Source organism: Bactrocera tryoni, chromosome 3, assembly GCF_016617805.1.
Source record: "Bactrocera tryoni isolate S06 chromosome 3, CSIRO_BtryS06_freeze2, whole genome shotgun sequence".
Classification (NCBI taxonomy): domain Eukaryota; kingdom Metazoa; phylum Arthropoda; class Insecta; order Diptera; family Tephritidae; genus Bactrocera; species Bactrocera tryoni.
The window spans coordinates 80,177,036-80,407,236 of NC_052501.1; the positions used below are offsets into that span (position 1 = coordinate 80,177,036).

The 230,201-nt window shown below is 34.0% G+C and overlaps 3 protein-coding genes across 8 annotated transcripts; 2 read left to right on the plus strand and 1 right to left on the minus strand.

Annotated features, from left to right (window-relative positions):
• Positions 1–5,747: 5,747 nt before the first annotated feature.
• On the minus strand, positions 5,748–12,338 carry LOC120772479 (fas apoptotic inhibitory molecule 1). 3 transcript variants are annotated; one of them, XM_040101121.1, is made up of 4 exons: positions 12,161–12,338; positions 6,747–6,989; positions 6,178–6,450; positions 5,748–6,109 (listed from the first exon to the last, which is right to left on the minus strand). In XM_040101121.1, the coding sequence occupies exons 2-4, from the start codon at positions 6,948–6,950 to the stop codon at positions 5,918–5,920; spliced, it is 669 nt and encodes a 222-aa protein (XP_039957055.1). In that variant the 5' UTR covers positions 6,951–6,989; positions 12,161–12,338; the 3' UTR covers positions 5,748–5,917. The 3 variants fall into 3 exon arrangements, with proteins under 3 accessions (XP_039957055.1, XP_039957056.1, XP_039957057.1); XM_040101122.1 differs by lacking the exon at positions 12,161–12,338 and adding an exon at positions 12,073–12,132; XM_040101123.1 differs by lacking the exon at positions 12,161–12,338 and adding an exon at positions 9,766–9,966.
• An 18,417-nt stretch (positions 12,339–30,755) lies between these two features.
• Positions 30,756–144,789, plus strand: LOC120770935 (protein unzipped). Of its 4 annotated transcripts, none has more exons than XM_040098640.1 (7): positions 30,756–30,883; positions 35,038–35,193; positions 76,705–76,745; positions 98,341–98,371; positions 141,688–142,598; positions 142,736–143,085; positions 143,142–144,789. In XM_040098640.1, exons 5-7 carry the CDS (start codon positions 141,851–141,853, stop codon positions 143,562–143,564), a joined length of 1,521 nt encoding a protein of 506 aa, XP_039954574.1. In that variant the 5' UTR covers positions 30,756–30,883; positions 35,038–35,193; positions 76,705–76,745; positions 98,341–98,371; positions 141,688–141,850; the 3' UTR covers positions 143,565–144,789. The 4 variants fall into 4 exon arrangements, with proteins under 4 accessions (XP_039954574.1, XP_039954573.1, XP_039954576.1 ...); XM_040098639.1 differs by having other exon boundaries at positions 30,756–30,879; XM_040098642.1 differs by having other exon boundaries at positions 30,764–30,869.
• A 17,430-nt stretch (positions 144,790–162,219) lies between these two features.
• Positions 162,220–222,995, plus strand: LOC120771908. Its single transcript, XM_040100191.1, is given in 6 exon segments — positions 162,220–162,649; positions 209,482–209,604; positions 212,221–212,914; positions 213,213–213,532; positions 222,339–222,483; positions 222,486–222,995. Coding segments are annotated over 6 exon segments (1,716 nt in total). The 5' UTR covers positions 162,220–162,568; the 3' UTR covers positions 222,839–222,995.
• Positions 222,996–230,201: the final 7,206 nt, after the last annotated feature.

Below are 230,201 nucleotides of genomic sequence, written 5' to 3' on the forward strand. Positions count from 1 at the left end.
TTTATTAGCCATACAAGACAAAATCTACAACTTTTACCTCGTTAGTCAAATTTCGAAAATTTTTCGAACACTTTTTCGTGCTGAAATTTTACTTCTTGTATACTTTATTAACCAACGGTTTTTTCGAGCACTTTTTTCGAGTTAATATTTTATTTCGTTTCGTGTATTATTTTACCAATGATTTTTCGAAATTCATGCTCAGTAAATCTACTAAATTACTCCTATTTAAGGATATGCAGCAGTACACATGCGCTGATTTTAGAAAAATTACTTTCGTTTTCGTGATTTCTTGTTTATCCGTTCGAAATCTGTTTCAGAGAGCTAAAGTTAGAAATGGTAAAATCGAAAAAAATATTTTAAACAATTCTGACGAAAATCGAGTTCGTTTTCTAAAAAGAAACTAATATTCTCATAAGTATATGTAATTATTGCAATAAAAAATTAAAAAATTCGAACTTCGAAAAACATTCCGAAATTTCGAACTTCGAAAAAACATTCCAACTGTACTTAAAGCGGTGTTATTTTATATATTTATCTAAATTTTCCCAAATAAAAAGTATTTTATCAAATATTGTGTTACACGTAAATTACATACACACATACTACATCCACACATGCAATGTTATGAATATTATTTAATTAAGTAGTAGTGATTTAAGCGTAAAATTAATATAAAACATGAATATTCTAAAAGAAGCAACACCCTTAACATTATTATTATTATTACTAGAAACAAGATGAACAAAGGAAAAAAATCACAACACTTAATGATAACAAAACTTGAAATCAAAGTTTAGTGCGCAGTGCAAGGGCAACTTTTAATGTTTCGATTAAGCTAAGACATAAAAAATACATAAATACAATTACATACATACTCTAATGCTAACAACTCGATAATTAAGTTCGAAAAATAATTCTAAAACCGAAAATAGTTAAAGTAAACTGTGAATTTCAACACTCACATAAATACATACATATGTACATGTATGTTTTTATTTTTGTTTCTGTTAAGCAATGTGTTTGTGTGTGCACCAACTACCTACAGGATGAAGACATTTGCAAGCACCAGTTGTCAGCATTATTATTTGAGACTTTTGCCAGCGGAAGGAGGTGAAATCGAAATGTAATAATGTCACATTTATGCAAGTCATAGACATACATACATACATAGATATGTGTTATGTATATTTGTGGCTCTATAGGGGAGGTGTGTAGCTCAAACAAATTTTAGCCCCCACATAAGGGTTAAGTGCATAAGTTGATTTTTTTATTTAAAATGTAAAATTTTTTTAAAGTTCGAAAATAATAATTTCAAATAAATTTTTTTTAACAATTTGGTTAGTAAAAATTTGTTGCTGTAGAATTTATATATGTAAATGTATTTGCCCGCTTTATTCAAACTGATTTTTATATTATTCTTTTGTGTATTTTAACTAAAGCAAAAATTCGAAACTAAAATAAAATTTTTTAATAAAAATGTTAAGAATTAAAAAAATTCAGATAACTATTTTGAAAAAAAAAAAAAAAAATCGAACTTAAATTTTTTTTCGAAATTAAAATTCTTTCGTAATTAAAATTCTGTCGAAATTACAATTTTTTTCGAAATTAATTTCATTTTTAATTTCGAAATTTAAATTTATTCAAAATTTCATAGTTTCGAAATTAAAAAAAATAATGAAAATAAAAAAAATCGAAATTAACAATATAAATCGAACTTAAAAATAAATCAGTAGTAAAAATTTTTTCGAAATTAAAAACTAAGTTTCAAAAAAATCTCAAATCCGCTAAAAACCAAATTTTGCAATAAAAAAGAGTTTCCCTTATATCAAACTAATTTTTTTTAAATAACCTTCAATATACATAATTTTAAAAACGTAACACCCCTCTATCATGACTTGCATAAATGCGGTTTTAGTTAAGGCTAAGTTAAAAAGTTACTCAAAAAAATTATATGCCGAGTCTCAACTCATGCAAACTAAATATTTGTTATGCACAAAAAAAATATTTGTTTATAAAACTAAATAGTATTAAAATTAAAAAATGTAATTTTATTAAACAAAAAAAATTGGACTTTGACTATTAAGGAGCGGTGTGTAAGGAATCAAGCGGGAGATAAAAAATGGATACTCAAAATTCTGTAATAATACTTGATTTATATCAGTTTTCAAAACAAGAAAATTATTTTCAAATCAATTAATTTCGAAAGTGGAATTTTTAAAGTTTTATAAAAATATCTTAAATTCAGTTATTTCCTAAGGGGCTTGCGAAACCTGTTTAAAAAATATTCTTGCAGATTTTTTGACATAAAGATTGAAGCTGTATGAAAGGATTTCACAAAAAGGTAAGATTTTTTATAATTGGCTACAACTCATTCTTCGCCTGAACAAAATTTTTCCAAAAAAAAAACATTATTGACCACACTTTTGGCAATATAGGGTAATTTTTTCGTGCTGAAATATTGAAGCCCCCATCCTTAGAGTTCCGGTTGACCAAATTTTTATTTCGAAAAAGTTTTATTTTTCGAAAAAATATTTTATTAATTTTCGGAAAATTTATTTTTTTATTTCGAATAATAAGAGCAAAACAGTTCAAAAATTCAGGTTATTTTATTTAAAAAAAATCTTTTTTGAGTATTTTGAAAAATTAATTTTTGTTTTTCCAAAACTATTTTTCGAACTTACTTTTTTTATTAAGTTATTAGGCTTTAGTGGAATTTTACTTTTCAAAATAATTGTTTTCGGTTAAACGAAAATATTACTATAATTTTTATTTTCGAAAAAATTATTTTTAATTTCGAATCATAAAAAATATTTCTAAAATTCTGGATGATCGAAAAAATATTTATATAAAAAAAAGTTGTTTTATTTTCAAAAAATTTATTTTTGAGTTTTTTGACAAATTATTTTTGTTTTTGAAAACTTCTTTTCAAAAACGTATTTTTATTTTCAGTTATTAACTCATGTAAGAGCAATAATTTGAATTTTTTGATTATATTCAGCATTAAAAATTTGATTTATGTATTATATGCTTTTGAAGAGCTATTGAAGAGCGTTCAGTAGTTTTATTTTAAAATACCGGTTGTCGAAATTTTTATTTTTAAATATATATTTATTTTCGCTTATAATTCGGTTATAATTTTTAACTTCGAAATACGGAACATATTACTAAAATTCCGGTTGTTCGAAAAAATATTTTTTCGAAAATATTTTATTTTTTATATTTTCGAATACTAACGAATAATGTAAAATCATAAATATTTATTATCGGCTATTCGAAAACATCACTTAAATTTTGAATTTCGAAAAAAATAATTTTTAATTTCGAATATTGAAAAATATTTCTAAAATTCAATTTTTTTTTAAATTTTTTTATTTTCAAATACTAACGAATAATATAAAATTTTGAGGCTCAAATCTTGCAAACTAGTGTGTCAAACGTTTTTCGAAGGTTTGACTGTTTCACATGCGTTATTTATAAATCTGTGCAGTTTGATTTCAAAATACGAAAATTTTCGGTATTGACGGGTTTTTGAAATACCGCTGATTTTTCAGTTTTAAATAATAGTAGAGCAATTCCAACACACCGCTTCCAGTTTTAGCAACATTGTAATGACATTGTTTTGAAAGTTAATTTTCAAAATTATTAGCACTTTTTTCGTGAATTAATTTTCAAAATTATTAAAATTTCTTTCGTAAACGATTTTCAAAAACATTGAAATTTTATTGCTGTCCCAAAATGAAACGAAGTATTTCGAGGCTCCTTAAATATCTATGTATGTGTGTTATTAAGTTCGTATTGCTCATACTCATACTCTTTGCACACACTATTTACCTGATGTAATCACTCGTCCGCTGCTAACATGCCTTCGAATTTTAATTAACTTAAATCTATGTAACTGTGTATTAAAACTGACACGTATCTTTGTATGTGATCCTATTTTCATCTTTTGTTATCATTATTCTTTTTATTATTGTTATTATACATATATATTATTATTAATATATATATATAGTGTTATTATTATTGTATTAGTAAGGAGAAATTATTAAATTATATACCTACGATTAACTACATACTTAAAAGACCAAGAAACACACTTCGAAAATTATCTTCAAAAAAAAACATTCAAGCATACAATTCTTAAATATACAAAAACAAAACGACAAAAATATATAGATACACAGAAGGAGATAATTAACAAAATAGTGACGGTCTTTATTTGTATTGATATGAAGTTTTCAATTTGGCAAAAACAAAAGCGAAAACGAAAACCAGAAAGCATAAAAACATTTAAAATGATAATGAAAGACAACTAACGAGGTTGAGAACTAATTATATATACTTACATACATAAATTAAGCAAAAATAAAAATTACGAAAAAAAAATTTAAAAATATTAAAAAGCAGTTTGGATCGATTTCGCAGGAGGGCGGTCTTGAATATTTGAATTATAATAATAGTAATTTTCATAAAAAATATACGGGTTTTGCGCTCTTATAATATTTAGAGGTCTTGAGTTTCAAAAAGAATTAAGCATGAGAACCACTTTTAGAAAACTGCGCTTTAATGAGCTTTTAATGTAACTTTTTCGGTATAGTTTTTTGTGGAAGCCTTTAAAAAATCTCTAGATATTTTAAAAAATTAAGCTTTTTTACAATATGTTTGATTTTTTGGAAAGCTTTCAAAAGTGATATCTCGAAAAATAAAGCTTTTATAGATTAAGCTTTTTGTAGAAAGCTTTTAAAAGATATCTTCATATCGTTTTTTGCTAAATAGTTTAATACATAAAGTGACTACATGAAAAGCTCAAAGCGCAGAAAGCTTCAGGGCGTCATCCTTTGTAGTATCTTTCTAGTTAATTTAGATAGAGAACCACTTTTAGAAAACTGCGCTTTGATGAGCGCTTTAAGAAACTTTTCGGGTTAAGTTTTTTGTGGAATCATTTAAAAAAATTGCCAAATCTTTGAAAAAATAGAGCTTTTACACAATACAAATATACGTTTAATACAGTGAATGGAGTGGTTGTTACGGTACATCAAAAAAGTCTAAAAAATAATTTTGGAGGTTGCTAGAGTGAAGAGGTACGAGATAGCAGAAACTGAAGATATTTGGTTATAAGAAAGCTCTGTGCAAAGTGGGTGCCGATTTTGACCAAAACAACAACAATTTCATGTTTCGGAACAGTGTCTGGAGATGTTCAAACGTAATAAGTCCGACGACATGGGTTTGGGTCTCTTCGACTAAATAACTCAACACTAAAGTTGAAGTTGGACGAAACATGACTCCATTATTTCACTACGAGGTTCAATCGACAGTTATTCATCCGAGTGGACTGCACACAGGGAATCCGTTCCCGTTTGAAGTACGAAACCGTCGAAAAATGGCTGCATTTGAAAAAAATATACATAAGTGCTGTTACCAAGGCAAACGTTGACTGTAAATCCATGAATTTGGCTTCGAATTGCTTCCGCATCCACCGTATTCTCCAGATCTGGCCAAGAGCGACTATTTTCTGTTCTCAGATGTGAAAAGAACACTCGCTGAGATATAGTTTTCGAGAGCGAGCGAGATAATTTCGAAGTATAAAGATAACACCACAGTTAGAACGGCAGTTAAAGCTGTCAATTGTCATTTGGGCTCCTTAAAAGGTTCTTCAACGATGACAGATTTGTTAAACTATACTCGGACTCAACCTTATAAAAATTCATACTTAGCAACTATATAATTATTAGCAAAAACAGCGATTCCATTTCTTCCATTATTTTTCCGAGTATTCATTCATCATTTATTTCATAAATTTTATTTTCTTTAAAACTCATAAAATCTTTAGCACAAAACGAGCACTACGCTATCACATCACTTTATTTATACTTAAACAACAACTCACAGCGGCGGCCTCTGACAAACCTCTCATACATTAAGTGGATGATAAAATCGAGAAGGGCTCCTGCATGACTTCTATGATCTTAGCCTCAGGTATCACCTCGCCATTTGCCAGCAGAGTGTGCGTCAAGCCATCCAATTTATTGCCACTCGAACGTGCTTGCAGCACAAACTCATTGCCATTCTCCGTAAACTTGGTATCCGTGCCGCCATCGACGAATTCACCCTTAAGAGTGCAAATAAATTATTTGTAAGTATGAAAAACGCTTCAAACACGAGTTGGAGACCACTCACCGTTTCTGCACGCAATTGATCATTCACATACAAGTTGAGCGTATCCAATTCTAACATTATACGGTATTCATTTTCTTCTATGCTGACCAACCATAAGCGATAATGCTTTGTCAGTTCGTCGGTATACTGTTCGTGTGGCTTGCCATCGATGTAGAGCGAATATTCGTATCTGAAACCTGGTGCTGGATCGACACGTATAATGCAACGCGCTTGATCGATGTAAAATGAATCTTCGCCCACCAATTTGAACATCCAGTCACGACGCAGAACTTCCTGGAAATGAGGTGAGGAAAGTAAAGGTCTGAATTAATATTTTTAGTAACATAATAAACCATTTTCTCTTCTATTAAACCAACGGTTGCACTGCTCGTATAAGCATTCTAGAGAGTCATTGTGCTTTAATTCAGCCAATGAGGGCGCTTTATTTCTCTTTTTTTAAATATTTGAGAATACTTATTCTTAGCTAATTCAATTTTGTTGCGAAATTAATAGTTTTAAAGATATTTATTTACCGTTTTTATTTTTGACATCTGTGTTTCTAATTTATATTTTACCTTCGTTTTACTTACCTTCCCGTTTACCCATATCATGCGTCGTCCTGTGGTCGTGCCATGTTCCAATTCGATACGATACATTTTGCCATTTATCGGCGCACACCATTTGGCCACAATATTGTTTTTGTTGTAACGTTTCTCCTCCGGTATATGATCGAGTGTCATAATGGGTTCGTTTGGCAGATTCTCTAACCGCAGGGATGGCGATAGAAAGGACATGTCTTTGCAGGGATCTTAAGTTTTAATGCCGACAAAAATCTATAAAAATGTTTAGAATCGATATTTTCACTTGGAATAAAGCTTGGATTTGAAAAAATATATATATGTTAATTTAATTTAACATCCATTACTTGCACTTTTTGGTAGAAAAAAGAGTTTTTTTTGCATATTTTTAGGCAGCTTTTATGTATATCGATGAGTTGCTTCGCTATTTAAACGATTTTTAGAAATTAGCCTTGATACAGAACCTTATAAATTTTATATCTGCGCTAAAATGTAGGCAATATGTTTTTCTTGGAGCTTATAATCTTATCTCTGCGCTCAAATGTAGGCAATATGTTTTTCTAGGACCTATAAATTTTGATATACTCATCCAAATTCATGATTTGAAGGTTGTATATACGTTAAGGTCTTCAAAAAATGCGTTTGCTTTCTTCAAGTTTCTATACATATATCCACAAATACTAGAAGTGCTTCTTTAATGCTCAGCTCATGTTTAGTTGGAGGCTTAGATATCAAGCAAAAGGATGTCAGAAAATATTATTAAGGCTTAATTAAAGCCTTTGAACTTTTTTGCTTTAGATATTAATAATGTATAATATTATTCTTTTATATTAATATTTTTATAAATTTTCAATGTTTTAAAAAACATTTCTTAAAGTTTCAAATTGTTAATTAATAATAACGTAATTTTAGATTAATTTTATTAAGCGTAAAATCGAAATTAAACATATTAAAAATACAAAATTTTTTGAAACTGCATGTTAATAAAGTTGTGAAAAATTTCGAAAATAAATATTTCGAAAACTCTATATTTTAAAAATTTAAAAACGTTCCAATTTTAAATTTACAATTAAAAAAAGGTATTACAAATTCAAATTTTAAAATTTTTTTTTATCAAAATATTTGAAAAAATATTTAAATTTTGAATAATTGAAACATTTTTGATAAGACTCAAAGTTTTTTAAACATTTTGCAAAATAATAAAATCGTTTAAAATTTGGAATGATTCAAATTCGAATTTGAAATATTAATGAACTTATTCAAAATTTCGAAAATACATAAATATTAGAAAACAAAATCGATATTAAACTTTTTAAAAATACAATATTTTTCGAAACTGCATATAAATAAAATTATTCAAAATGTCGAAAATAAAAATTTCGAAATCTCAATATTTTAAAAAATTGAAAAGTTGCCTTTATTCAAAATTGAAGTTATATTTTCAAAAACAAAATAAATAAATTATTAAAAATGTAAATTTTGAAATTTTTTGTTTTTAAAATATCTGAAAAAATGTTTAAATCTTGAATACATGAAAAAATTATAACAAGGCTCGAAATTTTTCTGAAAATTGGCTAAAAAATTAAAAAAAAAATTTAAATAATGAAATAGTTTAGAACTTGAAATATTAATAAAATTATTAAAAAATTCAAAAATAAATATTTCGGAAAATTTATATTTGAAAAATTTAAAAAATATCCATTGCTCAAATTTGAATCTATAATTCCAAAATAAAAAATTAAAAAATCTCAAAGTTCGAAATTTTATGTTATCAAAATATTTCAAAACATTTTTAAGTCTCAATATTCGACTAAATACGAATAAGATTCAAAATTTCTTTGAAAAATAAACATAAAAAATTTCTAAAAATTTCCAAAACTTTTTCCAAAATAATAAAATGGTTTAAAATTGTGCAAAATCCTAATTCGAATTTGAAACAGTTCGAAATTTCCAGTATAAATGTTTCTAAAACTTTATATCTTCAAAGTTTGAAACCAATTTTACTACCTAAATTTGAATTTATAATTTCAAAAAATTAAATAAATTATTAAAAATTAAAATTTTGAATTTTTTTATAAATATATTCGAAAGCATTTTTAAATCTGAATATTCGACTAAATGTAAAAAAGTCTCACAATTGTTCACATTTTGTTGAAAACAGACAACACAAATTTTTCAAAATAATGCAACGGTATAACATTTTTGAAAAATCAATCAAATCAAACTGCAACCATTCCACTTGATGAAATAGTAATATCGAAAACTTTATATTTTAAAAATTTTTTTTACATTATTAAAAGTTGAATTAACAATCTCAAAAATAATTAATATAAAAATTTGAATATTGAATAAACATAATATTTTATATATTTTTTCAAAACATTAAAATTGGAACAAACTTGAAAAATTGTCGAATTTGTTGTTTTAAGTAAATATAATAAATTTTGTAAAATATTTTCAAAATAAAGAAATTGCTTAAAATATTGAAAAATCTAAATTCAAAAACTGCATATTTCAAGCCGTCCAACCTAATGAAGTATACTTCAATACTTAATAAAATAAAAGACCGAAAGTTATAAAAATTTTTCTCAAAAAACTAAATTATTATTTACTTCAATATTGAAATTTTTATAAGCATTAAATTTGAAAATTTATTAAAAACTTTAAAATTCGAACAAACTTGAAAAAGTCTCAAATTTTTTGTTAAAAATAGACATTAAAATTTTCAAAATTTTCAATTTTACCAAATTTTTTCGTTTCATCAAATTTGTTTACATATTTTCTTGAACAAATTTTTTAAAAAATATTTGCAACTTTTTTGTCAGATATTGGTAATCCAATTTTTTTTTTTTATTTTCTAAAAATATTAAATCCACAAACTCAATATTTGCCAAAGAGCCAAGGAAACTGTCAACAGCTCGCCTTAACCTTAGCGTTTCTTTTCAGCAGATATTTATAAAACAGCAGTATGCTTTCGCACACCACATGCAAACATTCATACACACATACACACACATATGTATATACATACCGAGGAGGTTTGACGTGTCTTTGTATGCTTTGAATACACATATGAATATACTAAGTACACATGTTTGCTTAATCATTTAATTATCTCGATATGTATAATTTAGCTTTATGTTGTTTTGTTATTGTTATTGTTTTTGTTATTGTTTAATTTCTTTTCGCCAGCACGAGTATTGCCATCTATTGATTTTATAGCTTTTTGTGTGGTTCGTATGCAATTACAGTGCATTCGCAGAAACTCTTACACACACATACTAATACATATACATCCATCCACAGCCACTCACACATACATACATGCATATAGACAAATATATGGTGAAAAGTATAAAGGATTAACGTGATACGGCATTATGCTTGTGTGTCTTCGTCTGAAAAAACATTACAAAGCTAAATTTTGATTAGCCGACAGACGGCAAATAGCTGCCATCACCGTTGGGGAGCTGATAATAAAACGAAATAAACGTTCGTGGCAGCAAACGTTTTAATCACGCTCGCGTTTATAAATGTTTATGGCATTTATGAATGCCGAAACGGATTTTTAGGCATTAAAATTTTTAATAGCGAATGCAGTTCATGGCTGCCCGCATTGCCAACGGACGTTGAAAACCGTTAAATGTTAATGAATCTGTGTGCCACGCGAAAAACGCTTTCAAAAAATATGCAAATCAGCGTGGGTGTGCTATTTAATAGTTAATAACATTGGTTAGTTTTTGTGGATATTTGCTTCGATGGCAATTAGTTTATATGTTTTATCATGATTTGCCGGCTTTTTAACAAAAAGTTACTCAAAGCTATTTAAATCAATGATTTTCAAAGCGAGTAATCTACTTTTAGGCGCACATAACTCTGTAATAAAGGAAGTGCCAGCAAGCGATTAGATTTTAATGAATTACATTTTTTAGACTTTTTTAATTTAATTTAAGAAAACTCTGAAAAATATTTTTAAATAAATTTCTTAGTTATAAAAAATGTTTATATAAAAATTTTAGAAAGTTTTATTATCTAGTTTTAACAAAAAATCTGAGACTTTTTCAATTTTGTACGAATATTAAAGTTTTACAAAAATTTTCAGTTTTAGTTTGGAATTTTTTTTTAGAGAAAAAAGTATTTATAATGTAATAATGTATTTTTTTTTAGAAAAAAATTTAAATTTTCGAACTTTTATTGTTTGTTTTTAGGGAACTCTGAAAAAATTTTTAAATAAAATTTTTAATTTTAAAAAATTAGAGACTTTTGCAGGTCTGTTCGAATAACAAAGTTTTAAACATATGTACATATATATTACACAAACATATATTTTACAAAAAGTTTCAAATAATGAAATTAATTTTCCTTTTTTTAGAAAAAAATTTAGTATTTTCGATATTTCACTAACTTGGACGGCTGCAAATATGCAGTTGTCGAAATTGGATTTTTCAAAATTTTAAGCAATTTAAATATGTATTTTGGAAATATTTTACAAAATTTATTATATTTACATAAAACAAAAAATTTGAGACTTTTTCAATATTATTCGAATATAAATATTTTGAAACAATTTTCAAATATTATGTTTACGAAAAAATTTAGACTTCAAATTATGAATACAAATGTAAATGTATTTTTTTGAGACAATTCAATTTTTAATAACTAATAAAAATTCAAATTTTTAAAGTATAAAGTTTTCGAAATTTTATTTTTGAAATATTGAACTATTTCATTAAGCCGGTTAGCTTCAAATATGCCTTTTTCGAATGTGGATTTTTCAAAATTTTTAGTAATTTCATAATTTTGGAAAAAATTTTACAATTATAATAAAAAAAAATTAATAAATTATTTCTGTATTTTTATTAAAAATTTTTATGGTAAGTTTATGTATTTTTTTATTCAAATATTTTATAGCAAATTTTTTTTTATTATTTTTTTACATGTATTCCAATTTTGTTTATACAACATTTATATATTTGTTAAGTTTGATATCAAAATTTTTTTTCAGTTTAATTAATTTTTAATTTTTCATATTTTAAATTTTTTTTAATAAATTTTGTAATTATTATTTCGCATTTAATTAATTTAATTGCTGTTTTAATAGTCAAACTCACTGAATGCTTAATTTTTATAAAGTCTCTATTTTTTTCTATTTTAAAAATATATTTTTTTATTTTTCATAAATCATAAAAAGTTTAATGATTAACGATTTTTTCTTAATTTTCCAAAAACTAATGAATTTGTGCTTTCCATTTCCATTTTCATTTGCATAATTCTATTTTCATAGCAAATGTTTTTTTTACTTTAATAAATTTTCTTAGAATGCGCTCTACATATTTACCGTTATGAGTTATAAAGCCTTAAAATATTAAAAATAGTAAAAATTTAATTGCGCTTTTACAAAAAATCGCAAAATCTTTCACACTAACATTTCAAATGCGCTCCATAAATGAAATAATTCCACTCAGTTATTTAGCCAACAAAGGGTAATGATTTCTAAATTCTTTCCACCGAAAAACGAAACTTTTTTATTTTCTTTTATTCGCGCGTTCGCTCCCAAAATACGAAACCGTTTCGTTGAGCCGTCAGCAACGTACTGAATGAATGGACTTTGGTGAAACATGTTAGCGCCTTACGGTATGCAACAGCCAACACATATGCACGTATAAACACACACACACACACACACACATACAAGTGTCCGTTAATAAACTATTATTCGCGCTGAACTCGTTGTCGCCGCCGTCAACAACGCCATGGAACCGCTATTCCTGTCGTTGCCTTGCATCGACCACGCTAATGGTGGCATTGGCACAATGAAAAGTGGGCGCCAAACGGCTGCAGCCAACCGGCAAGCTTCGATACTGCTCGCAAGCACATATGCTGGCAGACATACACACTTATACACACGCTGGTACAAGGAGACAGCGGTGTTGGTACTACTACTACTACTAATACTACTACAACTACAACTGCGACTCTACTAGGAGTATCATTGCCAGCCAGGCATATTTTGTTGTAATTGCCACCCATTTGGAAATAGACTTTTTGAGCTTAGCTCAAAATAAATGTCTGGAGCAAGTAGCGTGGTAGTTTTGTGGATCTAAATACGTGAGCTTGACCCTAGTCTCCTTTTGAAATAATACTAAGCCCGTCAATCATCTTTCCTTGAAGAATCCGTAATGGAGTTCACAATATTTATCGGCAGAAATCACTTTTCGAATATACCTCCGCAAATGTAATACGCTCTCAAGAGTATAATAGAGCTAACCATAGGTTTATAGACAGCTGAATACTTTTTGGGGTCTTACTCTGAGAGCTTTTTGTTTAGTAAGACCAAAATAATTACTTAGTCAAAAATGATTTATCGCATTTTGACCGAATATTTGGGCTTACGACAGGTGTGTGCACAGTTTGTTCCGCACAAATTGACTGACGACCAAAAATTGCTCAGAATCCAACATTCGAAGTACGATTATTTGACCAAAAGTCACATTTTAACCATTAATCACTCCCCGTGTTCACCTGATACGGCAACGTGCGACTTCTTCCTTTTCGGAAAAATGCATTTGCGTATGAAAAGAAAGCGTTATGCAGACGTAGAGACCATTCAAAACTCTTGCACCGGCATGCTGGCGGCCATACCAGCCAACGAGCTAAAACACTTGTTTGACATGCTTTTGGACCGTGCAAGAGCTGTATTGAAGCAGAAGGAGACTATTTTGAATAAAATAAATTGATTTTGCCGAAAAAATCATTTGTTCTGTGTCCTCTTTACTTTGGAACGCCCCATGTAAGAGACAGCGACTACGCTGACTAGGTCATGAAATCCGAATGAACGAAAACACTCCAGCTCTGAAAGTATTCGACGCAGTACCCGCCGAGGGAAGCTGAGGAAGTGGAAGACCTCCCCTCCATTGAAAAGACCAGGTGGAGAATGAACTTGGCTAGGCTTGGAATCTCCAAATGGCGCCAAACAGCGAAAATAAAGAACGAATCACGTAAGAAGAAGAGCTTGGCCGCTCCAAAACTTTCACTAGAATGGTTGGAGGGGAATCCTATATTGCGCTTGGTTCCATTACCATATAGAAGTGGCTCAGCAGGGAGGTAAGAGTCGGTAGGGGGAAGTATTGCCAACAAGTTCAAGCATGCGTAAGGTCTAGTTGCTAATGGGTGGTTATTACCTCGGAAGGATTAGATACTAATCAACTTCCCCAGGAAGAAAATCAAGCTCATGAAGTACTTATTAAATATGGGGCTAGCTTCTTGTGCAAACTGTTGGTTCTGCGACATGGATCCGGAAACTCGCGAGCACCAGATGCGAGACTGCTCAGCTGTCTGCAGATGCAGGATTAAAGCCCTTGGATTCATATATCTGAATGGGCATCGCATCTCTTCAATAGCACCTGGCAGTTGATTGAAATTTATCAATGTGGTCGGGCTTTGTGACCCCTTGTGACAGACACAATAGGCCTTGGATTCGCCTCAATTAATATCTATCTATCTATGTATCTCTATCTGTTCGTCTCTGAGTTGGAAGCTTCGTGAAATATTTTAGTTCGGGCTGAGCTCAAAAGTCCGGAACTGTACTTCCGGATAATAGCAATTCAAGGATATTTTAAATCAATTTGAATTTTAGATGATTGATGCATCTTAGCCATCATTCCACTGGATCTAGGGAACGAGTTTGCTAGTACCAATATGTATTTATTGGCTTTTTTGCAGTACGAAGTGCTACAATTTCTAGGTTTTATTCATTGGTTACTCAGTTTGACCGGTTAACGTGCAAAACTCGAGCTTGTAGAATCATTCTACAGCTGGTGAGATCAGAAAAGGGGTGTTGTTCTAAAAGAGGTATGATTTAGAGCATCCCTTAGACGCTTATCCTGGAGCTTAGATTAGGTGGTGAGGCCAGAAATGGAGTCTTACTTTAAAGAAGGTATGATTTACACCATAAATTAGGGGTTTATCCTATCAAAATAAGGCTTCACAAAATACGAGGACACTCGGATAAAAATCTTGCTTTTAGAGTGCTTCAAGCTAGGAGAAAAGTAACAAAATATTTTGTTTTAGCGACTTTTGAAAACTGTAATCGAAAAGTCATGCCTATATAACAGCTTCTTTTTAAAGTCGGTCTTAGTTGAGGTTACACAATAAAAACTGTTGAGCTTCCGTATCAGTTAGTCATTCCATTTGGGTGCCATTTTTAAGGCGCATAGCCTTATGCCGGCTATCACTCATATGTCCACATACAAACACATATGAGTACAAATACAAATATGTGCATATATAAAAATATTTAAATGGCTTTAGTAGTGGCATGAGTATTTATTGCCCTGAATTGGCGCGCAACTTTAACTGTCTTTTCAGCGCGGCACACCAACCAACCAACACTTACTCACCAACTTATATAGCAATTGTTCTTGCTGGTTTCCTTCATATTTTGGCTCCTGGCTCTTATGGTTCATTTGTTTATTTATTCGCCTGTCCGTTTGTTTGTCTGTTTGTTTTCGGACAGGTTTTGATGTGCGCGCAAAGACTGGCCTCTTTGTGGCTGCCACATACACACACACACATATATGTGTTATATGCATACTTTTGCACAGAAAAAAGTGAAAAAAGTCGGCTATAAGTTGGCCTGCAAGGTTTCTTCACTGAAGTGTTGAGTTCAAATTGTATTTATATAATACTTGGCTGCAGTGGGTTACCTTATAATTTGGCTATTACAATGGTGAATTCGCTATGTTTGTGTTTTGCAGTGCTCAGCAGTTCCAAAAGAAAAAAGACAAGTGCAAACTAGGCTCATGAAATGTCGGTAGTGGCAAAAGTTATGCACTGCAGCTCAATATTTTTCAACCAATTGCTTAAGCGTTTTAAGTTTATTTAGGTAAATGTGGCATTTTAGAGTAAGACAAGCTGACGCCTATGGGACAATCGAGGCTGAAATTTTGGAGGAGAAACAAAATCCTCAAATTAGCAAAATTACTCCTCTTTCACTTAGTAGCTGATCAGATATCGATCAGTCTTTCAAAAACTAGCTGGAGTCGAAAATTATGGTTAACATAATCGGCCTACTGAGCGTACTGTTCGTAACACCATCACCCATCTTGAGACCAAGCATTCATTATTGGATAATATTCGACCGAATAGACCAGGTCCAGCATATAGTGAAGAAAATGAGAGAGAAATGGAGAGTCGATTCGGCGCCTTTTGCAGCAACTCGCACTTACGTCGAGATCTTAAATTGAAAGCATGAAAAGTGCCGCTTGTGCAAGAACTAAAAACGTCCGACCTTCCTAAGCGGCATCGCTTCGCTCTATGGCCTCTAGAAAAGTTCCAAGAAGATCCGCCGTTTTCGAGCCAAATTTTGTTCAACGATGGGCCGCTTTCTGGCTCAATGAGTATGTAAATAAGCAAAACTCCCGCATATGGGACCAAAACGGAGTACCTTGGTTGTGTTGGAATGAAGGACTTCCGTTAAACGGGGCCTGCGAGAAGACCCATCAAACGTTAAAGATATCGTCGATAAGGATCTTCTTAACCTCATACAATGTCCAGAGCTCAATTGTTGGTATTACACGGACCAAACAAACCTCTTTGAAACGACTCTTAATTTTGGAGCCGTTATGACTGCTTCAAAGGCCGGTTTTAGTAAATTTATTGGTATCATATGTTGCCAAACCTTTGCAAAAAGCCACAACATGGAGTTCCTAAAGCGATCTCGGAGAGAAATAAAGCGATCTTGCCAAATAACCTCACTAATATATTATAACCTAAACTGGCAGATGAGTTTAGACTCCGGGCGTTTTTTAGTTCCATTTTCATGAAATTTTGCTGTGTAAAGTCTTTAAGAAAGCCCGAAAATCTACCATGGATCATATTTTCATAATACGTTAAGTCCTAAAGAAGACCCTTGACAAACAGATCGACATCCATCCCCTTTCCGTTGACTTTAAAGTCACTTTCGGAGGCTCTAACAGAAGCTTCCTATTCGAATCCATCTCTAAATTGTGTATGCCTGCGAAACTCATACGACTATGCAGAATTACGTTGAGCACAACCGTCTGCTCCGACAATATTTGGAAGGACTTCGTTGAACCGTTTGTGCGTCGTCTTCAATACAATTCTACAAACAGTGATATGTGCCGCTAATCTGAACCCGCAGTGGAACTGTCTACACTAAAAGCACATTGCTACAGGGGTACGCAGATGATGTTGACATCGTAAGTTCTAACAGCAGAAAGGTCAACGCAGCCTTTTCCAGTCTGGAAAAAGAAGCGAAAGTCATTAGTCTGGGGAACTCTGGTTATGGCTGGTCTGGCTCTGGTGTAACCATGGAAGACGATGTTCCAGCGTAAAACTCCTTCGATTCGAAACCCATGGGTGAACAACAGAAGCAATGGCACCCACGCCTCCAATGGAAGGACCAAGTGCATAGCCACCCGTCTGTTCTTTGAATATTCGACAGACAAGACCTCGCAAATGATAAAGTCAGTGGCGAAGTTTTGTGTTCTCAGCACAGACCGATTCACGGTTGTGGAGCCAAAGAAAAAAAGAAGCCTGAAGTTTCCTTCTGGTTAAACTATCTGCGAATGGGGTCGTATTATTTTCGACATGTAATTCAAGTCTGTATGGAGTTAACGAAACCAAGTACGTAAAACTGGTATAGTTTAGGATTCTGTTTTGAAGGAGTTACTCTTTCTTGCAAGAAAAATCATTTATTTTAGAACAGCTGTGAATTCTATTTAAATTCAAGCATTGTTTAGAACAGCTCTTGTATTCTGATATTGGCACTGAGCGCAACATATAATAGTTTAATTGAAAAGTCCTCGGCCAACACAGTAAAATACATTGCTTTGGTAAATTTCGTTTTTTTTTTTTATTCAATATAATTCCCTTCTAGGCTGATAGAATGATTATAGTGACCCTCTAACTTTTCCTTACCACTTTTTTAGTACGATTTGTCCTTTGCTTCAAAATAGGCCTCAATTTCGGCGATCACCTCTTCATTCGATGCAAATTTCTTCTCATTTCTGAGAACAAGAAATAGTCACTGGTGACCAGATCTGGAGAAGACGGTGAATTCGGAAGCAATAAGGAGCCAAACTTATGGATTTTTGCCATCGCTTTCCCTGATATTGAACACGGTGCATTGCTTTCGTGTATCAACACTTTCATTTCCTTCAAATGCGACCGTTTCTCGGCGATTTAGTCTTTCAAGCGGTCCAAGAATGCTATGTAATAGTCGCTGTTGGTGGTCTTTCCTTATTTAAGGTAGTCAATAAAAATTATTCCATGCGCATCCCAAAATACAGGCGCCACAATCTTGTCAGCCGACTGTTGCGTTTTAATACGCCTTGTAACGGGTTCTTGTAAAAAAACTCGGGTTTATTATGCTTGAACATCTCCAAACACTGCTCCGAATCATCAACTCGTCGATGTTTTTGGTTAAAAGTGAACTCGGGCGGTACTCTCGCTTTATCATACCCAAATATTCGTGAATGATATGATGTAGACTTTTCATTGATATCTTTGGAAAGCCTGCTATATCAAACAACTTCACTTTACGGTCAACCAAAATTACGTTGTGGACTTTATTAATGTTTTCGTCGGCTGCAGGGCAGGTTAGCAGGTTAGCAGGTCAGCGATGTTGAGTGAATTGTAGAGCTTGGTCTTTAGTCGTTGAGAGAGGACTTTACTTTTCAATTGCCGACTCAGTCCGAAGTAGCACCTGTTGGCACGAGTTATTCTGCGTTGAATTTTGAGGTTGCCGATGTTGTTGGTGTTAATGCTGGTTCCAAGTTAGACGAAATTATCTACGACTTCGAAGTTATAACTATCAACAGTGACGTTGAAGGTCAGGGCTAACTAAAAATCATACGGATTCGCCATCTCTATATCAGGCCGGTGACTTCTCGATTGATATTCTTCTTCTTCTTGGTTACCATTGCAATTGGCATGTTGAAATTCGCACTAATACTTCAACTGTCAAAAGGAACGTTTGCTGTCAGCAAATTTATTGCGCTTCATTAGCAATTTAAATATGCAAGAAAAACGGAGCGTCGAGCATGGTCAACTTTAAAGCACACACACACACATGTGTGTACACGTTGCAAGTTCAACAAAGATTAAATGGGCCAAAGCATACATGTTAGTATGCCAAATGAGCTGAAAAGTATGCAATAAAAGCTGGAAGAACTTAATGACAATGAAAACAACAAAGCGTCTGAAGGCCACGGCAGCCCTTGCAAGCACAATTACACGCACATATATGAGTGATTGAGTGTGTGTGTGTGTTACTGTAAATGCACCTACTGCCAATATTGTTGATTGCTTATGTGTGTGTATGTGTGCATGTGCGTTGGTGTGTATTGCTGCGCTTCAAAATGTTTATTTATTTCGCTACAACTGCAAATAATGACATCATGAAATGCTTTTTTATTGTTTTTGTTGTTACACATATTGAAATATTCACGTAGGAATCGAAACAGCCGTCGCCGCTTGGCGCGCTGACACCCCAAAAGCTGGGCGGAATTTGCATTAGCAAACGGCAAGGGGGCGGTGACCGTTGGTGGCACGCTGGGCATGGTGGCTGGTGTGGGCACTGAGTGGCAAGTTGCGTATAATTCATAACTTTTTGCAATTTATTCGCAGTGAAAGTTTAATTTGTTAGCAAGTAAGTAAGTAATAGTGAGTATAATTGCCGCTCATTGTGTGGGTGTAAGCGAAAGTGAGTTGTGTGTGTGTAAGCGAAAGTATATTGTGTTTGTACAGGGTGTGCGCGGAAGTGCGCGACAGGCAATGGCAAATTGGCGTGAACTGATTGTGAAAATTGCAAGGATTTGTGGCATGAGTGGGAGAGTCGACGAAAAATTGTTGGGAAAAGTTGCTCAATTTGCCATTTGGCGCTGCGAATACCGTTAGTTGGCAAGTAAGTTTTGCGTTAGGTGTAATTTCGTAGCAAACGCTTTTTATGCTGCACGCAAATGTTAAGAATTTTAATTTTGCATTAATGGCAGGCACTTATGTAACAGATTTTATCGACAAATTGTTGCAGTTTCTGAATTTGCAAAAGTTTGGCCAAAGGTTTTGACGCACGCCATGGGCTATTTTAGGTAATGTGTGTGCGTTTGTGTATGAATATAACCTCACAAATTAATTTTTTTGTGAAAATCAGTACTCATGAAGCCTTTAAATATTAAAAAACTGGTTTACAATTGCGATTGAGAATTTTTTTTTTGGAAATTTAACATGCTGAAACACAACTTTTGAATTTTTCTAAATTTTCTGAAACAATTTCTTTTTTAATTTCTATAATTTTTTTTTATAAAAAATTAAAAAAGAACGTTCTTCAATATTTGATTATTTTTATATCTTGCGTTTACTAATTGAAACTTCAAATTTAGTAACATAACGGACAGTGTTGATGGTAAACTGGTTGAGAAGTGGTCTCAAAGTGAATGAAATCGATCAACGTCACTTCCTGGCGGCTATAAAATGTGTCAAGTGACTTTCGTTTAATAATAAATATGAAATGATGTATAATAAAGCGGTTGAGAATTGGTCCCAAAATGAATGAAATCGTTCTATATCGTCTCCTGAATGTTTTACAAGGAGTTTAGTGATTTTCATTTGATTAAAAAAATATTTGATTGATAATGAAGTGGTTGAAAATTAGTTAAAAAATTAGTAAAATTTGTCAATACCGTCTCTTGACTACAAGCAGTTTCCTGAATTTTATTTGATAAACAAATTATGTGATTGATAATAAATTGGATGAGAATTAGTACCAAAATGAATTAAATCGATTAATATCACACCTGACTGCTATACAAAGAGATTACTGATTTTGATTTCATAAAAAAACATTTCATTTATAATAAAGTGGTTGAGAATTCATCACAAAATGAATGAGATAGATCCATATCGTCTCCTGACTGCTATAAATGGAGTTCCCTCGATTTCATTTGATGAAAAAATTATTTGAGTGATAATGAAGTGGTTGAGAATTGGTTTCAAAAGGAATGAAGTCGACCCATATCGTCTCCTGGCGGCGGACATAGTGATTTTAATATGATAATAAAGTGGTTGAGAATTAGTTTAATGGGTTTACTTATTTCTACCTACTCGGTTCTAGAGTCTACTATCAGTGAAAAAGGGTTAATACGTAAAAAAAATCGGAACTCGGACTATTATTTGATCAGCAAAAGAGCTTTAAAGGTTTATAAGCTGCTCGTGTTATAAAATATCGATAATTGACCGGGTTTCGGATGGTGTTTTTTATAAAATTCTACTTTTTGTAAGTAAGAGGTTTTTTTTTTAGTTTTTGATCTATGTGCAACTCTAACCTATAATTATACTCAAAAAAATGCTGAAAACGAAGGAGCCTTAAAGCTTGTGTTGTAAGAGATCGATAATAGAACTGTTTTGAATCGTATTTTCTACTATTAAATCTTACTATTTTGCTGACTAAGATTTCTTGAACAGATTTTATGATCTCTGAACAACTCTAACCTATAATGTTCCACTTAACCGCTTACAATACAAATTCTCGAGCATGTATAACCTTCAAAACTTGACAGATCCCTTTTTAAGGTTCGAATGTTATAAGAGAGCTATAATCGAACGATTTTCGAATCCTGTTCCGTGCAATAAAATTATACTCTTTTGTTGAATAAGATTTTTTGTTCAGATTTTATGATCTTTGAACTACTTTAACTTGAAATTCGGCACTCATCAAGCAAAATTTAAAATTCTCGAGTATTTACAACCTTTAGAACTCTAGAGATCCTTTTATAAGCTACGAGTGTTACAAGAGATCTATGATCGACCGATTTTCGAATCGTTTTATGCAATAATACTCTACTCCTTTGCTGACTAAGATTTTTTTTCCCGATTTTATGGTCTATGAACTTTATCTTTTTAAAATTCCTAGACATTCCTTTATAATTGCGGAGTGTTATAAGAGATCGATAATCGCAAGGTTTTCAGATCGTTTTTTTTATCATAAAATTCTATCTTTTTGCTGACTAAGATTTTTCAGATTTTATGATCTTTATAGTCTAACCTAAAATTTTCCACTTAGCTGCTTACATTAAAATTTCTCGAGTATTTATTACTTTTTAAAAATTCCGAGAGATGACTCGAATATACCTCAATCGAACATCCTTCAAATATTAATACATTCTTTTCCAATTCTTGCATGCCCCATTTCGATAGTTTCCATCAGCCATTTGTACCTCCCAGTGACAGTTGTCAATCAATGTTTCTAGCATTTTTCGATTTCGCTTCTTGTATTACCTCCCTATGACTCTCATCTCTTCAAATCTAATCGTAAAAATACTTTCTTACTATATAATTATAAGCCTGTACGGGTCTACATACCTTTCTACATACATACTCGTGTCTTTGCTACAAGTACCCCCGTATACTCATTACCATATATTCGAAATCGTCACCAAACTAGTAAAAATAGGCATAAATAATATGTATAACAATAAATAAAGTGCTGCTCAGAAAAAATAGCTCAACGCCACCATTAGACCTGCATGGCAGTATGTCAGTTCTTGGAAACTTTGACAGCGCATCGTGTCGCGTCGCGTCGCGCGCCATTTGGTAACTGTCATTTCAGACATCGTAAATTTACGCGGTCATTACGGCGCGCAGCCACGCAGTCAATATGTTTTCGCTCATCATTGCCACCAAATTGCCCACTTACATGCCGGAGTATGTGTGGGTGGATGTTTTTTTTTTCTTCTTTTTTATTGTTTGTGTATGTGTGTTAAGGTAAATGAGAAAGTATTTTGTTCGGAAGGCTTCTAATGAATGCTCACAGTGCTCGCATGATAAAATATTTATTATCCACTAAGCACATGGGGACATGTGACGCACGAAATCATTTAATTTACATACTCATATCTGGAATAACTGTAAATATGTTAGTACATAACGAAATCCCAAAGCGAACTCGTTGACAAAAAATGCTTTTAAATTAATTTCATTTTCACTTGTATTTCCGTAAAGTAAATACTTATGTATGTGGAGGATATTTATATAGTAACGTCACTTGTCATGTGGTTTCAAATAAAGTCGCCTCTCTGAGTTCAAAGTAAAAATAAAATTAAAATTACTTTTGTTAGTTTCTAGGCGAAGTGGCTATTTATAACAATATTTCGCTTATAAAAATAGTCCCAAATGAGTAGTAAAAATAACGGGTCATTATAGCCACGAAGTTCATTACTTTATATTAATTTGAATAGAAGTACACGAGTAAATTAATAATGCTGAAGTTTTCAATTATTGTAAATTCTCTTTATTTGTTAGATGGCTCAAGGATCCTAAATATGATACTGACATACATGTATATACATACATACAAGTATATGAGAAGCTTTCGTCAGTTTAAGGCAAAGACTACGGACTGTCGAGTTTTTGTGTTGTTTCTTTGAAAAAGTAGGGAATATGGAAATGGATCACTCTTTATATGGCATGTTTAGACATTACTATGTGTCTTCTATCCTAAAGTCCTAACATTAGATAATCAAAAAAGTCTTTTCGTTGAAATTCTGGATAAGAGTAACCAGGACCGTAACATACTATAAGCAGCCATAACATCGCTAAGGAACTTAACATTCATCATGAAACGGCTGTCTACAAAAAAAAAATCGATGCTTGGGTACCACATGAATTGTCTATGAAAACTCGAATGGACCGATGAACATTTGCGATTTTTTGCTGAAACGAAATGATATCGAACCATTTCTGAAGCGAATGGTAACAGGAGACGAATAGTAGATCAAATACGACAATATTGTGCGAAAAAGATCATGGTCCAAGCGTGGTGAAGCTCAATAAATGATCGCAAATCCAAGAATGACGCCTCGAAAGGTTATGCTGAGTGTTTGGTGGAATTGAAAAGCAATCATCCACTATGAGCTGCGCCAGCCTGGTCAAACGATATTTTACTGCCAACAACTGACAAGATTGTAGCAAGCAATCGAAAAAACCGGCCAGAACTGATCAACAGAAAGAACTTCGTCTTCCATCACGACAACGCTAGACCACACATATCTTTGATCACTCGGTAAAAACTGGAAGAGCTTGGCTGGGAAGTTTTGATGCATCTAACATATAGCTCTGACCTTGCACCATCGGACCCCAACTTGTTTTCGTCAATGCAGAACGCCCTTAATGCAGTAAAGTTGGCTTCAAGAGAAGTTTTTGACATTTACTTGTCGCAGTTTTTCGCCGAGAAGCCAAAAAAGTTTTACACCGATGGAATTATGTCTCTAGCGGAAAAATGACAAAAAGTGGTCGACCAAAATGATACATATTTGGTTCATTAAAGTTCATTATTAATATAAAAAAAAATATGTTGAATTTTGATTCGAATTACGAAAAGACTTTTTCGACAACCCAATAGATTTTCTAGACATTATTCGTACTGAGTCTATTTCGTTAATATATCATGCTCGTGCTGCAAAATAAAAGTCGTTTGAAGTAGTTTTTAAGTCCCTGGTTCTTGGCCTTTTTTTCTTACAACTTGAGATTTCTGAATCCCTCGATAGAACTTTGAAGAACATTGAAATGGTTACAGCCAAGGCATTACTGAGCTGCATAGTGATGAAGTTTGATGAGAAATATAAATATTTTAAACTATTCATATAATAGAAGATATATCATACCTGATATTTTTTGAATTCAGTTGTTTAGTACGACGAGTTCTTTCATTGAAAAATAATACCATTATAAAACCCATAAATGGTTGATTATGAATAGATAAGTTCGTGTAGAGTTAGTTAGTGTATAGATTTGTAGGTAATGCTGTTGCTGTCACATTAATAAGGATTTGATAAACGGTTTTGCAGGAATCTACTTTGGTGATGCGCCTATAACACACATAACCCTTTAATTTCGCTTAGAACAAATGAGGTTCGAAAAAACTAAGAGTCATCTGTACAGATTTTTATAAATAAACAAATGAATATGCCAAGGAAAGGATACTGAAGTTCATTAAGTCATTGTGAAAAAAATTAACTTAATTTTTTTTCCTTAATCCTTCGCTAATAAATCGAGAGCTTGCCACCACAGGAGTGATTCCCCTTAAGCAAATGACTCACAATAAACCTCTTTCTCGTCAAAAAAAATTCGTATACGATATTTATGCCATAATGAATGATTTTTATATGACAATTATTAGCGCTTCGCCACCCATTAATTAACGGTAATTTATTAAACGTGCAGTACACTTCGTGGCTGACAATAAATTTAAAGACTAACAAGCAATTAATGGTGACAAAAACGCAACTAACAAAGATTAACTAACAAATTATGTATATTTTCAGACACAAATACACGCACATATATAAAGCAACTACAAACACAAACACACATACACATAGCGAGAGCGAACTTGTACTCGCACATATTTTGCATAATCTTGGAGGGGGTTATGGGGTGATGGCGCCTGTTGTTTGACGACAATTTAGGTGTCATTAAGCCGAAATAATATGTTTGATGGCCAACGCCTTTTACAGCGGTTTTACATGAAATTTATTGTATGCATATATATGTATATATTAGGGTGGGTCAAAAGCCGCATTATTTTTTACTTTTATGCACTCAAGCATTAGCTCTTTGTATTAAAAGTTTTGAGTGTTGGGTTTCTGAGAAAATCTTAAGACACCATTTTGTAGAACATTTTATTTAATGAGATATTTTTTGGAAATATTGTAGACGGAGATATCAATGTTTCATTCCAGTAATAAGGAAAAAACAGAGAACTGAAAAGTTTAAGACCTTTCTATTGATATAAAGATCTCATACTTGGAGAAAATCTTGTTGAGATAACTACCAAAAAAATTCTCAGATTATAAAGTGAAAAAAATAATTTTTTTTTTCGATTCACCCTAATATATGTATATGTATGTATGTATATAGTATGTACTTGTATATAAATATGCCAAAACAGAATTTACATAATTTATATTGGGAACTCTGGGAGTTGCAATAAAAAGAGCAACGAGCATATGCCGCTGAGGCTAGTAATCTATTATACGAAGTTGTTTATATAAGACCTTACACAATGGAGTTGTAATTAACGGCGAAAACACGCAATTTGTCTGTCATTGTTCCAGACTAAAAAAAAAAGAAAAGACAATATATACATCTGTATTCGAAACAAAGTATTTGTTACTCTCCTAACGAACTTATTGAGCGCAGGAGGGTTTTTACTCTGACTCCTTGGCTACCATAAACCACTTACAGATGAAGAACCTTTGTTCTGAAGAGAGATAGAAGAGAGAGTCGATACTTCGAAGTGTGTAAGTTGTTACAGCTCCTGTTCGTGATGTCGCTGGCGGCTTAAAAATCGAGGAGGCGGTGGTGTGTGTCGACCTTCTTTTAAGGAATTTTTTCCAAGAATTGGCGAATGGTGGAAATTTGTTCCGTGGCGGATAGTAAAATTTATATCTTGAACATATTCCGACTGTTAAAACATTTAACTGTTTTTTGATATTTTATCGAGGAGCTGGCATACAACAAAATTAAATTTTGGTTTCTTGTAGTAGCAACGGTATTTCCATAGGAAAGATGTTAGATATACGAATCAAATTTCACATGTAGTCACTATCTAACTTTCGAGAAGTGAAATTCCTTTATAAAATTCTTTAATTCCTTTTCATTGCGCAATCGTTTGGTGGTGAAGCCCACTTTTACTTTTTTGTTCTTGCTCCAATTGCGGCACTGCAGTGGCGCCAACAATTTCCACACGTTTTGAATAAATTCCAAAACACAGCGTTTAGTCTAAATACATAGGCAGCAAATTGTGAAATACAAAAGCGATTATGAAATTGGCACTTGTGCGCTAAATGACTAATGAGCACACATACACACACACAAACGCATACACGTACCTAAATATATTTTAATTCCTTTAATAACATACACTAAGGTTGATGCTGAAATTTGTATGAAAGCCAATAGAATATGCTTACATACATACAAATATTTTGTTGTGTGTGTTAAGTAAAAGTCCCTGTAGGAAAATCTTAAGATTGAAGTTTGAGTGGTGGTACGGAGGGTTCTTTTGAAGCCCTGTAAAATCGTTTTGATTCTAACAGAATTAATAAAAAATGTTTTTAAAATTATTTAAAAGATAAAAAAATATAATTTTGTTTTAACTCACAATTTTTTTTGACTTTTATAATAATAAAAATTTATATCCCAAATTTCATTGTAAAATTTATTTATTTTTAAATTTTTCCACCTGCTGAAAATTCTATAAAATTGTCAAGATATCAAAAAGGCTTTAAAAGTTAGTTTCGTTCTAAATCAATTTTTTTATTTTCTAATAGTTTTTTTTAGTTTTTACCTTTTTATAAAATAGAAGTTATAAAATAATTTATAAAAATTAGACACTATTTAGGTTTTAAAACACATAAATTTTAGATATTTTTTTTTTGATCCACTGGAAATTCTATAAAATATGTAAAAGCTCTAATAATTAAAAAAAACAAAAATATTTTTTTTAATAAATTTTTTTCTTTTAATTTATAGAATTTTCAACCAGTCAAAAAGTAAAAAAAAACAATTATTAAAAATATTAATTAGAAAAAATAAAATATGAGAGTTACGGGAAAAATATTTTTCATTTTGAAAAAATATTTTTTTTAACTTACACATTTTTTTTTATTAAAAACTAAATTTAATTTGTTACATTTTTAAAGTATTTTTTCAAAATGAAAAATTTTCCCCGTAAATCTCATATTTTATTTTTTTTAATTAATAATTTTGATATTTCTTTTTTACTTTTTGACTGGTTGAAAATTCTATAAAGTGATAAAATACCAAAAATAAAAAAAATGAACTCGCACATATTTTTATTTTTGGTTTTTAATTCTTTTTTAATTTTTAAATATTTTTTTAACCTTTTAAATTTTTTTTAAATAATATCAAAGTTCTAAGATATCTAATAAAAATAAATAAATAATAGTTTTGTTTAAACTCACATATTTTATTTATTTTTTATAAAAGATATTATTTGTTTTTGACCCAATGAAAATTCTATAAAATATCTTAAAAATCTATGAAATGTATAAAAAAATTATGTGCTGGTTAAATTGTAAAAAAATAATTTGAAAATTCTTAAAAAAAATTAATTATATTTTGTTATTGCATTTTTAATTTTTTTTATTTTTATTATTTTTGAAATAATTAACTTAACGCTCATATTATTTTTGTTATGTAAAAAAATTTCATTTAATATTTTAAATTGTAATTTATAGAAATTTTTAAATTTTTTTGGAACTGCTGAAAATTTTGAAAAATATGACAAAGTTCTAGAATAATACAAAAAATATTTTTGCTCTATTAGTAGCTCTCCCCACGGACTCCATTCACTCCAATGGGTATTTGTTGTTTCTATATAAGCAAATATACTATTGTGTATACTTACACACATCCTTTATACATACCCACACACAAACACATTCACATATATAGGTGTATGAGACTAAATGCATATGAATGCCCTTCTTTTGGAATGTTGCCATCGTTTGTGGCTTTGAATATTTATACTTCACTGCAATTCTATCTATAACCATACATAAATATGTATTTGTATAATTCTTTTGTTGTTCAAGGAAGTTAACAATTGCTTGTTGCCAACAAGAGTTAGGCTTTTACAATATTTCTTTGTCACGTGTTGGCATTGTAACGTGTTAAAGTGGTTATTTATCTGTATACAACCTCGATTAGTTTTACATATTTATACTTGTACTTTCCATATACGACATAGTACGAGTATATATCTACAGCAAGCAGAATTTATAAGTAAAATATTACAATAACAGTTTTATCTATTATACTTTATACGTACTATTCATATTATACTATACTTTGTTGTATTTCTGGAGAAGCTTGTGTTGGAAATCAATTGTACGAAGAAATCTTACTACAAGTCGATACTTCTACATTTGGAGATACGAACAGAGTTTTTAGTAGGGCTTAGCCTATATAAGGTCCTCGAATAACCTGTGAAAATCCTTGCTAAAACTCGTAAAGGACGATTCTATAGGATGACCGATAGGAAGCTTTCATGGAAGCTTAATATCGAAGAGAGAAACCATCGACTGCCTTGTACTGCTGCAGAAGAGCTATTGGGAAAAGGTGGGGTCTCTCACTGAAAGTAGTTCTTCGGCTCTACAACACTATAATAGTAAAAATCCACTATGTTCTATGGAGTCTTTGTGTGGTGGAGGGCCTTAGAAAAGACCATAAGTCGCTAAACCAAACTCTGGCGGCTTTTTCTCTATCCATATACCTGCGAGGGAGCCGTGAGTGGGTAGAAGCCAGTGGAGGAGAGGGGCAGTGAGCTTTTTTTTATGAATGGGTCAAAACTTGGTGCAAGGATTGTTGGAGGGGTATATTGCCAGGAACTCTCTATCAACTTTAAATAGTTGCAGACTTTTTGTCTATCGGTATTTCTCAGGCGGAGATCACAGCCATTAAGGGGGCGGTAGATCTCCTGGCTCGGTGTGCAGCCTTCTTTAGAGAAGTGAATGTTGACTTTGACAGCAGGGCGGCGATGCCAGTTTTGAGATCACTAATCATGCATTCAAGAGTGGTTAAGGAATGCTTAACTTTATTATCAAAGGTAGCGAGTCACTTTGTGATAAGACTGGTATATGTATGTGCCAGGTCACAGCGCCACAGCGGAATTGCAAGCAACTGTAAAGCTGATGAGCTGTCAAGCAAGGCCTCTCTAGCACCGCAAACAGTAGAATGGGAACGCGCTGATGCTCTCTTCTCCCCGTGTGTTCTATTAATGTATAGCTGGGCTTCCCGCGAACTGAACCAGCACTGCGCTACAATCGATTCATGCACTGTCACAAGATCCTTTTGGCTCAAGGCCGAACGTAAGCGAATCAGTAAGCTCTTTGCCCTCAGTAACGCTATCCTCTCAATGGTTGAGGGAGTTCTAACAGACCACTGTCCTATTGTAGGCGTACATGGTGTACGCTTGAGAATCTTTCTTCTTGATTGTTCCGCGTTTGCGAGATCAAGGCTTCAACACTTAGGAGCACACATTTTCAGATGTCCCAGCGAACTGGTAGGGATAGAAATTAAACGCCTGAACAAGTTTTTATTGTTCCCAAAGCGCTTTGCTGTTTTATAAGTTCGAATTAAAGGAGTTTTTATAGCATTTTAAAGAACTATTTATGGTAGTTCAAGTGCGATCTTTCGATCAGCTATCTAATCTAACCTGGCAGAAGGGGTCTTAAAATAATCAAAAAAAAAACTAAAATTGAAAAAATGGTGACCATTTACTTTGAAGGAAAATTTATTTTGAAGGAAAATACCTTGGAAAGCTGTAACTCAAAAACTATCTGAGATATCGCAATATCAGAAAATTGAAAATTTTTGAAGTTTACAGTATTTTTTATAATTTTTGTCGAATATTCAAATTCAGCATTTCCGGTTATTGACAAAACAAGAAAAAAAAACATACCTGGCAATACCTCTTTATTTATACCGCTTGTTAAACACAGGTACAGGGTGTATACAAAGGCATGAATTCGCTGTCTGAGCACCGGGTGTTCACGATGGCATAGTTTTTTTATGAATGCTATGGATACTTTCCAAAAATGTATGAAATATTATAAAAACTGTAGCACTAGAACCATTATATAATGCAATGTTATCTTTTCTTAAGCTTATATTAAATTAAAAAGTAACTAGTCTCAACTCTCACAGGGTACCCCGAAGTAAAAAAAGTAAGTATTAAGCTAGCAGCACACTGTCGCGTTTCACTGCCACATCGTTCCACTGACACAAGAAAGCGCATGCGTTTGTTGTGTAGTTGTTGCTGTTGCTGTACAGTGGTTGATTTTGCCACACACACTGATAAACCACTGTACAAGCCAGTTAAAAACCCAACCGCCCTCCGTCCCTGCTGCCCGCCAGAGAGCAGTTGGCCAGTTGGATTTTCGTATGTGACGTCTTCAATGTTTGCTGCGAATTCAATTCAACACCGACTTCGATACGGAACGGACGCGCGCGCGCTCATGCTGAATTAACTGTGAAAACGTAGTGAAAAATCGTACAATACTTGGAAGTATAGTAACTACCATAAATCAAGTATATACATGTATGTATGTGTATGGGTGTGTGTGTGTGTTAATAGTGAAAAGTTTTGGCTTCCATTGTGTACGAAAAAAGTTTGGGAAAAAATGCAAATGCGAAATGTTGAATTAAAAAACGCAAAGTGCGCTTTGAAATTTTGAAAATTCGTGTGTTATTCCAGCGGGGCTTCAGATAATTGGCTTTGCAGCGGCAGCGTGTGGCACAAAGTAGTCAAAAAGAAACCGTAAAAGCCGTGAAAAAAGTGTATTTTTCGTGTGTGTGTAAAAACAAAGCCAAGCAGCGCACTAACAACAACAGCAAATGACTGCGAGTGGAGAGAAGACGTCGTCGTCGCTGCCCATACTACGCGATGAAGGTCACAGCGCCAGGCGCCGCTGAGCTGCCAACCGTCAAGCGGCAGAGTGGAGCCTGGAGTCCAGCGGCAGAGTGAAGCCTAAAGTCTTTTCCCACTTTTTTCCACCTACTTGCTTTGTGCCAGGATTTGCTTACACATTTGTTGACATCCCCGATTTCAAAACTTTTTTTGACAAATGTGCTGTTATTGTACTTTGCTACAAACGCGAAAATACCTGTGAACCACAAGCGCACATACATATGTACATACTTATGTGTGGCGGAGTTCCTTGTTGGAGTATATGCAGTTCACGCATATATGCGTTTGTGTGCCTGTAGGAAGCGGAAAACGGCAGACGGAAGCGTCGTCAGTCGCTGAATGCGTCACAGGCACTTAAATGCGCATTTTTGTGTGAAATTCCTGCAACAAAACGCTTAAACGAGCGCAAACGATTCACCTTTGTTTCCGTTGCTTTAATTTTTTTGTTTCAATATTATTTCTGTTGTTGTGTGCTGGCTGTGGTGGTTGAAAATGGGGGCATATTTCACATTTTCGTTGCTGGGCCAGCAGCATGGCGGCGCGTTTGGCAAAGCATTTGTATGCGTTCACGTGGAAAATGATTTGCAATCAAAATATGTTTGCCAAATATTTGTGTTGAATTGATTGAAAATAAATGAGTGAAAGCGTAAGCGCTGCAGCGGCCGGATGTCAGAAGGCAGAACTGCAAGAGATTGCGCCTTAGATTAAGGGCTAAGAAGATAATTTGTAGAAGTTATAGATGAAATTGGGAAAATAGTGACTTTCGACAATTATTATAACACCATAAAAAAAGGAAATATAATTTATAACGTAAAATAAAATAAAATAAAATAAAATAAAATAAAAAAAAAATAAAATAAAATAAAATAAAATAAAAATATAAACTAAAAATAAATTAGGTACACATAATTAAAATATAATAACAACATAAAATATAGATGAACTAAAATAAAATCAAATAAAAATAAAATAATAATAAAAAAAAATATAAAGTAAAATAAAATAAAATGAATGAATAAAAATAAATTAAATTAAATTGTATAAAATACAACATAACATAGAATAGTATGTAAAAAAATTGTCTTTAGTGTGTATAAATTTAACTGAAGGATAATTTTGTTGGTTGACCTAGAGGGATAAAAAAAATTAAATCAAGTAAAATAAAACAAAATAATTAAATTAAATTAAAAAAAAAATTAAAAAAAAACTATTAAAAATTGCCAAAAAAATAAATAAAATTATATGATATAAAATACAAAAAAAAGCAAGTGAAGCAAAATTTGTTCTTATACACATTAAATTTAACTGAAGAATAAATTTGAAAATAAAATAAAATTAAGTAAAATAAAAGAAAATAAGTAAATTCAATGAAAAAATTAAAAAAAAAAAATAAAAAAAAACTATAAAAAATAAAATATAATATAATAGAATAAAATAAGATAAAATGAAATATATAAAATTCAATTAAATTAATCAAAAAAAGCAAAAATTTGCTAATAAAAAATTAAAAAAAAATTATAATAAATAAATAAAATTAAGTAATATATGTAACTTACAACAAAAAATTAAATAGCAAGTAAAACAAAAGTTATCTTAAATAAAATAAATTAATTAAAATAATGTAATATAAAGTAAAATTATACAAGAACCTAATCTATTAAAATAAATTTCAAAAGATATTAAAATTAACTTAAAAAATGAAAAACAAATACATTTTAAATACAACAAAGAATAAACAACACAAAAAAAATAATAATTTTTTTTTGAGCCAGAGCATAAAACAAAGTTAAAAAGAAATAAAGAAAAAATAAAATAATAAAAAATAAAATCAAATATCTTTAAAAACTTGTAAAATTCTAATATTAGCTTAAAAAATCCTATACTTCGGTTGCACTGAAGCTATAATACCCTTCACAAATACCGTAAAGGATTTGCTTTCGACTGGTCGGTTTGTTTGGCAGCTGTAAGCTATAGTGATCCCTTCTGAACAATTTATTGTGCGATTGTAACTCTTTTCTGAATAATAATCTTTGCCAAATTTCGTGAAGATATCTTCTCAAATAAAAAAATTTTCCATACAAGCACTTAGCATTTGATCAGTCGGTTTATATGACAGCTACATATGTGTCATATTTGTCCGATAGCAAGAACTTCTTCGGATAATGAAGCCTGAGTTATATTTGCTGCCAAATTTCGTGAGTATCTTCTCAAATAAAAAAGTTTACCGTAGAAGAACATTATTTAGACCGGTGGGTTTATATGGCAGCTGTAAGCTATAGTGGGCCGATCTGAACAAGTTTTTCAGAAATTATAGCGTTACATTAGGCATTAATATTTCAAAAATTTCATGAAGATATCTCATTAAATAGAACAGTTTTCCATACAAGCACTTAAATTGGATCGATCACTTTGTATGACAGCTATATGCTATAGTGCACCGATTTGAGCAATTTCTTCAGAGGTTATAGCCTAGTCTTGGTCAATATTCTGTGCCAAATTTTGTTAAGATATCTTGTCAAATAAAAATTTTTCCATATAAGCACCTAAATTTGATCGCTCAGTTTGTATGGCAGCTATATGCCATAGTGATCCAATATTAACAATTCCGACAAATAAGCAGCTTATCTGCGAAAAAAGGACTTCTGAAAAATTTCACAACGATAGCTCAAAAACTGAGTGACCACTTCAAGTATAATTGCTCAAATTTAATAGAAAATATATTCATCCAGTGGCTAAAAGCCCATAAACAATTCTAATGACCACATGACATCAAAATAATTCAACTTTATAAGCTCAGACACGGCAACAGAACTACTGTCAACAAATTCAACTAAATATTGATTTTCCATACATGATTGCCAGCACACTAGTTCACTCTCCGCATCTATAGTAATTGCAGGTCGGTGCCGAAAAGCGAAAAAAATGTAACAAATTACAAAATGTTCGTTTACTTTGTACTTAGCATAAAATTCGATAATGTAAACAGAGCGCGAGTAAGCAACGGTCCGGCAGCGGGCACCGGTCGAACCAACAACACGCATGCGGCTGTGTGTACATATATATTTGTACAGCGCGCCCTTGCCACCCTGTATAAATGCCGCCCCATTCAATTACTTGCGCGTCGTCCGTCCAGCCTGGTCAGCCCAACTGTTGGCCGCGCTGTCGCGTTCTACTTTATTGTGCTCGCATTTGGCTGCACTCTGTCGCGCGCCTTTGTAGTTGATCCTTTTCGAAAAATTTTCCTGGCAGCGGTTACTTCGGGGCATTGGCCGCACAACGCGTCGCCACTCATTTATTTACTTTATTTGCTTTTCTTGCCTTTTTTGTTTTGTTTGTGGCGCTGCTGCAACAAACGCTTTCAGCAACGGTGTGTTGTTGTTGTGTTTTCTTTTTAATTTCAATTTTGCTTTTACGAACTTTTGGTTTTTCAGCATTTTAAGTGAGCTTTTCATTTTGCTTTGCTTTGTCGCCGCTTTAAGTGCTCTGAATTATTTATTATTGAGTAACAAAATATGAGCAAAGGAAATGCGACAAAAAAGTACATAAAACATTTATGTAAAAAATACAACAACAAGTACATAAACATTTTATGCAAGAAATACAACAACAAGTACATAAAATATTTATGTAAGACGTCTTCTCTTTAACTCGCTTTGTAAAAGTGTTTGTGCTGAATATCCTAAAAGAGAACCGTCCTCATCAACTGTAAATTTGTGTTTTTCTTTGTAAGAACCGCCATTTTTTGTTTTTGTTATCTAAATATTATTCTTTTTTATGTCTTTGTGCCAGTTGTAACATTCAATTAGTGTAATAAAAGTGCTTTTATTGCGCATTTATAATGAAACTGTCGTAAACTCGAAATTTTTTTCCGCAAAGAGAAACCAAACTGAGGAATTTTTCAATAGTTGGACGTGTATTGAAACCCGTATTTTCTAGTTATTAGAGGTAAGTGGATATTATTGATTAGTATTATGAATATTTATAAAGAATATTGTTATATTATATTTTGTTCATTGAGAGAGACAATCATAGACTTTACACTCGAAAAGTAGCCAGGGGTCATTTAGGTATCCTCTTAGTTAAACTATATTTATCTATAGTAAAATTTTCCCAAAAATTTCGTATTGTTTCAAAAATATCGGTTAAAAGATAAAACACAAATATGTATATAACCAACAAAAAAATAGGTATATATACTATATATGTATAACCAAATATCTAAACATAAATCTTCTGCTCTCCAAGTTCTTAGTGTATTTGCCAATATGAAATGCTTACTGACGCCACTTTTCCTAACTTCTAACATCTCTTTGTGTCTTTTCGTTCATCTTGCTGTCTATCTAAGCAACTGATTACTTAAAAAGAAGCACAGAGAGTTTTTGCACAAGAACACTATTAGACAAATCTGAAGGAAAAATTTTAGATTGATGTCCTAAGAGGTCTGTGGGGTATTATTGTTTACGAATTTGAGTTCAAAAGTTTCCATCACGTAAAGCTATTTTTGTCATTTTAGTAAATGGTGGTTGCTTGACACCCACACCCCTTGACTTCTTCTTCTTATTTTTTGGCGTAGACACCGCTTACTCGGTTATAACCGAATTGACAACAGCGCGCCAGCCGTTCTTCCTCTTCACTGTTTGTCGCCGATTGCAGATTCCAATGTGGCCAGGTCCTTCTCCACCTGGTCTTTCCAACGGTGTGGAGGACTTCTTCTTCCTAAGCGTCGCCTAGCGGGTACTGCGTCGAATACTCTCAGAGCTGGAGTATTTTTTCTGTAACTCTCGAAGTAGCACTTGTTGACAAAGCGGAAAAAGGGCAGCTTCGTTTTGTCCCGTCAAAATCGACGAAGAGTTGCTGTGTGTCGATTCTTTTTTAACGGTTTTTTCAAGATTTGGCGCATGGTGAATTTCTGGTCAGTTGTTGATTTTCCAGGCCTGTAGCCTTACTCATAAAGTCCAATCAGTTTGTTGAGGGTAGGGTTTTAATTTTTCACACAGTTCCCTCGATAGAATCTTATATGCGATTTTGTTTAGGCTTATCCCACGGTAGTTGACGCAGATTGTGGAGGTTCCCTTTTTGTAGATTGGACCGAGCACACTGCCGCCAAGTTTTTTTCTTTGAAATTGTTCCTTTTCGTTATAGTCTCAATAGCGACGTTGTCTGCCGGTCTTCCCCTTAAACTATTTTCTATTGCTCGCTTTTGTTTGCTACATTGGATCCGAGTTCTAACATGAGATGTGGCGTCTTCATACCCTTGCTCGTTTCCTGCACGACTCCTACGTTTAAGGCCCTGGGATATGATCCGTTTGACCATGCTTCGTGCATCGACAGCAGCTCGGTGGGTTTTTGCAGTCTTTCAGCTTGTGCTCGGGTTTCCCATATCTTATGCATAATCCATGGCTGTGTGGCTCTTTGCATTCCAATTATAGATCGCCGTAGTTGAAGCATCTGTAGTTTTTTAATTCCATTCAAGAGCTTAATGCTGCAGGTCATCCATAGTATTTTTATATGACCGTCCTTTAGGACACTGTTTCTTGGCTGTCAACATTGTTGCGTATTTGGTCGCGTGACTTTGGTCCCCATAGTGATTTCTTCCGCTGCTTCATTTATTATCGTCCAAAGGAGGTGCTGACTTCTAATCGGGTTGTTAACGAGTCGAGGTCTCGTTTCTTTATTGTGGCTTTCTGCTTCGGTTGACAGTTCACCTGCTTACACAACCTCAGAGCTTCTCAATCCCTCAATGGTAGAGATACCCAAATTTGTAAATTTCATTGCGGTCACTAAGCACCGGCTGGGTAACTACTGAACTGCTTGTTGGAGGCAGGCTCGAGTTGTACGTTCCACTATTTTAGCCCGACTGTGTTCATCCGTTGATAATACTCCCTTTCGGAACTTAAAACACATTGCAAAAAGGATAAGAAAGAACACTTAATACCCTTTTACAAATTAATTTAAGCTTACAAAGCCATAACCATAGTACAAGTACCTCCCACGAGCCGACGCAGCAACGAAGGTGACAATAATCGATTGAATTAAAGTAACATTGTGCACGAGCTAACGGAAAAAATAATTGCAAAAGCGGATGTGAAGGCAGAAAACCGTGTAAAGAGACCATATTAGAGCGCTTATGCTGCGCCAAGGGCATACAGGTGTTCGCAGACTCGGTAAATTAACGGTAACAGCATGTAAGTGCAGCAAGTGTTGTTAACCTCGCCAAGTACATACATATATAGCTACATGCATACATATGTGATTATATATATGGTATATGTATATATGATTATGCCCACCGACTGTATATAGATTTATACTCGTAAATATGATGCGCTTGCAGAGGCAGGTAAAGTTCTAAAACCTCGACTCTCTCTCCGTTCGTATGTAGCGTGTCGTCACACAATTGCGGGGGCGTAAAAACACAGGTATTCCCAAAGGATGTGCGGCGAAATGTCACAGACGCAACACAGCGCCATGGCAGACACACTTTTGGGGCGCAGATGCGGAGTTTGGGACGCGGTTCGGGTGAAACACCGCTTGCCAGACGTGCCGGCAAGTTGACAGCCGACAGTCGCTCCAACGGTGAGTTGGAGTACATGTAAACAAGACAACTCAAAAAGTTCGGCAACCAAAACCAGCGTAAATAAAGCCTCGGCCGTCTAACGAGCAACAAGGACCGCAGTGTGTAAATAAAATGTAATAAAAGGCGACGAAAAGAATTGAGGGATATAATTTTTACACACATAAGTATAAGCGGAAAGCCGGAAATATTGCGTAGTTGTTTTTTTTTTCTGTGCGGACTAACAAGGGATATACTCCGTTTTTCGGCAAGTGAAGCAAAACTCGTTACGCAGCGCAATTGTTGAAGGGCGCATGTATGCACGTGACAAGCGCTCTCTCTAATGCCCCTAAGGAAAAGGGAGAAATATATGAAAGTGAACAAAGCCATAGAAAAGTTTGTATTGCCTTCGAGTTTTCTTAAGAAGTTCCCTCGACTTTTGTGTAAGACGCAAAGTAAGTAACTCACCCTTTGATGTGCCTCAGACGTAATGAAAATGTCGTAGCGATTACATAGCGTGGAAAATTGAAATTATCCTGTAATTACGGTACCATCCGCACTGTGCGAAATCCATATTGGCGGCGAGGTATTGATTTTGTATTTGGGCGCTTTTATAATTATGATTTCATGGAATAAATTTGATTCGTTTGAGTTGCCAAATGAGGCTAACAATGTTGCTATACATGTGTTATACATATGTATGTACTTGTATGTTGATGTGTATACAAGGAAATAACCCTTAAGCGGACACTGGTGGGACCAGCCGTTCTGTCCGGCTAATAGAGTTGTCCGATTAATAGATTGTCCTTAATAAATTTCAAAATATGTTGGCACTGGCCAATGTGCACGGTTCGTGGTAATGTCCGCTTAATAGAGGTTCGGTTTGATAGATCTTTCACTGAATATGTGTACATGTATCTTTCTTGGCTACAGTTTATTTCAGAAGAGTATTTACCAAAGCAATGTCGTATAACTTTTCCAATATTTTATACTTGGTTCTACATACTTTTTGGCGTCCTTTTCGGTAGAGTTCTATTGATTTTCCATGTAAGTTGTGGTCCTTTTTACTTTTCTACTCTCTTCAGCTTTGCTTAATTGCATTACCAAAATTTGCTAGATTTCTTCAAAACTGATCCATTTTTCATTGATTGCATAGATCGTGGTTATGTGAGTTTTTCACATTAATTTTTAGGTTATATAAAAAAATTCTATGAACAAAAGTTATAGACCTTTTCATTACTCACAACATTGCCGTATAACTTTTTTGCAAAGGACTCATAGTTTTGCCGGAAATCGAGATAGACCATACTTAAGCCTTAAAAATTCAACCGAGCCCTTCTCCTTCCTTTTCCCGACTCAGATCGCCTGTAAAATACTTTTCCCTAAGTGTTTGTTATTTTAGCTTTCGTTTCCGAAGCGTTTCAATACATGATGAATTTCTTTCTTTCTCAATAATTTTCAGAAGCTTCTTTCTGCACTAAGTCTATAGTCTATAGATTTGATATCATATAATATTACGCACTTCATTTCAGCTGAGAAAAACCGTCAGAGCTTTATCAAAGCTTTTTAACTGGCAAACATTCTGATTCGGTAATTCCGGATCGGTTTTTGTTTAAATTTTTTAATAAGCGGAATTTTCTGCTGTGGGAACCTAAATTTCACTGGCCGCCATAAACTAAAAAAATACCGAAAAATCACTTTATAATACCGAAAAACAAAAATGAGTACATTCTGGATTTTGGACGTCTACTTGAACATTTTGTAAGGTTAGTTTAACAGAAACTACGGCCCAATAACGGCCCATAAACCGCAACAAACCATAATTTTTTTGGGATGCAATGGTGACTCATGGAGTATGTATAGTTGCCTGACCAACATATCATATTTTGCTTATTGACGAAGCCATTCAGTCAGAAATGAGCCTCATCGCTGAACATAATTTTTCGATCAAAATCTGAATTATTTTCAAGTTGTTGCTCAGCCCCATTCATGAACATACGACGATTCTGGTGGTCAAGCGGCTTCAGTTCTTGCGTCAATTGATCTTGAAAGGATGTAGACCAATGCTTGAGAATCACGTGGGAGAGACTGATTTGGGTCTTCCTCAATTCATGCGCTAGCGGCAGCAATATTCTCGACACTACGGGCACTTCTTTGTTTATAAATTGAACGTAGCGCTCTTAAAGTTGAGGTCACTGACTTCGAATTTCGGTAGCAAATTTTAATAATTTCGACTCGTTGTTGGATCATATATCTTTCCACGATAAAACGGGGAACCTTACTGAAGAGAAATGTCAAAAGAGCGGGAAAAAATATAACGTCGTCTACTTTTGTAGCGCCCTTATTGAAAAACCCGTTATATCTAGCGTAGAACACGCTGTATGCTTGTCCTCATCTTCTTCATTTTGTTTCTATGTTCTGAGGCTCGTAGGTCTTTGAAATATCTTAACGTATGCTAGCCGGTGCAATACGGTTTTGGGGTTTCCATTATGCATTGAATTTTGATTTTTTTTGGAAAAATTTTGCGGAAAAAATGGCCTGTTTCGAGGGCTCATTTCGAAAACAACTGTTCCGTAAGAAGGTTTTATTGCAAACAAAAAATGGCTTTCCTAGCAAAATAAAAGGCAATATAATAACTTTTTTTTGGAGATTTTGAACAATTGTCTAGGGTTCTCGAGAGAACTGACCGAATAAACTCAAGTCTTGGTATGGAAAATGTTTCCATTTCATAGGATATCTTCACGAAATTTGACACAGATCGTTTCTTTATACCTTATAATGAATACCGCTATTCGTTTTTAGTATAAACTCTGCTATCAAGTTGCGAATAATCAACAATTCGAATTCGTTTAAATTCAACACTTGCAGAAACCGAATTCACATGCTAAAATCGTCTGCGATAACAATGTTAAAATAAAGAAGCCCCGAAAAAAAACACAAAAAAGAACGGCAGAAGCAACTAAAATTTCGAAAAAGTTGTGCGACTTGCCTAAAACAACAACAACAACACACACATACATGCTGTTTGGTGCCGGCATATTGACATTCAGGCAGACGTACGAAATTTTGGTAATGAAAACAAGAGCGTAACTGAAGACAACACACACAAACATACATCTATGCAAACACACACACACATACAAACATAAGTACAGCGAGCATGTGGAATTTTGCACGGTTAACTGAATGAGCTTCAGCGCTGCCAGCACGTTTCTTGACTTTGTGCTTTTCAAAACTCCAGCGCTGCTCCTGTTATTGTTGTTGTTGTTGTTGTCTTGTAAGCTGTTAAATTTGTTCCACCTCCATTCGGTTGGTTTGGGGTTTCAGCAATTTGCCATTTTTTGTATACTCTTATTTAAGTTTATTCCGTTTTGCGCGTCGCCTTTTGCCGCTGACTGATCTCTTTAGCGAAATGGGCGCTGCAGCAGTCGCTGCCGCGTCTACCACCGGTTTTTATGTACTCTTCTGAAAACATATACTTACATGTGTGTGTTCGCTTTTATGACTGCCTTTTTGTAACATTTGTTCGCTATTGTTTTGCTCATATTTGTGAACACTGGCGTCACTCTGCCGCCGCCACCGCCTGCCTTGTGGCATGCATCAGCATTGACTTTGGTGGCGACTTAAGTTCGGTGGCTCACAACAACGTGTGGGTAGAACGAAATGTATGACACAAAAAGCATGCTAAATGGAATTACCAGAAAAAAACAACAAAAAAGCAATAGCAACAAAGGTCTGTGGCCCAAGCTGATGTCACAAATAATAAATAAATAAGTGAAAGGTAGAAATAGAAGAGCAATACTCATGGTAATAAGAAGTCGTCTCAGCACAAGCTTAGACTAATATTTGTACATAAATATTTGATTCATAACAAATGCGACAAATTATGTTTTCGATGTGCGGATGTGTTTACCGAAATTAGCGGGTAGTTTGGGACCAAACTGGTACGTTAAAATGAAAATGAAAACGCATTAAGTGAAAATAAGTTTTGTCTAAGATGTAGGTAAACAAACTAGAAAGATAGATACATATGTAGATATAAATAGACTACACTTTAATTAAAAACTTGTTATTATTAAAAAATTTTCGGAGCTTTGAAAGCTCCAAAGAATCTTTAATTAATTAAATAGAACACAAAAGCATTGGACATCATAACGAGTCTTAATTATTAAAAGCTTTTTCAAACTATGTGAGCTTTCATTACATTTGAATGAGTTTTGACTGAAAAAAATAGTTCAAATATTTCATAACAACATTTTCATAGCAAAAGCTTTCCAAAGTTTTAAAAATTGTGCCAATGAATGGAAGCTAATAGAAAATCGTTACAGATTATAACAATGCTTTCATTATTAAAAGCTTTTCAAAGTGATAAAAGCTTTGTAGATTTGGTATATAAACTATATACATAGATCGATAGATATAGATATACTAGATATTAAAACTTTTTTTATATCGAAAGCTTTGAAAAACGATGAAAGCTCTGATGAGTCTTTAATTAATTAGAGAGAATAAAAAGCCATGATAATCTTAGGCAATCTTAATTATTAAATCTTTTTTTTTACTTTGATCACTCTGATCAAATTTCAATGCATTTTGCCTAAACAAACAGTACTGTAATTTCATGATAACATTTTTATGTGAAAAGCTTTCCAAAACTAAAAAAATTGTCATGAAATTTTAATGAATAGAAGATTATAGAAAAGTGTTACAGATCATACAAATTTTTTTGGTTGCTTATAGTTGTTCAAAACGATGAAAGCTTTGGAGACTGAGCTTTTAAGAATATTTTTATTAACCTTAAAGACTGTTTCTTTCAATCACTTTTATACTGATTTCTGTTAATTGCAACTTAAAAGCTTTTACGATTTTTCTTACTAATTTTAGGGGCTTATGCTTTTAATTATTTTTATCACACATGTTGCTTGTAAAACATATTACTAGTACACAGTCCTTTGTTTTGTCAAACGAAAGACGCTCTAAACATTTAACAATGCTTAGCTGTTTTATTTCTATTTCCACTATTTCACCAGAATGAAAAGTGTGAGATTCGAGGTGTTGAGACGGTTCGATCTCATCTACTCCCAAACAGCTGATCGGGCATCCGGTAAGATCTAACGGAGAATGAAGAATTTCTAGACCTCTTATGATTTACTCTAAGTCAGAAGAATCTTGCAACTGCACAGCTGCTTTTAGTTGACCAGAGCTTGCTGATTTAGTCTAAAGACTAGAAGTCCAGTAAGGAAACACAAGATGCCAACGGAGTTTCTACCCTTTCCCAGTTATTGAGATTGAAGTAGCTGTCCTAGCAAGCTTATCAGCCTTACAGTTTCCTGTAATATCGTTGTAGCCAGGTAACAAAACCAGTTTAATCATAAACAAACTTGATGTTGGAGATAAGGTTAGTCAATTTCATTCGTCTTCAGCGCACAGCCAGAAAACTCAGGGCTAATATCGCTACCCTACTATTGGAGTAGATATTCACCATTCTGAGGGAGGCTGCGCTCCGGAGCAGTATATCAACTGCTACCTTTAAGACAGTCACCTCTGCTTGGCAGATGGCTGAAGTGGTCAGGAAACCTAAAACTAGAGCTGATGGAAAGTTCTCGAAAATACACGCCTCCATCAACCTTCTCAGCAAGCTTTGATTCAGCCGTTAAAAAGTCCATCGTCCCTTTCCACCAGCACGTTCTTCCCTCTCATGCCTCTATCGAAGGTATGTGTTCAGAAAAGAGACAGCTAGCGATAGCTTCGACAACCTGCTAATCCAAGTTTTTTGCAATGAAATCAAAGTGTGCGAATATTCCAGAGTACCCAGCCTGGCAGTTTTCTACGTGCTCAGATTCTCTAAGTTTGAGGTTGGCTTGCGTGACCACACACTTTACCGCCATGTTCACTGGTGCTATATGCAGCAAGACATTCAATGCCATAGCTGGTGTGGTTTTTATTGTACCACAAATACCGATAAAAGCAGCCCGTTTCCAATTTCTTCGTAAGTGTGGTCTTTTTCAGCGCCTTCAACCAAATAAAAATGCCGTAGTATATTTTAGGCTTAACTTCATAAAGTAAAAGGACAACCTTTGCAGAGAGTTCTCGCCTTTTGCTACTGGCTATTATTTTTTTGGAATTCCAAAAGAAAATGTATCATATTGAACGTCGTGTTAAAGATTTTATTGTGAGAAATCGTTTGTTCTTACCAAGTGATTTAGGAGTTCGCGTAAACTTTCAAGCGCTTCATTCAGTGGTATATATGCAGTTAGAAGACCGAAAAAAAGCAAATTTTCCAGAATTTTTTCTGAGAAAACTTTTAAATCTATTGATCCAAAAATGTATACCCATATTTTGGTAACTTTTAACTGTATTTTAAGACTTAATATTATTGCAACTGATCTCTGGGAGCTCCTCTCAAAAAGACGTTGTGCGGAGACCACTATATCTCTGAACTGAATCCTTTGTTTGGAATGTATGTATGTACTTCCAAGCGCTCTGAAACGCCTTTACAAATTTGCGTGTAATTTCGAAAATATTGACCGGAACGATATGAAATTTTGTGTGTCTGTCTGTGTACTTTTAAATATATGTATATACATTAAGAAAATAAAAAAAATATTTTTTGAATATTCTAACTGTATATAACCGAAAAAGGATGAATCATTTGTGATGATTCCGACCAGTCGCTCGAAAATTTATTTCTCGGAATTTAATATGTGGGATTTTGTATAAGCCTGTTGAGAATTGCATTTGCATGTTACTAATGAACGAAATAATAATAACTGCCTGACTCTTATAGTTGAAGCAGCATTAAATGTTTCTTCGATATTCAAATTATTTTCGTCTATATAGTTTGCAATAGCATCAACATTCAATCGAAAACTTGACTCTCAATTGGTTTCATAAATATTTTAATTATGTATTTTTCCTCACAAATAACACCAAAAAACTCCGCTCCATAAACGCTTGGCTAACAAATATGCATATTCATGAGCGCAATAATATTTATTTGATTTGAAATTATACTTCCGTGCTGTATTTGCGCCCCTACTCTCCGACGACATGCCAAGGAATTTCACAAGCGAGCGCATTTGTTCTTGCGCCTCTACGCCCCAGGCGTACATATATGTATGTATGTGCCAGTATAGGTATGTAACTGCCTCTGTATGTGTATGTGTGCCTGTGTTTGTTTATGCGCTTTTATTATCCTTCTCCATTACGCCATTTCACGCGAATATCGGCGCTGCTCATCGTTTTATAACACGCGACATTGAGTGTCATTAAATTGGCGCCAAGTTGCGGAGTTGCTGCCAAGCAGCACGACAACCGCAAGCAAATAACTGTATGTTGGCATGTGTATGTAAGAAAGTGTGGCAACAAGGACACACTGCGTATATGTATATGTAACAATAGTAAAACGCAACAATAACAACAAAGCAGCAGTAACAAGCACGTCAGCAGCTCTGCCCTTCAAAGCTTTATGAATATGGAAAATGTATGAGCAGGGATATGCGCGGAGAATCCTTATTGCAAATTCCTTAACTGTGAGCAGCTACTCGTATTTGTGTAGTGAAAGAATGACACTGACAACAGCCACTCTTGTTTGTGTAGTGCAAGCGCGTCTAGCGTTGCCAACTATGACTCAAATGGGAATGTGGCCGTAAGTTGCTGGTAAAGTGGCTTCGTTAGTTGCTTTATATGAACTACTATTGTGATATGTTTACTGCTTTTGTTGTTGTTGTTTTCTATAATGTTGTCATTTTTCTTGAGTGTTGTTGTTTTGCTGTTGCTGTTCCTATTTTTGCATAATTTTTTCGCACAAGGGTTGGCAAATATAGCAGGAAATATCATTATGCGCGCACATCAAATAAAAGCGAAAGAGCGGCTGACAGGATCCATGCTTGATAAGGCTGAGGCGATGTTCAGTGGGTATAGAAAAGCATATTGAAAACCTTATTATTTTTATTCTCAAATCTAGTACTTGCAAAAACAACAAATGTCAAAAGTCTAGCAGAATTCAAAAATAGAAAATATTGTTAAAGGAAGGAAGGGAAGGCAGCAGCTCCCCCTAACAGCATTCGGGGCGCGCGTTTTGCTTTGAAATCAGCTAAGCAGCGGCGGATTAGCGCCAGCAAAGTGCGACAGACACACGCATATTCCTGGCACTTGCCAGCACCACGTTTGGTGGTTGTTACTGTTACTCTAACGGCGATGCGTGTAATTTTTGGCAGCGTCGGCACAATGAGTCATCGTCGAGCGAATGGCAGAAGCAAACAAAACAAAATAAACTTAAACAAAATAAGCGCAGACAAGCTTAGAAGCAAGAACAAATTGAATAATACAATTTTATGGAGAAGTGCGGTAGGAAGACTCATACATATGTATGTATATACATTATATACATACAAATGTATAGATAAAGAAATGTGGGCGTAGTACACACCCACTGATGAAGCTAAAAATAGATGCGTCATCACACGCATAGACACGCGTACATATGTACACACACATAGATATGTATACATATATATATACAACTACAACTTATAATATGTATATAAGCTCACACACACACTCTCGCACAAATGTTTAATTTCACTCAGCGCGGCCTTTGTCTTCACAAAAAGCTTAACTTTTATCGGTTTCTACTCGCAATATTGCTATACCCTTAACAGGCTGGATTAGGTTTGCCATAAAGTTCGTAAAAGATGGAAGGAGGCATCAGAGACCCTGCTCAGTATATACATATAGCCGATTTTTCTTTCTTCGTACCTCCGTCCTCTCTGGTTGTATATGTATAAGCAAACTATTCCTTCAGTTTTTGAGATATTTATCTGGAATTTTGCACATGTCCTTTCCTCCCAAGCTAGCTCATCATATGTCGGATTATCGATAATTGGATCATTATAGCATATAGTTGCCATATAAACTGACCAATAAAAATCAAGTCCTTGTATGGAAAACTTTTTTATTTGACAAGATATCTTTACGAAATACGGTATGTATTGTTACCTAAGCCAGCGCTACGCTTTCCGAAACAATTGTTCCGATCGGATCCCTAATGCATATAGCTGTCATATAAACTGATCCACCAAAATTTAGTCCTTATATGGAAAACTTTTAAATTTAACAACATATCTTCACGAAATTTTCCATGAGTAATTACCAAAGTCAACACCATTATCTCCGAAGAAATTGTTCAAACCGGTTCCCTATAGCATATAGCTGTCATACAAGTTGGCCGATCAAAAGCAAGTCCTTGTATGGGAAACTTTTGTAATTGACGAGATATCTTTTCGAAATTTAGTATGAGTGACTACCTAAGACAACACCCTAATCTCCGAAAAAATTGTTCAGATCGAACTATTATAGCTCATAGCTGCCATATAAACTTATCGACCAAAATTTAGTCCTTATATGGAAAACTTTTTTATGTGACGAGATTTCGTTACGAAATTTTCCGCGAGTGATTGTCCAAAGCAACATCATTATCTCCGAACAAATTGTTAAAATCGGGCTACTATAGCATATAGCTGTCATACAAACTGACCTATAAAAATCAAGTCCTTGTATGGATAACTTCTTTATTTAACCAAATATCTTCCCTAAATTTGGTATGAGTGATTATCCAAGACAACAAAAAAATCTCCGAAAAATTTGTTCCGATCGGGCTACTATAGCATATAGCTGCCATACAAATCGAACGATCAAAACAAGGATAATAGCCTTTTTACTCGCTTTTACGCTATAAGAAATGCAGCTGTGTAGGGTATAATACCATTCGGTATTACCGAGGTTATGTAGTGGGTTATTGCTGTTGTTTTTTATTCACAACTCGCGCATTTAACTCTCCATTGTGGAGCCAGAAAGGCAATAAATTTTATTTTCCGCAGCGCCATTGAAATCGCTGAATGCCATCAGGTCAATAAGGAAGTTGAAATAGGAAATGTATGAAAGTTAGTAACGATAACGGGAACAAAAAACAACAACAGAAATAATAATAACAACAACAAAAACAATTTCCATAGAGAAAGTACCACTTCCAGCAATAATAACAGCAAAAAGTACGCCAGCGACATTTGTCATTAAGCTACTGTCACGTGGTCGCGCCAACGTTTCGCAGGCAAGTCCGACAGCAATCGGGTGCTGACACATTTACAGGAAAAAAAGCATTTATTACAGGACTGCGTGTGTGCGGGTGCGTCATTTAGACGACGCCATAGCATATAGACAACGTCCAGGCTGACCGCCAGCGCCTGCAAGCCTTCATTGTGCCTTTGCAAGCATTGTTTTTTGACAGTTCTATTAACTGTATGCCATAGACTTTTGTTTTTATTGTTGTTGAGACACACACCTACACATGTTTGCGTGCATTCTTTGTTTATCTTTCGTGTTGTCGTAGGTTTTGCCAAAAATTTTATGTCTCCTTTGATAGTTTGGTTACTGCGTAGTTATTAGTTTTCCATATCTTAGGTTTGTGTTGTTGTCTTTAGTTTATTTTTCTTTGCGTGACACATTTTGGCGCCCACCGCCTTACTTCCTTGCTCCCATTTCGTGCCTTCAATAACGCGTTGGCGGCTTAATTACATCGAAATCATAAAAAGTTGAAGCACGTAAATGGCGGGGCATTTATTTCTAGAAAAAGTGTGTTATTGGAGCAATCGATATTCGGTTAGGCAATTAGCGACAAAGTATATAAGGTGCGGGCGCCTATAAGTAGACTTCGCTAACTCATCTTTTATATTTGCATATTTTATGAGGGTAATAAACGAGCTGGTGATAAAGGTAGCAATCGATCGAAGGCATTAAAAAGCAATTAAAATTTGATATGCAGAAATGCGGGTCTAGTTATAGTAAATACATAATATATGTATATATGTACATACATATATAGAGGATATAGTAGGATGTTTCTGAAATGTTCCAATGTTTCGTGGAAGATGTTCTCAAATATACATTATACTTGGATCTGCGCCGAGAAGTTTTTTATTAAGAAATTTTTGCAGATTCTGAGAGATCTTTATACAAAAAAAACTACTCTGGCGACCTCTATCCAGTTTCTCCTCTTCTATGGTGCTTTCCACGTTACGAAGTGATAAGACGAGTACCTATATTTTATGTCCAAGCACTCCAAACCAAGAAGCTTTTTAGGGTCATAAATATTTGTTCGTCAGTTTTTGAGGTATTCGAATGAAATTTAGTGCATAGCTGCCTATTCTGCTGAACATTTCTCGAAATCGGACACTACTATATATACATATCGCCCATACAACCGATTATAGGGATTTTTTATACTTCACCTTAAAAACCGCTGGCTTCAAAGTGATTTTAGACCCATAGTCTCTTAGACAAAGTTGTTCAGGATGATCCGTAAAACATTCCCGCATATGCGGTTTTAAAAAAATCTATCCATTCTAGTTTATATCCGAAATTTCAGCTCGTAATGCCGCCTCAACAAAGCCTGTCAAGATGATGTTCTCTCAAGTCTTGAGAAAAAGCCCATAAGACAAACGCCAGCCACGTCATATGGAGCTGCCCTTCTCTAAGTTGAGAAGAAGCTTGGCAGAGGCGCCCTTACTTTTGTGGAAGTTCACCTTAAATACCCGCAGACCTCGGTTTTGGACCATCAGAATGCTGAGTGTGTTCTTTCTCCACCTCATGTGGGACAAGTGACGGCGCTAAAATCTCTTCTATGCCGAGATCCTTCTCCACTTCACCTTTATTCAAAGTGTTTTTGCCAACGTCGGCGGAGTGGCGCTTCTGAAAGCAAGGTAACACGCTTTAAAAACCCCACGTCATCTTTCCGACATCGCGTACAGAATACGCTCTGCTGTCTTATTAATCTGAATGTGTAGCTTTGGCCTTCATATTCATTTACTGACTTCATCATGTTTACCACCTTCCAGTCGCTAGTCGGCACGTCTGGATTCTGTCGCTGTAGAAGCTGAAGCGCACTTTCCGCCTTGAGCATCGTTGGAATATTTCGGCGGACCACCAACTTTAGTTTTGAATCTTTCCATAGGTTTGGAAGCTTTTTGACCGCTTACCTTACCCAAGTTAGCGTTGGGTAGTCTTTACGTTTAATACCTTCCAGTCATTAGTCGGTACGTCCGGATTCTGTCGTTGCAGTAACCGCATCTTTCGCCTTGGGCACCGATAGATAATTGTCACTCTTCTAAGGCTCCTGCTCCATCAAATAACGTTATGCGTGCGTTTGGTTTAGCGTCCATTCTCGAGAATAGGGCTTCTAATAGCTTCATCTCCACTACTTTCCACCATTCCACAGACATCTTTCCCAACGGGTTACTGCAGTCTATTAGCGCGACGATCAAATGTCGTTTGGCAAACTCATTGGCTGCCGGCGCTGTCTCGGACGTTCTGGGTTTGTCGTCCGCATGCTTGACGTCTAGCTTCTCGGCTACACCTCTATACTTCTTCTTTTCCAAAAGGCGCCTCGGGTCGCTCTCTGTCGAACGCTGCCTCTTTCCAGCAATATGCTCGTCATTGCTATTCGCAAACGATGGACTCGAAGCATTGCACCCGTTATGAGTTGCGAAGTGTGTCCAGTCATTTTGAATATCCCTTCTGGCCCTCAACCGATTTTACCTCTTCTTCCTTTTTTGAACTTGCCCTTGAGTCCGTTACATATCCCAAACGCCGCCTTGTATCGCGTTCGCGTTTTGAGTTCAATCCCTCCTTACTTGACTACTTCCGTGATCCTCCCTTGTTGTCGGAGTTGAAACGCTTGGTCACCTGCATAGGAGAACGAAGAAGTTCTGTACAGCTGGTTTGGCAGTTGTACTACAACCGCAGCAATCTGCTTTTGTTCCAGTGGAGGTGTTGCTGCCTCACTGCCACAGTTTTCAGGCGACCCAACTTGAAGGATCGCTGTGACCCTCGGTGGTAGCGGCCATCAGAGATCATATTTGTTGCTCAAATGCGAACCCATGTTTAAGAATTAGTCTCAAAACCTTTTCAGTTCTAACTTGCCGTGTTCTGACACCCTGTATTTAGTTGAATTAAAATAGTGGACAGCTTCAAATGACAGCAAAAAAGCAGATATTTTGTCGAGAGGTCACTTCCGACTTGGGGCACACAAAAAAGACACTTCAATTGAATTTGCTTGAGTGGGCAAAGGTATGTACATATGAGTATGAGTAGTGACATTTGTAGATGAGAATTTTCACAAGGCAGCTGAGAAAGCATTCGCGCTACGCAAAAATTATGACTCATAATCAATTGGTGAATCGGTGGCACCGGCGTGTAGCTGGCGATACTTGCGTATGGACACCAGATGACATCATGAATGATACATTTCGTGTATCTGGCGACAGTAGGGAGGGGCGGTGCAAGCGCAGAATGGAATGTAGGAGAAGCGGAAGGTAAACACTTAAGTGGAGTTGTATGGCAACACTATAACACTGGCACGCATTTCGCACACTTTCACACACTTTATTATTTAATCAATAATAATAAAAACTGTAGAATTCTATGCTTGTGGCAGCTACAAGCGAACAAGCCATAAAAACGCAAGCGTTCACGGACAATGTGGAGAACTCTTTGCCTCTTTGCAAAGAATAGCAGCGCGGCATGGTGAAAGGAGAAAAGCGATGAATTGCAGAATTCGATGCCATCCGTTGCGGTTATTGGCTCATGAATGCCACAATCATTTTACGAGCTAGAAATGCTTGAACTATACACTCTGGCAATCGCTCAGGCGCACATACAAGCAAGAAGATGAGGAAGAAGTTGAGCAAGGCAGCGCTAGTTTGGCAGTGGAGAGACGCTTGCGGCAAGGCGTGTGCGGCGATAAATAAACAGTTGCAATTTGTGGCTTTGCAACACACTTCAATTGATGACCAGTTTTGTGGTCACGCTTGAATATTGCAAATATTAATCAAAGAGATGGCATAAATGATGCAGCGCGCAGTGACAATAAACTAAGTGGCACAATAAAAATGGAATACAATGTGCCACAGCAGCGCCAACACACTAGCATAGGCCAATGCAGACACCTACATAAATATAAAAGACACATACACATATATGAGAACACACACTCATACTAAGGCACGCACATTCTCATAGCAGAGCACAGACATTTTCACATATTCCAGCCTGCTTTGTCTGCCTTCGCTGATCGGCTTAGTGATTTCATTTGAAAATTAATTTGTTGCTGCACATTGCAATCCGCCACAATTGAAACGCATTGGCAATGGAACATTGTGAAAGCCCTGTACCTGTGATCCATCATATCTACAATGTCTTCACACGGCACGCAGCCTGATTACTCATAAATGTATACACGTCATCATCCCCAAAAATCTGCGTTTATCCTTGCGGCAACATAAAAATGCATTGTGGCATGGCACCCTCTGCTCTAACGGGCCGCCTCTAGGTGAATGAAAAAATGCTAAATCCTTGCATTTATTGTATGAATGCGTAGCGGTGAGTAAGAGGTAGCACATATAGGTATACAGGGAAACATTGAGGCGCATATTTTATGCTGCACAGTGGGTCTTGCTTGGTGAAAAAGTTGTTAAAATAATTTAATATATATTATATACTATATGCATACTAGAAATATCTAAAAAAATATTAAAAATTGAAAAAAAATTACGGTTTTTAATCATCTTTTTTGCATATGAAAACAATAAAAATCGTGAGACGTCTGTCTGTCATAGAAATAACTATAATAAAATTGAAAGAGCCTACAAGGATATATTCAATGACTTGTTATGACTGTATATCATATAACGGTACTTATAAAAGCCACAAAATTGCTATTGGCACTTGATAGAAGGGACTGTAGGAACATAATGGGAATACTAACTGGTTACTGTCTGGTAGCGACACCCGCCAGCAGGATGGAGCTGATAGAACGAGAAGACTGTAGGATATACCAAGAGCAGGGGAACAGGGAAACAATAGAACATCTCTTGTGCACTTTTCCCGCATTGCAAAGACTACGTTGTAAGGTCTGGGGTCCCCACCGTATGATCGATAGTGAATCATCAGAGTCTGTTAAAATTCGCGTCAAGTGCAGGCACCCTAAACGATGTGCACTCTTCTTGGACTTAGCAACTGAATTCTATCTGGTATCGAAAAGAACCAAACTGCTCTATTTGGTATCACAAAGGTCCAAACTGGTCTATGCGTGTCTTATTGGCCTACCAGGTTAACCTGACCTAATCTATAAAAGCCACTAAAAGTACGATAATGTCCAAAAGAAGATGGAAAGAAGTAAAATTTTATGGAAGACTGGCCTACTATCGACTTCACTTTCAGACTGCCTGACTATTGCAGTGTTTTTCAGCACGAGGTTGCGGTTATTAACGTAGCAGTAGATTTACTGCTTCGGAATGTGGTTCCTTCAAAGAAGTGACTATGCACTCTATAGCATGGCAGCGATAGTGTCTTTTAGGTCACTTACCGTGCGTTCAAGGCTGGTTAGCGAATGCCTAACCTAGTTGCCGTTGGCATTTGGTTACTGTCGAATAAGACTGGTATGGGTGCCAGGCTACAACGGAAGCGCAGGCAACTGTAAAGCTGATGAACTGGCAAGAAAGGGTATCCTAGCTTCGCTATTAATAGAATGGAAACGCGACGATACTCTCCCATCCTCGTGTATTCTACTACTGTATAGCTGGGCTTCGCGGGAACTTGACCAATCCTGGGCTACAAGCGACTAATCCGCTGTCGTAAGATCTTTTTGGTTCAAGACTGATCGAAAGAGACCAAGTCAGCGCTTTTTCCTCAGTAAGCCTAGTCTCTACCTAGTTGTGGGAATTCTAAATGACTATTGCCCAATCGTCGCCCGTGCCGTAAGGTTGAGAATCTTACCGGACGTCATCTGCAGAAGCTGTATGGAACAATACAGTTGGAAACATCTCAGCTTGATTGATTGTTTCGCCTTTCCGAGACACAGACCCAAACTTACACTTTCAGATATTCCAACGAACTCGTCGGAATAGAATTTAAACGCCTGAGCAAATTTTTATAGGTCACAAGGCGATCTGCTGACTTTAAAGTTCGAATTACAGAGTTCTATTTTTATGGCTTCACACAGAACTGCATTTAGTAGTCCAAGTGCGATCTCTGCATCGAAGTTAATCTAACTTATAGTAGGCCTCCAATTCATTTGGTTGGATTCTATATTAGATAGGTTGACCCTCGCGAGAAAAGTCCTGATGGGGTAGCTGTGGTCTTTTCTGACATCAAGAACTCTTAGGTCAAATATCGATATGGATCCATTGATAAAACAATAGAATTATGGGTGGAATTTCATTCTGACTTCACAAAATTTAAAATTGAGGATTCTTGTAAGGGCATTTATGACATTTATCCCTCCAACTGCATATTTTCTCCAACCTTGGCACACTGTGTCTCTAATATCCGCATGTCCTTGTTACACGTCACCAGCATAACTGCTTGGGTGCTCACTGGCTCTTGACAACTCGCCTACTTCGCCACGTTTAGCTCTTGTTTTCCTATTTATTTTATTTCATTTCATTGCGATCCAATTTTTTTCCTGTTGCCACATTTGATTTTGTTGTTGTGCTCGCTGTTGCAGTACCGGAATGAATTTTGCGACGCGTCACGATTTCTGGTTTAGCAGCAGCTGTTGTTTCGACGCCTGTTTCTGCATTGCTCAAGGGTGGCTCGCTGACTGGTGTGCTGCACACATACGAATACTAAATACGAACGCGCAAAACAGCCAAGAGCTGGGAGCTTCGCCGACTGAATGTCTGACTGCTTCTGGCGTTTGACAACTCTAGTAATCTTGGCTACACTTTGGAAGTGTTTTTGTTGTTTTTGCGATTTCCCTGTTGTCCCTAATGCCGCTGGGCTTACAACATTTGACACATACTCGACTCGTCGTTAACTCCTCGTCGCCTTGTCGCTCACATGCAGTACATCTAGTGCGCTCCTAGACGACACGGCTAGGGGTGGCTCATGCCTCTTTTGTCTGTTTCTCTTTGGCTGCTGTTTTGTGTTGATGTTTTGCTTGCTCTGGCAGGACCATGAAGAGGGTTTTGCTCTTTACGCATCTTTTTGTTTTGATTCAATTTCGGTAACATGCACAGTGGTGGCTAAATGTAATGGCAAATGAAATATTTGTTAGACTTGACGAGATCTAAAATAGTTGGCGAAATAGTTATTGCCAACAGGTGCTACTTTGGGATCGGTAGGCAATTGAGAAGCAAACGCTTTTCTTGACGGACAAGAAATGCGCTCTAAGTCTCTTACCATGCTTGTTCTATTACACGGCGTAAAAACACGGTCGATTAATGAAAGGTCTTTGGAACCGTTCGCCTGAGCGATGACTACCGAAGAAGATGGAATCATGAACTGGTTGAGCTCTACGGTGGCTTCGATATAGTCAAGCGCTTAAAAACCAACCAATGCCATGTCGGACGCATGGATGGTGATGCTCTAGCGAAAAGTTCTTTCCATTTGAGATCCATGGTAGCCAACGAAAGAAGGGCGCAGGCATCCAATTCGTAACTAAGTGTTTAAGTACCTGTCTGTCTTGTGGGCTCGACCCCGACCGACAAACGATTGTACTTCCAAACAAGATGAGAAAGAAATTAAGAACGTTAGAGACATAATTTTACGCGGTTATTGCCGAGTTTACAAAAGCGCACCAGTCGTTCTTTGTTTTCGCAGTTTGGCACCAATCGGAGATTCCAAGTGTAGCCAGTTTCTTCTCCACCTATTACGTCGAACACACTCAGAGCTAAAGGGCTTTCATACATTCGGACGACATGACCTAGCCAGCGTAGCCGCTGTCTCTTAGTTCGCAAATCTATCTCAATGTCGTCGAATATCTCGTACAGCTAATCGTTCCAGCGACTGAGGTACTTATTTGCCGTTGCAAATGCGCGAAGTATCATAAATCTTCCGCAGAACCTTTCTCTCGAAAATTCGTGACGTCAACTCATCAGATGTTGTTGTCATCCATGCCTCTGGACCATATAGCAGAACGGGACTTATAGAGCTTGGTCTTCGTTCGTCGTGTAAGGACCTTACTTCTCAATTGCCTACACAGTCCAAAGTAGCACCTGTGGCAAGATTTTTATTACTCGGGAAAATACTGGAAACCGATCTGAGTCTTATCTGATTCCTGAGGGAATAGAAGGGTTCCTTGAAATAATAAAACCAAGCTGACATAATGCTATGAGTTCAAGTGACTTCAACAATTTTTGAGTTTCAGAGAAAGATTTAAATTTTTTTATAAGCGGGAGAGATTAGTTCGACAAGAAGCCAGAGACAATCTACGAAGCATCAGACATAATCCTAATAAAGCTCTGGCCAGGTGATTTTAAGGCCCTTTTTTGGCAGATTTCCCTTGGATTTATTATCTTCGTAGAATTTGACATTGTCACCGCTTAATAGCTGGGCTAGTTTCAATCAAATATTGAGAGCGCCGTGCAAACTCATTCAGTGAGAATTACGCGCGTGTCTCCCACGAAGTTTATCAAGCATATTGTGCAATTAATTGATAAAGAATGAAAACAATTGAAACGAAACAGCAAAATGAATGAATAAATTATGACAGCAAAACAATGAATGACCGATGAGAGAACTGAAAGCGAGCAAGCGCCAACTGAGTCTATAAGCGTAGCAAGAACGGGTAATTGAGGCAACTCTGCGGCCTTCTGGTACACTTTCTAAATACTGAATAGTATTATCAGCGAGCAGAGGGAAGAGGGTGCGAGCGTTGTAAAATAATATGCCGCACATTCATTAAAAACCAAAAGCAAGAAGTTGGACCACAAGCGGGCAGAAGAAGACAGAGTTCCACGTCGCAAAGCCAATTTCGCCGCTATAACAATCAACTTTCGAACAATGAAAATATGTTTGAGCGTGTGAATGAATGAAACGCGCCGCTTTTGTATGCCATGCTTGGGATTAAATCGGCAGGAAAATAAAATGAAACGAAGAACAAATGTTTACCGCATTTATTGGAAGAATTTAGTATTCCGGGGTCATGTGTACGTGGTTATGTGTTTGCAGGCATTAATTTCACGGGGTTGCAATGCCAAGCTGAGCGCCACATTGACGCGCCCACATTAGTGCATGCAGAAAAGGACACGCAAGGATTTGTTTACGTGTGCAGAGGGTGGTCCATATGCCGGCTTCTTTATGTTTTGTGGGTTTGATTTATTCGAAGGTGTCCATTCATCAGACTGTCCTTTGTTGTTTTTGAGTTGAGAGCCCTTGATCGGAAAATAATTCGGGATCATTTCGGTTATGCAGACGCCACTGACATAGTTTCTTCCTCTTTTGTTTTGCTCTGTTGTTTTGACAATCTTTCATCGGCAAGTAACCCGGGATCGTTCCGGGTATGCAGATACATTGGAGTCTCATTTTCAGTTCAGCTTGGTGAAAGGTTCTTACACTTTTTCCATTCGTCCAAGTCGGAATCGTTCCGAACATGTAGACGCTACTGACTTGAGAGTCTTATTTTCAGTTTAGCTTGGTTATAGTTTCCTGATCATTTTCCGTTTGACCCAGTTGATCGTCTTCGATCGGAACGTAATTTGAGATCGCTCCGGTTATGAAGATGTGACTGTAGTGGCGCTATATTTTCCAGCTTAGCTAGGTGAAAGATTCTTACTCTTTTTCAGTTCATTCGGACAAGGCGGAATCGTTCATTTTCAGTTCAGTTTGGTGATAGTTTCGTGATCTTTTTTCTTTCGACCGGGTTCACAGTCTTTGATTGGAAAGTAATTCGGGATCGTTCCGGTTATGCAGACTTTGCTGTAATTGGAGTCTCTTTTTAAGGTCTGTTTTATGCTAATTTCTTCCTTTTCTTCAGTTCGGTCGATCGGAAAATAATTTTGCTTTGTTGCGCTTAGTCAGTGTCATAAAACATTCCTGAAGTAAGTAAAAGTTCACAGTCTTTGACCGAATATAAGTCCGGGTCCGTTCCGATTGCTTAAACTCGACTGTCGTGGGATCGCTAGTCTCTTTTTAGTGCTTCTTCGTGACTTCGTTTCTTTCTTCTTTACAATTCCGCTCCAAAAGCTTCGTCACACTTTTAGCTATCCTCCATAAAAGATTCGTTTATATTCGGTTCTTCCACAATCTTTCTCCGTGATTCATCCTAACTTTGTTTAAAACTTAGTTCTTTTAGTAGCTTGTAGTTTTAGTAACGACTTGCTTAATGCTCGACTTGATGTTCTAAGTCCTTAAGAAGTTGCTTTTAATCGCAGCTGTTAGGTTTTCAGTTGACATCAGAACATAACGCCGAAATTGAAGTCTAACAGAGTTCATACCTTCGACTTCTGATTACAAAAAGAAAGTTGTTGAACCTCGTAATGCTCACCATTGATCGACTCGATAGATTGGTTAGAATTTTCTAAGGAAATATTGGTCCAGAATGGACTTTACACCAAAAGCTATACTAAATGTTCATTCTCTGATCCAGCTTTAGTTCAGATCAGGTAAGGATTGCCTTAAGGATATACAGGATCGCTAAGATCATATGCAAGAGAATGGGAGCGTAAGTTTTCTACTCACAAGATCTTACAAAGACTGCATGACGGTTGTATTCAGCTTGTATTAATAATAGAACTCCAACTGGCTTTGCAAAGGACCTGTAGGTGTATGTACGGCGTAAAATCCAATCAGTGAAAACTAACCTAACCTTATTTTTGGTTGCTTGGAGATCGCCTGTAGGCTCTTGGAGCTCCTCGGCAGTAAAATAAAGCCAGTGAAACCAAATTAACCTATTCATAGGTTACCTGAAGATCTCGTGTGGGCTTTAGGACAGCCACGGAGCAGAGTTGGTTAAAAAAGTCAACAAATCTTTCTGTGAAACGTTCTAGCTCTCAAAAGACATGCAAAATACAAAAATAAAGTTATGCACCACCCTGTATAGTACAAAAGTATAAAGTATCACACAATACGACAACAAATACTGGCGAGGCGGTGTCGCATTGTTTTTGTGGTATTGAATTTTAAATTGTTTTCGTTACGCTGGCGCATTGTTGACGCAATTTTCGAAATTAATCTGATGCTTTGTTTACTTGCCAGTTAATAATTGCGGTCGTTTGTGCGGGACTCGGTGGTTGTAGCGCGTGCAAAGTTTGTTTCCACTTGTGCGCATACTTCCAAGGATCGCTAGCAACACACCCACTCCATCCTGTCGCGTGATTTCGTGCGAGTTTTCCTTGCCGCATTGCGTGTCGCTTACTTAGCCAATTGCTGGCGGTGTTCTCGTTGCTGACGCTGTTGCTGCCGCTGTGGCGCACGCCATGTGGTTCAAGCAAAGTCAATGAGCGTGCTTGACACGAGACAGCGCCCGCAGGATAAATGCACCGCTGGCGGTATAACTATTTATTATGCTTCCTATTCGCTTTTGTTTTCTCCGTTTTTATTTATGTTTCTATGCTGTTTTCTCATTCATTTATTATTTTTGTTTATTTTTCCTTGAGTTCTATGCGGAAGTTCAATCGCACAGTCGGCAAGCGTTTTGCTGAAGTGAAGGCCTGAAGTGTCAACAGTGTCGCCACGCCAATGGCATCAAGTTGCACTTGCTAGTTGTCCTTTGCATAGCTAAAGTGTGTGTGGACGAAGGGGGTGGGTTTAGCGGACGTATGCGCGAGAGACAGTCTGTCAACTGCCACTTCAACTTAAAGTTTTTTGCGTTTTTAATGAACTCGCTGGCAGGAACTCACAAGCATATATACATATACATATGTACACTCAAATCCATATATACTCAAGTACATATATACTCACATTTATATATCCTCATATAGACATATCTACATACGCACATGTGGCTTCCATTTGGTTGCTAACTACCCGCAAGCACCTTCACATATGTATGCAGCGAGACCGCCTCCAGCTGTGTGGCGCCGCACTTAACCAAGTCCAAGGATATTAAGCATCAAATATATTCATGATTTTTATGTTTCAGTCGTTTCCCAGCGTCAGTTTTGTCTACTTTTTGTTGTAAATATGCAAAAATGTATATTTAGCAATGCTGATTTGTCTTCGCAAACCAGTAATTCTAGTTGGGAAGGTCAGTGACATTCACTCGACAAGCTTTTGTGGCATCAATCTAACTTTATTATTGCATAGTTTTTATGCAAGGGTTAAATGATAATAAATTACACTTTTAAGTAGAAAAATGCATGCGCTTTAGAAAACTGTGCTGCTTGAGAGGGTTGCGCTGACAAAGTTCTCAGAATTATATATGCTGAGCGGTTATGACGTCATTATGCTGTTTTGCTTTGAGCTATTCGACACCAACTAAGGAATTATTCAGTATGATGGACCAAAAATGTGCTCACAGTAAGATCCGTTACCGACGAGTTGTTCTCAGATCTCCCGACCTCGGGTATACCAAAACTCGATAGCTTACTTCTTGGGCTTCTTTATGGATATCAAGTAATCAGTTTTACGGACAGAAAATTTTTTTCGCACGAAGGTTCATGAGCAGCATATTTCAAAATTCGATAGCTGAATAAGTAATTTCTGTGTGGAAATGGAGTAGTCAGTTTGATGGAAAGAAATTGTTCTGAAGCGAAGGTCCTCGTGCTCATTTCAGATCTCCCGACCTCGGGATATACCAAAACTCGAAAGCCGAAGAAATAATTTCGGTATGGAAATCAAGTAATCAGTTTGATGGAAAGAAAATTATTCTCCGCCGATTATGTTTTGTATCAAGAGCTCTGATTTCTGGATTGAAAACAATTTTTGGTAAGTTCTGTAGCAGTAGAATACTTGACTGGCTATGAATTTTAGCACAAATTAATGAGCGAGACTATAAATTTAAACTAGATGTTACTGGATGTGTTTGGACTTCGAGCTTTGATTCGTTGCCTGTTAAAAAAACCGCAGATACGGCCGGTTCGTTGTTCTAACTTAAATAAGAGATCTCTCCACATGAAGTCCGACTTCCAGAATATTATATATATTACTGTTTTTCATTCTGTCTGGTCTGATGCACTGAGTTTATGATCATAATCTTCTGAAACTTTTTAAAATGCTTCGATAAATATGTTGTTTCCTGCGAAATCTGCAGGCCGCATTAATTTTCCTGGTTTTGGATGGCTTTAGAGCTCTGGGCGATCTTCATTTACTTAGTTTCTTTTATTGACTTCGCAAACTCGGTCAGGACTGTTATGCAATTTTCAGAAATTATAATTTTTTCCATCTTTTTGGTCTAAATCATTGAGGTTGTCACTATGTTCCTTTAAAATTCTTTAAAGTTCTCCATCCCAACTCATGTGCACTGCCAAATTAGCAATTAGCATTCAGTTTACTCTCTTTGGGGGCTTTAAAAAGCTGGACAATCTTAGTCTTCGTGCTTCGGTTGCTTAGAAAACCGCATTGACTAGTCCAACTCGGTCAAGAGTCTTCATCTCAGTACATAAGCCTAAATTCTTTGGTTGTTGTCTTTGCTGGGAGAGTATTCCAACTAATTTTTAGTTTCCCAGTTGACCCATTTGGCCGGTTAGAGATCCAGGTTCGTTCCACTTACGTAGATGCGACTACCATGACAGTCGTTGGATGATAGAGTTCTTGGTCATTGGAGTATGGTTTATTATGACACCATGTCACAGAGCATAAGTTTTGTACCGGTAAAATTGGATTTTCTTATCTTTTGGCGATAAGATGAGGAAGAAATAACCTTAAAGTATCTAGCATTTTACAGTATCCAGACTTTTTTAGCCTAGAAAACACTAAAATAAAGTGACATACAATTAAAGAGCGTTAGCCGCAAGTTTTCAGGAGTGTGAGATAGAGCTGTTTTTTCGATATTCGAGTATCTTTTTCGAAAACAATCGTTTAAGAGGTACTGCTGCCGCTCAAAATTTTAAATCATAATCAAAATAACGGTACTGCAGGCACTTCATAGACAATAGACAACAGCTTCTCAGAAGTAAAAACTATGAACTCTTTAAAAATCATACCAGATCCTTTTTTGTTAACCATTGTTATTGAAAACTTCTATGCTGCTAGCCCAAACCACTCCACGACAACTCCCTGAGGCACTATAAAAGCCTCAAAGGTGCCTCCAATTGAGTGACTAACACTTACAATTCGCATTGTGTACACAATATCGACACAAACAGTGGCAACAACACAAATTGAAAATAAAAAACTCTGATAAATTCAAATGTCAAGTGCAACAATAATAGCTACAACAACAAACAAACGGTTTGAACGAGCACAGAATAGAGTGGAGTAGCGCACAATGGGCAATAGCTGGCTGTAGGGGCATTTACTATAAGTATCCATGTAAATATGTATGTTTGTGTGTAAAAATGTCAGCGAATGTCAATAAAAACTATGTAAATACAACTAGTAGCAACAATAGCAACAAAAATGTGTGCATTTGTTGTACGAAGTGGGGGCAGCGCAAGTCAACTGCGTTAAACGGCTTTCAACGGAGCGCAACTGAAGTGTACGGACAGTGGATGCGAATGCGAATGCTGTCGGCAAATGGCTTTATTTGGGATTTTTTTGCTTTTTATACCCTGAACTTAATGTACGCTAAGTTTTTAAAGAAGTTTGAAGCACCAAGAGCGAGATATCGGGGTTCCCGAATGTATATATTCGTATGTATAAATGCGAACTAGTTCTGTAGTTTCTGTGATATCGGTCTGAAAGTTTGCACAGATTCCTTTCTCTTAAAGGAGATATTCATCGCTAAGAATCACCGTTTTCGGATTACTATAGCATATAGCTGCTATACAAACTGAATGATCGGATTCAAGTGCTTATATGGAAAACTTTTTCATTTGACGAGATATCTTCAGGAAATTTCGTCTGAGTTATTGTCTAAGGCAATAAAATAATCTCTGAAAAAATTATTAAAATCGAATCACTTTTGCATATAGCTGTCTTACAAACTGATGGTTCCAAAGTAAGTCCTTGTTAGAAACACTTTTTTGTTCGAGAAGATATCTTCACGAATTTTGGCCTATATTATTTTCAGAGGCCAAGTTAAAATTTTCTCGAATAATGTTCAGATCCGGCTACTATAGCATATAGCTGTCATATAAACTGATCGTTCGAAACCAAGTTCTTGTATGGAAAACTTTTTCATTCGAAAAGATATCTCCACGAAATTTGTTAAAGATCATTTTCCAAAGCCAAGCTACCATCTTCCCGTATTATGTTCAAATCGGGCCACTATAACAAGCTGTCATAGAAACTGTCATAGAAACGAACCGATCAAACCAAAGTTCTTGTTTGAAAAAATTATGCATTTGACATGGTTATCGAGATAAGAAATGCAACTGTGAATGGTATTATAGCTTCGGTGCAGCCGAAATCAACATTTTTTTTCTTTATTTTTTCCTTTCTTTCTTTCTTTTCTTCCTTTTATTCAATGAACATTTTAGCCATCAAGTACACAATCCTCGAAAAAAATCGAAATGTCACTGAAGCAAACTAAAATTGGAATATTGGCAACATTTGTACCCCGCTCTCTGTTCTGCACTTTTCACTTTGCCTCCTCTCTTTGCCACCACTCTTCTCTTGCCACTCTCCTGCCACTCCTTTTTCTTCTATTTTTGGTGTTTGTTCTGCTTTATTGCTGTTATTCGATTTCCCTGGAGTGCACACAGCAGCAATAACGATATTTTTCACGTTGATTTGTGTTCGAAAAAATGTCAGCAACAGCGAGGATTTCACCGTTTGAGGTTAGACTGAAGTGGCGTTCGATGAATGGTCGCTCATGATGCCAAGTGACTTGTTGTGTTATCAAATTTAGGGACGCCTGAACATGATTTTTGTAAAAGGGGGTACGTTTGTGACTCACTGATTGGAATTTGTATCCAAATGTATATGTGTACTATATGTTGCTGATGGCCTTCCAATGACTCGAACACTGATCCTTACTGTTTTTTGTCGCTAAAAATCTATGTTTTTTTATGCTTTTTCGGCACTTAATGTCTGCTACTGTTAATAATCGAAAACTGTTGAGACTCTCTTTCATTCTCTCTCTGCTTGATTTTGACACCTTTGTGAGCTGCTCAGCATTGTTGTTGTTGACAGCGAATTCCAAGCTAATAGAAAAAGGCAGCAGTGGGAGTATACCTCAGCTTCACTCAACTGCCACTGACTTGATAAGAAATGACTTTGACTCACTACGATTTTTAGCTCTTGTGTTTTTTTTTTGGAAAGTTGTGTACCCCTGTTCTTTCTAAGTGCTGCTTCTTCCCTACCTTCACTATCAACAAAACTCGTAAGCAATTTTTTCGTCACTTTTTGACATGAAAATAAATGTCAGTAGCTTGCGCACTTGACACGACAACAACAGCGTCGGCATTCTGCCTTTGAACCAGGTTAAGTGGCACTTGTGGTAGCGATTCTAGATACACGATGCAACACATACATAGCTGCCACACAACTCTCCACTTGTTTGGCTTAATTTTTTAACAAAAGAAAACAAAATTGTTTTGAGTACATTTCGTGTGAATTTACGAGTTGAATTGACGATTAGAAAGTTGCCGCGTTGCCGACAAAAGTCATCAATTTTCGTGCCTCATTACGGCTGTGTCGTGAAGTAAAAGCGTGGAAAGGTAGAGAAGAACTCGCATGTAAAGTTGTTGGATATAAGAGAAGCTCTGATAAAGACACACAGTAATGAATATAAATAAACCGACAGGCATATACCGTTAAGATGTCTGACAAAATATTTTCTGCTTCTCAATACTCGTTAAGCAGAGTAGGTGGTGGAATCTTATGTCGGGAGTGCTCCATCAATACTAGTTTCAATCTACCAGAACTGTGTAGCATCTTTCAAGCGGAGGTAGCTGCCACTAAGGCAGCAATAGCTGTAGTGCTGCGAAGTGCCGCTTTCTTCAGGGAGGCTGGCCATGACTGTGCGCTCCAAAATAGCTTCGAACTTCTATATTGGACTTGTATGGGTGTCCGGTCACAGTCGAATTCGCAGAAATGGCTTGCTATAGAGGGCACTCATTCCTCGATTTCATCCGGTAGGAAGCGAGTCTGTTTTCGTATGCTTTCTTGCGTTCTGGCGTGTGATTGTGAGATTCTTCCATTCCAGAGTGAACATAAGCGGTTCTCCGAACTACATGCTCTTAGTATAGTCAATATCACCACTATTACAGGTGTTATGACTGGACACTGCCCTGTAAGTACACACACGGTGCTGAAAATATTCTGTTGGGCACCAATGCTGTATGGATGAAGGCGGGGTAGGATCATATTGTTACTTCCTTCGCTATTGCTGGCGTTTGCCAGACTGGAATTGAACGATCTTTGTAGACAGACCTTCAGAGAAACTAGCGAAGTGGTTAGATTAATATTAGTCCCCATAATAAATTTCTGATAAGCTCGAAATGCTTTGGTGATTCAGCTTTAGTAGTTTTTTGTTAATATGAAGGGCGAATATCTGTCCAATAGAGATTCAGCAATTTTGAATCAACTTTACGACCAATTCTAATCTTCTCATTAGATTTGATTGTGAACAAGGTTACACACTGTGAAACCCTGTGATCTCCTGTGGTCCTGTACTATTTTCTAAAATGCAAAGAAGGCTTCTCTAACACCAGCTGATTTCTTATTGAACATACAAGTATGTTGGTATGAAGACTCTGATAGAGAATTGGGACTATATTTTCCAAAAAGTTTGTAGCTTTAGAGAGCCTAAAAAAGAAGAGAAGATCTCTCTAGTACATACTAAATCCGAATTGAAAACATTTAGATCAGATGGTTTTTCAGGGAGAGTTTAAAGCTTCTGAACAGGATATATACAGATTGCCACGTCGTTTATCACATCCAGGACCATATAAGGCATAAATATAAATGATAAAGGTTGAGTCGATTTAGCAATGTCTGTCTGTTTCACAGTTTGTCTGTCCGTATATATATATAGTATATAGCTTCTATACATAAGGGTAAGTATCTTCAACGATCAGTCAAACTAGATAATAGAGTAGAGAATTGCCTTCCGACTACCGGATGCAATGCAGTGCCTCCCAAGTGGATATCAAATCAATTAAAAAAGCCTTCATGTTCTAGGCTTTGAAATTACTAGAGTACCTTATGGCTTCACAGAAAACAGTGAGAAAATGCCTTGATCTACAATAGTTTCCAGGACATAGTGATATTCCTGGCAACTGTGAAACAGTTTGACTAGCCATTGCAGGCACCATCCTACAATTAGACTCCGGTAAAGAAGGAATGTATATGCCACCGACTACTTGTGGATACTTAGTTGACAGATATGTTATATTTAGTAGATACAGCTGAGTCTCGTTGGAGTCAATCTCTGATTTGATCAAGAAGCAGGCGAACGTGGCATGAATGGATTATGAGCTGTAAAGGCCGACTATTCAAATTCACAAGGAATGACATAAGAACTGTAGTAGGAGAGCCAACAAGTCACTGTCTAGTTGGCACATACGTCAGCAGACTGGGAATGCCATACCACGACTATTGTCAGCTGTCAAGAGGTAGAAGAGGAAGAGATTATAGAACATCTTCCATGTCAATGTAAGACTTTGTATGAAAAAATAATGTTATTGTTGTTGTAGCGGCAGAATTATACCGAATTGACAATTATTGGTTAGAAAAAAATCTAGATCCGTTCCAGTAGACTCGACCCTCGTGGTATTGAATAGGAACAGAATAGCTACTATCGGTCGAGGGTTTCTCGACGACGCTTCGGAGGTGGTACGGATAACACTTTTCGTACTGTTGAACATCATCGGCAGAACAGGGTGGTTCGGAAAGGACATAGACATAGAGTGTAGAGATTTTTGTTCCGCTCTTCCAAAAGGCCTAGGTGTACAATGCACTTCAATATTATCCACTTATTTAGAAATTTCGAAGCAGACTATATCCAGTATATATCCTGAGGCTATCTAATTCTTATTAGAAAAAGTGACTTTTTGGTACATATAAGTTTGAGTTCTGTTAAAACGATCCCATTCATCTACTTCCATGTCGCTTCTGCTTAAACATTTCATAATTTCCTTAATTATTTCGACCACTACACGCGCGCACAGCTGCATCACGAATCGTTCGGGTTCCGCCTAATTTAAATTCAGTCATTGTCATGCTCGCTTAATTGGCCAACACCGCATGCTACATTGCAAGTTGCAATCGGGTATGGCATGTGGCATGTAGCAAGCATCGTTGGCAGAGTGGAACACCCACACAAAGGCATGAATTGTGAAGAGATATGCGAAGTGGATATATATATGTATATATATATGTATGTATATATATATTCATGTATAAATATTCACCAAGAAGTAGCCCACAAGCTGCGCAGTGGAGCAGAACACCAACTCGCTAGCTCCATAGCTGGCGGCAGCAGCATAGAGAAGCAAGCGAACCGTTGCCACTTAATGAAAACATTTGCGCTTATAATTTTGCAACACTGGCTGTTTAGCTAACGCTTACGGCTCTACGCTTTCAACTGCTGCTGCTTCTTCTTCCTCTGTGTGCTAAACAAATTTTAGTTACATTCGTTGCAGCTGTTGCTTTTTGAAAACGCTTTGACCTCTCGTTGTTGTTGCTGTTATTTTAAGCGATGAAGTTGCAGATAACACACTCTTTCTCAGCTGCTTTCTATGCAGTTTTCAGTTTTTTACAGCAACAACAGCCTGCCATATCTGCTATAATCTTATATCTGTTGCCTGCTTTTAGGCGCTTGAGGCCGTTTTCGTGCAGTTGCACGCCTTCTACTGCGCTAAAATGCACTCACGCGTGCAGCGCTCGCCCACATGCCACACATTTTGCGTCCATTCATTGTGTTGACATTGGCCGATGGCAACAACAAGAGCAACAAATGCTGTGGAAACGCACAGCGCAAAAGTAGAATAGCAGAGAATAGCAGCGTTTCTATAGCTTTTGTGAGCTCATTGCGCTTGAACTCAAGTGTAATGAATGTCACGAACGTGTGGGTGTGCATATATAATGCTTATTTATGTCTGTATATATGATATATACAGTAAATATGTACAAGCTTAGTTGCTATTTGCCGCTGCTTTGTTGCCTCTTCCACAGCCAGCGCTGTGTTTGCTGTTGTTGTTACATTTATGCGCTCTGCTTTGCTGCATGCTGCAGGCTGTTGGGTGTTATAACAACAACAACAGCAAGAATAAAGTACCACAGCCGTTGGCGCATCTGCTTAAACGCGTGCGCTTGACTTGATGTTGCAGTTGTGCGGCCGTCCGTCCGTTTGCCAGTCCACTGGTGCTCGTGGTTGGACGGACAACAGCTTGAGAACAGACACGATGCGCGCATTTGAAGCACACTTCATAAACGCGCGTGTGTATGTGTGCTTAAAGCAACTGCTGCAAACTGAATTTAAGTTCTGCTTCTTCTTCTTCATTTTTCTCTCTCCAATGGGTTGGCTGATGCAGTGAGTGTTCTATTTTAGCTATTGCTGTTGTTATTGTTGTTGGTTTGTGCTCCAAGCAGACTGTTCTTGACACTTTGGCCACAAAAACGTTTTTGTCTTACGAATGCCTCAGGCTAACTTTAGCTAATAGAGAAAGAGTGCGCAGTAAGGCTTGTTGAAAAGGTGCAATACCGTTATGACATTGAACTCTAGCTGCTTAAAGCTTTAAACATGTTATGAGTGCAGAAATTTCTTTCATAAATTATATGTCCGATAGCTGGGCCGGCAATCCATCGGCCTCCCCCGCTTTGTTGTTCTTCAGACGGCTATTCGAACTTCTTCATGGTCGGGCAATGAAACGTCTGTTCCATCGTCATCGATTGAATCGGTTCACCATCTCCTGGTGCTATGTTTCCACTACCATTCAGCAGGTTGGAGAAGTGTTCCTCTTGCATTTCAATATGCTCGGGGCAGCAGTCACTAGACCACCTTTAAAAGTCCTACAAGAACATATTCGGTTTTCGCCACATCTTTTCCTAGAAAATTCTTCGGATTTCGGTCTCTCTCTTTTTTTGTCTGCCAATGAGTTTCGCTTCCTTCTTCGACACTCGGTATCTATCCCATCCCACACGTGTTGTGATCAATTGTAACGTTGCGAGGTAGGCAGTTTGGTTTTTCTTCGCCGCGACACGGCACTCCTCATCGAACCAGCTGTTCTTTTGCCTTTCCGAAAACCAATGGCTTCGTAACAAGATAGTGGTCCGAGTCGATGTTAGGACCTAGGGGCGCTGTATAAAACACCGGAGACGTGTCTTCCGTCTATCATAACATAATCGATCTAGTTGGTGGCTTTTCGTTACGGAGACAGCCAGGTAGCTTGATGAATTTCCTTATGCTGGACTTTAATACTACAGATAACCATATTTCGGACCACGGCGAAGTCGATCAGCTTCAACCCATTTGGGGATGCTTCCTCGTGGAGCCTGAATTTACCGACTGTTGCGCCAAAGATACTTTCCTTGCGCACCCTGGCGTTAAAGTGGCCAAGCACCATTTGGACATGGTGGCGGGGGCAGCTCTCATAGGTGCGCTCCAAGAGTTCATAAAAGATATGTTTGGTCACATATTTAGTCCTTCTTTTTCGTCGGGGCGTGGGCGCAAATCAACGATATGTTGAAGAACCTTGCTTTCATGCGGATTATGGCTAGACGTTCATCCACCGGGGTGAGCGCTGGGACTCGGCTACGAAGTTTATCTCCCGTCCCATACCGAATTTGCGCTCCTTTATATGGCCACTGTAGTAAATGACACAAGGATCTACTCGTCGCAGTCCTTATCCCGTCGCTCGCATTTCTTGGACGGCGTCGTTGTCAGTCCCAATGGTCGTCAAGGCGGTATCTTATCCGTGTATGTTTTCTTCTTTCAATGGTAGGGTTTTTTACGTGGCGAGTTCAAGACCTAGCGCACAACCCTGCGGAGGGATGGTTCATCTTATCACTTTAGCTCATCTTCTCACTTTAGTTCGCTTTCTTACTTTAGCCCGCCTTCACAGGAATGTGTTTTGGTTACCCAGAGGATACTTGGTCTAAGACCAGAAGAATCGTTTCTGGCCACTTCCAAGTGAATGACGCTCAGAGAGTTTTCATCACTTGCGTGAACTTCTACACATGGCTCCGTCCTCAATTAAATTTTATTGTTTTTGCTTCAAATGACTTCCCATTCCTCATGCAAAGTCCACAAATCAAATTTCCTGCTAATCCATAACTTCTATAATTGCAACGGTATTGATGTTTTGGTTGCACGCACAGTCAATTTAAGACAAATTATGTGGCGCTGCACAGCCAACGGCGCTGCCAAGCATGCCACCCATGTTAGACCCTTTCTCCTCAACCAATCGCTTACCCTAACACACTTACATACATATGCACATAGTAAATCCATAAATCGAGCTTTTCCATGAAAACACTCGCACTTGAGCGCAAGTCACAGCTGCGTGCATTCTGCTGCTGCTGCCGTGGCGGCTGTTGCCAAAGCATCACTGCGCACCGTTATGGGTTCGTGGCACAGCGTTGCATTGGCGCACGTGGAAAAGGGTGCTCGCCTGCAGAAATAAAAATAAAAATTCCGAAAGAAAATTAATAGAGGTTGGCGTAAGGCACGTGAAGCACCGCATGTTGCGGCACCTTAAGTCTAAAAAAGCGTGAATAATGCAACATGAAAAGTGCGCGGCGCTGTTGGCGGTGAGTGTGGCTTAGTCAGTCAGTGCGGCTCAGGTTCAATGAAACGACCCGGCGACCAGGCAGCGTGCTTCAAGCAAAGCTATCGCCAACGAGCGTACCGCAAACGGCCGACCATTAGTCAGCCAAGCTGGTGAACAGTAGAAGAACAAAAAAAAACAAGGTTGCCAGAGAAAAAAAAAACTAACGAACCATTTTTAATGGTCGATGAAATTTCTTGGCTACGACGAAGGCAAAAGAAAAATAGTACTGTTCAAAATAAAAATGCTTAGCAAATGTTCTTTGTTGTGTATGTGTCTCGATAAGGCCCGTAAGTCTTCGCGGTGCTGCATAATTCTGCTTACAAATGTTGCCTTTTGTTTTACGATTTTTATTACATTTTCTTTTTTCTTTCCACGCTCAGTCTTTATTCGTGCGATTACAAGCATTTTTCTTTTTTAGTTTCCTTTCTTCTTTGTTTTTTTCGGCTCTTCGCTGGCGTTGCTCAGTCGCAGCGAATTTGTTCAGGTATCCACCGCCTTGTAATTTACAGCAAGTAAAATACCGTTGCGCTGATTTAAATGTGGCTGTAATCAGTGAAGCTTTTAATACATAACGGTATTGAACGCGATAGACTTGAACTTTTGGCGGTGGAGTTCACAGCGTAAATGATATGTCTTTAATCATTCAAGATAGTGTGCTGTATTCTAAATAATAACCGTTATTCGTGCGCTTAGCTCTCGGTCGTAGCTTCAACTTACTTCATATTAACAAGTTCGGATACTTCAAATCAGTTTTTGTTTGAAAATTACGAAGAAAGTGTATTTTAGAAAAATTTTCTTAGTAAACCTTAAGGTCAGTCGAAAAGTCCCAGATCTGAGACATAGATGGCGCTACTAAAATTACAGTTGAAGCAGAAACTTGCCTTGACGACGAGTTACCGGACACTGTCCCAAGAAAGTCCACCATCAGAGATTGGTATGCGAAGTTTAGACGTGGTGAAATGAGCACCGAAGACGCTGACCGCAGTGGACGTTCCCACGACAGTCGGGTCAAAGTTATATCTGGCCGAAAAATGTGAACTCGGTAGCATTCCTCGAAATTTTTTAGGAATGTTTTCCGCCGCTGCAACAACAACCGCACTGGACGTCCAAAAGAGGTTGTTACCGACGAAAACCTCACTAAAGTCCATAAAATTATTTCCAAAGGTACTCTAAGGATCAAAGTATTCTTTACGGAGATTGCGATATAAGAAAGCTCTGTGCAAAGTGGGTGCCGCGTGATTCGGAGCTATGTTTGGAGATGTTCAAGCATAACAATCCCGAGATTTTGCATCGATATGTGACAATGGATGAAACATGGCTTCATCATTCACTCCGAAGGTCATCCGAGTGGACTGAATGCGACAAACCCCTTCTAAACCTTGGAAAATCGCAGCAGACGGCTGGCAAGGTTTTGGGGTCCGTATTTTATGATGCGCATCTTATAGTTTTTAGTGACTAACTTGAAAAAGGAAGGACCATGAATAGTGACAAAGAGTTCTTGGGCCGTTTGAGGGATTTGAAGACAAAGAAAGTGTTGATTCGCCAAGGCAACGCACCGAATCAGAAGTCAGTAAAAACGTTGGCTGTAAATCCATGAATTGGACTTCGAATTGCGTCCGCATCCACCTTATTCCTCAGGTCTTGTCCCCGAGCTACCATTTCCAGTTCTCAGAACACAAAAGAATGCTCGCTGGGTAGAAATTTTCGTCTAACTAAAAGGTGATCGCCGAAACTGAGACCTATTTTAAAGCAAACGACAAACCGTACTAAAAAATGTTACCCAAAAGATCACTGTAATCGGTGTAACACATTCGAGGGGAACTATGTTGAATAAAAAAATCGAATTTTGTCAAAAAAATGTGTTTGGCTATACTAGACTAATGAATTTTCAGATGACATGTTATATGATATAGAATTCCACAAAAGAAACAGTTTGGATTTTGTATCCTTTCTCTATTTGCTTAAGCCAGTTGTTTGTTCGATTCGCCACGCTCCAAATTTTGGCCAAACGAAGACAGCTGTTAGTTGTTGGCAGAAAACAGCGCTACTAATGTCGGTTGCTCTAAGCGCTTATTCTATACACTCTCTGTGCCATTTAAGCTCAGCTTAAAGATTATGCACGCTTCATTTCACGCTTAAAAAGTGAAAGATCATGCAAGACTGCCTTCTGCGCTGTGATCGCTGTAATGTCTTCGGCCATATTTTCGATTGTTTCAACTTGAAAGCACTATCATTATTGTAACTTTAATTATAACCTCATTTTTTGCCTCTTTCGAGCACAGCTTCAGCATAAAAAGTGCTTACAACAACGCGCAACTCGCTGATTCAGCACTTCTTGTCGCTTCTCCGTGTTCTTATAATTGTTTTTGTGCTTTTTTTTCTTACACTCTTGTAATGAAAACTAGTTTCAGTACGCTAGCGATGCTTGAAGTCAACTACCGTTTTGCTGTGCCCGGCACGTAGTCTCCAAACTCTTACAACAGTTGCGCTTTTATTTTGCCAGCTCATTTGCTCCACGTCTTTATGTGCTCTTATTGTAGTTTATTGTTGTTGTAGCATAAATACCGCGCTTTGCTTTTTGCCAGCCTCTTAATTTTTATTGGTCTTTTTATGGCTGTTTATTTTTACGCTTTAACGAGTGGCTCACTTTGTCACATCTGTGCCTCGAACGCGACGGACTCTTCAGTGGTTCCATTATTTGCAACGGTTGGCAACTTCAGCTTGTTTGCCTTACAATATTTTGTTTTTTATTTTTTGAAATTTTTTCGCCTTAGAAAACTCATTAGCCAACGCGCCTATGATGAACACCGATTGTGTTACCATTGCGTTAACCCGGTGGAAGACACGGAGGTCCACTGAGATATCTAATGCAAGTACTTTGTTGTGAATTTTCAAGAAAATTTTGAGTGGATTCAAAAAAACTACAATATGTCTTGCGGAACCGGTTCGAAAGTGGTTGCAAATAATTTTTTGTGAACCAGCTTGGAACCAAGTGTAGCCAGGTCCTTTTCTACCAGGTCTTTTCAACGGAGTTGAGGTCTTCTTCTGCTTCCCATGACGGGTACTGCATCGAATACTCTTCGAGGTGGAGTGTTTCCATCCATTCGGACGACATGACCTAGCCAGCGTAGCCCCTGTCTTTTAATTCGCTGAACTATATCAATGTCGTCGTATATCTCGTACAGCTCATCGTTCCATCGAAAGCAGTATTTGCCATTGCCAATGCGCAGAGGATCATAAATCTTCCACAGAAACTTTCTCTCGAAAACTCGAAACGTCGTCTCATCAGATGGGCCACAAATCTTCCGCAGAACCTTTCTCTCGTGAAGTCGTGTGAACTCGCCCGAAACCTCTAAGTTATATGTGCCATAAATCCGGTGTCGTCACTCTTCAGCTCCATATTACTTCAAATCTGATCTCCATTGCTTTAGTAGTATCACTTTTGAACCACTCTAAGTCGCAAAGTCACAAAGCTAAGTTATGCTGGGTCGTTGTTTCGATCGCTTCATTTATTGACATTTCAATTTTCTGCATTCGACGCTTCATCGATCGTCCGTTTACTTCTTTGCATCTGTGAAAGCCCGGCTTTGTGCTCATATTGATTTGTTTAATTATCTCGCTGCATTTGCATGCATTTTTGCTGTTGTTTTTGCAAATTAATAACTCTAATAAAATGCTAATAATATTGTGTGCCAGTTTGGTTTAATGATACTCATTAAGATTGGTGTTCTTTTATGGGATTGGAATGTTGAAATGATCGCGTGAATGAGTTTCGTTTGTTTAGCTCTCGAGATTTTACTGTAAATAATTTAATATTAACTGGGAATTGTGTTTATATGTAGTATATAACATAATATTACGATGAGGTTTGTTTTGTCTAGTGAATGCAATAAATTTGGTTTTGGTCCATTAGGCAGCAGCTTGGTTGGTCAAGAGTTTGGCAGCACTTAATTATTTCAGTTTGGATGACAGAAAAAACGCTCAGAACAACAACAAATCTAGCGTATAAGTTGGTTGAGCAATAATTTTTGTCTCTCTTATGTTTTAAGCTCACCATAAGTGTTCAAACCGCCCTTAGTTCGATATATAAAGGAGGTTGAGGGAATCTGGCGGTTACGCGCACAGTTCGGTATCGATCAGTTCTTTAAACTGGTAATATATTTAGAAGTTTAAAGTTCTGTCAGTATATAGCAAGGGCTGAGTGTTTTATTTTATAACCATCACCCGCATAATCGTTTCAGGCCTTTTCAAACCCGCTTCGTGAAAACACAAATTAAGTTCGCCAGTATATGATCTTTATCAATAAAATCTCGAAAAGATGTCCTATAAGTACTTGGCTTTTAATAAGCGAATTCCATTGTTTTCTTTATTTTCTACAATAACCTTAGATTCCCCGTGAGGGAATTTCTCAAACCTTTTTCTAGCAGAAATTTTCAAATTATGAACTTTTTGCCATTCGACTCAAGTGACTCGACTTCAACCTGTCGAAAAGGAACTCATCCTTGATAGAAGCTTTCATGGAAGCCAAAAAAACAAGAAAAGAGTGAGCCAGGCATTGGTTGCCTTATGCTGTTGTAAAGCAACACTGGGAATGCTGTGGTATCTCTTACCAAAAGTTGGGTTTTGGCTTTAAGTAACCGTAATTCAGCTAATACGGTTCTGTGGTGTATTTGTCGGTGGAGAGCGTTCGGTAAAGCCACTCGCTAAACAGCTAAAACGCGTTTAATGATTGGCTCTCGTTGGTATCAGTGTTGCTCTACGTACAACATCAAAATTGACTCTTAATACCCTTCGAAATATAGCACCTACGGACATAGCCGGCAGATTCATTGCTGAAGGTTGGTACAGGACTCCGGGAAATTAAATACATTAAGGATCCCAGAGAGTGACATTTCGAAATTCTCTCTCACTTCGCCTGCATTCCTGATAACTTGGACCACTGCACCGAGAAATCCACCACTAGCGGTATTTTCTTCGCCCACATAACTCCGAGATGTGGCTGGGACGGAGTCGCTGAAGAAGAGGCACAGTGAGCTTTTCACGGATGGGGCGAAGTTCAACGGGAAGTTTGGTGGGGAGTCTTCTGTCGGGAGCTCTGAATGAACTCTAGTCTATCAGACTATGGTAGCGTCTTTCAAACAGATGTGGAATCCATTGAGATCGAAGTGCCTTTTCTTGTAAGGAGATATGCATTCACTCTGATAGCAGAGCTGCTATATTGACCGTGAGCGTGAGCTTGCTGACAGTGAGCTGAAAGCTAGACATAACTATCAACTTGTAAAGCCTATGGCTTGCAAGAAAAGGCATCGATAACTAAATTTTAGAAAACGAGCGAACGAACAGGGATTTCTCTGTCTTTGTGCACTCAGAGGTTTTATCTATAAGCCTCGTAAGATCTCAGCAAACGTTGGTCAGTAATCAAAACTTCCGGGCTAGGGAAAACTTTCTGTCCATGCGTGGATAGTAAAAGTTCCACCGAACTTCCAGCTCTTAGCTCGACTCAAATCGCCACAATGATAGGCATCTTAACTGGGCAATGTTCCATTGGCACTCATGCCAACTAGGAAGATGTGGTGGAAACATCCAGACAATTTCTCCCAAAGTTTCCAGCTTTCGTTAGATTAATGTTAAAGCTTATCGGTTGCTGTACATTTTATGAATTCGCCGAATTGGCTGGAATTAATATCAATAAATTTTTGGCTGGCTTTAGACATTTTGTCCATATGCGGCGGTCTTTTTGATCAATACCTGGAGTTGTGGGTATCACAACGGACAAGCGACTCTAGCAGTCGAAGTGAGATTATTCGTGGCTTCACGAAGTGCTATACAAAATGAATTTGTAGTATACGAACTGTAGTTGAAGTGGTACACGAAGTGATTTTCTGTTATACGAAGTCCTTGGGTTTTGGTTTAAGAGCTAACAGCTTTCATTTTTAAAGTTATTCATTGTTATATATAGCTTTTACTGGCTAATATCTTCCTTTAGGGTTGTAATTTCTAGGTTTCTTAAAAAAGTTGTTGGTATGTGGCATTGTGAGACTAACTTTGATGGTGATATCAGGTGGCAGTAAGTATTACTAAGTTGCTTTACATTTTTTCTGCTTCCGAAAATTGTTACTGCCGAAAAATCTTTCCGAAAAAAATAGTTCTCGATTTTTTCTATTTCTCTAAAAATTAGTGCAAGCCACAGGGATGAATGAAATTTTTATCTAAAAAAAAAATTTATAAATATTAATTTGAATTTTTTAAGGAAATCAAAAATTAAAAAAAAAAATAATGAAATTAAATTTTTTTTATTTTCAGGAAATTAAAATCTATTTAGCGGTCTAAATCTAAATTTTTCGGTAAGTTAAATCTATAGCCTATGTGATCAAATTTGACCCGGACAAATCTAAGAAAAATCTATATTTACATATAATATTAAAAATAAATACGTAAGTATTTGAGATTTACGAATATCCAAAACCTCTATCTGATCAAATTTGAACCGGACTGCTCAAAAAGTTATGTTCACATACACACCAGAAGAAATAATATGTTCGTATTTGAGACTTACGAAAACCGCAGTCTATCTTTTTTTCTTCCATTGTGAAAATTTATAGACTAAACCGATTAAAAAAAAATCTTCCAAAGAAAATTTCAATGAAATGTCATTCGTTGCGAGCAAATTTTGTCTATAACCCATGTAACTATTTCTGTGTATAAACGTACATACTCGTATATGTGTATACTACTTCCCCTACTTAACCCCCAAAGAGTCATTAGCACTTCCTTTCTCCACAATTGTAAATTAAAATTTCATTGAGTCGAAGACAAGTCCACAAGTTACTCACACACACACCTACATAACTACACACCCTGTATGAAAACAATAATATTTAAATTGAGCCATGAGCAGACAACTGCTTAAATGACAGCGCTGGAACTTAAGTGTTTGCTGACCAATTGAAAAACGAGCGAAATAAATATATGCAAAATTGAAAAAGGAAAAATAAAGAAATTAAAAAAATATGTGAGAACAAGCATATCGCAACGAAAATTGCACGAATGTCCAATGCTCAATTGAATGACAGCAAATACACTTGAGCTTGCCAACAAATACATACATGCATTTTTAGTTGTGTTTGTGTGTGTGCGTTGGCAGTTGGTGTAAATATCTGTGCAGCAATTGTCGAAGTGACGCGCTGTGAGTCCGATGGGAAGGTGGCACCCCAAAAGTGCAAAAAGTGTCGCAGTCGCTGATATGTTAATATATGTTTATACATATATACATACACACAAAAATATATATACACATACATATATATAGTAGGTACAATGCTTTTATAATGTATGAAAATATGCAAATTTACAATGGGTAGCCAGCAAAGGAAGCTGTCGTCCGACACTTCACAGCCCTCAAGCCATACCTTACACTGTGCCAAACACACATAATTGTACTGCAGTAACGGTAGATATGTACGTATGTATGTCTCTACAGGGGTTACACAGCTTAACTATTCGTTCCAATTGCTTGCTTGGTCAGGTTCATCAGCACTCGCACCCACCCGAGTGTCTAGTGGTGCACCGGAGCTATTCATATTCGTTATCACGCGGCTGGTTGCTTGTTGTTGTAGTAATAAGTGCACGAATTTGCATTCTATATATAAATATGGAACATATATATCATATAAGAATATGTACATATGTATCTTAGTATTTCAATATGTCTCTGTTACGGTCGTTGGGTGTTCGGTGCCAATTGTCGTTGCCAATGATTACTGCTGTTGTTGTAATTTGTTGAGGAAACAGTGTGTTGGAAGTGAAAAATATTAAGCAATATTTTCAAGATCACGCAGAACACGACTTACTTATTTATTTTAAATTTCTTTTAAAATTTGTTGCGTCGGTGTTGCCAGCTGTTTTTTTATTAAAGATTAAAAAATGTAAAGATATGACATGTATGTAGTATGTAGCCCAAATATTAGAATTAAAATTGTAGGAATTTGATATGAAACATTTTAACAAAAAGGTTTGATAATATAGAGTTGCCACATTACTAGAAATAATAAGAAAATGTTAAATAAAAATGTTTAAGAAAGTAAAATGTTAGACAGTAAAAATTTTGATGTAAAATATTTTAATAAAAACTATGTATGTACATATACATACATACATACATATATGAGCTAGGGTTGCCACATTTCTAGAAATAACAATATGTCGTGGAAAAAATTAAGAAAGCAAAATTAGACGGTAATGCGATCATACGCCATTTATTACGTTCACTTTTTATTTTCTTAAAAAATGCGGACAAAAGAGTTGCCAGCTGTCTCGATTTATAATTAAAAAAATTAAATTTATAGTATGTATGTGGTCAATATATTAAAAATAACATTTTAGAAAATTGATATAAAATGTTTTAATAAAAAAATAGAGAGAATAGGGTTGCCACATTTCTAGAAATTATAATAAACCGGTGAAAATTTTAAAAATAAAGTTATTAGAAAGTAATGCAATAATGCGCTATTTAATACGTTCAGCTTTTATTAAAATAAAATGTTAACGAAGGAGTTGCCAGCTGTTTCGATTTATGAAGAAAAAAATTTAACGTTATTTAGTTATGAGATTGATAAAAAATAAAACTTTGCAGCACTGATGTAGATAAAACATTTTAACAAAAAATATATAGCATGTGGTTGCCACGTTATAAGAAATTACAATATGCCAGTGGGAAATTTAAGAAAATAAAGTATTTAATAGTAATATAGTTTCTTAAAAGATGAAGTAAAATTTTTTTAGCGTCAGTGGTACCTCGTGGGTAATCAAATTTTTTAGGGTCATTGGTATCTTGTGAGTAATACGATCTAAAGTCTCTGGTGGCTTTCTCTTAAATACTGCTCATGATTTGAGGCCTTTGGAGCGAGACTAAATGTCACTACGAGCATGGCACTATACTCGACCTTCTTAATGAACTCGGGTTGCGTCTGCAATGCGATCGAGAAAAAGAGAGCCATGAGGAATTAAAGACATCGTTTTCATTCCCCGGTCGAGAAGATTGGATCAATGGGTCTGTAATTGACTGTTCCAACGGCGAAGTCTAGATATTCGCCGACGGATTTTAGGGTGAAAAAGGAACAGAAGCGAGCTTCTTCTGTAGTATTCCATACAGATAAGGCAGCTTCAAACTAACTGACTACAATTCAGTCTTTCAAGCCGAAATTTTTGACAAAACAAAAGGTGCCAAGTGGTCTCTCACCAGCAAGTTCATAAGCATTCTAGCTAGACAAGTGTAATTTAAGGTTATCCGTAGCGCCAATAATATCATCTGGCTACAAATTTTTCCACTAGACGCTCAATTGTTCATCTGACAGGACGATTATGACGACCATAAATTGGACGTAGCGTTCTTAAAGTAGTTCCGAATTTCGGTAGTAAATTTTAATAACTTCGACTTGTCGTTGGATCGTATATATTTTCTTGATGAGATGGCAAACCTTACTGAAGAGAAATGCCAAAACAGCGGTGAAAAATGTGGCGCCGTTTGCTGTCCCTATCGGTCTACTTTTGTAGTATCTCTAATGGAAAACCCAAGCCACACAGAGCATACCACAAAGTTACTCTGGGATAGTGTTGATGGTGGGCAGACAAAAAAAGATGAAAATGATGAGACGCTGGAAAATTATCTCTGTGATATCTGTAATATTTTACCATAGAATCCTGTACAGAAGCAAATTTTGAGCAAATCCGCAAACCGCAATCCCCTAGATTCAAGAAAACTGCAATACCTTAACGTATAGGAATACTTTGAAACACTTTTTCTACCAATATCTCTCAGTTTAGGCCTTCAGAGAACAACACTGTGCTTCAAACTGCTTTTGGGTCAAATGCACATACATATTTATATATATGGATACAGCTGGATTATGCTCACATTCTGCTGAGCATTTGGCACACATTTCGAACCACATACTCTGTGCATTATTCTATAATCTACCCACTGAGTACTAAGCATATTCCTGGCATTATTTTCACTTGCTCCGTTGTCGGCCGAAGGTTAAGTGGGTTGCCCGGCAGCTTACACAAGCTAAGCCACATGAGTTGTGGATGCTTGTGGGCTAGAACACAGCTCGCTTTCTAAGCACACTATTTATTTATGTAACTATTCATGAAGGCTTGCGCATATGTTTAGGCACCTAAGGCACACCTTGAACCACAAGATAAATCATAGTTTAAGGTCAGTTGTATGGGCGACAACTTTTCGAATTTTCGTGACAGTAAAAATAGTTAACGAAGTGAGCACTTATGTGTAATAAATGTGTTTATATAATATATGGATATGTCATGTAAGTGAGATTTATTTATTTAAATTGAAATGATTTGTTTTTCGGTTATTTTGTTCATTTATTTGTTTGTTACACGGCTTAATTTATTTATTTTATTGACATTTTTTTCGCATAGCAAATGATGTAATGCTCCAACTCGCGTACAAGTTGCAAGCGAGCACATTAATAGTCAGTAGAAATGGGCAGAAATAAATTGCTTGTCAGTCATTGCTAGTTTTTATTGGGCAATATCAGTTTTTCTACAACACAGAGTGTCTCATAGGCTTTATTTTTATTTTATGCGTGATTTATTACAAGCATACATGTTTTTGTTTTTTGTTGTTTCTTTTTATTGACATGCAGTTTTTGTTTGGACTCGGTGTGTTTTGACAATTTGCATATAATTGAATTGAATTTGTTTACTTCAATTATTTTTTGTTTGTTCGTCAAAAGCCAGCTGTGCGATCAGTTTTCTCTCGGCTCTCAAGCAAAACAGTTTTTATGACAGTAAAATTTGTATATTTCTATATACAAATACATATGTACAGATGTCAAGTATTTTTTGAGTTAGTAGAAATTATTGCAATTTTTTGTTTTGTCAAAAAATCTTCGAAGAGTTCCTCACTAGAGAGCTTTTGGTTTGCATAAAGAACAAAATCTTGAAATCATGTCTTTCTTCAAAGTTGGCTAGTTGAATATGTCTCAAATGTGTAAAAATCTAAATAATCCAATAAATATCTTAAGAAGTTGGTTTAAGAATTATATTCAGGAAAAGTTCACACCTTGTAGCCATTCCTCTTCCTCTTAATTGGAGATTCCAAATAAAACCAGGTCCTTCTCTACCTGGTCTTTCCAATGGAGTGGCGTACTTTCTCTTCTTCTGCTTCTATCGGCGGGTATTGCGTCGAATACTTTCAGAGCTGAAGGGTTTGTGGACGATATGACCTAGTCAGCGTAGCCGCTATCTCTTGATTCGCTGAACTCTGTCATCGCATATCTCGTAAAGCTCATCGTTCCATCGACTGCGGCATTCGTTGATGCCAAAGCGCAAAGGACCATAAATCTTCCGCAGAACTTTTCTCTCCAAAACTTGTAATGCCGACTCCTCAAATGTTGTCATCGTCCATGCCTCTGCACCATATAGCAGGACGGGAATTATGAGTGACTTATAGAGTTTGATTTTTGTTCATCGAGAGAGGACTTTACTTCTAAATTGCGTACTCAGTCCGAAGTAGCATCTGTTGGCAAGAGTTATTCTGTGTTAGATTTCGAGGCTAATTATGTGGTTGTTGGTCTTAATGCTGGTTCCAAGATAGACGAAATATTGTACGACTTCGAAGTTATGACTGTCAATAGTGTCGTGGGTGTCAAGATGAGTTTGTGACAACTATTCGTTTGATGACAGGAGATGTTACGTTTTGCCCTTGTTCACTGCCAGACCCATTTGTTCCGCTTTCTTATCCATTATCCATTCTGGAGAAAGCAGAACAAACGGTGAACTAAGTAACAATGAAATCAATATCAACGCCACACTTAACTTTAGTGTTGAGTTGTTTAGTCGAAGAGACGGAAACCCATGTCGTCGTCTTCATCCGGCAATCCATCGGCCCCGGCCGCTTTGTTGTTATTCAGACGGGTAATTACTATTCGAACTTCTCCATGGTCGGGCAAGGCAATGAATAGTTATATTCTGGGCATCACTAGAACACCTTTGGGGATTCTGCAAGAGTATGCTCCGGTCTTGAAACTTTCCGCATCTTTTCGTAGAATTTTCGAGCTTTCCACTGTCGGCCAGTTTGTCAAGTTCTTCGTACACACGCACCTCGGATTCTCTTTTTTTGTCTGCAAATTCTTTTTTCAACTCTAGGTCTACAAGTATTCCATCCCGCACGTGATGTGTTATTATCTCAAATCGTGTTTCAAGGACTATATGATGCTTTTGGAGGTTGTGGAGTCCACTGTATACTGGTTAGCATAAGCACCACAACATTTTTGGAGATTATGGGTTCTTCTGTCTTCACAAAATAATAATTATTTTTTAATTTGCAAACAAAGCAAGCACCTTTAGTACAGAGTTCAGCTTGAGTCAGTTTTGCCACATCTTACTGAGTGGAGGCAATTAAGAGTCGTAATTTCAGACCGACCTCTGTCAACTGGGTTAATAATATCAAGAAAATTAATGAAATCCTCATCTACATACGAGCAAATATATTTTAATTGATTAAATTTGACGGAATATTGCATTTGGACTAGCATGTCAGTGGCTACTTGACTTGCTTTAAATTAAAGCATGAAACCTGATGAAGCGTTTAGACCGCTGAATGCCATTAAGACTGTGAAAAAATTAAGAGCATGAGCAGAGGAGAAAGAGTGCTTGAAAGCGAAGGAAAAAAACAGCTGAGGAATGCGCATGCAAATGCCGCTAAATTAGTACGAAATTCCGATCACGCCAATGTGCAACATGAGACCTCGAGCTGTTGCATGCACCAACGCTGCGCGGACTTGACGTAACCAACAACAACGCCCACTAGGTGAGGAGCAATTAGAATGCGCACAAGAGGAGTCAAATGAGAAGGAATAAGGTACTGCTGAGAGCGGAGAGCAGCGCGGGCGGCGGTTGCCGTGATTGAAGGCAAAGTGGAAATCAAAAGCAGCTACTCACGGCCACTTGGCTTAACGGAAGTAGTAGCGGAACATAATGCACAGGTGGCTTGTCCGTTACTCAGCGCCACACATAATTGTGGCTTAAGCGAGCGGCTTTGCTCACCTGGGAGGAAGTACTTGTGAGATGCCGCAAGCCTGCCGCAAATATCAAATGAGTTGTGGGCGACAATGGAACGCAGCTGACAGTGGTTGACAGCTTTTGTGTCGGGCTGCACGCTGCTCGCTTGACATTACGGTGCTCGCGCTTTGTTGCATGTCAATTAGACGCTTGACGGTAATTAGAAAATTACGAAATTACCGCACAGAATGCCCGAGCTGTCAACCAACGCACGTTGACAGTTCGCGTTAAGTTTGCCTGACAGCGATTACGACGATTAAGCGCTTAAGTGGCGCAGCGATGAAATTGAAAAATTGAGGTTAACGCATGGCGTAAAAACGTGAGGAATTTAAAAATTATGTGTGCGGAAAGTCTAATTGTTTGTTCTTCTTCTTCTTTTTTAACCAACGCATTAGTTTTTGGAGGTCATTAAAAGAGGTTTAAAAATATTGGAAATAAAGGTATTTAGATTATAAGTGAGTAAACAAGAGCAGATGTGGCAACTCTAAGGAAAAAAGTAAGGGTTCTTATTAAAAAAACAGCAGCCTAAAGATCAAATTTGGCTATAGAAATCTGTTAAGCTTTCGTTGAAGTTCGTTACAATGAGGTTGAAATATAGTAACTCGGTAATCATTCCTTTGGCGACCCGGGCGTAGGGGCTGGAATCTATATTAGCCACCCCAACAAATTTGCGATAAGCTCCATAAGTTTCTTCGATATGCGAACCTCTTTTTATTTATACTATAGACTATTTGACATCATAAGGAACTGTCTCAGCTATCAAAGTGGATTCATTCAAGACATTTTTCACTGGGATCCACTCCGTAACCTAGCCTTTTTACTGTAGGAATAGCAGAAAATATATATCAAAAAGTAAATCTCTCCGAGCGGTGTGTGTGCTCTTGCCGAGTGACTATACTCTCTTTGAGCTCGCTGACTGTGCGCTCAAAACTACTGAAGTAGTGCATGACCTCACTAGTGACGGTTTTAAGTTTCTGTATTAGATTTATATGGGTACCCTTAGTTAGGTGAACATCTTTTCCCAATTTCCAATCGAACAGTCGCCACTAATTCCAAGAACCTCTTACCATACAGTTCACACTGCGACACACTTGAAGCTGTTCCTAAGTCTTCTTGTGTTCTAGCGTTGGACTTTTGGGTCTCCAGTAAGCTCAGTAAGCGCTGGTTAATGACCAGAAGTTGATCGACTGTGTTATCTTTCTGGCGCAGAGGGAACTGTAAGAGGTCCTCCGAACTACTGGCCTTAAGCAACGTCGATATCGCCACAATATTCTGATTGGATATTGTCCAATAGGTTCACATGCGGTACGGCTGAATATTCTGTCGGACATTCTTAGTCAAAGCTGTATGGAGGAAGACGAGCTGACGTCATCTTGTCACTTCTTCCTCTATTGCCCGTCCTTTGCCAGAATGAAGTTAAAATATCTCGGTAGACAGACCTTTGGCGAACCTAGCGAAGTGGGATTGATACTAATTGCCTTAATAAGTTTGAGGTCAGCTCAAAAAGCTTCGTCGATCTAACAAATGTATGTTAGTCTGGTGATCCACTTTTAGAAGATTACAGGTAACACAAACGATTAATGTTATCTGTGATTCATCGATTTTAGATCAACCCTTCGACTTTACCTAACCTGGACGTGGTTCAACCATTAATATAGATTCATATTCTTGCGGTTCTATTTTCCTTACGAATTTGCTCTTTTATGAACCTCTTCAAGTTACATTCTGACTTTATATGTATTTTTGGAGCATCTTTTCTTTTTACTGATGAAAACTTTTTTGTAGGCTGATTTTATACCACGTAACTCCCTTTTCGCCCATTAAGCTGTGGAATAGCCAAACCCACATGGTTCGTAATTATTTCCAGAGCTCTAGCATACATGTTTACTGTTTTTTTATGGGTTTTCAAGAATATAAGTAAGTAGTTTCGGGGCTAAATGTATAGGAGCGCAATCATAATCGATCCATGGGACCTTTTAAATTGGGTTCTTGGTATGATTTTGGAATATTGCGTGTTTCAGTTTTTCGCTCTTTTCGCGAATATCCATATCCATGTGTTTTAACTGACAAAAACTTGATAAAAACCTATATTCGGATCCATGAAAAATAAGACTTCGTAACTTCGTACTTCGTGGCTTTACATAGTGAATCTAACGGTTTCGCATGAATTATCTTTTGAACGGGTTATTTCAGCTTTCATGTGATATCTAATACTCAAAAACCTTGAAGCCATCGAGCAGTGGGTATAAAAACAATGAAAATATAAAAATTATGCCGTTAAAAGTGTGAAAAGAATCCACTTAGTGTTAAAAACGGAGTTTAATTTAATTAAAAAATGATACTTACAAGTAATGAAGCTGTTGTTGTTGTTGATGGCATCATTTGATAACACTGACATGCATATGAACGCTGAACCGTCGAGCTCGAGCGTTAAGTTTACTAAACCATTACTGTTATTTGTGTTGCTGTTGCTTTTGTTGTTGTTGCTGTTGCGCTGACTGCAACGTGCTTGCATTGGTATGTTGATGTCGCACACAAGATATAACCATATTACTTGTCAACGCTACACAACAATAGAATTTATATTATGCACGACTGCATTTTATGGCTACAAACACACGAGTTACTAGAATTTTAGGTGCATGCAGGGATCTATGTAAGTCATGGCATATCACTGCTTTTGTCCATGCTGTCAGCGGCAGTCGGAGGCTATGATTAGTGCTTGGAGACATATGTATATATGTATATGTGTTGAAGGAGTATGTAGATGACAAGAGAGTTGTAACAGATTGACATTGATATTTCAGACTAGTTTTATTGGAACTGGTTTGTGACTAGTTGAGGAGAGACCAGAAAAAATTTTTTAATTTTGCTTGAGAATGAAATATGATTTTTTAAGTTAAAAAAATCGTATTATTTTTGTGTAGCATTTGATCCTATTGCTCCGGTAACTAGTTGCGAACTAGTTAGAAATATATAAAAGCTGTTAATTAATTTAATTTAAAATAGCTTTAAAAAATCTATTAAAAATGATCAATAAATTAAAAGAATTATAAAAAATTTTCAAAGAATTTCAGCACTCAAAAGTCTGAACTAGTTGTAATTTATAACTTATTATATTATTTCGAATAATGATTCGAACTAGTTTGTTTGGAATTATTTGTTATTTAACCAAATTCGTACTAGTTTGAAGAAAACAAGCCGAAAATATCTCAGATAAACTGATTTCTATAGTGAATTCGTACTGGTTTAAGTGTAACTAGTTTCTGTTCGTACTAGTTTAATTGCAACTAGTTTCAGAGTAGCTGAAATGAGGCAGAAAATATGGTTCTGCCTTTCAATAAAAAAAATATGCCAAGTTCTCTAGAGCTAAAATATCTAAAAATTGTACCTAGTTATTTTGTGAACGAATTGTTACTATTCTTTTAGTAACTAGAGCTAAACCAGTTAGAAATATAATAATAGCTGTAAATGTATATTTCAATAGTTAAAATATTGTATCTTAACTTTTCAATAAATTATAAGACCTAAGAGACTGAACTAGTTATTTTTTTGGTCAAAATCGGACTAGTTTGGATGGAACTATTTATTAATTCACCGATTATTATTTTAGTTAACTGGTACTAGTTTGACAAGTTATGTAGAAATGGTTGAGAGAAACTTATTTCTATAGTGAATTTCTAGTCGATTGATTGTAACTAGTTTTAGACTAACTCAAGAGTGACCAGAAGAATATAAATAATGAAATATAGTTCTACTTTGCAAAAATAAATGTGTATATTTTTCTAGCATTGAATATCTACTGATTTTTTTAATGCATTTTTCTTATTCTGATAGTAACTAGTTCGTAACTAGTACTGAACTAGTTAGGTAACCAGAAAAAAGCTGTTAATTTATTTTACTTTTCAATTGTTAAAAAATGTATTTTAGCTTTTCAACAAATTATAAAACACAAGAGACTGAACTAGTTATTATTTCACCAAATTTGGACTACTTTGAAGGAAACTAGTTATAAATGGACCAGTTAATATAAATGTGTTTTCTTTTTAGAGAGCTGAAAAATTAAATTTTAGATATTTTTATAACACTTTTTCGTAAAAACGGTTCCGGGTGCTAGTTGGGAACTAGTCCGCTTCATAATTTATTTTGCTAGCAGCAGCTGTATTTCATGTGTCGTGCACATTTGCTTATTACTATAATTTATTGTATGTATATACCTATATGTACATATGTAAAGTATGTACGTATGTATGTTTTTTCATCCACTTACATGCTAAAACGAATCAGTAGCTTGACGCCAACGCATTTTAGTGCTTGTCAAAGACATAAATAGAATAGTTTGAGTTCATTATCTAACTGTCATTATTTGAAAAGCGGTTGTTATTGCTTTTTTGTTGTAGTGCACATGCAATGACATTATTAAGAAATATTGTGATTATTTGCACGCAAGCTTTAAATATATACAGTTATATAGTATGTATTACGTCCATACTGTCACGTGGGTGCTTATTTGATTTGCTAGGGCTATTTTTAGTTAAATATTCGATAAATAATTTGAGCTTTAATATATGGTATATACATATATGTATATGTATATATATAATGCAAAATAGCATATCATCAAAAAAAAAAAATCGAAAATCGCTGTCAGATATAATAACCTATATATAACCAAAACATTAGTGTATGATAACCAATATATAACCGTTTTATAATGAAAATTATATATCGTTTTTTCTTCGCCTTATACTATTGATTTGTTCAAACTTGCTTTCTAATGTCTTCTGTATATCTTTCCATCGGCGGCCCTTAAAAATAGTACGGCTTGCGACGTCTAGTGGCTCGTCTCCGCAAATACATGTAGGACTTTCTGTTTTGTTCATGTGTGTTGTTCAGACATGATCCTAACTGCATAATCGTTATCTGAAGTGACTTATTTCCCTGAAATATAAAAGCATCCATTCCAGCCAATGAAACAATATTCAGTTGGTACAGTATGCCTCAGAACACGCTCAAAATGGCGGTAAAACTTCAAGGAATGCTGAACGATAAATATGACCCCTTATCTTGAAATAGTTTCTTCTTTCTTGTAACAACTCTTTGACTCAGCTTCTCTATGGAAGTGAAAGGGATGTGTGGATTCACGAAAATCTAATTCCCTACAATTTTTTTAACCACTATTGCTATGAGTAATAATATCCAGGTCTTCGTCTGATTGGTTAGCCATTGTCAAAGCACTATCAAGAAACTCTCAGGAATAACTGAACAGAGAACCAGGGAGGACCTGTAAGACGACCAGAAAGCCATAATTTAATATTTTCCCTAAACTTTTTGCGAATGCTACGTTCAACTACCCAGGAACTTTAACAGAATGCTTTCCAGTATCTAATATATGCCCATACATATGGACACTTGCCAGAATAGCCTGCTTTGACGAAGCACTGCACTTAGCAAATCAAATATTTGCTTAGTGGCAACGCCGTGCACTTTGCTCCAAAAGATTTATGTGTTTTATGGTAATTTTTTAGTGTCACTAGAAACTTTAGACGTACATAACTAAATATGCTCATGTATCTATGTGTGTGGCTGTGTGTCTTAGACGAAGGATGACATAGTGAGATTGGCATACAGCGAACATACATATATGTATGAGCATTATGTATATATTGTAGTAGTGCTTATGCGCTGCTAATACGGACTATGTCATCTGAAAGTTTGTGCGCCGCTGCCGTCCAACGAACGCTGGAGATGCTGCGATGCAGTGACCTGGAAGCTCAAATAGCGCCACAACGCTTGGCGACGCTGTGGGCGGCATAGCAACGCCTGCACAATAGCAAGAACAATAAAAATAACAACACGAGCAATAACAAAAATATTAGTAATAACAATAACAACAATATGTTGGAAGGCGGCTGCCACTAGCAGCGATAAGTGGTTGATGATAGCGTCGCTGGTGAAGGCGATGATGTCGACCATTGTAGACAAGCGGCTGCTGGAGACTGCTGGAGACAGCATGTACTACATATGAGCATATGTGTCTGTGTGTGTATGTATGTGCGCCTGAAAACACGAGTCGAACTCGAGATAAATGAGATTCCGCACGCGATTGCCAAGCATAAAACAAGAAATGACTTGCTTGGCTGAGTTTAGCGGCGTAAGAAGTGCCTGGACTTGGATTGCATAACTAAACGCCGGTCGAGTTGTTAGCTAGCTAAGTAAGGATGTGTGTGTACTTGTGTGCCTTGAGTTTATTAATAGCGTTGACCTCATTCTGCCTTGACCGGATTCCGAAGAAGTGAATTTGCACGCACACAGCTACATATTTACCTACACATACATAGATATGATAATATATATGAATTATGAGAATATGTATTTGTGTCAGTCCAAGGAGCTGCTGGCATATGAAATTAAAATTGCTGCTATTATTTTTATTTGCTCTAAATGGATTAAATTTTTAAACACTTATGCCTAAGCGAATGCTAGCAGCTCACACATACATACACATATACATAAGTGCGTGGGTGGCAGCCGTAAGTCAGTGCGACGCGCCACACAGTTCATAAAACTATATATACACAGACATATAAATATTTTTGCAAATATGATTTGCATGCTACATGCCTATCCAACTGCCTATCTTTTTATCAGTCTAGCTGCTTTATGGTATACCATATATGTACATACATACATATAATAATGCATATATAGGTGTATATAGCATGGCAATATATGCCAGTGGCACTTATTTGATTGAAACAAATTGTTTTGAACGCAATTTTTAGCGTAATTACAGCAGCTATTATCGTCTGCAGTTTTAATACACTCACACACAACCTCACATACACAGATTTTTTAGATTTTTCGTGGCATTTGGAATACCTAGAATAGCATGCCGCACATTTATTCGTGAATGCTGGTTTGTAGTTGGTTATGCGCTTTAAAAATACACTTTTCTCTAAATTGAATAAATTTATTTATGGTTGCGAGCATAAGCTATTTTTATTGTAGGTTGTTAGGGTATGACAGCTACATATATGATATAGTGATCCGATCTGCAAAATATATCGGGAGATTATAGGTTTGCCTAAAATAATAATTTTTGCCAAATTTCATGAAGATATCGTGTAAAATAAAAAAGGTGTTCATACAAGGACATGATTCTAATCGCTCAGTTTGTATGGCAGCTATATGTTATAGTTAACCGATTTAAGCAATTTCTTCGAATATTGCCTTGTTGTCTTAGAAAATGATTTGTGCCAAATTTTGTGAAGATATCTTGTAAAATAAAAAAGTTTTCCATACAAGAATATGATTTTGAACGTTCAGTTTGTATGGCAACTATATGCTATAGTGAACCGATTCAAACAAATTCTTCGGATATTTACCTTTTCGCTTTAGAAAATTATTTTTGCAAAATTTCATGAATATACCTCGACAAATAAAAAAGTTTTCCATACAAGGACATGATTCTGATCGCTCAGTTTGTATGGCAGCTATATGTTATAGTTAACCGATTTAAGCAATTTCTTCGAATATTGCCTTGTTGTCTTAGAAAATGATTTGTGCCAAATTTCGTGAAGATATCTTGTAAAATAAAAAAGTTTTCCATACAAGAAAATGATTTTGAACGTTTAGGTTGTATGGCAGCTATATGCTATATAGGTCCGATATCAGCAATTCTAACAAAAAAGCAGTTTCTTAGGGAGAAAAAAACATGTGCAAAATTTCAGATAAATACCTCCAAAATTGAGCGAATAGTACACGTATATAGAGATAGACTGAGATGACAAAATCTATTCAGCTCATCATGCTGAACATTTATATAACCTATGTACATACATATATACTTCATAGGGTCTGAGACATTTCTTACTGGATGTGACATACGTCGTGCACAATTTATTATACCCTACTCTTGGTTTAAAGAAGTCTCCGAAAAGAAATGAAACAAAGAGACAGTTTAGAATAGGCTAAGAGCTTGATCCTAACAGAGATCTTATTTGGAGAGCTTAGAACGCCGGTCCGTTGAGGTATCTAAAGCTCCTGTATAATAGGAATGAGATTATCAGTTTGTTTTGGTTCGCCGAGTATAAAACTACCGAGGTAAGACCGCCGAGATGTTTCAGCCGTAGTCTTGCAAAAACTAGACTCACCTTACTCCATAACATCCAATGCCCATTTCACAACTAGCGTCCGACAATATTTTCAGCTTTATCACGTGAATACCTAATGGACAGTGTCCAGTAAGAATCCTTACGATTGCCCGCATGTACTTCAGTAGATCTCAAGCGTTCTACGCTAAGCCGAAAAGTGTCTCGCAGTAGCACCTAAGCTGGACGTCGAAAGCTGTTAAGCGTACACGAGGTTCATTGGTCCCATGTTAGGTCGCAAGACGCCAATGGAGATTCAACTCGATCACATTTCGATGTGAGCGGTGCAAGAGGGTCCTTTCTGACTAGCTCATCGGCTTTGTCAGAGTTTCCGCTATGACCTTTTAGCCAAATGAACGCAACTATGAAATATCTTGATTCTATTTCTAATAAAGACAGACACTCCTTGACTAGCTTAGAGCGCACAGTTAGCGAGCTCAGTGCTAGTGTTGCCGCTCTGCTATCGGATTGAATGCAAACCGCCCAGAAAGAGGCTACAATACTTAGCAGTAGGTCTACTACCCTCTTAATAGCAGAAATCTTTTATTTTTTAATACCACAGTGGTTCCACGGTCTGGTTGTCTAAGGCTAAGATTGATTGAGGGCTCCTTTTCAACATTCGCTCTTAGTTTCGACTCATCCTTGAAAAGCTAACTGCACCTCTTCTCTAGCGACTTCACCCCTCTAATAGATAGACAGCTTCGGATTTACTTTTATTCCATTATAAATACTGTTCCAAACAATGAATTTAGTACAATTTTGCAAATTTTTTTGTGTTACTGCCTTTTCCTATCGAGGAATGTTTCTGAGGCGACAGTTGTTGGTTGCTTTCAAAATAAGGCTAGCAAGATTATTTATACCCCACTGCTGCATATTCTTGCTCATTTGCCCCTTCTTCTTCTTCTTCTATGGCATTAGAACCGTGGATAAGTCAGGGCCGATATCATAAAACTTCGCCAGTTGCCTCTATCCTTTACGAGTTCACTCCAGTTGTACATCCATATGCAGACAGGTCGGCAATATACTTGCTTCTTCCATTGGATTTGAATGAAGAAACCTTTTGCTCGAGTATATTTTTTCATGCGAAAGCCATGTCCTAACCAGCGCTATCGTTGGATTTTTATGCGGTTAGTCTTATTCGATATTCATGACTCGAGCGGCCGGCTTCCAAGATCTTGGGAAGTGCATTTCTCTCGAATGCTTCAAGTCTTTCTTTCTTTTCAGTATTCTTTATTGGAATACTTTCCTCTGAAAATCTTCCTGAAAGTCTATCGAAAGGCTTGGAGGACAAACCCTCTTTTACAGAGCTGTTAACAGCACTAAGGACAGTTTCGATTTCGAGCCATAATTAAAGATATTCTCTGAATCGCCTCTAGATTCTGCTTATCATTTGCTTATATGTACATATGTATGTATTTCTTTACAGTAGTGACTGAAGTAATTACTGTCGTTTTCTGTGCTAATGAATTATGTCTCGTGTTAACTTTAAGTTGTTGTCATTTTGGCACTTAACACCTCGTTATTTGCTCAACAACAACTTATTAAAGCAGATGTGTCGGCATGTCCGTCTTGTTTGCTTGCTCAAACACCTGCCCGAAACGCCAAAGCATGCGTGTCGGTTTCCTCTTCATTGCACATGAACACCATTTACAAGCTAATATTACACTTATACATGCATGTATGAATATCTGTTTATGTATGTATGTATCTGTGGGTAAACATCACATTTTGAGGTGCGAAATCTCAACACTGAGTTGGCTGCACTTGCAGACGTGCGAATATTGGGTGAATATTCAAGAGTTGGCCAACAAGTGAGGAACTATGATTTTAGTTTAGAAGTTGCATATACAATAATCGTTGTTGTTGTTGCAAATAGTTGTGTAAATTCGTGCAGATAACGCAATTGCTTTGAAGCCCGAACCAAGTGTGAAAATAATTAGTTTAGACTAATTAAGTGTAAAAATCGTCGTCCTATGCCATCGATATAGCATAGACAAGTCGATAGATAGATTGCAATTTGAGGAATGCACTGCGATCCGTATCTATTGTGCCCTTTCATGTTATAAGAACATAGTCATAACAAAGAAGCTTAGATCAGCTCCTCAGTTAATGGCTGTAATGTGTTCTTTTCCTGGATTAATTTGCCCGGTTGTCTTACACTTTCTTCTTGCGCTTGTGGGGCAACGCAGGATAATGAGCGCTTTGGTCGCAAAAGCTGGCGGATCTTTACTGATCCGTGGGACAGTATCCCAATCTGTGTGAATTATACCACAGTCTGCAATAGTGACCTACTAGTATATAAAATACCAAAAGCGGCCTCAATTGGTCTCTGGGAAGAGTGATTAGTTTGTTGAACACTTGCCAGTGCCGTTTTCTACTGGCGCTTTTCACTTTCTGTAGTGTGGGAGCCTTCATCGAAAGACGGTTCGGGTCCTATTGGACTATTTGTCGCAACTTCTTTCGTCAAGAGTTCGGGTAGCTCATTCGGGTAGCTCATTCAATTCTGCGCCCAGGTCCATTCCAGTAGGGTATTGTTTTCAGTTGCAACCCTGCTAAGCATTTGGATTTTCTAAAGTGCTCTTTATGAGGACTGTAAGGATGATAATTGATACTTTCCTTCTTCCGATACCGTTATATAGAGCGCTACAGATATATTTTTGAATGTCTTATAACTTTTCGGGAATATTGATATTCGTGTAAAAATTTTTCTTCCAGGAGGTTATAGAAGTACAAGGGTATAATTCTTTTGAATTTCGTCCCAACCCCAAATAAGTACTCAGATTTATAATTTTAAGAACGCACAAAAGCTGACTGTGTCTGAATCTCGAGTAACCTAACTCTAAAAAATATAATTTTTTGTCTTCGATGTATGTTCTGTTAAGTCTCATGATCTAAAGCTTCTTGGAAGATGTTTTAAAGAACCAAAAAAAACATCATATCAATGGCTGACTGTAGATAGTCCTCCTAAGATAATCTGCTTTCGAAATATCTAAAAATTTTCTAACTACTCCTCAAAAAAGACTATTGCTTATCTGATATTTCTACTAGAGAACTACGATCGTTTATGGTTGACCGAGAAAGAGAGAGAGAAAGAGAGAGAGAGAGAGAGAGCGTCCCGTTCATTGAGTTAGTATCAGCATGTAGTTTAATATTTCTCTGACAGAAAGGGTGGATTGTTTTATGAGCTAAGCTCACAGTGTGTTCGAACTCAAAACATCTTACAGACTAACTTTATCAATATTTGTCGATTTTGCAATCATCGAGTATGCTCTTTGTATCGACCGAAGACCTTTGAAAGGGCAATTTCAACTTAGTTTCAAGTCTTAGTAGACTGCAAGAAGTGATATGAGGGGAAAATATCTCATTTCTGGACACGGTATAATAATATACACTGGTCTGTAACGCTTGTTACGAGAACCTATACTGGATTAAAATTCTTTTATATTAAAAAAACAGATCTCAAAATTTTACATATCCGCATTGGTTCTAATGTGGTCCTTATATTCGTCTACCAAACTCCATCTGTTCTTCATTACTGGACTCTAGAGCGAAAGAGCGAAAATCAGCTGATTTCAGATTTTTTCTTATTTTGATACTCGAAAAAGACCTTGCAAGTTCTCATGTATAACTAGACTTAACCCATTCGAAACCTGTGTCATTTCCCTCTTTTTTACGGCTGTTGAAAGCGGTCAATATTGAGCGATTGTAACTGGTAATTAGATATTACACTAAATATAACTGTATTATCACATGCAAGTGACCCTCAAGTAATTTAATCATACCTTTCTTAAAATCTACCTATCAATTTCGTTTAAAACGTACGCAAAGCCAACAACAACAATAACAAATTGCGTAACTAATTGCCGACAAAACGAATGAAAATTTGACGCCTTCACGCGTTGCACGTTGAACATGTTGCAAGTGCTGGAAATCCACACATTTTCTAACTGCAGAAAAACAAGAAGCACAAAAAAATAAGTTAAAGAAAAGGAAACGCAGAAAATGCCGAAACATAAAAGGCTAATTAACTAAAGTAAACAGAGCAAAACAAAAGCTAAAAGGTTTATGTAAAATAATACGAGCTGTGGAGGAAAGGGCTTGCCGAAGTTGCCGTATGGAGGGTCTGAAGTGCGGCTAACAAGACGCTAATTGTGTGTGGTGAGGTAAACAAAAACAGAAAACGAGTATAAATTAAATAACAAAGGGCAAAAATAATAACAAATTACTCAATTATGAGGTAATTGTAAGTAAATAAAGTGAATATGTCCAACAATGCGCCGGAAAACAAAAGCAAAATGAATATTTGAGAGGCCAATGTGTTGCTGGTGAATAGAGGAATAAGAGACGAGTTTATGCTAAATGTTTTAAGTATCGAATTGCAGTTGGGTAACGGTGAATGGTGACCACTGGGCAAAATTGTACACAGATGCATTTCAAAGAAGGTTTAAGCTTTTAGTAAACAAAGTAATGGTAAAAATATTTATAGCCGTAATATAATCATAAAATATAAACAAAGTGTTTACAATAACAAAGTAGGTTATAAAAATAGTAAATAACATGAAAAAACGTTAACTTCGGTGCAACACGAAGCACAAATAGAAAAGTTGTTCATTCAATAACTTAATTTGTAGCGGTCAATTTGTATGGCAGCTATATGCTATAGTCGTCCGATTTTAACAATATTTTCGAAGTTTACTCTATTGATTTGTGTCATAACTCAAACCGAATTTCATGAAGAAATCTTGTCAAATAAAAAAGTTGTTCTTACAAGAACTTGATTCGGGGCGGTCAGTTTGTATGGCAGCTATATGCTATAGTGGTCCGATTTGAATAATTTCTTAACAGGTTGCAACACTGATTTAGATAATAACTCATGTCAAATTTGATGCAGATATCTTGTCAAATAAAAAAGTTGTTTATACAAGAACTTGATTTGGAGCGGTCAATTTGTATGGCAGCTATATGCTATTCTCGTCCGATTTGAATAATTTCTTAGCAGGTTACAACACTGATTTAGATAATAACTCATGTCAAATTTGATGCAGATATCTTGTCAAATAAAAAAGTTTTTCATACAAGAACTTGATTTGGGGCGGTCAGTTTGTATGGCAGCTATATGCTATAGTGATCCAATTTGAACAATTTGTTGGCAGATTATTACGTTGGTTTCTACAATAATTTTGGCAAATTTTCAAGAAAATAGCGTGGCAAATAAAAAAGTTGTTCATATAAGAATTTGATTTGGAGCGGTCAGTTTGTATGGCAGCTATATGCTATTCTGGTCCGATTTGAATAATTTCTTAGTAAGTTGCAACACTGATTTAGATAATAACTCATGTCAAAATTGATGCAGATATCTTGTCAAATAAAAAAGTTTTTCATACAAGTACTTGATTTGGAGCGCTTAGTTTGTATGGCAGCTGTATGCTATAGTGGTCCGATTTGAACAATTTCTTCGCAGGTTACAATACTGCCTTAGATAATAACTCATGCCAAATTTTATGAAAATAGCTTATCAAATAATAAGGTTGTTCATACAAGTACTTGATTTGGAGCGGTCAGGTTGTATGGCAGCTATATGCTATAGTGGTCCGATTTAAGCAATTTCTTCGGATATTAATACGTTGACTTGGAAAATAAGTTGTGAAAGTTTTCAAGAAGATATCTTGTCAAATAAAAAACTTTCTCATACAACAACTTGATTTGGATCAATCAGTTTGTATGCAGGGCAGCAATTTGTTCATAGAATATAGGATCAAAAGCACAAACAAGTCATGCCAAGAATATCCCACTTTCAAATTTCAAGAAAACTGCCTTAAGACACCCATATCGCACCATAAAAGAATAGAAAAGGGGTACGAGTAAGGCAAGCGAAAAATTAGTGTTGACAGCGCTTGTGGTTGCTGGCGGGACTTACCTACATAACATTTATATTTCTACATATATATATCTATCAAAAACCACCGCAAGTCTGCAATAAATCAGGCGAATTGTTTTCTCTTTTGTTGTTGTTCTTCGGCATGCCAAGTTTAAAGTCCATGTTGCGCATAATTTGCAGATGAAGTGGCAAAACCGCAAATAACTTGGAAAGGAGGTAAAAAGTTCGTAAAAAAGAAAACACTTGAAGATGAAGAAAGAAGTACATAAAAAACTAGAAGTAAGCATACAAGCGTTCTGTACTATATATAACCGTCTTTGACTTTCTCTAGCCACCACAAATACTTATTTTCTTTGCAATTGAAGTGGAGTTGCCATGCAGATATTGACTATCTAGAAAAAACAACCTTTGAAGCAGTTAGCAACATTTTCTTGCAGGGTTGCATTTCTAATTACGAATGCGTTTACTTTGCTGCATATCGATTACAGAAAGTGTGCGCGCTGCTTCATCAGCTAGGCTTTTGCTCTTAAGCGCAGCTTAGTCGTATTGATTACACGGGCTGCTTGAAGTCAACAGCTCGGCGCAAAAGTTCAAGATTAAGAAAGCGGTGTAATTGTTGTAAATACAAAAACAAATGCTTAGAGTTTGTAAGGAAATATGTAGGAAACTGTGATTAAAGCAAATATAAGAAAGAGGTCTATGCAAATACTGATTAGAAGCTATATTGCTATATTCCATTTCCTTAGAGTAAAAATTCCAAACTTATTTCGTATTGAAACGTGTTGGAGAAGTATTTATAAATATTTCTTTTTCTATTTGCAGATAATCTACAACAACCACTATTTTTAAAATCGTAAGTAACATTTTCTCTAATTTTACTTTAGGTCCGCACAGTATGCAGATTCTTAACTAGACAGTACAGTAAAATTTCATTAATTTGCCCATCGATGAAAATCCCATTTCATTCAAAAATATCAAAAAAGATTCCTAAAAGCAATTTTACGTCTTAAAAAGCAATTTAATTGCTCTGATCTGATTTTAGGTACCACATGGACCGGCTTAGAAGAACCTGTCCAAGTGAGTTCCCTGTTAGGAACGGTCGTTTAACCCAACCTATTCTAACTTAACCCTAATTTGATGTCAAATTCGCAATCTTAACCCTTCTAATGCTTTTGTACTTTTAGTATTTTGTTCGACCAAGTTTTTTTGTGTCATTTCCCATTAAGCTGTTAATATAAAACTTACTCACTAGAACCATTACTTGGTCGAATGGTCACAATATCATAGACGTAAAGTTTTCATTGGACTTATTTACTAAAATATCTTTCCAGAGCTCTGACATACTGTAGATAGGCTAAAAACATAAATGAAAATGAAAAGGATATCCTGAAGAGTTGTAATGAGATCTGGTTAAACTAAATATGTGGGCTCTCGATAAAAACACACATAAATGATCAGCTCCAGTTTTGAGATATCGACCTGAAAGTTTGTATACATCTGTCATATTAGTATGACTGCTTTAACACTTGGCAAAGTTACCTACGCTCTAACTTGCTCTCTGGTGTTGGGTGGGGAGATGTTTATTTTAGTGTTAAGCACTAATTCTTCAAGGGCACTCTCTATCGCTGCAATGATATCTTGCTTTGTCGTTAGGAATCAATATCTCTTATCTCTACTGTTTTGGCCTTTGGTTTAAGGTCGGTTACGGATGCGGCCTCTTTTAATGTGCCCTTTAACGTTCCAAAAAAATTCGGTATTTCCGCCTGGTCCTTTTCTAACTCCAGTGAAATTGTGTCTATTCTAGTTTTCCGTTTGGGCTTTTTAACTTTTGGCTTTATAATGACAGCTTCAGATTGTCTTTTTAACCCGCTATGTATTGATGTTAATCGTTCCTTTTGGCTTTTCTGAGCATCAAAGTATTTCACTGTTCGGCTTTTCCGTTTCGAGGACGCGCAGCAGAACGTGTTTTCGCTGAACTGCTAGCGCGTCCTTCAGATGTGGTGTCGTTGACTCGATCGGTACCATGTTTTCTGGGCGAGAACTCGTCTTCTTTAATGACACTGATGTTAGTTGTAACACTGGTGATCGCAGAACTCTGCTACTTCTGCGAAAAACATTGCTTTATTCCTCGCTTTTGTTTTCTTCTGGCTGTGATTTTTGTTCACTGTTGAGGTTTTTGTTCATTGGGTATGCATTTCATGCGATTGGCACCCAAGTACTCATGTGAGATTGTGTTCAGAACCAATCAGTAGTTCTCTTAACTGAAGATATACGGTCAATTTAATGGTGACGTGCTTAGAACCTACTTGAAGACCTGCCAGGCTTTTAACGAGACGGAAGCAACTGTGATATTGACTTACCAGCCATCACAGCAGAGTGTCACTCTTGTTTACTAAAGTGACCGAATACCACTCTCACCAGTACGAAGACAAAATTGCTCTAATCAGTTTACCATTATACCTTAATCAAGATCTTATTGATCTCAATACAGAAGAACGCGAAATCGGGGTACTTCTTTTCCGCGTCGTCCTATTGTTGTATAGGTATTCCCTTGTTCTTTAGGCGCTGGGATTACTTATTCCAAGGCGGCACCTTATCACCTTGTCACCGGAGATTCACTGGCAGTTTCAGACTCTTTAAGCCGAACCCTCCTCTCTGTTGCTCTTGAGTCAGTCTACAGTTCATCAAGCTGTAACCCTTGGTGACCTGAGCTCAGCCGCTTTGCTATATAACTGTACACAAACCGACAGATCGAAATCTATGCTATAAGAAATGCACATGTGAAGGGTATTACCATATAGCTGCGATGTAGCAGTGTTCATCGTTTTTTCGTTGGTTCGTTTTTGGTTTGTCTACATTATCATTTGATGTACTACGAGTACAACACTTAAAGTACAAAAAATTACATTTATTTTGCATTTCTTTTTTTTTTTGTGTGTCTCCAAAAGTGTTTACCCTAATGGGATGTGCCAAAATGTTAATGAAACGACATTAATACTCATTTGATAGAAAAAATTCCCAAAAAACTGCTTTAAACCAGCAAATTCAATTAGCGACATTTATTTTGCTTAATTGTTATTATTGTTTTTATCAAAGGCATTTTTGGACACATGCCGCCGAAAATCATTAATTTCCTTTGCAAAAAGTCAACAACAGCAAAGGCGTGTAATATTTGAAGAAGGCGGTAGCGGCTTCCGTGCGCAAAGTGCTGATGAGGCGACGCAAACTAATGAGAAAACGGCACGAACAACAAAACAAGTGGTTTTATATGTATTAAAGTGTAGATGTATACATTATAGTGTGTTAATTTGTTTTTTTTTTTGTTTTGCTGCTCTAAAAATAGGTTTTTAGATACCTCGAAGAAATTCTGTGCTACTATGAGCTTTTAGTTGTAAGGGAAATTTTTTCCGCCTTACAATTTTCTATTTTTTCTAATTATCCGATAGGAAAAAACTAATGTCGCTTTCAACTATATTTCGAAAAAATCATGATCAAATTTGACTCGGACTGTGAACTGATAGAAGAAAATTGAATGCTCTACAAAAAGGTCTCTTATGACTTTTTCGAAAAAATCATGATCAAATCTGACTCGGACTGTGAACTGTTAAGAGGAAATAGTATGCTCCACAAAAAGGTATCTTATGACTTTTTCGAAATCTTCATGATCAAGTTTGACTCGGACTGTCAACTGATAATGGAAGGCTCTACAAAAAGGTCGTTTGTCTCAGACTGTGAACTGTTAGTAGGAAATGGAATGCTCTATAAAAAGGTTGCTTGTTTTAGTAGGAAATGGAATGCTCTACAAAAAGGTTGCTTATACCATTTTCGAAAAATTCATGATCAAATTTGACCCGGACTGTCAAAAAAAAATATTTTTTTCTCGTATTTCAATACAAATCTCTATCATCTGCTTCAAAATTTTCTGTTAAGCAACATAAAAAAATAACCAAAAACAACTACAACAACAGCTACTGTATTTAAATTATTGTTGTTATCAATTTTTTTTCAATTTCCGATTAAAGTCTATTGACTGAAACGCTTTCCGCCGCTCATAGCGCCAATGTTTGTGTGTACGCGCAAGCGCTCGATCGGTAGCATTGACCTTGCTCACGGGCAGCGCAAAGCGCGGTTTTGGACACTGGCCATCGCGCTGGTACGCGCACTGGCAGACAGCTGTGGCAACCCAAACTCGCGCCCAAATGAGGCAGAAAACTTTTATTTGCCCGAACTTATCGATAGCCAGTGCGAAAGACAGCAAACTGAGTGAGCGCCTGTCTATGTTACACTTCCAGTGATGTCAACGCTTGCAACGCCAGTTGCTTTAAAAGCAGGCAACACTAGTCAAACCGTAAAACCATTTCAACCGCGTGCTTCCACGGGAAAAACAGCGCGCCGCAGCTCAAGTTAAGCGTAGATTTGCGCTGCTTCAAACAGCGCGTCGCTTTAGAGTGCCCAACCGGTTTATATTTATGCTTTAATGGGCCAGTTAGTTCGTGGCGCTCACAAATGCTGTAAAACGGCGGCGCGCATGCGCAGTGATTTCATGCGCTACAAATAAACTCACGCGTTTACTATGACGTTACATTTATATTTTTATAACAAATGCGGCATTTCTCATTAATTTTACTTTATTTCGTATTATTTCATTATTAATCGGCGTTTGTGTGTGTGGTAAGCGCGGCGCTGAACCTTATTTATGCTCATGTGTATATATGTGACAAATAACTGCTTATATTTATGTTGATATCATTGATCATGCGCTTAAGTAAGCATGCCTGTTGACTTTCAAGGTGGCTGACGTAATTTTTTATTGCTTTATTTAAATTTTTTTTTACAAACATTCGTTTTTGAGTTCATTTGCTTGCACGCCACAATCATTTCTATGGATCCAATGCAAGTGCTAATGAAGTTAATTTATTCAGAGACATGATCCCAAGACATTTATCAATTAAATTTCCCATCGATCTCCGGCAATGCACTCGCAATGGGGTACAGTGGGCCAAAAGTGAGAGTGAGAGCTTTGGAAAATGACATTTGATTCATAAATAAAATTATTCGGAAATCGTCGAATCAGCACTGGCGCATCTTGAAGAGAACACATTTTCAGGGTTTGGGCGCTGAATGGGTCTTGGAAACATTTTTTCAGATACCTTCCGATTCTATTTTGAGAAGTATAAAGTGTTGTAAAGTGTTTCTATTAAGGAAAGCAAGTCTAAGTGAAAGTCGTGGATAGAAACGAGACTATGCTCTTGAGGTTTTATCTTAACAGAAAATCCAATATCAAGGTCAACTCGATCTGATGAACTTAAATGTATGGTTTGTTAGAAAATTAAAAAAAAAATTGAAATTTTCAACCACTTTTCGACGACTTGCCACTGCTACCTAAATCGCTTAGCATGAATTATCTGCATTTAGCGACGTTTTCTCACAACTTACTGATCAACGTCAAACGATTGACAGCTAATATGCATGACTGGAATTGCCATTGGTTTTCGTATATAAATACTTGTAACTTTTACGCTAATATCGCACACATGCAAACATATGGTATGTATGTATGTATAAGATACAAACATTTATTCACTTAATTTGTTATTATAATTTATTGTCATTGTCATGGCATACATATCAGTCAATCAGTCCGGGCTTGCAATTCAAGAGCATACCTATGTACATATATACCTACATACAATATAGACGTACATATATACACTCATTTATATATACTAAACATAGAAAAAAGAGTCTTGATACATATCTCTCTTAATTAGTTTAGATGGATCATCGCTTCAGGGGTCATAATTTAAATAAATTGTTGCGTAATAAAATTTATAAGCTTGCGAGCGAGGTAGAGTGATAAAAAATGAAATATTTGAGAATTTTTTTGACCTTGAGTGTTTAAAGCGCTTAGCTTAATTAACAGAAAACTAAAATGGGAATATTTAAAAATATTATATATGACATTTTTGTTGAATAATAATATGGTGTAGGCTACTTAAAATGTATAAGCTGGTTTTTTGACATTTCAGAAAAAATATAATTTCAATAGTTTTAGGGGAAATGGTCAACCATTTTTTTTATAAACAATTAGTGGGAAGAAATTTTTTTAAATTGTTTTCAATAGGAAGAAAAAAACTGTTTTGGTTCCGATATCAAATGTATCCCGAATTTTCGGGATTTAAATTTTGAAAATATAAAATAAAACAAAGTTTTTATATTACAACTTCCAAGCTAAACAGAATCCCGAAACGTATCCCAAAATTGCGGGATATGAATTTTGCAGTTTGATTTCCTTATAACAATTAGTGGGAGAAAATTATTTTAAAAGAGTTTTCAATAAGAAGAAAAAATTGTTTTAGTCCCGATATCAAATGGATCCCGAAATAAATCCCGAATTTTTGGTTAAAGTTTTATATTATGATTTCCAAATTAAATCCCGAATCCCGGAAAGGATCCCGAAATTTCGCAATTTTTAAAACAAAATTAAGTTTCTTTTGTATTATGATTTTCAAGTCAAACGGGATCTCGAAATAAATCCCGAATTTTTGGGATTTAATTTTTGCAATTTTTTTAATAAAGTAGAGTTGTTTATGTTATGATTTTTAAGTTAAACAGGATCCCGAAATGAGTCCCGAATTTTGCGATTTAGTTTTGCAGTTTTTGAAATAAAATAAATAATTTTATGATTTGCAATCTAAACGAGATCCCGAATTTTCGGGACTTACAAGTTTGATTTATAATACAATTCTTATAAAACTTCCTACTTCTTTGACGTTTACACACTCAAGATCAATTGTTTTAATCCCAAAATAAAACGGGATCCCGAAATGTTTTCCAAATTTTCGGGATTTAAACTTTGCAGTTTTTAAAATAAAATAAGTTTTTTATATTATATTTTCTAATTAAACGGGATCCCGAAATGGATACCGAATTTTCGGGATTTTCATTTTACAATTTTGTATTAAAATATAATTTTTATATAACAGTTTCCTACTTTCTTGGCGCTTATACACTCCTTATCAAATTTGAACTGGACTGATTTTTATAAGCATAAAGCTCTCTAAGACATATTTTGAGTAAGTAAATAAAAATAAAAATAACCGCTTAAAATGCTTACTTTCTAACGCTTGGGTCCATTGCGCACACACTAAAATATTTTAATTGCTCTTATCAATTAATAACGCACTGACCTAACTCAATTAAAGGCGAAATTGCTTGAGCATTTATTATTTTAAATGTTTATCGCTGAATTTCCTTGCAGCAAAGCAACAACACAAACCCGATAACTGAATGAATTGTCGGTTTAGTTCGTGGCGCCACTTTTACTAAGGCGCACACACATACACATATATTCGTTTGAGTGTGTGTATGTTCGAATTTAAGTGATTATAATTCAGTTTGGCACAACTTGTGTAGCCTTTTGCCACAAATTTATGCTCGACAACGCCCCAGAACCAAGTTTATATGGGTACCTATACGTATATACCCATATGTATGTATGTACCGTTATGCCTGCAGCGTCGCGTGGCACACTTTTGCAGTCGTGCGAGCTCTTGGGCACCAAGTGGCAACCGCTCACTTGTATCAAAATGTTCGAAAGTGCATGCTCATGCAAATAAACGTACACACACACATACAAGCTTGCATGTGAATGTGTATGTATGTAGCTGGATATGTAAATAAATTTCCAAATGCCTTCAAAGGCCAATTGGCTGTGTGCTGCAGCAATTAGTCAACGATTAGTCATAGTTAATTAAAGTTGGAGGCAGTCAAAGGCGAAGCTTGGCGGCGAAAGAACGGCTTGAGACGACGCCGGCGACAGCTGATAACAAGTGCTTACATGTGTGTGTGTGTATTACGACAGCTACCTTATAAGAATAAATTATTGTAAAATAATATTTTTCAAACTTTTTAACAAAAAGATTTCGTAATGCATGCGTCAGTTTTGTATTTTACATGCCACAATAATTATAACAAACGCATGACAGCTTATGAGTCCGTTATCTATACACGTACATACATTGGCAATTCCTGTATTGATTTATGTTCTATAAAACCGCCCAAGGTTACCCAAGAAGGTTGTCGTCAGCGAAAGCTCTATGAGTAACACTCATCTACCGATTTGTTTCGAAGGAAGAAAATTATTAGTATACAGTTATTTATAGTCCCGAGAGCCATTTGCAAGTTGATGTCGAGTAAATTCGGGGACCACCGGAAAATTACATTTCCAGCAATATCTTAGGTTAGATGAGAACCTTTTTGCGTAATTCCACTGCGCTAATTTGTAATTAAATGCAATTCAGTTGATTTTTTGCCATCGACGGAGTTGCACGCGAGTTTTTGTTGTATTTCAGTGGTTTTCATCAAGTGTGTTACACAGTAAGCAGATTTTTAACTTATTTCTATATTTTTCAAGATGTTAATGTGAGAAAAAAATTTGTTTTGAAAAATCGAAGTTAACTAAAACTAAAATTAAATCTTAAATAAAAAAAATTATACTTATAAAATTAAGTGACAGCAAAATTCGGAAAAAATTTTGAATTATAATTATTTAAAATAATTAATTAAAAAAATTAAATTATTTAATTAAATAATAATTAATCAAATTAATTAATTTAAAAATTAAATTATTCAATTAAATTAACTAATTAAATTATTCAATTAAAATAATTAATTAAATTAAAAAAGTTTAAATTTGAAATTGAAAAAAATAAATTATACAAATAAAGAAGTTTTGATTACAAAAAAATCTAAATTTAAAATTAATGTGATAAATAAATTCGAAAAATTTTTAATTCAAAAAAATTAAATTAAAAAATTTAATTAAGTGAGGTAAAAATCCAACATTAAAAATAAATTTAAAAAATTATATTTAATGCAAAAAATTTAATTAAAAACCATTGCTGTGATACACGAACTGGTACAGCATCGTCTCCGTAAACTTCACAAATTTCATTGGTGGCTTGCGTGGCATTCTTCCAACTTTTTGTCAACTTTTTCGAATTTGATTTTTGGTTAAATGAAGCTTAATTAAAATCTTAACTTTCGAACACTATATAGTAGGTATGTATATTACACAATGTGATTTGTAGCACTGGAGATATATGACTGCAACGACATACATATGTATGTGTAGTATATGTATTGACAAAATACGAAAAGACTTTTTCGACTACCCAATATGTGCATTTTTTTTCGTAAAATTTGTGTTTATGTATTAATTTTTATTGAGCTAAAGTGAAGTTTTCACTGCTTCTAATATTTCTCTGAAACCAAAAATGATTTAAAATTTTTTTTTTGATATTTTCGATTTTTTCCGTTTCTGTTGTTATCTCTTTTAATTGAAAATTTTATTTTATGCCAATTATCCCAAGTCTATTGCATTTTCTCGTCAATTTAATTAATTTATAACACATAATCATCAATGTGCTTTATGATTTTAACGATTTTGTAGTTTAACGAACCATGAAATATGAATTTATTACTTCATTTTCAGTTTCCAGTAAAAAAATTGTACTACAAATGTAATATGCTCTGAGTGAGACCCGCTCAGTTGATTATTTTTTTTATATAAAAAATTTTGTAGTATATAAATTTTTTGCCTACAATAGAAATATGTATATGTATCACACTGTAAATGCATATGTGTGTATGTGGCAGTTTGAATAACGAGTAGAAATATAATGTGTTTTGTTATTGTCTTCCATATAGTTCATTATGCCTTTAGTATTCATTATTGTATAATGTGGACTATTTTGTGGTTGTTGTTTATATTTGTTGTTGTACTCGTACATATAATTTATTTGTAGCACGAAATTAAAGCTTTGATATGCCTTCCAGTTTTAGCCCTTCTAATGAACAACAACAACAACACGCTTCTACGAAACATACAGTGAACACGCTGGAAATGAAAACAAACCAGTTTTGGAATTTAGAATTTATTTTTGCTACACAATGAAATGAATCCAGTTTCTAATTTCAATGGGAGTATAGGGTAACTTAGTGGATAAAAATATTTGCTGCGCAAAACCTTATTTAAATATAATATATAAATGTATGCGTATACTTGAAGCTAGGTGGAGATATAAATATGGGCTTTTGAGCTAACATCTACTCACTTCTGAATATAAGGAAGCCTGCTAGTGTTCAAAGGTAGCTTTTTTGTCACAGAAAAACAAACATTCTTCACTTTACCTGAATTCGCAGAATTCCAGCGTTTCGACTTTCAAGTGCAGCTTAGCCACTTCCGCGCTTTCGTGAATACCTTTAACGCATGAGCTCAGCGAAAATTTTAGTAAAAATCCGCAGCTCAGCATTTCAAAGGCGCGAAAAAAATCTGGTCTCGAAAAGTCATTGGCTTTTGCGCGCTGATTTGAAATTTAGATATTTGCGAAAACAAGCGCTTGCGCGTTGACTCGACAATAACAAGCACTGCTGTTTTGGGTTGTTGTTGGTTGGCTTTGCTGTTTGTTGGACTGCCTGTCAGTAGCCATTGTTCGGTTGCCAACGGCGTGAGACTTGTGCCGCTGTCAATATTTGCCTAACACTTTTGAAGCTTTTCGCATTTTTGCATACAAATACAAAAATAAAAAAAAAACATGGGTACTAGGGTGGATCAAAATAACACAATTTTTTTTCACTTCTTACTTTGAAAAATTATTTGATAGAGATATCTACGAAAGTCGCTCCATGGAGCTCTTACTTGTTACTGCAGGTTCTAGGGTGGATAAACAAAAAAACAAAGGCAAAAAAAACAGAAGGGAAAAACATTTAAGCTTCTTTTTTACCCACCCTAATATGTGCGTAAAACAGAAATTTTTCAGGTTTCCATTTTTGACCCGTCCTAATATTTGCATACAAAATACTTTTTCAAGTTTCGATTTTTTTGTACCCACCCTAATATGTATGTACATAAAAATAGTTATTTCAAGTTTCGATTCTTTACCCACCTTAATATTTACTTAAAAAGAGATTTTTCCAAGTTTAAATATTTTTTTTACCCACCCTAATATGGACATAAAAAAGATTTTTTCAATGTTTCCATAAAAAATATTTTTTTAAGCTTATATTTTACCCACCTTAATAAGTGTAAAAAAAATATTTTTTAAGTTTGTTTTTTTTTGTACCCACCCTAATATCTATATGTATGTACATAAAAGAGATTTTTTCAAGTTTTGATTTTTTTGACCCACCTTAATATTTACATAAAAATATTTTTCCAGATTTAAATTTTTTTTTGATCCACCCTAATAGTATGTATGTATATAAATATAAAATATATGAGTACATAAATCACTCCTTTTATTTAAACTTTTTTATCTCATTTGGTCTCTTTTCTATTGTTTCCTCTATCACTCTGTCAATTGTGTAGAATTGGAAATTCGTGCTACACGTTCCACTCCATAACCATTAACTATTTGGCCTTATTTATTTACAACTATTTATTAATTTACACACTTTTTTGTCCAATTTCCGTGTAGACGCCCACACGCTCGCAATAAATCAGTTTAGGTTGTTGTTTTTGTGTCGAAATTAATGATCGCCGAATTTCTGGGCTCAATTCCTCTAATGTGGAGTTGACGTGCAGATTTCAATTAGACACGGGTTTTATATATACTTATATCCATTTATACATACATATATTTATATTTAACAAATATTTTTTAATTATTTGTTTATTTCTCTATTTCTTTTTTGTTTTGCAAATTGTCGGCGTAGATTTTTGGCATGTTTTGGAACTTACTCCATCTCAGCTAGAGAAGTGTCCAAATAAAGTGGAATTGGTCTGGTGATTGATTGATTGATTGATCAACGGATTGAGTTACTAACATAGTTGCTTAATATTATTAATAACAGATCAAACCCGACAAGGACTGGTTCATATAAACGACGCTCTCAAATAGAATCGATAACAATTTCTTTCCTAGCTATTTTCGATCTTATGACGAACACTTCAGACCTTATTTATAAGAGCTAATTACGCTTTTTCGATTTGGCGCTAAACTAACGACATTTCTGTTAAAATACATTTATATTCTCAAGATACTACTACGATCTTCTCTCAAATTCTCAGCGATTTTGTAATAAATGATACATAGAATAAACAAACTTAGTCGTTTTGTGGTAAAATCTTCAACTAGAGAAGTACATAATACACAAGACCAACAAATGAGAGTAATATGGTCATGCTGAACAAGAAAACTATCAAGGAACTTTTAAATTGAAGGTATTTCGATCATTCAGATTCCGACACCACAGAGCTCTGAGAAGAGTGTGGAAGGTATTCCAACTGCATTCCAACTATTTCCGGCTAGTCCGATCCCGGAGAAAACTGTGAAGATATTTTTATTATTCTGATTAGCTATATTCGGAGAAAAGTGTAAATGCTTCTCTCAACTAGTTATTCTCTTTCCTCTTCACCAGCACGACTCCAGTTGTCATTTTGCTCAAAATCAGTCCAAAATACTTGGAGATCTTACTGTTATATCTGGGAAATGTTTTATGGTGGTCCCAAAAAAATAAAAAAATTATTAAGTCTACTTGGTCGTTCTCTTTCTATCTTTAGTAAACTATTTGAAAAAAATTATGGAGGAAACACCTCAGGTTTTGCAACACAATCATGTAGGGCATACTATGACGATATTTTGGGGTAGTGTTGATAGTGCACAGGCGCTTCTGCTTCGAGGCAAAAGGGAACTTTGTAACATTGTATAGGTCAACACAGGGCACCTACACTTAAGATCTTACCTTCGGAAAATGGGAATAAGTGGATTCGGCGGCATGCAGAGCATGCACAGGGAATGATGAGACGCTGGAACATTATCTATGCGAATGTCCAACCTTTAGCCGGATGAGAAGAAACATACGAGTATTCTACGGGGCAGTTTGGTTGGAAAAGCATCAGGTATTCTATAAAATCCACTGAGTTGTTGGATAAGGCTTAATTTTATTACCTCCCGGAAGCACAATGGGCCTAATGATGGCCTAGATGTAGCAGCCTGTCATCCGGCGCTCTCTTTTCAAAAAACATCCAATCAATTTGCAAAAGTTAGAAGGCACCTGGTAGTTCCCATTCAATTCATTTTATTTTTGTTCCAAAGTTTATGGTCATAGGTGGTTACACATTTAAAATGGGTCTCTATCTAGTACATTATTTGAGGTTATGGAAAAAATTTCATCAGAGCATGTGATTAAATAGCATTCATCGATACAATAGTTGTATGGTCCCTCTAACGTTAACTCTATATATTTTCATTTATGCATATACCATGTGATCAAATTTGACCCGGACAAGTCCATTTTTGTTCATTACGCTTTAACTCAGTTGCCACACGTTCAAGTAAAGCAATGTCTTGAGCAATTGTTCACATTAAGACGAGAAATTATTTTTTCAACGCATAAACGAGCACCTGAAAGATAATATTTTCCCAATTTCAAAAAAAAAAAATTAAGTAAATAATAATTTATTCAGCAGTGATTCAATATTTTCATGAAAAAGGCTTGCCGCCTTTGTCGAATTAACTATTGTCATGCATTTTACGTTGCCACCGATTAATAATGAAATTTATGATTTTATAATTAGTGGGAAATTTAAATATTTAATTAAGAGGCATTTAATTTATGATACATAAACATTTACACTTAAAAAAAAAATACGAGTATAATTTTCCAAAAAAAAAATAATAATAAATAAATAAAATTAATTATAATAACAAAAAACTGCATAAATGAATAAATAATTTTAACTTAACATTTTTCTCTTGCGACCACGTGATATATATACCTTCATTCAAGTATATCCATATACATATTTGTATATAGTATGTACACCATAGCCTAATATAGCCCCATTATTTATGCTTTTGAGCGGAAAAATAGTAGACTCAAAGCCGATTGATAATCAAACTCCCGCGCTTAATTACAGCAAACTGGTTTTTATTGATTATTACAAACACAATAGCAATAATTTATAGATAATTTACATGTGCATGTCTAATTTGCCGAATAATTTGAATTTACTAATTATGTGACAAAATCATAATGAAACAGCTTTTGAAATGAGCTTTATAGGTTGTTTTTTGAATTTTTGACTGTGTTTTAAAGTAAGATCACCAGATTAGCGAAAATTTACTAATTCCTTTAGATTCTTCAGGGGTTTCTATACAGAGATATTTCAATCTCATTCTGGCAAAAGCCGGGCAGTAGAGTTGGTAGTGAAAAGATGATTACACAACGCCATCCTCCAAACAACTTTGGTTCGACAGAATATTTTGCCACTCCGTGTGTGAACCCAGTATGCAGTGTCCAGTCAGAAGTCAGAATGTCAAATTTGTTAAGGGGGTCAATATCAACCCAATTTTGCTAGGTACTCTAAAGGTTTGTATTTCAATCTCAGTCTCTTAAAAGCCGGGCAATGGAAGTGACAATAAGAAGATAATTTCAGCATCCCATAACCTATTGGACAGTGTCCAGTCAGAACATATATAACTGCGGCGAGATTGATTTTGCTAAGGGCCAGTAGTTAGGAGGACCTCTGCTGGTTCACTCTGATCCCGAATGATCTTGTAGACCGATGCACAAGTTCTGGTTGTAGATCAGCACTTGCTGAACTTACTGAAGTCCAAAGGTCCAACACCAGAACGAAAGAAGACATCGGAAAACAAACTAGTTTCTAATCGGATGAAATTGGAGTACGTTCCGTAGCAAGTTCATCGGCTTCGCGGTTTCCAGCAATTCCGCTGTGAACAGGTTCCCATACATGCATAATATGGAAGAAGTTTGAAGGTGCAGCAAGTGGTTGTATTCCTGGTAACTGTGAAGGGATATACCAGCCAGTTCAGGCCCCACCCTAAAATTAGATACCAATAAGGATGGAATAAATATGCCGCCGGCTACTAGTACATATACGAGTATAATTAATCCACAAACATGTTATGGAATAGGTTAGTCTCGGTGGATTATTAGAATTTAAAAGTAATAACATAAGAGCTCTAGTAGGAGTGCTGACAGTTCACTGTCTAATTGGTAGGCATGCCATAAGACGGGGAATACCTTACAACGATTATTGTAGAAGTTGTTAAGAGGTAGAAGAAGAAGAGACCATAGAACATTTTATTAAGGGGATTGCACAAGGGTCCTTCTAAAGAGCTAAGTGCGTCGCTAGACTGCCACTTGACCTATCTCATCTCACAAGATTATAAGAGCGATAAATTTGAAGAGAACAACTATAGAATTACAACAATATACGATAACATTTTCATACTCAAATAAATCATATACCTTTAAAACTAAATTTTTTCAGAATTTATAAAGTTGAAACTAAAAAAATTTCATAATTTGTTGAAATGCACTTGAACTATCAAAGCTGTCAAGCATTTTATATTAATTTGCGGCATCTCCGATATGCACATAAATATTTACTCAAATAAGCATATTCGAAAAGTTATTGAAACTGTTAAAACGCAATGAACCAAAACCAAAAACTAATTTTATAAAACAAAAAAAATAAATTATTAACCGCCAAACGCTCAACACAAATGTAAACAAAGCGCATAATGAACTTGCCGCCTTTTTTGTCCTTTTTTAACGCCGCCTTCCAGTTTTGAAACTGTTTATGCGTCTGTCTGTCTGTCGCACGTTTTTACTGTAATTATACACAGCGTTCTTGTTGTCAATTTTTGCTTTGCGCATTGCGGCGTTGAAAAGTTTTTGAAGCGTTTATTTCAGTTTTTCGTTGCTGTTTCTGTTGTTGTTGCTGCACTTGGCAATGCGCCATAAATGCATAATTTCTGAAATACATATATTTAATTTAAATGGATATTTGTGTGAAAATTAACTTTTAATTGCCTGACACATGAGCTGCCAGAAGTGAAACTGACACACTCATAAATGGCAAGAATTTGCGGTGTTTGTGTATATATGTGTGTGTGCGTAATTGCGAATTAATAAATGCTTAAATATGCGAAAATTATGAGCCGCACAAACGCCGCGACTTATTTGGCAATGTGAGAAAATAAATTAAATGAACGAAAGCAATTTTAGACACTGGCATTTATGGGTTGTGTGTCACGTGGCTGAATTTTTGCTTAAATGATTTTTCAAAATTGAGATAAAAAAATTTCCAGATAAATTTTATGCTTCATTTTTCATTAGAACTGAGCTAGATTTACTTACTATGAAATACAAACTCCCTCATGGTACTTTCCCCCCTTGGAAAGATCTATACTTCAACCGGAGTACAGCGAGAAGTACTTGGAGCTTACTTTTGATTTAAGCTCTCTAGGAAGTTAAAAATCGAGAAGAGGGTAGATAAGCAACGGTCGCTTTCTACTGCTGCAGAGGACCTATTGAGGAGAATGGGGCCCGCACCAAAAGTAGTGTTCTGTCTCTATTCGCGCCGATAGCAGAGCGGCTATATAGGCCGCCGACTGTGCGCTCAAAATGAAAATCTGTTTATTTAATTTCCCGAATGGTTCAGAGATGCCCAAATTTTTAAGAGCGCTCAGTATGACCTTAGCCTGAATGTTACTGAAAGCCCTTTCTATGTCTAGGCAGGCTACGAAGGTGTATTTTTTTACCTCCAAAGTTTTTTCAATCTCTCCTCCTACTATTTCTGTGAATTTTCCTTTAGAATACGCATGCTGAGGAAGCTTCGAGTTGTTTTGAGTGGACATTTTGTCAAATTTTCGATAGTTGCTTTCTGTTATGGCTTTTGGGATATATTATAATTCACTATCTGCCACAAAAAATATATCAAAAAAAATATTTCATTTCGTAGTCACCCTAGTTGTTATTTATCTTTTATATCACATATATTTTATTTTTTATTATTTATGTTTTTTTCCTCTCTTGTCACGCCCACCTGAGTAGTGATTTTTATGATAATATTTGCAATTAATTTTCGGAATTTATTGTTTGGCTTCTCAAATTACCAAATTTTAAATGACTAATTTTAATAATGCCCATAGAAAGTAAATATTTATTTATTCAACTTGAAAAAATATGCAAATTTTGCTTAAATTAGCAAAATACGTTAATGGGCAAAGAATTCGCAGAAATAAAAAGGTTCTCTTGAAATTTAGTGAGCCGAGCAGACGCTGAATCAACGTTTTGAATTTGTTTTTATTTATTTTTTTGTTTGATAAATAAGTTTTTAATATGATAAATTTTTGTAAAAAAAAACTTTTAAAAATTGATTAAATAAATTTTTCAAAAAAGAAAAACTAAAATTGAAAAAAGAATTTGATTACTTTAAATATACAATATAACATATATTTAATATTTTGTATCAAAAATTTTTTGTAAAAATTCTTTTAACAAAAAAAATTGGAAAAAAGTATTTTATTTCTGTTTATGTTTCTTGTTTTGTTGTTAGATTGATAAATTTTGTAAGAAAAAAAACTGAAAAATTTATTAAATAATTAAAAAAAACAAGAAATGAAAAAAAAAATTTTTGATTATTTTTGTCAATACTTCTTATCAAACATTTGTTTTTAAAAATTCTTTTATCAAAAAAAAAATTTTGTTTTGAATTTTAAAAATTTTGAAAAAATAAATTAAAAAATTTTTGAAAAAAAAAATTTAAATTTTTTCGAAAAAAATTTAAAAAAAAAAAATCCGAAACTTATTTTAATGTTGGAACATGATATTTTATTATGAAAATTTGTGTTTGTTTATACACATTTGGTATTTAAAATCACTTCTATTCTAGAAATGTGGTAAACACCTAGTACATACCTCAAAGGTGTGACCAGTGTAGTCATATGCTATTAATAACAATTTTGTTAAATACATATATACTCAAAATTATATGTATGTATACTCCGTCAGCAGTGCAAAAATTTCGTAAATATTTTGCAAACCATATTTTCATCGCTGAGCCAGGCATTCGCCAACCACTCGCCATTATTAATATCGCCTTTGGCACAGGTGGCAACAATTAATTGAGTGCAATATTGGACGTGACGTAATGCCTTAATGGGTGGCAGACGGTGTGATTTAGTGACTGCAAAATGAATAGCCTGTCATAAGTATAGAAGAGCAGGAGTATAGGTAAAATGGATTAGGCTGCAGTCTATATACTATAAAGGAGATGAATTGATACCACACTTTATGACACCAAAAAGAAAAAAAAACCATATATTGTAGTGACTGACAAAAAAAAATTATTACAAATATTATAAGTTCCACTCTGTTTGCGAACGCAGTGTACAGGTAATCAGTCCGAGTCAAATTTGATCAGATGTTATTATGCTTGTTACGAGTGATATTGATTCAGAATTGTTTTTAATTTTATTTTTATACTAATACATTCACACTACAACTATAAGAACAGGTTTAAACTGCTTGAGTGAGTTGCTAACGCTCGGCAACAAGGCGCTTTTCTTGTTTTGAAAGGCTAACAAGAAAAATCTTAGATGTCCAAGTGTTGGGATGTACAATATTTACTCAGTTGGGTACAGATTTTTGAACAACTAGGTATAGTTGATGGGATTTAAGCGAAAACTTTTATGAAACGAAACTTTTACTAATATGGGAACAGTTTTGTCAACTGGGTGGGAAAATATTTAATGAGCATTTGTTTTGTATTAGTTCATAAAGAAACGAGACGCAGTTATTTCTTGCTAACTATGATTATTTTAATATTCGTTTTGAGCTAAAATTATTTGGCAACAGTTTTTAACCACTGAGAATAGCTCAAGTTATTTTAAACGAAGATTTTATGAGGTTAAATTTTTTTAGAATCTGGGAGCAGTTTAACCAACTGAATGAGAAGAGTTTTCAATTATCGCTTGTTTTAGAACTGCTCATGTGGGAATAAAGTAAAATTAAAATTTGCTTGACATGAGTGCTATTTTCAGTTCCAAGTGTCCAAAAAGTAAGATGCGTGGTAGGCAACACATTTTTTTAACAACTGTAAATTGTAGAAGTGATAAAATGGAATTATTTGAAACCTGGGAACAGTTTTGTGTTGGATGAGAACAGTTTTTAATCACTTCCTTTAGAATTATTTATATTGGAACGAAGTAAAATTATATCTCGCTGATAAGTGCTTATTATTATTGCTTATTTTCAATTTCCAAGCATTCCATCTAGCGAAACTTCGGTTTAAAGTAAAAATTAATTAATAATTATATAAAAAAAAGATGCGTGGCTTTGCAACAATTTTTTTTTTACAACTGTGAATATTGGAGAAGGTTGAAACAAATTTTTATAAAGCGCTTCTTTTCCAAACCTGGGAACAGTTTGAACAACAGAGTGGGAACAGTTTTTAATTATCACTTGTTTTATAATTTTGCATACAGGAATGAAATAAAAGCATATCTTGGTAGTCATGATTGATATTTTAATTTCTAAGCGCCTTCACCTCATAAAACTTTGTTCTGAAGCAAAAATTAGGCAAATGTTCTTTAAAAGTAGGTTTTTAAAACTTCAGGTACACTAATTATGAAATATTTGCAATTATTCATTATTTAAACTGCATTATCTTTCAAAGATACGCCTTTGTTAATATAATAATTCAAATTAAAGGTTTGAACGCCCGGAAGTATGCAATCTTTGATTTAAAATTCTCGTAATTGCGACGTAGGCAGACAAATGGATGTCAAGATGTGAAAATTTAGTGCAGATATGGCGCAGCTAACGTTCATATGAGTTCAGTAAACGATTTTAAATATATTTTACATTCCTCGAAAGCAATATCTAATCAAAAAAAAAAAAAACAAGCACCAAACATTCACTTGCCACCAATTACACCGCATTGCAGCATAAATCAACTCAGTTGTCTACATGGCTTGACGCATGATGATTAACCGGCGTGAACTCAATTAAATAACAAATCTCAATCGATACCCTGTACAACAAAGTGTCAGTTTAAGTAGCGATTAGCACTAATTAAGCATGTGTATGTATGTATGTGTGAAGCAAAGTGTCTCACAGTGATTTGATTGCTGGCAATTTTAGTGCCACATCGACTTAATGCGTAACGAAAGGCAACTGACCAGCGCGATTGTGTTGCACTTAAAAGCGATTTGATCGGCGATACATGTGAATGATCAAACAAGCTCGTCGCTGCAAACATCCGCATGCATTTATTAGCGCTTTGTTGCTGGCTGGCAGGTTGCTTTGCTGGCTGTCTTTGTGCCTCACTTGGTCACGTTTAGTGGCGTGTAAAAATCAATTGAGTGCTCGTTATCGAGCGGCCGCAATTTGCAAGCTTGTTAATTGCATATAAAAAGCGCACCAACACAGAGGCATAAACACGTGCATACACGCTTGTTCATACATGCAATATGTTATAGCATGCAATTTTTTTAAAATTTTTTTATTTTGCTTTCGCTTTTAAAGTCTTTCTTCTGTAAGCGTTTTCCATGAATTTTTGTTGCTTATGTTTTCAAATATTTTGCCGTTATTTTTTTTATTAATTTAATCACAGCGCGCAATTACTCAACTCTTGCAACATTCTATGTTGTGGAATGCGCGGCGAAAACATGTTGTTTTAATGAGCCGTAATAACTGTAAAAATAAACCAAAAACTGTTTCTTCGCTGAATATTTAAGAGCAGCTTAACGTTAGCAATTAACTTTTGTTAGTAATCAACAAGGCACATAAGGTGCTTTTATGATTTTAGTTACCTATGTAAGTGTGTGTTAATGCGACTGGGAACAGATATCTTTAACAAATAGAAATAATTAAAGTAGTTTAAATGTCATTTTGCTGAACGGTAATATTCCACAACATGGGAACAGTTTTTAAAACTGTGTGGGAACAGTTTTTGGTTATCACTTGTTCGAGAATTTCGCATATAAAAACGAAATAAATTACAGCTAAGCCACAACCAAAGCTGAAGTTTACTGCCATATTACTTGAACCACTTGTAATACCACCAAAACTGCAAAGTAGATACGTTTGTGTCAGTACATACATATATACATCCATACGTACATACATATGTATATATGTACATTATTATCTTAACGGCTTGTTAACACGTCCTTGGGTGCTTGAGTTGTACGGCAACGGCTTGAAATTTTATAAGGCATGATAGGTCATGAAATTTAAACATACTTCTAACTATGTACATACATACATATGTAGTTGTCGGAATGATCACATTTTTATTGCTCCTAAACCTCACTTAGTATAAAACTAGTTGAGAAATTTATTTGAAATATTCAAAAGTGCATCAGACCTAATTTTTAATGTCTCCAGGTATTTTTTAGACTGGGAACAGTTACATTTTTTCTTGGGAATAGTTAAAAAAAACATTTAATAAGAATTTCAAGTGCTATAAGAATGCATGTAATGATTATTCACTTTACTTTTTCAAAAAAATTATAAGTGTTTCTAGTGAGAACAGTTTGTATTTTGTTTGCAATTTTTTCATAATGTGTTTCCAATTAATTCTTATATAGGTACATATGCAAATGCACATTCTCCGCTGATAAAAATGTATTTAAGCTAATTCCAATGCCTCACGGTATTTTTTATACTGTGAACAGTTGAAATTTTTGTTGGGAATAATTAAAAAAACTTACTAATAACAATTTAAGTTTCAGAGTGAATGCGTAGAATGATTCTCCGTTGAACTTTCGTCCAAAATTATAAAAATTACAAGTGAGAACAGTTTGAGTTTTGTTTTAAATTGATTTATAATTGCTCTAAATGAATTTCTGCCGTTATTATGATGAAATTTTGTAAAAAACTACAAGTGTTTCTAGTGGGAACAGTTTGTATATTGTTTGAAATTTGCTTGTAATACATTACAAATGAGTTTTTTGGGTTATTTATGTATACACAAATCTAAATAAGCTCACTTTTCGCTGATATGCTATATTCAAATACATTTATTTAATTTTTCTCCTGCCAATTTCAAAGTCAGCCTGACGTAGCCTCGCTTACATTCATTTTACAAAAATTTGCATATGTACTTCCAAAAACTGGAATGCACACATGAACTGTATGAAATTTCTTGATTTTGTGCAAAAACTAAACATTTTCGAGCGTACGTGATTCGCATTGCCACATGACACGAGTGCAATATCAACAGAATGTCAGCAATGACAGCTACACAAATTTTTTAAACGCTTAATCGTAAACGACGGTGTCACATTGCAACGTGAATTGTGGCATTTGTTTTGGTGCGCAAATTCATTACCGAACAGCCTCAGCGCAATGGCCAACAAACCGGCCGGCGGCTTGGCGGCTCGCCTGGTCAGCTGCTCGGCCGGTTCGCTGTCTGATTAATTTATTTGACACACAAAGGTTCGCCGGCAAAACAAATAAAAATACAATTTGCCACTGCTCGCTCGCAGCTATTGGAAACAGTAGCTAGCAGAAAGCGTTATACGAACACAACAAAAACAAACAACAAATATTTATTGATTACTTTGGACGCGGCACGTTGAATGCAAAGCGCCGGCGAAAATCCGCAAGCGCCTCGTTGGCGTCGATCGCGATAAGAATGAAAATAAAATCGCTGCCAATGCAATTTTGAGTGCCCGCATTGTTGTTGGCTTTCCGTTACATGCATATAAAAGTATTTAAATGGGAATTGCAGGGTAAAGCAAAAACAACACAAATAATAGATTAAGAAATTGAAGGCATTGCAAAAATGGGAAGTGTTGTTAATTTAATTAAAAGGCGCTTGTGCTTTGTTATCTGTCATTGTTTTTGTGTTATTTTTGTTTTTATTGTGGTTTCTCATGTTGTCCGGCTTTGTTGCATTTGCCGTCTTGTGCCTTGTAATGCATTTCCCTATGATTAGGGGTTGTGGAAAAACTGTTATTAATGAGTTTCTCAGATTACTGAACGTTGATAAATCACTGTTAGACGAAATATGTACGCGCATGTGTCGGTGTTGGAAATTAATTACTGTAAAATATGTTTGCAATGTAATTACTACCAACGTGTAGAGGCAATTCGATTTCTTGTTTAGAACAAGTGCCAATATTTTGCTTTAATATTGCTTTTTACGATTTTAATAGCAATTTTAACTTAAGTGACGTTTTGAAAATCCCGAAGTTTCGGGATCACATTGCCGGGATTTCGGGATCCCGAAGAATTTTTTATTTATTTAACTAATCACTTTTTGTGTTTTATGGAATATAAATTAGTTTAACTTTAATTTTCGGGATCTCGAAGGATTTTTATTAATTTTTCTACCTATTTTTTGTGTTTTATGGAAGATAAGTAACTGTATATTAAAGCTTTAATTTTAATAATTAATTTTATTAGGCATCTGTGTATTAAATTTTTAATTTTCGGGATTTCGGGATCACGAAGAATTTTGATTAATTTTGCTAATTAATTTTTGTGTTTTATGGAAAATAGGTAACTGTGAATTAAATTTTTAATTTTCGGGATTTCGAGACCCCGAAATTTTTTTATTAATTTTACTAAATAATTTTTGCGTATTATTGAAAATAGGCAATTGTGAATTCAACTTTTAGTTTTCGGAATTTCGGGATCCCGAAGAATTTCTACAAAATATATTTTTGCTACAATTTTATTAATTTATTTATGCGATTTTTGCAAAATAGGCAATTCTGTGTTAAATTTTGAATATTCGTATTCGAAAAGTTGTGTACTTTTTTCATAACAATTTTAAATTTAAATACTGTTTTGGAAAATCCCGAAATTTCAAGATCGCATTATCGGGATCCCGAAGAATTTTTATTTAAAATGTCTTATGCCACAAATTCAACAACAAAATTTTTGCTCACGGGGTTCGAAAAGTTGGGTATTCTTTTAGTAGAAATTTTAACATAAACGCTATTTTTAGAAACCCGAAATTTCGGGATCCGGAAGATTTTTTATTTAAAATGTTTTATGCCACATTTTTTCTAATTTATTATTAGGGAAAAAAGGTAACTCTGTAAATAATTTTAATTTCGGGACTGTATTTTAGGGATTTCGGGATCCCGAAAAAATTTTTGTATATTTTTTGGCACATTTTTTTTAACTTAGTTTTGTACAAAATTGGCAACTCTTTGATGAATTTTAATTTCGGGACCGTATTTTCGGGATGTCGGGATCCTGAATAATTTTTATTAAATATTTTATGCAACAATTTTTCCAATATATTTTTGTTTTTTGTTTGTTATTGAATTTTCAATTTTCGGGATTTCAAAAGTTGGCTACTGCTCTCTTTTTAAGATTCAGTGATTTCAAACCTTGAATATGAAAAGCAAAAACCTTTATTAAGCAGTTGCCCAATATTGAGTTTCATAATTTTCAATACGAATAGGTCTTATTACAGAGAATAGAAACTAAAAGAAGCGTATAAAAATGTGATTTTCCAATTTTTTGAAAGCAAAGGTAATACTTGTGAAAGCTTAATTATAATTTATTTTAATATGCAAGCTTCAATTTACTTCATAGAACTCATTAATTCTAAAAGTAATTATTATAAGGGCATAATTAAACGAGCATCGTCGCTACTAAATTCATAATTTAATATACAATTATGGTTACAGTAGCATTTTCCCTTAAAAAAAAAAAACAAAAAAGTTATTGAAAACCCGCCGTGACAAGTCGGACAGTCAACAAGACAGTAGCGCAAGTGAAACGTGAAGAAGTTTCGTGTACGTGCCTAAGGCAACGATTCCAGCGCTCGTTATGCCCACTCATACACGACGGATATTAGAACTCGATGAATAATCGACATAATTTCCACAAGTGAATGGACAGACAAGCACTTAATTGGCTAAAATAGTGTGCGGAGAGAAATGAATTTCTTCTATAGAAGAATGCTATTGATAACCAAGCATAATTCCAAAGAAAAGTCTAGTCTAGAAAAACAGAGGTTGAGTCAACAGGAAGGCGGAAAATTGAAAGTAGAAGTGTACGTGACGAATAATGTGGGGAAAATAGTTAAGATTATGGAAATGCAAGCATATAGTTAGCACGAATATGGCTCAGCAAAGCGACAGCGCTGCTAAGTAGAAACATAGTTACATACAGTTATAAAAATTCGTAAGTGGATTACAAACATATCATTCCCTCATTTCACTATGCTTCATTTTTTCCTACCAGCGTATTCTAAGCAATAACGCTTGTTGAAATTGCTTGCATTTCGTAGAAACATACATATGTAGTTGCTATTGCAGTTATTGCAATCAGTAATCTGAAAATAACAGTAAAGTGTATAAGTTGTAGCAGTCAGGCTGACTGACTGCCAGTCTAGTGGATTTAACTGCTTACCATTTGTCTGGCAAACAGCTGAGGAAGATGTTGCTTGTGAGATACGTTTGTGTTATCAAGCATCTCGAAGAAAAAGAGTACAGTGCTGGGCATGAGATTAGGTGATTGCGGATTTTGCTGAGAAGAAAATATTTTTTGAAAAATTTTTTCTAGTGTTTGATGGAAAAAGATATTATTTTCTTCCAAATATTCGAAGGAGTGAGCATGTATTATAAATGTTGCCTTAATATTTCATTAATTCTCAGCAGTATTTTGTAATTCTTATCACATTTATGAAATTATTTATTATATTGTTATTACTATTTATTATTATCTTTAAAGGGTTAAATACTGGAATAATTCCTACAAAATATATATAGAAATTAATAAGAAATAGATCAAAAATCAGGAAGAGCATACTGTCGCGAATGGATGACATCCGTCTGCAACCAGCGGACAGAGTGAAATATTTAGAGCTCATCCGGGATAGGAAGCTTTCATTGAAGCCGAAAGTGGTCCTCTGGCTCTACCACACCATAGTCAAGCCCATTATGTTCTATGGAGTCTTTATGTGGTGGAAGGCTTTAGAAAAGACCACACTTGCAAAGAAACTCGAGAACGTTCAACGGGCGGCGCTCATAAACATGTGTGATTCTAAGGTCCACTCCAACCATGGCACTTAACGCCATCCTGCAAATATTGCCAGTGGTCATCGCCGGAAGGTGTATAGTTGCGAAAGTTGTCATCAGACTCAGAGAGGCTGGGTTCATATAACAGCACGGTTCTGAACACTCGGAAATCTTCACTCACTTTGACTTCATACCGGATAGTTGGATTATGAAGTTGCCAAACCGAGCTTTGGAGGCTTTTTCTCTAAACATACATCTGCGAGAGAGTTTTGGCTAGCACTGTATACGGGTGGGAAGATGCCGTGGGAAAAGAGGAGATGAGAGCTTCTTCCCGGATTGGTCAAAGCTTGGTGGAGGGGTCCACTATCAGAAGATCTTTATCAACTCCAGTTTCAGACTGCCTAGCTATAGCAGTGTCTTCCAGGCCGATGTTGCAGCCATTAAGGTAGCAGTAAATCTACTGCTCCGGAGCGCAAGCTCCTTCAGAAAAGTGAATAGCAAAGAACTTATTACCAATGCGTTTCAGGTCAAAGAGCGTCAAAGCTCGCTATCAATAGCATCGAGTGTCTTTGTGATAATACTGATATGGGAGCCAGGCCACATATGTATACTCAGAAAATTCCTTCCAAAAGAAATATCTTATCAGAAACTCCTTTCAACTGAAAGAATATTCCTTATTTTCTCATATTTTAGTTCCAAAACTCCAGGGTTAATCACATATTTACTTTATTCTTGTGACAAGCACTTTTGAATATTGCCGCTGTTTTTTGAATGTGCTCGCCATTTTCCTTCTAGGAAGTTCACAAAAAACATAAAAAAATCAAAAAAAAAAAAAACTAAAATAAAAAAAATTGTACGGTCTCTTATGCCGACATGTAAAATTTTTTTTCCTGCACCCACATGAATATCTATAAGAATATGAAATGGAAGAAAATGCAACAATACACAAGAGAACGCACAGACGACTTTTTTCATAACATGATTGTGGCAACCTTATTAAGTATATAAACACATAATTTACCGAGCAATTTATGTATGAAAAATGAAAAAAAAAACAAAAAAACACACCAACAACTCCGTAGAGTCACTAAGCATACATACCGACACATGAATAACTAAAAATACAATGGCAGCACTCATGGGAATCGCCAGAAATTCAGTAACAAAAAACACAAAAAAGAAATAATAAAAAAATGCTAAAAGAAAGTTCGTTGCAACTCTGCGTTGAGAACACAAAACCGAAATTCGTGACTTTCTTTTGTTGTTCGGTGCTTGCTGCTTTCTTTTTTCGGTTAGTTTGTTGGCGCTGATAAACAATGGTTGCGGCAGATAAATCTCTTAGAACACTTTGCGTTGCGGCTGTCGGGGGGCAAGTTCGCCGTTGCATGTCAGACAATTGTGTTGCACTTCAAGTCGACGTTTAGTCGTACATTGTCTGTCTGTGTTGCGGTCGGCCAAGCAATTTGTCTGCGGTCGCTGTAAGAATTCAATTGATTAACTGTAATGATAATTACTCGCGCTCACACAATCCAGAAACCCCAAACTTTTGTATAAAAAAAAAAGTTGTTTGGCAGTGAAAGAAGCACAAAAGGGAGTTGGCGCGGATTTTTGTTGGGAAAGCATTCTTTTCTTGGTGGACATGAATTTGGATGGCGGCTGGCAGCGCCAAAATTATGTTCAACATTCTTTTAGTTTTTGCTTTTTTGTTGCTGTCGCGCTGACATTTTGTTGGCACTGTAGCTTGGGTCAATAGGACACACTTTCCAAGCATAAATTTTTTTATCGCTGATTTCTGTGATTTAATGAAGCTGCTTTGTAAGTTTTTTCTATAGAATTCTTAACTGAAGTGCGCTATTTAGTTATCATTTAGGTTAGGCCAGCAAAATATCTACTGTTTAAGATTATATGTTGATAATACATGATATATAATTTACTTACTCAAATAATTAATCAATGAATTCGAATCAAGGGCATATTTGCTTCAATTCAAAACTATTTTTGAAAATTATAAATTGCAAACGATTCTTATTTAACCGTTTTATAACTTAATATTTCTATAAATAATTTATTACTCTTTTTTAATATACATTTTTTTTTAATTTTAAAATATTTTGTCTCCTTATATGTATATTGGATATATTTGTTGAAATCGCGTTTAGTCATCGAATTGAAAATATTTTAAAATTCTTCATACTCACACCTTGTCGAAATCATATTCTGGCACTTAAACCTACGACAAACCATTAATTTCTATCTTCCTGGGTATGTGTCTTCGCTAGAATTGTTTACTGAGCACCTATATGTAGGCAACAAAAATTAACTTTTAAGCAGTTGATTGACGGGAATAGTGTATTAGGTTCCTTGTGGAGTTTTTTTATACATTTTTCATGGAAAACTTTTTTAAAGTACTCATTCGATCTATTTTTTTTTACGCATTCAAATTAAAGTAATTCAAATTTTATGTTTCCTCAAATTTTAGCTATCTTTTTTAAATCCCTTTGTCATCTGATCAAATTCATGTATTTCACAACTTCTCGTTTTCGGGCTATATTTTCCAACGAAAACAAGGTTTAAATATAATGAAATTAGGTATGTGCCTTCGCTATAATTATTTACTAAGCACCTAAATGTAGGCAACGTGTTATTTTATTTCAAGTTGTTGCTTGATTTGTATTTCTTTTGCGAGTTTCATTTAAGAGATTTTCAATAATAATGGAATGGAATTCAGAAGAGTGTTTAGGGTTTATACAGAAAATTGTAAATTCGAAACATTTTGTAAATATATTTTTAACATAATAAAATTAAAATTTTGAACGCAAATATCATATATTAGTAGTCAATAAACCTCAGTACTGAAGGTAGTGAATAAAAACAATGAAATTTTCTTTATATTCTGGAATTATATGTATATGAGATGAGGAAAAGAAAATAATGATCATCTTTTTTGGTAGGTGTCTTCGCTATAATTACTTACTCAGCACTTAAATGTAGGCAACATTTTTTTATTTTAAAGAAGTTTTAGACTTTTTTAACTTTTCCGAATATAGTTATACGTAATGGACTTTACTATTTAAGGCATAAAATTAAGTATCCGCTGAAAAATACTGAAAATTGTAAAAAAATTTTTGTTCATTAAAAGAATATTTAACCTATGTTTTTTAAAGTTCCTTTAATCATATGTCCGAAAATATTTCTTACTTCTCCTTTACACGCTATTATTGCATACAAATCTATCCATGACACCAGCGAAAAATTAGTTATCATCATTTTTGGTATATGTCTTCGCTAAAATTACTTACTGAGCATCTAAATGAAGGCAAAAGATAGATATTTTAGAAGGTTTTTGGTTGACAATAAAATTTATGATATATAAATAGGAAATATGTAAGGCTTGGCAATATTTTAAACACTATAGATCTTGATACTATAGATATTTTATATGTTTTTGAATTATGTAAGAAAACCAAAACAAGATAGTATTTGGCGAATTTCGATTACAGGTATTACTGGAACTTCTACATACTACTTTAAATAGGAAAAGTAAATTTGTTCCTATTGAGAATTTAAATATTAAATAATTAATAAATTTTTTTATATCGGAACCTATATGTAGGTATATAATATATATGAGACTTCTTAATATATTCCTATTGAAAAAAGTTTTTGTACTTTGGTCGCCTAGGGATATTGCCTCCTAAAAGTCTGTCAACAGCAATCACCACTAAAAGCATTTCCCCATTTAAGCGCATAAAATGGGGAGTTAATTACATCAGTTTGTCACATAATTACGGTATTTAAGGTCAGTGAACTGGGCAAGTTAAAAAAAAACTTTTTATACACATACAAAGATATATGCTGGTAGGAGCGAACAATCAGGCGTTTATAGTGGCAATTACACTTTTTATATATTTTTATTCATTTACACAAATGTGTCACTTATGTATGAAATGCCGACTCAAATATACACACATTAACACCATTAAAGCCACTCACACACACACACATCGCAGGAAAGTCCCAAATAATAATATCGCATTTATGAGCGCATATCCACATAATTCTTAATGGGTTCTGAATGCACACAAAATAACACATTTATGCATGTGTATGTGTGTATGCATGCATGTCTGTGAATTTGTAGTTATTTATATGCGGGTATGCATTGCAGTCACTTGACCAATTTGCCGCTGTTGACCCTAAATGCTGTCAAAGTCATAAAGTCAACATCCGAATTTTCAGCTGGAGCGACTTATGGGAGGTAAATTCAATAAGTGATGAGAAAATGTGTGTGTGTATAAGGGGGAGAGAGGCAGAAAATTTAAACGACCCAATAAAACGGCAGCAGCAACATTATATTTATAAATACATGCAACAATGCAATGCTGGTGAATTATCAATGAACTTCAACACGTAAGTTCTGCATGCAACAGGGTGTCTGGGGAGAGTCACCGGAAGGCATAAAAAATCATTAAATAGCGTGTATTATAGGGATATGTTTTTTTTGTTTTAATTCTGTTTGTTAAAAAATGTTTAAACTTCATTTCAAGATGAGCTGGTATCTCAAGAGTCGAAAATAAATAAGTACTCGCATTTTTGATTCCCAAATGTATATATGTACATATGTATGTACACCTATGTTACACTACATATACATAAAGTGAATGATGCTTGGAAAAATTTAAAATAATTGAAATAAAAAAAAATTAAATCAAAATTAATAATAATGAATTTTTAAAATTTTTATTAATTATATTTAATTATAAAACATATTAACAATTTAAAAAAATTAATTATAATTAATTGTTTGAATTAAATTATAATTAATTAATTATTAAATTTTTAAGTATAATTAATTTTTCTTTAATAATTTTTACTGATGCTTAATAATTAATTGATTAAAATTAATTTTTTATAATTGTTAATGTATTTTATAATTATAAAATATAATAACAATTATAAAAAAATAATTATAATTAATTAATTATGATTTAATTATTATAATTAATTTTTCTTTTAATTTAAATTTTTGAAATTAAATTAATTATTAGCATCCGTAAAAAATTATGAAAGAAAACTTTATTATAATTAAAATCTCTAAATTAAAAAAGTAAAAACTTTTAAATGTATACTTTTATATACATATATTACTTTTATATATATCTTTTTTTCAATTTTATATGTCTCTACGCTTTTTATTTGTTACTAAGACTATTTTGTTTAAATTCTTTTTAAATCTTTGAAATAAACTATAATCGAAAATTCACAAAAACCTTGTATATAATAACATAGGCATGTCAATTGCTTAAAAAAATAAAAATGTTGCCTACATTTAGGTGCTCAGTTAATCATGCTAGCGAAGACATATACCTAAACTGAATATTATTAATTTTTTCTTGTTGAAAAAAGTGAGAAATAGATCGAAAATACGTAAAACGAAACTCTGAATATGCCACTTAATAATAAAATGTTCGCTAAGAAAAAGTGCTTCACTTACCATCACCAATCATATGGCGTAAAATCATCTGAATGTTACGTGTTTTTTATATGGGTGCTAGGGCAAGCTTTCGCCAAATTGTATCCATTTTATTTGTTATTTGTTTGTTATCAATAAAACCTGCTCACAAGTTCGAAAATCTTTTTATTAGGTACATATATGAGAGGGAAGGTGATCAGAGAAGTTTTTACCCGATTCAACCCATTTTTGACACACAGATGTACCATTATCAGAAAAAGATTATCCTTGAATTTAAATTATATATCACACACTATGACCGATAAATTCGGTCAAAATTGAACTATAGATACTGCGGTCCAAACATTCGTACCTAGGGGTTTGAACAATTTTTGTTGGATGTAGACAACTTATAATCATAAGATGGCACATGCTGAAGGCATTATTTGTGCAAAGTTGTATAACCTTACATTAATTGTTTCTTGGTTTGTACACTGGAAAGGAAAGAATCAGATGGAATATAAAATAGTGTTATATGGCAAGTGGGCGTTACTGTAGTCCAATTTCGCCCATTTTCGCACTGTAACGTAAAAATATTATGTGTCGATTTTGATTGAAATCCGTCGAGCAGGTCCTGATATTTTACTTACTATTAGGCGGTGCCACGTCCATAATTCAATTTTTACAACGGCTCGTATAGGCCACTCTCAACAAAAATCTAAAAATTTAGCATCTGCTACCACCGAACAGTTCTATCAGTTTTACAGTTGTCTGTGAGAGCAACCCTTTATTTGCTAAAACTTTAAGGCTTTCTGAGAAAAAATTGAACGAATTAACTGTAAATAATTGATTGTTACCAATTTATATTCATTACATTTAGGTTACATTAAAATGCAATTACAAATAAAATATAATTGTTTAATTAAGCCAGATTTAAAATGTACGATAGCAATTAAGAGATGAACGAGTTTAGAAATGATTTATTGCAACAACTCATACATACGCACATATACATATATACATATATTTTCATAAGAAAGTGCTTTTCCAAGTCTATGTATATATATTTACAGGTTTGTGTGAGTGTATTCTCATTTCAATGAGTGCAGCCACAATGGTATTAAATCACTCGAAATGCACACATACATATGTACATACACATATGTATAAGTGCTTACATACACATGTATATATAGCAACTCCCATGATATTTACACTGCATTACAAAGTTTAATATTTCAAATGCACTGCAGTATAACTCAAAAGTCTACATATTGTGTATGTATCTATGTGTAAACATATAAGTTTAATTATTAGGGTGCGTAAATTTTTTTCATATCATATTTTCTTATATTAGGATGAGTTTGACATTGTTTAAACTTTTTTCCAGAAACCGTAAAAATATCGTCGGTAATGAAAAAAAATTCTGGTTTATATATTAGGGTGGGTAAATTTTTTTTCATGTATTTTAATATTAGAAAAATTATAGATATTAAAAAAAAAATTACTAGTTTATATATTACGGTGGGTAACTTTATCATAGAAACCGTAAAAATATCGTCGAAAATGACAAAAAAAATTCTAGTTTATATATTAGGGTGGGTAACTTTATCATAGAAACCGTAAAAATATCGTCGAAAATGACAAAAAAAATTCTATTTTATATATAAGGGTGTGTAACTTTTTGGCCTACATGAAAATAGTGTACGAAATGACAAAAAACATTCTGGAAAAGTTTGGGTTCTAATAATATTTAAAGATGGCGCATTGTGCTTTTTGATTTCCCGAAAAATAATTAATTATTTATATTAAAAAAAAATAATATATATTTTCGTACTGGATGATATTTTCTATGAGTTTTTGAAATAGAAACAAAATAAGTCCCACAAAATAAAAAAATATTTATGATTTTGAACGAAAAATTTTGTGTAAAACACAAAAAATTAAGTTTTGTCATTTAAGGTTTGCTTTTGGCTTCGAAATTTTTTACTAAAAAAAAGTTATTTATTTTTTCGTACTTTTTGTCTCGCATATCTTTTGAACGAGTTGACTAGACAAAAAATTTTACTAAATTATATTTATGAATCATTGAAATCTCTATAAGGATCATTGTACTTGATGACAAAATAAGTAAATATTTCTGTGTTACCACCTGTTAACAAAATTATTAAGGGTTAAACTTTTCCAGATTTATTTTCGCCATTTCAGACAATTATTTTCAAGCAAACAAAAAAAACTTAAAATAAAAAATATTCAAGCACACCCTTATATACGTATATTTTCAAGTAAACAAAAAAATGTAAAATAAAACTGGAATATTAAGGGTTTTTTTGAAAATAAAATACAACCCTAATATTCGTATATATCTTTCAAGGTGTACGATATTTTCAAGCAAACAAAAAATGAAAATAAAACAAAAAAATTCAAAGCTTTTTTGAAAATAAAATAAAAATTTTGTCCCACCCTAATATTCGTATATATCTTACAAGTGATATGATATTTTCAAGCAAACAAAAGAATGAAAATAAAAAAAGAAAATTAAAAGTGTTTTTTGAAAATAAAATTAAAAATTTTGGCTCACCCTAATACTCCTATATATACCTCAAAGTGTACGATATTTTCAAGCAAACCTAAAAAAATTAAATTAAAACAAGAAAATTAAAAGTTTTCTTGAAAATCAAATAACAATTTTAGCCCACCCTAATATTTTTATATACATATGTATGTATGGATGTATGCCTCAAATTGATCGATATTTTCCATATTCTTGAAATTTTCTAGCAAACAAAAAAAGGTTTTTGGCCTACCCTAATACTTATATATGCACATACATATGTATGTACGTACAGATATACCTCATAGTGTAGTTTTTTTCATTTAACATGCATTGGGCCATCAAGTGATGCCCTGGCACCCTGGAGGAGTGTCACAAGATTTATGAGCATAGTGCGGCCGAGTGAAAGGTCTGCGGGCGGAATGCCACATACTATTTGCAACAACATATGTATGTACATATGTATATACGTACATATAACAGTATACATATGGATATTGTAAAATACATTATAGTGTTAATAACAACAACAATCATGAAAACGAACAGTAATATTAATAACGGCAATAAAACAACAATAACGTTACGCTGCAACTATAACAAAAATAATAACAATAACAAGGGTGTTAAATGTGCTGCTACAACAACAACTTTTTGTGCACCACTGCCTGCCACTGCGCTAGCTGCTGCTGCTGCCACTGTTGCACCGTTGCACTGTTGCAACGCCCGCTGCAAACTCGCATTTAATTGAGCTCCATTGAACTGTGACCCTCATCGTTGATTCGTGGTTATGACCAAACGCTGCCAGCCAGCAATGCTGTAGAGCTTACTGTACCCACACATCCACACGTACATACATTTGTGCATCCGCGCACCGAAATTTATAACGTCCATTTGCTGCACTGCCGTTATCCGCTGTTGAAAATCTCGTGCATTTTGCAATCGCTGCCGCATCGCTCGTGAGGCACATGCAACACATTTGCCGCTTTGTTGTTATTTTCGTTTTTCTGTTTTTGGTATTTTTGTTGTAATTTTATTGTGGGTATATCCCCCACAATAGTTTCTCAAGGCATGCGCGCGCACAAGTTTGTGGCAGGCGACATTACTTGCAACTTTCTATGTATGTATTTGTGAGTGTAAGTTTGTGTGTGTGTGTGTGGAATTTAACTGCTTCTATAATTTATGTTGATTATTTTTGGTTAATATTTCTGTGCTGCCACTGATATGACTTTTCCTACTTGCTTGCTTAAACTGATTTTGGGGTCCACAAGTGCAACAAGCCAATTTGTTGATTCACTTTAAAAGGTCGGACTGCTTTTTTAGGCAGTGCTGCATGTTTTTAGAGATTTTCAGGTCATTAGAAAAATGTAACTAATTTATGCGGTCAAAGGACAGATCTTCCAGACATTGACTCCAAGAATGGGCAACGACAAATCAAAGTTGAAGCACACGTTTTTCTCAGCACCTTTTCACTTTTTCTGAACTCTGGGTGGAAGAGATTCATGGTTCTATTTTAAAAAAGTTATCAAATAACGCAAAAATCTCCTAAAATGGCTTGACCTTCGCAAGCGACATCGTTTCGCTCAATGGGCTCTTTGAAAGCTTCAAGAAGATCCAACGTTTTCGAGCCAATTTCGTTCAGCGATGAGGCAACCTGAAGAGATTCAAGAGCTGCCATTTCATCCAGAAAAAACAAGCATTTCGTGTGGTTTGTGAGCCGGAGGAATCAACGGTCCGTAATTCTTCAAAAATGATGCCGGTGAGAATGTAAAGGTCAATGGCGGCCAGTATCGCGCCATGGTGACCGATATTTGATGCCTAAATTTGAAGCTCGTGATCTCGGCAACATTTGGTTTCAAAAAGACGCCGCCACTTGCCACACATCGCATCAATCAATAGATTCATGGAGAAAACATTTCAGTGAGCAGATAATTTCACGTTTTGGGCCGGTTGCTTGGCCAAGATCTTGTGATATCACGTCTTAGACTTTAAAGTCTAAATTCCACGCGGATAATCTCGCTTCGATACAGGCCTTGGAGTAAAATATCAAGCGTGTCATGCTCGAACGAGTCATCGAAAATTGTACTCAACGGATTGACCATCTGAGAAAATATTTTTTCGAACGAATTTTCGAAGTAAAATAATAGTAATTTTCCGGCGCCAGAGCTATTCATATTATTAGCATCCCAAACTACTCACCCCTGAATTCTGACTATATACACTGCTTATCCTGAAAAGAAATTATATTGCCATAATAAATTAAGTCAATTATAAATGAGCTCCCAACAGCACACAATGTTGCATTTGGTGCATCTTTTCTTTGGAATGCTCGCTCCACAATTAACTAGAATTGTCTTCAGCTAAAGAGCATACTTGAGTATTTATTTACATGTTTTAGTTGTTGTTGTAATTTTTAATTTATGGCGCTCAACTTTGAAGTTATTCTTAGCAACCAACCCAGACTTCTGCTGTAAGACTAACTTTTATGCAGGCGATCTTTAGCCATATATGCCATTTTATAAAGAAAAAAATTATTAATGTTCGCCTGCGCCACTTAATTAACCAAAGGCTAACATAAAACATGATTATTTGCACAACATTTTCTCGTAAAGACGAAACTTAAAGCTCTGGTTTGTATATAAGATCAATTAGCTCGACGTCAGACAAGTCGTCTTAGCTCTTCAACGCCTTCGTTAGGCAAGCGAGAATCTAAGTATTTTGTCGGATGGACAAAATGAGTTAAGCTTAGGCATTCAGATAGCGAAACTATTTCACCAAGAAAAGATGTGTGAAATACTAAACAGACTTTATTTCATTGATGTTCTCTGGGATGTCCGGCGAAATCGGCGACAGATAACTCTATTCGACATAGAAAAAACGGACTGTTACTGTAAAGAGTTAAGTTGCACTAGAAATATGTTTCTTTGCGTGCTGATACTCTTTTTTGTTCCTCTAGCGACTTCAAACCTTACCCTGAACTCGACTAACTAGGTTAGAAGACACATGAGATTTTATTGAAATTTATGTCATCGAACTTATAGGAAATTTGAAACTAGATATCGAAGGCTTTATCATGATTCTTTACCACACTTTGCCACTCGTATTTGAAATATAGATGAGCCCAGGTAGTTTTCAGAGCCTGGAGTTAATGTTTTCACCGGCACCTAGAGTCGTACCTTCGCTGCGAGCCTCTTCTTTGGGATTAGCGCATTTGAAGAGAGCTCCAGTTGTTACTTTTTAAGCTGCTCTGCTTATCAGTTTTCTAAGCTCCGCCATTTATCATAAGATTCAGATTCAGATTGTAAATTAAGTCACGTAAAATTTCACTTAATTTTTTATTAAAAAAATTTAGATATTCTTAAAATACTCGATTTGATTATTATTCTACATAAAAAGAATATTTTTTCTACTTATAGTATAAAAGTATATCTTACAACTCTAGAATCCACTTTCATAAAAAAATATTAATTGTTATGTGGCTCGCTTTAATTTACCATCATCTTTCTGCCGTTTAAAACTTGTACCAGCTCGTTTTCCAGAAATTCCTTTGGCAAACAAACAAACATGTATAAGCAATGCAATTTAAAACCGTCATAATACTGTCAATACGATTATTGCAGTGTCGCAAATAAGCAAGTAACACGCAAAATGCTGCAGTCTAACGAATACCAAAATACACTGAAAAAATCTCTACCGGATACCAAAATACACCGTGAAAAATTTTGACTTCATTTGTAAAAAAAAACACAAAATGTCAACTGCGGCTGCACCGAAGCTTTAATAGGCTTCACTGGTGCATTTCTCACTCATAGTTAAAGGTATTGTAAGATAATAAAAAGTTCTTTATCTCGATTTTGAAAGGTCACTTTGTTTGGCTGCTATATGAAATAGTGATCAGATCTATACCATAGATTAGGAAATTGTAGCCTGTATCTACGCCAAATTTCGTGAAAATATTTCGTCAAATGAAAAAGTTTTCCATATAAGGACTTGAGTTTGATCGTTCAGTTTATATGACAGCTACATCATCTAGTAGTCCGATCTTAATATTTACCTCGGAGATTGTACCTTCCTTGTGGACATTAAACCATGCCAAATGTCGGGTAGATGCCTCATCAAATAAAAAAGTTTGCCATACAAGGACTTGATTTTGACACATGATACAGTGGTAGGATCAGAACAATTTCTTCAGAGATTATATGGATGTCTTTGGAAAATAATTCACACAAAAATTCGTGATGATTTCTTTTCCAAAAAAAAGTGTTCCATACAAGCACTTGATTCCGATCGCTCAGTTTGTATGGCGGCTATATGCAATAGTGATTCGATATCGGCGGTTCCAACGAATAAGCAGGTTTTTAGAGATAAAAAATTTTTTTGCAAAAGTTCAGAACGATATCTTGAAAACTGAGGGACTACTTCACGAACATACATATGTATATACAAATAACAAGCATGGCTCAATCAGTTCAGCTGGACACACCGACCTTCTTTGTTTCCTTTAGAATGTTACAAATTTCGTGGCAAACTCACGGTACTCTATTCAAGATATAAAAATGAAGATATTCTTGTGTCAATCTCAAAGATTACATAAACTCAGAGTTTATAGAAAGTACTCAGTTAGAAGAGTTCTACAAGTCTTTCTCAACTTAAAAGCAATAATTCTACAATATCTTTGTCAAATAAGTGTTTGTTACATTTTTCAAAAAATTTTTTTTTTGAAAATAATAAAACATTTTTTTAAATTATTTTTTTATTATTTTTTTCAATTGTTTTATTTTTAAATTATTTTTTTAAATTTTTTTTTTTTAATTATTTTTTGTTTTTAATTAAAAAAAATATTTATCAGTGTATTTTTTACTAGCTCACCGTCTGGCTATCCACTGGCGCCTTAGTCCTTAAACAAACAAATTAATGACGCTCAGTCAGCAATGTTTACTACGAAACTTTACTCCTTTGTTAATATCGACACCCTTTACCCAGCTTAAGCACCTAACATCCACACACACTTATTTCCGCATTAGACATAATTGAGTTTGCTCACTCAAACGCACCGAAGTAGACATACGTTCTTGAACGAGTAGAAGTAGTACGAGCACTGTAGTCTTCCCAGGCAGTAGTTTTGATTTGCAAAAATATTATTTATGATATTAGTAACTGGTACATTTCGGTTAGGTTCGTTTAGAAAGAAATCTAGGTATGACTTTCAATTTCTTGTGGTTTATGTAGACATGCGGTGATGCCAGATCTTATGTTATAGTTATTGTTACAAAATTAATTTTTATTGTTAAAGTCAGTCGAGATATATATTACTTTTATCCTTATTTTTTTTTACTTTAACTTGATCTTTTTCTTTCCAAGTTCTACCACTTTCTGTCGAAGAAATTTTATAATTTCCATCTAAGAAAGTCTTAAAAATCAATGTCGATTGGAAAAATGCTTAAAACGCAATAATTTATTAAAAATACTGGACATAATCTTCAGATCCAACTTATTTATGGAAGGTAAAAATATAGTTATTCGCTTCTCTGCACTACCGTTGCCTTCCAGAAATCATACTAAGCTTTCGTGTCGTAAAATATAAGTGTACCTTTTTGTTCCGATCCAAGTCTAGTCCGTTTTTTACTAGTGCCAATCAAAAGACTTTCTGCAACTGCGCAAAATTAAAGTCGTCAGCTCACTGTCGGAGAAGAACCATAATAAGTTTTCTTGCCGTAAAATATAAGTATCCCTTTTTGTACTGGTCCAAGTTTGGTCCGTTTTTTACTAGTGTCAATGCAAGAACTTTCTGCAACAGCGCAAAATTACACTCGTCAGCTCACTGTTGGACAATTGCGATTCAAAAATACCTACGCCAGCATTTGCGTCTGTCATTGTATGCATATTTGACTGACTTGCTCGCTCAACAACTCGAACAGGACATTCAATTTGTAGCGTTGGCATGTCCTGTGTAGAAGTTTTGTTAGTTGATTTTGGTGTTGTTGTGGTAAGCACGCATGTTGCATGTCGTAGAAATATTTTGTATAATTCAACACATATATGTATGTGTGTGTGTAAGTGTTTGCTGTGGCGCACCGGATATGAAAACCAGCTGATAAACAATGGCGCCGGCGTCTAATGAACACATTAAAACGCCTCAACTGTTGGGGAGGTTGGAGCTGGTGGGGTACATATTTTGAAAAATTTTATTGTTGTTTTTAGATTTTTGTTTTTGTTTTTGTATTTTGTTGTTGTTTTTGTTTGTTGTTGTTTTAATTTTTTATTTGGTTGTTGCTTTTGGTTTTTTTTTTTCATTCAGGTTTTTGATTTTGGCTTTTGTTTTTGTGTTTTTTGGTAGGCGTTTTGTTGTATGAGCAACTTCCGGTGTTTGTAATCGACTTTGATGAACAAGTGTTGCAGTTTTGTTGGATGTTTGTATGTATTTACAAGCATGTATATGTATAAGAGTTGTACAAAGTTACTGCCAATAGTCAATGGCAACTAGTTTGCTGACAGCTTTTATGTACTTTGTATACAAATGTGTATATACACATACATGTAACATATACTTATGTAAGTGAGTTACTTTATTAATGAAGTCCATTATGTGCTTCGTCGCCTTAACAAATGGCTGGCTATCAAATGACATATCACATGTACTATACATACATTTTTACATGCATACATCCATACATACATATATAAGTATATATTCGTATAAAACTGTGTTTATATTACCTATATAAAGAAAAGCTCATATTGGCAGAGTACAGGTGGGCGCCATTGAAATCGTTGCTTCATACAATGTATTGTCATATTGTCGCCATATGAGTATATAGTTGTTTTTAGGTGGTTGTATATGTTAGTATAAGGCATAACACCTTCCTGGGGATTTGTCTGACATTGGCGCAACTAATGATCAATGGCTATGGCTTGATTGACCAGCTGCCAGACAGGCCAATAATGGCAATATTCCCAACAATATGACACCTGCGCGACAATATGGCTTAAATACAAATATTGATGCACATATACATACATATATATGTATGTATATATATATTTACAACTTCGTTTGTAATAAATGGACACGATACTTGCACTATATGTGGCTATAAAAGTAGCTTGTACTCAATTCAATAGCTTGTGGCGCCATAAGTAGTAAGGCGACCATAAATGTTCACTCATTTTTGAACAGCTGTAACTTTTTTTCTACATCCCCGAATTTATTTGTTTTTTTGCTAAATGAAGCTTAAGGTCTCACCTTTCCAACACTATATGATTTGATACAATGAGATTGGTAGCACTGGAGATATACGACTGCAACGACAGCTATTGACAAAATACGAAAAGACTTTTTTGACTACCCAATATATATGTATGTACATAACTCTTTATGCCTATACATTATATCTTTAAATACATTTAATACTTTATTAACAAAAAATAATTTATTTACCAACACTGGCTACGCACAATATTACTCCACTTTACTGCATTTGCTCGCTTGTAGCGGAAATTCCAATACTCTTCTGTTAACATATGGCTTCGCTATCTCACTTCCTCTTACGCAGTCACTCTCCTATTCATCTTATCCTTTTGTGCAATTTGCCTATACTTGGATGTAATTTGTCGGTAGCAACTAGTAAAGGCCTTGTATATTTCTACAATGCGGCACTCAAGCACTTCTTACTCACTTAAGTTATTCATAGATACTAACTACAACTACAAAGCATCGCAGGATGGCGCAGTAGGAGAGGTAAAAGCTGTACAATGCAACACTGCACCCAATTACGACTTCTGTGGAGTTTTTGTGTGCCGCAAGTGTGGAGTGAAGTGCTATTGTGGCATTTGCACAGATAATAATCTCTCAAATTTCAGAAAGCATCCTTTCAAAGTGAGCCAGTCCGAAAGAAGGATGTGTCGAAATTTGTGTAGCTTTTTGATAGAATACTCGTATACAGATTTAATAACACATGTAACACATAACTCTTTTTTGAGCTTCAAGGCTTATGAAACTTGTATAGGAGCTTCCATTGGCTACTAAACAGTCAAGGTAGAAGTTTGAATATTTTATTTAAGCCAAAAAGCATATAAGAGTCACTGATTAGATTAGATAAATAAATGAGGATTGCACCGCGACCTAAGGTCTATGGTGGCCTCAGCATATTGATAAGTTCCAATACACTGCTAGGTGCTATTGAGGCGCTGTGATCAGTATTTGGAAACATGGATCGAATACAAGGGCTTTTATCCTGCGCCTACAGACTGCTGTGCCTTCAATTAGTAGGTGTTCTTCAGTTTCAGACTCTATGTCGCCAAACCGGCACATGTTATTATTATAAGTGCCTCTTAAGTTTACAATGGTCAGTTTGAAAGGCGACAAGTAGCCTAAGTTTGTCCTTTGGGAGGTTGATTACATATTGAAACCAAACGTTTAAGGTTATAACCATCCATTAGCAACTTGGCATGGTGCATGCCTGAGTGTACCCCTCTGTTCACTCCTTCATCCTGTTCACTCCTTCATGGAGACCAACCGCAATGAAAGGTTCGGGTTCCACCACTTTTGTGAATGCTGTGGAGCGTGCGAGCTCATCAGCCAGTTCAATGCAGGCCATATCTTTGTGACCGCGCACCCAGATAAGGTGGACTTGGTTACGGTCGGATAGACTGTTTATGCGTTCTTTGGACTCTTGCACCAATAGCGATTTGAAATCGTACGCATAGATCACTTTGAGTGCCTTGACTGTCTTTGAGTATGAGATAGTTTCGTTGGTGGTTTATCCCTACGCTCCGACCTATAGCAAAGACCTTTGCTTAAAATATGCTCGGAAAAATTCCAATAGGTATGGAAAGTTTAGTATGCGGCCTTGCGACTTCTGCACCGATTCCCTTCGACATTCTGAGACGTCGATTTAACACTTGATTGTACTATCCCCAAGCATTAGCTCGAAATCGGAATCATTTCATTTAGCCTAACTGCTGAGGATAACCTGGAACTTCTTTATGTAGTTTAAAATTTTGGTAATGCTGTTCCTTGGGAGAAGAGCCTGTGGTATTTCGCCAATTAAGTCCTTCAAGCGCTGGGAAGAGATTATCTTAACTCTGCCCAACTCTTCTGTTGTTATATGCAGCAGTGTGTGTTTGACTACCCGACCGATTACTAGGTGATGCGAGGTGAGATCCAGCTTGACTTTAAGCGCCGCCGTGGGACATGTGCTCATGGCACCCGACACACAGACGCAGGCGGCTCGTTGTAGCTGCGATAATTGAAGTCCTATTGAAGTTGGCGATGCTTTCGAGGACCAAGCAACCGTTACACACTTGATAATCTGTTGCACGATCATGTTGTGTAACTACCTGACAGTCCTTGGCTTGCTCCCTCAAGATTTACCAGCCAGCCGATTGTATATCAATGAAATCTAGCGTGAGACCAAGATATTTGGGCATGTTAGTCATCTTCATCTCTCTGCCTCAGAGGGTTAGGTTCCTGAGGCCAGGCAGGGACCTGCGTATCGTAAACGGGACTATGGTCGCCTTCGAGGGGTTGCTGTTCAGTCCTAAAACTCTTGATACTTTTTCTATACAGTTGAAGAAGAAACTCTCAGTTAGTTGCTAGTTGAGGTCTTTAAAAGTTTTAGAACTTTTTTTGAATTCTTACTGGATTTCATGAGAATAGTTTTCATGGTGGAAATTCGCGATAAAATTCACTGTCGAGAATTGAGTTTTTTTATGATGAACCGAAGCAGTTAATATATGTATGTAGGTCTTCTAGACCATTTTGCCCGAACAAATGTGTGGTAAGCTTCCTTCTGGTTATCAAAAAGGGTAGGGAAGCCAACGAATAAAACCATGCGATGCCAAAATGAACTCACTTGTCCATCATCTTTCTTTCAATGCACTCATTTAGGCATTTTCTGTGGGAAATAAAGCTTTCACGAAACTGTTTGCTATATATAGATATGTATGTATGTATCCTAATTGCTATATCGATTACTAACCAAATGCCGTAGAATAAAATCAATTAAGCGAAAGCGATAAAAAATCTTTATACATTAGTGTAACGTAAGCATTTCTATGGCTTTACCTAAGTGGGCAATTAAACAGGCATCGAAGAAAGGATAGATAGGAAAATGCGTCAACTTGAGTTTTGGTTATGAAATGGGTATATATTGGTTATCACACACTGAAATATAATTTGAATTTTAGTTATAAAGTGGTTATATATTGGTTATTATGTCTGATAGCGATTTTCGTTTTTTTTTTGATGATACGCTGATTTGTATTTTAGGTACAAAAAATATATAGAATTAAGGTATATTTTTCTTCTATGATACTATTAACCACTTCTCTCCAACTCCTTCCCTTTACAGCTTTCAACAATCAAGCAATCAATCAAAAGCATAGCATACGAGCAACAACAAAAATATAGTGAATTAAATTGAATTTGTCCTATCAACTTTCGCTCAAGCATAATCAGCACTACTTGAGCACCACTCACAGAGACACATACACACAGCGAAAGGACAGCGCACGATGTTAAGAAATAGCAGACAAAGCCAACAACTACAACCGAAACACAAAATGCAACATTGCTACACACTACTTTTGGCAGCCACGATACTGTTGATGCATTTGATTGCACCCAGCAGCGCCTCGGTACATCCGGTGCTCACCTACACAAACGCTTCCACACAGCTCGGCCAGCTGGTCACCTCCAGCACACTGGTCTGGGAGACATACGACCCCAAGGATACGAAGCAGCTGCAGTATGCGGTCGAGGGTGGCAAATACATAACCGAGGATGAACACTATCCGATCTATGTGTGTCGCGTGACCATCGAGGGCATCACCACCAGCGGCCACACGGAGAAGATACTGCAGTCGCATGTCTGCGTCGCAGCGCATTACAAGCACGGCAAGTACGAACAGTTCGATGTGCTGGTGAATAAGGGACATCTCGGCAAGATTATGTGGAAGCATTGGCGTAAATTCAATGCTGGCATACCCATCGGCGCCATACGTATCGGTGAGGATGACTACATTGGGCGGCATAAGGCGCCAGCAAGCGGCGAGAGCGGCACTGAGCATTGGGGCGCGGACTACAACTTGGGCCGTTTGGATCCATTGGGTTTGGGTAAAATCAAGGTGATTGAGAATGGTCGTGACAAGGACTATGATGAGGGTGAGGTGTTGGTTGAGACAGAGCCCTTCCGTTATGAGTTGAAAGACATCAAATTGGACAACATACGTTTGGATATGCGTGAGAACATAACCGATTTGGGTAAGTTGTGGGAATGAAGTATGATAGTGGGGTTGGAACTTGAAAGCTCGCTTTGTTTTCTTGTCTTATAGGAACTCAAAATCTTTGAAGTTGTTGAAACTAATTATTTCATCTTTCTAACTCTTCCATAATTTCAGCTTCCAGCGTGTTGGCCAACCGTGGTGATATGTACGTACTGGTAGAGTCCGTGATGACTTACGAATTCGACTACATACAATACTGGGGTTCGCATGAGGGCGTAGCACGTGGTTTACCCACCAAAGTCTATGAGAAAGATGTCAAAGTGCCCGTCGAAGTCAAATGGGGTTTGAAGTATGTTGAGAAACGCTCCGAAACCAAATCAGTGCATACGAAACTCTGGCCCGGCACCGCATTGAATGTCACGCTCAAGGGTAACTATGTGACGCTCGAAGCGCCCTACTCCGCCAAGCTCTACGCTTTCTATTATGGCATTGAGGATAGCGTGTCACGCAAGATCTCAGCGGAGGTGAGTAGTTGTAGCTTGGTTGCAGTACTTTTTCACTAAACTTAACATACTTGCAGGTGCGCAAGAGCTACTTGAAGGACGTCAAACTGGAATTCAGTCCTGTCTACTGGATTGAGAACGGCACCTTTGTGCCCACCACAACCACCACCTCAACTACATCCACTTCCACCACCACAAACCCCACAACCACCAGTCACGAGCCGGTGCCTATGCACGAACCGCCCGTAGTGCAGGTGAAGAATATCGGCGAAACGCACTCGGGTCCCGACTCGTTGGAGAAATCGCTGCACGATTCACCCATGAGCAATGAAATACCTAGCGATGTACCCGAGAATTTGGCCGCCGAACAGCAAAAGCCCACTTTGGCTGGCATAGCGGTAACAGGCGGTGGTCAGCAATTGCAACAACAAATGTGGGCGTTGTTCGCAGCGCTGAGTGCGGTGACGCTGTGGGGTCTACAGGCGCTGCGCGGCATTTAGAGTGACTGCTGAAGCGCCTGTATCGGTGGCTGGCGGTGCGTTGGCAGCTGTGTTGATGGTTGGGGCGTGGCGAAGCTTTATAGGCGTGGTGAAGCTTCATAAGCGCGGTGGAGCTTTAAAGGCGCGGCTAAGCTTTATAGGCGTGGCGAAGCTTTGAAGGCGTGATGAAGCTTTATATGCGCGGTGAAGCTTTGTAGATGTGACGAAGCTTTATAGGCGTGGCGTTCTAGGCTTAAGTGATTTAAATTAGCATGTTGTATATGAGTTGCCAGCGTTGGCGCACTTACAGTTAGCGAGCGCGCAACTGTTTAGTTTTCGCTTACTCCTTCCATCTCTCTACCACACTCTCTCTTTCTTTCTCATTATAAGTTGTAGATTATGCTTCGTGAGCTTGTATTGTAATTTTAATCTCACTTTTTATTGATTTTCCAAACATGTTTTTGTTGTTTTAGCTTTGTATAGGTATTTGGCCGGCAAGGAAATATTTCAAGCATCAAATCAAAAGCTTTTGAGAGTAATGCGAAACAATAAGAATAATGCAAAGCGCTGGAAACACAATAAAATAAGGAAAATATATTACAGCAAGAGAGATAAATAATAAACGATAAGTGATGTGGAAATAAAAAGCGCGTGTTAAAAGCTCACAAAAATTGTGAGAGCGAAAATTAAAGAGAAATATGAAAATAGCATAGGAAAACACAATGCGTTGGGCATTCATTGAATTAAGCATAGATTTTAGCGTTTAGTGTTTAGTTGTTGTTGTACCTGTTTTAACCGTCTGCAGATTGTGTAGCGCCAGTAAATGTGAGCAAACAAGAGGAGAAGGCAAAAGTAAAAGCGAAAATGAGTTAAATAATAAATTGGAAAGAAAAATAGAAAACAAAAAGCGAAGAGCAGCCAGTAAATGAAATAAGAGTTACAAAAACAAGTGAGCCAGTATATAATGTAATAGAAATACCAAAAACAAAAAAAAAACTAAAACAATAATTTAAAATAAATAAAAAACAGCAAGAGCGCATAAGCTAGATCTGAAAAAATTTTCAATTTCGTCGACGGTTTGGATAGGCTAAAAATAAATAAATAAATAACGGTAAAAATACATATAGGTAAATGATGAGCAGCGTCTGCATCAGCAAGTGGATAGTGTATTTGTATTTATTTACGAAATTAGCGCTAAGTTATATTACTGTATTATTACTGTACATTATACACACACTTACATATACATACATATATACATATAGTGGTAGTAAAGAAGGAGCAAGGAAAATAATATGAAAATATTTATAATAAATTTGCAAATTATTATAATGAATTTTAAACATTATTTTAATAAATTAAAAAAATATAATAAAGTTTTAAAAATATTATAATAAATTTTAAAATTGTTTTAAAATTAAAAAAAATATAAGGAGTTTTAAAAATACTATAATAAAATTTAAAAACTGTTGTAATAAATATAAAAATTTTTAATAGATTTAAAAATTAAAATTTTTAAAAATATTGAAATAAATTTTAAAATTGTTATGATGGATTTGAAAATTATTATAATAAATTTTTGAATTATTATAATAAATTTCAAAAATATTATGATAAATTTAAAATTATTATAACAATTTTAAAATATATTTAAAAATTATTTTAAAAATTCAAAAATTATTATAACAAATTTGAAACATATTATAATAAATTTAAAAATCTTAAAATAAATTTAAAAATTATTACAAAAAAAAAATGTTATAACGATTTAAAAATATATGATAAATTTTAAAATTATTATAACAAATTTTAAAATTTTGAAATAAACTTTTGAAAAAAATTTAAAAATTATTATAATAAATTTTAAAATTATTTTAATAAATTCAAAATTTATTATAATAAATCTAAAATACTGAAATTAATTTAAAAAAATTTTAAATTATTAAACTTGAAAAAGATTATAATAATTTCTTAAAACTTTATAATAAATTTAAAATTATTTTAAAATTTAAAAATATTAAAATAAATTTCAAAAATATTTTAATAAGTTTAAAACTTATTATAATAAATTTTAAAAAATATTCTAATAAATTTAAAAGTATTAAAATAAATGTAAAATTTATTATAATAAATTTAAAAAATATTATGATAAGTTAAAAATTATTTTAACATATTTAAAAATATTGAAATAAATGCTGCAAATATTGTAATATATTTAAAAGTTATTATATTGGATTTAAAAATTATTTTAATAAATTTGAAAATTAATTTAGTAAATTAAAAAATATTATAACAAAAATAAATCTGTAATGTAAGAAATATTTTTTCTTCGGATAAATTTAATTGCTGCAATTTTTTTTTCACAGCGCTACATTTGCTTTATGTGTATGTATATATTTAATTTTCTGCAATAACACAGTTATTTCTTGCGAAAATTTTATTTGACAAGCTGTATATCTATTATGTATTAGCTGTATCGATTTATATAAATATAAATGATAATTGTTTACAAAATATTTTAAATAAATGTACTAAGCAACAACATTCCTTGAATTTATGAAATTTATATAAATAAAACGATAATTTTATTTAAAAAAAATAATTGCCACAAAGTTATTTTAATAAAAAAATTTAATTAAAAACAAAAGGAAAGAAACAAATAAGTTTTTAGTAAAAAACAGAAAAAATATTTTTTTTTGGTAAAAATTAAAAAGAAAATTTTGTAGTAAAAAACAAAAAAAAATAAACAATTTTCAAGAATAATCGAAAAAATGTTATGCCGATGTCCATAAATCAACTAATTTTTGAAAAGTCCATTGCTGCCACAAATTTATTCTACAGAGTCACAAACACTGAGAGCATACAAATTTCAATAGACTAGTGCAGAAGCTTTTGGAAATTATTTAAAAAATAATAAGAAATCAATTAAAGTTTGAGGTTATGGGAAAAAAGTTTATATATAAAAATTATAGATATTTTCATTAGCTGCAACATTGCCATATAACTTTTTTCTATAGGGCTCGCAGTTTAGCCGGAAATCGCGGTAAACCATTTTTAGCCCTTAAAAATGCAACTTTTTTTCCTTTTCCGACCGCCAATCGCCCATAAATTATCTTTCTTTTAACTCTGTTATTTCACTTTTAGTTTTCGATGAATTTTAACCCTACTATGACTTTTTAAAAAATTATTTACACTCTATACACGGGGAGTTTAAGAAAAAACTCACATTACTAATATTTTCATTCAAATTTTAAACGGAATTTTTTTATGAAATCATATTTTTGAAATTTTTATAATTTCACTTTCAAAAATTTTGGTTTAATAAATACCTAAAATTAAAAATATATATAGAAAATACACTTTATTAAAATCGTTTAAAAGAAAATGAGTCTGAAAGCTGGAAACAATTTAAAAATCAAAATTTTATAAAGCCGACTTAACGAGTTTTACATGTAATCTAACCTCACACCTAAAAACAGCATAAAAGCAGCTAAAATCTTATAATAATTAACTCAGAATGCTAACAGAATCTGCAACTAAATAAAGAAATATTATTAAATCAATAAATATTTGATATTATCATTTTGAAAATAATTTTTAAAAATATTTGTAAATTATTTAATTTTAATATATATTTTAATTTTATGATAATACGAATATGTTATAGAAATAAAAAAATATATAAAATATGCATTTTTTTTAATTTTTTCATTTACTGGATTTTTTTAAGGAATAATTGATGTTTTTAATAAATAATTTACCAAAGGTAGTATTCAAAAAGGTTTAAATATTGTTTAAAAAATACAAAGTAATGTATCATAAAAAAATCAGAATTGAGTTTTTAATGCTAATGATTCACTACATCATACTATACATATATAGCATAAAATTTTCAGCTTCCGCTGTCAGATATAACCAATATATAACCCATACATAACCATTATATAACCAATATATACCCAATATGTAACCATTTTATAACCGTTTTATAACCAAAACTCAATATTTTTTCAATATGCGTGGTTTCTATTATATCACTTTTCCTTCGACTGTAAACTTATGAAAAATGATGTTACGCTATTTTGTATTTAAGGTGACGTATCTTGTATCTTGAAAACATAAAATTTAACATATAATTTGTTTTTGTAATTTTTAACATATTTTTTCATATCGGCAAGTTGCCTACACACCATTAGTAATATTATGACTAGCACTCTCAATACGGTCCAGCATTGGGTAACGCAATCCGCTGTCTGAGGTTGTATACAGAAAAATCGGATCTGCTTGTTTTCACAAAGAAATACAAAAGTCGCTCCATGGAGGGTTCCTTCGATAAATGGGACACAACTCACTCTCAAAAACATTTTTTCATAAATTGAGTTTAAATTTTTTTACCACTTCGAGCTTTAGAAAGTGTACTCCACCGAATTGGAGGTCATTAAATGCAATTACGGGGTCATAAAATTTTATAAAGGCGGCTTTACAAAAAGAGCGGAAGAATATGTACGCATAGAACTAGAATTTGGTAGTTAGCTTATATACTATATGTACAAAGCTTCGGCTATCATAAATCCAACAATTTTTATTGGTCACATTAGACCATACTTGAAAAACCTGAAGACCTTTCAAGGCAACTCGAATGTAGCACCTAATAACTTATAGGAAATGTGTGCATATGTGTGAGTGCATAATAATTCTAATAGCTAGTAAAAGCGCCAGCCAGACTATCATTTACTTTTGAATAGACAATTTTATGATTTTCGTCTAACAACGTTCACCTGCTTTGGTGAGCCATAGAAGTAGAAAATGGGATTCATAATGTCGGTCAAAATTCAAACTTACATAGTTGGCAGTATGTAACGTTTACAGAACAGCACAAACATACATGTATGTGTGTATCATGTAACTACAATATATTTACAGTGTATCCACTTCAACTTTGTCTAGCAGCGATTTCGTATTTGCCACACGTACTTCCTAATGAACCCTTTTACAAAACGCTGTAAGTTCTGCACCTGCATGCGTGAGTATGTCGGTCAATTGTTGAAACCGGCTGCGTTTCTACTGACCATAAAAAGCCGGTGCTAGGTCGCGTCAAGCTACTAATCTTATATGTAATTTCAATTTTGTTTCATCAAAAATGTTCAATGCGTCGCAGTTTTAGTGCTTGTACAGTGATAATAAAATCTTGAAACGCTTCGGCATACAAATTGGAAATTGTAAAGATTTGTCTATTTGATTGTGCAAAGTGACACCTAAGTGAGTTTGAAATGTCGCACGTTGCGTCTGATGCCTATCTAAATTGGACACTCCACTAATTCCGTATGCTTATTTTCTGATAGTATTAAAGTGTTCAAATTTTGTGATCATGCGAGGTTGGGCGATCGTAACAGTAGCAGAAGTAAGCCTTACTCAGATGCCGATCGTACATACATGACAAAAAAGTACCCTACTACTACTACTACTACTAGTTTGGACGACTTTCACGGAATTCATTTTGAAGAGATCTAGAATTTCAATTGGATTCATCATATCAGCAGAAAACACTGGTGCTTGATGGAGCTTCATCGCTTAAAATTGAATTTAGTTCATCTATGCACTGTACGATTTCCATTTTCAGGCCGAGATGAACATTTTAAGTAACTGTAAACCATACAAATAGCGCTCGTATGTAAAAAAGTTCAGATTCTGTGTATAAATCAAAAATGTTGAAGTTACCGACAACGTTGTGAGTTGGCGGATTGCTACACTGCACAGTGAGACAGCCCAATAGTAACCGCGGCAAAAAATGGTTTTTGACGTGTCGTCCAATTTGGATGAAATTTTCACAATATATTAACAGATTTATGAGTAACAATTCCCTGAAATTTCAGCCTCATAACTTCATTACTTTTTGGTCTAGAGCAAGTCAAAGTTGAGGTATGCCAACGCGCTTGAAATATGTTAGTTCAATATGTAATAATCAAAAGCTTATTAAAATAAAAATACATAATAAATGCCACTTTCAAGTATTTTTTTAATTAATTTAGTTATTGTAGAATGAGTAAATGAAAAAATAAATTAAAAAAAAAAAACACAATTTTTTTTTTCTTAACAACAGAACTGTGGTGCAAAAATTGAATATTTTGCATTTTCAATGGCCTAGGAAATACAGAGCAGCCCCTCGCCCTAGGTGCAGACTTATACCAAATGAAAGTTTGAAATCTAAGCTTTAATTTAAAGTAGAGGACATATAGCAAAAGTTTGCAAAAGCACATTAAACATACAAAAAACTACAAAAAGTACGTAACGCGCACATTCTGTCGCTATACGTATGTTAGCATGCAATAGCATGTTTACAACTTTTTACTTATATTTTTTTAATTGTTTACTATTCTCTTATTGTGCAAGAGAATAGTAATAAATAACATTTGTTTTTTTGTTAGTTATTCAGAATTATGCTTTAAAGATCATTTATGTTTTAATAAAAATATTCTTGTTTACATAAATTTACGTTATTAATTTGATAGATAATTTTGTTGAAGGTCATTGACTTTGCGTTAGATAGTTGCATAATTTTTAATTTAAATTGATAGTGCAAGACATTGTTCTTATCTAAGTTGTGTTATGATCACTTCCTAATGTGGTTAGTTTAATTGTTATATTGTAGTGCCGCTTGTCGCCTGGCAGGAAAATAGAAAATAGTCTCTTGCATTATAATTATTTTTGTTGTCCAAAGCTCATAAGCAGCCTAATATTGTGAGCATAATTTTTGGTTGTTGTTGGTTTTTGGGCATTTTTTCCATCCGCTGAGCCAAACCAGTTTTTGTTTTGCTCAAACATATGTACATTTTGTGTACTCGTGTACTTTTTTTTTTGCTACAGCAATGTTATCCAAAGAAGCGCAAGAAGCAATGAATAAGGAGTATAGAAACTGTAGGCTATTCCATTCTCGTAAAAATTCACGTTTTTCTACGAATGAAGATGTAATGCACTATTTGCAAATATAATCAGATCCTTATATTAATTCATTTAGAATGAGAAACAAATTGAAAAAATTAGAATACCATGATGATGTTAAAAAATTGATTGAATGAAAAAAAAATATTGTTTTTTTTTATTGCATTTCAATGGGAGGTGGGCGTATTAGTGAGCGTGTTATTGTAATTTTTGCATGAAACATTTTAAATGATATAAATTACAATAATATAGAATTTGAAGGTTGTATTTAATATATTTTAGAAAATATGGCACTTTTTATGTTGAGGTAGTATGGGTGATGGGGTTAAAAGTGGGCCAAAGTTCAATTTTTATTTCAAATAATGTTTGTAACTATATAACATTCAAGTATACCAAAATTGAAAGTTATACCTAAAGTATCACGGACAATACGGCATTTTACAAATTTCGACTGTATGACAGGTGGGCGTAAAAGTGGGCGAATTTTCTTAATTTTTTTTTTAAACTGGAATTGTCTCAAAAATAACCTGTGCAAAATTTCAGAGCTCTACAATGACTCCTTGTATTTAATGCCGGCGTTGTCTCACTGTGCACTGGGGCGACTAAATCCCAAAATATACATCCATATATAGTATATCGTCATCTAAAATGCAAAATAACGTAACATCACTTTTCATAAGCTTACAGGTGAAGGAAAAACGATAAAAAAAAATTTGGGTTTTGGTTAAAAAATGGTTATATATTGGTTACTTTTTGGTTACATGTTGGTTATATATTGGTTATATCTGACAGCGGAAACTGAAAATTTTATGCTACTTATATGTGATATATTCTAGTGAATGGTAAGCAATAAAAACACTATTTCGATTTTTTGATGACGTATTATTTTGCGTTCGAATTTATAAATCATCTTAGGTCACACTTCGTTTTAGTCGGTTGTGTGAGACCTATCATTTTCGATCTGTTATTCCATATTCATGTTACTAACATCACCTTTATTCAACATATGGATAGGTATAGGCCTTTTTCAAGCAACTTTTAACTAAAAAGTTTCCGGCTATAAAAATTTTATTCACCACGCTCCCATAGTTATTGTTTTCATAAATAAAATCCAAAAGAACTTTAATGCAAGATTTTTAACATGCATATAGAACTGAGCTCAGTTCTCTAGACCTTCTGTGTTATAGTCCTGACGCCATGAACCTTAAGGTTCAAATATATTGAACAATACTGACAGGTTCAGCCATTTCTTGGAGATTCACAACTCAGTGTTCTTACTTAACAATGAACTTTTCGTAAGAATTTTATATCAGTATTTTGTTTTTATTGAACACTTTCGGAAATTGAATCAAACAATAATTAAATTTTTGGGTTCACAAATGATTATGTCAGATTTTGGGTCTTCGTTTCCTTTCCAACTCTTTCTCTAATTTGGCTAAAGCATCCACCTGCTGAAGCGTGGGTGGCGAACCCAAATACACTCACACATATGTATATATTTATGTCTATGAAGAGAGCAAGCGTGTTGGTGTAATTTATCGCACCTTAGTGCTCGGTTCACCACTGTCATTGTGTGAAACTGTCAAGCAATCAATAAATCGGCACCTTTTGTATTGTTATTCTGTCAATGCGTCACAATGTCCACCGACACATTTACATATTCCCACACAAATGAAGTTCGTTTTGTCTGTATGTATGAGCACACGTGTGATTTATGTTGTGAGAGACCGTCACAGCGGTTGGCTGCCGGTAGCGCCTCTGGTCAGTGCCATTGTTATGCGGAACAGAAATCCACATTTGATTAAAAATGACCGACGATTGAGGACTCCACAGCTGCTGGTGTTGATAAGCATGAGACACACTGAATTTATGCAAAATAAATGTGAACTTCATTAAATTAATTGGGACGTGAGTGGTTTTTCAAAGAGCTGTAGGCTTAAATTAAATTTAAAAAAATACAAAAAACCTATAAAAAAATAATTTTGTTTTTCATGCTAATTTAAAAAAAAAAATATCTATTTTTTTGTATTTGTTTAACTATTTGATAAATTTTGTTTACTTTGAATTGAGTCTGCTTCTCTGTGCGAAGTGTTAGATGCGAATTAGTCCCTCAGTTTCTGAGATATCGATCTGAACTCTTGCACACGTACTTTTCTTCCCCAAAAATTGCATACTTTTTGGAATCGCAGATATCGGTTCACTATATGATATAGCTGCCATACAAATTTACCGATCAAAATCAAGTACTTGTATGGGAAACTTGTTTAGTTTACGAGATATCCGCAAGAAATTTTGCAGACATTATTTTTTAAAACAACGCCATATTCTCCGAGGAAATTGTACAGATCGGGGAACTATAGCATATAGCTGGCATATAAAATGGTCGACCAAAATCAAATACTTATATGAACAACTTTTTTAGTTTTCAAGAAATCTTCACGAAATTTATTATAACTGATTGCCTAAGATAATGCTACAAACTCCGAGCAAATTAATCAGATCGGAACGCTTTAGCATATAGCTGCCATATAAAATGGTCGATCAAAAACAAATACTTGTATGGAAAAGTGTTTTAGTTTACGAGATATCTTCAAGAAATTTTGCAGAAATTATCTTTCAAGACAATGGTATGTACATTATCTAAAAAAATTTGCCAGATCGAATTACTATAGCATATATCTGCCAAACAAACTGACCGCTCAAAATCAATATAAGGACCTTTTTATACCCTTTTCCACTATAAGAAATGCATCTGTGTCTGGCATAAAGCTTCGTTTTAACCAAATCGAACATTTATTGTTTGTTCCTCATTAACTCACAATTAATCGCTAGTTGTTGCAACAACACTTTAGCGCAATTAATATCTAAGCCGTGGCTGCTGATTGTCAACTTAACAGCAACATGTGGGTGCATGTTAAAAAATGTCTGTTCTTATTCATAAAAGAAATGCAGTTAACAGTTTAGGAGTTTACGCTTCAGCGCTGACCCCACCGCTGTGGTCTCACCATTGTTATAATGTAAACTTTCGCGTGCAACATTAATTAAAGCCAGTCAATGTGACACCTTTGTGCATAAATTAAATAAATTTTGAAACGCACGTCAGCCGGCAACTGCACAAGACCGCAACAACAAGTCAACACAAACAACAACAACATTTTTTTTACAACAACAATTTTTTTTTAAACAATAACAACTAGCGCAAACAGCTACCCACTACAGTGCCGCTTTGTTGTTGCACCAACAGCTGTTCAGCACAGCTAATAGTTCGCTTAATGTTTTTTGTTGTTGTTGTTTATGCAGATTTCTTCGCTGCACTGCAGCGCTTGGTTGGCTGACCGTTGCACAGTGCTGGGTTCACCGCTTACGTTAGTTTGTTGGTTTGGACCGTTGGTTGTTTGGCTGGTTGATTGCTTGGCTGCGTGTTGTCTTTCCGCAAATTAAACGCTTCAGCGGTTTGGGGGCGAAAAACGCGAAAACTTCCGCAAAATAAATTCATTTGAATTTTGAACGTTTTTTCACGCGACTTTGGTGGATTTGGTGGTGTTGCACAGTGGTTCTCTTTGCTTTCGGGATATATGTATGTAGTTCTAATTCTTCGCAAAAATGTGACACCTTTTCTCTCACAACTCTTTTCCGTTTGTTCGCCAAAAGCTGTTTTGGAAACCACAAAGCTAGAAGGTAGTCCTAGCGGCTGTTAGAGTATCTAAGACCGATTTTCAGTTCATTTTTGTTAAATTATAGAGCAGAAGAAGTGAAAGCACCTTTGCCAAAGCTTTTCATTATTTCCATACAATTTCCTTCTTACTTTAGAATCTTCCACTATTAGACTTTGTTAGGTTATGTGAAATATGTTGACGGCTAAAAAGCTGGAAGGAGATTCGGGTTCTAGTAAATTCATTTAAAATCTCATATCTCCGTACAAGGGATCACGGGTTCCCTTGGGAGATGATGTACCTTTCAGGGTGCCTTTATGAGGATGAGGATTGAGTGAAGGAACTGAAAGTATATAAGGATTCTTTCACTTTGAACATGCAATCCTCTGTACAGCCGACCACTGGGTTCCTTTTAGCTGATGAAATTTATTTACGATGTCTTTATGAAAATGTGTATTCAAGGAAGGTTGGAAGTAGACTCGGATTCTGTCAATTTTAAATCTTATTCCCGTACATCCGATCACTGGATCCCTTAAAAGATGATGCAATTTTTTCAAAGTGTCTTTATGAGGGTGCATATCAAGATATGCTGGAAGAAGATGCGGGTTTTATCACTTGAAAGTCTCAGTCTTCTGTACACCTGATCACTGGATCCCTTAGAAGATGATGAAATTGTTTAGAAAAATCTTATGAGGACGAGGACTCGGGATTCTAACAAATCTTAGTCCTCTTTATATTCACTGGATCCCTTGGGAGATAATGAAATTTATTCACGTTGACTTAATGAGGATGCGGATTCAATGAAGAGACTGGAAGTATATACTGTTTTTTTCACTTTAAACTTTCAGTCGTCTCTACATCTGATAACTGAATCCCTTGGAAGATGATGACAGTTATTCAAGGTATCTTTATGAGTGTGAAAATTCAGGAGAAACTGGATGAATATTCAGGTTGTATCACTTGAAAATCTCAGTCTTCTGTACATCTGATCACAGGATTTCTTTGGAGATGAAGAAATTTATACCAGGGATTTTTGTGAGGATTCAGGATTCCAAAAAGGAGGAGAATATTTGTATTTTTGCCATTCGAAAGGGAGTTCCCAGAATATTATTGCCTAATATATGCTAAATTCGAAGACAAACTCAATCAATGTCAAGATAAAGTCAAGTTTAGTTAGGTTTGAAAGTAAAGTAAGAAATTTAACCCCTGAATAAATCGAAAATTAAAATAGAAGTCTCGGATTCTATGACTTTAAACTCACAGTCTTTGGTAGAAGCGATCACTGGATTACATTAGACGAATACATTCCCGTGGCAGATGATGAAATTAGTGAAGTGGATCAGTCATTTCTTCGTTTCGCAATTTGACGCCAATTCAAGATATCAAATGCTGCCAGGCCCTCTCCACCTGATCTCTCCAACGGAGTGGGGGTCTTCCTCTTTCTCTGCTTCCCCCGGCAGGTACTGCGTTGAATATTTTCAGAGCTACGGTGTTTTCATCCATTTGGACGACAAGGCCTAGCCAGCGTAGCCGCTGTCTCTGAATTCGCTGAACTATCTCAATATTGTTGTATAATATCTGTCGTCGATATTCGCCGTTGGCAATGCGCAAAAGATCATAAATCTTCAACAAAACCTTTCCCTCGAAAACTCGTAACGTTGACTCGTCAGATGTTGTCATCGTCCATGCCTCAGCTCCATATAGCAGGTCGGGAATAATGAGTGACTTATAGAGTTTGGTCCTTGGAGGATGGAGTCATGTGTAGAAGTTCACGCAAGTGAGGAAAGTTTTCTGAGCTCCATTCACTTGGGAATGGCCAGAAAGGATTTTTTTAAATATGGCTCAAGACACTCACGACTTCCGGTCTCAGACCAAGTATCCTCCGGGTAGCCAAAAAACATCCGTTTGAAGGCGAGCTACAGTGGCAGGCGCTGGGCTTGGGACCCGCTCTTGTCCACAAATATCCAAATGACATTTACTGCAGTTTGGGAAAAGTCTTAGACTACCCATTTCCTTAGAGCTTTTGAGTCCACAACTTATCTCGGATTTCCAATAAAAAATGAGTCTTTCAAAGCAAATTTCTTGTAGCTAACACCAGCTCAGTCGAACCATGAAATATTTGCAAATTTTTCTCTACTTGTTGCCACACACTGTTCGCAGCGCCCACACAGCATAACGTGCCCTTGAGCGCGCTCAACTGTGACAAAAAATACATTTCATTGCAGCCCTCGACTCAACTTCATTTCGATGCACGAGTATATGAAGAGAATCAACATTTTTCGCAGTTGCTTTGCGCTTCATGATTTTCTGCATTGTTTACTGAATTCTGTTGTTGTTGCATTTCCTTCTTTACTCACTGCATTTTCGCAATTCTTTTCTCTAAGAATTTTAAGTTATTGCACTTCAGCACAGTCCGCACCAAAAATTTTCTCACTGTGTGTGTGTGTATATGTAATTGTTGGTGTGTGAGCATTCCGAACTTCATTTGCACTTAATTCAGTGCGGTTTTGAGTGAATAGTTTGAGCATTTAATGCATTCATAATTCCGAAAAGGAATGCAAAGCGGTTTGTTGTTGGTGGTAAGTTGGTTTCTAATGCAAAATTGAGCTGCAGGTATGTTGTCGTAGTTTTTCGGAGAGTGCTAAGATTTAAGTTGAGATAAGTAAGATTTTTGTTATATTTTATGTTGGATATTAACGGTAAAAGTCAAAAATTGTATGAGTCAGTTAGCAAAATGAAAATCTGCAACGAAAAGCCGAGTTTCTAAGGCAAAAAATTCTGAAAATAGCTTCGCCAATGAATTTTTGAGCTTTAGTGGTTTGAGGAAAGTAATATTTTTTGGGTTTAATCAAAGAAAATATTACAGGAGAGCAAAGGTAGCATGCGTGGAAAAAATTTTTTAAAAGCGTGACAGTATGGTTAGGTCATGTTATACTGGTCTGCGGTCACGCCATACATAGACCTACATATTGGTCCTCCGTAATGTCAGATGCAGATTTAGTTCAATTTGTTGTGGAGTACTCGTCATCAAGAAGGACAGCGCTTTTTGCGAACTTTAGGAGTGAGTTGATACTTCGTATTGTCCTTTGAATTGCGAAGCTTCAAGTTATCTAAGACGAATTCTAGATAATTCTGCTATAGTTAATGCTAGATAAAGCATGCATGTTTTTCTTCGGCACTCTCGTACAAGGTATTGGCGATTCTGCATGTTCTTAGTTCTTTAGTGCGTCTGTTAGCCTCTTAGGAAATTTCATTGCATATCGTTTTTATTGACTTCTGTATTTCCTGTATTAGTGTGATAGCCTGATAGATGGCACTTTAGCCAATCTCATCAGCTCGTAATCCCTTCGCGTCCTTGAATCCAGTATATCTAAAAAGCCGCATTCCGGCAGCTGCTAGATCTACCACCTTCCTGCTGTTAAATGTCCGATGTAATGCGAAGTGAGATTAAGTGCTGCCTGGCTCTTGACGTATATATTGATCTTCTTTATACCGCAAAAGTTTTCCCGACCGCAAAGATTCTACCTGGAAGATATTACTGTATTCGAGAAGCTTGAAGGATTACCTGAAATATTCCTGGTTCAACTCCATTAACCGATTTTGATTTGTCTTTAAATATATTAAAAACTCTACACCGCCTCGCCCTCTTTCCGACCGTAAATATTTTTTTTTTCGAGTAAAATCCAGATGATCATTTGAAGTCACTTTTTGAAATTGATAGTGAATAACAAGGGATAGAGTTAAACTGATACAAAAATACTCGAGACTCAATTCGATCAGAAAACTAAAGATACGTACATATATAGATCATGCCAGATTTTAGTAAAATTGATGGAAAGTATTTAGGAAAATTGCTCACTTAGAAAAATAGCACAAAAAATATTACTTCTATGAGCCCGAAAAGCCCGTAAAAGGAAGGCAGATGGTAGTAGCTGATATATATTAGACGTGCCGTGATTTCAAGGGCCAGTTCTTGACGGATAATTCGGAGATTATACTACTAAAAATATTTTAACAAAAAATTTGTTGATATAATTTTTTCCCCTTGTTAGTACTTTATGGGACCTAGTGCCTCTACAGATTCGATTAATTCGACGTGGTCTCTGTGCTGTCCCGAATTGATTTTGGCTTTGGCTAATTTGCACAATACTGTCCAATTTTCGATATATTCATGGTAAAGGTTTTCAGAATTAGTAGATGGGATTCTAAAGTTGCTGAGTTCTAGGAGGTTTCCTGTATTTCGGTAATCATTGCTGGTATACTATTCAGCCGTTATGATTTTGGAACTTCAAGCATTGAAGGACATCGATTCGAATGATTTTCCATCAAAAAATGTTAAAAATTGCAGGCATCTCAATAAAAGAGATATCAAAGTATGAACTCTGGTCTGCAAACTAACTGAATGCAGACTGTAGTGAATGTTTTTGCACCGAATTGAGGTAGCTTCTTGAAGAAATACTAACCGGGTATGTAATAATTTTGGGTACAATTTGCTCCTATCGCTCACGGATTTCTTCATTTCACTTCGAAGTAAGATAGTAAGATAAGAGAATATATTTCATATAAAAATTATCTAGCGTACGAACAAGAAGCCTCCTAGGCCACTTTTTCACTTTTTAGTCCAACTTGGAATTAGTCTGAATTCTCCATGAGCATGCTTCTTCTTACTTTTTCAGCAGCTTTATAATACACTACAGATTTAATTAAAATAAAAAAGAAGCAATCGCTTTGTATGAAATTTCAGTTTCAATGGAAGTAAAATGAGAGAAAAAGAAATAAGATTCCAGGGCACCAATAAACTACTCACTCGAAACTCAACTCGAAAAGGCAAGTAAATATGTGCGACGGAAGCAAATTAAATATAATTGCGACAACTAAATTGTCACCAGCATCGGTCGCGTGGGGTCATCTTTCCAGCTTTTTACTACCAAAGACCACTTGACACTCCAGCTAAACGAACAATTGCGTCCCTTGGGCATACGACTGACCAAAAGGCTCCCCAAGGCACAGAGAAAAGTATATACATAAGTGTATGGAAATGTATTTGAATAATAAAGAAATGCAAATGAAATATTGTTATACATATGTGCGCATATACTTAGCGGACGCGCTGTGATTTCGTGCAAAGTTCACAAGTTGTGCGCCGCAGCCACCACACCAGTTATGGTGTGCTTGCCACCGCACGCGTTGCTGAAAGCCAACTGACTGTAGCCGGTGTCAGCAACAGTCGCAAAAGAAGTTTACATATGAATGCGCTTGAATGGAAGTGCTGCAGCAGCCGATCCGGAATGGAGGATGGAGGGTGTGGGGCAAAGCAGTGTGGTTTTGTATAGAGAAAGCAGAGGCAATGCTTCACCGGATATCCAAACTTGCACATGTCACACCTCACCGCCGTGGCTACTGCGCAGCTGCAAGCCCTTAGCTCGTATTGCGAAAGAGTACGCTTTTCTGCTGCTCCTGTTCTACTCTCTGGAGAGTAATGGCGATTAGCAAGAGAATTGTAAGGCGGTGCTCTTAAATTGCAAAAAGTAATTGGCACGGTGGACAGGTTCAAACTTACGAAGCTCATTTAAGATTATTATTGATAACGAAGATATCTGCCAAGATCTGAAGTTGTATTTTCTTTGATTCTAGATTTCTATAAACTTAATGATGTTTTACGTGATTGCAATGTCTTACTACGTTATTTAATATAATAAAAGTAGTCTCAACTCTTGTCTACGACAATAAAGAATAAGAAGTCTCAACTATTTTTTGCCCCAAACTAACCTTAACCTTAACTCCACGAAAAAGCTTGATGAAAGCTCAAAGGAAGATGACGACGAACAGCGATATTTTTAAGTAACTCTAAAAGCTCCGGAAAAGCTCAAAGGCAGATGGATGATTAATCAAATTTCGTAATTTAAAAAACTAAATTTAAATTTGTATGGAAACAGCTACCAAATTTAGAGCAAAAGTATCAAGTTCAAATGTTTATTAGTTCCTACTGGGCAGAAATTTTTGAATATGTGTTTCCATAAAGCTTAAAGCTTCGAAAAGATCATTCAAATATTTAGCAAAAGTGTCCAAATTTTTATTATAAAAAGAGATATAAAGAGAGATCCAGAAACTTAAAGTTCCGGAAAATTCCACATAAAAGCTTAAAGAAAGCTACGGGAAAGCTAATGTAAAGTTCCTTCAAATAAGTAAGAGAAGTGCCAAGGATGTAATTTTTTACTTCTTACTTAGAAAAGAAAAGTATCAGAGTCAAATTTTGATTATAAAAAGAGCATCCCAACGCTCAGAAGCTTAAAGTTCCGGAAAATTGTTGACAAAAGCTTGAAGGAAGCATCAGGAAAGCTAATAAAAATATACTTCAAATATGCCGGAGAAATGCCTGGGAAGTAATTTGTTACTTCTTATTAGAAAAGCTTACTGCATATTTGACTCTGGAAAGCTTGACGCTAGTGAAAAGTAGGAAAATAGCGGGCGAAAGCTAAAAAATATATCGGTTATATGTTCTATAAAAGTGCCAGGATTATACTTTCATTACAAAAAGAGCTTACTGCGTATCTGCCCTTCAGTAGCTTTCGAAAATTGCAAATAAAAGCTTAAAGAAAGCTACGCGAAAGCTGATGAAAAGTTCCTTTATACATATATGTAAGAGAAGTGCCAGGGATACATTTTTCTTACTTTTTACATAGAAAAGCTTACTGAATAGCTGAACACTTGAAAGTTTTATAAAATCTGGGCGAAAGCTTACAAAAAGATCGTACATATGTTCTTTAAAGCAGCCAGAATTAAACTTTTATTACAAAAAGAGCTTTCTGAGTATGTGTTTCTCAGTAGCTTTAAGCTCTCGAAAATTGCAAATAAAAGCTTATAAAAAGCTTTGGGAATGGTAGCCGAAATAGCATCTCAGTAGCTAAAAGTCCATAAAATTGCAAAAAAAAGCTTAAAGAAAGCTTTTGGAATAGTAAAAAATATATATATTTGTAAAATATTCAACAGAAATTTGAGGATCGCAATTTTCTTATTCCTAACTGAACAAAGCTTACTGAATATCTGAAACAACGGCAAGCTTGAAGCTTCAGAAATGCACTTGTAAACCTAAAGGTGAAAGCTGAATGTAAGCTATTTGAAATATTGAGCCGATGTGTGAATTTGTCATATTTTTATTACACGTTACTGAAAAAGCTTAAGGTGTTGATGACCAGATCACAGAATGTTTTCAATATTTTCTGAAAAATTTCTATTTAATAGCCAGTTGTGGACAAACAGTCTAGCTTAGTTCAACAAACCTCGAAATGCTTATATAAGCTTTGAGTATCGTGACTAAAACTGCAAAAGCTCAGTTAAAGCTTGAATGTTAATTCAATTAACCTTTTGAAGAATAAAATATACCGCGCCTTTTTACGAATATTGGATACTCCTTCACTAATATGTTAACCCCATATTTTTGCTATATTCACCACTAATTCGGCCCATTGTTCAGCCCGTGCCCTCGTTATAGCTGCCGTTTGTGTGCCGCTAGTGACGTCATTACTGACACATATGACGAAAATGGTGCACTGCAAGCCAAGCCAAGCCACAAACATAGCTGCATTCAAATCAACGCCAGCAGAAAAGTAGGCAACAAATAGCTGACACTGGCAGGCTATTGCAACATAAGCCGCATAAAAGTATGCCGTTAGAATGGATTTGTGCAAGCAACAGTAGCGGCAGTTACGCCGCTACAGCACAAGCAACAAAAAAAACAGCGACAAGCCGTTAACACCAACACAAAGACAATGCGCGACAGCACAGACTGAGCCACGAAGGCGGTAGTTGCAGCAACAGTTCCAGCAACAGTTTGACATTCACGCACTGACACACACACACACGCAGGCAGGCTGACTTCGAGACACACGAGACTTTATTGCGCGCTCATTATCCGGTCTAAATGAGCGCAACAGCTCCGATTACTCCCGCGTGCCGCATAACTCTACGACGTTGAGTGGCGCTCCGGTTGGTGGCTGCCTGGCTGGCAGGATGTCCGTATTGCATGAAGAGCGCGCAAACGCTGCGCCGAAATTTGGCATATAAAAAGGCGCACAAGCCATTGCCAGCCGTCAGTACGACTGAAGCCGACGCAGCGAACGCATTCGCAACGAATACAACCAAACGTACGGATACTAACACGGACTAACGAACAGACATAGACACACAGTAATAGTGACTGTAGACAATAAAGTTGAAACAATAAACGCGGTGCAGCAGCATAACGTGCGCGCCTTACTTGCAAACGGCAAATTAAATTTTTAAAGCATACTTTTCGGCGTTTAGTGCGGCTTAGCAATTTTTGCGGATTTTTAACGCTTATCTAAAACATATTTAACTGCTTTGCGGCTTAGTGAACTCGAAATATTTTGTGCGCGCCTGAAACGCGGCAACGAACAACTTTAGACTTCAACTATGGCAACTAGGAATTTATCAACGGCAGCGCCTTGGGCTATGCTGCGCCTGTGGCTAGTGCTCTGCATGACGCTGAATGCGGTAAGTGATTTATACAGACACACACATACACTCATACACTGTTATATTAGCGACACTTACACACACACACACTCATACACATATTCACACAGAATTTATTGCCAAGTTCGCTTGCTCGCAAGCCGCCCATTCAATTTAGCGCAACTCGGCATGTTAGTCTGGAAATTCCATTAACTTTTCGTTGTCCTTTGGCGGTTCTTGTGGCCACTGTTGGCTTTTATTATCGCGGAAATGTTTTAAAATTGCTTTAACACCCGCTGTCACTGCATTGTATTTGCCTGCAGCGCTGCTGGGTTCGCCAACGCAGGTCAGCGCTCATATATCCGCACGCACACACACCCACACACACGCATTTAAGTGTGTAAAATAAAAGTGGTAAGTTGTCCGCAGCTGTGCGTTGAAAAATTCATTAAGATAACACCAAGCGCCCTTTGTGCCATAAAATTCATAATTCTTTTGGTGGCTTTATTTCACTTATTATTTTTTAATTCGCCGCTTCTTTGTAGACGCTAAGAACTGAGAACAGTAAGGTCTCGTTTCGTCGTTTCATATTTTCTGGCATTATTTTCTTATCATTTTGTAGATTTCGATATGAAATAGTCAAAATGTGTGTGTGTATGTTGCTGTCTGAGCGCTTAACTTGGATTGTTTTCAAATTAAGCGGATTATTTTCGTGCTCAACAGTTAGTTAGTTTGGTAGAAGGATTAGTGTAATGAAACGATTAAACTTTATGCGTTGCAGACTTTCGGCGCTTAAATGATTATTTTGGATAGAAATTTTGGGAAAAAAAATTTGGTAAAATCAATTGTCGGATTGGGTTTTTGCTGATGTTTGCTGTTTCATTTTTTTTTTAATTTTTTTTTAATTTTTTAGAACTTTTTTTAATTTTTGTTTTCAAACTTGTTTCTAAATTTTTTTTTGAATTTTTTTTTCAAACTTGGTTTTGATTTTTTTTATTTTTTTTTTTATTTTTTTTTATTTTTTTTCAGATAAGCTCATCAGTAGCTGATCTAATTATAAGTGTTATTTTCTTTTTGAAAAATTAAAAATTAAAAATTTCTATTTCAAACATTTTCAGGCTAATTCTACAAAACTGCAATTTGGAATTTATTTTGTATTATTTTTTTAAGAATAATAAAGAATTCAATTTATATGAAAATAATAAAAATATATAAAATACATAAACTGAAAAAAAAATAATATAAATAATATAAAATAATTAAATTGATTAATAAAAATTAATGCATATTTAAATCTAATAAATTTTTTTATAATAATAAATTTAATCAAATAAAATGGATAAAATTCTTTTAGTAAAGCACAATTTACACTTACTCTCGAATATTATTAATTAGTTAAAATTAAATTAAATTAAATTAAAAAATTAAAATTATTAAAAAATTTAATACAGTTTTTGAAAATTTTTGTTAAAAAAAAAAATTTTGAAATATAATTTAAATGTATTTTTGATAGTGAAGTTTGCAGAAACAATCAATTGAAAAATCCCCTGCTTATTATAGTAAAACATATTTTTTTGTCAAAATTCATTTTCTTTTATTCAACATAGTTCTCTTGAAGGGTGATATCTGTTTATAGGGACTCTCCAACTTTTCGTTAACCTTTTTGTACTATGATTTGCTCTTTGCTTCAAAATATTCATCAGTTTCGGGGGACACCTCTTCATTCTGACAAAATTTTTTCGCAGCGAGCATTCTTTTGGGATCTGAGACGGAAAATAGTCGCTTTGGGTCACCTCTGCAGATTACGGTGGATGCAGAAGCAATTCGAAACTCAATACAATAGAAATTATTCCTTGCGCGTACCAAACTGCAGACACCATAACCTTGCCAGCCGTCTGTTGAGTTTTTCCACGCTTTGTAGCCGGTTCATTATGTATAGTCCACTCGAATGACTGTCGATTGGACTTCACAGTGAAATGATGGAATCATGTTTCATCCCTTGTCACACATCGACGAAAAAACGTATGTCTAATACACTTTAATATCTCTAAACATTGCTCCGAACCATCTACTCCTCATTGTTTTTGGTCAAAAGTGAGCTCGCGCGGCACCTACTTTGCACAGAGCATTCTCATAACCAAATATTCATGAATGAACCAAAACATTATAGTTTCAGTTGTTATTTCAGAGTCTCTGCTATCTCGAACAACTTCACTTTATGGTCCTCCAAAATAATTTTATTGATTTTGTTGATGTTTTTTGTCAGAAAAATTTGAAGATTTATGACTTTGTAATATTTATTTCTAAACCAGGAGAAAATCAGTTTGCCTATAAATAGACGGATAGATGTACATGGCTAAGTCGACTCAGTTAATCATTTTTACATAATCTGCGTAGTGATCATAGCAATTAACTAAGGCTTTAGATATGAATTTTCAATACCCATGGAGTCTTAGAAGTACTCCGTAGTAACTAAAATTTAATTATGAGCACCCAAGTAGAGAGAAATTTAGATAATAATTTTTTAGTTTGAAATCATTCAGTCTGTATTAAAATGTCAGCATGTATTATATACGGATTTAGGGATATATAAAATAAATAAAAAAGAAAAATTTATCATTTTTTGCAATCAAATCTACAATAACAACTATTAAAGGGGTACACTATGTAGTCTAAAGGCCGAAATTTCGAGCGTTTTTTGGCAATTAATAAAAATAATTTTGATATTTTACTTAGATCTGAAAAGTAAACAAAATTAATTTAAAAAATTGTTCATACTAAGTTATGCATCCTTGAAGTAGAGGAATAGAAAGACCGCGCCGTCGTCGCCATGTTCTCGACCTTTTTTGGTCAACTGAAAAATTAAACAATGCTGGTTTCTTAACTAGTTCGAATGTTGCTATCTCAAAAGCTTTCAAAATATAAAAACAAAAATTCATAAAGTGGCGGCTACTCAAATATAAAGATCTTTATAAAGATTTTTTCACAAATTTTTCAACTTTGTCGAATTTTTTTAAAAATATTGCAAATTTCAATTTTAAATTTTTTGTTGCTTTCTGTGATAGAGAGATGTTTAAAGATTATCCGTGCCGGATTTCAAGTAAATCGGCGATTAAAACTTGATGTTGTGACAATTGCATACAAAAAAGTGAATTTAAAACTTCGGCGTCCGTTAAACCGGCCCAGTTGCCACGACACTGAAACAGCGGTAACTTCAGTAATAACTTGAATTTTGAAAAATTTTCTTAGCGGGGCATTTTTAAGTATCTTAACTATTGAAAAATGAATTCACAAGTTTCACACATTCTTTACCACAATTAATCAAAGTACTTAACAGAATAAAAAACAGCTGAGCGACTTGTGAAAATAGAAAAATTGCAGACTTAAACAGCTCCTAAAAAGCTAAAAGTGTTCTATGATAATCTCTTTACAATTAAGTTCTTAAAATTTCATCTTCGTTAAACATACTTCAATCGAAAAAATCCGCATAAACTGCGCTGTTTTCAGTTAAAAACAGTATCAATGACATAAAAGCAAATTCGCATGAAATTTTTCGCATATTTTGCATGCATAAAATTGTCTGCCAAATGAAACAATTAAATAAATAAATAAATACAACATTTTAAATACAAAATAAAATGTTTTCTCTGAAATGCTTGAAAAACTTAATCACATTATAATCTCAGTTCATTCAAATCGCTGATAAATGATGTGTGAAAAATACACACACACAAATACACTCATAAAAACAAAGGCTGCAGTTGCGTGGGTGCCGCATTTTATAGTCGTAAAAAAGCAAACGGTAAACGAGTATTTACAACAGCACAATAAATGTCAAGAGAAACAGAAATACATTTCAGCAATTTTTATTTGCACTCGCATGCTATACATCAGTGTGTAATATGTATGTAAGTATGTGTGTAAGTTTGTATGTACGCTAGGATAGCAAAAATCGATTTTTTTTTCTTTATTTTATAATTCGAAAAATTGTTTTGTTGATATTTTAATAAAAATGTTCGCCCTGTATGTGAAACAAAATTAAATTAAGAAGAAGTTCCTCTGGTTTTCCGATTTTTCCTTTATTATTGGAAAGAAAAATTTATAAGAAAAGGTACATTATATGAAAATTTCATAGCTCAATATCAAGTATTTAAAAAAAACAATCTCTTCTTCTATTTCGAGAAAATTGCGCTGTTATTTGTTTGGAGACTTTAATTTTTTAGGCAGATGAGTCTTCAAATGTCTCAAAATTTATATTTTATTAAAAAAAAGCATCTAAAATGTGTTTCTTTTTTCCTGAAAATGTGCTACAATTCCTTTAAGTGGAGACATTTGTGTGGATACGAGGCGGGTGAGCATAAAAAAATTTAAAATTGTTATTTATATTTTTTTTTTTAATATTTAAAATATTTTTTTTTTTTTTGAAGTTTTGATTCGGCTCCTGTGAGTGAAAACATTCTTTTGGAGACTTTAATTTTTTACGCAGATGAGTCTTCAAATGTCTCAAAATTTATATTTTATTAAAAAAAAGCATCTAAAATGTGTTTCTTTTTTCCTGAAAATGTGCTCCAATTCCTTTAAGTGGAGACATTTGTTTGGATACTTAAATTTTGATGCGGGTGAGCCTAAAAAAATTTAAAATTTTTATACTATATACATATATTTTTAATATTTAAAATATTTTTATTTTTTTGGAAATTTTGATTCGGTTCCTTTGAGTGAAAACATTTTTTGGAGACTTTAATTTTTTAGGCAAATGTGCTTTGGAATGTCTTCAAATTTATATTTTATGTAAAAAACATCTAAAATGTGTTTATTTATTTCTAAAATTGTGCTTCAACTCTTTTCTTTGAGCGGAGACAATTGTTTGGAGACCATAAATTTGGCGGATGAGCCCCAAAAATAATAAAAAAAAAATTAACATTTTTGTATATTTTTGAAATTGTGATTCAATTCCTTTTAGCCGAGAAATTAGTTTGGAGACTTTTATTCTTGACTCCGATCAGTTCTCAACAAATTGCGTCGAAAATATATTACTCTAAAAAAATGGTTTTGGTATGCCTTATCGTTCAAAAGTCATTAAAAGTAACACAATACTTTTTTGCAGGAGAAAAAAAATTGCTGAAAAATAAATATTTTCCGTAAAATGACTAGACTTTTACCTTTCATAACTTTGGAACCGCGAGGCTTACAAAAAAATTGTAAGAGACAATTTTTAGAGAATTCAATTATCTAGTTTCAAGAGAGACGAGATTGCCTTTTCCAAATAGTAGACAGTGAGTTAGGAATTTTTCTTTGCAATAATAAAGAAAACTAGGAAACTGAAAAAATATGAACAAAACATGAAATTGATAAACGAAGGACCTCTTTATTAATATGAAAATGCTACTTGAAGAGAAGATATTTAAATGGCCACCAACTAAATTTTCAGCGTCTAAAGTAAAAAAAAAAAAATTAATAAACCTTTTTACATACCCTAGTGTGTGTGTGCATGAAAATTTTGCAGCAATTTGATTGATAATCCAGACGAAAAACAAGAGAACGCGATAGGCATGTTTAATGTGGGCGTATAAAAAATTCGCAACATTTATAAAAAGTCCCTGGAATTCGCTATTTGAAAAATGCTTTTGCACAATCACACAAACACAGTGGTGCCGACACACGCACATACTCGAAAGACATTGCAATAATGGAGTAAAGCCCGACTGCGGTCTTTAAAACATTTACAAAGCATGAAAAATTTTGCAGAGGAAAATTAATAAAGCGCAAACTGTGGAAAATTATACATTACGCGCGACGCGAGCACAAGAAAAAAGCGAAAAAGCGGAAGTAACAAGTCCGAAAAGAAAAGAAGAAAAGAAAATCGAAATAAAAAATTAACACATTTCATCTGAACGAAAAAAAAAACACAAAAAAAGTTATTTAAGTGGCAAAATTTTCCGCACTTTGTTTTTGTTGCAAAGCATTTTTTTCTAAGCAGGAAATTGCTACTAAGTGGCAACAACAACAATAATAACGGGCATGAACACAGCTTCCTAGTTAACGCCTATCAAGCCATTCTAGCAACTGTTCAGTTCAGCAATTGCTGCCTTTCGGTAGGCAATGTAACTGTTACGAGTATTGTTGTTGTTTTCATTTGTACCGTTATGCTTCATATGCGCTATTGGGGTAATAAATTTGAGCGCAGCAACAAATAAATTTGCTGTCAGCTGCGCAACAAGCAAATAGAAAATGGCAATGCGCCTTTGTTACAACGGTTTATGGCAACAACAACAACAACAACATAAAAAAGTCTAACAGCAATTTATTTTACAATTGCTACGGCAAAGCTATTATTTTCGAATTTTTATTTTGCAAAAATTCTAGCGTTAGCGGTGTGTAGCTATAAAGGAGGGTGAGAGGAGCAAGTTTAGAGCGTTTAGGGCAGCGAGCACTTTGCTGGCAAAAACTAAACATAAATCATGATTGGAAAAAATTACCTATCACACATAAATTAGGTTCAGCGAAGCATGAATTGTGTGAAATTATAAATTGGAAAGTGTTTAATCGGAGACACTTGTTTGGAGACTTTAATTTTTGCGACAAATGATTTGAGAATTTTTTATTTTATTTAAAAACTACTGAAAATATCTTTGAAATTGTGATTCAATTCCTTTGAGCGGAGATATTTTTGGAGACTTTTATTATTGAGTTAGATGACTTCTCAAAAGTTTGCAATTTCATATTTTATTCAAAAATTAATTAACATATGTTTTAGCGGAGACATTTGTTTGGAGACTTGAGTTCTTCAGCCAGATGTGTTCTTAAATTCCTCACAATAAATTTAAAAATCATTTAAAATACGTTTGTTTATTTCTGCAATTGTGATTCAATTCCTTTGAGTTGAGAGATTTTTTGGAGACTTTTATTATTGAGTTAGATAAGTCCTAAAAAGTTTAAAAATTTAAATTTTATTTTAAAAACATGTAAAATATATTTATTCATTTTTGTGTGATTTAATTTCTTTAAGCAGAGACATTTGTTTGGAGACTTTCGTTTTTGAGTTAGATGAACCTTCAAATGTTTCAGCGTTTTTATTTTATTTAAGACACATTTGACATATTTTCGAATTTCCTTTGAGTGGAGAATTTAGTTTGGAGACTTTTATTATTGAATTGGATGAGTCTTCAATTGCTTAAAATTTTATATTTTATTTAAAAATGTTTTAAATATTTTTGTTTGCTTCAGGAATTGTACTTAAATTCCTTTGAACGGAGAATTTAGTTTGGAGACTTTTATTACTAACCCTGATGAGTTCTCAAAAGTTTAAAATTTTATTAAAAAAAAATATTTTTTTTTTTGGTTTTGAAATTTTGTCTTGTTTTACATCCAGTTTCTTCTTATTCTTATCCGTATTCCACCTCTAAATTAAATTAACCGCTATATTTTAACTCCAACAACAAGCGCGCTTTAATTTGCAGCGCACATTAAAGTCCCCCCTCCTGCTTCGTAATTTATGTGCCAGCCAGTTGGGTGTGCTTAATTTGCTTTCATTGCTTTGCCGAGCAACACCGTTCGGCCGTCAGTTGCTTGGCTCGCTTTAATTTCGTTTTTGTTCTGTTAATTGAATTGTTTGCTTTTTAGTTGTGTTTACTTTGTTTACGCCTGCAAATTTTATTGATAATATTTACTTCATGTTTGAATTCGCTTCAACTTCTGGCGCCGTTACTCACGGTATGCAAACGTAAGAGAGGCAAGCACAGCAAGTCTTAAATGAGTTTTCGTAAATATATAGCATACCGCAAGGCGTGGTGGCATTAAATTTGTTTCTGCTATCACTAATGTCTTTGTAGTTTGGTTATTTCTGTTTGCGCTAGTCTATTTTAATCTTGTATATTAATTAGTACGCTACTTAAGGTTGCTTTGTGTTTTGTTGCTGTCGAAATTTATGGAAATACTTTGCCAGAAGTTTGGCTGACTTTTGGCTATTATTTAAAAGGACTATAGCTACTAAAAGCCTATTTTGAATGCAGGTCATTCCTTTCATATACTTATTTATTATACTTCTTTTATATATTTAGGTCAAAAATAAGTTTTTATAGCATACTTTTAGGCGCATTGCTTTTATATCTATTATTATTCCTGATGTTCATATATTGTTTCATATCATTTTTTAGTCACTTATATTTGAAATTTCATTAGAAAAGTGTTTTTTATGACAAAATCCAGTTAGTTCTAACTTTTTTTTATTTCGTGAATGCTTTATCTTGAATTCCATGATGTAATGAGGGCTTGATATACCTGCTTGCTTTCGTTAACAGCAAAAAATTACTTGAAATATACAAAATATATGAACAGAAAGTACTTCAAATTAATGCATTTTTCATTGATAGTTGTTTTGCGGCTTCAAAGAATTGATGTCCCCTCTTTAAACATGCTTTTTGGCTGAGTGCCGGAGTTCAAAGTCAAGTTAAAATTGGTACTTAGAAGCATTTAATTACATCCGAGTTATTAAGGCTAATTTAGCTTAGGCCATTGCCTTGACTCTTCGTACTTTTATACTTCAATCAATTAACACTTCGTCTTCTGGCTTACTTAAACTTAACGTTAAACTAAAACTTAAACTTAAACTAAAACTTAAACTTAAACCTAAACCTAAACCTAAACTTAAATTTAAACTTAAACTTAAACTCAAACTTAAACTAAAACTTAAACTTAAACTTAAACTTAAACTTAAACTTAAACTTAAACTTAAACTTAAGCTTAAACTTAAACTTATACTTAAACTTAAACTTAAACTTAAAACTTATACTTAGACTTAAACTTATACTTAAACTTAAACTTAAACTTAAACCTAAACTTAAACTTAAACTTAAATTTAAACTCAAACTTAAACTTAAAGGTAAACGTAAACGTAAACTTAAGCTTAAACTAAAACTAAAACTTAAATTTAAACTTAAACTTAAACTTAATAATTAAAAAAATCGATTTTTTGTTATTATTCGAATTTACGTACATATTTTTGAGAATATTCTCCGCAAATTTGAAATTGATCTGACTACTAGTTTTGAAGATTTGAGCATATTGTCACGAATTCCTTAGAAATCAGCTCGAAAAGAAAGTTTAAAGGCGTTTTCCTCGAAATGTTGTTTTCACATTTGGTGGAGAAAATTTCTCCAAAACGGCCGAAGCGATCGACCGGAAATTGGCAGCCCACTTTGTAAGATGTATTTATCAGCAAAAGATTGATGGAATAAAAATTTTGATAATAATTTCGATTTTAAGCCACTACAAAGTGTAAATTTTATTTCGAAAAAACGTCGTTTTTGGAAATTCGTGGCTTTCTCAAAAATTAAATTTGGGCTTAGTCCTTGGATACTTACTTGTGTTCACTTAAAATAATAACACATTTGCTTAGAATGAAATAATTTGAAGCAATATACCTTTTTTTAGAGGTCTTCCTAAAAATTCACTGCGGGGGCAAGCAAGCTAAAAAGCTTTCAAAATTATTCACCGATTATTAATGCACAAGAAATTCCGTACGTGACCATTGTTTTTAATTCTTTATGAAATAAAAATTCTCTTAAGAAAATTAAAAGTGTGTATTTCTGACTTGCAAGTGGATGTAATCCAATATAATACTTTCTGAGGTGGGTTTTTACAGGTAGGTGCCCTCTAATGACTCCTATAATGTTGCTAAGGTCCTTATACTTAGCAGTAGGTCTTTTTGGTCTGTCCACAATCAATACTATGCCAAAGTAACTTTGTGGTATGCCATGTGTTGCTTATAATCTAAGACCTGAGGTGTTCCTCTAGAATCCATTGCTTCAAACAACCCTTGAGGCAATTAAATGGCATTCGGAAGCTTAGGGGAATTGTGTCTCCAGCTATCACCTAGCTCGTCTGCCTTTTCATTTCCTTTTATTCTTATATGAACAGATATCCTGAAGATTTTAACCGAGTTAACTACTAAAAGTCTAGTTATTGTCTGTATGCATAACATATAGCAATGAGACTTAGTATTGACACCACGAATAGCCTTCATTATCGCCTGGCTTTCGCTAAGAATGTTTGTGCACTTGATGTTTAGAGCAGAAGCCCACTTGTCACTTTCTGTTATGCCCACAATTTCGTTTTAAAAGGCTGAATTGTAGGCATTTAGTTTAAAGCTGCCTGATGCTAAATTCCAGTAAAAGCTTATTTTTCTGTCCACGATCACCCTGAACAGGGTACTACTAAAGCCTCGGTGCAGTCAAAGTGTACGAGTTTACTTATTTTCTGACGCAGTTACTGATTTCAATGGAAATTTGTTATTATTTGTAATGCTTAGCAAATTTAATTACTGCATGCCTCTTATTACTACGATTTCACTTATTGTCAGCATAACATTCTATTTTTGTGTACGCTATTACGTAATTGCATTTTATGCTTAATCACTTCAACGTAAATTGAATCCGCTGCTAACAAACGTCTTTGTTTTACGAAATAAATTTCCGAATATTTGTTTGATAAATGCATTGAGACGCAAATTAATGCAATTTCCACAAGCAGCTCAAGGGCTTATCAATACAAAGCATATAAAAGCAGAGCAAATGTCAAACAAAACGGATTTTCCAATTACATAACTCCAAATTGATTGATTGACGCCATGTGAATGTAATGCATTTAATTATTTTAAAAGCGTAAAAGCGTTGGAAATACGGCAATTTCAAAATTTCAAGCAAAAGTGGTTAGTCGGCTTACACAAGTAAATTGTAGGAGATATATATTCATATATTTATATATACTATGTACATACTATGTAAAGTATGATGAAATAATTTTGCCGAAATGGTTAAATGATTTGCTCGATTAGTTTGAGGAATTCAGAGCATTTTTAATTTGGCAAATTATTTGCGCGCCGCACACAAAATAAAGCAATGATTTGTTATAATAAAATGGAAAATTAAATAGCAAGCACGGCAAAGCCTAATTACAATACCGTTAACAAAGTGGGAATTTCAGAATTTACGCAACGAAGACAAATAAACCTTGAAAACATCGACAGGCAAAGTTCAGAAAGTTTCCAATCACGGCTGCAGGCGCAAAGTGTTAAAACAGAGTAAATTTCATACAAGTTCCAGGCGCTACTGTGTTGTCTTGTTGTGCTGTGCGGTGTTATGTTGTTTACAGCGCCGATAGCAGCGAAAGTTTTCAATAAAATGCATGGAATTAACTGTGCTTATACCGTGTAGCTGTGTGCGTGACACACGTACTATGTCTGCTGTGTGTAGGCATAAGCTGGTTGCTTGCAAGCGCCCACGGCGTATGAGCAACTTTTGAAACTCAAGCAGCTGCAGTGTGTTGAGAGTAAAGGTTGACGTGGAAAGTGTTTTTGGAGCAAGAATCGAGGCGGAATGTTTGAAGAATATAAGAAAAGAAAAACGAAAATAAAATTCAATGCCAGGGGTTAAAAAAATAAATAGCAATTAAAGGCAAGTCAATGAATGCTGAGGGTTAAATAATAGAAAGATTGGTAAAAAGGCTGAAAGCTGCAGTAGATTAAAATGCTTGGGAGTAGTTAAGGTTTGGTTAAGTTTTTAAGTAAATTGAGGTTTAAAAAAATAATAAATTATTTTCAAGTTGTATTTCTTATAGCAGACTAGCAAATAAAAATGTTAAAAGATCTTTAACTTGATTTTGATGGGTCGGTTTGTATGGCAGCTATAGGCTGGTTTGTCTTAAAATTTGTACCAAATTTCGTGAAGATATCTCGTCAAATAAAAAAGTTTTTTATGCAAGCACTTGATACCGATCAGTCAGTTTGTATGACAGCTATACCTTATAATTGACCGATCTCAAAAATTTCTTCAGAGATTGTGTCACTGCTTTAGATAATAACTCATGCAAAATTTCGTGAACCTGTCTTGCCAAATGAAAAAGTTGTTCATACAAGCACTTTATTTTGATCAATCAGTTTGTATGACAGCTATATGCTATAATCGTGCGATTGTGAAAATTTCTTCAGATCTTGTGGTAATGCTTTGAATTATAATTTCTGTAAAATTTTGTGTAAATCTCTTTTCAAATAGAAGAGTTTTCCATACAGGGACTTTATTTTGACCAAATGTTTGTATGAGAGCTATAGGCTATAGTGGTCTTATCTACACAATATATACATATATTGTAGCGCTGGTTCGTATAATAATATATTAAGAATTTCGTGAAGATATTTTGTCATATACAGAAGTTTTGCGTATAAGGATTTGATTTTTATAAATCAGGTTGTATGGCAGCTATATGCTATAGTCGGCCGATTTCAGTGGTTCCGACACAAATGCAACTTCTTGGAGGAAAAATCATGTGTGCAAAATTTCAGCTCGATATCTCAAAAATTAAGATGTATATATAGCTAAATCAACTCAGCTGCTCATGCTGATCCTTTATATGCATATAAACTTTGTAAAGTCTGCAACATTTGCTGCTTTTAGCCTGTTCAGGATGTTTTGTTTAATTTTAAAAGTTAACGTCTTCAATAACATGCTTTATTTTATCCTATTTCGACTGAATTTCCAACTTACAGTGTTAAAAAGCCTAAATGTATGCAAAAAACAACGTAAAAAAGTTCACTTTAAGGACCAAAATAGTCAAAAATTTACGCATGCATTTAAAAAAATAAATTTAGTAAAATATTTTTAGAAGTATTTTTGTTTAAATAACATATTGCAGATATTAAATGCTTGTAGAAACATTTTTTCTTCCGTTTTTTTATTTGTTTTTAGGAAACAAATTTGTATTAATTTTTGCAAAAATATCCTCACAGCATAAAAATTAATTACTAAATTAATTTATACTGCATTACAGGAGTTATTATGTAAGATCCAAAAATTTAATTGAACACTTTCTCTCTGATCAAATTTTAACCGGACTAACAAAAGAAACTACTATTTCGCCGCAAAACTGCCTTTCAATTTATTAAAATTTCTAAAAATCCCACGAAAAATACAAAATAAAAGATTTGCACAGATTCAGCAAATCAATGGTATTAGTTCGCTTTGCATAAATTCACACCTACAAACACAGACTTTTATATATAGAACACATCCACCGTCTGCAACTTCCCACACAATTTCATTTTGATGCGACTGAAGGCGAATTACCGATCAATGCCGAGTCAGTGAAACATAAAAAGTGAAATGAAAGGATATACTCGAAGAGAGCGGCAATGCACACACACAATTGGTTTTGCAGGCAACTAGTTCGGTTCAAACACATACACACAAACGCGCACAGTTAAGTACACAATGACATGCTATAAACTATTTCCTACAATTCACACTCATAAGCGCAGCTTTAAGAGTCTTTTAGTATAAATCCCACACACACTGACGTGTTGCGAGCGGATAGCAAGGATGATATGGATGCTGATGACGTGGAAACTGTGCGAGGATATTAAAGTATGTATGATTATGTGTTAGTTGCATAGAGGAAGCACAAGCGAATGAGGCTGCTAAGAATAATTTGGGGTGTGTGGAACTCTTTTTTGATTTCAAGGTACTCGTATTAGATGTAGAGGTTTCCGTTTCAAGTATTCCCTAAGATCTGAAAATTTCATACAAAAGTTTTTTTCATACCTTGAACAGGGTATATTAAGTTTGCCACGAAGTTTTTAACACACAGAAGGAAACGTCATAGTCCCATGTATATCTGTCTTTATTTGAAAGATCCGTTTTTGAGATATCGACCTGAAATTTTCCATACGTGCTTTTCTCACAAAGAGGCTGCACATTTGTTGGAACCATCGATATTGCACTACTTTAGCATATAGCTGTCATACAAACTGAACAATCGGATTAAAGTGTTTATAAAGAAAATTTGTTCGTGTTACGAGATATCATCACGAAATTTGGCAGAAATTATTTTTTCAAGAAATAATGTAATCTCCGAATAAATTGTTTAGATCGGATCACTATAACATATAGCTGCCATATAAACTGAGCAAGCAAAATCAAATGCTTGCATGGAAACTTTTTTATTTTGTAAGATATCTTCACGAAATTCTGTGTCCGTTATTTTCTAGAATAATGCTACAATCTCTGAAGAAATTTTTTAGATCGGCTGACTATAGCATATAGCTGCCATACAAACTGATTGATCAAAATGAAGTTCTTGCATGGAGTACTTTTTTATTTGACGATATATTAACACGAAATTTTGCAAAGATTGTTAATCAAAGCAACACTATAATATCCCAAGAAATCATTTAGATCGTATTACTATAGCTTATAGCTGTCATACAAACGAACCGGTTCATAATGAAGTTCTCGTAATAAAACTTTTTCATTTATGAAGCGCATTGTTGTTATTCTTGTTTTTCTTTCTTGCAAATTAAAAAAATTGAGCTCCGAAAATTCTGCGAAATATTTCGCACAGGCTCCAGCCAAAGTCAACAGCAAAATGGCTTTGTTAGAATGAAGTGCGAAAAGGATACATTTTGCTTGACAAACAACTCAAAGCGGAAGTCTGGTGTAGCGTTGCCAGCTTTTAGCCACACCAAACGCTGATATACACATACATGCACACACATACAACCAAAAATCAGAAAAAGCAAACGTGTAGCGGATATTGTTGTTGTTGTGTTTGTTGTTGCTGGTGCGCTGCTTTGTTGCTACTAGTGGTGTCACATTCATTGCTGCAGCAATGCTTTGCCATGTCCGGAAATCCGAGCGCATTTTGCTGGCACGGCAAATAAATTAAGCCATCAATTTTAGCGTCACGCAGCAATGCAAATACACCTATGTAAATATGTGCCACTGTGTGCGTACATATATGCGTGTGGCCGCTTCATTTTGACTACACAAGCGCACATAGACATAAAGCTGGTGAAGCAATATTCGGGTATTTTCACACAAGAGTCGAATATTTGGTGCGTGTGTGCGGTGTTGAAAGGATATTTATCACTCACACACACACGCACGGACACACATATAGATAGTTTCCGCTTTTCATATCAAATATTTCCTCAATTTAAGCGTTTGTCTTTGGGAGACTTGAAAATTCAGTTGTTTTAGTAACTTGACTCATTTCAGTTGGATGAGGCACTGAAAGAGGAATTGTCTAAATAATTCTATTTATAATATTTGAGGAATGAATAACAAAAAGCGGAACCTCTGCTTGAGAACTGCAACTGTCACATTGAATTATAACCATCTGCTCGAACAAAACTTTTTCTTCAGCAGATTTACCTTGTTTTACGCCATATAAATCCAGCTGCTAATAATTTCCCAGTAACTCATTTAATCCTAATTCATTTCCAGCAAAATACCGAGTAAAACCGTACTTTATTACGTTAGCAGAGGAACCACTCAGCTTACTAAAGTACCACGAAATTATATAGCCATAACACGGCTTAATGCATATTTAACGCAATTATCAGGAATTCCACACACTTTGCCGCTATTTTGCAGAAAACACTACATTTTCACCACTATTTCAGCGATAATTCACAGTTTTCATTATTCTTGGCGCTAAAGAGAGCGAAATGGTAGCGAAACTATTGAAATGGCAGGAAAAGTGGAAGAGCATATAATATATTAGTTGCAACTTTGCCGATATTATTTGCTGTACCTGCCGAGTGGTTGTGGAATTGTTGATTGAGGAGTTTCAAGTCTGATAATAAACTAAAAAAATTTAAAAAAAAAATAATAATTAAAATTAGATCGGAAGAGCAAAAAGTCAAAAAATTAAATAAAATATAAAGAAAAATATAAACTTAATAATACAAAAATAAAAAATAAATAAAATTAAATAAAATAAGGCGAAAAATTTTTTATGCAGGTGAGGGGATGAAAAATGCTTTCCGCATCATCAGTGCTGTCGGCACAACAACGGTATGTGCCACGCGCAGGTCTCTGAAAACCCCTGTAGTACTCTGTGACCCTGGTAGTAGCCTGAGCTTAGCCTAATAAATTAAAATAAAATTAAATAATGAATTGAATTAAATTAAATTATACTAAATTGAATTAAAATAATTAAATTAAATTAATTTTTTTAATATTTTTAATTTAAATTTAATTTAATTCAATTAAAATGAATTAAACTAAATTAAATTACGTAAAATAAAAATTACAAAAAAAAAATAAATTAAATATTATAAAATTAAACGAAATATTATTATAAAAATAAAATGAAATAAAATTAAATTATATAAGTATAACATTAATTTAAAAAAAAGAAACCTAAATTTTTTTTTTTTTAATTTAAAAAAATATAGTAATAATTAAAAAATACAAACTTGCTCTTCCGATCTAAATATATACAAAAATTAATTTAAAAAAATAATAAAAAAATATAAAATAATTTCAAAAATAAAAAAAATAAATATTAAATTATTAACAAACTATTTTAAATTTTATAAAATAAATAAATTATCCTATTACCCAATAACACAATATAAAAATTATTTAAAAATGTTAAACGAAATAAATAAAATTAAATAAAATAAAAAAGTAATAAAAAACAACACAAAAGCGAATGTTAACTTCGGTTGCATCAAAGTTATAATAATCTTCGCATGTTCATTGCTGAAAGCATAAAGTGGTATACAAAGTTCTTTATCTTGTTTTTGAACGTGCAGTTTGTATGACAGCTATATGTTACAGTGATCCGATCAAAAAACGTTCTTCGCAGGTTATTGCCTTGGTTTAGAGAATAATGCAGGTAAATTTTCTTGAAGACATCTCGTCAATTAAAAAAATTTTCCATACAAGCCCTTGATTTCAATTGTTCAGTTTGCATGGCAGCTATATGCTATAGTGCACCGATATTGATGATTCCAACAAATGAGCAGCTGCTTGATGGAAAAATAACCTGTGCCAAATTTCAGAGCAATATCTAAAAAACTAAGAATTTTTTTAGTACTGTACTAAACAATACGCTGAGAACAGTACCTGAAAGCTGCAGGCGTCGAGAAATTCAACAGCTAAGAAATGTAGAAGTTTGTTTTATGTTGAATAAATAAATTAATTGTATTAATAGTAGTAACAAGGAAGTCAAGACTAGTTTTCTAGACTGAATTGCTGCTTTAGTTGATGTTGAAATTCAGCGTTCTTAATATGTAATTAAATTTTACTTGAAGACAAAACATGAAATATTTCATTGCTGAAACAAGCATTTCTTATTCAAAGCTGAATTAGAGTTCACTAGAAACAGCTGATTTGGCTGTAAGCAGTAATTTATACTTTTGCTTTGCATATCTTGAGGCGCACCATGTTATTTTACAAAATTAGAACTCTTTTACAGTGTGAGAGCTTAGGTAGTAAAAGTGGATACAAAAAACGTATATCATTGAGAAGGTCCATGATGTCAGAGAACGTTTTCTGGTGGATATTTCTAAGTTAATCATAATGCCACATTATTTTAATAAATAGAAATTTTTTTTTTTTAATTTTAACTCAAAAAATGTTTAATATGAACCTTTCATTGAGATTTTTCAGTTTAAAAATAACTTTATAGAGTTTAAGTATCTATCTATCTATCGATTCCTAGGAAAATATTGACTGCTGCTACCTTCTCAAATCCATATCGAACGCACTCACGCAAATATTTGCCTATATACGCTGACTATTGACTCGAGTGCACTTCGTTTGGCTATACATACATACGCACTACTATATAGAAGCGCATTTTGCCTACTCGTGTATTACCGTTATAGTGCATTCGCCGCATTTATGCTTTCACATTTGTGTCTACTCATCGCAGTGTTCGCATGAATCGTTTCATTCAGTTCGATATGAAAAGCAAAATACTGTTATTGCTGCAGCGCTTCCGCCGCGCGCTTGCTTGCTTCCTGTACGCTTGTAAAGCCATTGAAATGTGCAAATATATACATACACAAACGCTTATAACTTATAACTTTTGTGGGTGTTTTTGAAGAAGTCATACAACAACTTAAGCGCAACAACAACAACTCAAGACAGTTTGATAAATGCACTTTGTGCGCAAAATTTGCTTATTCATTGTTGCAAATGCGATTTTCCGCTAAAGCAATTGCATTTGTTGAGTTTTTCTTGGTATAATTGACTATTAAGAATGCTTAGAAATTGATAGCGGTACCTATAAATTTATGAAATTTCGGTTGAAATTTTTTCCATGATTTTTTATTTTAGTCTTGATAGGCAACTGATAAGAAATAAGCGGGCTCGAGCTTGCTTACATTACTTTCTTTTGATTTTCTGGTAAACATAACTTTCTATTTAGTATAATTAATGCTATAAACAAGAAAAGCTACAGTGACCTTCATAAATAAAGAAGTTTTCAGTACAAGAACTTAATGTGAAACGGCCAGTTTGTAAGACAGCTATATGCTATAGTAATCGGATCAGTATATTATTTTCGGAGATTGTAAAATTGTCTTGATAAAATATCTGGGCCAAATTTGGTGAAGATAACTTGTCAAATAAACAAGTTTTCTATACAAGGACTTAATTTTGATCGCTCAGTTTGTATGGCAGCTATATGCTATAGTGATCGGATCAGTATATTATTTTCGAAGATTGTAAAGTTGTCTTGATAAAATATCTGGGCCAAATTTGGTGAAGATAACTTGTCAAATAAACAAGTTTTTTAAACAAGGACTTAATTTTGATCGCTCAGTTTGTATGGCAGCTATATGCTATAGTTATCGGATCAGTATATTATTTTCGGAGATTGTAAAATTGTCTTGAAAAAATATCTGGGCCAAATTTGGTGAAGATAACTTGTCAAATAAACAAGTTTTCTATACAAGGACTTAATTTTGATCGCTCAGTTTGTATGGCAACTTTATGTTATAGTTGCCCGATCTGAACAATTCCTTCGGAGATTACATTACTGCCTCAGTTAATAATTGATGCCAAATTTCGTTACGATATCTCGTCAAATGAAGAAGCTTTCCATACAATCCCTAAATTCCGATGCTACACTTTGTACGACAGCTATATGCTATAGTAATCCGATCTCAACGATTTCTTCGTAGATTTTATTATTAGCTTAGACAATAATTCACGCGAAATTTCGTGAAGATATTTGGTCAAATAAACAAGTTTTTTCTATAAGGACTTGATTTTGAGCGTTCAGTTTGTATGACAGCTATATCCTCAAGTGATCCAATATCGCCGATTTCAACAAATGAGCAGTTTCTTGAAGAGAAAAGGATGTGTGCAAAATTGCAGATTGGTATCTCAAAAACTGAGGGGCTAATTCGCGTATAAAAAGAAAGAGTCTGAAAGACGGATATGACAAAATGGACGCAGTTAGCCTGGATCATTTGCGTACACATTTATGTAGATATACTCTATAGTGTCTCCTATGTTTCTTTCTGAGTACTAAAGACTTCGTGACAAACGTAATATGCCCTGTTCAGTGCTTAATAAATAGACATTTGATGTGGAATTTAATATGAAATTTATTTTTAAGGCTAATTTTGCTACAGAAAAGCCAGTAATCAACTCTTTCTATGCCAAACATTTAACTTTAAGATTCACAAACAAAATTATTGAATTTTCATGCTAAGGAATTTTATAAAACTGGCTATTTTTATGTATATCTTTGTATAGACATATTTAGCTGCATTTCTGTCTTAGCAAATCTTCACTCGTGTCCTTGGTTTGCGCTACAAGATCACTGACAATAGCACATTTCACAGCAGCTGCTCGAGCGTCAGCAATTGCATTGACAGTAGCAGCTGCAACAACAAGTGCCGCACCTACACTGACAATAATAACAAAAGCCACATCAATAATGGCATTTAATATTGCAAAAATCCCCATAGCAGACTGCATTGTTATTTGCTTTCGATACAATTGCAAATTATTTTCGACTTCCCACATTCCTTTTGCATTTTCCTTCACACATATACATAGTTGTATATATATTTGCAAGCATCAATCGTACTTCCGACTGCAACACTGCGCTGTGCATAGAAACGTAATTAAAAATCAAATGCAACAAAGCAGCCAACAAACATTTATGTATACATATGTGTTTGTGTACAGCTCTCTTGTGCTGTAACTATTTTAGTTTGCGCGTTACACCCACACACGCTTGGCGTGTTAGCGCGAAAAGCCACTGCAAATCTCGCTGATATTTTCCATTATTTGTTGCCGCATCTCCAACAAGCAGCAGCAGCGCTGTTGATTACTTGCCATTGCTGCATTTGCTATGGCAGCGCCGTTAAGAGACTGCAACACTACGTTATGGTCACGCATACGCCATGGTGCACGCTAATTAGAAATTTCATATCGATGATGGACGGTGGGGTGGCAGCGTCAAGCGCATAAATGTCGAGCTGCAAGTGTGTTTGTGTGTGTGTGTGTATGCGCGCAATGGTTGACATTCATCATTGAGTTTTCATTAAGCGCCCAGTTGTTGGCGCTGTGGCAGGCAGGCCAGTGATTTACTTTGACTTCCATGGAATTGCAATGTAGTATGCCATATGCCAGTGCCTATGGTAATGCGGCTAAAAATAGATCGGTAGAGGCGCAGAATTTAAATGTAAGCCCGACTGAGTGCGCGCTCTTATGAAGTTTACGGTTATAAATGCTCATACCCGTATATGCCCGTACATATGTTATATGACAGTAAAACTGAGGGAAAGTTTTTTAAGGTACATATTATGACACAAAAGCATAACAGTTGCATATTTAAAGTCGATTCGCTCGCTGAGAAAGGCATCAGTGTTTTATTTTTAACGATTTTGATACACAATACCAGCCTTGAACGGTTTTGGACGGTCTTTAGAAGACATTCGATAATTCGAATGCAAGAACTCTTAGCAGCAGAAGACCCACAATGGCTAAGGCTTTTCTTTCAATAAACTTCATATGCAATAACTAGTAATAAAGACCCCAATATTTCACCTTAAAGCATCGTTTTTCAGCAGACTCTAACAAAACTTCCTACATAACCTCAAAGACTGTTGTCTCTTTTATCAAATTTCCGCTTAAAGCCCACTAATTGCTAAACAAACTGCTCAATACCACCAAAGACGAAAACAAAATTTGGTAAAGTAGCTGAGTTTTCACGCACCATTGAGGCGCAAGAAATTTGCAAACAGCTGCAGCGTCGCGCACCGACTCGAAGCGCGGTTGACGTCAAAGCGCATGCCTTTGTGGCGCAAGCAATTTTCCACAACGAAAAATTCCTCACAAATTTCACTTCTTTTCACTTTACTCACGCTTTTTGTTGTTGTTGTATTGTACTTTTTTGTGCGCGCACGTTTATCAGTTCGTCGTTTACATCCTGAAGGGCGTCCTGCAGGCAGCTGTATGCTTTTGTGTAAGTGTGTGTGTGTAATTATGAAAGCTTATTATGAAAAAATAACAAACAAAATTAGTAGGAGGCTTATCACATCCGGTCATGTGGGTATGAGGATGCCAGCGAAATTCTGCCGCTATATATACGTACATATGCATATGTATTTGTAAGCATCTTAAATTAAAATGCTATATTGTGAGCAGTTCTTTAAGAAAATTTATTTTAACTTAATTTAACTTAACTTAATTTAATTTAACACAACTTAACTTAGCGTAACGTAACTTAACACAGCTTGACGTAATGTAACTGAACGTGGCGTGACGTAACCTAACACAACTTAACGTAGCGTAACGCAACTTAACACAACTTAACGTAATGTAACTTAACGTGACGTAACGTAACCTAACACAACTTAGCGTAATGTAACTTTACGTGACGTAACTTAACTAAAAACAACTTAACTTAAAAAAAATTATGATATACAATATTTTGTAAAATAATTTCAGTAATGGGGCAAATTTATCTATATATATTTACATGTATACATATGTATATATAGCAGTTATTGTAAAGTGAGCATTTCTTAAAGTACACTTAACTTAACGTAACTTTCCATAATTTAACGTAACATAACGTAACTTAATACAAATTAGCGTAACGTTAATTAGCTTAACACAATTTTACGTAACGTAACTCAACTTGACACAACTTAATGTAACGTAAGTGAAATTTTTTTTCAATTTAACAGCCTCAAAAAATACAATATTTTATAAAAATAATTGAAAATAAGAATGTAGCAGTTATTTTTAAGTGAACATATGTATATTCAAAGAAACTTAACTTAGTTTAACTTAACCTTACTTAACTTAATTAAACTAATATTTAAAAAATTTTAAGAACTTCAAAGATATATGTATAACAATTTATAAAATGAAAAAATATTGTAATAAGGAAAATACATGTTCTATACATACATATGTATGTATGTATGTACAGCAGTTATTATTTGATGAGCATTTATTTAAGAAAACTAAGCTTTTTATAATATAACTTAACACAAATTAACGCAACGTTACTTAACTTAATACAACTTAACGTAACGTAACTTAGCCTGACGTAACTTAACTTCATGTAGCTTAACTGAAAACGAATTTTATAGTCACAAAGATACGTACATATGTATATGTAAGTGTGTATATATAACTTTTTAAAAAATAGTTCCTGAAATTCATATTTGTTTAATTCCAATTTTGCGCTAATTTTGGGTCACCCTTTATAGAGCAATTGTTTTAGGTAAGCATTTAATTTAGAAAACTTTATTCAAAATAACTTTTCATAACATAACTTAATGTGTCGTAACGTAAGATAACATAAAGTAACCTAACTTAACTAAAAGTAACTTAACGTAACAATAACTTAACTAACTCAAAACTGTAAATATTTTCATAACATAACTTAATATGTCGTAGCGTAACGTACCATAAAGTAACTTAACTTAACGTAACTTAACTTAAAATAACTTAACGTAGCAATATTTTAACTATTTCGTAGCTGTAAATATTTAGCAAACAATTTCCAATAACGGCCAAACTATTTTAGACACTTTGTTACATTTTTTTCATTAAAACTTATTACTTAAGTACATAAATAACTATCACTTTAACTAATAAGTGAAAAAATTAAAAAAATTGAATGTTTCTACTAAGGAATTTCTCTTTAAACTCAATTCAACATAATATCTATAAAAAATGTGAAAATTGTAACTAGTTCGTAACTAGTTGAAGTTTCAAGACACTTTTCTTAACTTGATTGTGCTTCTAAGTATACTTCTATGCAACTTCCTCTTGGAAATATAAATTCTGCCAAAAATACATGCTAATATGAGATCAAAATTCAAGCACAACCGCAACTTACAACTTGCTTGTGGCATGCAACCCCAGTCTGCGGCGACATACTTTAAAAATAAATTAACAACAGCAGCAGCAGCAGCAGTATCAACAGCAAAAAATCTCAAAAAAAATTTATAATAAAAAACAGCAATAAAAAAAACAAGAAGCAAGCAAGCTGCTAAGCGCACAACTGCTGCCAAATTTGTTGACTTGTTTATTTTTGACTTGAAGTCTTTTTAATGTTAAATTTGGTGGATTTCTTAGGCACTTTCGAAATATGTTTGCATGTGTGTGCGCGTTTGCCATTTTGACGCGTGTTCTTATTAATATTAAATTGTGCTACTTTCATATATTAACGCCGCGCCGGTTCGTAGGCGCACTGGTATGTGTGCAACACACATTATAACAAAAAATTTGTCGCTGAGTGCTAATATTTTTCGCTTGGCACATTTATTAGCAAAATCTCTTTTGGAATTATTTTTTATTATACACTGTTCGGGGTATAATAGAAAGTTTGACAAGCAGTTTGTAACAGAGAGAAGAAAAGCTTGGAGACCCTATAAATTATATATATCATAAGCACAAATTTTGCAAATGTTATTTTCTCCGAAAGGAGCTGCTAATTTGACGGAATTGCCGAAATCAGAACACTATATGATGTATGTAGCTGACATATAAACTGAACGATCTGATTGAAGTTTTTGTATGGAAAACTTTTTTGTTTGGAGAGATATCTTCACGAAATTTCTCATGGATCAGTTTTCAAAGAAACGGCACAACCTCCGAAGAAATGGTTTAGATCAGACTACTATATCATTTAGCTGCCATACAACCTGAACGATCTGATTCAAATTTTTGTATGATAACTTTTTTATTTGACAAGATATCTTGACGAAATTTCCCACAGAGTATTATTTAATGAAATGATATAATCTCCAAAAAAATTTTTCAAATCGGACTATAATAGCACATAGCTGCCATAGAAACTGAACGTTGAAAATAAAGTTCTTGTATGGAAATCTTTTTTATTTAACAAGGTATCTTCCTGAAATTTGGCACAGTTTATTGTTTAGTACAAAGCTAAAATCTCTCAAGAAATCATTGATATCGGAAAACTATAGCATATAGATGCCATACAAACCGATCGACTAAAATTAAAATAAAAATCCTTTTTTACCCTTTTCTGTTTTAGAAGTGCAATGGTGAAGGGTATTCTAATTTCGGTTTAGGCAACTTTAACTTTTTTCTTAATTTTTTTTGTTTTTTTTTTATTTTTTTACAGTGTGAGATGTGTATAAATTATACGTACTTATGTGTATGTATGCGTAAATATACAAAAATTGCTCGCACACCTGTTTGGGTAATTAAATACAGACATATTTGCGCATTTCAGCAAATGTAGTTCACTGTTTGCTTTCTTCAAGCTCAAATATTTTTCGACTTTTCGCTCTAAGCTGACGTTTAGTCCCTTTTTCATGTGCTCATATACATATTTATATTTTATGTATACATTCTACATGTGTATGTATAGAAATATGTTTGCTGTGTACAAATTATTTCCAGCGCTGAACAAACACATACACGCACAAATACACGTATTAAACAAAAATATTTAAACACATATATTTATAAGCGCTGCAGTTGCTTGGTACACCATGTGGTATGCGCAACTTATGCTCGCCTGTGCGCTACAATTTTGATAAGCCGTGAAGTCATCAAGCGGATTATGCGCGCTCGCACGATTCTTGTATTTGTTGCTATTGGTTTTTGCTATTGTTATTAGCGTTAATAATATTTTTGCATTTGTTGATGTTGTTTTTGTACACACTTGTTATTACGAGTTTAAGCGCGATTGTTGCTTGGCTGCTATTGCGCTAACTTCTTCATCCGCTCCAATGTTCCTTTCATAATTGAGTTTTGGCCACGCTCATGGTCGCTTACGGTGGCTCATGCACTCTTTCGCCCGCTTACACGCTCAGCCGCCCACTCTCACTCTCTCATTTGCTCATTTGTTTGCTTGCTTAGCTTCACCTTGTTTTGTTTAGCAGCCAATTGATTCGCTGTGGGTTGGCCAAGGTCTTCTAAATATAAATATATATACTTATATGCTTCTATATATACATATTATATAAATATATATATTAAAGTGAAATTTGTTTGGACTTAGAAACGTCCGTAACGTCTCCTATCAACAAGTGCCGATCAACTATTTGAATTTAATTAAATGCTTTTTATGGTTATTAAGACTTTGGCCCACATTATTTTTATTTGAAGCGATATTTGTGCAGCAAGTTCTTCACACACACACACACATATATATGTATGTACTCACTTCTGTTGTCCTCAACTTTCTCAACTTTTTTGTGTTGTTTGCCCTGCAGCCACTTTTCTGCCCACTCTCAGCTCGATTTTTTTTGCTCTTTCGTTATATTGTCCTTTTTGTGTATTTGTGCATATATGTATATGTGTGCTGTGTGCCTTTTGCTGCTTTATTTTTACCAAACTTCCACATATTGATTGATTTCGTTTGCAAATGCAGACCCCAAAGTTGTTGATAAGATACATAAGCTCCTTTGACAAGTGCTCATAAACACACACATAAGCATCCACACAGCCGCTTTAACAAATATTATACAAATACATACAAATAAAAAAAGACACACACACATAATAAACTTGTGTCGCTGCTTGCTCAAGTTGCCCACAAGCGCTTGTCTTTGCTACTTTTGACCCAAATTTCAACAGCAACCGCCTGCCTTCACATCTCAATCAATCAGCTTTGCCCAAAAATCAAACCTACTCACAAAAAAGTAGAGATAAAAACAAGTCTACATACATATCAGCATAACTGTTGACTTATATACTATAAATACAGATCATGTGTATTGTTTGTGCGCTGGCAGGCATTGCATGTCCTTAACTTAGTAATGCCACGGATAAAGTTCAGCTCACTGCTATTTTTCAATAGAAAAGCTTTTGGAATTTAAGTCAGCTTGAGAGCATTAAATTTATTGCTGTGCACTTCATTGAAATGCCATAAAAACCATATGGTAATGAGTGTGTAAATGGTCAAAGCTATTGACCGTGCCATTTCATATAATGATTGCGCAGGCTTAAGCTGGAAAAGTATTACGTTTGCGGTTGAATTGAAATGATTTTGCAATTTTGGGTATTTCATTGATGTTCTCTTCTCACTCTTCAATTATTGAATTTCGGGTATTTTATTGCCGTGATAACCTGATTTATGTACATATATCAAAGACCAACAAAAAGTACCTTAAAGCGAAAATAAAATAATCAGTATTTTACTATTCAAAGCTACACCGATTTATTCATCAACATCCTTTTCACCGCATTTCTGGCAGTATTACTATGAGCACTTATAAAATATGCTATTTAGGGCAATTATTTTGCCAAGACGCGTTTGTAGACCGTGATATTTAATTTTTCAAAATATTTATGCCTAAGAATCGCCACCAGTTCAAAAGAAAAGTTCTTTGTTCACTACTAAAATTTATTTTCCGCTGCTGTAATCGAAAATTCTATAAGAAACAATAGTTATAAAAAATCACATTGTTAAAGGTGCATGTCATGGCTAGTCAACATGGTTCACGCCTACACTTTACTCTACAATACACAAATTTTACTAAGGCTCATTTATATACCACGATGGTTAGGTTTTCAAAATATGTACGCCTAAAAATCTTATGCAGTTTAGGGACACTATGTTTTCGCCACTGCATAATTTTATTTTTCACCATTTTACTCGAAAATTATTCAAAGAAAGCTGATTTATTTTATTTAAAGGTGCATGTCATCGCTAAGTAACGTCATCTAAAAATGGTTCGCGCACATGCTACACAATATGTTTCTATATAATATAATCTTATGAACTCGGCTATAACCGCGTAAGCGTTGTCTACGCCATTAAAGAAAAAGACTATAATATGAAATCATTGGTAATTAAGTGCTAGCAAAAACTAACATGCTAAAGTTGAGTACAGGAAGGTCACAACAAAGTCAACCGGTATCTAAAACTATACGTGAAAAATTTTGTAGCAAACACTCCTTGGAAAGTAGTTTCGAAAATCTACTAAAATTTTAACTCTCTATTTCAAAATATTGCTATCAATTGGAGAGGAAGCTCATATGAACCTTTAAGCAAGTCCAAGAACCAGTTATATGCCGATGATATAAAAAAAATACATTCTAAACTCTCATTGCTTCATATTTTTCTGTCATTTTCCATTCTCTAATAATAGAATATGTTGTTGGTGTATGTTGTTCATTAGTTCATTATGGGCTTAGAGTTATTGTGCCAGATATGTGGTGGTTGTCTTTGCTAAAAATCACGATTTCACTAAAAAGTAATATACTTCACTCATGCCTTTTATTAAATGACAAAATACTTTCAAAATGTTTAGTTTTGAGGACATTACTGTAGTACTGCATTTTTAGAAGCTCATACAATTACTTTATGTGATTTTTATTTGGAAATACTTATTCTCAAGTGAGTTATTAAAACTCTGCTGAGTCATTCAAATAACATTTCTTAAAGAGAGAATAGGGTAGATTTATTGGGTATTCTAGTCTAGAAATAAAAAAATCGATTTTATTTTTCTACAAAAATGTATTTTTACCAATTTTTTTATCAATTTTATATTTCAACAAAAATCGATTTTTTATAGATTTAATTTTTTATAATCGATTTTATTTTTCACCAAAAATGGATTTTGTATCGATTATATTTTATATAATCGATTAAATTTTTTTTTGTTTTTTCCTTTTTAATATGTATGAATATGTCTATGAGAGGATTTTTCAAAGTTCAAATTATTGTCGAAGGTATAGGTCTTTTGCTGACCCGGCGTCCAGAATGCTAGGGTCAGAACTAAAGCTTCAAAGGATTTTTCTCGAAGCCGTCTTTTCTTAAACGATACCCACGATTTCTCTGGTTCTAATAGATCGATTTATCTGAAATTTTTTGAGAGGTTAGAAAAAATATTAAATGCCCTTTTTATAACACTTCAAAACTTAACTGAAAATTCATGCCTCCTTACGACATTTTTTTTTAATTAATTGCTTTTTGTTTATTTTTTATTTTTGAAGAACCTATTGAATTAGTGATATAAAAAAAATATTGAATTAGTAATGCCTATTACTATTGAATATTGTTTACAGGTTTTTAGAAATGCTTATGATATATAAATTTTAAAATTTTTATCGCATGCGATTTTCGTTTTTTTTTTCATTTTGATTAAATGTTTTCGCATACGATTTGTATTAATTGATAATATTTTTTTTAATTTTTATGCAAATTTATCGCATGCGATTTTTTCCAAGTTTTTTTACCATAAAATACCGATTTTAAAATTACATCAAATTCTGTAAAAGCACATTATTTGTATTTATTTATTAAATGGAATGCCTCTGAAAAAAATGTCATGCAGCAAATATGTTTTTGAGCTCTATGCACATGATTAATTCACAAAAAAGTTGTTTTGCTATTTTTGGCATGTAAACATTTATAATAATTCAGTCAACAGATTTACAAATAAAAACAATTTTTTTTGCAAAATATGCGCCAACCCAAACAAATTACAACATGAACCCACACTCACATATAATTAAGGATACATTCTCATATACATATGTATGTATACACATATGTATATGTCTGCCTGCAAAAAAGAAATAACGAACTAAATAAGCCCTTGCCATGTCGCAGCCACACGCCTTTATCGTCTTTTCATAGCAATTGAGCGGCAATTTAATACTGTCCGCTGCCCACTGCGCCAATCAACCGTTAATGGACACTGCAATTTAACATTCATTTACTTTCAGTAAATCCGCCGCTGATGGTCATGGTAGCTTTGCTGGGCTGCGCTGGGCTTTCAGCGAACGCAGCGGAAGTTAATAAATATTTAAATGCGATTCGTATTAAATTACATACGAAAGCTGCGCGGGCGTGTGCAAGCAGTCATAGACACCTAGGCATGTGTGTGTATGGCGGCGCTGCCAGGCACGCATGTGTGTGGTCAGCTGTTTGTCCGTCGCATTGACGAGCATATTACAGCTGACTTCGGTGCGTCAATGCGACTTTTGTCCATTTTCCGCATACTTGAGCAGCAATCCACTTACTTTGCTTAATTTTCAAAAGTCCAGTGCAGTCGTTGTTAATGGCCGGCGAATGCAATTGGGTGTCGAAAGGCAATGCGGGATTAAGGTATAAGCGTGTGTGTGGGTGACTTCATTTAAGCCGGCAAAGTCTGGTAATTGCGCGATTGTCGTATTTAATGTCTGCAAATTATGTTTATTTATTGTTTTAAGCATTTTTTCGGTTGAAGTACAATAATATTTCTCTTGTTAATAATAAAATATGTTTAAGGTTGAAGGCGTGTTTACAGAGTTAAGGGAAATTTTTCTTGTTTTTCTTAGTGAGACTTACTCATGAGCATTTTTTATTTTAAATTCAAATTTTAAATTCTCTTTCGAGATTTGGAAATAATCACATCAGGATCCCGAATTGTTTTGGGATTTTGGAATTTTTAAACGATCATATGGGGATCTCGAAAATTGTCGGGATTATGATTATGCAAAATTTTTATGTTTACTTAAGATTTAGAATTCTCCAGACTTCGGGATTTTTAAATCGGGATCCCGAAAATTTTCAGGAGGAAATATTAATGCAAGTTTTTTTTTCAGTTAAGGTTTAAAATTCTGTTTCGGGACCTCGGAATTTTTAAATGCTTACATAGGGAACCCGAAAATTTTTGGGAGAAAATATTAATGCAAAATTTTTATATCTTAATAATATTTTAGTTCTGTTTCGGGATTTTAGTAAATTTTAAGTATCATATCGGGATAATATTCATTAATTTTTTTATATTTTTTATAAAGACTTTTAGTTATATTTCGGTCCTTCGGGTTTTTTAAATGCTTACATCGGGATCCCGAAAACTTTAGGGCGAAAATATTAATGCAAAATTGTTATTTTTTTATTAAAATTCTAGTTAAGTTTCGGGAGATCGGTATTTTCAAAAGATCCCATCGGGATCCCGAAAATTTTAGGAAGATTACATGCATGTAAAATTTTGATTAATTACAATTTTTATAATTATTAAGATTAGTAAAGATTTAGAATTATGTTTCGGGGTTTTCTGGATTTTGAAATGCAAACATCGGGATCCCGAAAAATTTGGGAAATTACATACATATGTTCATTCAAAATTTATATTTTTAGTTAAGACTTAAGATTCTGTTGCTAGGTTTCGGGATTTTTAACTAATCACATCGGGATCCCGAAAATTTTCGGAATTAATAACTAGATTTATAAAAACACTCTTTTTTGGTACAAATTTTCGTCGAAGTATATGCTATAAAACCAGATGTGTATGTACATATGTACTACTACAGTTACACGAACTCAGTCGAAGCTGGTAATTTAACAAAATATAACTTTCTTTATTGTCAACTAATTATTGTGATTAAAAATCAAGTTTATTTTAAATTTCAATGCTTTTAAGTTCTCATTGCATTTTCGGGACTTGTAAGTTCACAAAACCGGATCCCGAAATTTTTCGTGACTAATTACTAGTTTTTTAAAAATTTAGTACTTTTGGTCTCGTTAACGATATTTTCGCAGAAAAAATATTTTTGCTTTTAATTAAAAAAGTTAATAAAAAAAACTATAAAAAAACTATAAAAAAATCATTAAAAAAAATTATGAAGACATTTAAAATTTTTTTTATAATTGAATAAAAAATATATTAATTTAAATTTTTTAATTTTTGGTTTTATTTTTATTCTTATTATTATTTTTTATTTTTTTTTTCATATTTCTCCTTAAATAGTTGAAGAATCTGGAGGAGCGTGCCCAACTCATCTAATCTCCAAAGCACAAAACTGCCATGTATCCTACAATAATCCTATTTATTTTAATTGTGTGGCTTCATTTCATCAAAAGATTTTTTATTTGATAAATATTCCCCGACATCCTGCAAATTCGCTTTCATATTTTGCATAGCTGCAATGGCTCATACATTAAAATACCCTTTTCTCAATTTAGAAAGAAAATTAAATATAAATATTCATAGGATCAGCAGTGATACTCGTAACACACTAATCCAAACGCACTTGCCGGCGAGTCGAACGACTGCACATACACACTTAATGAATACTTAATGAATGAACACACACACACTCTACCTCCCTCTCCCTTTCGCTTTAATAATAAAGAGCTCAGCACAGCCCTTGCATAATTAAATTCAACAAAAAAGTAGTAAAATCGCTTAAACCGCTGAGCGGTTGCGAACAACAGTTGGCACCATTCGAAATTTGATAAACCCAACAAAGCAACCACAACAACAACACACAGCGCACAAGGCACAACTTTCGACAGCTGTGTGGCGAGGGCATTGCGGCCAACGGCAGAGGCCGCAGAAAGTTGAAAAAGACGCAAATTGTACGATAGTCGCAAACAAGGCGCTCCAAATGTATGCGTTTATGTGTGTGTGTATTTGTGCCTTACGCAGTAAATGCGAAATAAATGAATTGCTGTGCAACGTTAGCGACGGAGAGATAGTGGAAAATTGAAAATGGTCGTAAAGGCATTGTGCATTGAAGTCGTTGCTTTGTATGCAAGGCGGTGCGCGCACAAAAGTAGGCTACACAAACCGGAGGCACTAGAAAAGCGCTTAATCATGTTTAATTTGAAATAGCAAAGGATAACGGTGCCGCAGAGATAAATGACAAGGGCACACTGCCACGACAAAGATATAGTTGTACCGGGCCATTTGTTTCCGTAGCTGTTGTTGCTGTCGTTCATGCTTTATTGACACACTTGTTTGCTTGACACTTTGCTAAGTGCGTGCGCGCGCCTGCGTGTAGGCTACAAATTAATGGCAATGTGTGAAAAATTAATTGCGCGTGCGGCAAAAGTCGAATGAGGCATTCTAACGGTGTGTTATTGCGGAAAACTGCTGGCGTCAATGCATGCTTAAAGCGAGCAGAAGTTTTTTATTATGAAATTGTGAAAGAAAAATATTTATTTATTTAAAAAAAATATTTTATTAAAAAAAATATTAATTATAAAAAGCTATTAGTTAGGTAGTAAATAAAATTCTTCTCTTAGAAAATATATCATAAAAAATTTTTTTAATAAAATTAATTAAATTTGATTTTAAATTTTAAAAATAAAATTAAATTTAATATATGTATCGATATAATATTTATTAAAAACAACGTTATTTTTTAGCAGAAAATATTTTTTAATAATAATAACAAAAACAACAAAAATGATGTATTTATCAAAAAAAAAAAATATTTATAAAATAAAATTATTTATCAGATAAAGTACCTATTATATGTAGGTAGCAAAAAAAATCCTTATCAAAGAAAATATTTTATAAAACAAAAGTTTTTATGATTGAAAATATTAAAAAAAAAAAAATTTATTATAGAAAATATTTTTTGAAAAAATAAATTTTTTTTATAAAAAATATTTTTTAGAAAATTTTATTATTTTTTTAGAAATATTTTTATTACAGACAATATTCTTTTATTAGCAGAAAATATTTATGTGTTAAAAAAATTATTTGTAAGCAAAAAATGTATTTCTGCTTATTAAAATAAAGTTCTTATAATAAATTTTGATAAAAAATTGTTTGTCATAGAAAATATTTTATAAAAAATTTTTCATAAAGGAAAATATATTTTTTTAAGAAAAGTTTTATTTATTAAAAAAAAATTTTTTTATTAGCACAAAATATTTTTTTATTATAGAAAATACTCTTTTGTTAGCAGAAAATTATTTTTGTTTAAAAAAAATTCAAACACATGTAATGTTGTGTTTTTATCTTAGAAAACATCAAAAAAAATTGACGACAGAAAATGTTTTATAAAAAAATGTTTAATTTAGAAAATATTTTTTTTATTAAAGAAAATCTTAATTTAATTCAAAAATCTTCATTTACTAGCAGAAAATGTTTTTTATTAAAAAATACACTTTTGTTAGCAGAAAATATTTGTTTTAAAAAATATTTTTTTTTTATTTTTTGTCATGGAAAATATTTTTTGAAACAAATTTTTATCATATAAATTTTTTTTATTAGTGAAGCTATTTATTTATATTAAAAATCTTTATTTTTTTAATATAAAAAATACACTTTTGTTAACAAAAAATTATATATTTATTGAGAAGCAATTATTTATATGCAAAAAATTTAATTGTTGCTTATAAAAAAAAACTGTTTTATAAAATATTTGTTTTAAAAATATTTTTTTTTTAATTTTTTGTCATAGAAAATATTGTTTGAAAAAAATTTTTATCGTATAATTAATAATAAGTTTTTTTTTATTAGAGAAACTATTTTTTTTTATATACAAAATCTTAATTTATTAGCAAAATTTTTTTTTTTATTGTAATGTATAGATATTCTTTTGTTAGCTGAAACTAATTTTTTTATACAAAAAAGTTATTCGTATGCAAAAAAAAATTATTTTTGTAAGTTTTTATTATTTAAAAAATTATATATTTTTACTATTTATTTATTTAAAAAAAAATTTAAATAAAAAATGTTCCAAATAATAAAAAATCATTTATTTATTATCAAAAAATATGTAGTTTTTTGAAAAAAAAATTTTTAAAGACCAAAAATAATTTTTTGTGAGACAAAATATTTATATACATCAGCAAATATAAATTCGATAGAGAAAATTAGTGTTTTATGCAAAATTCAAATATGTGAGCCCCTTTTATTATTCTATTGACTTTTATTTGAAAAAGTTGTAGCAAATATTGGGTAGTCGAAAAAGTCTTTTCGTATTTCTAGTCAAACTTCAAATTATTTGTTTTATATTATTATACTCAAGTTTCATTTGGATTTCATATATGTGTGTATGTGCGTATATCTATGATTTTGTTTTTGTTTACATTTCTGTTTTTTTCACTTTTTCAATAAGAATTTCACAAAATACTTTACACGCGTTCATGCGCTATTTCACACGCTTTTCTTGCCACTCGCGCCTCGTCTACATGATATTGCAAATTCATTGCCACAATTCGCATTTTATTCATGATTTTGCATAAAATGCAGTGATTTTCATATTTACATATTTGCACACATGTCCTTTATGCTGCCATATCGCTTTCCAATGGAACGGTTTAGCTGTTGAAAGTGCCACAAATCCCTGAAACTATGCAAAAAGTGTCATTTGAGTGGAAAGTAATTGAGAAAAAGCTGATGAAACGTGCAATATCTATGTGTGTGTGTATGTGTGGCTATCAAAACTGTTTGTGTGTATGCAAATAAAATAATACTAATGCTATTAGCTACTGATATATTTGGATAGTGCAAGTGATACGCAGCAGTTATGGTTGCTGATACAGTAGAGCAGTCGATTAGAGGTCAGCTCAAGTGGAAGCTTTACTTTTTTGCAATATTTTAGCTAAAATAATTCGAGAGTGGTTGTGGAATGTCACAGCTTCCGCTAGAAGTCCTGTGATACCTGCATTTTGCTTTTGACTGCGTTGCTTTGGCTTAAATATTTGCTGCTTTAAAGAAAAGTCTGTTGAATTTGGGCTGCGAAGTGGTGAGTTGCAAGTAACTGAAACTAAACTGAGCTAAACTCGCTGAAATGTCATTTTAAAGGCTATAGAGAAGACGATAAGAAGGGTTAGCTTCCTCTTCTACGGTTTACATGTATTGTAAATTCTATATTTTTACAAATATAAATTCGCCCATCTATACATATAAATACAAAAATGTTTGTATGTGTAAGCCACATCACGCTTGAATGCACCAGCAACATTTAGCTGAAAAACCACAATTTATCATCGCGCGAACAGATTGCATTGACACGTACGCTGATAGCAGCAGCGTTATTGTTGTTGTGTTAACAATACATACACTCATACATATAAGGTTATATATGCATGGATGGCTTTCAAAGCACGTATGCGGAATTCATTAACAAAAAGAGCGTGAAAATATTTTAGAAAAGCACACACACATATACATACATAGATACATACATTCATGCATAGTTGAAGTGATTTCAATTTGTCCACAATTACTCGCAAAGTGAATGATGTGGGTATTGGTGAGGAAAAATTCGAAATAATTCAAGAAAAGTTGTGAAAAAAGTAGCACGCTAATAACGCAAATAAATTTCCGAAACATTTAAATAGAATTTTAAGTAAAAAATTCTCTTAAAGAACCGTTATAAATTTTCATATGCGAGAGCTTTTTTGGGTGTCTCAGCCCAACCGCAAGCTAATGCAATATATAATTATTTACTGTTATATCATTTGCCTAACATAAATTGTGTTATAATAACCCCCCGATGCTGGCGCTCTTCTGGCCCAAAATGTGTTGATAAATGGGCTCCATCATCAATCATTCGCGCTGAAATTTCCATTTCGATTGCGTTTAATCAAAACAATGGTTTGAGTGTTTTAAATGGTGTGATGAATACATATGTATTAGTGAAATATACGTATGTAAATATGCCTATTATTAATGGACATATACAATATTTCGGGAACCCAATATTCCAGTCCCGAAATTTCGGGACTACAATTTTTCAAAAATGCTGTATTTCTGCATATTTTGATAAATAAAAAGTAAAAAAAAAAATTATTCAAGATCCCGATATCACAATCCCGAAACTTCAAAATTACAATTTTACGTTTAAACACTGTTTTCATGCAAGTTTTGAGAAATAAAAATATAAAATATTTCGTTATAACAAACCCAAAATTTCGATATAACAGTTCATATTAAATGCTGTATACATATGTATGTATGTATGTATGTACTATGTATTTGATAAATGAAATTTAATAAAATCGGAATCCCAAAACTATTCTTGTATGTAAACTATGATAAATATAATAAAAAAAAATCGCGATCACGATATCGCAATCCCGAAATTTCGGGACAAAAGATTTTCGAAAATTTTGAATTCATGCATATGGAAATAAATAAAAAAAAATTCTGGATCCCGAAATCAAAAACCCGAAAATTGCGGCATTGCTCTTTCGCACTTTCTATTAAACGCTGTATTCCTGCACATTTCTATAAATAAAAACTCTAAAAAAATTCGGGATCCCGACATCACAGTACCGAAATATCGGGATTACAGCTTTTCGAAAACGCAGCGTTTCCTGCACATCTGGTAAAAACTAAAAAAAATCGATATCCCGTTATGATAATACCGAAATATCGGGATTGCACTTTCGCACTACCTTTTAAACGCTCCATTCATGCACATTTTGATATCTTTACATACACACATACTATACAAAGCATGAAAAATCAAATGCCTTCCATTGGCTTTCGCAGAATTTCATACGATTTGGCGCTTAATTTGATTTCGCAACTTGCTTAGCTGGCTTATAAGCGAATTAGTAACTGATTTATGAATTCAGCATAGCAAAATTATTATTGGCTTACCATATTGACTATGCAGCTTACATTATTAACCAATTTGGCAAACAGAGGCAGCAACAATAAACAATTAGCTGCTGCCATTGACCAAAAATCGAAAATTTCGGCGCATAAATGAATTTCAGCGCAAATATTGATAAAAGCGTTAAATTTTGTAATGCATATTGCAATTTATGAATTGCAGAACAATGTTGCATTAAATGAATAAATTAAAAAATTTTGAGAGCGGTTAGCAACCAAATATACGCAAATTCAAATATCTTTGCGCCATAATTATTATTTATTTTTGTATGAGTTTTACATATTTACGCGAATAATGCTGTTAAAGTAGCTGGTGAAACGAATTGGTATTTTAATTTTTGCCTGCAAAGTCAATATACGCTAATTTGATAAAAATTTAGCATACCTTCAGGCTGAATTTTTGTTTTTTAGACTTTGTAGCTCTAAAAATTGTTTGTATAAAGTTTTCGCCTGAGCAGATCCCTAGTAAAATTTTACCGCATACATTTTTCTAGAATATTTCGATCATCTAGCTTGCTCGCAAAATCATTTTACTTCGAGCGCTCCAAAAAAGAGTACAAAATGAAACATTTAACAGCGAGTTACATGTTTTGAATCTACCAAAAAATTATTCTACCGGAAATTTTACTATACATAAGAAATCATTTTTCACTCCGACTTGAATTTTAAATCTTTTTTTTTACAAATTTTATGTTTTAGTCATATAAATTGGCTTATCAATATTTCTAGTTGTCGGAAAATTGCTTTTTTCTATATGCAACATACGAAATATTCAATTATTAAAAGTAAACTTCGAATTTAAGATCTTCATCTTTGATTAAAGCATGCAACAAATGTGTATAGCTAACGCTGACATTAGTAATCAACTGCCAGCGTAGTGGTTGCGACTAATAACAGCTCCTAGGAGCGCAAGTACGCATTTGTACATATAAAATGACAATGAAATTCAGCAGTACAGCTCTTGCACAGACACACACACTTGTGTTTGCGCGTGTTTCAATGCTTTAGTATTATTGCGGCATATGCCGACAGCTGATAGCATTACAAGCGACAACTAACAGCTTACGGATTTGCTGGCTAAATGAAATTGCCGACGTGTTATCCATGCCTTACCAAGACACCATCAGCACACACGCCAAACACTATACAAATACTCCACGCAAAAGGAAGCAAGTATGTACAGGAATATCTAAAAGCAGTTGTGAGTGTATGCCTGCATGTGTATGTATGGCAGTTACTAAATATTTGTTGTGATAGGCAAGGCTGCCACATACCACAGTCGTGTCAAAGGAAGCTGTGCAGCAAACGGATGTAGTATTCCTGTAGTTGAGTTGAAGGTGTCACAGCAATAACAAACTCCTCTTGTGGTCCTCATTTGTTGGGTTTCATGCGTCGTTTAGCAGCTTGCTTTCAGCTGACACTCATGCTAAGCACATATAGAATTTGTGACGACTGCATGGAGCTCGTACAAGTGGCAAGTTGTTAGGCGCACACACTTCACCAACGCTTTTGCTAGCAAAATCAAGTCATGTAGAGGTGCCGGGAAGTGTGTTTGCGGTGCTAGGCGGCTTGTAGCCACATGTTGAATAGGTATTTAACGACAATAGGCCACCGCATACACGCAAATAATAATATAAATTGCAAACCACTTCCATTTATCTGCTGCCTCTTATCAATAACGTAAATACGCATATAAAGCAAGCAGGCTTAGCATATACACAGACAAATTGTTATTGTATGATATATAAAGGCACATAAGCACTGTAAATGCTTAAGCAACTCAGCTAAAACTCCCGTTACTCGGCACTCTAGTCGCTGTTGCGCTGCTATGTACTTCATTTTACATATATATGTGTACAAATACATGCCAAGTTTGTAGATTTTGCTTTCGCAGTGTCTTAGCGCTCGTATTTGTATGCCCTCTTAAATCTCATATAAATTGACAGGCACTTACAAATTTGCAGCAAAGCATAAAAAGCATAAAAATAAGCAAAAAAGGGCAGAAATAAGCGTTTTTTCTTGCTGAAAGTCACATTTTTACACGGTGCGCCGGTGCGTATGAGTGACATTTTTTACGCTGTTGCTACTGGCATACCATACTCTCCACTACATTGCTGTTGTTGTGCGCTGGTATGCCTTATACCTTCTTATACTTCGCTTTCGCGTACATTTTTTCTCATTCCGTTTATCTTTTGTTGCGCTTTGTTGTTGCTGCGCATTATCTCAACTCGCTGTGGTTGGACACATTTGTATAGCTTTTCTGCACATTTCGTTGAACTTTATGGCATTTTTGTGCGAAAAATATGAAAAATGTTTGCGCATAGTTTATGTGACACAGCATAAATACCTAAATGCTCACACATGACTCCTAGAAATGCTACAGTTTCTCTACACACACATGTTTGCATGTAAATTATGCAGCGGGGTAAGATATTTAGTGCAAATGGCATATACATTTTTATGAAAAATGTATTGTGGTTGGCTGAAAGTATGAAAGATTTAAAGCAGCAGGATTAAAGGTTGAAGTGTGCTTAGCCGGCGTGTAGTAAAGTTTGTGCTTTGAACTCAATATAAATAAATTTAAAAAATCTTAGCATACTTTTGAGCGTTTTTGCGTTTTTTAGCTGCTGCATTTTATTAAGCATTTAAAAGGTACAAATACTTTTGGTACAACCCGTATACTGCTCTAAATAAGCAAACTTGGCTTATAAGATTTTTCTTTTATGCCAAAGGGTCATATACAAACTTTTCATTTGAGTTTACATAGGCAGCTAAACACACATTAAATAAAAAACAGACCTACACTAAGGGAAATATTTAAGGAATTCTTATATCAACACGTGTTATACATAAACCTTTTGTAACATATTTGAATATGTATATTTTTTTCCATTACCTATATTATCTCCAATTTAAGGGTCATTCTAGTCTAGATGCATGAGATTCAGATAATTTTTGAAGTGTCGTTGAAAAGGGCAATTCATATTTTTTGTTAGTTATGCACTAATATTGAAAAACTACAGGAAAAAATTCAAAAATTAAAAATTATCAATATTTTCAGAAACAATTTTCAATGTTTTCAAAAATTCAAAAAGACTTCAATATTTTAAAAAATTTAAAAACATTTTCAATATTTCAAAATTTAAAAAATTTTTAATATTTAAAAAAAAATTAAAAATATTCAAAAAATTTTCAATATATTCAATATTTTCAAAAATTTAAAAATATTAACAAAATTTTCAATATTTTCTAAAATTTAAAAAAAAATTTCAAGGTTTTCAAAAATGTAAACAGTTTAAAAAATTTTCAATATTTTCAAAAATTTCAAAAAACTTTCAATATTTTCAAAAATTTTAAAAATTTCAAATATTACCTGCCGATGCTGTGGAGCGTCTCAAAAATTTGGCACGTGATCATACATACGATTTCAAACGCTCCTAGCTCTGAAACTAAAAACCACAAAAAATTATGTATCTAGAATAATGTCGCAATACCTAAAACTACCGAAAAGTTGAAAAAAAATTCACCATAAATAAAATTTTTCTGAACCAACTTTTTTGACAATTTTCTTTGAAAAAAATTGTTTTGAATCACCGTTTTTTGACTGTTTTAAAACTTAGACATAGGGAAGTCCATAAAGAAGACTCGCTATAAATTTCATGTAGTAAAACCTCCCAAATCGTGGGTATCGCTTTGAAAAAGGCATTTTCGAGAAAAACGCGTTTACATGCATTTTCAATTGCGGTCGCATCAGTTTGAAAGCATTTCAGCAAATTTTCCGAATGTTATTAGAATTTTCTAAAATCTTTTTGTAGCATTTAGATTTTTTCAATTTTTGTAAAATCTTCTTGTAGACATATTCTTTTAAAGTTAACTCCGAAAAATACCAAAAAAAAAAATTTTGGTATTTATTGTTTTTTTTTTATTTCTAGACTAGAACAACATTTGGATTTTTTCAAAAATTTTGGCAACGAAATATCCTCCGTACAATTTCTTTTAACTACTTTAAATATTTTTGTGGCATAATTATTATTTGTTAATAAATTATTTTCACACATTTATGCTTCTAACGCTATGAAAGTGGCTAGTAAAACCAAATACCTCAACAATTTTAACCTGGAAGTCAATATAACATAGTTAACAAAAATTATAGCATACCTCTAGGCGCATTTTTCTTTCTAGTATCTGTAGCTCAAATAGGAGCTGGTAAAACCAACTGCAGCAACATTTTTAACCTGCAAACTCAATATAACATAGTTAACAAAAAATTTAGCGTACCTTAAGGCGCATTTTTTTTTTAGTATCTGTAGCTTAAAAGGTTAATTGTATAAAAATTTCGTTTGAGCAGACCCCTAGTGAAATATTACGGCGCACATATTTCTAGAATCTTTGGTTATATAGCTTGCGCGAAAATGCATTTATTTCGAATATTTGAAAAAATAGTTCAAAATGCGGCTTTTAACAGCGAGTTACATTTTTCAAATATACTAGAAAATTGTTTTACGTATAATTTTACTTTATATGCAATACTATGTTTAATTACAACAAGAATTTTAAGCCTTCTTTTACACTTTTTTAAATCAAACAAATTAGTTTTCAAATATACTAACATTCCAAAATATATGTATATTAAACACAACGGTCAGCAAGCATGACATAACTGCCAGACTTAAAGACAAGAATCTTCACACAATCTACCACACTCTCCAAAGCCGCCACCAAATCCAATCACAGCAGACGCCACAGCTGGATGTTTAATAATAGTAACGAGTTGATTTCGGCGCTGTCGGCTGCCAAAGGTTGCAGGTTGTCGCACAGCCAAGAGCCAGTGCAAGAGTCAACAATATGAATGACCTGCGGACATAATTCGCCGGGTTAAAAGGCAGACAGCAACAAACACACCAATAAAAGCGTAGCAAAACAAAAGCAATGCGGCCATTAGTTGGAGTTTGACGCGTGTATAAACACAGCAAATTGCGCAAATATTTGTGCAATAAAGCGAGTGCTGGCAGGTCAGCCGCTGGCGCTGATGGCAATCACAAAAATTATTGCGGCTTAGTGCACGACGGAATTTGTGAAGCTTTGGAAACATAGAATCACACGTCAGTAGCAAGAAAGTATGCACAGCGTCGCCGAAATTAATACTAAAATTTAAAATTTATATATTTTTAATATTTCTTTGCCAACTGCTATTTTAAATGCACTACACTTCGTTAAAATTTTTTTCGTACTTTTTCTTTTTTTCTTAAACTGATAAGGCGTGTGTTGCGTAACAAAACATGCATTTGCAGCACAGTATAAGTTGTGTAAACAATTTTCACGCTTAATTATCGGCAATAAGAAAATTAGTAAATTACCATAAGGTGGCGTACGCTGCGTATACGCAACTTTCAATATGCGACATTTGCTCTGTGCTGCCTCAATGCCAATGTAAATTGTATTTCATTGCAAAATAAATACAAATGCACGCACATTAACTTTAATGCCACTTGGCCAGCAACAGCACCGTTGAGCCTTAAGAGACTTCGCTGCTCCATTTGCTTTCATTTCGTTTCGTGTGGCATTTGTGCGTTATTGCTTACACGCTCCGTCAGTTGTTGTTGTTTTCTGGTAAATACCGCTATGTATTTACTGCGACATGTGCGTTCGTTTGTCTGCAGATTGTGCGATATTATGGCTTACCTATACATATGTATATGTTTGTATGCTTGTAAAAAATCCAGATATACTCAGCATAGCTATTTTAGTCAAATATTGTGTAATTTTCATTATTTTAGTCAATGCCTACAGTGCTAATTGTTGCCTGTATAAGCATAATGGCTTTCGATTGGAATCGCGTAATGGCTTTGGCTTCATTAATTTTTTATTAATAGTTGCCTAAATGCTTAGAAATTTTTGATACAATAGTTGTAGGTGGCAGTCATAATATTTATTTGTATTGTCAGCCAGTTATTTATGGCGACTGAATTCGAAAATAAGAAAAAAAAAGTTAACCACTCTTGCCGGTTGCCTGCAATTTGGTTTTAACTTGTCAATTCGTATGGCAGCTATATGCTATAGTGGTCCGATCTGAACAATTTCTTCGGAGATTACATTATTGCCTTGCGTAATAGTTTATGCCAAGTTTCTTAAAGATATTTTGTCAAATAAAAAAGTTTTTTATACAAAGACATGATTTTGTTCGGTCAGTTTGTTGGCAGCTATATGCTATACTGCTTCGATCTGAACAATTTCTTGGAAGACTTTATTATTGCTTCAGAAAATAACTCATGCTGAGTTTCGTGAAAATATCTCTTCAAATAAAGAACCTTCCTATACAATCCTTTAAATCCGATTGTATACTTTGTATGGTAGCTATATGCTATAGTGATCCGATATGAACGATTTCTTCGGAGATTTTAATATTGGCTTAGGTAATAAATCACGCCAAATTTTGTCAAGATATTTGTTCAAATAAAAAAGTTTTCCATACAAGGACTTGATTTTGAATGGACAGTTTGTATGACAGCTATATGCTATATCAAACCGATCTCAACGCTTTCTTCGGATATTACATTACTGCTTTGGGTAATAACTCACACCAAATTTCGCGAGGATATCTTGTCAAATAAAAAAGGTTTTCTTACAAGGACTGCATTTTGCTCAGCCAGTTTCTCCATTCAACTTCAAAATCTAATAAAATGTTAACTGTACTTGCAGCAAAAAATCCATAGAAACATAGAGTTGCAGTTCAACTCACAGTTACACACACATTATGAGCACATGAGCGTAATTAATATACTATTTCAAATTTGAAGCACGTCTTCACCAAATAACTTTACACTTAGTGTCGCTCATACGCACTGTAGTACCTTAATAATGCACTACACACAAATGCGCTCAAAATACGTGTGGCAATAAAATTTCATAGTTGCGCAACAACAAATATCATTTATAGTCAAATATGAGTAAAAGTTTTGCGAAATTTGTGAGAAACTTGTAATTCATGCAATTTTAATGATTCACGAGTAAAACACTCCGAAACTGCCAAATAAATGTAATATACGAAATTAAAAGCGCAATGAGGTGGCGGTGTAGTTAACGAGCAGTTGAAGTGTTTGTAGAAAATGCATGAGCGGGCGGGGTACACACGTCTGCACCAGCATATAAAGCAAATAAACGCATAATTCTCACGCAATTTTATTGGAATTCCGTAAAGCCACCACAGCATGCAGCTGAAACGCATGTGCCACTGGCATCTCTATATTTTTTTTTTTTTTTTTTTTGCATTTCTATATATACATATATGTGTGTTTGTGTGCGCCTTCACGCACGTGTAGCTGTGATTTACAAGTTGCGCTGTCTGCCGTCTGCGTGGGCGCATGTAAATGGCTGCAGGTGAGCCATGTCGTATGATGAACATTTATTTGCTGAAGGCACTCGCGCGGCGCACACATTTTCACTTTTTTATTTGCCATTGCCACACATACACATTTATATTCTTATGTACTTATTATACATGCATACGCATGAATTTCAATAAAATCGCTACAGATGTAAACCGCCAAATGCGTGTCGGCGCAAATAAAGCGAAATTGTGGACAAAGCAATGCCAAATTTAAATTCATGCGAAAATTTTTTACTTTTTTAATTTTTTTGTTTATTTTTCCTCTTTTACGTTTTTTCTGCAAATATGTATGTATATACACTTTTTTATTTCTCATATATTTGTTTACACTTTCCTCGCGTTTGTTGCAATGTTAGCGGAAGCAAAAACGTCTTTTGTTTTTTGTAGTTGTCGGTCTAGCGCGTGGCAATGCCTTTGTTCGTGCCTGATTGTGATTGTTTGAGGGCTACAAAAAAGCACAATACATATTTCGATGGAATTCGCATTGAAAAAGTATTTATTTCGGCCTTTGATAAAAATCGTTTCAATTTAGAAAGCATGTTAGGCAATTTTGTACTAGAATTGAGTGCTTTTTCTAGAATTTAAGGTAATTTCAGCGATATTACTTTTTGTTGAATGAGTTTTGCTGAATGTCTGAACATGTGCATTTACACACCTTTTTGGCTTTAGAAATTTAATGTTTTGCAAAAAAATGTATTAATGGAATAATTATATTTAGATAGTAGTAATTTAAGCACTTAATTAAAAATTTTAAATTAATTTTGTTAATTAAATAATAAAAAATAATAAATTAGATAAAACTGATCGCTTAATTAAATTATTTTAAATAATTTTTTTAATTAAGTATTTTAATTATTATATTTTTGTTCTTTTTTATTGCTTAATTAATAAAAAATTTATAAATTGTAAATGAAAAATATTTTAATAAAATTAAAAAAAATATACTTATTTAAATACTAATAACTTTAATACTTAATTTAAAAAAATTTTTAATTCCTTATGTTAATTAAATAATAAAAAATAATAAATTAGATAATACTTATCGTTTAATTAAATTAAAATAATTTTATTAATTAATTTCATAAATTAAATATTGTAATTATTATTTTTTGTTCTTTTTTTATTATTTAATTAACAAAATTAATTTAAAATTTTTTTAATTAAGTATTAAAGTTACTAGCATTTACATAAGTATATTTTTTTTAAATTTTATTAAAATGTTTTTCATTTTCAATTTATAAATTCCAAAATAAAACTATATTAATAAATTTAATAACAAAATTAATTAATTATTTAATTATATGATAAAATTTGTTTAAATCAATCATACAATTAATCAATAAAGTTAAAGATACTATTAAATTTAGTAATAAAAATAAAAATAATAATTAATTAGAATAGTTTATTTATGGCATTTGACCACTTAATTAAATTAAGCTAATTTAATTTAATTTTTTTTATAAATTAATTTTTTTTACTGTAAAAAAATTTGATGCTTGAAATGTAAAAAGCAGTTAGAGCAAAACTTTCTAATACTCAATAGCATATACATACATTAAAATTTTTTTTTTTTCAATACCATCCGATAGTTGGTGAAAACTGTATGTATAAGTATAAAATTTATGTCTTAATAATAGTTAAAAAATTTAGTAATTTAGAGTAACTTACAAAAAACTAAATAATTCAGTAAATACATTTTAAAATAAATTAATTATTTTAATTAATTTATCTCATTATTTAATTAATTAATAATTAATGTACTAAATTTTTAATAAATTTAAATAATAAAGTTAAGTAATGAAAATAATTTATTTAATTTAAAATTTAATTTAATTAAAGCATTCTAATTTATATTATTTTTGATTTATTAATTAATTAAATAATTGTTTAAATTCGTAATTTGATTTAATTAGAATAAATAACTTTTTTAAATTAGAATAATTAATTTTTGGGAGAGTGATTTATTTTAAATTTTAATTTATTTAAAATATTTTAATTATTATAATTTTTGACTTATTAATTAATTACGATAAATTATTTTTTTGGCAATTTAATTTAATAGGAAAAATTATTTTTTTTGATATACAGTTGAAAGTCTGTAATTCGAAGTTCGTCACAACTGAAATTCGTCCTCTTCATCAATTATTTGAGCTTAAAAGCGCTAAAGGCAATCCAAATACATAAATAATGAAAAGTTTCCAATAAAGGAGTTATGTAAAAATCTGTAAATTCTACACGCCAATATAAAAGTTGACCCTTGGCGCTAATTAGAGGGCCAAACGAAACGAAACACCAACACTTCAGCACAATGGCAGCTCATAACCCAAGCAATCAATGCCGTTTCACGAACGAAATTGCCTTTATTACCGCTGCCGCTGATTTGATTTAACACGAAGATAAGAAATAAAAAATAAAATAAGAAAAAAACGAATAAATACAAATTCTTGGAAAGTGGGAAGAGAAATGAAAAATGAAAAGAAAATTAGTTTGTCGGATTTGTGCATCACTTTTCAATTCAACTTTCAAATCCCAACATGCTTTGCTGCTCGCGCGTTTACGTCAAATTCACTAACGTAACCGGAGCTTGTTTACCCTTCAACTGTTGTGCGCCGTACTTATTGTTGTTGCGCTAAACAATTTCTTTACTAACAACCGTGCTTTTTACCACCTCCTTACCTTTAACTCCACAAAATCACAGCAACGGTTTTTTATCTGCGAAATCTTGCCTTCGTTTACTCTGCCTCCACTCAAACACTACTGTTATCACATTTTTTTTGCGTTCAGTCATTCATGCACTCACAGCTTTACTTTTCTTGCGAGTGACCTGTTTCTTTTACTTTAATATTTTTCTTCTTTTTATGCTTCTTCTAGCTCCAACAACCACGCATGGTTCAGGCCGCGTCCGTTGATGCTGACGGTCCTGCCGCTCCGCCCTACGACCTGGACTCGATAATAAATCAGCTTGTGTATCCAAATCCGGTATATCAATTGCATGTAAGTACGCATATCCTCTGTACAGCTGTTTGTTATATAAAATGAGGGACAAAGGTGAACGGTGAACACTTTGCTTCGCTTCAAAACTTTCCTTTTATTATTTTTCATTTTTTTTTATTTATCTTTTTTCAATATTTCCCAACTTTGTTATTGAGAAATCATCCGAAAAGGAAATTTTTCCGTCGGCATAGTGTATAAGAAAAGCGAGGCGTTTGGAAGCGGCTCAAGCACATGTATTTGATTACAAAATTGAAGCTGATTCTTTGCGCCATTTTCCTTTGCATTTCTCTTTGCTCAGTGTTTAAGTGTGAAGCATAAAAAGGATTAGGAAGTTATTATAAAAAAGAGGTGTGGAGCGTATTATAAAATTAAATTAAATTCGCATTTTAGCAGAGGGAAGAGTTGGCGGGGCAAAAGGTTGACTTTGATGCTATAAATAGAGCGAAAAGTATAAATCAAACTTTACAAAAGGGGCAAAGAGAGGAAGGATGGCTTGAGAATGGTTATAAAATTTAGTCTGCTTTTTGACTTTGCATATGACTGTCAAATGATTTATAGTTGTCTGAGATTTTTTAAATATATTTACGCATTGGAGGCCTATTCGTAGCCAAAAAATAGGTTTCCATCATGAATCCAAAATAATTAAATCTTTAAATATTTTTCCTTGTTGGGATAATAATATCGAGATCAGAGTTCAAAAAATAGATCCGTAGGGACCAGAAAGCGATCCATCGGAACCAAAAAGGAACAATCTTAACTTTTTTACTCAATAACCGATAAAGACTAAAGGCCAAAGTTCAAAAAAATATGGATCGAAAGGGGCCAAAAAAGGTCAATCTAAATTTTTTTACTCAATAATAAGTAAGTAAGAGGCTCAAATTAAGGTAAAAAAGAGGACCAGAGGGACCAATGTAGATCAATGGACGTTCCCACATATATTTTTCAAGCCAAAGAAGTGCCTCTGTATTTCCTCTAATCAAATCAGAGCCAAACTTAATATCGACAAAGGTGAACGTTTGGCTCTATGTCAGACTGAGTCTGTATTAATGCAACTATAAACTGTCTTCAACGGGTTTTTGAACAGAAACGCAACAAAAGTAAAACGATAGGTACAGCAAAGGACGCCATATTTTTATTTTTCCCGCTCTTTTAACATTTCTCTTCAGTAAGGTTTGCCATTTCACCATGGAAGTAAGCAAGTAAGACAAAAAAGTGCCCATAATGTCGAGAATATTGCTGCCGCTAGCACATTAGTTGAGGAAAACCCAAATCAGTCTCTCACACGTCGTTCTCACGCGTTGGGCATCTCCGTGACGTCGCTGAGGCTAATTTTGTGAAAAAATCTTAGCCTACACCCTTACAAGATCGAATTCACGTAAGAACTGAAGCTGAGCAACAACTTGAATATTAACCGCATTTTCATCGGAAAATCATCTTCAGCGACGAGGCTCATTTCTGGCCGAATGGCTCCGTCAATATGCAAAATATGCGTTATTGGTCAGGCAGAAATCCACACGTACTCCATGACTCCCCATTGCATCCCAAAAAATTACGGTATGTGCGGTTTATGAGCCAGCGGCGTGTTGAGACCGTACTTATTCCGTGATGATCAAGACTGGCACGCTACTGTGATTTGGAATCGCTACCGCTCAATGATAACCGTATATTTTTGATCCGAATTGGATGATATGGATTTAGACAGTATGTGGATCCAAAAGGACGGCGCCACAAGCAACACAGCGAATGTCGCACTCGATTTATTGAAAGCCATATTTGTTGAACGTGAGATCTCACGAAAAGGGCCAGTCAATTGGTCGCCTCGGTTGTGCGAATTGACGCCGTTAGACTATTTGCAGTGGGGCTACGTCAAGTCTATGGTCTATGCCAACAAGCCAGCGACGATTGATGAACTTTCTACGAAATACCGGCCGCTTTATGCTTGGAAATCGTCGAAAATAAGGTTCAGCGTCTGGACTTTTGCAAGCGTGCCCGTGGTGGCCATGCAAAAGAACACCCCGTTAATTGAAATCTGTCAGCTCTGAGTATAATTCGGCACGATTAGATGTATAATCTTTAGAGTCATCTTGGATTATACCTCGGAGAGATGTATGGGGCTTTTTCAGAAGATCTTACAGACATAAAATATTTTCTCCAGCTTAGATCCATGTATTAGTTAATCACAAGTCATCCAGAAACTGATTTGGAATGATTATCGATATAGTTATATAGTGGAATTGGTCATTAAAGGTTCCTTATACAGCCGGTATTACAAAAAAAACACGATACCAAAAGTTTTTGCTATCGTTTCTGTAGATTCTTTATAAACCACACGTCTCCACAGTAACTTACGGAGGCCTGAAATTCTACATCATTACTTTGAACTGATTCCTACAATGAGACGAGCAAACCTTCGAGTTTAACTCCAAATAGCATCAAACTTGATATTCTTGAGCACTGCTTGAGCAATCCTTTCGCTGTTTTTCTTCGGTTCTTTTTTAATATATACACTACATAAGCGCCGATTGGACATCAATAGTTCTCAACATGAAATTAGACTTCGCCTTTCAGCAGCTACAGTATTGTATTAATTTTTTCACTCCTCTCTCTCACCCGCAGGCCTCCGCGCTACGCAGCCAACTGCGCAACTTGCTACGCGAACGTCAGCAGGCCGCCGACGCCGCCGCACCAAACGACAATGAGCAGCTTTACAACGCTGCCGTGCCGGACTATGACTACATCGACGAGGACAAACGTTCCGTGGCCGCCTTGGCCGCACAGGGCATGTTACATCCCAAACGCAGTTTGGCAACACTCGCCAAGAACGGACAGCTGCCCTCCCTGCCCGATCCCGATGACGCCGAACCGACAGCACAAAACGAAGACAAGCGCTATGTTGGCGCACTGGCGCGCGGTGGCGGTTTCGCCATCTACGGCAAACGCAACATCGGCACACTGGCACGTGACTTTCAGCTGCCGCAAAATGGCAAACGCAATCTGGCAACATTGGCGCGCTTGGGACTGTTGACCAAAGGCGACGGCAGCAAGCGCAATTTGGCCGCTGTAGCACGTTACAACTCGCACGGACGCCAGGCCACGCTCGCACCGGCTGAGAAGCGTAACATCGGCGCATTGAAGGCATCACCCGTGCATGGCATACAGCACAAGCGCGATGAGGATGAGGTCTACTTGCCGGCCAGTCTCTTCGGCAGCGACATGGACTATGCTGAGTTTATGCCCAACTATTGGTTGTATCCCAGCTATGCCGATTTAGACTGGGGTGACTTTGGACGCGCACAAAAACGCTTTCTAGGTGAGTGCGTCTGACGGCCTGTCATAACTTGTATATTTTTGTATATACTACATATATAAAAGAAGTAAGCGCGTGAGGAGCGAAGTGTGACTGTAAATAAGCTGCGCTGCAAGTCGGCGCTTATGTATATATATTATATATAGTCAAATGGTATATTTAAGTATATAAAGACATATCTTAACATATATAAAGTGTATAACACGCATACGCAACTATTTATGTATAAGCTAATAAGCACATAAGCTGTAATATATACTGTATATTATGTATCATAACCACTGTGCATCAACATTTAAAGATACCTCAAGGAATCCCGAACTCTTTGGCATCGAAAACGCGGCATCAAGCTCTGACCCCGACTTTATGCCGCTTATAGGCGGCCTGGATCCCGGCGAAGTGGAGGCGCTGTCGCAAGAGGACACGCAGGATGTGGCCGCCGCACCGCCGATTGGAGCACCTTATGGGCCGCCACAACAGAAGCGTCACATTGGCGCCGTCTACCGCTCGGGCTTCTTACCCAGCTATCGTTCGTTGCGCAGCATCTCCGGCAGCTTAGGCGGCAGCATCGGCGGCGGTGGAGGCGGCCGTTTTAGTCGCTCTGGACGTGCCAGGCAATTTGTATGAGTAAATGGCGGTGAATTTGTGTGTTAATTGCTGATGAACCTACATGCATACCTACTGTACCCACTACTACACACACACATCTATATATATATATATATAATATATATGTATATACAAAATTTCATTGTAACTCGTAATAGCAAGTGATTCGTTTTGAATTGTGTCCTCGTATATAACGGTTAACGTGTAGCTGCACTGATGCACTGCTCCGAAACGATGAACGCATTATGTTCGCCTGTGTCCTGTCTCTAGAAGCATCCCGTAATTTGACAATTTTTCTCCTTTCGTTTTCAGTATGAAATTTGTTGTTGTTCGCAGCCTTTTAGTTCAAAATTTATTTTCGTTTGAGTTAATTTTTCATAAATGCTTGCGCTGTTTGCATACTAGTACACTCTGTCACTTTTGTTCTTCTTCTTCTACTTCATCTTCTACTTCTTCTTCTTAGTCTTCTTAGTACTTAGTAGTATGTAGCGCATTTCAGCGTAACATAACCTCAAAAATAATATGTCCACAAGTATGTATGTATGTGTGTTCGTGCTCATAGCTTAGTTTGTGCACGTCTTCTAGTTGCTACGGTTTGATTGGCATGTCTTTCCAATAATGTGCGACATTTCTACACTTTTGTCTTCGTAGTTGTCTTAATGGCATGCTCCTTATGCGCTTGCGTGTCAAGTATGTGGCAATAAATGTCATTGATTTTGTAAAAAATGTTCGAAAACTATTTCTCGCTGCGTCTTGCTTCGAGCTGGTGTTTTGTAGTTGGTTGTAAAGTGAAGATAAACTTGGTAGAATTGAGCGTAAGAATGTAGAGAAGCATTTGTGTCCACATTGTTTCACATATTTGAGCTTTTTTGCGTTGTAAGCGCCTAAAGGTAGGCAAGACTTAGTTAATAACGGCGGCAGATTTTCAAGAGTTATGTATGTATGTATATCTGACTGATATATCTGAAGTAAATGTGAATTAAATCTTCACTAAAGAAGCATAGGCTAGAAAGAAGTATGGATTAGCCACTGTAAGAAAAAGAGCCCGACGTCTTCTCGTTTTTGGGCAATATTTGAAGCATTATTTTGAAATGCATCTGTTGCGGCAACATGTTGCTAAAGAAATTTTTGCCTATTTTTATTGTTTTTGTTTGCTTCCGCTCCTTCACTTTTGCGGAAAATAAAAATGTTGCCCAACAAATATGTTGCGGCAACATGTTGATAACTAAATTTTAGAATATCTTTGCTGCTTTTGTCTCCCCTTACTTTGGCAGAAAATAAAAATGTTGCGCAACAAAATTGTTGCGGCAACATGTTGCTAACAAAACATTAGCTAGTCTCTGCTGATTTTGCCTCCCCTTACTTTGGCAGAAAATAAAAATGTTGCGCAACAAATTTGTTACGGCAACATGTTGCTAACAAAATATTAGCTAGTCTCTGCTGATTTTGTCTGTTTCCCTGCCTTTATTTTAGCAAAAAATAAAAATGATGAGCAACAAATTTGTTGCGGTAACATGTTGCTAACTAAATTTTAGAATATCTTTGCTGTTTTTGTCTGTTTTTGGCTTTTGTTTTGGAGAAAATAAAAATGTTGCGCAACAAATTTGTTGCGGCAACATATTGCCAACGAACTTTTAGCATATCTTTGCTACTTTTGTCTGTTTCCCTGCCTTTATTATGACAAAAAAATTGTCATGTCGGCCAAGAAATAAATCTCACAGTAATATGGCATTAAGTTTTTGGCTCAAACTCATTAAAGCAATAACTGTCAAAGAGTCATTTATCATTGAGCACGCGAAAGAGCTGCATTGGCAGTCGAAAATAGTAAAAGTATAGTGTGCTTGAGATAAAGTGACATTTAATTGGACAGGATTGATTCAGCTGTGGGCTACGAGTGGGAAGCGTAAAGTGATTGTAGTGTCGTATTAAAGGATTGTAATGCAGATAAATTGCAACGAAGTAATAATGGTTAATAGATAAAAAGGCAGCTGTGATAAAAAGAAAACTTTGTGCCAATGAGCTGTTATTGGGCTTAGGGAATATGAGTGAAGAGGAGGCAAAAATAGATCAGTTAGAAGTGAAGAGTGCTACATTTAGAAGAAAAAGTTCTATAGCAAATTTTTTTTTCTAAAAATATTAAAAAAAAAATGATTTAATAAAATTTGTAAACATATTAAAAAATAAGAAAAATCCTAGAAGGATAAAAAATAATGAAAATAAAATAAATAAAAATAAATTTAAAAATTTTGTATAAATGTTTGACTAAATAGTATGCATTTTTATAAAATTATTTTAATTTTTTTAATATTTTTATTTTTTAATTACTTTTAAATTTCATTTTATAACTTTTAATTTTTTTTTTGTTTTTTTTTAATGTTTTTAAAATTTTTAATGATTTTTAGAAAAAAGTTAAAAAAGAAACAAAATAAAAAAATAAAAAGTTATAAATATCTGATAAAAAATATTTCAAAAAAAAGTTTAAAAAGCTTCACACTCTTTGGCTAAATATTTATTTTAAATATCGTCAGCTTTCTTCTATTTTCCATCCGTTGCTTACTCTCTGTATACTCGTATGCTTCTTCACACTCATTTCCATTGTAGAGAACTCTCCCACAGCTGTCAAAAACTTAAATTGCCAATTACATACATTACCCCCCACACAACTGCAAACAATTTCAAGCACACTCACACTGATACACACACTCACATAAACGCATATAAACTCAACTAAGTATGTAGTCACTACTTTTTTAATTTTATTTCCTCGCAACACCTTGTTCGCTGGTACATTTTTAATTTAATTTCAATTTGTCAAACAAGCTAAGTCACTTTACCGTAAAGTTTTGAGCGTTTTAACTCGCTCTTGCTCTACAAGTTTAACAATGAGGGCGTTTTTTCATTATTTTATTGGACTTTTTCCTGTTTCGCTAACACACAACATTTTATTTTCTACAGCTTGTAGTTTTATTTTTTTATTTTGCCTCTCAATTTTCACCACTCACTCACACTCATTTTTTATGCTTTCGCTTTCGTACGGTATTTTCCGATATTCTTCGTCGCCTTCCTTTGTAGAGAGCTCTGCAGCTGCAGTTAATTACACGCGTTTGGCTTGAAGGCAGTGACTTGGTTGCATTGGCAACCGATTCCCGTCCACGCTGCTGAGCACATTCAAGCGTTGCATACATTTTGGCCGATTCGCCTCAATTATATATAATGACTTCCTGCCTGTGAGGGGTTTAGAGAATTTTCCGGTAGTTTAGCTTGCTTACCGAATCAGCAAAGAGAGGGCGTGCTTGCCATAAACGAAAATTGAATTATAGGAAATGTCGCAGCACAAACAAATATACAATACAATATTGGTAGCCAGAAGCCTTTTTTGTGTGTGGAAGGTTCAAAGCAAGCACAGTATGGTGGCAACATTTTTTGGAGAAATTTAAGTACTTTCTTTTTCTCTAATTTGTTGGTTTAAGCTTGTAATTGTGTGTTGATATTCACAATTTTTTTTAAGATATGAGTTTAAGTTAAATTTTTTCAGATTTTTATTTTCAAGCGTCTTTCAAGTTTAGTCCGATTTTGGAAAATTGTAATAAGTTAGAAAAGCAATCAATGCCGCATCTGCACAGTTTGCTTATGTAAAGCTGGCACTTATCATATATTAGATCACCTAAATATATGATAAGAAGAAAAGTATGCTAAATTAAACATCTTACTTTTTTAACTCAAAAAAATCGGTTGCGGATATTTTCCTGCATAAAATTACATACATTTAAAAAATCCCGAAATTTTCGGGATTCCGGTTTAAACATTTTCCAATTGTAAAATTAAATTAAATGGAGTGGAAATCTGTTGCGATTGTTTTACAATAAAACTAAATACATAAAAAGAAATCCCGAAATTTTCGGGATTCGTATTTGATTTTTTTTTCAACATAGAAAGATTAAACTAAATTGTATTTGATGCAATCAACTCGTTTGTGGTAAAAAATTAATTTACTAAATACTTTTTTTGAAGTTAGACAAGTTTGGCAAAATTATTAAAGGACTAGTATCAACACTAGTACATAATTCGAAATTCACACACACTTGCAGATTCGCAGACAAAAAATAACAGCTATTGCATTTTTACATATACCTCTTTTATATTCAAACAAGATTTAAAAGGTATTGGTACCAGTCCCGAAAAAGTTTCGGGATTACGAAATTTTTATTGCCGATTTTTTTTTGTTAGTTTTGCAGACTTGTTTTTTATTCGCATTACATTTTAAGAAGTTTTAATAACTTATGTCAATTTGGCAAAAATTTCAGAATACCGTAAGTTTTTAATAAAATTTATTCATTTTTGCTAAAAAACGTCTTTTCTTCATAATTTTGCTGTATTTAAGTTTTTGAAAAACTATCGAAGAACTACATACTTCAGAGTCTACTACAAATATCAGACCACGCATGTGGCTACAGCCTTGTTATACAGATTATTTTTTTAATGGAACAAAATATTACATAAAGTGGAATAATAACTGAAAAACCCCAAAAATTTTTAGGAGCGAAACTTTTTACGCAGACTTTTTATTATTCACAATAAATTTTAAAACGCATTAATAACAGTTGTTAGTCCCGAAAAAATTTCGGGATCCCGAAAAGTTTTTAATGCCAAATTTATTGATTTTTAAAAGGTTCGAAATAGAAACCGCTAAATCTTCGTTACACAGGCTCATTTTTATTCGCATTACATTTTAAAAAGTATTAATAACTGATGACAATCCCGAAAAAATTTTAATAGGTACCGAAACTTGTTACACAATCTCAAATTTGATTCGCATTAAATCTTAAAAAAGCATTACTAAAAATTGTTAATCCCGAAAATATTTCGGGATCCCGAAAAATGTTTATATCGAAATTGTGGGATTTTTAAATGGTGTGAAATAGAGAATGCAATGATTTATTATATGGTGAAATCTAATCTCATTTTTATTCACATGCACATGTACGAGTGCTCGTATGCATGAAAGTATGTATTTACATACAATAAACATTTTTATGTACTTATGTACATATATGTGCGTGTTTGTAGGTTAAAAGCCTACGCACAATAGCCACATGTAGTTGTCTATTTTTAGAATTTATGTGGGCGGCAAATCATTGCAAAGCTGTTTTTAAAATACTTGTCCTTGTAGACCTACGTAGGAATAAGCAGTGCAAGCCTTATATATTACATAAATGTACATATATAAGTAGGTGCATAACTGCTCGCACACTCGTTTATATAAACATTTTTATGAGAATTTATTTGCGTAGACCTGTGTAAATATGTAGATTGGTATTTGGGTAAAATGCTTTATCAAGGTTTATGTAAATAAAAATTTTAAATGCAAAGTATACGCACATACATATACATATATTTATTTGTATACAACAACAATGCTAACGGTAATAAGTAAAATTAAATGCGGCAATAACGTTCGTTTAAAGCTTACATTTTGTTGTTTTACTGTTATTGCTTTTCTTATTGTTTTTTTGGTAGTCGCTAGAGCCCTTAAGGGTTTACCATTATACGCTTCCAGTGCATTAAAGTGCTTGAATTATAGCAATTTTGTGGTTTTAAGCGCCCAATTTCAGGTTGGTTAGTCAACAGCCTAACGGTTAAGTTTTACAGAACCCATATACAACATGTTAACTACAAAAACACGGTTACTTACACAACCACTTGTAAATACTTCTGCTAGCCACCATGCAACCAACACATGCACATCCACTCATAGGCATTAAAAAGCCTTTAACATTATCACTAACTCAATCATCGCACAGAATATTTGTCATGTGTGTAAAAACGTGCTCAAACACACACACTAGCAAGGCTTCCTGTAAATTTATGTAAATATGTATGAGTGTGTACTGAGATAGCAACTTAACTGTGTAATAATTAAATATTTGCCCTTGTAACTGTGGCGTGCAGATAAAAGTACTTAAAGTTTGTAATTACTTCAATAGAGTAGGAGTAAGCGTTTAAGTCTTCTAAAAGCTTATAGGAACCAATATTTGCGAAAATAATTTTTTCACAGGGAAAGAAGACTCTTATCAGATAACATAGAGCTCATACGTGTGGTCTTTGTCTTTAGTTTACATCATATTTTAACAAGGTCATGAGGTTGGACTTACAATTGTTTGTTCTTGGATGCTTGTTATTCTCAATTCCATACTCAATCTACAGCAGCTGTCATTGTAAAAAAGTATGCTCAACGCAGAATTTTATGACTCTTTCGCCTAAACATCAATCACCTTCATTCCGTGTCACTTTCAACTGATTTTTATAATACCACCTTAAGTGAGCTCTGAATACCTCGCTAGATCTTGTCTTTCAATCTCAAAGAAACTATTATCGAATTCTAGAAATATTATTCCGGCCAGGCTTAGGCCCCCAATTTCTATTACACAGTTTCGGAAAATAATACTCGTAATTGTATTCAAAATTTATTGTATTGTATACAAGAATTGGGGAACTCACTTCAAAACAAGTGCTTTCTTTTTGAAAAATTTCGAAACTAGGGTATTTCAATAATTATAATTTTGAAATTTTTCTAAAATTTGGAATATATCAAAAAATTTTAATTTTGAAACGTCTTACTGATATAAAATAAAATTTAAAAAATTTGAATTCTAAGACTTTTTCAAAAATTTTGGATATACATACATACATATACATATATATACATATATGTATGTATCAATAAATTTAATTTTGAAAATTTGCTTAAAAATTTTGAATATTTTTACAATTTTAATTTTGAAATTTATTTCAAAAAATTTAATTATGAAATTTTGTTTTGAATTTTAAATCCGAAACTTTTTAAAATTTTTTTATTTTTTTTTTTATTTCTACACTTTAATTTTGAAAATTTTTCAAAAATTTTGGATATATCAAAATTTTGTGTACTAAAATTTTTCCTAAACTTTTAATTTTGATTTTTTTTTTAATGTTTGGTATTTAAAAAAAAATTGGTCTTGCTTTTTAAGAATTTTTAAATCTTTTTCAAAAATTTTAAAATTAAAATTTTTACTAAAATTTTAATTTTGAAATTTTTTTAAACAGTTTAGCTTAAAAAAAATGTGGTCTTGCTTTTTAAGATATTTTAATTTTGGAATTTTTTTTAAATTTGCGATGTTTCAACAAATTACCTGTTTTTTATTTTCAATGTGTAAGCAATTTGAGTTCTGAAACTTAAAAATTCGTGATATTATGAGTAGTCAATTTTGGAATTTTTTTCCAAAATTTTGAGTATTTCGAAAATGAAAATTTTCAAATTTTTTTCTAAAATTTAATATATTTCAAAAAGTTCAGTTTCGAATTTATGGAAATTTCAAAAATTTTATTGTTGCAAGTTTTTACGAAAACTTAGCATTTTTCAAAACTTTTAATTTTCTATATTTTTTTTTTTTTTAAGGGGATTTATAGATTTTATTTCTGAAGCTTTTATTTTAAATTTAAAACACTAAAAATTTTTTTTTAAATATCAGTTATGCATATTTTTCGTCAAATTTAGGATATTTAAGAAGATTTAAAAAGATTTATTTTCCTAAAACTTAAAATAGTTAAAAATTTTGGGCTTAAAATTTTTTTTTAAATTTGTGATATTTTAAAAAGTGCTTGTTTGAATTTGTTTTTTTAATTTCCATTACTTCAAAAATTAAAATTCTCAAATTTGTTTTCTAAGACTTAAAATATTTCAATTTTGAAGCTTTAAGATATTTCAAAACTTTTAATTTTAAAAATTTTTTCCTAAAATTTTGCATATTGAAAGATTTTATTTATGGAATGGTTTTAAAATTTAAAATTTAAAATAATTAAATTGTGAAATTAAGATTTAACGAAATTTAAATTTTCGAACATTTCGAAACTATTTTTTCCCCCATTTTTAAGACAGTTAAAATTTGTTTTTGAAACTTTTTTCTAAAACTTTTTCAAACACTTATGATATTTTAAGGTGTTCATTTTTGAATTTTATTCTAAAATTTAGAATTTTTAAAAAATTAAATTTTTTTTCTAATATGTAGGATAATTTAAAAATTTTAATTTTGAAACTTTCGAATATTTCAATAATATAAGATATTTCAACACAAGTGTTTTTTTTTTAATTTTTGTTACATTTGTGGTATTTAAAGATTCTAAAATTTAAGATTTTAAGCAAATTTAATTTAAAATTTGAATTGGGAATTTTTTTCTAAAATCTATGATATACTCGAAAATTTCAAAATTAATTTTTTTCCTAAAATGTAAGATATTTAAAGATACTGATTTTGAAATTTTATAATATTAGGAAAATTGAAATTTCGAAAATTTAATTTTTCTTACAATTTACGATATCTAAAAACTTTTAGTTTTGATTTTTTTTTAATTTAGTATGTTTCAAGAATTTTAATTCCGAAACTTGTTTCGAATGTTTAGTATACATATGTGAAAAATAATTCTTTCATTTTTTTTTAATTTAGCGTTTATCAGAACTTTCATTCTTGAATTGATTTTTAAAAAAATAAAAAGTTCAACATTTTTTGTGATTCATATATAAGTCTTAAGCTAGCTTTCTGTGTACTCATATCTCTGTAAGTGTCCGTATGTATTTACATAAAATATAACTGTTATGTAGCTAGATTGTGGCTGTGTGTGTAAATTGAAAACGCTTTCACTGTCCGCTTGTAAATATTTAGGCGTCTGTGTGTAATCGACATTCAAACATGAAAACTTAGCTTACTACAAAAGCCAATAACATTAAGCTACAATTAAATCATATTTTGCTTTCTACTTCACAACACCAACAAATGTGCAACAGGTCGAGTACTACCCCCCACACGAGCGACTGCATCAACCCATCGCGGCCGCTTGTAAACGCTGTTTCCTACCCTACCGCCCAGTGGTGCACTGGGGCGGTGCTGCCGGTATACGCGGCCGCCCAAACAATAAATACTACGCCTACACCACCACAACCACAACAACAATGACAACGCCGACAATGCCGACGCCGACGCCAGCAGCATGCTGCTGACGAACGCGCTGCCGACGACGATCAATCGACCGCCGATCGCTTACGCCTCCACCGCCAGCAACCACTACTACAACAGCGCGAGCGCGAACAACAAAAACAACAGGCCGAAAAGTCGCTTCGACAACAACAACGGAAAGAGCGCTTATCGGGCGCGTGCGCGCTCCATAGCCGGCGCGTCGGCGGTCGGCAAGTCACGGCACTGGGGCACGCCGCCGCGTATAACAGCATTGCACCGTCGCAGTTTTCGTCGACCCGTTACGAACTCCTTGGAAAATGACGCTAACTGAATGTGAATGAAAAAAAAAATATCGGAAAAAATCAAAAAAAAAAAACAAAGTATATATATATATGACAATAATTATGTTGAAGAAGGCGTGTAAAAAATGAAAAATATATATTAGCGCATGTCGTAGTCAGTTTTGAAGCAGAAAATCACAAAAAAAATTAAAAAAAAAATTATATTTAAAAAAAGATACAAAAATGTATACAGCTAAACAAACTAGTGAACTATATATACATATGAATGCGTAATTGCATATTTTATTGTAGTTGTTAGGTTGAAATGACAATAATTGTGTATTTGAAAAATGTTTGAAGTCAAAAAAAATTATAAAAAAATATTGAGAGATTTTGGAGTTTTAAAGTGAGAAGACAATAAATAACAGAGAACAAATTAGGCAAACACACACACATACACACTGAAATGTTTACGGACAGCAACGCACGAACAGCTTGTACTAAAAATAAAAAAAAAATATCTCAAAAAATATAAATTTAAAATAAAAATTTATGAACATTTATATAACAACGCTATGGCAAAGTAGTTGAATGAAGCGAAAAAGAGGAAATGCAACAACAACAAAAAATAAATAAATAAAATTTCTTCCATTTCTCTCATTACAATATTATTTCACGCGCGTGTTTGTAGCGGTAACATGGAGAAGAGCTCAAAATGCAGTATACTTTCAGGCGCGCCTTCTTTTCATGCGCCATAAGTGAAGTGTATTTCATTTTGATAACGTTTAGAGTGTGCTAGGTGTTTTGGAATATAGACACCGTTAAGTGTTGGCCTTAAAGAGCATATGTTCTACTTATCTGTACAGTTTTGAATGGCAGTAACTGGAATATATGCTTGGTTATAGCGCGCAGCCGATTTCGTTTGTTTTGTCGCATGCGATAAAACAGCATTTTGGCCCAGGCAAAATATGGTCAAAATGGAAATTGCTGAGCTGCTATGCAACGGTGAAGCGTAAAAAGAGAAAAGCAAAGAATAAAGAAGGGGAAATAATGAGTGAAGGCCTTATGTATTATATAATTTTTCTAAAACAGCTGTAGCAAGTAAATTTTTGTGGTGAACTTAAATTTTCTATATGAAAATATTTTTTTTTGATTTGGGCGGAAAAATATTTTTTAATATAAAAGATATAAAAATATATATTTTTAATTTCGTATATATATTTTAAATAAATAATTTAATTTAATTTTAGAAATAAGAAAATATTTTTTTCAATTTAAGAAGTTAATTATTTTATATTAATTTACTTCCTTCAACCTTTCATTCAACCTCATTGCTATAGCGTTGCCACATAAATTAAAAAACTATTTATGAATTATATATCAATGAAAGATTTAACGAAACAAAGCATGGCATATCAAAAAAGGCAGTCTATAAACCATTTATCTACTTTATGTAATTAAAAAATATTGAAAAATAAAATGATATAAAAAAGTTTAAATTAATAAAAAAAAAATATGTAGTCAGTTTTTTCTTTAATTTCAAACACTGCATATTTCAAAATATAACGAAACATATCCGCAAATAATGAAAGGACTAATATGTATTTTTTATTTTAAGAAAATAAATTTATATATAAATTTTTTTTTTAATTTTTTTTAATAAAACAATATTAATTTTTTTCGTTAAAAATGTTAATTTTTTAAATTAAATTTTAATTAAAATTAAATTAAAATTTTTAAATTTTTTATTTAATTAAATATTTAACAAAAATTTGATTTAATTTCAAAAATTATTATTTTTATTTAAATATAAAAATAAATTAAATAAAATTATAGTTTAACTAAATATAATTAACGAAAAATTTCAATTATGATTTAATTTTATAGTAATGAATTTTTTTAGTATACTAAAAGTCAAAATGTTTCTATCCTTTTTTGGAACTTAAGTAAAAAAACAGAAGTAATTTTATTAAAAAAATGGATAAAATACGTTTTTCGTTAATTTCATTTATTTTAGTGTAGTTTAAGGAACTATAATGAAAATTAAATTATAATTAGTTTAATTTAATTGTAATTAGTTTAAGTGAAATTACTTTAAAAAGAAAAAAATAAGAAAAATTAATTATTTTAACAATTAAAATTAATTAATACTTAATTTAATTTGAATTTCATTGTTTATTTACCAAACATCAATATGTCTCTAATATTTTTATTCTGAACTTCTTACTAAAATATTTAAAAAAATTAATTTAAAAAGAGTTAATTATAATTTAATAAAAAAACAATTTTACTTTTAAATATACAAAGAACCAATATGTTTCTAATAAATTTTTTCCTAAATGTTTTACTAAAAAAATTAGTTTTAATTAAATTTTAATAATTTAGTACAAAATTTTTTCATAAAAATAAAATAAATTTAGAAATAAATAAAATAAAAAGTTTGATTTAATTAATTTTCAAAAAAAAATTAATCGTAATTTAATTTTTTTAAAAAACAATATGCTCCTTATAAATTTTTTTGTAAAACGTATATTGAAAGGAATTATTTATTTATAAAAAATTTATTATTTTTGTTGAATATATTTTTTAAATTACAATATATTTATTTCTAATATTTACTTTAACAATTGTTTTTAAATTGGCCCCTAAGCTTTAGAAGATATTATTTTTTTTAATTTATCATATTATATTAATTAAATATGTTTTTTTACTTTATTTAAGAAAATATACTAAAATAGAAATTTTGAAAAATTATGACATAAATTTGTTTAACAATTATTAATAAACTTATGACCTTTACATACATATATATATACTATATTTACATCATATCTGCTCAACTTATCTTTACTGACTTGTTGCATGTCCTAAAAATTCTAATTAAACTACGAAAACTAACATTTGTGAATTTATTAAAATATCTATCATTATAAATTTATATGAAATTATATATACTACATATATACTTATGGTCTTAATGTATTGAACCCACAAATAATTATTAAAAAATATGCTTGAATATAAAGGCTGGAGCTAATGCTTTGTATGTGACAATAATTTAATTAATAAAAAATCGAACAGAAAACAAAAAAAATTAAAAATTAATTTTTTTAATAAATACCATATTTACAATAAATGCTGTGTTTTATTATAGATTTAACTAACAATAATTAAATTTTTTTCATAAATATATTTTTTTCAATTATTTAATAAAAAAAAATTAAATTATATTTTATGGAGTATTTTTTTACAAATTTAATTAATTTACAAAAATATAATTTAAAAATTTTAAATTAATGCACTTACTAAAAATAAAATTTAGAAAATTTAATTACAATTAATTTTTAAAAAATCATAATTAAAAAAAAATTAATTTAATTACAACTAATTAAAAAAATTAATTCTAATTAATTTTTAAAAGCGTATTTAAAAAAATTAATTTAATTACAAGTAATTAAAAAATTAATTTAATTTTAAAGCATCTTGTAACAATAAAATTTAGAAAATTTAATTAAAAATTATTAGTTTTAGAAATTTCATATAATTAGAATTATTTAAAAAAGTTAATTGAAATAAACTAAATTTAAAACAAATTAATTTGATTGAATATTAATTTAAAAAAAAATATTTTAATTAAAATTAATTAGAAAAAAAATTATTTTATTTTTTTCATTTAAATGTTGTTAAAAAAAATGTTTTCTATTTCAGATCAATATTATTTTCATTTTTTTTTGAATTTTGCAATATTTATTTACTTAATATTTATTTTTGAAATTAAAGTTCTTATTAAAAACCATTATTTGACACGATGGAAAAAATAATCAATTAAATTGTGCTCATTAAAGACGCGAGCACTTATAAACTAAAAAATTTGGAAAAAATTATTGAACACCGAAACAATTTGAAAAAAAATGTTTAAAACCAAAAAAAATTTGGAAAAATATTAAAAACCCAAATTTTTAGAAAAAAAAATTCAAAAAAAATTTAAACAAAAATACTGCTAAACTATGCAAGGATGGTGTGGAAACTACAAAAGTTTCAAAAAATGTTGTATTTATGAGTAGAAAACCCAAAAACATTTCCTCTTCACTTTTAAGTGAATATACATTGAATTTGAGACATCAAGACAATACTGCGAAGAAGACAATAATAGCTGAGGTATGTATGTATAGAAGGCATACAGCAACAAGAAGACAATAAAAATATGTATAAATATATACATATCTAAAACTAGAAAATTATCAGCACAAATATATTTACAAAGAAAAAAAACTGTTTTTTTTTTTTGGTAAAAAAATTATTAAAAAAATTAAACTAACGTAAATGATAAATTTTTAATTTTTTAATAAAAACTGGATATCATTTTTAATGAAGTTTTCATGTGGTCTAAGAGTAGCACCTATAACAAATTTATTTACATATATTCTTTTTGAATTTTGTGGAATTTCCGTAAAGCAGGATGACTGTTAAAATCGACAATAAATATTCTGAACTTGTGCAAATTATAGACAACTTTGTGAATTTAAACAAAAATTAAGACGCATGAAAGCATTAAGTAATGCAAATAAAAAAAAACTTACAAAAAAAATTTATTAAAAAAATTTGTAATTAAAAAATTATAAAAATTAAAAAAAAATTAATTAAAATTATTATAAAAATTAAAAAAATTATAAAATTAAAAAAAACTTATTTAAAAAAATTATATGAAGAAATTATTGAAAAATCATAAAAAAAATTGAATTTTGAAACAAATTAATTAAAACAAAAATGTTCTCAAGAATTTGCATGCAATGTTGAAATATCTCATGTAGCATATTTACATAGAAATTAAAAGTATATAAAATCACAGAAAAAAAACACAAAATAATTATTTAAATAAAATTGCAAATTTAGAAAACCGTTCGATTTCCATGTTGTTCTATATAAATATTATACATATTTACTTGATTATTAGACGTTTGAGCAAAAAATATATAAAATATTAAAACAAAAATTAATTAAATTGTAAAAAATTCAATTAAAAATTGTTAAATGTTGAAAAAAACGAAGGACAATAAAAATATGCATATGTGTACGTATTTATTCAAATTCAAAACACACACACAACATATACATACATACACACCAACAAAAACTCTATATGTAGCATGTAATTCAATATTCAATAATGGTCGTAATATGTAAGTCTGATGTGGTCAATAATATATTTACAACAAAAACAAGAAAAAGTAATTATATAAATACTAAGGAAGAGAAAAAGTAAAAAAAAATTTAAATAATTCGTGAAAAAAATACTTGTTACATGTACATACCTCTATGTATACATACATACAAAATATTTACGCAATATATGCTTATAAATGAAACAAAATAAATCCTTGATGTGCTTTTCTTGACGAAAAAGACTATATACTCGTATATACAAAAAAAATACATAAAACTGTATATGAAATACTTGTTTGTATTTACATATAAATATTATATAAATAAAATATAAAAATATATATATGAATATATGTATACTATATATACCCAAATAAAAAAAAGTTTGCACACATTTATATGTATGTATACGAATTGAAATTCTCTCCTGAAAAGCTTAAAAGCTTTGATCGACTGCTAAAACCGTACGATCATTGATTTAAGCATTGAATTGACAGCTGAATATCGAAATATATGAATATTATGTTAATAAAATCATCATGTAATAAAAACTAAAAAAGAAGCATGTATAAATAAGTAAATAAAAGTACCCACTATATATAAATGGTTTGCTCCTACACTAAAAACAAAAAAAAAAAACACGATTCTTGTTTTATTTCAAAATTTTGGTGAAGTGTGGTGAGTATGGAATTTTTTTTAGCAAAATAATAATGGCATTAAAATCAAACTGCTGTGATATTAGCGGAAACATTGTACGAAAATAAAGTATTAGTCAAATAAGGTGGCAACCCTAAAACAAAATATCTGCAAGAGAAGCAGAAAGCGTAGTAAAGTCTTTCACACTTTCATAGAAATTTTTAAATTTATTTTTTTTTTATTAAAATAAGTGGCAACTCTGCTCATAGACAGCGCGTTCAGAAAACTTTCAAAAAGCTGTATACTTTGATACCCATATTGTTATATTTATTTTAAGTGAGAAAAATTTTTTGAAAAGGTGGCAACTCTTCTCAGAATTGTTTCCAGTTGGAAGCGTTACAAATTCTCGTCAGTGTTATAGCTATTACAATTCACTTATTTTTTTTTTATTTTTATTCTATTTAAAATTTGCAAGCAGCTGGCAACTCTGTCCAAAAATAGTTCCGGTAGCAAGCTTTCTAAAACCTCATTAGTTTGATGCACATAATACAATGTTTCATTATATCTGAATTTAAATAAGTGGCAACTCTGCTCACAAATAGCAGGGTCGAAAAACTTTCGAAAACCCGCTTACTTTGATACCCATATTGTATTCTTTCTTTCAAGTGCGCAATAAATTTTAAAAAGCTGGCAACTCTTCTCAAAATTACTTTTAGGTTTAAGCGTTAGGAATTAGTTAAAATTTGCAAACGGCTGGCAACTCTGTTTAAAAATAGTTTCCTTAGCAAGCCTTCTAAAGCCTCTTTAAATTCCTTCCAATTGCAGAACGGAAGGCATTCAAAAACACAGCAACTACACTTCTTAACCCATTTGTTGCATACTTCTAGGCTAAAAAAAAGTGTACTTGGATTCCACTATTTTACTGCTCTTACTTAACAGTTTGGATGCCACTTCCTTTTTTATTTTGTCTGGCAAGATACCCAATCTCACAGTCTGGACGCCAATTGAGCAATTGTTAACAATTGTGACATCTTTACTAATGAAGAATTTTTTCAAATTGTTTGGCTTAGATCATTACTAGGGTTGGATTCATGTCAACCAGAAAGCACTTTTTTTGTAACCCCCAGTCTACCGGCTTGTATTTCAACGATATTTATATTTTTTAATATTCTTCAAATTTTGAACAAAAATCTTATAAAAATTGGAGTTAAATATATTAAGATTTATGCATCTAAACCAAAATACCCTCTTCAGTATTAGGTTTGGTAAAAAACAGCAAACGACACTGGGTTTACTAGCTGACAGGATGCACTAAAGGAGCTAGAAACGGTGAACATATTATACACTTGTGACTAATAAAAAAATTAAGTAGCGGAGAAGAATCGTTTTTGCTTATGCATATTAAAAAACGTGAAAATATAGTTCATTTGGCAATCCGGATCAAATTTGATCAGCTGTTATGCAATAAATAATATAATATATATAAATCCATTGATTGATGTGATGTGTGGGAAGTGGCGCCGTCTCGATGAAGCCAAATTTCGCTGAGATCACGAGCTTCAATTTCAGGTATCAAATAATCCGTTATAATGGCACAATAACGATCGCCATTGA

What these genes read in the sequence shown, in the direction of transcription:
- LOC120772479 (XM_040101121.1), bottom strand. Translation starts at nt 6,950, where the DNA reads ATGTCCTTTCTATCGCCATCCCTGCGGTTAGAGAATCTGCCAAACGAA. An exon ending in TGATATGGGTAAACGGGAAG is followed by an intron (nt 6,451 to 6,746) that starts GTAAGTAAAACG and finishes CCTCATTTCCAG; the next exon opens with GAAGTTCTGCGTCGTGACTG. An exon ending in ATCAATTGCGTGCAGAAACG is followed by an intron (nt 6,110 to 6,177) that starts GTGAGTGGTCTC and finishes TGCACTCTTAAG; the next exon opens with GGTGAATTCGTCGATGGCGG.
- LOC120770935 (XM_040098640.1), top strand. Translation starts at nt 141,851, where the DNA reads ATGTTAAGAAATAGCAGACAAAGCCAACAACTACAACCGAAACACAAA. An exon ending in TGAGAACATAACCGATTTGG is followed by an intron (nt 142,599 to 142,735) that starts GTAAGTTGTGGG and finishes CCATAATTTCAG; the next exon opens with CTTCCAGCGTGTTGGCCAAC. An exon ending in CACGCAAGATCTCAGCGGAG is followed by an intron (nt 143,086 to 143,141) that starts GTGAGTAGTTGT and finishes ACATACTTGCAG; the next exon opens with GTGCGCAAGAGCTACTTGAA.